We start from the raw sequence: 264,169 nt of genomic DNA, 5'->3' as shown, positions 1-264,169 counted from the left end.
GAAAGCGAGAGAGAGAGAGAGAGTTACACTGTATAAGTTTAGTAAGCTGGGCAGTGGTCTGTCTCTCCTCTCCAACATTGCTGTCTTAAGAACAGTCTTAAGAACAGTTTCAAGAGCAGTTGCATAAGACTCTGATGGAAACCGAATGGCAGCCATGACATTTTATGACCTGTTTGTGAGTCTGTGTGTGAACTAGCACCCTGTGTGTGTGTGTGTGCTACTCTTTTCTGATTCAACACACTATCAACGTGTGTTAGGGACAGTGACCCCAGCCATCCCCTGGTCCACTAAAACACACTAAAACCCTCAGCGATTTCAGAAGGGCTTAACACCATGTATGTATATTCATTTACAGTAACAGTGAAGGTTCAGAATTCTGTTCTGCCATGGACTTTTATCCACATAGTACACATAGTACACATAGGGATACAATTCCATCCATCCAGGGATGGAGTTCCATGACTTCCTTCCTGTCCCCTCTGTTGTAATTGTAGTAGTCGGTTAATGCAGACAGAATTCTAGGTGTGTGTTGAGAGTCTAGGTCTGGTTTAGAGGTTAGGGTTCTAGGTCATGGTTCTAGGTTCTTACCTTGCTCCAGGGTTGTTCTGTGACCCTCCCGGACTGGTTCTGCTGGTGGAGAGTCAGCCTCAGTCTCCTGCACCCATCCTGACGAACGAGACGAAGAAAAGATTAAATGAGAAGCAGTTACAAAGAGCCCGTTATGGGATGGCGAGAGAGAGGGGTGAGGGTAAGGAGGGAACTACTGTAAACGGAGGAGGGGAAAAAGAGGGAGGAGAAAATGAGTAATACTGTGTAGGACAGAGAGGAAGAGGGAAGGTGGGAGGGAGAGAGGGAGAGACTGACTGGAGGCCAGTACCCAGTAAACTAGTGTGTAGGGAGCCAGTGGTTAGAGAGAGAGAGAGAGAACAGAAGCATTAAGTTGCTCAGAGACAGAATGTTCCATTTGAATGCATTCCAACTTGGAAAACCCAGAACTAGAGATCGATGCCAGCACCAATAGGAATCTCCATTAGAATTCCGGGAGACAGTGGCCAGAAAAACTGTACTGAAGTGGGATGGAACATTTCCATGGTAACCAAGTCTCCCAGTAACCATAAACTAAACTATCTGGCTCCAAAACAATGCAACTCAGGAAGAGTGGGTCAGGGTGAAAACACACACACACACACACACACACACACACACACACACACACACACACACACACACACACACACACACACACACACACACACACACACAGTAATATACAGAAACCTAAACTCTCTTCTCACACACATAATACTGTTCCACGAGTCACTATGAGGGCAGTGAGGTCTGGTTGTGTCTCTCCTCTGGACAGGGAACCCCCATATAACCAGCTGAGAGGGGGGTGTGTGTGGTTGTGTGTGTGTGGTTGTGTCTCTCGCTGGACAGGGAACCCCCATATAACCAGCTGAGAGGGGGGTGTGTGTGGTTGTGTGTGTGTGGTTGTGTCTCTCGCTGGACAGGGAACCCCCATATAACCAGCTGAGAGGGGGGTGTGTGTGGTTGTGTGTGTGTGTGGTTGTGTCTCTCGCTGGACAGGGAACCCCCATATAACCAGCTGAGAGGGGGGTGTGTGTGGTTGTGTGTGTGTGGTTGTGTCTCTCACTGGACAGGGAACCCCCATGTGTGTGGTTGTGTGTGTGGTTGTGTGTGTCTGCATGAGGCTGAGGGAGCAGGGTTATAGAGATGATAAACCAGACTAACTGGAAACCAACAACACATCATGCTCTCTTTACTCTCCTCTGTGTACATTTCTGTGTCCTGAAGTCTAAACCCAAGTTAACTCTGAGACAAGACAGACACAACAAATACTGTGGAGTTGTAAAGTGTTTGAACCCACAGAAACACACTGTGTGGTTAGCTACTGTTCCACTGCATATTGACTGTGTTGTTTTGACCCATCCAGTCAGGCCAGTTAGGAGAGTTACAATATGTGAGGTATGTTGACGTTCTCTGTAGCTCTCTACCCTGCCAGCATTATGTTGGGGCACCAGAGTAGTGCATCACAAAGCCTCCTTTCATCAGCGGCCATTTTAAAACCATTACCCAGAAACCACCCACTAAATGTCTCATTCCTCACTACTGACTCACACTGACAGCCATCACAATGGCGTAATGACACTTTGGCCAAAAACTCCTCCGGACAGATATAAGTAGCACTACATTAAGTAGTATTCACCTGGTAATTACTCAGGAAGTATGTTTTAAGAATGGGTAGGTGATTTTCGGTATACTTACGTGAAAGAATTCAACACTTAACCAAATGGTATGTAGTAGTGCTTGTTTCAGTCAGTGAGGTAGCCATGGGCAGCGCCAGCGGGCATCTCTGGCACATACAGTACACAGTACCTACCAGGCCCGTGTGTATCAGGACAAATGAGGTAATAACAGGTATGTGTGTTGCGTAACGATGATGATTGTGTTGTTAGAGAGAAGTGGTGTATGACAGACAGACACGGGTACCACTGATTACCTGTTAGGACAGGACACACACTCAACAAATACACATGCAGGAAAAGGAGAGAGGATGGAGAGAGGGAGCAGGGGAGGAGAGGACAAGGGAGTGGGAAGAGAGGGAAGATAGTGTCAAAAAGGGAGAGAGGGTGAACCTAAATTCTATCAGACTGCCGACTGAGCGCAAACAACCCTCCCCCTCTCCCCCCTCTCACCATCCATCTCTCAATTCTGTCTATTGCCACCTGACAGTAGGACTAATCCAGCAATATAAAGAAAGACAGAAAACAATGAGGGAGACAAAGACCAGCAGAGCGACAGAGAGAGAGAAGCGAGATAGAGAGTAGAGATTGAAATTGAATTGAGAGAGAGGGAGATTGAAATTGAATTGAGAAAGAGAGAGGGAGAGAGAGAGACAGAGACAGAAAGAGAGAAAGAGTAGAGAGAAATAAAGAGAGAATGTTCTGTTAGAGGAACAGTAATGTGTCCCCAGAGACAGGTCCTCTGGCCTCTCATATAGAAACCATCATCGCCAAACCCACTGGCTCCAGGTCATCTATAAGTCTTTGCTAGGTAAAGCCCCACCTTATCTCAGCTCACTGGTCACCATAGCAGCACCCACCCGTAGCACGCACTCCAGCAGGTATATCTCACTGGTCACCCCCAAAGCTAATTCCTCCTTTGGCCACCTTCCTTCCAGTTCTCTGCTGCCAATGACTGGAACGAATTGCAAAAATCACTGAAGTTGGAGACCCATATCTCCCTCACTAGCTTTAAGCACCAGCTGTCAGAGCAGCTCACAGATCACTGCACCTGTACATAGCCCATCTGTAAATAGGCCATCCAACTACCTCATCCCCATACTGTTATTTATTTTTTTGCTCCTTTGCACCCCAGTATCTCTACTTGCACATTCATCTTCTGCACATCTATCACGCCAGTGTTTATTTGCTAAATTGCAATTATTTCACCACTATGGCCTATTTATTGCCTTACCTCCCGTATCTTACCTCATTTGCACACACTGTATATAGACTTTTTTTCTCTATTGTGTTATTGATTGTATGTTTGTTTATTCCATGTGTAACTCTGTTGTTGTATGTTGTCGAACTGCTTTGCTTTATCTTGGCCATGTAAAAGAGAACTTGTTCTCAACTGGCCTACCTGGTTAAATAAAGGTGAAATAAATCAAATAAAATAGAGAAGCAGACAAAGGTTCACCTAATCCACCACCAAACAGACACACCTTGGCCTACTCTGTACACTATCACAAACAACGAGGATCGGGTAATGGCAGCCATCCACAGGGAAAACAGACTATGGCGACACAGACCCAGTCTGCTGCCCAGAGACCCAGTCCGCTGCCCAGAGACCCAGTCTGCTGCCCAGAGACCCAGTCTGCTGCCCAGAGACCCAGTCTGCTGCCCAGAGACCCAGTCTGCTGCCCAGAGACCCAGTCCGCTGCCCAGAGACCCAGTCCGCTGCCCAGAGACCCAGTCCGCTGCCCAGAGACCCAGTCCGCTGCCCAGAGACCCAGTCCGCTGCCCAGAGACCCAGTCCGCTGCCCAGAGAACCAGTCTGCTGCCCAGAGACCCAGTCTGCTGCCCAGAGACCCAGTCTGCTGCCCAGAGACCCAGTCCGCTGCCCAGAGACCCAGTCCGCTGCCCAGAGACCCAGTCCGCTGCCCAGAGACCCAGTCCGCTGCCCAGAGACCCAGTCCGCTGCCCAGAGACCCAGTCTGCTGCCCAGAGACCCAGTCCAGAGAACCAGTCTGCTGCCCACAGACCCAGTCTGCTGCCCAGAGACCCAGTCTGCTGCCCAGAGACCCAGTCCGCTGCCCAGAGACCCAGTCCGCTGCCCAGAGACCCAGTCCGCTGCCCAGAGACCCAGTCCGCTGCCCAGAGACCCAGTCCGCTGCCCAGAGACCCAGTCCGCTGCCCAGAGATCCAGTCCGCTGCCCAGAGATCCAGTCCGCTGCCCAGAGATCCAGTCTACTGCCCAGAGATCCAGTCTACTGCCCAGAGACCCAGTCTACTGCCCAGAGACCCAGTCTGCTGCCCAGAGACCCAGTCTACTGCCCAGAGACCCAGTCTACCATTATAATAGAGCAGTAATGTAAAACCAGACTCAGCATGGTCTACAGCCACAAGGGATCATAGGACATTGACAAGGCTTTTGTTTGTGACTGTGGTGTCAGGAGAGAGGGAGAGACAGATAGAGAGTAGAGAGGGAGAGACAGATAGAGAGTAGAGAGGGAGAGACAGATAGAGAGTAGAGAGGGAGAGACAGATAGAGAGTAGAGAGAGAGACAGATAGAGAGTAGAGAGAGAGAGACAGAGAGTAGAGAGTAGAGAGACAGAGTAGAGAGAGAGAGAAAGAGAGAGAGTAGAGAGACAGAGATAGAGTAGAGAAAGAGAGAAGAGTAGAGAGAGAGAGTAGAGAGAGAGAGTAGAGAGAGGGAGAGAGAGTAGAGAGACAGAGATAGAGTAGAGAAAGAGAGAAGAGTAGAGAGAGAGAGTAGAGAGAGAGAGTAGAGAGAGGGAGAGAGAGTAGAGAGACAGAGATAGAGTAGAGAAAGAGAGTAGAGAGAGAGTAGAGAGAGAGTAGAGAGAGGGAGAGAGAGAAAGTAGAGAGAGAGGGAGAGACAGGCAAAGCAGAACAAAGGAATAGAGGGAGAGCTGTGTGATAGAGGCTGAATGACTCTTTCCACCCCTACACTGGAAACAGCAGACTACCTGCTTACACCAGTTGATAGGAGAGTGGAATAGAGACCCATATAAACAACATCAACACAGACATGTCAGTAAGAGCTCAGCGTTCAGTACTGTCCCTCCTCTGTCATAAATGGAACCTGAGAGAGCTGGAAACAGAGGTAGTGGAGCAGGTATCAAGACCACATCACCTAGTACCTACGTTCCAGTCAGTACCACATCACCTAGTACCTACGTTCCAGTCAGTACCACATCACCCAGCACCTACGTTCCAGTCAGGACCACATCACCTACGTTCCAGTCAGTACCACATCACCTAGCACCTACGTTCCAGTCAGTACCACATCACCTAGCACCTACGTTCCAGTCAGTACCACATCACCCAGCACCTACGTTCCAGTCAGGACCACATCACCTACGTTCCAGTCAGTACCACATCACCTAGCACCTACGTTCCAGTCAGTACCACATCACCTAGCACCTACGTTCCAGTCAGTACCACATCACCTAGCACCTACGTTCCAGTCAGGACCACATCACCTAGCACCTACGTTCCAGTCAGTATCACATCACCTAGCACCTACGTTCCAGTCAGTACCACATCACCCAGCACCTATGTTCCAGTCAGTACCACATCACCCAGCACCTACGTTCCAGTCAGTACCACATCACCCAGCACCTACGTTCCAGTCAGTACCACATCACCCAGCACCTACGTTCCAGTCAGTACCACATCACCCAGCACCTACGTTCCAGTCAGGACCACATCACCTACGTTCCAGTCAGTACCACATCACCCAGCACCTACGTTCCAGTCAGTACCACATCACCCAGCACCTACGTTCCAGTCAGTACCACATCACCTAGCACCTACGTTCCAGTCAGTATCACATCACCTAGCACCTACGTTCCAGTCAGTACCACATCACCTAGTACCTACGTTCCAGTCAGTACCACATCACCTAGCACCTACGTTCCAGTCAGTACCACATCACCTAGTACCTACGTTCCAGTCAGGACCACATCACCTACGTTCCAGTCAGTACCACATCACCTAGCACCTACGTTCCAGTCAGTACCACATCACCTAGCACCTACGTTCCAGTCAGTACCACATCACCTAGTACCTACGTTCCAGTCAGTACCACATCACCTAGCACCTACGTTCCAGTCAGTACCACATCACCTAGTACCTACGTTCCAGTCAGTATCACATCACCTAGCACCTACGTTCCAGTCAGTACCACATCACCTAGCACCTACGTTCCAGTCAGTACCACATCACCTAGCACCTACGTTCCAGTCAGTACCACATCACCCAGCACCTACGTTCCAGTCAGTACCACATCACCCAGCACCTACGTTCCAGTCAGTACCACATCACCCAGCACCTACGTTCCAGTCAGTACCACATCACCTAGCACCTACGTTCCAGTCAGTACCACACCACCTACGTTCCAGTCAGTACCACATCACCTAGCACCTACGTTCCAGTCAGGACCACATCACCTAGCACCTACGTTCCAGTCAGGACCACATCACCTAGCACCTACGTTCCAGTCAGTACCACATCACCTAGTACCTACGTTCCAGTCAGTACCACATCACCTAGCACCTACGTTCCAGTCAGTACCACATCACCTAGCACCTACGTTCCAGTCAGTACCACATCACCTAGCACCTACGTTCCAGTCAGTACCACATCACCTAGCACCTACGTTCCAGTCAGTACCACATCACCTAGCACCTACGTTCCAGTCAGTACCACATCACCTAGTACCTACGTTCCAGTCAGTATCACATCACCTAGCACCTACGTTCCAGTCAGTACCACATCACCCAGCACCTACGTTCCAGTCAGTACCACATCACCCAGCACCTACGTTCCAGTCAGTACCACATCACCCAGCACCTACGTTCCAGTCAGTACCACATCACCTAGCACCTACGTTCCAATCAGTACCACACCACCTACGTTCCAGTCAGTACCACATCACCTAGCACCTACGTTCCAGTCAGGACCACATCACCTAGCACCTACGTTCCAGTCAGGACCACATCACCTAGTACCTACGTTCCAGTCAGTACCACATCACCTACGTTCCAGTCAGGACCACATCACCTAGCACCTACGTTCCAGTCAGTACCACATCACCTAGTACCTACGTTCCAGTCAGTACCACATCACCTAGCACCTACGTTCCAGTCAGTACCACATCACCTAGCACCTACGTTCCAGTCAGTACCACATCACCTACGTTCCAGTCAGTACCACATCACCTAGCACCTACGTTCCAGTCAGTACCACATCACCTAGCACCTACGTTCCAGTCAGTACCACATCACCTAGTACCTACGTTCCAGTCAGTACCACATCACCTAGCACCTACGTTCCAGTCAGTACCACATCACCTAGCACCTACGTTCCAGTCAGTACCACATCACCTAGCACCTACGTTCCAGTCAGTACCACATCACCTAGCACCTACGTTCCAGTCAGTACCACATCACCTAGCACCTATGGGAGAAAACCCTCTTCCTCTGTACTGCATTCCATAGGAGAGAATGAACCATCCATAACCAATCTTACTGTGTGTGTGTGTGTGTGTGAGAGAGTGTTAAACCTTATAAATCTGTTTCCAGTTAACCTCCGGAGTGGTCTGATTCCCATACCTGAGTTCAGATGTGATGTGTGCAGTGAGGGGTGAGGAATGAGGAACAAGGGGTCAGGTAGAGCGATCCACGTCAGAAAACGAGGGAGCAGAGAACAAACATTCCTATACAATCACTGGTGCAGTGTTACAGTCAGAAGGGAATACAACAGATGGCCTAGAGTAAACGCTAGGACAAAAGGGATTCCAGTTGAAGAGAAGCTGTAAGACCTGCACACGGGTAAATAAGACCTGCACACGGGTAAATAAGACCTGCACACGGGTAAATAAGACCTGCACACGGGTAAATAAGACCTGCACACGGATAAATAAGACCTGCACATGGGTAAATAAGACGAGCACACGGGTAAATAAGACCTGCACACGGGTAAATAAAGAGAGTGTTATGAGCATTGTCTGTTCTTTCCTCTGGGGGTACTAGGTGATAAATATGTACAAATGATGACAGAGTTATGGATTCCTGTGGAATGAGTTCTAGGCATGTACCTATTCATCTTTACTGAGGGAGTAGTACTTTCTACGCAAGCAACATACATACTTAGCAACAAGACCTGCATGAGTTACTGCTTCCTATAGTGTGGAAATGGAATGAGGTTGTCTTGTTTAGTGTCTGAGTTACTGCTTCCTATAGTGTGGAAATGGAATGAGGTTGTCTTGTTTAGTGTCTGAGTTACTGCTTCCTATAGTGTGGAAATGGAATGAGGTTGTCTTGTTTAGTGTCTGAGTTACTGCTTCCTATAGTGTGGAAATGGAATGAGGTTGTCTTGTTTAGTGTGTGAGTTACTGCTTCCTATAGTGTGGAAATGGAATGAGGTTGTCTTGTTTAGTGTTTGAGTTACTGCTTCCTATAGTGTGGAAATGGAATGAGGTTGTCTTGTTTAGTGTCTGAGTTACTGCTTCCTATAGTGTGGAAATGGAATGAGGTTGTCTTGTTTAGTGTCTGAGTTACTGCTTCCTATAGTGTGGAAATGGAATGAGGTTGTCTTGTTTAGTGTGTGAGTTGATGCTTCTTCTACTAGTTCCTGGTGGTGGGAAGACTGTTTCTGGTTCCTCCTCATAGATGAGTCAGAAGGTCATGTCTTGCACAGTTCCAGACAGTGATGTCACATTCTCCATAGCGAGGGATGGGTGAGCTCAGTAAACATGAGGAATCAGGGTGGATCATGAGGCATTATTTAAAAAGTAGGAATGCTGACAAAAGCCTAGTGACGGAAAAGAAGAGAATTACCAAAACTCTCTGGTGGCTGGATGGATGTTATATTTAAGAATGAATGAGAGTGTGGATTAATAGATAGTCATGAGGAATGTACTGGCTGTTCTGTCAATGTTCTGCATAATATCAATACTCACTCTCACACAAACAGTGTTCCTTCTATCCAGGCATAGTTCAACTACAGCTGGAGGGCACACATACCTGCATACACACAAACACACCCTTCACTGTTGCAATTTTGGGAACATTTATTTTCCTTATATTTCGCAGTCCTCCTCTTCTCATAACTTTTAGCCTAAATGGACTTTAAAGGTCTTTCACAAGGCTATAGCACAGAATCAGCCCGTCCTCCTATATTTATTCCATGTTGCTGTATCTCCCTGGTCTTAATAACCATATTCCTCCTATATTTATTCCATGTTGCTGTATCTCCCTGGCCTTAATAACCATATTCCTCCTATATTTATCCCATGTTGCTGTATCTCCCTGGTCTTAATAACCATATTCCTCCTATATTTATTCCATGTTGCTGTATCTCCCTGGCCTTAATAACCATATTCCTCCTATATTTATTCCATGTGGCTGTATCTCCCTGGCCTTAATAACCATATTCCTCCTATATTTATTCCATGTGGCTGTATCTCCCTGGTCTTAATAACCATATTCCTCCTATATTTATTCCATGTTGCTGTATCTCCCTGGTCTTAATAACCATATTCCTCCTATATTTATTCCATGTTGCTGTATCTCCCTGGCCTTAATAACCATATTCCTCCTATATTTATTCCATGTTGCTGTATCTCCCTGGCCTTAATAACCATATTCCTCCTATATTTATTCCATGTTGCTGTATCTCCCTGGCCTTAATAACCATATTCCTCCTATATTTATTCCATGTTGCTGTATCTCCCTGGTCTTAATAACCATATTCCTCCTATATTTATTCCATGTTGCTGTATCTCCCTGGCCTTAATAACCATATTCCTCCTATATTTATTCCATGTTGCTGTATCTCCCTGGCCTTAACAACCATATTCCTCCTATATTTATTCCATGTTGCTGTATCTCCCTGGTCTTAATAACCATATTCCTCCTATATTTATTCCATGTTGCTGTATCTCCCAGCCTTAATAACCATATTCCTCCTATATTTATTCCATGTTGCTGTATCTCCCTGGTCTTAATAACCATATTCCTCCTATATTTATTCCATGTTGCTGTATCTCCCTGGCCTTAATAACCATATTCCTCCTATATTTATTCCATGTTGCTGTATCTCCCTGGCCTTAATAACCATATTCCTCCTATATTTATTCCATGTTGCTGTATCTCCCTGGCCTTAATAACCATATTCCTCCTATATTTATTCCATGTTGCTGTATCTCCCAGCCTTAATAACCATATTCCTCCTATATTTATTCCATGTTGCTGTATCTCCCTGGTCTTAATAACCATATTCCTCCTATATTTATTCCATGTTGCTGTATCTCCCTGGCCTTAATAACCATATTCCTCCTATATTTATTCCATGTTGCTGTATCTCCCTGGTCTTAATAACCATATTCCTCCTATATTTATTCCATGTTGCTGTATCTCCCTGGCCTTAATAACCATATTCCTCTTATATTTATTCCATGTTGCTGTATCTCCCTGGCCTTAATAACCATATTCCTCCTATATTTATTCCATGTTGCTGTATCTCCCTGGCCTTAATAACCATATTCCTCCTATATTTATTCCATGTTGCTGTATCTCCCTGGTCTTAATAACCATATCAGATCAGATACGATAAGTCAAGAATGTGGGTGTAGAATGTTTGTTGTTCCATTGTATCTGATAAGGACGACGTTGTATTAGGCGGTGATTCTAATTTGAGCGCTGCATCGTTCCCACATCCCTAGTTGTTTATGTTCAAATATAAAACAAGATAAACCCGACTAGCATGAACAAAGCATAGGTTATGTATCTAGCCGTGTGCTTCATCATTTGACTGTGTACCTTGACCTTATAATCCAGTTTTATAGCCCTATACCATGCTGATAGGTAAGCTAAGTTCTTCAATTCTGATAGGCTGTTGCTCCTGGTCGAGGTTACCTACAGGCACATATTTAGGATCAGTGTATCATTCTTAAGTCCAAACCTTGACCAAAGGGGGTGAAATGTTAAGGGCCAACATCATGCTGTTGTATGGCTCTGCAGGAGACTGTGTTTATCTGGTGAACGTGTCATGTTGTGGGCCAATGGTCAGGCCCCAGATAGAATACAGACCATCATCAGAGCCATTTGTCTAACAGGGTCAATGATTAACCTTCTCCAGCCAGACAGGAGATTAAGAGCTTCTATACCAGGGATAATGACTGGTGATGTAAACGTCTAGGTGTTTGGGGGGGGGGCAAACACAATACACTTTAAAATGACTAAAAGCAAATAATGGACCTACATTCATACAGTTTATTGACTGTGGCCAGCTCACTAATAATCACAGAGGAAGGAGGAAGACCGACTGCGCCCCCCCACAAAATGAGTTTGACACCCCTGGCATAGAGAGAGGACACTGAGGAAGCTGTCTTACTGTAGGGTAAGTAGGCTAGTCTTCTGGCTGACACTACTGTATGCCCTACATGAAGATGCTCACTTGTGACAGCAGTCTGGTCCCTCTGGCCAGATCACAGATGTTATTTGGGCTAATATGGTGTGTGTGTGTGTGTGTGTGTTAATACTATAATTACTAGAAAAAGCCCATTAACACCAGAGGAAGCTAGTAAGCCTGATAAGACTTCAGTCAGGAGGATCTAAGACCAATACTCAGAAGGAAATTCATCTCTTCTTGCTTATTCTTACTTTGGAACACAAAATGATACCACTAAAGTAAGGTATTGTGCTATCGGTTAAATTAAATATTGTAATTGATCTCAGATTATAATGTAAAACATATTTGCATATCCAACAGGTTGGCATGAATAAATGAAAAAAATATATTTTTACAAAAGTGGGAAAAATAAAGCAGCCACATAGTGATAACATAACATAACCTTTGACACACGTCAGTGGCGCCTCTCCATCTGCCTGCCTGCCAGACTGTCTAGCCATCCGGAACGCAGTGAGAAGGATAGTAAAACATGTTCACTTAAATAGTTTTTGTCTTACCGCTGTTCTCTCATCAGCTCTGATGTCCTCAAATGTACACAGACTCCGCGTTACCCCGTTCATCTTCACACAGATAAGATAGATAAATAATTATATAGCTTAAATATGAAAGAGTTGTTCAACGTTGCTTATATAGAATTATTTTCTCTAAACAAACAGGGAAAACGGGTTTTCGTCCTCTTGTCTCCCTCTTGCCCTCGCAGACGGAAGATCACAGTTGATTTGAACAATAGTCGACGCTGCTCTTTACTACCAGTTTAATCAGGCAGTTCCCTCTACTCCCGCCCTCCCTCAGGAATGTATGCGCGTGACCTCAGTGCACAGGCAGCAAAGACGTTGGATAACTAAAGATAGTTCACTCAGGACGTTAACCATCGAACAAAAAATGATCAGTTCCTGTCTACTTAAGGGGGTGGCTCTCCCATAGACACCAAATACTAAAGCACCTGGGTCTGGTATTCTTCTTAGTTCATTGACGTCCATGAAACAGAACAAAATAGGGAGTGGGATGTCTCGCTGCCTCTTCTTTCTCTGTAGCCAGCTCGCTCTGTCTCCCGTCACGCCCCCGCGCTGCGCGCTACAACTGAAAAAGTCAGAGGAGCGCGGACTACGCAGGTAAATACCTATCAGATAGCAAAATAATAAAACTAAATCTCTTTCCATCCGAAACTCAATCTCATACCATGCCGATCACATATTAGGAAAATTGTTAGGAAAATTACGATTTTATTTCAGTTGAGTATTGCATTCTGGTTTGAGGGACACAAATACAGTTGTTCCACAGACAAATAGGCTACTCATGACCACAAAAACACAGGGAAACTGAACCAGACAAAGTCAGACAGACAGACACAGAGAGAGAGGGAGACAGTGCTCCATCAGTGTGTCCACAGCAGCAGTAGCATGCAGGTCTCAGTGTTCTGATCCAGAGCTCAGGCTGCACACAGAACCCAAATTGGATCAAAATGTATTAATGGTCATTAATGGGTGTACTGAGCAGGAGCCTCCATCTTTTTTGTGTGTATGTGTGTGTGTGTGTAAATCAGTCTCTTAAAACCCCATCACGTTGTCAGGCATATGCCTGAGTGAGGACAGACCCAGACAGCTATGGTCTCAGTGAGTACAGACCCAGACAGCTATGGTCTCAGAGTGAGGACAGACACAGACAGCTATGTTCTCAGAGTGAGGACAGACCCAGGCAGCTATGGTCTCAGAGTGAGGACAGACCCAGGCAGCTAGGGTCTCAGTGAGTACAGACCCAGACAGCTAGGGTCTCAGTGAGTACAGACCCAGACAGCTAGGGTCTCAGTGAGTACAGACCCAGACAACTATGGTCTCAGTGAGTACAGACCCAGACAGCTAGGGTCTCAGTGAGTACAGACCCAGACAGCTAGGGTCTCAGTGAGTACAGACCCAGACAGCTAGGGTCTCAGTGAGTACAGACCCAGACAGCTATGGTCTCAGTGAGTACAGACCCAGACAGCTAGGGTCTCAGTGAGTACAGACCCAGACAGCTATGGTCTCAGTGAGTACAGACCCAGACAGCTAGGGTCTCAGTGAGTACAGACCCAGACAGCTAGGGTCTCAGTGAGGACAGACCCAGACAGCTAGGGTCTCAGTGAGGACAGACCCAGACAGCTAGGGTCTCAGTGAGTACAGACCCAGACAGCTAGGGTCTCAGAGTGAGTACAGACCCAGACAGCTAGGGTCTCAGTGAGGACAGACCCAGACAGCTAGGGTCTCAGTGAGTACAGACCCAGACAGCTATGGTCTCAGTGAGTACAGACCCAGACAGCTAGGGTCTCAGTGAGTACAGACCCAGACAGCTAGGGTCTCAGAGTGAGTACAGACCCAGACAGCTAGGGTCTCAGAGTGAGTACAGACCCAGACAGCTAGGGTCTCAGTGAGGACAGACCCAGACAGCTAGGGTCTCAGTGAGTACAGACCCAGACAGCTATGGTCTCAGTGAGTACAGACCCAGACAGCTAGGGTCTCAGTGAGTACAGACCCAGACAGCTAGGGTCTCAGAGTGAGTACAGACCCAGACAGCTAGGGTCTCAGTGAGGACAGACCCAGACAGCTAGGGTCTCAGTGAGTACAGACCCAGACAGCTAGGGTCTCAGAGTGAGTACAGACCCAGACAGCTAGGGTCTCAGTGAGGACAGACCCAGACAGCTAGGGTCTCAGAGTGAGTACAGACCCAGACAGCTAGGGTCTCAGTGAGGACAGACCCAGACAGCTAGGGTCTCAGTGAGTACAGACCCAGACAGCTATGGTCTCAGTGAGTACAGACCCAGACAGCTAGGGTCTCAGTGAGTACAGACCCAGACAGCTAGGGTCTCAGAGTGAGTACAGACCCAGACAGCTATGGTCTCAGTGAGTACAGACCCAGACAGCTAGGGTCTCAGTGAGTACAGACCCAGACAGCTAGGGTCTCAGTGAGTACAGACCCAGACAGCTAGGGTCTCAGAGTGAGTACAGACCCAGACAGCTATGGCATCACAGATATGAACAGGAGTTAGAACAGTGAGACAGACTACCACTGAATATGTCACTGAGTCACTGTTCTCCATACATCCCCCTGTTCCTACCCAACCTTTCAGTTACTGGCCCAACACTCTTAACCACTAGGCTACCGCTGCTGATGTAGAGATTTAGGGGGCAAATAGAACAGAACACACTATCCATGCCATTTAACAGGGAGAAACTCAGTTCAACTTCAGTCAATTTAGAACAATAATTGACTAACCCAAATACTTGCCAATGAACTTAGAACAGTAGGATTGATGCGAAAGTTTATGGCCACAGATAGGGGGAAATGACAGAGAAATATATCAGGGTGAATAGGCTAATCTTTCTGTTCTTCTGGCAGGGTAGAATACATGCTGTGCTGAACACAGTGGGTTGACTGAGATAGGAAACAGATGATATCCACTCCTCTGCTCCTCTCTTTCACACCTACAATAACACTATCTGATCCCAACCACTCACACGACAGCTAGTTTACACTTCCCCCAGATTATCTGGTTTTATCTTTCAAAATCCATTCAAATGTAGTGGTGGAAATATTTGCATTATGTCACATGAGAATATAGAAATGTGAATATCTGTAGTGATCTAGCAGGTACTGTATATATCACTCCCCTATGGAGAATGTTACAGCACAACATAGCCCACTTACACAACACTAACACACCCTGGGGAGGATTTCTATACAAATATTGTTTGGGAAACATTGCATTCCATAACCACAGGTGGGGACAGCCCAGTGTTCCACTGTACTGTCAATATTGACTGGTTTACCATCAGGAAAAACTGGAATACTGGCAGGACATAGAGTACTGTACATACAGACTACTGCTATGGAAACACTATTGCAAAGTGCTTTGTGCAAAATACTAGAGAACACAAACATATAAATGAATAATCAATTATTATTACAGAAAAAGTGTGGAAACATGAAAAATGTATCACAGATAGAACTGGGATGTAGTAACTCAAAGTAAAGAGTTTGGAAAAGGAAATGTATTCCCAGTTACATGCAAAAACTAAACTTCCTTTCATAACGCTTGATATTCAGTCACACAAAAGATGTAGAACATCTGAGAAAACAAAAACATTCTTCACACAGAGAATGCCCTTGAGTCGTCTCACTGTAACAGATAGTAATTGTAGCTCATTCTTGTCCTTGAAGAATACTATGTGTACAGATATACAGGGAGTTCTTGTCTTATCTCTGGATATTCAATAGCAAAGTAATTAGAACCATTTTCTGTATGTTTTATTGTCACATACACCAGATGGGTGCAGTGAAATGTGTTGTTTTACAGGGTCAGCCACAGTAGTACAGCACCCTTGGAGCAAATAAGGGTTAAGTGCCTCGCTCAAGGGCACATTGGCAACTTTTTCACCTTGTCGGCTCGAGTATTCTAACCCGCAACCTTTCGGTTACTGGCCCAACGCTCTAACCTCTAGGTTATCTGCCACCCTACAAATCAATATGCTGTAGTGTCCTGGGATGATAGGCTATCTATGATTAAACAAGAAAACAATACCCCTCCATACTGACCCTATTCAGCTAACACTGATCATTAAAACCAACTGCACGGCCGTCTTTCCCACAACTCCAATATAACAGGTTCTTTAAAACAACGTTCGGCCAGGACAACACACATACGTTTGTATCGCAGTACTAGCATACTCCTGTTCAGTCCTGATCATTCTCACACCATCCAATCAGTCCTTTCTCAGTAGCTGTTGCTTCAGTAGTTGTTGGGAGTGGTACACAGCACAGAAGACATCCATCAAACCAACTAACTTACAGTAAATCCCTGTTTTCATTGCAAACCTAGCTGAACAGAAAACAGTGGGAGTTGGGTATCTGCCCAGAAAACCAGAAAAACAAAGTGTGGCAAGTTTATTACAAAGCTAATTCCAACTGAATACTATGAAAGGTAAAGAGAGTTTGGCGTCTGCAGTAATGCTGCCTCTATCTGTGCTCTATTTGCTTTTCACGCCTGCATGGCCTTATCTGCCAATCAGAGAACTGTGATGTTCATGGAGTAAATGGAATGGTATCAAACACATGAAAGCCCTGTGTTTTATACCATTCCATGCTGGCCATTATTATGAGTCATCCTCCCCTCAGCAGCCTCCACTGGTGAACATCATCAGGGTTTATGTATGCAGCGTGTGTATGTGTATGGGTCAGTGAGCATCAGTGCTTCAGCAGAGATGAGTGAGCGGTTAATTGTTAAAGGTTAATTGACCCGTTTCACCTCTATAAAATGCGTGGATGCCACACACACACACACAAATTAAATGTTATTTGTCACATGCACCGAATACAACAGGCGTAGACCTTACCATGAAATACTTACTTACAAGCCCTTAACCAACAGTGCAGTTATGAAAAAAATAGTTAAGAAAATATTTACTAAATAAGCTAAAATAAATAGTCCGGGTGACCATATGATTCATTGTTCAGCAGTCTTATGGCTTGGGGGTAGAAGCTGGAAAAGAGACTTTTGGACCACACACCTGATGGAAGGCCTAAATAACACACGTCTGAGAGTACAGGTTTTAGGGAGACAGACTCCCAGTCCCTCCCTCCCCACAGTATCTAACAGGATCAAAGCACCTCTCTGCCACAAGGGATAAAAGTTCAGACATTGATAGAGAAACACACAGGACTGTACAGTGGGTTCTATAAATACATCAACAGGACTGGATCTACACGCTCTACTTCCCCACATAAAAGGCTGTTTGTAACACACAACAATAAGGGTGTGGTGTGTGTGGTGGGAGGTAGAGGTATCTAAATAGAGAGGCAGTGAGGGGACTGGAGGTAGGTGGGGGGGGGTAGAGGTATCTAAATAGAGAGGCAGTGAGGGGACTGGAGGTAGGTGGGGGGGGGTAGAGGTATCTAAATAGAGAGGCAGTGAGGGGACTGGAGGTAGGTGGGGGGGTAGAGGTATCTAAATAGAGAGGCAGTGAGGGGACTGGAGGTAGGTGGGGGGGTAGAGGTATCTAAATAGAGAGGCAGTGAGGGGACTGGAGGTAGGTGGGGGGGTAGAGGTATCTAAATAGAGAGGCAGTGAGGGGACTGGAGGTAGGTGGGGGGTAGAGGTATCTAAATAGAGAGGCAGTGAGGGGACTGGAGGTAGGTGGGGGGATAGAGGTATCTAAATAGAGAGGCAGTGAGGGGACTGGAGGTAGGTGGGCGGGTAGAGGTATCTAAATAGAGAGGCAGTGAGGGGACTGGAGGTAGGTGGGGGTAGAGGTATCTAAATAGAGAGGCAGTGAGGGGACTGGAGGTAGGTGGGGGGGTAGAGGTATCTAAATAGAGAGGCAGTGAGGGGACTGGAGGTAGGTGGGGGGGGGTAGAGGTATCTAAATAGAGAGGCAGTGAGGGGACTGGAGCTAGGTGGGAGGTAGAGGTAGAGGTATCTAAATAGAGAAGCAATGAGGGGACTGGAGGTAGGTGGGGGGGTAGAGGTATCTAAATAGAGAGGCAGTGAGGGGACTGGAGGTAGGTGGGGGGGTAGAGGTATGTAAATAGAGAGGCAGTGAGAGGACTGGAGGTAGGTGGGGGGGTAGAGGTATCTAAATAGAGAGGCAGTGAGGGGACTGGAGGTAGGTGGGGAGGTAGAGGTATCTAAATAGAGAGGCAGTGAGGGGACTGGAGGTAGGTGGGGGGGTAGAGGTATCTAAATAGAGAGGCAGTGAGGGGACTGGAGGTAGGTGGGGGGTAGAGGTATCTAAATAGAGAGGCAGTGAGGGGACTGGGGGTAGGTGGGGGGGTAGAGGTATCTAAATAGAGAGGCAGTGAGAGGACTGGAGGTAGGTGGGGGGTAGAGGTATCTAAATAGAGAGGCAGTGAGGGGACTGGAGGTAGGTGGGGGGGTAGAGGTATCTAAATAGAGAGGCAGTGAGGGGACTGGAGGTAGGTGGGGGGGGTAGAGGTATCTAAATAGAGAGGCAGTGAGGGGACTGGAGGTAGGTGGGGGGGTAGAGGTATCTAAATAGAGAGGCAGTGAGGGGACTGGAGGTAGGTGGGGGGTAGAGGTATCTAAATAGAGAGGCAGTGAGGGGACTGGAGGTAGGTGGGGGGGGTAGAGGTATCTAAATAGAGAGGCAGTGAGGGGACTTGAGGTAGGTGGGGGGGGTAGAGGTATCTAAATAGAGAGGCAGTGAGGGGACTGGAGGTAGGTGGGAGGTAGAGGTAGAGGTATCTAAATAGAGAGGCAATGAGGGGACTGGAGGTAGGTGGGGGGTAGAGGTATCTAAATAGAGAGGCAGTGAGGGGACTGGAGGTAGGTGGGGGGGTAGAGGTATCTAAATAGAGAGGCAGTGAGGGGTCTGGAGGTAGGTGGGGAGGTAGAGGTATCTAAATAGAGAGGCAGTGAGGGGACTGGAGGTAGGTGGGGAGGTAGAGGTATCTAAATAGAGAGGCAGTGAGGGGACTGGAGGTAGGTGGGGGGGTAGAGGTATCTAAATAGAGAGGCAGTGAGGGGTCTGGAGGTAGGTGGGGAGGTAGAGGTATCTAAATAGAGAGGCAGTGAGGGGACTGGAGGTAGGTGGGGGGGTAGAGGTATCTAAATAGAGAGGCAGTGAGGGGACTGGAGGTAGGTGGGGGGGTAGAGGTATCTAAATAGAGAGGCAGTGAGGGGACTGGAGGTAGGTGGGGGGTAGAGGTATCTAAATAGAGAGGCAGTGAGGGGACTGGAGGTAGGTGGGGGGGTAGAGGTATCTAAATAGAGAGGCAGTGAGGGGACTGGAGGTAGGTGGGGGGGTAGATGTATCTAAATAGAGAGGCAGTGAGGGGACTGGAGGTAGGTGGGGGGTAGAGCTATCTAAATAGAGAGGCAGTGAGGGGACTGGAGGTAGGTGGGAAGTAGAGGTATCTAAATAGAGAGGCAGTGAGGGGACTGGAGGTAGGTGGGGGGGGGGGGGTCATTCAGCATCCAACCATGTCATCATTCTATTAAATATGACAGAATTGACATAGCAAACACAGGTGAATGACAAAGATAACCATAGAGAGGAAGAATGACTGTCAAATGTTAGTTTTTTTACAGGATGTTGAAGACAAGGAGATTATAGACAGCCCACTAACACAGACAGAGTAATGACCCATTGCAACAGAAGAGCCATAACAACAATGAAGTGCTTTACCGGTGTAGTAAGGTGGGGTACCTAGCTAAACATAGACGGTGATGTTTTGTTTGTGAAGGCTTGACTTCCAGAGAAGGATCAACTAAAGGTGTGTGGTTAGAAAGGAATTACTGTAATTAATCAACCACCCAATAAGTACACTTTGGCAAGACACATCACTGACTAATGCTTTCTGTTTGAGCGGGCTGCTCTTCCACAGAAAGAGTTTTGGAATGATGTCAGGATGAGGAAGAAAAACAGAACAGTTCTAAGTAAGGACGATTAAAGGAGGTACAGTACATATATGGTTTATGAAGTAAACTCAGCAAAAAAATTATCCTCTCACTGTCAACTGCGTTTATTTTCAGAAAACTTAACATGTGTAAATATTTGTATGATCATGACAAGATTCAACAACTGAGACATAAACTGAACAAGTTCCACAGACATGTGACTAACAGAAATGGAATAATGTTTCCCTGAACAAAGGGTGGGGGGTCAAAATCAAAAGTAACAGTCAGTATCTGGTGTGGCCACCAGCTGCATTAAGTACTGCAGTGCATCTCCTCCTGATGGACTGCACTTGATTTAACAGTTCTTGCTGTGAGATGTTACCCACTCTTCCTTCAAGGCACCTGCAAGTTCCCGGACATTTCTGGGGGGAATGGCCCTAGCCCTCACCCTCCGATCCAACAGGTCCCAGACGTGCTCAATGGGATTGAGATCCGGGCTCTTCGCTGGCCATGGCAGAACACTGACATTCCTGTCTTGCAGGAAATCACGCACAGAACGAGTAGTATGGCTGGTGGCATTGTCATGCTGGAGGGTCCTGTCAGGATGAGCCTGCAGGAAGGGTACCACATGAGGGAGGAGGATGTCTTCCTTGTAACGCACAGCGTTGAGATTGCCTGCAATGACAAGCTCAGTCTGATGATGCTGTGAGACATACCGCCCCAGACCATGACGGACCCTCCACCTCCAAATCGCTCCAGAGTACAGGCCTCGGTGTAACGCTCATTCCTTCGACAATAAACGCAAATCTGACCATCACCACTGGTGAGACAAAACTGCGACTCGTCAGTGAAGAGCACATTTTGCCAGTCCTGTCTGGTCCAGTGACGGTGGGTTTGTGCCCATATGCAATGTTGTTGCTGGTGATGTCTGGTGAGGACCTGCCTTACAACAGGCATACAGCCCTCAGTCCAGCCTCTCTCAGCCTTTTGCGGACAGTCTGAGCACTGAGGCAGGGATTGTGCATTCCTGGTGTAACCATCCTGTACCTGTCCCGCAGGTGTGATGTTCGGATGTACCGATCCTGTGCAAGTGTTGTTATACGTGGTCTGCCACTGCGAGGACGATCAGCTGTTTGTCCCGTCTCCCTCCAGCGCTGTCTTAGACGTCTCACAGTACAGACATTGCAATTTATTGCCCTGGTCACATCTCATGCCTCCTTGCAGCATGCCTAAGGCACATTCACGCAGATGAGCAGGGTCCCAGGCATCTTTCTTTTGTTGTTTTTCCAGAGTCAGTAGAAAGGCCTCTTTAGTGTCCTTAATAGCCTACCGTCTGTAAGCTGTTAGTGTCTTAACGACCGTTCCACAGGTGCATGTTCATTAATTGTTTATGGTTCATTGAACAAGCATGGGAAACACTGTTTAAACCCTTTACAATGAAGATCTGTGAAGTTATTTGGATTTTTACAAATTATCTTTGAAAGACAGGGTCCTGAAAAAGGTCAGTTTCTTTTTTTGCTTCTCCCCTGTAGCAGCCTTCCCTGTAGCTCAGTTGGTAGAGCATGGTGTTTGCAACGCCAGGGTTGTGGGTTTGATTCCCACGGGGGGCCAGTACAGAAAGAAATTCAAAATGTATGAAATGAAATGTATGCAGTCGTTCTGGTTAAGAGCGTCTACTAAAATGTAAATGTATAACTACGCCCATCTGCATTCCAGCTGAAGAGGACTCTCCTTCCAAAGAAAATAACACAGAGAAACAGAATCCATTCCATTGAAGGCTGACAGTGGTGGGTTACTGGCTGTTGTTTCAACTTGTGCCAGAAAGACAATGAAACACATATTGGACTTCGATTGCCACGCAATATTTAATTCAATAGAAAACAGATTGGTATTGTGAAGTAGAAATTCAGTGGAAAAATACCTAATCAGTAATCATGTACCACCTTCTGTACTCATAGTTACAACAAAGCCATACAGTATGGTAGTCTAGTGCTTCATATATACTAAACAGTAAGTACTGTATGTGTAGGGTATAACAAACACTAGAGTACCATACTCTATACAAAATATTTCAAGTCAACTGAACAGTTGGAAGATATATGAACATTGCAGCAATTTCACTTACAGTTGTAACTACTGTATCACTGAATGAAAATACAAGCTCTCAGATCTCCCCCAAAACCACTGAAATAGAAACAAATCATTTAGAAAATCTATCCAGAGTACACCGGAACAAGTACAACTGAAAATCATGCATTACAAAATCATTTAAACAGCTTTTAAGGCAGAGTGATTAAGATCTTCACAAGCTTCTCTGAGTATTAATTGTAAGGACTGCATAGAAGTTGTGCACAGATGCTACAAATACAATGTGTAAAGTGTGTGTGTGAAAACATCGAGAGAGGATTGGTATCAGAGCAAACTCCATACATGCACCTGTAGTGGCAGACAGTCAAGTAGTACAACATACAGCAGAACAGGAATCAAACAGTCAGATATGGTTTCTAAAACAACCATAACTATGACATCACGTTCAGCAGAATATTGTTGATTTCATGAATTAGAAAAACTATCTACATTTGTTCATCATTCTCATATATCTGGCAGCATTTGGTCCAGCCGTGTTTTAAAAACTACACTTGCATATCAGATATCCATTAAGGACAGGATGGAATAGTGTTGGCTGTGCATCAGGTCAGTGTGACAAGACAGCAGTAGGATCAGATGAAACAGTGTTCCCCAGTGAAAGCAGACATTAACCAGCTACAGTGTTAAACAGTCACAGTACATGTTGGTGAGGCTGCTCCTATCACTATTCAGTCAGTGTAATCATGTGACCAAACTCCTTTTCACTAGAGTAATAGAGTATTGAAGAGAACCACAGCGTAATTCTGTGTATTAAAGAGCCCCATAGTATTTACAGTATCATAGCATACCATAGAGTACCACAGAGTAATGATGATATTGAAGATTGCAACAGTGTATTACTGTTAAGTCCTGTAAGTCATTGTAAGTGATTGTAAGTGCTTTAGACAGCGAGTCATCCTGCCTGTTATTCTCAGGGGTAGAATGTGTTAGTGTTCTGTTACTGTATTCATGTTTATTGTCTTGTGTTCCCCCTGGGCATCAGAGCTTATTCACCCCCACAATCCTCCTCTTCAGTACCACTAGGAGTCTACTGTCCAGCGTAGTGAGTCATCCTCCTCATCCTCTCCTTCTCCCTGAACCTGCGATCCCTGTCCATCCTCTCCCTGAACCTGTGATCCCTCTCCATCCTCTCCCTGAACCTGTGATCCCTCTCCATCCTCTCCTTCTCCCTGAACCTGTGATCCCTCTCCTTCTCCCTGAACCTGTGATCCCTCTCCATCCTCTCCTTCTCCCTGAACCTGTGATCCCTCTCCTTCTCCCTGAACCTGTGATCCCTCTCCATCCTCTCCTTCTCCCTGAACCTGTGATCCCTCTCCTTCTCCCTGAACCTGTGATCCCTCTCCATCCTCTCCATCTCCCTGAACCTGTGATCCCTCTCCATCTCCCTGAACCTGTGATCCCTCTCCATCTCCCTGAACCTGTGATCCCTCTCCATCTCCCTGAACCTGTGATCCCTATCCTTCTCACTGAACCTGCGATCCCTCTCCATCCTCTCCTTCTCCCTGAACCTGTGATCCCTTGTTCTCCTCCTCCTACCACCACCATTACACTACCCCTCCCTCCCTCCCTCTAGCAGGAGCTGGTGTGAAGGTTGCCACTACCCCCCCTCCCTCCCTCTAGCAGGAGCTGGTGTGAAGGTTGCCACTACCCCTCCCTCCCTCCCTCTAGCAGGAGCTGGTGTGAAGGTTGCCACTACCCCTCCCTCCCTCTAGCAGGAGCTGGTGTGAAGGTTGCCACTACCCCTCCCTCCCTCTAGCAGGAGCTGGTGTGAAGGTTGCCACTACCCCTCCCTCCCTCCCTCTAGCAGGAGCTGGTGTGAAGGTTGCCACTACCCCTCCCTCCCTCCCTCTAGCAGGAGCTGGTGTGAAGGTTGCCACTACCCCTCCCTCCCTCCCTCTAGCAGGAGCTGGTGTGAAGGTTGCCACTACCCCTCCCTCCCTCTAGCAGGAGCTGGTGTGAAGGTTGCCACTACCCCTCCCTCCCTCTAGCAGGAGCTGGTGTGAAGGTTGCCACTACCCCTCCCTCCCTCTAGCAGGAGCTGGTGTGAAGGTTGCCACTACCCCTCCCTCCCTCCCTCTAGCAGGAGCTGGTGTGAAGGTTGCCACTACCCCTCCCTCCCTCTAGCAGGAGCTGGTGTGAAGGTTGCCACTACCCCTCCCTCCCTCCCTCTAGCAGGAGCTGGTGTGAAGGTTGCCACTACCCCTCCCTCCCTCCCTCTAGCAGGAGCTGGTGTGAAGGTTGCCACTACCCCTCCCTCCCTCCCTCTAGCAGGAGCTGGTGTGAAGGTTGCCACTACCCCTCCCTCCCTCCCTCTAGCAGGAGCTGGTGTGAAGGTTGCCACTACCCCTCCCTCCCTCCCTCTAGCAGGAGCTGGTGTGAAGGTTGCCACTACCCCTCCCTCCCTCCCTCTAGCAGGAGCTGGTGTGAAGGTTGCCACTACCCCTCCCTCCCTCCCTCTAGCAGGAGCTGGTGTGAAGGTTGCCACTACCCCTCCCTCCCTCCCTCTAGCAGGAGCTGGTGTGAAGGTTGCCACTACCCCTCCCTCCCTCCCTCTAGCAGGAGCTGGTGTGAAGGTTGCCACTACCCCTCCCTCCCTCTAGCAGGAGCTGGTGTGAAGGTTGCCACTACCCCCCCTCCCTCCCTCTAGCAGGAGCTGGTGTGAAGGTTGCCACTACCCCTCCCTCCCTCTAGCAGGAGCTGGTGTGAAGGTTGCCACTACCCCTCCCTCCCTCCCTCTAGCAGGAGCTGGTGTGAAGGTTGCCACTACCCCTCCCTCCCTCCCTCTAGCAGGAGCTGGTGTGAAGGTTGCCACTACCCCTCCCTCCCTCTAGCAGGAGCTGGTGTGAAGGTTGCCACTACCCCTCCCTCCTCCCTCTAGCAGGAGCTGGTGTGAAGGTTGCCACTACCCCTCCCTCCCTCCCTCTAGCAGGAGCTGGTGTGAAGGTTGCCACTACCCCTCCCTCCCTCTAGCAGGAGCTGGTGTGAAGGTTGCCACTACCCCTCCCTCCCTCTAGCAGGAGCTGGTGTGAAGGTTGCTCCCAGTGAGGATGGACGTGATGCTGGAGGGGTCGTACAGGGCTTCATCATCTTCGTCAGAGCTCAGAGCCGACGAGTCCAGGGCCTGACGCTGCGCCTGCTGCACCTTCCTCCTGAAACACACCATCATCACCATCAGCTTCAGAAATGTTATCTTCATCATCTATTGTTCACTATAACAGAGGCTGTAGGTGGGTCTCAGCAAACGTGTGGTAGTAGAGAGTTGACTTCTACAGTAGACAGTGTAGTTCCCTGTAGTATCTGTCAGGGAGAGAGCCCTCTGCTGGTCAGATATGGGAACTGACTGGTGTGACATACAGGGATGACTGCTCTGTCTGCTAGATCTGTCTCTGCCTCCCCCTTCACAGCTGACCTGCACGTACGTGTGTGTGTGTGTGTGTGTGTGTGTGTGTGTGTGTGTGTGTGTGTGTGTGTGTGTGTGTGTGTGTGTGTGTGTGTGTGTGTGTGTGTGTTCCCACAGCACTGTTGAGTGGGGTTTAATGAGACACTTTTACACAGCTGGGTGAGTGTGACTGACGAAGTGTGTGTGTGTGTGTTTGAATCCGACTGCTTTATTCTCTAATGACGTGTGTCTCATAGCAGCATCTCTGTTGAGGGATCAGAGAGGAGCTCAGTGATCCATAGAATGATACACAACCAACACACACAGAGCACGCTAGTTTGGCTGTGGGGAGTGAACAGGCTGCCAGTAAATGTCAGCTCACTGAACTCATTACCAATGACAAGAGAGGAACAGAAAGAGGTCTGGAGGGAGTGGAGGGGAACAGAAAGAGGTCTGGAGGGAGTGGAGGAGAACAGAAAGAGGTCTGGAGGGAGTGGAGGAGAACAGAAAGAGGTCTGGAGGGAGTGGAGGAGAACAGAAAGAGGTCTGGAGGGAGTGGAGGAGAACAGAAAGAGGTCTGGAGGGAGTGGAGGAGAACAGAAAGAGGTCTGGAGGGAGTGGAGGAGAACAGAAAGAGGTCTGGAGGGGAGTGGAGGAGAACAGAAAGAGGTCTGGAGGGAGTGGAGGAGAACAGAAAGAGGTCTGGAGGGAGTGGAGGAGAACAGAAAGAGGTCTGGAGGGGAGTGGAGGAGAACAGAAAGAGGTCTGGAGGGAGTGGAGGAGAACAGAAAGAGGTCTGGAGGGGAGTGGAGGAGAACAGAAAGAGGTCTGGAGGGGAGTGGAGGAGAACAGAAAGAGGTCTGGAGGGAGTGGAGGAGAACAGAAAGAGGTCTGGAGGGGAGTGGAGGAGAACAGAAAGAGGTCTGGAGGGGAGTGGCGGAGAACAGAAAGAGGTCTGGAGGGAGTGGAGGAGAACAGAAAGAGGTCTGGAGGGGAGTGGAGGAGAACAGAAAGAGGTCTGGAGGGAGTGGAGGAGAACAGAAAGAGGTCTGGAGGGGAGTGGAGGAGAACAGAAAGAGGTCTGGAGGGGAGTGGAGGAGAACAGAAAGAGGTCTGGAGGGGAGTGGAGGAGAACAGAAAGAGGTCTGGAGGGAGTGGAGGAGAACAGAAAGAGGTCTGGAGGGAGTGGAGGAGAACAGAAAGAGGTCTGGAGGGAGTGGAGGAGAACAGAAAGAGGTCTGGAGGGAGTGGAGGAGAACAGAAAGAGGTCTGGAGGGAGTGGAGGAGAACAGAAAGAGGTCTGGAGGGAGTGGAGGAGAACAGAAAGAGGTCTGGAGGGGAGTGGAGGAGAACAGAAAGAGGTCTGGAGGGGAGTGGAGGAGAACAGAAAGAGGTCTGGAGGGAGTGGAGGAGAACAGAAAGAGGTCTGGAGGGGAGTGGAGGAGAACAGAAAGAGGTCTGGAGGGGAGTGGAGGAGAACAGAAAGAGGTCTGGAGGGAGTGGAGGAGAACAGAAAGAGGTCTGGAGGGGAGTGGAGGAGAACAGAAAGAGGTCTGGAGGGAGTGGAGGAGAACAGAAAGAGGTCTGGAGGGAGTGGAGGAGAACAGAAAGAGGTCTGGAGGGGAGTGGAGGAGAACAGAAAGAGGTCTGGAGGGGAGTGGAGGAGAACAGAAAGAGGTCTGGAGGGAGTGGAGGAGAACAGAAAGAGGTCTGGAGGGGAGTGGAGGAGAACAGAAAGAGGTCTGGAGGGAGTGGAGGAGAACAGAAAGAGGTCTGGAGGGAGTGGAGGAGAACAGAAAGAGGTCTGGAGGGAGTGGAGGAGAACAGAAAGAGGTCTGGAGGGAGTGGAGGAGAACAGAAAGAGGTCTGGAGGGAGTGGAGGAGAACAGAAAGAGGTCTGGAGGGAGTGGAGGAGAACAGAAAGAGGCCTGGAGGGAGTAGAGGAGAACAGATATAATTGGGCTGGTTCAGAAGAAGAGCCACATCTAGGAGAAAGGAGATACTTAGTAATCTAACATGAAACAGGTAGAGTGTCAGACTTGGAAACACAACAACACACAGACTTACTTGAGCTCAGTCTCCAGCGCGGTGACTCTGCCCTGCAAGGCCTCCTTTAGTTCCATCTGTTCCTCCATCTCTCTCTGGGCCTTCCTCCTCAATCCCTCCATCCTCTCTACCTCTGTCTCCCCCTCATCCACCTGTCTCTTCAGAGCCTTCACACGCAGAGACAGCTACAACACAGAGGAATCAGTCAGGGTGAGTGAGTGAGTGTGTGTGTATAGGGTGAGTGAGTGTGTGTGTACCTGGTCTCTCTGTTCTGTGTGTTGTTGTCTCTCTTCCTCCAGGGTAAAATTGAGCTCCTTCAGTTTCTTCTCCAGGCGACGCTGAGACGACAACATGGAGTTCTTCTCCCTAAGACACACACAGACAGACACACACAGACAGACACACACACAGACAGACACACACAGACAGACACACACAGACACACTTAACTCTTTAGCACAAACATGAACAAGGTGATTCTGGGTACAGATGTGTGACCAGTTCATAATATCATAAGCTTTACTTGTCATCAATAATGTGAATGTCAATTTGAAGTGAGGTACACTTCTCTAACTAATAGTAAACCCCCATACCAACCATAAAATATCATATTCTAGACTATGTGGTGCATTGTGGGGTCTGTAGTTCCTGGGGTGTGGTGCATTGTGGGATGTGTAGTGTGCGGTGTACCTATCCTCGCTGTGGAGGCGTTCCTCCAACTCATGAACTTTACTCTCCAGCTGAGCCACTCCTACAGAGGAGCGAGACTGACCCTCCATATCAGATACTCTGGTCTTCAACTCCTTCATCTGGAGAGAGAGATTTAACATAATCATCACTCAGACCTTAAGATCATTTCAGTGGAGACGCATACTTAACGTACATGTCTTTCTAGGGCATTCTTGTCCAGCTCCAGGTCCTGTCTGGAGGATCTCTCCTGCATCAGCTCTGAACGCAGCTGCTCCATCTTCACACAGACAGACAGAGACAGAGGAGCGCAGAGACAGAGGAGCGCAGAGACAGAGGAGCGCAGAGACAGAGGAGCGCCAGAGACAGAGGAGCGCCAGAGACAGAGGAGCGCAGAGACAGAGGAGCGCCAGAGACAGAGGAGCGCCAGAGACAGAGGAGCGCCAGAGACAGAGGAGCGTAGAGACAGAGGAGCGCCAGAGACAGAGGAGCGCCAGAGACAGAGGAGCGCCAGAGACAGAGGAGCGCCAGAGACAGAGGAGCGCCAGAGACAGAGGAGCGCAGAGACAGAGGAGCGCCAGAGACAGAGGAGCGCCAGAGACAGAGGAGCGCAGAGACAGAGGAGCGCCAGAGACAGAGGAGCGCCAGAGACAGAGGAGCGCCAGAGACAGAGGAGCGCCAGAGACAGAGGAGCGCCAGAGACAGAGGAGCGCCAGAGACAGAGGAGCGCCAGAGACAGAGGAGCGCAGAGACAGAGGAGCGCCAGAGACAGAGGAGCGCCAGAGACAGAGGAGCGAGAGACAGAGGTGAGCGCCAGAGACAGAGGAGCGCCAGAGACAGAGGAGCGCCAGAGACAGAGGAGCGTAGAGACAGAGGAGCGCCAGAGACAGAGGAGCGCCAGACAGAGGAGCGCAGAGACAGAGGAGCGCCAGAGACAGAGGAGCGCAGAGACAGAGGAGCGCAGAGACAGAGGAGCGCCAGAGACAGAGGAGCGCCAGAGACAGAGGAGCGCCAGAGACAGAGGAGCGCCAGAGACAGAGGAGCGCCAGAGACAGAGGAGCGCCAGAGACAGAGGAGCGCCAGACAGAGGAGCGCCAGAGACAGAGGAGCGCAGAGACAGAGGAGCGCCAGAGACAGAGGAGCGCCAGAGACAGAGGAGCGCCAGAGACAGAGGAGCGCCAGAGACAGAGGAGCGCCAGAGACAGAGGAGCGCCAGAGACAGAGGAGCGCCAGACAGAGGAGCGCCAGAGACAGAGGAGCGCCAGAGACAGAGGAGCGCCAGAGACAGAGGAGCGCCAGACAGAGGAGAAAGAGGGTGAGTGGAGAAAGAGAGAGGAGAGAGAGTTAACGAGTACATTATTTTCCTAGCTTGGTCCTGGTTCTTTCAACTGTTAACCAACAGACTGCTGAAAGCTGCTAGACACACATTTATAGTGTGTGTGTGTGTGTGTGTGTGTGTGTACCTGGTCTCTGGTCCTGGTGACTCTGTCAGTGAGTAGCTCCACAGATCCCTTCTCCTCCTCCAGCTCCAGCTCCAGTCGTTTCATCTTGTCCTCCGTGCTGCGGAGCTCCCTGCTCTTGTCTGTGAGGCTGCTCCTGCTGTTTTCCAGTTCAGCCTCTAGGTGGTGCAGGCGGTTGGTGAGCAGCTCCTTGTCCAGCTGAACATTGTCTCTCTCCTCAACCACAGACAGCAGCTCCTTCTTCTGACGGGACGCCTGGCGCACAACACACACACACACTCTGGATCAGCATTAAAAACCAAACACCTTCACCCCTCAAACTCAACTCTGGACCTCAAAGCCAGTTCCACTGTGTTTTTTCATTGTTCCCATCTAATCAGGGAACGATTTAGACCTGGGACACCATGTGGGTGCAATTCATTACCAGGTAGAACAGAAAAGCAGCAGGCTCTGGACCTCGTAGGGTGACAGTTGACTACCCCTGACCAATACCATCACCTCCTGAAGACTCTTTCCTCCTCCTCTCTTAGCCCGTCCCTTCCTCCCTCCATCCATCTCTCTCACCTCCTGAAGACCCTTTCCTCCTCCTCTCTTAGCCCGTCCCTTCCTCCCTCCATCCATCTCTCTCACCTCCTGAAGACCCTTTCCTCCTCCTCTCTTAGCCCGTCCCTTCCTCCCTCCATCCATCTCTCTCACCTCCTGAAGACCCTTTCCTCCTCCTCTCTTAGCCCGTCCCTTCCTCCCTCCATCCATCTCTCTCACCTCCTGAAGACCCTTTCCTCCTCCTCTCTTAGCCCGTCCCTTCCTCCCTCCATCCATCTCTCTCACCTCCTGAAGACCCTTTCCTCCTCCTCTCTTAGCCCGTCCCTTCCTCCCTCCATCCATCTCTCTCACCTCCTGAAGACCCTTTCCTCCTCCTCTCTTAGCCCGTCCCTTCCTCCCTCCATCCATCTCTCTCACCTCCTGAAGACCCTTTCCTCCTCCTCTCTTAGCCCGTCCCTTCCTCCCTCCATCCATCTCTCTCACCTCCTGAAGACCCTTTCCTCCTCCTCTCTTAGCCCGTCCCTTCCTCCCTCCATCCATCTCTCTCACCTCCTGAAGACCCTTTCCTCCTCCTCTCTTAGCCCGTCCCTTCCTCCCTCCATCCATCTCTCTCACCTCCTGAAGACCCTTTCCTCCTCCTCTCTTAGCCCGTCCCTTCCTCCCTCCATCCATCTCTCTCACCTCCTGAAGACCCTTTCCTCCTCCTCTCTTAGCCCGTCCCTTCCTCCCTCCATCCATCTCTCTCACCTCCTGAAGACCCTTTCCTCCTCCTCTCTTAGCCCGTCCCTTCCTCCCTCCATCCATCTCTCTCACCTCCTGAAGACCCTTTCCTCCTCCTCTCTTAGCCCGTCCCTTCCTCCCTCCATCCATCTCTCTCACCTCCTGAAGACCCTTTCCTCCTCCTCTCTTAGCCCATCCCTTCCTCCCTCCATCCATCTCTCTCACCTCCTGAAGACCCTTTCCTCCTCCTCTCTTAGCCCGTCCCTTCCTCCCTCCATCCATCTCTCTCACCTCCTGAAGACCCTTTCCTCCTCCATCTCCTCCCTCTTTTCCTCCTCCAACTCCTCCCTCTTTTCCTCCTCCAACTCCTCCCTCCATCCCGCTCACCTCCTCCTCCAGTCTCTTGAGGGAGGTCTGGCTCCTCTCCAGTTCTACCAGTCTGTCGTTGCCCTGCCTCTGGACCTCCTGTGTCTCCCTGCGAGATCTCTCTCTCTGTTCCTCCAGCTGGGCCCTGAGAACCTGCACCTCCTCACCAGACAACTGGGACAGAGACTCAAACTACATGGACAGAGAAAGAGGCAGAGTGAGAGCAAGGAGAGAGCGAGGAGTAAGAGGACAGAGAAAACTAGATTTTTATTTGCACAGTGTACATTTGTAAATACAGCACTTCAATGCAGTACACAGAGCATCAGAAAAACCCATGTAGACACACACTCCTCACCTCCTTATTGAGTTTGTCCAGGGACCGCTCCTGCTGTCTCCTCTGTTCCTCCAGCTGTGTGTTGGTCTGTGTGAGCTGGTCCCTCTCCTTCTCCATCTCCTCCAGACGCAGGCTGAGCTGCCGGTGGTCCTGGCCCAGCCGAGAGGCTCCTCTCCTGGCCTCGTCAAGCTCCTGCCTCAGCCCCCTCAACTCCGCCTGGAGGGACAGCTCTGCCTCCGAACTCTCTGATGCACTGGAAGCCAGCTGAGACTGGGGACACACACAAATACATACTGTGAAACACAACACACCCACTAACAAAGAGTTGTGAGAAAGAGGTAGTGTAATGTGTGTGTGTGTGTGTGTGTAGCAGTGTGTATGTCTCACCTCCAGACGTGAGAGTTTCTCTCGGAGGCGTGTGTTAGCTGCCTCCTGCTCCTGCTGTGAGTCTCTGAGAGCGTTTAGTTCTGTCTGGGTTCTGGCCAGCCGCTCTGTGTTTGACTGCAGCTCCTGCTCAGTGCTGGAGAGTTTCTCTCCCAGTCTGTCTCTCTCCCCACGAGCATCAGTCAGCTCTGACTGCAGGCCAGACACTACCGACGGGTCAGGGAGCTATGGAGAGAAACAAGAGAGAGGAGTGGTTGAGAGAAGGATGGAGATTGTGAATATAAGGGAGGAAAAGTGGCCATCTTTCCCAGTCACATAGCTGGTACTACACAACACACACCTGTTTGGTTCTCTCCTGGGCTTTGGCCAGATCCTCTTTGGCCCGATTTGATTGGCCCCTCAGCCTGTCCATCTCATACTTAAGCTCCGCCTCCTGCTCCTGGTTGGTCTTCTTCAGGGAGATTACCTCCATGACCTTTTTATCAAGCTCCGCCCTTTTCTTCTCTGCCTCTGATTGGGCCTGCTGCAGATCGGCACGCAAACTCTGCAGCTCCTGACATGACAGTGGAGAACAGTGTCAGTGTGTACCTTGTTGAGTGTGTGTGTTTGTCAGTATCAGTGTGTGTGTGTACCTGGTTGAGTGTGTGTGTTTGTCAGTATCAGTGTGTGTGTGTGTGTACCTGGTTGAGTGTGTGTGTTTGTCAGTATCAGTGTGTGTGTGTGTGTACCTGGTTGAGTGTGTGTGTTTGTCAGTATCAGTGTGTGTGTGTGTACCTGGTTGAGTGTGTGTGTTTGTCAGTATGTGTGTGTACCTGGTTGAGTGTGTGTGTTTGTCAGTATCAGTGTGTGTGTGTACCTGGTTGAGTGTGTGTGTATGACTGGGGTCTGGTATCTGCTGTTTCATGGTGTTGACTCTCTCCTGTACTTCGTTCAGTTCTTCCTCAAGCTCCTCTTTCTCCAGACGAGCCTGCAGCATCCTGCAACACACACAACATTTTAACCAATACAAGATCCATTTCAAAATCTAGAAATCAAGTCACAGATCAGCACTGATCAGACACGTTTAGTTTGATCAGAGGCTACAGTTCAATCTCCAATGCTGATATCAGTTCCTCAAAGTTGATAAAATGTTTTGTTGTTATAGTTAGGTCATTCTACGGTATCACAAATTCTTCAGTCAGTCAAATAGAGAAACACAGAAGCTGGTTTAACTAGAATGTCAGCTACACGGCCATAAAGCGCAGCTATTAAAACCCTCTAGAGTCTAAGCCAGGGGAGGGGGGTTCTAAAATATGGAATTGTTTTAAGATGGTCATACCACGGCTACTAACATGCATGCAGCCCATGCAAAAAACATTTCTCTAGCTTAAACAGACACATTTTGATGGGATTTTTTGAATATGTTGATTACATTTCCGCGGAGGCGCGGACATCGTAGGCTAAGGGCTAGCACGGCTGGCTGCTAGCACGGCTGGCTGCTAGCACGGCTGGCTGCTAGCACGGCTGGCTGCTAGCACGGCTGGCTGCTAGCACGGCTGGCTACTAGCACGGCTGGCTACTAGCACGGCTGGCTACTAGCACGGCTGGCTACTAGCACGGCTGGCTACTAGCACGGGCTACTAGCACGGCTGGCTGCTAGCACGGCTGGCTGCTAGCACGGCTGGCTGCTAGCACGGGCTACTAGCACGGGCTACTAGCATGGCTATAACCTATAGACAGCACATATATAGGCTCCCTCACAGTGGCTCAGGGGTGATGGGCGGGTCTCTAGCCAATAAGACACAATGAGAGGAGGAGACATTAACGGTACAGAACGAGAGAACAGAATTGGGACATGTGGATGGTTACATAGATCTATACATGGATGGTTACATAGATCTATACATGGATGGTTACATAGATCTATACATGGATGGTTACATAGATCTATACATGGATGGTTACATAGATCTATACATGGATGGTTACATAGATCTATACATGGATGGTTACATAGATCTATACATGGATGGTTGAAAAACAGGAAGAGATGTGCAAGACTTTGTAAGTGAAGTGTGTGTGTGTACAGTACCAGTCAAACTTCCTTAGTTACTGTTATTTTTTACTTATCTATTTTACTTAAATCTTATTTTTCTCAAAACTGCATTGTTGGTTAAGGGCTTGTAAGTAAGCATTTCAAAGTAAGGTTGTATTCTCTGTACGTGCGTGTACGCACTCCTGTTTGGTGGTCCGTAGTTCATCTCTAATACTGTGGAACTGCGCCATCCAGTGGCCACTCTCGTCCCTGCAGTCTTCCAGCTGCTGCTGTAGAGTACGCACCGACGCATTCACACGCAACCGCTCTGACTCGATACCCGCCTGAGACTGGGGAGAGAGAAGAGAGGGAGGGTGGATATGAGAGAGTGTGGGGAGAGAAAGGTAGGGGAGAGAGAAGAGAGGGAGGGTGGATATGAGAGAGAGAGAGTGGGGAGAGAAAGGTAGGGGAGAGAGAAGAGAGGGAGGGTGGATATGAGAGAGAGAGAGAGAGCGTGGGGAGAGAAAGGTAGGGGAGAGAGAAGAGAGGGAGGGTGGATATGAGAGAGAGAGAGAGAGAGTGGGGAGAGAAAGGTAGGGGAGAGAGAAGAGAGGGAGGGTGGATATGAGAGAGAGAGAGAGAGAGAGAGTGGGGAGAGAAAGGTAGGGGGGAGAGAAGAGAGGGAGGGTGGATATGAGAGAGAGAGAGAGAGAGAGTGGGGAGAGAAAGGTAGGGGAGAGAGAAGAGAGGGAGGGTGGATATGAGAGAGAGAGAGAGAGTGGGGAGAGAAAGGTAGGGGGGAGAGAAGAGAGGGAGGGTGGATATGAGAGAGAGAGAGAGAGTGGGGAGAGAAAGGTAGGGGGGAGAGAAGAGAGGGAGGGTGGATATGAGAGAGAGTGGGGAGAGAAAGGTAGGGGGAGAGAGAAGAGAGGGAGGGTGGATATGAGAGAGAGAGAGAGAGAGAGTGGGGAGAGAAAGGTAGGGGGGAGAGAAGAGAGGGAGGGTGGATATGAGAGAGAGAGAGAGAGAGAGTGGGGAGAGAAAGGTAGGGGGGGAGAGAAGAGAGGGAGGGTGGATATGAGAGAGTGTGGGGAGAGAAAGGTAGGGGGGAGAGAAGAGAGGGAGGGTGGATATGAGAGAGAGAGTGGGGAGAAAGAGAGAGAGTGGGGAGAGAAAGGTAGGGGGGAGAGAAGAGAGGGAGGGTGGATATGAGAGAGAGAGTGGGGCGAGAAAGGTAGGGGGGAGAGAAGAGAGGGAGGGGGAGAGAAGAGAGGGAGGGTGGATATGAGAGAGAGAGAGTGGGGAGAGAAGAGGGAGGGTGGATATGAGCGAGAGAGAGTGGGGAGAGAGAGGGAGGGTGGATATGAGCGAGAGAGAGTGGGGAGAGAGAGGGAGGGTGGATATGAGAGAGAGAGAGTGGGGAGAGAGAGGGAGGGTGGATATGAGAGAGAGAGAGTGGGGAGAGAGAGGGAGGGTGGATATGAGAGAGAGAGAGTGGGGAGAGAGAGGGAGGGTGGATATGAGAGAGAGAGAGTGGGGAGAGAGAGGGAGGGTGGATATGAGAGAGAGAGAGTGGGGAGAGAGAGGGAGGGTGGATATGAGAGAGAGAGAGTGGGGAGAGAGAGGGAGGGTGGATATGAGAGAGAGAGAGTGGGGAGAGAGAGGGAGGGTGGATATGAGAGAGAGAGAGTGGGGAGAGAGAGGGAGGGTGGATATGAGAGAGAGAGAGTGGGGAGAGAGAGAGTAAGACGTGTCATTAAGAATGTGAGATCAGCTGATGTACTGCTAGTCTGCTGCTTGTGGCTTTGTCTGTGCAGTCAAACGTAACGGTGTAATCACTTGTTCCTGCTATAATGCACCGGTGTGAAGCCAGTGGGTCTCAATCACTTCACACTCTGCTGCTCCCTCAGTGCACGCGTGTTTGGGAAAGAGCTCTTCTTGGGAAAGAGCTCTCAAGTAAGATTTTGACTGTACCGTTTTCCACCTGCTGTATCCTGTGGCCGTGGTGAATAAACGTTGAAACTTGTGTGTGTACCTGTGAGACCTGCTCCATGGTACTCCTCAATCTCTCCATGTCAGTGCTGTACTGTTCTCGAAGTGTCTCGATCTCTTTGTCGTGCGTGGCCACCTCGTCCTTCAGGGCTCCCTTCAGGGCCGTCAGCTCCCTCTCTCTCTGTCTCAGAGAATCCTCCAGCTTCTGCTTCAACATGGACACCTCTGACAGAGACGCTTGACACATCACTAGGTCCTGCAGACACACAATACACACATAACACATTCCTACAGGACAATTACAAAGAGTGCACAACAAAGATCTTGTGTCTCAAGACCACCCAAATGTGTGTTGTGTTACCGTCTTGTTGCCGTTCTCTGTCCTCAGCTCCTCCTGTAGCTCAACCAGTCGGTCCTCCATCTCTCTGACTCTGGACTCAGCACTCTCTCTCGCCATGCGCAACTGACTCAGCCTGACAGAGACCTCGATTTATTCATTTAACCTTTATTTCTACAGGTTATTCTCATTGAGATAAAATGTATTTTACAAGACAGATCTGATGCTCTTTATCTCAACACTAACAAAGAACCTTTCAATAAGCCATCATTATAACCAGCAGGGACCTTTACTTCTGATCCAGCGGCCTGGAGTCACTTTCAACCTGCCTGGTTCCTCTCAAGGTTTCTTTCTACCCAGGTCATTTGTCCTGCTCACTGTTACTCACTCAGAGTGTGTCTGGTGTAGTTCAGTCTTCGTCCTGTCCACAGTCTCCTGGAGCTGCATGTTCTCATCCAGACATGACTCCAGCTCTGCCTTTAACACAGGGTCAGAGCTGCCCACAGAGCCCTATGCACACACACAGTCCTATACTGTAGGCTACATGACCACCACAACATCAGACAACGACAGACAGTGGGGAGGTGAAATATTTAGGAGAACAGGCATGATTCTCTAAACATGCTGTGTGTTCTTCAGAATAGTGTCAGACAGGCGTGTTTCCTCAGTAGAATTCACATACATGATTAAGTGATTATAGGGTGTTAGAGTTAAATACCAGCCCAACTCCCTTAAGCCAACACATGATGACTCATTATCAGATAGAATACTGGGTCCACCTCTAACCCAACAGGTTTAAACTGGTTTAAATCATCTGTGGTCCATTTACATGGCTTTTAGGGCATGTAGTCTGCCACTAAAAACCACAACAGCAGCTCCTCTCAGAACACACACACACGGTGGGCTCAGCTGGTGTGTGTACTGTTGAAACAGCTCACCGTGAGAGCTCCCTAGGTGCCAAACAAACACCATCGCTCCACTCTTTCCATCACGTCCCAAATGATCCCTCCTTCCTCTTTTCTCCTACTCTCCTCCACTCACCCTCCTCTCCTCCTGTAGTGAGGTCTGTAGCTCCATCATCTTCCTCTCCAGATCCCTCTTTTCTCTCCTCCACTCCTCACCAGAGCTCTCACTGGGCTGAGAGGGGGAGAGTGACTTAAGTGGATACCCCATAGAATGACAGCTAGCACCACCAATGACAAACTGAAATAAGAGGATGAGCAGTACTACGGAGGTGTATAGAGATGTATATTAGAGTACTACAGAGATGTATATTAGAGTACTACAGAAGTGTATAGAGATGTGCATTAGAGTACCGCAGAGGTGTATAGAGGTGTATATTAGAGTACCGCGGAGGTGTATATTAGAGTACCGCGGAGGTGTATACAGATGTATATTAGAGTACCGCAGAGGTGTATTGAGATGTACAGTACCAGTCAAATGTTTGGACACACCTACTCATTCAAGGGCTTTTCTTTATTTTTATTATTTTCTACATTGTAGAATAACAGTGAAGACATCAAAACTATGAAATAACACATATGGAATCATGTAGTAACCTAAAAAAGTATTCAACAAATCAAAATATATTTTATATTTGAGATTCTTCAAAAGTAGTCACCCTTTGCCTTGATGACAGCTTTGCACACTCTTGGCATTCTCTCAACCAGCTCCATGAGGAATGCTTTTCCAACAGTCTTGAAGGAGTTCCCACATATGCTGAGCACTTGTTGGCAGCTTTTCCTTCAGTCTGCGGTCCAATATGCCAAACCATCTCAATTGGGTTGAGGTCAGGTGATTCTGGAGGCCAGGTCATCTGATGCAGCACTCAATCATTCTCCTTCGTGGTCAAATAGCCCTTACACAGCCTGGAGGTGTGTTGGGTCATTGTCCTGTTGAAAAACAAATGATAGTGGGACTAAGCGCAAACCAGATGTGATGGCGTATAGCTGCAGAACCCTGGTAGCCATTCTGGTTAAGTGTGCCTTGAATTCTAAATAAATCACCGACAATGTCACCAGCAAAGCACCCCACACCATCACACCTCCTCCTCCATGCTTCACGGTGGGAACCACATATGCGGAAATCGGTTCACCTACTCTGTGTCTCTCAAAGACACAGCAGTTGGAACCAAAGACAGATTTCCTAATGTCCATTGCTCGTGTTTCTCGGCCAAGCAAGTCTCTTCTTATTGGTGTCCTTTAGTAGTGGATTCTTTGCAGCAATTCAACCATGAAGGCCTGATTCACGCAGTCTCTTCTGACCAGTTGATGTTGAGATGTGTATGTGCTTGAACTCTGTGAAGCGTTTATTTGGGCTGCAATTTCTGAGGCTAGTAGCTCTAATGAACTTACCCTTTGCAGCATAGGTAACTCTGGGTCTTCCTTTCCTGTGGCGGTCCGCATGAGAGCCAGTTTCACCATAGTGCTTGATGGTTTTTGCGACTGCACTTGAAGAAACGTTCAAAGTTCTTGAAATTGTCCATATTGATTGACCTTCATGTCTTAAAGTAATGATGGACTGTCATTTCTCCTTGCTTATTTGAGCTGTTCTTGCCATAATATGGACTTGGTCTTTTACCAAATAGAGCGATCTTCTGTAAACCAACCTTACCTTGTCACAGCACAACTGATTGGCTCAAAACACATTAAGGAAAGAAATTCCACAAATTACATTTTAACAAGGCACACCTGTTAATTGAAATGCATTCCAGGTGACTACTTCATGAAGCTGGTTGAGAGAATGCCAAGAGTATGCAAACCTGCCAAAGGCAAAGGGTGGCTACTTTGAAGAATCTCAAATATATTTTGATGTTTAACATGTTTTTGGTTACTACATGATTCCATGTGTTATTTCATAGTTTTGATGTCTTCACTATTATTCTACAATGTATACATGTATAAGTACCAACATTTTGACTGGTACTGTATATTAGAGTACTACTGAGGTGTATTAAGATGTGTATTAGAGTACTACTGAGGTGTATAGAGATGTATATTAGAATACTACTGAGGTGTATTAAGATGTGTATTAGAGTACTACTGAGGTGTATAGAGATGTATATTAGAATACTACTGAGGTGTATAGAGATGTGTATTAGAATACTTCTGAGGTGTATAGAGATGTACAGAGAGCACAAAAGTATTGGGACAGTAACACATTGTTTTATTTTTTGTTCTGTACTTTGGATTTGAAATGATACAATGACTCCGAGGTTAAAGTGCAGACTGTCAGCTTTGATTGGAGGGTATTTTCATCCATATCAGGCAAACTGTTTCGAAATTACAGCACTTTTTGTAGATATACCTCTGGTCCCCTAAAATGGGCTTGGGACAAATTCACTTGTGTATTAAAAAGTAGTAAAAAGTTTAGTATTTGGTCCCATATTCCTAGCAAACAATGACTACATCAAGCTTGTGACCACAAACTTGTTGGACACATTTGCTGTTTGTTTTGGTAGCGTTTGATACTTTTTTGCCCAATAGAAATGAGTGGTAAATAATGTATTGTGTAATTTTGGAGTTACTTTTATTGTAAATAAGAATATAATATGTTTCTAAACACTTCTACATTAATAATGTGTATACTACCATGATTATGGATTATTCAGAATAATGATGAGTGAGAAAGTTAGAGGCATAAATATCTTACCCTTCAAAAAATGCTAACCTCCCTTGTTATTGTAATGGTAAGAGGTTAGCATGTCTTGGGGGTATGATATAAAACGCTAACCTCCCTTGTTATTGTAATGGTAAGAGGTTAGCATGTCTTGGGGGTATGATATAAAACGCTAACCTCCCTTGTAATTGTAATGGTAAGAGGTTAGCATGTCTTGGGGGTATGATATAAAACGCTAACCTCCCTTGTTATTGTAATGGTAAGAGGTTAGCATGTCTTGGGGGTATGATATAAAACACTAACCTCCCTTGTTATTGTAAGGGTAAGAGGTTAGCATGTCTTGGGGGTATGATATAAAACGCTAACCTCCCTTGTTATTGTAATGGTAAGAGGTTGGCAAGGGGGGTCTAACTTTCTCACTCATCATTATGGGGCGGCAGGTAGCCTAGTGGTTAGAGCGTTGGACTTGTAACCGAAAGGTTGCAAGATCGAATCCCCAAGCTGACAAGGTAAAAAAATATGTCGTTCTGCCCCTGAAGAAGGCAGTTAACCCACTGTTCCTAGGCCGTCACTGAAAATAAGAATTTGTTCTTAATTGACTTGCCTAATTAAATAAAGGTGAAATAAAAAATGATGAAATATTCATTCAGGACTATGCATTCACATGAATGTAGAAGAGTTTAGAAACATATTCTATTCCTATCTGAACATCCAAAACAACCAACAAGTGTGACACTGTCCCAATACTTTGAGCTCACTGTATATAAGAGTACCTTGAGCTTGGGACAAATAGAGATGTATATTAGAGTACTACTAAGGTGCATTCGGAAAGTATTCAGACCCCTTGACTTTTCCCACATTTTGTTACGTTACAGCTTTATTCTGACATGAATTAAATTGTTGTTTTCCATCAATCTACACACATACCCCATAATGACAAAGCAAAATGTATTAAAAATAAAAAACTGAAATATCACGTTGACATAAGTATTCAGACCCTTTACGCAGTACTTTGTTGAAGAACCTTTGGCACCGATTACAGCCTCTTCTTCTTGGGTATGTCCCCGAAGGAGGCTTTTTGCCTTTTGGTTGGCTGTCATGGTAATCATGGTCATGGTAATCTGTTCTTAACGGACTTGCCTAGTTAAATAAAAAAGGTTAAATAAATAATCAAATAAAAGCTTGGCACACCTGTATTTGGAGAGTTTCTCCCATTCTTCTCTACAGATCCTCTCAAGCTCTGTCAGGTTGAATGGGGAGTGTCGCTACACAACTATTTTCAGGTCTCTCCAGAGATGTTCAACCGGGTTCAAGTCCAGGCTCTGGCTGGGTCACTCAAGGACATTCAGAGACTTGTCCCGAAGCCACTCCTGCGTTGTCTTGGCTGTGTGCTTAGGGTCGTTGTCCTGTTGGAAGGAGCAGGTTTTCATCCTGGAGCAGGTTTTCATCAAGTATCGCTCTGTACTTTGCTCCGTTCATCTTTCCCTTAATCCGGACTAGTCTCCCAGTCACTGCCGCTGAAAAACATCCCCACAGAATGATGCTGCCACCACCATGCTTCACCGTAGGGATGGTGCCAGGTTTCCTCCAGACGTGATGCTTGGCATTCAGGCCAAACAGGTTAATCTTGCTTTCATCAGACCAGAGAATCTTGTTTCTCATGGTCAGAGTCTTTAGGTGCCTTTTGGCAAACTCCAAGCGGGCTGTCGTGTGCCTTTTACTGAGGAGTGGCTTCCGTCTGGCCACTCTACCATAAAGGCCTGATTGGTGGAGTGCTACAGAGATGGTTGTCCTTCTGGAAGGTTCTCCCATCTCCAGAGGAACTCTAGAGCTCAGTCAGTGACCATCTGGTTCTTGGTGGTTCCAAACTTCTTCCATTTAAGAATGATGAGGCCACTGTGCTCTTGGGGACCTTCAATGATGCAGAAATGTTTTTGTACCCTTCCCCAGATCTGTGCCTCGACACAATCCTCTCTCTGAGCTTTACGGACAATTCCTTTGACCTCATGGCTTGGTTTTTGCTCTGACATGCACTGTCAACTGTGGGACCTTACATAGACAGGTGTGTGCCTTTCCAAATCATGTCCAATCAATTGAATTTACCACAGGTGGACTCCAATCAAAGGGAAAGGGTCCGTATACTTATGTAAAAACAAAAATTCTAACAACCTGTTTTTCTTTGTCATTATGGGGTATTGTGTGTAGATTGCTGAGGAAAATGTTTTATTTAATCCATTTTAGAATAAGGCTGTAACATAATAAAAATGTGGAAAAAGTCAAGGGGTCTGAATACATTCCGAATGCACTGTATATTAAAGTACCTTGAGTCCCTGGATCTTCTGGAAGATCACCCTGACTTTGTGTCTGATGACTGAGTCACTCTCACTAGTCCTGAGGGGTGAACAACAACAGGTCAAATACACACGGTCAGAAGGATGTTGATAACTGGCCTAAATTAATGTTGAATGACACAGTAAGATAAATGCTGTACCCTTCTCTGAGGACGCTGTAGATGGTCTGCATGACCTGCTCCTCCTCTCTGGTGACCTCTGAACTCTGAAGCAGAAGGTCAGGGGTCACCTTTAGACAGAGCTCAGTGTTAGTATGTTTTTAAACTTTACTGGAGGTATTGATAATGTACTAGCTAAGTATACTAGTTAGTAACCGCTCTCCCCTCCCGTCCAGTCTCTTACCAGCGGGTCTGTCCGATTGGTTGACGTCGTCTCCACAGCGACAAACGTCCCCGGCGGAGCCCGCTGATTGGCTGGGTGGGGCGTTGCCTTGCTGACGGAGCCTTGGCCCCGCCCCAGGCTGCTGTGAGTGGAGGAGGGAGGGGAGGAGTAGGGGTTGGGGGTGAGAGACGGTGAAGAGGAAGAGTAGGGGTTGGGGGCGAGGGAAGGGGAGATGGTGTCTCTAGGGTCCTCTGCTACAGGAGAGCGCCCCCTCTGTTGTTCTCTGGTACTGCTGCCGTCAAACCTGCTGATCAGTCTGTTGACGGGGGTCTGGGGGTGGGGCTGTGCTGGGTAAGGAAGGCTCTGGGGGTGGGGCTGTGCTGGGTAAGGCAGGCTCTGGGGGTGGGGCTGTGCTGGGTAAGGAAGGCTCTGGGGGTGGGGCTGTGCTGGGTAAAGCAGGCTCTGGGGGTGGGGCTGTGCCATGGTCAGGGGGGGCTGCTCTGTTTGGGAAGGATGGAGGTCAGGGGCATTCTGACTCCCCCCTCCCCTCCCCAGTGACCCGTTGAGCCCGGACTGATACGACCCACACATGATATTCCTCCCCATACCCCCCTCCCTCACCCCTCTATCTGTTCCCTCTTCAGCGACCCCAATCCCTCCATCCAGGTTCCCATAGCTACCAGACCTCCCATCCCCTGGTGGTCTCCCAAATCCTCCTCCCCCCTCACTCTCCAGTAATGAACCATGTGACTGTGCCCTGCGTAACGCTCCTCCCTGCCCTTCTCCCCCCTCTCCCTCTCCCCCTCCCTCCTCTCTGTCTCTCCTGCGGGGCAGACTGCCGTAACCCGGGGGGTAGTGGGTACGGAGCTGCACCCCATACGAATCTCCCTTTGGGCCCCCGTCCTTCATAACCACATAGGGTTGTCCAGCAATACCCTGGACCCTGACAGCCACCCCATACTTAGAGGTGGAGGGGGGCTTGGATCTCAGCTGGGTCGAGGGGAGCACCCCTCCTGAGTCGTTGATGAAGCGGATCTGAACGCCGTAGTCCACGGGGCTCTTACGACCTGATGGAGTACTCATACTGGGGAGGGAGAGAGCGAGAGGGGACGGGGCGGAGGAGGAGAGACAGCGAGAGGGGAGAGAAAGTAGAGAGGGGGAAAGACAAAATTAGTACAGCTATTCCAAGTGTTATACTTTAAAGAAGTGAATGTGACAGCAGTAGTTTATTGTTTTCTCTCCCGGGAAAGTAGGTCAACTGAATATCTGACTGGTATGAATATCATGCAGACACACAGAAAGAGGGTGGACTGTGTGTTTCTATTGGGTTTGCAAGTTACAAAGGTGTGTGAGAGAACGAGTCTCAGTGGAGTTGCTTTAGAATGGACTTTGTTCATAGTGACCTTTATTATTCATTAACCTGGAAAACACACCCTACTTCCCTCTCTGGCTCCCCTTACGTGTACTCACTCTCTCTCTCTCTTTACTTCCACTTGGTTTAGTTTTTCCTTTTCTTTAGAAATCCCTGCCTAGGCCAGGCCAGCCCTGCCCAACCAGCCCAGCAAAGGTGAGTCTCCTTCCTCAATCTAGGATCTTTATTAGATCAATCAACTGTAATCACACATGATCCACAGCCAGTCCTTGTGAACGATCCTTCCTCTGTTTCCCTCAGTAAGTCAACTCAGTCTCCCTCTACATGTCCCTTTGTCACTCAGTCTTCATCTGAGGTTTTTAAACTGTTGACGTCTGACTGTATCATGTCCATGTGTTGAAATGTCTCAGGAGTTCCCGCCTCCCTCTCTATGGTGACCTGTGCCACGTCAGCTCTCATCACTAGGTCATTATACTGCATGCCTCATTAACATGGTCAGCTCTCATCACTAGGTCATTATACTGCGTGCCTCATTAACATGGTCAGCTCTCATCACTAGGTCATTATACTGCATGCCTCATTAACATGGTCAGCTCTCATCACTAGGTCATTATACTGCATGCCTCATTAACATGGTCAGCTCTCATCACTAGGTCATTATACTGCATGCCTCATTAACATGGTCAGCTCTCATCACTAGGTCATTATACTGCGTGCCTCATTAACATGGTCAGCTGTCATCACTAGGTCATTACACTGCATGCCTCATTAACATGGTCAGCTCTCATCACTAGGTCATTACACTGCATGCCTCATTAACATGGTCAGCTCTCATCACTAGGTCATTACACTGCATGCCTCATTAACATGGTCAGCCCTCATCACTAGGTCATTACACTGCATGCCTCATTAACATGGTCAGCTCTCATCACTAGGTCATTACACTGCATGCCTCATTAACATGGTCAGCTCTCATCACTAGGTCATTACACTGCATGCCTCATTAACATGGTCAGCTCTCATCACTAGGTCATTACACTGCATGCCTCATTAACATGGTCAGCTCTCATCACTAGGTCATTATACTGCATGCCTCATTAACATGGTCAGCTCTCATCACTAGGTCATTATACTGCATGCCTCATTAACATGGTCAGCTCTCATCACTAGGTCATTATACTGCATGCCTCATTAACATGGTCAGCTCTCATCACTAGGTCATTAAACTGCATGCCTCATTAACATGGTCAGCTCTCATCACTAGGTCATTACACTGCATGCCTCATTAACATGGTCAGCTCTCATCACTAGGTCATTACACTGCATGCCTCATTAACATGGTCAGATCTCATCACTAGGTCATTACACTGCGTGCCTCATTAACATGGTCAGCTCTCATCACTAGGTCATTACACTGCATGCCTCATTAACATGGTCAGCTGTCATCACTAGGTCATTACTCATTAGCATGTCTTCTTTGCACTTATGACCAACCAACTACAACACCAGGCACTAACCCAGTTACCACCCTTCTCCACCTTCTCTCATTCTCTCCCTCTTTCACACACAGACAAACTTTCATTCTCCCTACCTCCCTCACCGACACACACAAAAACAGAGTCCAGAGTTTCTCCTCTCTTATCAGTGTGTGTCATGGTGGTGATAAATCAATGTCAAGCTCTTGTTCCTGTGGATAGGAAGCCCAGCCCCCACACATGCTCCACTCCTCATACACACTCTGGAATGAACTGTGTACAAGCAGGAACACAAGCTCACAGGTGATCAGTGGTGTGGTAAAGAGCGTCAGTGAATACCTTGGTGCAGTTTATATTTGGTGTCCAGTATAAATCAAAGCCCTGGCTATCAGGACGAGAGAGGAGAGAGACACACCATCCCTAGTCAGATTGACAGATTGACAAAATGACTAAGAGGTTGAGGTTATACTCATATCATCTGTCTGTACTGTAATGATATGAGTATCCCCACCCCCAAACTACTTCCTGTGGCTATGCTCATATCATTACAGTACAGACAGATGATATATGAGTATGACAAAATGACTAAAAGGTTGAGGTTAATCTGTCAATCTGACTAGAGGATGAGTGTGTGTCGTGTGTGTTAGGCTTGGCAGAATTATCGTATAAATGTTGTAGCCGACAATTAAAAGGACAACATTGAACTAAAAATAATCGTTATAATACATTAATTTTAGTAGAAAGGGGAATCAACTTTATATTCAAGTAGATAGTTTATGCAATAGAAGTTTTTCTATTTTTAAATGAAGTGGGAAAGATTCAAATTATTTTACAAACAGATCGGCACAGTCGGAAGGAGCAGGTTCATTTGTCTCATTCATTTTGGAGACAGGGGTGTCATTAGGTATGTCCTAACTAGAGGTCGACCGAGTAATCGGAATTGGCCGATTAATTAGGGCCGATTTCAAGTTGACACCGATTATGGGCGATTACATTGCACTCCACGAGGAGACTGCGTGGCAGGCTGACGACCTGTTATGTGAGTGCAGCAAGGAGCCAAGGTAAGGTGCTAGCTAGCATTAAACGTATCTTATAAAAAACAGTCAGTCAATCTTAACATAATCACTAGTTATCTACACATGGTTGATGATATTACTAGTTTATCTAGCTTGTCCTGCGTTGCATATAACCGATGCGGTGCCTGTTAATTTATCATTGAATCACAGCCTACTTCGCCAAACAGGTGATTTAACAAGCGCAATTCGCGAAAAAAAATCACTGTCGTTGCACCAATGTGTACCTAACCATAAACATCAACGCCTTTCTTAAAAGCAATACACAAGTATATATTTTGAAACCTGCATATTTAGTTAATATTGCCTGCTAACATGAATTTCTTTTAACTTGGGAAATTGTGTCACTTCTCTTGCGTTCTGTGCAACAGAGTCAGGGTATATGCAGCAGTTTGGGCCGCCTGGCTTGTTGCGAACTGTGTGAAGACTATTTCTTCCTAACAAAGACAGCCAACTTCGCCAAACTGGGGATGATTTAACAAAAGCACATTTGCGGAAAAAAAGCACAATGTACCTAACCATAAACATCAATGCATTTCTTAAAATCAATACACAGAAGTATATATTTTTAAACCTGCGTATTTAGTTAAAAGAAATCCAGGTTAGCAGGCAATATTAACTAGGGAAATTGTGTCACTTCTCTTGCGTTCAGTTTGGGCCGCCTGACTCGTTGCGAACTAGTTTGCCAGAATTTTACATAATTATGACATAACATTGAAGGTTGTGCAATGTAAGAGCAATATTTAGACTTATGGATGCCACCCGTTAGATAAAATACGGAACGGTGTTCATTGTTCATTCAGTATTGTTGTAATTGTCATTATTACAAATATATATATATAGATACAAATCGGCCGATTAATCGGTAGCGGCTTTTTTGGGCCCTCCAATAATCGGAAAACCATACTCGGTCGACCTCTAGTCCTAACTCATTTTTACAGATGCATTATAAGCGCAAAACATTTTGCAACAAAAATGACAATAACCGTGGCCATTTGCATGACAATTAATCATGCCATTGTAATTACAACTCCTGTGTGTACAGTTCAGCTCATCACTTAGCACATACCTCGCCCTAAGACAGACATCCAAAGCATGCCATAGAACAAGCCCCCCCGTCACTGTACATTGGTGCAGACAACCGTAACACGTGCACACAGTCACACACACGCAGTCACACACACCTCCTAATGGCAAGTAGTGGTGAAACAAGTCAGGTCTTTCAGACAGAGGACAACAGAAAGACAGCTACAAGTCAGGTCTTCCAGACAGGACAACAGAAAGCCTAGGATATTTATTTCAGATATAGGTCAACAGATACAAAGGATCTTCAACACCAACCCTTCTTTCTGCATGCATAGGCTAATCATCCATAATCAGTTGTAGAGGTTGAGTTTAAAGCAGTATTTCTAAATCCCTTGTTCTTGGGAGTATGTTGCTGACCTCCTGACATTGATTTATTTCATTCTACAGTTTAATCTAGGCACTTGGCTACTCTAAGGAGGGAGGAGCATTGCTTGCCTGTCCCTAGTACTGAAACATATTGGGAAACACTGCCTGCTTGTGCGCCTGCGTGTGTGAGACAGAGGCTCAGTCTCAGCAGGGAGAACTGACAGTGAATAGGACCAAACATAACAGGAACACAGGAGTGGACCCCAGCCATTTCCCTCACTCTTTCTCTCTCATTCCACCTCCCTTTCTCTCTCATTCCACCTCCCTTTCTATCTCATTCCACCTCCCTTTCTCTCTCATTCCACCTCCCTTTCTCTCTCATTCCACCTCCCTTTCTATCTCATTCCACCTCCCTTTCTCTCTCATTCCACCTCCCTTTCTCTCTCATTCCACCTCCCTTTCTCTCTCATTCCACCTCCCTTTCTCTCTCATTCCACCTCCCTTTCTCTCTCATTCCACCTCCCTTTCTATCTATCTATCTATCTTTCTGTGTGTCAGTGTGTCAAGCCACTTCCAACAGGCCAGTTCAGCTGCTAGCAGTGAAAGGGGACAGCGGAGAGGAGAGGGCCAGGGTAAGGGGAGACAGTCAGGGGACAGAGGGTGAGCCCATCCTATTGTCCAAACGATGTGGAGCAGAAAATGAGGGCAGAAATGCTGGGAACGCAACACTCTTCTCCCCCATGGCCCTCTCCAGCTCTCCCTCAGTCTGTCTGTCTGCCTCACTTATATCACTGTTCTGCACCTGACCCTCCCTCCATCTCTCTAACCTGTCCATCTCTCTAACCTGTCTCTATCCCTCCTTCACTGCCTCCCTCTAACCATCTCAAACCCTCCCTCCCTCCCATAACCTCTCTATCCCTCCCTCCCATCCTAACCTCTATCCCTACCGCCCTCTCTCTAAACTCTCTATCCTTCCCTCCCTCCCTCTCCATAACCTCTCTATCCCTCCCTCCCATTCTAACCTCTATCCCTACCGCCCTCTCTCTAACCTCTATCCCTACCGCCCTCTCTCTAAACTCTCTATCCTTCCCTCCCTCCCTCTCCATAACCTCTCTATCCCTCCCTCCCATCCTAACCTCCATCCCTACCGCCCTCTCTCTAAACTCTCTATCCTTCCTTCCCTCCCAATCCCTCCATCCATCTTCCTAACCTCTATCCCTCCCTCATCCATCTTCCTAACCGCTCTATCCCTCCCTCCCTCCCTCTCTCATCCATCCATCTCTCTAAACTCTCCAGTCTTCCCTCCATCCCCCTAACCTCTCTCTATCCCGCCATCTCTCTCTCTATCCCTCCCCTGGGTTCCAAATCTATGTGTCTATCTCTCTGGAGGGAAGCACATGATGAGGCAGCTGACCGGACCTGCAACAGAGATTGACTGTGGATACTTGTCTGAGGTTAAGACCAACAGGCTTCTGTTTAGCCAGTGCTTCACACCATGTACTTTAGAGAGAATAGGTAAGGGATGGTGCCCTGCAGCCTAACAACAGACTGACTACAGTGTGAGCAGGTGAAGGAGTCCTCACTCAGACTCTAGAGTCCTCAGATTACTGACTCCCTTAAGGCGTCAGCATGCTTCAGTTCAGCTGGCGCCTAGACGAGACCTTTGTTTGAAAAACAAGGGGGGGAAAAAAGCGGCAATAGTACTGTTTGTCCATTTTGAGACGCCGTAGCCAGTGTACACTTCCTCAAAATAGTCTGAATGAATAACTCAAGTAATCTGTCATTAATTTTGACATTTTTGCAGAGGAGATCTTACAGGAAATAAAAATAAAACCTACATCTAAGATGTTTGGTGCAGTTGTCATTCATCTCTTGTTGAATGACAACAAAAACTATTGAAGAATCCCTACTGTTGACCAATCACCAACGAAGCGGCGTAGACTTCGGCTTGCCTCAAGAAAAAAAAAAAAAAGTGCCCCGAACAGCCAAAACGAACAAAAGTCCAAAACGAATTAAAAAAAAGGTCAAAATGTCGTCGTAATATATGCACAAACTCTTCCGAACCGTTTCAGCTGGAATGCATGCAGACGCCTTTAGTGTTTCCTAACCCGCCGGCTCTGCTCTCAAATGTAATTCTCCCGCACTGAATTGAATTAAGGCCACCTCCATCTCTGGGGAGGGATGGGAGAATTGAGAGAGAGAGAGAGAGAGTGTGGAAAGAGACCACTGCAGTATGGAGTCATGGCTGTGGCTGTCTTTGATTCATTCAATAGTGAGAGTAGAGAGCATAAAGTCAGTAGGCTAGAAATCTTTGTTCCCACTTAGCCTCCTCTAAGCTTCATCACGATACTGGACTGTACTCTACAACCAAGGCCTTGTCCCTGCATATAGGGCAGTGCTTCAGTGAAAGCACCTGAAAGAGGATAGCCTTATGACTGTCTCCTTCTGTGGTGACAAATAGATTCCATATCATGACTGATGTTGGGCCCTATAAAATCTGGTAGATTTTTTGCCTGATTTCTCCGTTTTGTTTTTCTAGGTTTCCGTTTTTCGCAGTTTATTCAGGTTCACTCAAAATCACACTTTAATAGAAAAACAAAAGATAATATTGTTCAAATATTGTTGAATTCCATTTTAGTGTCTAGATTCTGTGTTCCATCCAGAACACAGATTTTATAGGGCCCTACTGATGACTGTCAGTCATGAGTGGCTGACGGCTGAAATACCAAAGACTTTCCACATTAATGCTGCTGTCAATAGAAAATGTAAATAACACACCAACTTGGGTCCCCAAGACAGTCCTTCAGTTAAGACTGTTTCCTTGGTGATTGGCAATTCATCCCTTCTGTCTCTTCATTACATTCTTGACTTAGACCAGACCCTTTTCCACTCCTCTCACACTCAAACAGCCATTTCTTCCTCTCTGATTCCAATGGCACTCATTGGCATAATAAAGAAGACTTCAGTGTTGCCAAACGGAACAAAAACACCAAATAGAAGCACCTAATACCCCCCCCCAGTCACCCACATTCCACACTGTGATGCTCAGTAAACAGCCCCCTTAAACACACCTTCTACCTGCACACTTCAGGGTCTCTGCTCTAAGAGCATCCAATCTGTAAACAGTCTTATCGCGCTCTGTCACTCTCCCTCTGTCAGTCTCTCTCTCCCTCTCTCTGTCTGTCTGTCTGTCACTCTGTGCCTGTGGCAACAGTAAAACATGTCCCTCAGGCTGAGCTTTCTCCCATCTGTCATCAATACACTGCTGTGTTAAATTCTACATACTAACAGCCAAAATAATGCATAGACATCAATGTCAAGTTTAAATTCATATCATCACCTTATCAAACATCTAACACTTGCGATCTAACATCAGAAATGAGACAACACCCTTGCCACTTTCTGTAGGCCACATGTCCATGAGTAATCACTGAATGTTGGCCAATAAAATGACAAAGAATGGTAAATAGTTACGTTTAGGTCTCTTTTGAACAGAGTTCGCTGGCTACATTGAATTCTTCAGTGTATGCGTCATAGTATCATGTAGCGCAAGTGAAACTTGGGAGAAGAGAGGCAGTGAGCCAAGTTGTTGAAGTTGAGCTCTGAGAAAGTCAAATAACTGACATGTAAAAAGAGAACGTGTGCCATTGACAGATGGGTACACTGACTGTACACATGGTTTTAAATGAGAATTCCACTACGGGAGAGATCTAAACGAGGCAATGCAAAGATACACCTGCTCCGTGGCCTTTGAATTCTGAGTGACGTTACTCAGCACCGTTTCGCCATCATTAAAAGTAAACTTAGGGTAAGAAGACACCAACAAGAGAGCAAGTTATCAAAGACTGAGCGGACAAATGTATTAGCTAGCTATGTGTCTGTAATGTGCAAGCCACCAGCTAGAGCTAGCAAGCTAACCCTAAGCTACTGTCATAACTAGCTAGTTAACCTAACTGTCTGGGTTAGTTCGCTAGCTAGCTTGCTAACTAGAGCGAACTAAACAACATCCAGAAACATACCTGCTATTTGGTCAAAGTAGTACAATTCATCAATTTATTTTCGACTTTCGAGTCCTCTTCTGTTGTTTTACTTGGTGTTAATACAGATAATGTTTAAATCGGACAGAAAACACTTCTGAAAGAGCAGAGCATATCCATAATTCGAGACAGACAGATAAATTCGTTAAATGCAGCTCCAACCTGTTACCTTTGTGACCGATGCCAGACGAGCCGCCCAGCCTCGCTAGAGGGAATACAGGTATTGGTTGAGCACATAGCAGTAGGCGGTGCTCTAGACAGCTCCCGCTTTGAATATTGGTGAGTCTGTCTGTCAATCTGTGATACATTGACTCAGGGGAAAGGTCTTTCAGTGGTCTTCATAAATAGAAATAAAAAACTTTGTGAATGAAAATGCCTAGTGCTGTGTTTGTCATAATACATTTTTTTAACTCCTAAGAAAGAGGTAAGCTAATGCAGAAACAAACGAAACGCATCACAACTTGTGTCATGAATCAGTTTGCGCTCCTCAAATTCCAACCGTCCCATACCAAACCGACCAGTGTCTCGGCCGGGAAAAGGGTAACCGTTCCACTTGATCTACCAGATCCCCTGCAGAGGGCGCCTTTAGCACACCTTATGACAGATTACTGGCAATTAGGACAGATGAAGGGACAGTTTATTCTACTAATTTGAATCAACCACTGAAATGGCCATTCGACTCTTTTCCCCATAGAACATTTTCAACCCAAATTACATATTTTCTTATTTTGAAAAAATATTTGTTCTCACTTATTGTGGTGCCAAAAACCTGTAAATTCAAGCAGTGTTCATATTTTGGGATGACATTTTTAATTGCAGCCTATTGTGTTGCACACACCAATTTCGAACAATTTAGGTTAATATTGACTATGTTGATTAATAAATATTGGCTATGTTGTAATACGGCTGTGATGACATTTTTTTAAAAATCATCAATTGAGAAATACGTTGCCAAAGCTGCCCGGTCTCCTCCCTATTAGTGAATAATAGCCTACTATAGGCGTTCTTTGGCCATTCTGTTGTAGGCTAGTCCACCACCACACCCATTTCCCAACTCCACCGAACTCTTTCTCTCACACACGCACTTCTTTCTCCAGCACTCAGCTTTGACAGCCTGCTCCATACATCAGTCGCTCCGGGAATGGGATCATCATTAGTGAGTGCGAAGAAAAACTTCCAGTTCTTCCGATTCTACGCTCTCCAAAGACTACTCTTCAAACTGCGGGGATAGCTTCGAGATAAAGCGATAGCGACTGTCAGAAATAGATATTACAGGCGTTAAAAGTTGATGTAAAGAGAGGTAACTTTACGCACTGTGGAACGACAAAAGAGAAGTGGGTCAAGCGACAAATGGGGTGAAGTTTGGAGTTAAAATTATATGAGAACATTTACTACAGAATTTATGGGATAGAAATCATTATGAATAATTTGTTGAAATAAATTAAGATCACAAAAGGGGTAATTCGGATAAGATATCAGGCGCGCGGCGCGTAAACGTAGGTCTATGTGGTCGTGGATGAATGTGCTTGGAAAGTTTTATGTAGGCTAACCAACTATTCTCTGTGTCTCGATTGCGGATGATTTATAAACATTAAGACTAAGTAGGCCTAAGTGAGTGTGTTATATTAGGATAAGTTTGGAGCCAAAGCTACAAACCAAAAAACTGCCACTGATCGTAACCAGCCATGGCAAAGTGGTTTAGTTCCGCCATCAATCTGAAGAACGGGACCGAACGGGTCCGCTCAGCCTCGGAGTCCGGCCCTCAACCCCGAACCAGACACGGGCTAACACAGGGGACCAGTCTGAAGGGGAACCGGGTCAAGGAAAGTGCTGGAGGGATGGGCTCTATACTGACCGGAAGAAACCGGAAAAACTCGGCCATCGAACTGGGTCGGAACGGCTCGGGTACTGGCGGGAACTCGTTTAAGGACGGTAAGATCTGGGAGAGTCTCATCCCTGGGAAGAGTAGGAAGAATTCCAAGCTCGATGTGGGGGCATCTGAGGAGCATCGGCCCACCAGGACATCCAGTTTGGCGCATGCGTGCATCAGCAGGATGATCAAAGTGGACAAACAGGACAAGGGTCCCAAACATAGCGGTACAGGTGAACATGTGGGATCCGAAAACGAGAGGGGGAAGGTGGACATCAAAACAACGATGGTGAGTGGTTCAGATTTGGTACTGACATCTTTGTCAACAAAGTCTTAGATTGAACAAACAAAAAAGAAAAAGGCATTTAGTAGTAACAATATATGCTTTAATGCTATAATTAGCCCTACAGTGTTATTAGGCTTACTGTAATTCACATTTGATCCTGTTGTTTATTGTCATATGTGTATGGAAGCGTATGGAAGCTCGTTCCCGCCACCCAAGTTATGAGATAGTAAGTCATAATTACGTAATAGCATGTTGTGTATGGCCAATAATCCACGGTGAACTGTAGTATGGTCTGATATACTACAGCTTTCAGCCAATCAGCATTCAGGATTTGAACCAACATGTTTATAAAATGAAATAATGCACACCCTAGAATGCCCTTCAAGCCAATCAGAAACATGTATTCGACAACGCCATGGTATAACTCATGTTTGACTATGTTTGAGCTGCTTTTGAAAGCAAAAGTCGAATTGAAAACATTATTGGCATTGTTGATTTAGATTTTCATAATGGCTATGATGGGAATGGTATCTACTTAGTAAACTTGCTAGCTACTTCAGTGGATGCTGAACACATTTCTAGCAGTAAATGTGTTAAATTATAGCCATGGTATGAAATGGATAATCAACTCGGGACTCTATACGTTCTCTGGAAAATAATGCAACTCCTTCGTGGAACACACCTTCCATGTTGTTTATTATTTTCCATAGAACGCATAGCCCAACGTTGATTATCCCTTACATACGTAACGTAAGTCATAATTATGAGATAGTAAATCAGAATAATGACATACTAAGTCATAATTATGATCATGGATCATGGACATTGAATAGTCCTGCAGGTCACGACCCCTTTTGAAAGGGAAATCTGTGATTCAAACAATAAGAAAGCGTACTCCCCGCCACTTTATTTGGTAAACAGCTGAGGAATGGGGCAGGAGAAATGTAACCACTCTTAAGTACATAGAGCAAGGACTCTCACAGATGTAGGATCTTCATTTGATCCTGTATGCTACAGCAGGAATAGAATCCTGCAGCAACAGGAAATGTGAATTATTATGTGGATTCTAATTCATGGCCATTTTTTGTAGGGGTTGATACATTTTTCATTATGGCAAATCAAGTCTGATATTTTAAAGTGGAAATTACAAACTTTAGAAGCCTTTTTAATCCTCAAATAGACTACAAGTGTGCCATTCCTGCTGTGCAGGAAAATTCAAAGCAACAAAATTGACCAAATTAAGATCCTACATCTGTACGGATGCACGAACTGACCATTCGCGTTTTGAACCTATACAGTGTTTGTTTACAATTACATTGTTTACAAACAATGGAGTAACACAAGTTTATATGTTTGGTTCTGATGGGGTAAGACCATTGCTCATGAGGAATTTCTAAGTTACATTCTTCAAGAATCAATGGCTATATATTAATAATTAATTAATTGAATTAAACAGGCACCAACTCACAACAACAAAACTCTTCAGTCCATTAATTTGTAACAATATCACCACAAACTCTCTCTCACTCTCTCTCTCTCACACACACACACACACACACACACACACACACACACACACACACACACACACACACACACACACACACACACACAATCTGTGATTCACGTAATACAGATCGCCTAAACGTATCTCATAATAATGACTTAGTATCTGATAATAATGACTTACTATCTGATAATAATGACTTAGTATCTCCTAATAATGACTTCATTTCTCAGAATTATGACTTAGTATCACAATATTATGACTTACTATCTCATGATTATGACATACTGTCTCATAATAACAACTTACTATCTCATAATTATGACTTAGTATCTCATTACAATGACTTACTATCTCATAGTCAGATTTTTTTTAAATTGGGTGGAGGGAATGAGCTTCCATACATATATGTGTGCACTGATATAAAGAAAGAACTGTAGCTCGGAGAGTTGTGATCAGTCTCTTTCTCCCACCTCAGCCTTTGTCTCTACTTCTCCCTGCCCCTCCTGTCTCTCTTTCCTCACCACACAATGCACTGTGCTTTTATAACCCGCTGCATTCATGCCACAGCGCTTGGGACCAGCTGTACAAAAAACACACAATGAGACCTAACCTCATTCCCCAGTCTGTCTTCCTGTGTCCCTTCCCCTCCTTTTCCCCTAACTGCTGTCATATACATACACACAGACACACACACACAGACACACACACACACACACACACACACACACACACACACACACACACACACACACACACACACACACAGACACACACACAGACACACACACACACAGACACAGCACACACAGACACACACACACACACACACACGCACGCACGCAACACACACGCACGCACGCACGCACACACACACACACACACACACACACACACACACACACACACACACACACACACACACACACACACACACACACACACACACACACACACACACACACACACACACACACACACACACACTATACCTCTTTCTCCTCCTATATTTCTTCCCCCAGTGAAGGCTATGTCTGAGGCATCACCTAACACTGTGGTGACTGTAGCTCTCCCACTGGTAGCTCAGATCACTGTGGCTCCGCTTTGATGAAGATCATACAGGCATTCAGACAGACACGTAAACACTCAACACACAGAGCCATGGGAGGGAAGACACACACAGAGCACAGAGCAGGGGAGATTCCCCAAGAAACATTCCCAGATCGTCAAGGGGACGTTTCCATACCAACTAGACTGTTACAGGTTAATTACATAGGTTATTGCAGTTACTCTGGCAGAAGGCCTACAGTATAGTACTGTGAAGGTTAGGTAGAGTATTTAACAACTTCTCTCCCGCTGTGTAGCTGATTATTCTGGAGGACTATGCTGACCCGTTTGACGCAGAGAAAACGAGGGAGCAGAGGGAAGCGGAGAGGGAGGGAGAGAACGATGGATACATGGAGCCCTATGACGCCCAGGTTATCATCACAGGTCAGTAAGGTCAGGGGTCAGATCTAGTCCTGGAGAGCTACAGGGAGTCCAGGCTTTTGTTTCAGCACAGCGCTGATACACACTGGCTCAGTTAATCAACTAATCACCGAGACCTTGATTAGTGGAATCAGGGCTGGAGTTAGTGCTGGGCTGGAACAAAAGCCTGCACTCCCTGCAGCTCTCCAAAATCAAGGTTGTAGACTGCTGCTGTAAAAAGGTTTTTAAAGGATCGGACTAGAACGAGACCCTCCGCTCTCTCTCCCCTGACTTCCTCCCTACTGGCGGTTGCTATGGGAATGGTGTTGTGCTGCGACAATGGGTGCAGCTTCCTCTTGGATTTCCTGTCTCCTGCCTCTGTTTCCTTTACCCCATTCTCTGGAAAGGAAGTTACCTCCAGTTTCTTCCCCCCACCCCTTCCATTTTACTTTACTTCTGTGTGAAAAGAACCAAAAGACCCCCACCTCCCATCCCCCTCCTCCTGGTCTCACCCAATCACTTCCCAGAATTCAGGAACCCGTTCTGTCATCCAATCAGGCGTTGTGTTGACCTTTCTTCCCGTAGCTCCATTGTTTAGTCACACAATAGCCCAGACACACAGGCTACCTGACGGCCACCACAGACATGTCTGACCACATCACAAGCTACGAAGGTGTGTGTTATACTCTTAGAAATAGGGGTTCCAAAAGGTTTCTTCGGCTGTTCCCATAGGAGAACCCTTTTTGGTTCCAGGTAGAACCCTTCCTGATCCAGGCAGTAATATTTTGGGTTCCATGTAGAACCCTCTGTGTAAAAGGTTCTACCTGGAACCAAAAATAGTTATTCTAAGGTTTTCCGATGGGGACAGCCGAATAACCCTTTTAGGTTCTAGATGGCATAGTTTTTTCTAACAGTGTACAACTGAACAATGGATCACAATCATGTCACATTAGCAGTAATGTTGCAATGGCAGAGTTGGGGGTTTGATATCCACATGGGCCAAACAGGCCTACCAAATAATGACCATGCTATTGTTCTTATGACTTTGTAGGTATTCGTAGGCGGGGCTCCAAGGACCTGCTGAAGGTGTGTGTGCTGCTTCCCAAGGGAGATGGAGAAGGGGGCAAGCCTGCACCCCCCCAAATCTACGACACTCCCTACGAGGGGCTGCTGGAGACGGATGGGGAGTCAGGAGGGGTGTGGATCCCCGTGACACGGCCGGAGTCAGACCCCCGCCCCCCTGGGGAGTATGAACATCCTTGGGAGTGGAGGAAGGAGGACATCGTCAGAGCACTGACAGGTAGATATATGTTTTACAGAGGGAGGGAAGTAAAGGGAGGGAAGGAGGGAGGTAAAGAGAGGGAAGGAGAGGGAACATATTGGATACAACAATGATATACAAACATACACAGTTCTCTCTCTCTCTGTCTCTCTGTCTCTCTAGCCCAGTTTAAGAAGGGAATGAGCAGTTTGCCCCCTAAAGAGGAAGCTCCTCCACTCATCAGACAGCAGACTCTCAGTCATCAGCAGACCCTCAGACAGAAGACCTGGAACAAGAAAGTTCTCGTCCCCTCTCCCTCCTCCCCTACTTCCCCCATTCTCAAACTCTCTCCTCCCTCACCTCTCTCTCATTCCTCTCCCCCCTCTCCCACCTCTCACTCTTCTCCCACTCCCAAACTTGCCCCATCCTCTTCTCCTCCCTCCACCACCTCCACACCCAATGCAGAGACAGCCAAAGTGGACCCCATCCTGCCCCTGGAGAAACAGAGGTAAGGGAAGAGGAGAGGGAGAAGGGAGAGGCTGGATGGGGGGGATTGAGATACACTATATATACAGCAGTATGTGGACACCCATTCAAATTAGTGGATTCGGCTATTTCAGCCACACCTGTTGCTGACAGCTGTATACATTTGAGCACAAAGCCATGCAATCTCCATATAGACAAACATTGGCAGTAGAATGGCTTACTCAGTTACTTTCAACGTGGCACTGTCATCAAATCAAATAAAATGCTATTGGTCACATACACATATTTAGCAGATGTTATTGCAGGTGTAGCGAAATGCTTGTGTTCCTAGCTCCAATAGTGCAGTAGTATCTAACAATTCACAACAATACACACACATCTAAAAGTAAAGAATGGAATTGATAAATATATAAATATTAGGACGAGCAATGTCGGAGTGGCATTGACTAAAATACAATAGAATACAGTATATAGAGATGAGTAAAGCAGTATGTCAACATTATTAAAGTGACTAGTGTTCCATTATTAAAGTGACCAGTGATTCCATGTCTACAGTATGTACATAGGGCAGCAGCCTCTAAGGTGCAGGGTTGAGTAACCGGGTGGTAACCGACTAGTCATAGGATGCCACCTTTCCAACAAGTCAGTTCGTCAAATTTCTACCCTGCTACAGCTGCCCCGGTCAACTGTAAGTGCTGTTATTGTGAAGTGGAAACGTCTAGGAGCAACAACGGCTCAGCCGTGAAGTGGTAGGCCATGCAAGCTGAAGTGCTGTAGGGCATAACGCCTAAAAATCATCTGTCCTCGGTTGCAACACTCACTACTGAGTTCCAAACTGCCTGTGGAAGCAACATCAGCACAAGAACGGTTTGTGGACTCTGGAGCAGTGGAAACATGTTCTCTGTAGTGATGAATCACGCTTCACCATCTGTCAGTCCAACGGACGAATCTTGGTTTGGTGGATGCCAGGAGAATGCTACCTGCCCGAATGCATAGTGACAACTGTAAAGTTTGGTGTTGGAGGAATAATGTTCTGGGACTGTTTTTCATGGTTCCGGCTAGGCCCCTTAGTTCCAGTGAAGGGAAATCTTAACACTACAGCATACAATGACATTCTAGATGATTCTGTGCTCCCAACTTTGTGGCAACAGTTTGGGGAAGGCCCTTTCCTGTTTCAGCATGACAATGCCTGTAAGGGGGTGAGTGACTGGTTGCCGGGAAGTCAGGCGCAGGAGAGCAGAGATGGGTGATAACAGGAGAACTTTAATATACCCCCTGGCCCAAAGGCACAGGCGAGGCAGCACAAAGCACAACCACGGTAACATGAACCGGATAAACAAAACAAACAAACCTAGGTTTAAAACAAACCTAGTGCAAGCCAGCCTGTAGCGTAACACCCTACACAAAGAACAATTCCGCACACAGACATGGGGGAAACAGAGGGTAATATACATTTAGTCTGATGAGGGAATGTGAACCAGGTGTGCGGGAAAACAAGACAAAACAAATGGAAAATGAAAGGTGGAGCCGCGATGGCTAGAAGACCGGTGACGTCGACCACCGAACGCCGCTCGAACAAGGAGAGGGACCGACTTTGGCGGAAGTCGTGACAATGCCCCTGTGCAGAAAGCGAAGTCCATACAGAAATGGTTTGTCGAGATCCGTGTGGAATATCTTGACTGGCCTGCACAGAGCCTTGACCTCAACCCCATCTAACACATTTGGGATGAATTAGAATGGCGAATGCAAGCCAGGCCTAGTTGCCCAACATCAGTGCCCGACCTCACTAATGCTCTTGTGGCTGAATGGAAGCAAGTCCCCGCAGCAATGTCCCAAAATCTAGTGGAAAGCCTCCCCAGAAGAGTAGAGGTTGTTATAGCAGTAAAGGGGGGACCAACTCCATATTAATGCAGGTGTACACATACTGTTGGTCATGTAGTGTAGCATGATGCCGCCACCACCATGCTTGGAAATATTAAGAGTGGTACTCAGTGATGTCTTGTGTTGGATTTGCCCCAAACAAAACGCTTTGTATTCAGGACATAAAGTTAATTTCTTTGCCAAATTTCTGGCAGTTTTACTTTAGTGCCTTATTGCAAACAGGATGCATGTTTTGGAATATTTTTGTTCTGTACAGGCTTCCTTCTTTTCACTCTGCCAGGTTAGTATTGTGGACCAACTACAATGTTGTTGATCCATCCTCAGTTTTCTCTTATCACAGCCAATAAACAATGCAACTTTTTTAAAGTCACCGTTGGCATCATGGGGAAATCCCTGAGGGTTTTCCTTCCTTTCCAGCAACTGAGTTAGGAAGTACACCTGAATCTTTGTAATGACTGGGTGTATTGATACAGCATTCAAAGTGTAATTAATAACTTCACCCTGCTCAAAGGAATATTCAATGTCTGCTTTGTTTATTTTTACCCATCTACCACTAGGTGCCCTTCTTTGCAAGGCATTGGAAAACCTCCCTGGGTTTTGTGGTTGAATCTGTGTTTGAAACTCACTGCTCTACCGAGGGACCTTACAGATAATTGTATGTGTGGGGTACAGAGATGAGTTAATCATTATTGCACAGAGTGAGTCCATGCAACTTATTATGTGACTTGTTAAGCAGATTTTACTCCTGAATTTATTTAGGCTTGCCATTAAAAAAAAGTTGAATACTTATTGACTCAAGACATTTTGTCACGGGTGTCGTTGGGTAGAGACGACCAAAACGCAGCAGGAATGTGGATGCTCATCTTGATTATTTATTAAATAAAGTGACCACCAAAACAACAAAAACGAAGAACGACAGTTTAACAGGCTATAATAACAGCAGCAGTGCTAAAGATAACTACCCACAAAATCCCAAGGTGAAAACAAGCATCTAATATATACATTTACATTTTAGTCATTTAGCAGACGCTCTTATCCAGAGCGACTTACAGTAGTGAATGCATACATTTCATTTCATAATTTTTTTTTCTCCTGTGGTGGCCCCCCGTGGGAATCGAACCCACAACCCTGGCGTTGCAAACACCATGCGTTGCAAACACCATGCTCTACCAACTGAGCTACAGGGAAGGCTGCATTTCCTGCATTTTTATCAATTTCTTCATTTCCTGAACTAACGTGTTATCACTTACACACTAAGGTTTCTTTTGTCTTAGTGTGCGTATTAACATTTAAAAAAATGGACTGAAAAATTATATTTGAAAATACATTTTCTGCCGTTATTACTTTCGCCACTAGAGGGCGATCGCCCAATTTCTAGAGATATGTACTAGCAGTTTCTTACTGGCGATAAAAACGCCAGTAAGTCATTACTGAATAATTTAAACCCAACAAATCAAAACATTAAGTGGTTAAGTTAACATGAATTGTTTACCTAGTTTAAACAACTCATTTAGACCTGGCGTATATTTGCTGACATGTGTGCCTTTGCCCGGTTATTATGACTCCCAATCAGGAACAACGATGTACAGCTGTTCATGATCGGGAGCCACACAAACCACACAGAAATAGACAGACTAGAAAACCATAGAAAACCAACACTAGAACATATACTCAAACCCAAGACTACATAAACCAAACACCCCTTTAATAACACACACAACCCCAAACATACAAAACAAATACCCTTTTGCCACGTCCTGACCAAATTATAATACAATTACTCCCTCTGCTGGTCAGGACGTGACACATTTCAGCTTTTCATGTTTTATTCATTTATTATGGGGTATTGTGTGTAGACCAGTGACACAAAATATAAATTTAATACATTTTAAACTCAGGCTGTAACACAACAAAATGTGGAAAAAGTCAAAGGGTGTGAATACTTTCTGAAGGCCCTGTATTCTGTATATCGTCATAGCATATTGCTGTAGCCTGTACTTACTCCTCAGCCTGAAGTGTCCATACTTGCACCAGTGAAAACTTTACTTTTCGGTAGTCGCTGACTGGTAAGATTCTTCAGGAGAGCGGTCATGTGTGCTAGCAAAGCAAAGGTCCTGGGTTTGAGCCTCGGCGTGAAGGAAGTGGTATTTGCTAAGCAAGCGTTCTCTATCTCTCCCTCCTACCCTCATCTAACTTCCCAACCCTCCCCATATTCCTCCCCCTAACCTTCAATATGACATTCATCCCCATCCATTCTACTGCTCTGAAGCTCTAAACGTTGTATGTATGTTTGTTTCTCCCTCTCTTTCCCCTCATCCCTCTCTTCTCCCCCCTCCCCCTCCTCTAGCTGGTACCATGGCAGTGTGAGTCGCCAGCAGGCAGAGGCTCAACTCCAGCGCTGCAGGGATGCTAGCTTCCTGGTTAGAGACAGCGAATCAGGGACCAGCAAATACTCCATCGCGCTCAAGTGAGTGTGTTTGTGTGTGTGTTACACTTATCACTCTTCAGTGAGCACTCATCATTAACCACTTTACACACCACAGACATGGAGAGTGAGCAGCATGTGTTGGAATAACTAAGCCCCTAACGCTTTGCTACAGTACAGACATCCAGACTGAATCCTCTAGTTATGTAGCTATAGCTCTGCATCTCCCCATTACTGAAGTAATATGGTTGTTTCTCTTCCCCCCCACCCCCCCCTCTCTCTCTCTCTCTCTCTCTCTCTCTCTCTCTCTCTCTCTCTGTCTCTCTCTCAGGACCAGTCAGTGTTGTGTCCATATCATCGTGGCCCAGACTAAGGGCAGTAAGGGTCTGGGTTATACCCTGGACCAGAGTAGCTGTGTGTTCAACAGTATACCAGAGGTGGTGCATCACTACTGTACACACAGACTGCCCTTCACTGGAGCTGAACACATGACCCTGCAACACCCTGTCCCCAGGCCACACTGAACACACTGAACACACACACACACACACCACTGCAAAGGAGTAACAGGTCTCACCCAAACAGCCTGAGAGGTACAGTATCATCTTGAGTTTCTCCAATGCACAGCCTAGTGGTCAAACCCTCACACTGCATAGCACAGAGAATATTTCAGGTGGGAATAATGTTCTGTACTATATATTATGTCATGTTTCATGTGGACCCCAGAAAGAGTGGCTGATACTTTTGCAGCGGCTAATGGGGAGCCTGATAAATACCAAATACCAAATGTTCAGCTAGTTAGCCTAAGTACCTGTGTGTGTCGTGTGCTCTGGATAATATTAGGCCTCATTGATTTGATAGCTGTCTGTATTATCATCAGACACATACAGTATGGTGCCTGTTAGACAGCAGTATGATCTGTTTTTGATGTGAATGTATTTGCAAATGTGATGGTTTCTGCAATGACCCAGGCTTGTTACTGTAATATCCCAGGCTTGTTACTGTAATAACACAGGGTTGTTACTGTAATATCCCAGGCTTGTTACTGTAATAGTCAAGGAGCCAAAGCTTGGAATTGTAATATCCCAGGCTTGTTAATGTAATAACCCAGGCTTGTCACTGTAATAACCCAGGCTTGTTAATGTAATAACCCAGGCTTGTCACTGTAATAACCCAGGCTTGTTAATGTAATAACCCAGGCTTGTTACTGTAATAACCCAGGCTTGTCACTGTAATAACCCATGCTTGTTACTGAAATAACCCAGGCTTGTTACTGCAATAACCCAGGATCTTTACTGTAATAACCCAGGCTTGTTACTGTAATAACCCAGGGTGTTACTGTAATAACCCAGACTTGTTGTACAATGTATGAAATACTGTAATGTTGACTGGAATAAAGTGAATGTGCATTTAGTTTCCTCTGTTTTTTAGATAAAGGCAATTTAATAATTATGACACCCAGACACACACACAAACACACACACACACCCATGCACACACGCACACACACACATAAACACACACGTACACACAAACACACACGTACACACACACAGACACACACATACACTGACGCACACAGATGCGCGCACACACACAGATCAGAACAGAAACACATATGACTTGGGTGATGATTGCCCCGTGATGAGAGTGAGAAGCTAACTACAGGATTTGTGAGCTGAGCTCCTCTTTAACCGCAGAGCCATTGACCTGGGTAGTAAATCAATTAGAGTTAGACACTACACAGGAACATACACACAGAGAGAGAGAGAGAAACACACACTTACAAATGTACACACACACCTCACGTTTACACCATGCACACATAAGTTGAGTACACACAAAACCACTCTCATTCACATGGCAGGCTTTTTAAAAAGCCACAAACAACAATCTCCTTTTGAAAATAATAAGCTTCATCACACATGTGGCTACCAGATGAGCTAAAGGACTTCTATGCGCGCTTCGAGGCAAGCAACACTGAAGCATGCATGAGAGCACAAGCTGTTCCAGACAACAGTGTGGTCACGATCTCCTTAGCCGATGTGAGTAAGACCTTTAACAGGTCCACATTCACAAGGCCGCAGGGCCAGACAGATTACCAGGATGTGTACTCAGAGCATGCGCTAACCAACTGGCATGTGTCTTCACTGTAATACCTACTGTACATGTTTCAAGCAGACCACCATTGTCCCTGTGCCCAAGAGCCATGAAGTGCTTTGAAAAGCTGGTCATGGCTCACATCAACACCATCATCACAGAAACCCTAGACCTACTCCAATAGTGATACCGCCCCAACAGATCCACAGATGATGTAGTCTCACTTGCACTCCACACTGCCCTTTCCCACCTGGACAAATGTAACACCTACGTGAGAATGCTGTTCATTGACTACAGCTCAGCATTCAACACCATAGTGCCCTCAAAGCTCATCACTAAGCTAAGGACCCTGGGACTAAACACTTCCCTCTGCAACTGGATCCTGGACTTCCTGACGGGCCGCCCCCAGGTGGTAAGGGTAGGCAACCACACATCTGCCACGCTGATCCTCAATACAGGGGCCTCTCAGGGGTGTGTGCTTAGTCCCCTCCTGGACCACTATTGTTTTCACTATATATTTTACCTCTTGGTGATGTCATTCGGAAACATAATGTTAACTTTCACTGCTATGCGGATGATACACAGCTGTACATTTCGATGAAACACGGTGAAGCCCCAAAATTGCCCTTAATGGAAGCCTGTGTTTCAGACATAAGGAACTCAGACAAAACAGAGATGCTAGTTCTAGGTCCCAAGAAACAAAGAGACCTTCTGTTGGATCTGACAATTAATCTTGATGGTTGTATAGTCATCTCAAATAAAACTGTGTGTCACACCCTGATCAGTTTCATCTGTCCTTGTCATTGTCTCCACCCCCTCCAGGTGTCGCTTGTTATCCCTGGTGTATTTATCCCTGTGTTTCCTGTCTCTCTGTGCCAGTTCGTCTTGTATGTTCCAAGTCAACCAGCGTGTTTTTCCCGTGCTCCTGCCTTTTCTATTCTCTTTTACTAGTCCTCCCAGTTTTGACCCTTGCCTGTTTTCTGGACTCTGTACTCGCCTGCCTGACCTTTCTGCCTGCCCTGACCTTGAGCCTGCCTGCCACACTGTACCTCCTGGACTCGACGTCACGACCAAGGGTTCAAGGCTATCATGGAGCGAATCAGTGAGTTAGCTCATAGGCAGCCTGCCATCTCCGAGACCACCCAACCACCCAGTAATCTGTCTACTATCAGTAGTGGGTTTGTACAGCCTACCCCGGCTCCCCGAGAACCCTGCTTACCTCCTCCGGAGCGATATTCTGGGGATCCTGGAACCTGCCAGGGTTTTCTTTCTCAATGCTCCCTTATTTTTGAGCTGCAGCCATCTTCGTTCCCTTCGGACCGGTCGAAGATAGCGTATATTATTACGCTAATGTCAGGAAGGGCGCTCTCCTGGGCTACGGCAGATCGGGAGCAACAATCCGCCATTTGTTGTCATCTGGAGGATTTCATGGCAGAGGTGAGGAAGGTATTCGATTCTCCGGTATCCGGAAGAGAGGCGGCCAGTAAACTTCTTGAATTACATCAAAACTCCCGTAGTGTGGCAGACTACGCGGTAGAGTGCCTGGAATCCGGAGTCTCTTTTCGATACCTTTCTTCACGGATTATCTGAGGTGGTAAAAGATGAGCTAGCAGCTCGGGAATTATCAGTGGACCTCGACTCCCTCATCTCCCTCGCCATTAGAATTGATGGACGCCTAAGGGAACGCAGGAGTGAGAGGAGGTCTGGTCTCAGGCACACTTGTACATCCGCTATGGCTTGCTCACCTTCAAAAATCATCAACGATCACCAATGATCAATTCACCTTCATGAATCATCAACGACGGGTGAATTTGATTCTCCTGAGCCTATGCAATTGGGAAGAGCTACGTTATCGGTTGGGGAACGTTCACGTAGGCTGAGTTCAAACTGTTGTCTGTACTGTGGAGGGGCAGGACATTATATAGCTACCTGCCCTGTTAGGAAACCCTTGTCTTTGGTGCGTACAAGTACTCTGGTGAGCCATACTGGGAGTTCCCTAATTCCCATCACCCGCATACCTTTTTTTGTGCTTTTGCTGTGGGGAGACCAATCTAAGTCTCTCTGAGTGCTCATTGACTCTGGGGCTGATGACATTTTTATGGATGCTACTATTGTTTCTGAGCTTGGTATTCCCATTCAACCTCTCTCGGTTCCCATGGATGCTAGGGCACTGGACGGCTGCTCAATAGGTAGAGTCATCCATAGTATTGTGCCCGTTCAAATACAGGTTTGAGGTAACCACAGTGAGACCATACAGTTCCTCCTCATTGCATCTCCCCATGTTCCGGTTGTCTTGGGATTGTCATGGATCCAAAAACACAACCCTTTTATTGACTGGACCACGAGCTCCATCCTGGGTTGGAGCCCATTTTGCCATTCCCACTGTCTTCAAGCTGCACAGCATTCCCCGAGATGTCTTCCTCAGGACTTTAGCAAGGCTTTGGATGTTTCTGCCATTCCCACTGAATACCATGACCTCCTGGAAGTTTTCAGTAAGGCACGTGCTACTTCCCTTCCCCCACACCGTCCTTATGATTGTGCCATTGATCTTCTCCCAGGCACCACACCACCTCGGGGTTGGCTATATTCTCTATCCGGGCAGGAGACCAAGGCTATGGAGGAGTACATAGAGGAGTCTCTGGCTACTGGGGCCGTCCGTCCGTCTGCATCTCCTGCCGACGCAGGGTTTTTCTTTGTGAAGAAGAAGGACAAGACCCTGCGTCCGTGCATTGACTACCGGGGACTGAATGACATTACGGTTAAAAATTGGTACCCCCTACCACTCCTCTCCTTGGCTTTTGAACCTCTCCAGGGGGCCACTATTTTTTCCAAGCTGGACCTTCGGAATGCCTACCACCTGGTTCGGATACGCGAAGGGGATGTGTGGAAAACAGCCTTCAACACAGACAGCGGACATTGAGAGGACCAGGTCATGCCGTTTGGTCTCACCAGTGGGGGCCACTGTTTTCCAGGCTTTGGTAAATGATGTGCTCCGGGACATGATAAACCATTTTGTGTTTGTCTACCTTGACGACATTCTGTTTTTTTCCCGGTCGGCCCAAGAACATGTTCTTCATGTCAGGCAGGTCCTTCAACGCCTCCTGGAGAACCAATTGTTCGTGAAAGCCGCTCTACAATTGCCATTCTGAGATATGTCATTGCTGAAGGTCATGTCCAGATGGATCCTAGAAAGTGAAAGCAGTGGTAGATTGGCCTCAACCTATGTCCAGGGTGCATTTGCAATGAGTCCTAGGCTTTGTTAACTTCTACCGCCATTTCATTCGGGGTTACAGCAGCCTGGCAGCCCCCCTCTTGGCACACACCTCCGCCAAAGTACCGTTCACATGGTCTCCAGCTGTCAACAAAGCCTGTGTGGACCTGAAGCATCGGTTCACAACAGCACCCATCCTCATCCATCCGGACCCGTCTCGTCAATTTTTGGTAGAGGTTGATGCTTCTGACGTTGGAGTGGGGGCCATCATGTCCCAGTGATCTGCCCAGGACCAAAAGCTTCATCCCTGTGCATTCCTGTCCCATCGTCTCAATCCTGCAGAGAGGAACTATGACGTAGGCAACCGAGAACTCCTGCCGGTCAAGATGGCGTTGGAAGAGTGGAGGCACTGGGTGGAAGGAGCAGAACAGCCATTCTTGGTCTGGACCGACCATAAGAATTTGGAATATCTCTGTAGAGCCAAGCGCCTTAAGTCCAGGCAGGCTCGGTGGGCTCTCTTATTTACTAGATTCAACTTCACCATTTCCTACCGCCTTCTTCACCACGCTGTCTGTGTGGGTGGACCATTTCAGTTTGTCTGTGATGTGTACGCCGAGGAACTTAAAACTTTCCACCCTCTCCAATACTGTCCCGTCAATGTGGATAGGGGGCTGCTCCCTCTGCTGTTTCCTGAAGTCCACGATCATATCCTTTGTTTTGTTGACATTGAGTGTGAGGTTATTTTCCTGACACCACACTCCGAGGGCCCTCACCTCCTCCCTGTAGGCCGTCTCGTTGTTGTTGGTAATCAAGCCTACCACTGTAGTGTCGTCTGCAAACTTGATGATTGAGTTGGAGGCGTGCATGGCCACGCTGTCGTGGGTGAACAGGGAGTATAGGAGAGGGCTGAGAACGCACCCTTGTGGGGCCCCAGTGTTGAGGATCAGCGGGGTGGAGATGTTGTTACCTACCCTCACCACCTGGGGGCGGCCCGTCAGGTTGTCCAGGACCCAGTTGCACAGGGCGGGGTTGAGACCCAGGGTCTCGAGCTTAATGACGAGTTTGGAGGGTACTATGGTGTTAAATGCTGAGCTGTAATCGATGAACAGCATTCTTACATAGGTATTCCTCTTGTCCAGATGGGTTAGGGCAGCATGCAGTGTGATTGCGATTGCGTCGTCTGTGGACCTATTGGGGCGGTAAGCAAATTGGAGTGGGTCTAGGGTGTCAGGTAGGTTGAAGGTGATATGGTCCTTGACTAGTCTCTCAAAGCACTTCATGATGACGGAAGTGAGTGCTATGGGGCGATAGTACTTTAGCACAGTTACCTTAGCTTTCTTGGGAACAGGAACAATGGTGGCCCTCTTGAAGCATGTGGGAACAGCAGACTGGGATAAGGATTGATTGAATATGTCCGTAAACACACCAGCCAGCTGGTCTGCCCATGCTCTGAGGACGCGGCCGGGGATGCCATCTGGGCAAGCAAAGAAGTTGTTTAGTCTGTCTGGGAGCAAGACATCGTGGTCCGCAACGGGGCTGGTTTTTCTTATGTAGTCCGTGATTGACTGTAGACCCTGCCACATACCTCTCGTGTCTGAGCCGTTGAATTACGACTCCACTTTGTCTCTATACTGACACTTAGCTTGTTTGATTGCCTTGCGGAGGGAATAGCTACGCTGTTTGTATTCGGTCATGTTTCCGGTCACCTTGACCTGATTAAAAGCAGTGGTTCGTGATTTCGGTTTTGCGCGAATGCAGCCATCAATCCACAGTTTCTGGTTGGGGAATGTTTTAATAGAGGCTGTGGGTACAACATCACCGATGCACTTGCTAATAAACTCGCTCACCGAATCAGCGTATTCATCAATGTTGTTGTTCAACGTTATGCGGAACATATCCCAGTCCACGTGATCGAAGCAATCTTGAAGCGTGGAATCCGATTGGTTGGACCAGCATTGAACAGACCTGAGCGCGGGTGCTTCCTGCTTTAGTTTCTGTCTATTGGCTGGGAGCAACAAAATGGAGTCGTGGTCAGCTTTTCCGAAAGGAGGGCGGGGGAGGGCCTTATATGCATCGCGGAAGTTAGAATAACAATGATCCAGGGTTTTGCCAGCCCGGGTTGCGCAATCGATATGCTGATAGAATTTAGGGAGCCTTGTTTTCAGATTAGCCTTGTTAAAATCCCCAGCTACAATAAATGTAGCCTCAGGATATGTGGTTTCCAGTTTACATAGAGTCGATTGAAGTTCTTTCAGGGCCGTCGATGTGTCTGCATGGGGGGGAATATACACGACTGTGATTATGATCGAAGAGAATTCTCTTGGTAGATAATGCGGTCAGCATTTGATTGTGAGGAAGTCAGTTGAACAAAAGGACTTAAGTTCTTGTATGTTGTTATGATCACACCACGTCTCGTTAATCATAAGGCATACACCCCCACCCTTCTTCTTACCAGAGAGATGCTTGTTTCTGTCGGCGCGATGCGTGAAGAAACCAGGTGGCTGTACCCACTCCGATAGCGTGTCTTGAATGAGCCATGTTTCCGTGAAACAAAGAACATTACAGTCTCTGATGTCTCTCTGGAAGGCAACCCTTGCTCGGATTTCGTCTACCTTGTTGTCAAGAGACTGGACATTGGCGAGTAGTATGCTCGGGAGCGGTGCGCGATGTGCCCGTCTACGGAGCCTGACCAGAAGACCGCTCCGTCTGCCACTTCTACGGAGCCGTTGTTTTGGGTCGCCAGCTGGGATCCGATCCATTGTCCTGGGTGGTGGGCCAAACAGAGGATCCGCTTCTGGAAAGTCGTATTCCTGGTCGTAATGTTGGTGAGTTGACGTTGCTCTTATATCCAATAGTTCCTCCCGACTGTATGTAATAAAACCTAAGATTTTCTGGGGTAACAATGTAAGAAATAACACATAAAAAAACAAAATACTGCATAGTTTCCTAGGAACGCGAAGCGAGGCGGCCATCTCTGTCGGCGGCGGAGATAGATAGATATCCCTCTAGTGGTGTGGGAGCTGTGCTTTGGCAAAGTGGGTGGGGTTATATCCTGCCTGGTTGGCCTGGTTTGCCCTGTCTGGGGGGTATCGTCGGACAGTGTCTCCCGACCCCTCCTGTCTCAGCCTCCAGTATTTATGCTGCAATAGTTTATGTGTCGGGGGGCTAGGGTCAGTCTGTTATATCTGGAGTGTTTCTCCTGTCTTATTCGGTGTCCTGTGTGAATTTAAGTATGCTCCCTCTAATTTCTCTCTCTCCCTCCCTGGGACCATGCCTCAGGATTACCTGGCCTGATGACTCCTTGCTGTCCCCAGTTTCAACTGTTCTGCCTGCGGCTATGGAACCCTGACCTGTTCACCGAACGTGCTACCTTGTCCCGGACCTGCTGTTTTTCGACTCTCTCTCTCTACCACACCTGCTGTCTCTAACTCTGAATGATCAGCTATGAAAAGCCAACTGACATTTACTCCTGAGGTGCTGCCCTGTTGCACCCTCTACAACCACTGTGATTATTATTTGACCTTGCTGGTCATCTATGAACGTTTGAACATCTTGGCCATGTACTGATATAATCTCCACCCGGCACAGCCAGAAGAGGACTGGCCACCCCTCAGAGCCTGGTTCCTCTCTAGGTTTTTCCTAGATTCCTGCCTTTCTAGGGAGTTTTTCCTAGCCACTGTGCTTCTACATTTGCATAGCTTGCTGTTTGGCGTTTTAGGCTGGGATCCTGTACAGCACTTTGTGAAATCGACTGATGTAAAAAGGGCTTTATAAATACATTTGATTGATTGTTCACCCACGACTGTGTGGCCAAGCATGACTCCAACACCATCATTAAGTTTGCAGACAACACAATGGTAGATCTGATTAATGACAACAAAGAGACAGCCTATAGGGAGGAGGTCAGAGACCTGGCAGTCTGGTGCCAGGACAACAACCTCTCCCTCAACGTGATCAAGACAAAGGAGCTGATCGTGGACTACAGGAAAAGGAGGGCCGAGCGCACCCCCATTCATATCGACGGGGCTGTTGTTCTTGGTGTCCACATCAACAACAAACTATCATGGTCCAAACACACCAAGACAGTAGTGAAGAGGGCACGACAAGTCTATTCCAAGTCAGGAGACTGAAAAGATTTGGTCCTCAGATCCTCAAAAAGTCTACAGCTACACCATCGAGAGCATCCCTGTATATAGCTTCGTTATTGTTCTTTTATTGTTACTCTTTTTTTAATTTTTTACTTTCGTTTATTTAGTAAATATTTTCTTAACTCTTATTTTTCTTAAAACTGCATTGTTGGGTAAGGGCTTGTAAGTAAGCATTTCACAAATACCTTTTGTATTCGGGGCATGTGGCAAATCAAATTTGATTGGATTTTATGTTAATATGATTATTGTGTGTGTTCTGTGTGTGTATGGGAGGATATGGCTGGCTTCCTCACTTCAGTGTGTGACACTGCGTATGTGTTTGTGTGTTATTGTGTGTTATTGTGTGTGTATATGTCACTGAGTGTGTCAGAATTTTTCTGCTAGATAAGGGATTACCAGGTTGCCATGGTGATTAGTGAGTGAGATAAGGCCATCTCTATTGGGAGGAGAAAGAAGGGGGGGAGGGAGACAGAGAGAGGGAGGGAAGAGAGATGGAGACAGGGAGGGAAGAGAGACAGAAAGGGAGAGACGGAGGCAGAGTGAGGGAGGGAAGAGAGACAGAGAGAGATAGTGAGGGAGGGAGGGAGGGGACTGGAGGGAGAGAGAGAGACTGCAACATAAAAAGAGCTATGAATAACGGTGAATTAGCGTGGCCGTACACATAGCTCCCTGTTTGTGAATGAAGAGCAGTGAGATGGAAGTCAGAGGAGAAACAGAAATAAAGTAATTTACTGGCCCTCTGACCCTCCTGCCATAGCTACACTCCCCAAAACACTTCCTGTGACAGACCCGCTCTGCACAACCAACACCATCCGTCCTCTTTTCTTCCCTCCCTTTCTCTCTCTCCCTCCGTCTGTCTCCCTCGTCCGTTCCTCAATGGGCTCTCATTTAGAGAGCTATATATAGGTCACAGTGAGCTAGAGGCAGAGGAGATGGACGTACAACCGCCGCTGTGTCCGTCTGTCAGTCCATTGGTCAGTCTGTCGTACACTCACCCACACATCCATCCACCCTTCCATAACTCAATCCATCCGTCCATTGGTTTGTCTGTATGTCTAGCTGATGGTGATAGAGTTTGCTGGCTGTGTGAACACATGCACGTGTTCTATACATCCAGCACTGCATACATTAACCCTAGCACAGTCAGTCAGTCCCTACACCGCCACAACATCTGAACCTGTTGAGTTGATAGTGCAGCAGTCAGATCTGAATATGTGACAGTCAAGCAGTGTCACTCACACAACAGAATGCAGCAGGCAATGTCTGCAGTCGAAGGAGAGAGGATGACGGGGGGGGGACTAAGGGACAGAGAGAAGGAGGAAGCGTAAGGGAGTGTGAGGGGAAGACAAGCACTCATGGGGGTCCCAGCTTCTAAATAATTCAGAGAGAGACTCTAAGCACTCAGTACAGAGGAGGAGCACTGTCAGGTCAACTCATTCAGAGCAGAGAGAGAGAGAGAGCGAGAGAGAGAGAGAGAGAGAGGAGGGTGGAGAGAGACATGTGGGGGAGAGAGGGAAAGGGGAAAGAGAGATGGGGGAGAGGGAGGAGGTTGGAGGGTGGAGAGAGAGATCGGGGAGAGATGAGAGGGGGAGAAGTCGGGAGAGAGTGGGAGTGGGGAGAGAGAGGTGGGGAAGAGATGAGAGGGGGAGAGGTGGGGGAAAGAGAGAAGCGGTAGAGAGGAGAGAAAGAGTGGGGGGAGAGGAAGAGAGAGATAGACGGGTGCAAGAGAGAGTACAGATGGAGTACATAGCGAGTACAGAGAGAGTACAGAGAGTACATAGAGAGTACAGAGAGAGTACAGAGAGAGAGTAGAGAGTACAGAGAGAATACAGAGAGAGTACATAGCGAGTATAGAGAGAGTACAAAGAGAGAGTACAGAGTACAGAGAGAGTACATAGAGAGTACAGAGTACAGAGAGAATACAGAGAGAGTACAGAGAGAATACAGAGAGAGAGTACAGAGAGAGTACAGAGAGAGTACAGAGAGAGTACAGAGAGAATACAGAGGCAGTACATAGAGAGTACAGAGAGAGTACAGAGTACAGAGAGAATACAGAGAGAGTACATAGAGAGTACAGAGAGAGAGTACAGAGACAATACAGAGAGAGTGCATAGATTGTACAGAGAGAGTACAGAGAGAGAGTACAGAGAGAATACAGAGAGAGTACATAGAGAGTACAGAGATAGTGCGGAGAGAGTACATAGAGAGAGTACAGAGAGAGAGAGTACAGAGAGAGAGTACAGAGAGAGAGTACAGAGAGAGAGGGTACATAGAGAGTACAGAGAGAGTACAGAGTACAGAGAGAATACAGAGAGAATACAGAGAGAGTACATAGAGAGTACAGAGAGAGAGTACAGAGACAATACAGAGAGAGTGCATAGATTGTACAGAGAGAGTACAGAGAGAGAGTACAGAGAGAGAGTACAGAGAGAATACAGAGAGAGTACATAGAGAGTACAGAGATAGTGCGGAGAGAGTACATAGAGAGAGTACAGAGAGAGAGAGTACAGAGAGAGAGTACAGAGAGAGAGTACAGAGAGAGAGGGTACATAGAGAGTACAGAGAGAGTACAGAGAGAGTACAGAGAGAGTACAGAGAGAGAGAGAGTACAGAGAGAGAGAGTACAGAGAGAGAGAGTACAGAGAGAGAGAGAGTACAGAGAGAGTACAGAGTACAGAGAGAGAATACAGAGAGAGTACAGAGAGAGAGTACAGAGAGAGAGTGGAAGGAAAAGGATCTCACTGTGAAAGTGATTGTGTGTGAATGTGTTTTAGTGTGTCTTTGTTTGTGTGTTGTGTTAGAGATGAAAATAGAAGTAGAATGAAAGAGAAACAGGTCGTTTTCCTCTCCTCCCTCGCTGTTTTCTTTTTGTCACCACGGCGACCGTCTCCTCCTTCCATCCTGCACTAATGTTGACCTTGTTTACTCTTTCCTCCCTCCTACGCTCCTGTTTTTCCTCTCCTCTCCTCTCCTCTCCTCTCCTCTCCTCTCCTCTCCTCTCCTCTTCTCTCCTCTTCTCTTCTCTCCTCTCCTCTCCTCTCCTCTCCTCCCTCCCTCTGTTTGTCTCATATTCCTCCCTCCTTTACCACAGTCCTTCCTTCCTTCATCACTTGAACACCAGTGAGCTTCTCCTCATTTCATTTCAGGAACTAAATCTTCCCCCCTATTTCTCCCTAAGAAACAGGCATATCAGCAGTCTAAATGAGAACAATCACTCCACCTTTCTCCCTCCTCCTCCCTTCTTCTTCCACATCCTCAGTCCCTCCTCAACTTTTCTCCCTCCTCCTCCCTTCTTCTTCCACATCCTCAGTCCCTCCTCAACCTTTCTCCCTCATCCTCCCTTCTTCTTCCACATCCTCAGTCCCTCCTCCACCTTTCTCCCTCCCCCTCCCTTCTTCTTCCACATCCTCAGTCCCTCCTCCACCTTTCTCCCTCCTCCTCCCTTCTTCTTCCACATCCTCAACCCCTCCTCCACCTTTTTCCCTCCTCCTCACTCCTCACTTCTTCTTCCCACTTTTTTTCAGGGGGTGCTGCAGCACATTCAGCACCCCTAGTTCCCGCGGCAATGCTCACCTCCTTTCCTACTCCACCACTGGTTGTCTTTGGGAAGGTGGAATGGAGGTCACTTCTATCAGGGACCCTGAGGGGGAGAGGACCAAAATGGGCTTTTACCCTCAGAGAGGAGAATGGACTGGCATAAAGGAGGAGAAGAGAGAAGAGGAGAAGAGGAGGAGGGAGAGGAGAAATGAAAGGAGGGTAGGGGAGAGGAGAGGAGAGGAGAGGAGAGGAGAGGAGAGGAGAGGAGAGGAGAGGAGAGGAGAGGAGAGGAGAGGAGAGGAGAGGAGAGAGGAGAGGAGAGGAGAGAGGAAAGGGGAGAAGAGGAGAAAAAGGGATGAGACAGAGGGATGAGAGGAGGAGAGGAGAGGAGAGGGAAGAGAAAAAGGGATGAGACAGAGGGATGAGAGGAGGAGAGGAGACCCTCATAGCTTTCCTGTGGCTATAATTATTCATGGCCTAATGACTACACAACTTGTGACTCTCAACTGTAGAAAAACACTGGTTGAAGGATTTTTAAAAACATTTTTTTCACCTTTATTTAACCAGGTAGGCAAGTTGAGAACAAGTTCTCATTTACAACTGCGACCTGGCCAAGATAAAGCAAAGCAGTGTGACACAGAACACAACACAGAGTTACACATGGAGTAAACAATAAACAAGCCAATAACACAATAAACAAGTCAATGATACAGTAGAAAAAAGAAAGTCTATATACAGTGTGTGCAAAAGGCATGAGGAGGTAGGCAATAAATAGGCCATAGGAGCAAATAATTACAATTTAGCAGATTAACACTGGAGTGATAAATGAGCATTTGATGGTATGCATGTAGAGATACAGGTGTGCAAAAGAGCAGAAAAGTAAATAAAATAAAAACAGTAAGGGGATGAGGTAGGTAGATAGGGTGGGCAATGTACAGATGGACTATGTGCAGCTGCAGCGATCGGTTAGCTGCTCAGATAGCTGATGTTTAAAGTTGGTGAGGGAAATAAAAGTCTCCAACTTCAGCGATTTTTGCAATTCGTTCCAGTCACTGGCAGCAGAGAACTGGAATGAAAGGCGGCCAAATGAGGTGTTGGCTTTGGGGATGATCAGTGAGATATACCTGCTGGAACGTGTGCTACGGGTGAGTGTTGTTATCGTGACCAGTGAACTGAGATAAGGTGGAGCTTTACCAAGCATAGACTTATAGATGACCTGGAGCCAGTGGGTCTGGCGACGAATATGTAGCGAGGGCCAGCCAACTAGAGCATACAGGTCGCAGTGGTGGGTGGTATAAGGTGATTTGGTAACAAAACGTATGGCACTGTGATAGACTGCATCCAGTTTGCTGAGTAGAGTATTGGAAGCTATTTTATAGATGACATCGCCGAAGTCGAGGATCGGTAGGATAGTCAGTTTTACTAGGGTATGTTTGGCGGCGTGAGTGAAGGAGGCTTTGTTGCGAAAAGTAAGCCGATTCTAGATTCGATTTTGGATTGGAGATGTTTAATAAGAGTCTGGAAGGAGAGTTTACAGTCTAACCAGACACCTAGGTATTTGTAGTGGTCCACATATTCTAGGTTGGAACCGTCCAGGGTGGTGATGCTAGTCGGGCGGGCGGGTGTGGGCAGCGAACGGATGAAAAGCATGCATTTGGTTTTACTATTGTTTAAGAGCAGTTGAAGGCCACGGAAGGAGTGTTGTATGGCATTGAAGCTCGTTTGGAGGTTAGTTAGCACAGTGTCCAAGGAAGGGCCAGAAGTATACAGAATGGTGTCGTCTGCGTAGAGGTGGATCAGGGAATCGCCCGCAGCAAGAGCGACATCATTGATATATACAGAGAAAAGAGTCGGCCCGAGAATTGAACCCTGTGGTACCCCCATAGAGACTGCCAGAGGTCCAGACCACATGCCCTCCGATTTGACGCACTGAACTCTGTCTGCAAAGTAGTTGGTGAACCAGGCGAGGCAGTCGTTAGAAAAACCAAGGCTATTGAGTCTGCCGATAAGAATACGGTGATTGACAGAGTCGAAAGCCTTGGCCAGGTCGATGAAGACGGCTGCACAGTACTGTCTTTTATCGATGGCGGTTATGATATCATTTAGTACCTTGAGCGTGACTGAGGTGCACCCGTGAAACCGGATTGCACAGTGGAGAAGGTACGGTGGGATTCGAAATGGTCAGTGATCTGTTTATTAACTTGGCTTTCAAAGACTTTGGATAGGCAGGGCAGGATGGAAATAGGTCTGTAACAGTTTGGGTCTAGGATGTAACCCCCTTTGAAGAGGGGGATGACTGCGGCAGCTTTCCAATCTTTAGGGATCTCGGACGATACGAAAGAGAGGTTGAACAGACTGGTAATAGGGGTTGCAACAATGGCAGCGGATAGTTTTAGAAAGAGAGGGTCCAGATTGTCTAACCCAGCTGATTTGTACGGGTCCAGGTTTTGCAGCTCTTTCAGAACATCTGCTATCTGGATTTGGGTGAAGGCTTGGGTGAGTAGCTGCGGGGGTGGGGGGGTGGGGGTTGGGGCGGAGCTGTTGGCCGGGGTTGGAGTAGCCAGGAGGAAGGCATGGCCAGCCGTTGAGAAATGCTTCATGAAATTTTCGATTATCATGGATTTATCGGTGGTGACCGTGTTACCTAGCCTCAGTGCAGTGGGCAGCTGGGAGGAGGTGCTCTTGTTCTCCATGGACTTTACAGTGTCCCAAAACTTTTTGGAGTTAGAGCTACAGGATGAAAATTTCTGCTTGAAAAAGCTAGCCTTTGCTTTCCTGACTGACTGCGTGTATTGGTTCCTGACTTCCCTGAACAGTTGCATATCGCGGGGACTATTCGATGCTATTGCTGTCCGCCACAGGATGTTTTTGTGCTGGTCAAGGGAAGTCAGGTCTGGAGTGAACCAAGGGCTATATCTGTTCTTAGTTCTGCATTTTTTGAACGGGGCATGCTTATCTAAGATGTTGAGGAAATTACTTTTAAAGGATGGTTGAAGGATGGAGAGAACAGAGTGAGGGAGCCAGGGGGAGAATAGGAGAGAGAGAGAGAGAGTACAGATAAATAAAGAGTAGTGAGAGAGAGAGAGAGAGAGAGAGAAAGAGAGGGAAAGAGAGAGAGAAACAGCAGAAGAGAAGCAGCATGAGAGAAGTGAACAAACAGAGGGAGGGAGTGTGGAGAAGAGAGGATTTGCGTGTGCGTGTGTGTGTGTGTGTGTGTGTGTGTGTGTGTGTGTGTGTGTGTGTGTGTGTGTGTGTGTGTGTGTGTGACTGTCTTAAAGAGATGTATTGAGGTATTCTAGCCAGCGGGCACATATAGAACGTGTTGAGATGTGAATGTTAAGTCGCTGTCAGCTCTGTCACAGTCAGATTCATTCTCGGGACTGGGGATAGACCCAGGCCGCAACACACACACACACACGTCACAGACACAGCCATATGCACGCACACACACAGCCATACACATGCACATGTACATACACACCTCTCTGCGACCCCCCACTATCAGTGAATGACATGCTTTTCCATCACTAAGTCACATGCCAGGCAGAGAGAAGGAGAAAGCATGCAGGTAGACTACTGGACCACACACAGACTACTGGACCACAGACAGACTACTAGACCTCAAACAGACTACTGGACCTCAGAAAGACTACTAGACCACAGACAGACTACTGGACCACAGACTCCTGGAGCACAGAGAGACTACTAGTCAACAGACAGACTACTGGACCACAGACAGACTACTAGTCCACAGACATACTACTGGACCACAGACAGACTACTGGACCACAGACTCCTGGAGCACAGAAGGACTACTAGTCCACAGACAGACTACTAGACCACAGACAGACTACTGGAGCACAGACTCCTGGAGCACAGAAGGACTACTAGTCCACAGACAGACTACTAGACCACAGACAGACTACTGAACCACAGACAGACTACTTGACCACAGACAGACTACTGGACCACAGACTCCTGGAGCACAGACAGACTACTAGTCCACAGACAGACTACTGGACCACAGACAGACTACTAGTCCACAGACATACTACTGGACCACAGAAAGACTACTGGACCACAGACTCCTGGAGCACAGAAGGACTACTAGTCCACAGACAGACTACTGAACCACAGACAGGCTACTAAACCACAGACAGACTACTAGACCACAGACAGACTCCTGGACCATAGACAGACTACTAGACCACATACTGACTACTGGAGCACAAACTACTGAAGCACAGATAGACTACTAGTTCACAGATAGACTACTTGTCCACAGACAGACTACTGGACCACAGACAGACTACTGGACCACAGACAGACTACTAGACCACAAACAGACTACTGGACCACAAACAGACTACTAGACCAGACATACTACTGGACAAGACAGACTACTGGACTACAAACAGTCAAAACGTCAGTTGGTCATGTTGAGTGGATGGAAATATGACCTTTTTACTGAGGCCTGATTTTCGAAAGGTTTGATAAATCCTGCTATACAAACCTGGTAGCTTTGTCTCTATGCCTATTTACTAAATGTAGGGAGACATAGGCAGAGTCAGACACATGGCCTAATTGTTGGCATCATAGTTGATTCATTTAAACATCGTTTTGCTATTTTAGGTCAACAGTCATTTTAATTTCCACCTCAATATCAAACGAGGATATTGTGATAAATGAAATGACAGCACATGCTTCCAAGTGATGGGAAACTGTTGTACCCCACATCCTCCACACCTCCCCCTCCCTTTATTTTCTAGCTCATCCATTGCTCAGCACCAACCTGGACTCAGGGGTAGGCGTAACATATTAAATGTAATCCAAAAGACTTACTGGTATGATATGCTACGTTTCGTCTGGTACAGTGGCTTGTGAAAGTATTCACCCCCCTTGGCATTTTTCCTATTTTGTTGCCTTACAACCTGGAATTAAAATGTATTTTGAGGGGGTTTGTATTATTTGATGTACACAACATGCCTACCACTCTGAAGATGCAAAATAATTTTTTTTGTGAAATAAACAAGAAATAAGACAAAAAAAACAGAAAACTTGAGCGTGCATAACTATTCACCTCCCAAGGTCAATACTTGTAGAGCCACCTTTTCCAGCAATTACAGCTGCAAGTCTCTTGGGGGTATGTCTCTATAAGCTTGTCACTGGCCCCTGGGATTTTTGCCCATTCTTCAAGGCAAAACTGCTCCAGCTCCTTCAAGTTGGATGGGTTCCTCTGGTGTACAACAATCATTAAGTCATACCACAGATTCTCATTTGGATTGAGGTCTGGGCTTTGACTCGGCCATTCCAAGACATTTAAATGTTTCCCCTTAAACCAGTCGAGTGTTGTTTTAGCAGTATGCTTAGGGTCATTGTCCTGCTGGAAGGTGAACCTCCATCCCAGTCTCAAATCTCTGGAAGACTGAAACAGGTTTCCCTCAAAAATGTCCCTGTATTTAGCACCATCCATCATTCCTTCAATTCTGACCAGTTTCCCAGTCCCTGCCGATGAAAAACATCCCCACAGCTTGATGCTGCCACCACCATGCTTCACTGTGGAGATGGTGTTCTCGGAGTGATGAGAGGTGTCGGGTTTGTGCCAGACATAGTGTTTTTCTTGATGGGCAAAAATCTCAATTTTAGTCTCATCTGACCAGAGTACCTTCTTCCATATATTTGGGGAGTCTTCCACATGCCTTTTGGCGAACACCAAATGTGTTTGCTTATTTTTTCTTTAAGCAATGGCTTTTTTCTGGCCACTCTTCCTTAATGCCCAGCTCTGTGGAGCGTACGGCTTAAAGTGGACATATGGGCAGATACTCCCATCTCCGCTGTGGAGCTTTGCAGCTCCTTCAGGGTTATCTTTGGTCTCTTTGTTGCATCTCTGATTAATGCCCACCTTGCCTTGTCCGTGAGTTTTGGTGGACGGCCCTCTCTTGGCAGGTTTGTTGTGGTGCCATATTATTTCCATTTTTTAATAATGGATTTAATGGTGCTCTGTGGGATGTTTAAAGTTTCAGATATTTATTTAGAACCCAACCCTGATCTGTACTTCTCTACAACTTTGTCCCTGACCTGTTTGGAGAGCTCCTTGATCTTCATGGTGCCGCTTGCTTGGTTGTTCCCCTTGCTTAGTGCTGTTGCAGAATCTGGGGCCTTTCAGAACAGGTGTATATATACTGCGATCATGTGACAGATCATGTGACACTTAGAATGCACACAGGTGGACTTTATTTATATAATTATGTGACTTCTGAAGGTAATTGATTGCACCAGATCTTATTTAGGGGCTTCATAGCAAAGGGGGTGAATACATATACACTCACCACTTTTCCATTTTTTAAACATTTTATTTTATGAAACTACCGGGGAAGAACGAGAGGCAGCCCCCAAAAAATGTTTTGGGGGGGCACACGGGTAGTTTGGCTGGGCCAGGGGTGAGACCTGAGCCAACTCCCCGTGCTTATTGTGGTGAGCCTGTGCCTGCTCCTCGCACTCTCCCTCCAGTGCGCCTCCATAGCCCAGAACGTCCTGTGCCTGCTCCTCGCACTCTCCCTCCAGTGCGCTTCCATAGCCCAGTACGGCCGGTGCCTGCTCTGAGCACCAGGTCCTCAGTGCGTCTCTCCAGACCGGTGAGACCCGTTCCAGCTCCACTAGAAAAGCCTCCAGTGATAATCTATGGTCTGAAGCCTGTAGAGATGATCCATGGCACGAAGCCTCCAGTGATGATCCATGGCACGAAGCCTCCAGTGATGATCCATGGCCCGGAGCCTGTAGGGGTGTTCCATGGCACGAAGCCTCCAGAGGTAATCCATGGCCTGGAGCCTGTAGGGATAATCCATGGCAAGAAGCCTGTAGGGATTATCCATGGTCCGGAGCCTGTAGGGATAATCCATGGCAAGAAGCCTGTAGGGATGATCCATGACACGAAGCCTCCAGAGGTAATCCATGGCCTGGAGCCTGTAGGGATAATCCATGGCAAGAAGCCTGTAGGGATTATCCATGGTCCGGAGCCTGTAGGGATAATCCATGGCAAGAAGCCTGTAGGGATGATCCATGGCCCGGAGCCTGTAGAGATGATCCATAGCACGAAGCCTCCAGTGATGATCCATGGCGCGGAACCTGTATTGATGATCCATGGCATGGAGCTTGCAGCAACGGTCCCTAGTCCGGAACCTACAATGACGCTCCTCAGTCCGGAGCCTCCGGCGGCGCTCCTCAGTCCAGAACCTCCGGCAACGCTCCTCAGTCCGGAGCCTCCGGCGGCGCTCCTCAGTCCAGAACCTCCGGCGACGCTCCCCAGTCCGGAGCCTTCAGCGACGCTCCTCAGTCCGGAGTCTCCAGCGACGCTCCCCAGTCCGGAGCCTCCAGCGACGCTCCCCAGTCCGGAGTCTCCAGCGATGCTCCCCAGTCCGGAGCCTTCAGAGACGGTCTGCAGCCCCGAGTCTTCAGCGACGGTCTGCAGCCCCAAGTCTTCAGCGACGGTCTGCAGCCCCGAGTCTTCAGCGACGGTCTGCAGCCCAGAGTCTTCAGCGACGGTCTGCAGCCCAGAGTCTTCAGCGGCGGTCTGCAGCCCAGAGTCTTCAGCGGCGGTCTGCAGCCCAGAGTCTTCAGCGGCGGTCTGCAGCCCAGAGTCTTCAGCGGCGGTCTGCAGCCCAGAGTCTTCAGCGGCGGTCTGCAGCCCAGAGTTCAGCGGCGGTCTGCAGCCCAGAGTCTTCAGCGGCGGCCTTCAACCCAGAGTCTTCAGCGGCGGTCTGCAGCCCAGAGTCTTCAGCGGCGGCCTTCAACCCAGAGTCTTCAGCGGCGGTTGGCGTTCCAAAGCCTCCGGCGATGATCCACGGTTTGGTTCCTCCGGACACACAGAAGCGGGGGGATCAGCGGGCGGTGGGGGTGCCACGCCCTGAACCAGAGCCGCCGCCAATTATAGATGCCCACCCGGACCCTCCCCTATAGGTTCAGGTTTGTGGCCGGGAGTCCGCACCTTTGGGGGCGGTGGGGGGGGGGGTACTGTCACGCTCTGACCTAAGAGAGCTGTTTTTTTCTCTGTTTAGCTAGGTCAAGGTGTGATAGGGGGTGGGCATTCTATGTGTTTGTTTTCTATGTTTTGGCCTGGGTATGGTTTCCAATCAGAGGCAGCTGTCTATCGTTGTCTCTGATTAGAAGCCATATGTAGGCAGCCTTTTTCCCTTGGTTTGTGTGGGTAGTTGTTTTCTGTTTCGTTGTATTTACCTGACAGAACTGTTGGCTGTCATTTTGTTTATTTTGTCTAGTGTTCGTTTTCATTAAAATATAACGATGAGCACTCGACACGCTGCGCCTTGGTCTCCTCTATATGACGCCCGTTACAAATTGGTAATTCTTTAAAATGCTAAAGTTGTCCGTGATGAGATTCGAAATGCAACTTTTGGGTTGCTATACTTTCGTGTTATATTCCCACCCATCCACCTTCGCATTAAACGTCCACCCAATCACCCGGACCAACCACCCTACTTTAGTTTTTGCTTTAAGTAACCTTCTGTCTTATGTAACCATACCAAACATAACATGACTCATTTGAGTATCCCGGATTTACATTTACTATGTTACGTCTAGTCTATAATACCAGGCTGTTAGCACAATACGGACAGCCAATCCCGCTCGGCTCGACTCCCAAGTATACCTGGAGATTTTAGACACGAATAAAAACTATGTCTGTACTGAGAAGACCTGACGGAACCATGACAGGTACCGAGTGAAGAATTAATAACGGAATATCAAGAAAAGAACACTGCGTGTGTTCCGGAGGCGTTCGCTGTTCGAGTGAGCACCTTTTGGTTCGGAGCGCACACATACGCACGCATCTGAGCAGCGATGGGCGCTTGGACGCTGCTGCTGTGCCTACTCGCCATTGTGAGAGGTGAGTAAGTTGTCTGTCGAGGCTGTGTTAATGGCTCGCCGGAGCCGGGAATGATGCGCTTTTGTGTGGCTCTTCTCGGTACGACCACGGGGGGCTGAAAGCACCATACATTAGTCTTCTATAGATTTAATGGAAGGATGCTTTGAGGGAGGGATAGTTGGATAAATGGAGAGGAGAAGACAAGATAGAGATAATGACTGTTTCATTGCTGTGTCACCATCGTTCTCATAACGGCTGTGTGTGAGTACGTACTAGGCTACAACGGAATGATGATGTTAGGGAGAAATGATACATCATAACTGCATTACGTTATGCGCTCAACTGGGATGATCTTTTATGACAACATTACTGAAGGCAACAAGGAAGTCAATATTTATCTTTATGCTACGGCGTTCATATATTGTAGAATGCAATACAATGGAGAAGGTGAGTTCCCCTCCTACAATAAAAGACGCGTTGAATCCTTTACCCAAGCAATCCATGATTATTGAGTCCCCATTACTGTGTGGATATGTCTTTCTTTCTATTGAGAGAAGCCACATGTTTTTCCCATCAACATAGCCTTTTAGTCTATATTTCTTAGCCATTATAATGACGTTACATGACTAATAATGGAAGATTATGTGTCACTGTATAGCTGGCCTGGCTTATAGTACACAGATCAAGTAACATTATCACCCTAGTGTGGGATCCAAGGTTAGAGGTATGATTGATTTACACACACACACACACACACACACACACACACACACACACACACACACACACACACACACACACACACACACACACACACACACACACACACACACACTACATGCACACGTGGCAGCAGGTAGCCTAGCGGTTAGAGCGTTGGGCCAGTAACTGAAAGGTTGCTAGTTATAACTGAACCGACAAGGTAAAAAATCTGTTAATGTGCCCTTGAGCAAGGCACTTAACCCTAATTGCACCAGGGTCACTGTTGATAATGGCAGACCCTGGCCATGACTCCACTCTCCGAGGGTGTCTCAATATAGACGTGTACTTGTGTGAAATATGACAAATATAAGCACTCACATGGCACACACACATACACCCCCCACCTACACAATTGAGCCCCACAGTGGACGCGTCATCAAACCTAGCAGACAAACATGGAAATGGTTGGCTCTTGTGTAAATCTCTCTCAGACAAGGAGACTTTTATCTATATATTCAGCTCTATTTACTCTCGGATTCCAAAATTAGCATCAAGTAGACATCATGCAAGACTACAAATCCCTGCAAGCTCTTGCACGTAGACTACAAATCCCTGAAAGCTCTGGCATTTCATCTCTAGCTGACACGTTTGCTGTCAGCCAGCTATATGAATAAGTTGGCATGGTGTTAGACTGCACTGCTGTATTAAAGCAATTGAGAACTAACTTGTTGACATGTTCTGTTGCAGATTCAAAGCCAAATTAACTCATTGCAGAATGTATCCATAATCATGAATGAATTAGCATATTTTTTTGACAAGAATGCACCAGTCACCCATCAATCACGTCAAACACCTGTGAGATCGAAATTACAAGATGATGTTATAATACTGTTATTGCTTCAAATGGTTGTTTTGTGGAATAGAATAAGGGTCTTATAACACTGTCATCTGGGCATGGTCTTCTGAGTTGCGCCTCTGGAGGCTCAATGCTGACCGTGGATTTACCATGCTTTTGGTGATAAAACCTAAAGACCGCATTCCATAGCATGAGTTGGTGTTTGTGTGCTGGGAGGTACCAGGATGGAGATGGCTCCGGTATGGATAATGATGAGAGGAACTTTGTTTTTGGGGGCCAGACCCTGGTTTCCACACAATGAGAACAGTCTTTACAGCAGATACTGTCTGCTGTGAATTGTCAATTTATTTTATACAAATCCTAACCTTGTGACCCATTCCACACATCTGTTGTTTGTCATGTAGACTAAGCGGGTGTATCTTTGCTATAAAAGATCTTTGTTTCCTTTGTGTCGGGGCTCTCAAGGAATCATATAAGGGTGGTTTGTCGACCAGCCATCACTATTGCAGGGTACTCACATCATTAACTTGTGTGTGTGGTGTGACCTGCTTTCCTTATTAATAAGTGAATTAAGATTAGTTTATGTATAAATCTGACTTGTGTGATGAGTTTGTCTCTCCTCATTTGATAATAAAGAAATAACCACCACACACCTTAACTCCAACAATTAAATTGTTTTAATTAAATCTAAATAGTAAACAATGCATACATATGCCTTTAATACATAACATATACACATCTGAATGTAAGTAAAGATGAAATTATTTCTTCATCAACACCACAAACCTGGGACATTGAAGAGCACCATATGAATTAGTATTACTATCAGAGAGCTGTCACGCCCTGACCTTAGAGAGACGTTTATTTTCCTCTAGTTTGGTTAGGTCAGGGTGTGATGTGGGGTGGGCAATCTAGTTAGTCTATTTCTTTGTGTTGAGCCGAGTACGGTTCCTAATCAGAGGCAGCTGTCTATCGTTGTCTCTGATTAGGAACCATACTTAGGCAGCCCTTTTTTCCACCTTTAGTTGTGGGATCTTGTTTTTGTGTAGCTGCCTTTGAGCAGCCCCAGTACGTCACATTTTAGTTTTTCTCCTGTTTGTTGTTTTGGTGAGTTTCATTTTCATTAAAAAGATGTGGAATTCCATGCACATTGTGCCTTGGCTTATTTACGACAGGGAGTTCGAAGATAGCGATCGTGACAAGAGCACACAGATTCTTCTGATTTTCCATTGTAGGAATTAGACCAGCACAAATAACACCATGTAAAACAGCATATTGTAATTTTTGGTGGGTGAAAATGGAGAAACAACTGAAGGTGTAAGGTAGCTTTTATATAAAATACTACTCCAGCAGAATGAGAATCACACTTAACAGACTCAAAACAAGGTAGCCATGCCTAAACACAGCTATATCAACACCCTTCTGGTAAATGTAACAGGTCCATGAAGCCATGCCTAAACACAGCTATATCAACACCCTTCTGGTAAATGTAACAGGTCCATGAAGCCATGCCTAAACACAGCTATATCAACACCCTTCTGGTAAATGTAACAGGTCCATGAAGCCATGCCTAAACACAGCTATATCAACACCCTTCTGGTAAATGTAACAGGTCCATGAAGCCATGCCTAAACACAGCTATACCAACACCCTTCTGGTAAATGTAACAGGTCCATGAAGCCATGCCTAAACACAGCTATATCAACACCCTTCTGGTAAATGTAACAGGTCCATGAAGCCATGCCTAAACACAGCTATATCAACACCCTTCTGGTAAATGTAACAGGTCCATGAAGCCATGCCTAAACACAGCTATATCAACACCCTTCTGGTAAATGTAACAGGTCCATGAAGCTATGCCTAAACACAGCTATATCAACACCCTTCTGGTAAATGTAACAGGTCCATGAAGCCATGCCTAAACACAGCTATATCAACACCCTTCTGGTAAATGTAACAGGTCCATGAAGCCATGCCTAAACACAGCTATATCAACACCCTTCTGGTAAATGTAACAGGTCCATGTTGCTGCTATCAATTGTGGGCAGCACCTTTACCACTGCATTCAGTCTGAACCCCAGGATGAGCAGGAGGACAGAATTTACATAGGTGAAAGTGAGGTAGCAAAAACAGTACATCACAACACTTTTAAATGTGTTTCTGAGTCTAGATGTTATGAAATCAGGAGAAGAACAAGTGAAGGAAGCAGCATAGGGAAATTGGGTGAACGTAGGGTGGGTTTACAGCGATAAGATGAAGAGTTAAAAGGGTCCGAAGTTGAGGGACCATGGGGCATGAAAGGCATAGTGTAGAATAAGGGGTAGCTAGAGGGATGGTTGGCCATGGAATAAACATAACATGTGGTGTTGGTGTGCTTCTACACACCTTTTAGGTTGTTGTTACCCATGTCCAGTCATACTCGGGGACTCGGAGTGTGTCCCTCGACGTCATTCCGTCTCAGTTGCAGCATTCAAATCGTGGTCATTGTGTGACATTAAAGACGATGAGTGATCACAGCATTTCCACAAATTGAGCCATAAACAATAGCATTGAGGACAGCATTTTGATAACAACATGGTGGTTTACACTATGTCTACTGTGTGTGAATGATGGAAGAATCTTACCCCAGCTGTAGGTCCATTTGAGTGTGTGTGGTCACTTAGGCCTTCACATCAACCAGTACTGGGACAATTTGAGACTTGTAATGCTTGCTTTCAAAGTGCTGCTTCAATTTCTTCGGGTCTGCATATATACTGAACAAAAGTATAAACGCAACATGTAAAGTGTTGGTCCCATGTTTCATGAGCTGAAATAAAAGATCCCAGAAATGTTCCATACTCATAAAAAGTGTATTTCTCTAAAAGTTTGTTTACATCCCTGTTAGTGAGAATGTATCCTTTGCCAAGATAATCAAGTCACCTGACAGGTGTGGCATATCAAGAAGCTGATCAAACAGCATGATCATTACACAGGCACGTCTTGTGCTGGGGATGATAAGGCCACTCTAACATGTACACTTTTGTCACACAAGACAATGCCACAGATGTCTCAAGTTTTGAGGGAGTGTGAAAATCAAATCAAACTTTATTTGCCACATGCGCCGAATACAAGTATAGACTTTACCGTGAAATGCTTACTTACAAGCCCTTAACCAACAGTGCAGTTCAAGAAGAAGAAAATATTTACCAAGTAGGCTAAAATAAAAAGTAATGAAAAAAAGTAACACAAGAAGAATAACAATAAAGAGGCTATATACAGGGGGCACCGGTACCGAGTCAGAGTGCAGGGGTACAGGCTAGTTGAGGTAATCTGTACATGTAGGTGGGGGCGAAGTGACTATGCATAGGTAACAAACAAACAGCGAGTAGCAGTAGGGGGGGTTCAATGTAAATTGTCCAGTGGCAATTTTTATGAATTGTTCAGCAGTCTAATGGCTTGGGGGTAGAAGCTGTTGAGGAGCCTTTTGGTGCTAGACTTGGCGCTCCGGTACTGCTAGCCGTGCGGGAGCAGAGAAAACAGTCTATAACTTGGGTGACTGGAGTCTTTGACAATTTTATGGGCTTTCCTCTGACACCGCCTATTATATAGGTCCTGGATGGCAGGAAGCTTGGCCCCAGTGATGTACTGGGCCGTTTGCACTACCCTCTGTAGTGCCTTATGGTCAGATGCTGAGCAGTAGCCATACCAGGCGGTGATGCAGCCGGTCAGGATGCTCTCGATGGTGCAGTTGTAGAACCTTTTGAGGATCTGGGGACTCATGCCAAATCTTTTCAGTCTCCTGAGGGGAGAAAAGGTTTTGTCATGCCCTCTTCACGATTGTCTTGGTATGTTTGGACCATGATAGTTTGTTGGTGATGTGGACACCAAGGAACTTGAAACTCTCGACCCGTTTGGCATGCTGACTGCAGGAATGTCCCCCAGAGTTGTTGCCAGATAATGAAATGTTAATTTCTCTACCATAAGCCACCTCCAAAGTAATTTTTGAGAATTTAACAGTACATCCAACCTGCCTCACATCTCATGTGACCACGCCAGCCCAGGACCTCCACATCCAGCTTCTTCACCTGCGGAATCATCTGAGACCAGCCACCCGGACAGCTGATGAAACTGTGGGTTTGCACAACCAAAGACTTTCTGCACAAACTGTCAGAAACCGTCTCAGGGAAGCTCATCTGCGCACTTGCCGTCCTCACCAGTGTCATGACGTTGCCCTCTTTGGGTACAGCGAGCACCATCCCCCCTCTCTCTATACTCCCTACACCAGGCTCTGTTAGGCAGGTCATAAATTCCTGGAGTAGATTCTCTCCTCATGGCCAGAGTATAAGAGAGAGTGAGTTTTCATAGAGAGAACAAAGGAATTTCTTCCACCTCACAGAACTTGAGAACCGAACAATATACATGTTCTGGAGAATGTATACACGGTCGGGGAATAATCCAGCTACGAACTGGTCCATTTGGTACAATTTTGTGAAACTCATGAGAGACAATACAGCCACATTACCTTAACCTGTTATGGCTAGGGGGCAGTATTTTCACGGACGGATAAAAAACGTACCCGATTTAATCTGATTAGTACTCCTGCCCAGAAACTAGAATATGCATATAATTATTAGCTTTGGATAGAAAACACTCCAAAGTTTCTAAAACTGTTTGAATGGTGTCTGTGAGTATAACAGAACTCATTTGGCAGGCCAAAACCTGAGAAGATTCTGTACGGGAAGTGCCCTGTCTGACCATTTCTTGTCCTTCTTTAGCCTCTTTATCAAAAATACAGCCTCTGTGCTGTAACGTGACATTTTCTAAGGCTTTCATTGGCTCTAGGAAGGCGCCAGAACGTGGAATGATAGCTCTGCAGTCTCTGGGCGAAAAACAGCAGGGGTTTTGGACAGTGGTCCTTCTGAGAACAATGACACTTGCGCGCGCGTGCATGTGACAACTCCATGTTTTTCTTTCTCTCTTTGAATGAATACGTTGTCGCCCGGTTGGAATATTATCACTATTTTACGAGAAAAAACGCATAAAAATTGATTTTTAACAGCGTTTGACATCCATCGAAGTACGGTAACGGAATATTTTGAAATTTTTTGTCACGAAACGCGCCGGCGCATCACCCTTCAGATAGTTACCTGAACGCACGAACAAAACGGAGCTATTTGGATATAACTATGGATTATTTCGAACCAAAACAACATTTGTTGTTGAAGTAGAAGTCCTGGGAGTGCATTCTGACGAAGAACAGCAAAGGTAATCCAATTTTTCTTACTGTAAATCTGAGTTTGGTGAGTGCCAACCTTGGTGGGTGTCAAAATAGCTAGCCGTGATGGCCGGGCTATCTACTCAGAATATTGCAAAATGTGTTTTCACCGAAAAGCTATTTTAAAATCGGACACCGTGATTGCATAAAGGAGTTCTGTATCTATAATTCTTAAAATAATTGTTATGTTTTTTGTCAACGTTTATCGTGAGTAATTTAGTAAATTCACCGGAAGTTTTCGGTGGGTATGCTAGTTCTGAACAAAACATGCTAATGTAAAAAGCTGGTTTTTGATATAAATATGAACTTGATTGAACAAAACATGCATGTATTGTATAACATAATGTCCTAGGAGTGTCATCTGATGAAGATCATCAAAGGTTAGTGCTGCATTTAGCTGTGGTTTTGGTTTTTGTGACATATATGCTAGCTTGAAAAATGGGTGTGTGATTATTTCTGGCTGGGTACTCTCCTGACATAATCTAATGTTTTGCTTTCGCTGTAAAGCCTTTTTGAAATCGGACAATGTGGTTAGATAAAGGAGAGTCTTATCTTTCAAATGGTGTAAAATAGTCATATGTTTGAGAAATTGAAATTATAGCATTTTTAAGGTTTTTCGTATTTCGCGCCATGCACTACCATTGGATATTGGCGAGGCGTTCCGCTAGGTTATGCATTTCTGTGATTCATTTAGTTAATGATGCCAAAGACACGACACCAGGGTCTTGACTTGACTTCAGTTTGGAGTCGTAACTGACTTCAGTAGGCAAATTCTCACCTTTGATGGCCACTGGCACGCTGGAGAAGTGTGCCCTTCACAGATTAATCACAGTTTCAACTGTACCGGGCAGATGGTTGACAGTGAATATGGCGTTGTGTGGGCGAGCGGTATGCTGATGTCACCCATTGAGCATGTTTGGGATGCTCTGGATTGACGTGCACGACAGCATGCTCCAGTTCCCGCCAATATCCAGAAACTTCGCACAGCCATGAAGAGGAGTGAGACAACAGGCCACAATAAACAGCCTGATAAACTTTATGTGAAGGAGATGTGTCGTGCCGCATTAGACAAATGGTGGTCACACCAGATACTGACTGGTTTTCTGATCCACGCCCCTACCTTTTTTTAAAGGTGTCTGTGACTAACGTACTGTATGCATATCTGTATTCCCAGTCATGTGAAATCCATTGATTAGGGACTAATTTATTCATTTCAATTGACTGATTTCCTTACATTAATTGTAATTTAGTTAAATCTTTGAAATTGTTGCATGTTGCGTTTTATATTTTTGTTCAGTGAATAAAGGTCAACTACAAAATGGAGGAAGTTAACAACCTGTAGCTTAGCTTGAATTCAAAGCTTTCACTAATGATAAACTAAGCAATACAATGGAGCAAACTACTACAAACTGTTCCACACAGGCTAGTACAACAGCCTACACATTGTGAGGAACCTAAAGGCACATACAGTAGCATCCAATACTACTCACCTGACAGACAGGGCAGGTGTGGACCAGTGCTGCCTTGGCTGAGGTCTTCTGGTTCGCAGCTGCTCCCTTCTTAGCAGCCGCCTCAGTGGCCTCAGTCAACAAGTTCAACTTGAGTGGAGCATGAATTATATATCAATACCCCCCCCCCATCTACTAGCTATACTAATGATCTGCTGTCCAGAGGATAACAGTAAACATATCAATGTTTTCCCGCTGTAAAGACTCGAGAGGATGCTAATCAGTCCATCTCCAAAACCTTTCAAAAAGCCAGACTAAAATATCCCATCTAGCTAGGGTAGCTACAAGTCAAGTATTACTTGAAGTAGGAAACACACCCCTCACCCACAGACACAAACAAACATTATCAAGAACGCCTAGCCCTAGCATCTCACGATCTAAGTTAGCTAGCTAGTTTACTAGCAAGCTAGACTGTTGGTTAATAAAAGCCAAATAAATCTAAACTCATGCATTTAAATGGCTAGACATATAGACTGCTAATCTATCCAGGCTAATGTTGCTAAATAACTAACCATGAGCTAACAAGCTAGATAACAGGCATTTACAATTTGAAACTTTACCAAGACAGTTAACAGAATTGTACATTTAAACAACGTTAGCCAATGTATTCATTACTAACATTAGATAGTTCATCTAGAGATTCTTACCTGCCTCAATTCGTCAGTCTCGTCGAGGTCATCATGGCCCTGGTGACATGAAGCTTGAGACAGGCATTTGTAATTCTGTATGATAACCACATTAGCAGCTAATTAGCGGTTGATTTTTTTTTTTTGGGGGGGTTGTAAATACAGGTGAATATATTGATAAAAGTAATCTTGTCAGAGAGAAATTTACATGGTTATCAAAACGTCACGCCAGGGTAAGCCTACACAAAATACAGCCTTTATTTGAAGGGTTTCTGAAATCCATAATGGATTAAATTAATGGTTGGAAAATTACTGGAACCATTTCCACTGCTAGGTTTTATGGGTATTATGACTCATACTGTGGGGCTCAATACACACACACACAAACACACAAACTCACACACACACACCCACACACACAGTGAACCATTGCTGTCACGTCCTGGCCAGTATAAGGGTTAATTGTCATTTTAGTTTGGTCAGGACGTGGCAGAGGGTATTTGTTTTATGTGGTTCGGGGTGGTGTTTTGGTAAAAGGGCGTTTGATTTAGTATTTCCGGGTTTTGGTTTATGATCTATGTTTATGTAATTCTATGTTGAGTCTAGTGTGTCTGTTTCTATGTTTGGGTTCATTGGGGTTGGGACTCTCAATTGAAGGCAGGTGTTGTCTATTTGCCTTTGATTGAGAGTCCCATATATGAGGGTGTGTTTGTGTTTGTCTGTTGTGGGAGATTGTTTTTGCACTGCGTTAGGATAGCATGCAAAACTGTTGCACTGTCATTGTTTATTGTTTTTTTGTATAGTGTTCACGTGAGCAATTAATTAAATTCAAAAATGAACACGACATCCGCTGCGTATTGGTCTACATTTTCAGACGACGATTTCGCTATATCGTCAGAAGACGAAGACAGTCGTGACAATTGCCAAGAAATGCGTTCACACTTTGCTGAGCAATCTGTCTGAGACTAAGGAAAACTACGAGTATAGAAAGTTGGGGGCCACAGTGGACCCCAACCTCTACATCTGCATGCCAACTAGGTGGCTGCTGTAAGTATCTGGCTGCAACAGCAGCCACCACCACCCACTCCCCTCCACCACCCACACCTCCACCACCCACTCCCCTCCACCACCCACTCCACCACCCACTCCCCTCCACCACTCACTCCCTTCCACCACTCACTCCCTTCCACCACTCACTCCACTCCACCACCCACTCCCCACCACCACCCACTCCCCACCACCCACTCCCCTCCACAACCCACTCCCCTCCACCACCCACACCTCCACCACCCACCCTCCACCACCCACTCCCCACCACCACCCACTCCCCTCCACCACCCACTCCCCTCCACCACCCACCCACCCACTCCCCACCACCACCCACTCCCCACCACCACCCACTCCCCTCCACCACCCAAATTTAGTGTTGATGTCTGCTCAACATGGATTGGCCCAGAGAAGAGCAATAAACACATCGCTGATTGGCTGAGTTACAGCTGTCTTTAGATTTCCAACCAATCAATAGAGAGTGACAGGACAGGGGACTCCCCCTCAGCCCTGGGCTAACTAACCATCTATCATCACCAGTATAACAATTAGACACACACACATTAACTGTATACAAACAGGGTAGTTAACACATTAACTGTATAATGAGTAGTTAACACACAGCGGAGGGGGTGTTTTATACACACATTTGGAAGGCCAAAAAGATCATCAAGGACAACAACCACCCGAGCCACTGCCTGTTCACCCCGCTACCATCCAGCAGGTGATGGCAGACACTTAATCCTTTGCACCCCAGTATCTCTACTTGCACACTCATCTATCACTCCAGTGTTTAATTGCTATATTGTAATTATTTCGCCACTATGGCCTATTTATTGCCTTACTGCCCTTATCTTACCTCATTTGCACACACTGTATATAGACCTTTTCTATTGTATTATTGACTGTATGTTTGTTTATTCCATGTGTAACTCTGTGTTGTTGTTTGTGTCACACTGCTTTGCTTTATCTTGGCCAGGTTGCAGTTGTAAATGAGAACTTGTTCTCAACTAGCCTACCTGGTTAAATAAAGGTGAAATAAAAAAACAATAAAACAAACCTAAATGACTGTACGTATTCTTCACTCTGTTGTTCCATGTGACTTGGGACTGTCTGTCTGTGGACTAAATGACAGGAGACGGTACAGTTTAGTTTTGCATGTTAGTTATGTACTCTGCATGATGAGGCAACTCCTTTCTCGTGTTTAATCATGTATGTTACTGTAGTATGAGGAATTCACTTTTACACCACTGTGTGTGTGTGTGTGTGTGTGTGTGTGTGTGTGTGTGTGTGTGTAACTGACCTTGTGGGGACATGCAATTCAGTCCCATTGAAAATCCTATTTTCCCCAACCCTGACCCCCCAAAACCTTAACCCTAAACCTAACCCTAGCTCCTAACCCTAACCTTACAACTAGTCCTAGCTCTTAACCCTACACCTAACCCTAGCTCCTAACCCTAACCCTACAACTAGTCCTAGCTCCTAACCCTAAACCTAATTCTAAACCTAACCCTAGCTCCTAACCCTAAACCTAATTCTAAACCTAACCCTAGCTCCTAACCCTAACCCTACAACTAGTCCTAGCTCCTAACCCTAAACCTAATTCTAAACCTAACACAAATTTTAACGTTAACCCTAAACCTCCTGGAAATAGCATTTGACCGTGTGGGGACTTACAAAATGTCCCCAGTTGGTCAAATTTTTCTTCGTTTACTATTCTTGTGGGGACTTCTGGTCCTACTCATTATAGTTTAACACACACACACACACACACAAACACACACACACACACACACACACACACACACACACACATTAACTGTATACAATGCACACACAAACAGACATCACCCCCTCCGCTGTGTGTTAACTACTCATTTATCACAATACAGAGGCAGACGTTCACACACATATCCTCTGACCTATTAATCACCACCCAAGACTGAATCTAATATTACATCCTAGGCCTCAGGATTACACACAGACACACACATACATATTACACTCATACATATTACAAATGCATACAAGCAAGGAGAGCACACAGCAACACACATATGCGTACATGAACGTGCAGACATGCATACATTATTCTACCCAGACACACGTAAAGGAATCATGCATATATAAATGCACTACTTACTATCTCTAGAACACTCTCTCACTCACACACACAGACACACACACACACACACACACACACACACACACACACACACACACACACACACACACACACACACACTCTATCTTTTGAACTGTTTAAGATAGAAAATGTTAGGACCCCATCACTGAAAGATAATACCCACAGGGACATGTGTATTCTGTTCCCCTCTGCAATGCCCACAAGCTGCACAGGACTCATTAGAACAGAGTGGACAAGACCAGGTACTAAATCAGACTGGGGGATAAAGAACATCATCAACAGAATATCATACACAATTATGACCTTATGATCTTCTGAACTTCCCAATGCCTTTCTGATGCATTTCTGTCACTTCAAACCAAACTGTCTTTAGATTGAAATACTGTCAACAGCACTGCCAGACTGCTTTGTAATAGACTGTCATAGCCCCAATTTAAAGAGTAAACAACATTATTTCCCCGTGCTCCTTGCCTAGCATTTGGTTTGGTACAGCGGGGGTTAATATAAGCCTCACTGTGTGCTCACGTCGTTAGCCTAGCTGTCCTCCATAACAAACGTTAACGTTATATTCTTGACTTGACAATCAACATTTGCCTATTCATACATTCTTTATCAAATCATTATTTATTGAAGTTCTTGTCTCTCGTCATCATTGAACCTCTGCTTGCCAGCTAGCTAGCCAGCTAGCAACATGCCAATGATTTGTTTTAGCATAGCAACGTGCAATGAATATATTACTGACCATTATTTACAACTGGTTAGTGTATTCACTTGCATTTCAGAGTCAGCCCTCACCAGCAGTGATTCCCCTATCATTACTTAAGCCGGCTGCCTGCCACCCTTAGCCCATAGCCTTCCAGTAACATTTGGCCGGTTCAATTGAACTATTAGGTGTTGGCAGCTGTTATATCACTCAGGGAAACTAGAGAGGAAATGCTGAATCAGTACTTCCCCCTCAGACTCCCTACATCCTTTATCTTTGGGGTTCTCTGCTCTCAGCTGACTGGGCTCCTTCAGATCACTTTCTGCTGACTTGTCTGATCTGTACGTCATCCATATCAGCTGCCTGCTGCATATCACACTGTCCTGCTATGACTGTTTCTGTTACTGTTACTGCTACTGCTACTCTTACTCTTACTCTTACTGTTACTGCTACTCTTACTGCTACTGTTACTGCTACTGCTACTGTTACTGTAACTGCTACTGTTACTGCTACTGTTACTGTTACTGTTACTGTTACTGCTACTCTTACTGCTACTGCTACTGTTACTGCTACTGCTACTGTTGCTGCTACTGTTACTGCTACTGTTACTGTTACTGCTACTGTTACTGCTACTGTTACTGTTACTGCTACAGTTACTGCTACTGCTACTGCTACTCTTACTGCTACTGTTACTGTTACTGCTACTGCTACTGTTACTGCTACTGCTACTGTTGCTGCTACTGTTACTGCTACTGCTACTGTTACTGCTACTGTTACTGCTACAGTTACTGCTACTGCTACTGCTACTGCTACTATTACTGGTACTGCAACTGTCACTACTGTCACTGTTATTGTTACTGTTACTGTTACTGCTACTGTTACTGCTACTGTTACTGCTACTGTTACTGTTACTGTTACTGCTACTGTTACTGTTACTGCTACTGTTACTGCTACTGTTACTGTTACTGCTACAGTTACTGCTACTGCTACTGCTACTCTTACTGCTACTGTTACTGTTACTGCTACTGCTACTGTCACTGTTATTGTTATTGTTACTGTCACTGTTACTGTTACTCTTACTGTTACTGCTACTGTTACTGCTACTGCTACTGCTACTGTTACTGCTACTGCTACTCTTACTGTTACTGTTACTGCTACTGCTACTCTTACTGTTACTGTTACTGCTACTGTTACTGCTACTGCTACTCTTACTGTTACTGTTACTGCTACTGTTACTCTTACTGCTACTGTTATTGTTACTGCTACTGTTACTGTTACTGCTACGGCTACTGTTACTGCTACTCTTACTGTTACTGTTACAGCTACTCTTACTGTTACTTCTACTGTTACTGTTACTGCTACTGCTACTGTTACTGCTACTGCTACTCTTACTGTTACTGTTACTGTTACGGCTACTGTTACTGCTACTGTTACTATTACTGCTACTGTTACTGCTACTGCTACTGTCACCGTTACTGCTACTGCTACTGTTACTGTTACTTCTACTGCTACTGTTACTGTTACTGCTACTGTTACTGTTACTGTTACTGTTACTGCTACTGTTACTATTACTGCTACTGTTACTGCTACTGTCACTGTTACTGCTACTGCTACTGCTACTGTCACGGTTACTGTTACTGCTACTGCTACTGCTACTGTCACTGTTACTGTCACTGTTACTGCTACTGTTACTGCTACTGTTACTGCTACTGATACTCTTACTGTTACTGTTACTACTACTGTTACTGTTGCTGCTTCTCTTATTGTTACTCTTACTGCTACTGTTACTGCTACTGTTACTGTTACTGTTACTGCTACTGTTACTGCTACTGTTACCGATTCTGTTACTGCTACTGCTACTGTTACTGCTACTGTTACTGTTACTGTTACTGCTACTGTTACTGCTACTGTTACCGATTCTGTTACTGCTACGGCTACTGTTACTGCTACTCTTACTGTTACTGTTACAGCTACTCTTACTGTTACTTCTACTGTTACTGTTACTGCTACTGCTACTGTTACTGCTACTGCTACTCTTACTGTTACTGTTACTGTTACGGCTACTGTTACTGCTACTGTTACTATTACTGCTACTGTTACTGCTACTGCTACTGTCACCGTTACTGCTACTGCTACTGTTACTGTTACTTCTACTGCTACTGTTACTGTTACTGCTACTGTTACTGTTACTGTTACTGTTACTGCTACTGTTACTATTACTGCTACTGTTACTGCTACTGTCACTGTTACTGCTACTGCTACTGCTACTGTCACGGTTACTGTTACTGCTACTGCTACTGCTACTGTCACTGTTACTGTTACTGTCACTGTTACTGCTACTGTTACTGCTACTGTTACTGCTACTGATACTCTTACTGTTACTGTTACTACTACTGTTGCTGTTGCTGCTTCTCTTATTGTTACTCTTACTGCTACTGTTACTGCTACTGTTACTGTTACTGTTACTGCTACTGTTACTGCTACTGTTACCGATTCTGTTACTGCTACTGCTACTGTTACTGTTACTGCTAATTTTGCTGTTACTGTTACTGTTATGGCTACTGCTACTGCTACTGTTACTGCTACTGTTACTGGTACTGCTATTGCTACTATTACTGCTACTGACCCTGTTACTGCTACTGTTACTGTTATGGCTACTGTTACTGTTACTGCTACTCTTACTGTTACTGTTACTGCTACTGCTACTGTTACTGCTACTGTTACTGCTTCTGTTACTGCTACTGTTCCTGCTACTGATACTCTTACTGTTACTGTTAGTGTTACTGCTACTCTTACTGGTACTGTTACTGTTGCTGCTTCTCTTATTGCTACTCTTAATGCTACTGCTACTGTTACTGCTACTCTTACTGTTACTGCTACTGTTGCTGCTACTGTTACTGCTACTGTTACTGCTTCTGTTACTGCTACTGTTACTGCTACACTTTCTGTTACTGCTACTGTTACTGCTACTGTTACTGCTTCTGTTACTGCTACTGCTACTTTTACTGCTACTGTTACTGTTACTTTTACGGCTACTGTTACCACTACTGTTACGGCTACTGTTACTGCTACTGTTACATTTACTGCTATTGTTGCTGTTACTGCTGCTGTTGCTGCTATGGCTACTGTTACGGCTACTGTTACTGCTGCTGTTGCTGCTACTGTTACGGCTACTGTTTCTGTTACTGCTACTGTTACTGCTACTGTTACTTCTACTGTTACTGTTACTGCTACTGTTACTGCTACTGCTACTGTTATGGCTATTGTTACTGTTACTGCTACTGTTGCTGCTACTGTTACGGCTACTGTTTCTGTTACTGCTACTGTTACTGCTACTGTTATGGCTACTGCTACTGCTACTGCTACTGTTACTGCTACTGTTGCTGGTACTGCTATTGCTAATGTTACTGCTACTGACCCTGTTACTGCTACTGTTACTGTTATGGCTACTGTTACTGTTACTGTTACTGCTACTGTTACTGTTACTGCAACTGCTACTGTTACTGCTACTGTTACTGCTACTGTTGCGGCTACTGTTGTGGCTACTGCTACTGTTACTGGTACTGCTACTGCTACTGTTACTGCTACTGTTACTGCTATTGCTACTGTTACTGCTACTGTTGCGGCTACTGTTGCGGCTACTGCCACTGTTACTGCTACTGCTACTATTACTGCTACTGTTACTGTTACTGATACTGGTACTGCTACTGTTACTGTTTCTGCTACTGTTACTGTTACTGTTACTGTTACTGTTACTGCTACTGTTCCTGTTACTGTTACTGCTACTGTTGTGGCTACTGCTACTGTTACTGCTACTGGTACTGCTACTGTTACTGTTACTGCTATTGCTACTGTTACTGCTGCTGTTACTGCTACTGTTACTGTTACTATTACGGTTATTGTTACAGCTACTGCTACTGTTACTGTTATGGCTACTGTTACTGCTACTGTTACTGCTACTGCAACTACTACTGTTACTGCTTCTGCTACGGTTACTGTTGCGGCTACTGCTACTGTTACTGCGATTGCTACTGTTACTGCTATTGCTACTGTTACTGTTACGGCTACTGTTACGGCTACTGGTACTGTTACTGCTACTGCTATGGCTACTGCTGTTGTCACTGCTACTGCTACTGCAGTAGAGTGGCCAGACGGAAGCCACTCCTCAGTAAAAGGTACATGACAGCCCGCTTGGAGTTTGCCAAAAAAAACTAAAGACTCTCAGACCATGAGAAACAAGATTATCTGGTCTGATGAAACCAAGACTGAACTCTTTGGCCTGAATGCCAAGCGTCATGTCTGGAGGAAACCTGGCACCATCCCTACAGTGGAGCATGGTTGAGGCAGCATCATACTGTGGGGATGTTTTTCAGCAGCAGGGACTGAGAAACTAGTCAGGATCGAGGGAAAGATGAACGGAGCAAAGCACAGAGAGATCCTTGATGAAAACCTGCTCCAGAGCGCTCATGACTTCAGACTGGGACGAAGGTTCACCTTCCAACAGGACAACAACGTTAAGCACACAGCCAAGACAATGCAGGTGTGGCTTCAGGACAAGTCTCTGAATGTCCTTGAGTGGCCCAGCCAGAGCCTGGACTCGATCGAACATCTCTGGAGAGACCTGAAAATAACTGTGTAGCAAGTCCCTATCCAACCTGAGAGCGCTTGAGAGGATATTCAGAGAAGAATGGTGTGCAAGTTGTAGCGTCATACCCAGGAAGACTCAAGTTATTTTTTTTATGTAACCTTTATTTAACTAGTCAAGTAAGTTAAGACCTGCCTTGTTCAGGGGTAGAACGACAGATTTTTACCTTGAAGTCGGAAGTTTACCTAGACAGGTTGGAGACAATAAAACTTGTTTTTCAAACACTCCACAAATTTTGTCAGTTGGGGGATTCAATCCAGCAACCTTTCAGTTACTGGGACAATGCTCTAACCACTGGGCTACCTGTGAGAACCTTCCAGGAGATGGGAGAACCTTCCAGAAGGACAATCATCTCTGCAGCACTCCACCAATCAGGCCTAGGCAGGTAGCCTAGTGGTTAGAGCATTGGGCCAGTAACTGAAAGGTTGCTGGATTGAATCCCCCAGCTGACAAAATTTGTGGAGTGGTTGAGAAATTAGTTTTGATGACTCCAACCTAAGTGTATGTAAACTTCTGACTTCATTTGTATATATACAAGTGAAGTCGGAAGTTTGCATACACTTAGGTTGGAGTCATTAAAACAAATTTCTCAACCACTCCACAAACTACAAATTACTTGTGTCATGCACAAAGTACAGTGAGGGGAAAAAGTATTTGATCCCCTGCTGATTTTGTACGTTTGCCCACTGACAAAGAAATGATCAGTCTATAATTTTAATGGTAGGTTTATTTGAACAGTGAGAGACAGAATTACAACAAAAAATCCAGAAAAACGCATGTCAAAAATGTTATAAATTGATTTGCATTTTAATGAGGGAAATAAGTATTTGACCCCTCTTCGAAACATGACTTAGTACTTGGTGGCAAAACCCTTTTTGGCAATCACAGAGGTCAGACGTTTCCTGTAGTTGGCCACCAGGTTTGCACACATCTCAGGAGGGATTTTGTCCCACTCCTCTTTGCAGATCTTCTCCAAGTCATTAAGGTTTCGAGGCTGACGTTTGGCAACTCGAACTTTCTGCTCTTTCCACAGATATTCTATGGGATTAAGGTCTGGAGATTGGCTAGGCCACTCCAGGACCTTAATGTGCTTCTTCTTGAGCCACTCCTTTGTTGCCTTGGCCGTGTGTTCTGGGTCATTGTCATGCTGGAATACCCATCCATGACCCATTTATAACATTTTTGACATGCATTTTTCTGGATTTTTTTGTTGTTATTCTGTCTCTCACTGTTCAAATAAACCTACCATTAAAATTATAGACTGATCATTTCTTTGTCACTGGGCAAACGTACAAAATCAGCAGGGGATCAAATACTTTTTTCCCTCACTGTACACTGAGTTGACTGTGCCTTTAAACAGCTTGGAAAATTCCAGAAAATGATGTCATGGCTTTAGAAGCTTCTGATAGGCTAATTGACATAATTTGAGTCAATTGGAGGTGTACCTGTGGATGTATTTCAAGGCCTACCTTCAAACTCAGTGCCTCTTTGCTTGACATCATGGGAAAATCAAAAGAAATCAGCCAAGACCTCAGAAGAAAAATTGTAGACCTCCACAAGTCTGGTTCATCCTTGGGAGCAATTTCCAAATGCCTGAAGGTACCACGTTCATCTGTTCAAACAATAGTACGCAAGTATAAACACTATGGCACCACGCATCTGTCATACCGCTCAGGAAGGAGACGCGTTCTGTCTCCTAGAGATGACTTTGGTGCGAAAAGTGCAAATCAATCCCAGAACAACAGCAAAGGACCTTGTGAAGATGCTGGAGGAACAGGTACAAAAGTATCTATATTCACAGTAAAACGAGTCCTATATCGACACAACCCGAATGGCTGCTCAGCAAGGAAGAAGCCACTGCTCCAAAACCGCCATAAAAAAATCCAGACTACGGTTTGCAACTGCACATGGGGCCAAAGATCGTACTTTTTGGAGAAATGTCCTCTGGTCTGATGAAACAAAAATAGAACTGTTTGGCCGTTTCGAACATCGTTATGTTTGGAGGAAAAATGGGAGACTTGCAAGCCGAAGAACACCATCCCAAACATGAAGCACGGGGGTGGCAGCATCATGTTGTGGGGGTGCTTTGCTGCAGGAGGGACTGGTGCACTTCACAAAATAGATGGCATCATGAGGCAGGAAAATGATGTGGATATATTGAAGAAACAACTCAAGACATCAGTCAGGAAGTTAAAGCTTGGGTGCAAATGGGTCTTCCAAATGGACAATGACCCCAAGCATACTTCCAAAGTTGTGGCAAAATGCCTTAAGGACAACAAAGTCAAGGTATTGGAGTGGCCATCACAAAGCCCTGACCTCAATCCTATAGAAAATTTGTGGGCAGAATTGAAAAAGCATGTGCGAGGAAGGAGGCTTACAAACCTGACTCAGTTACACCAGCTCTGTCAGGAGGAATGGGCGAAAATTCACCCAAATTATTGTGGGAAGCTTGTGGAAGGCTACCTGAAACGTTTGACCCAAGTTCAACAATTTAAAGGCAATGCTACCAAATACCAATTTAGTGTATGTAAACTTCTGACCCACTGGGAATGTGATGAAAGAAATAAATGCTAAAATAAATCATTCTCTCTACTATTATTCTGACATTTCACATTCTTAAAATAAAGTGGTGATCCTAACTGACCTAAAACAGGGAATTTATACTGAGATTAAATGTCAGGAATTGTGAAACTGAGTTGAAATGTATTTGGCTAAGGTGTATGTAAACTTCCAACTTCAACTGTATGTATAAATATATACATTACCGTTCAAAAGTTTGGGGTCACTTAGAAATGTCCTTGTTTTTTTAAATAAAAGCACCGTTTTTGTCCATTAAAATAACATCAAATTGATCAGAAATACTGAAGATCTCGTACAACACTGTGTCCTACTCCCTTCACAGAACAGCGCAAACTGGCTCTAACCAGAATTGAAAGAGCAGTGGAAGGCCCTGGTGCACTCCTAGAGTGTCTAGTTTGAGAAATAGACGCCTCACAAGTCCTCAACTGGCAGCTTCATTAAATAGTACCCACAAAACACCTGTCTCATCGTCAACAGTGAAGAGGCGAATCCGGGATGCTGGCCTTCTAGGCAGAATTCCTCTGTCCAATGTCTGTGTTCTTTTATTTTTATTGGCCAGTCTGAGATATGGCTTTTTCTTTGCAGCTCTGCCTAGAAGGCCAGCATCCCAGAGTCTCCTCTTTACAGTTGACGTTGAGACTGGTGTTTTGCGGGTACTATTTAATGTAGCTGCCAGTTGAGGACTTGTGAGGCATCTGTTTCTCAAACTAGACACTCTAATGTACTTGTCCTCTTGCTCAGTTGTGCACCGGGGCCTACCACTCCTCTTTCTATTCTGGTAGAGCCAGTTTTCGCTGTTCTGTGAAGGGAGTAGTACAGAGCGTTTTACGAGATCTTCAGTTTCATGGAATAGCCTTCATTTCTCAGAACAAGAATAGACTGATTATTTGTTATTTGTTTCTGGCCATTTTGAGCCTGTAATCGACCCCACAAATGCTGATGCTCCAGATACTCAATTAGTCTAAAGAAGGCCTGTTTTATTGCTTCTTTAAATCAGCACAACAGTTTTCAGCTGTGCTAACATAATTGCAAAAGGGTTTTCTAATGATCAATTAGCGTTTTAAAATGATAAACTTGAATTAGCTAACACAACGTGCCATTGGAACACATGAGTGTGTCACGGTTGTCGTAGGAAGGAGCGGACCAAAGTGCAGCATGTGTGTCGTTCCACATTTTATTTTCTCTGTGAAACTATGCAATACATACACAATAAACTAAACGAACAAAAACAACAAACCGTGAGGCAGCGTAGAAACATACACTAACTCAAAACCACTCTCCCACAAACCCAGGTGGGAAACACACCTACTTAAGTATGATCTCCAATTAGAGACAACGATGACCAGCTGCCTCTAATTGCATTTACATTTTAGTCATTTAGCAGACGCTCTTATCCAGAGCAACTTACAGTAGTGAAAGCATACATTTCTTATTTTTTTCTATGCTGGCCCCCTGTGGGAATCGAACCCACAACCCTGGCATTGCAAACACCATGCGTTGCAAACACCATGCTCTACCAACTGAGCTAGAGGGAAGGCCTCCCAAACAAAACCCAACATAGAAATACAAAAACTAGAACATAACATAGAAAATCTAAACTACAAAAAAAAACCTGTCACGCCCTGACCTACTCTACCATAGAAAATAACAGCTTTCTATGGTCAGGACGTGACAGAGTGATGGTTGCTGATAATGGGCCTCTGTACGCCTATGTAGATATTCCACTAAAAATCTGCCGTTTCCAGCTACAATAGTCATTTACAACATTAACAATGTCTACACTGTATTTCTGATCAATTTGATATTATTTTAATGGACAAAAATGTATACTTCTTTCAAAAACAAGGACATTTCTAAGTGACCCAAAACTTTTTAACGGTAGTGTATATATCCCCAAAACTGGCATTAAATCATATAACAAATGTATACTGAACAAAAATATAAAGGCAACATGCAACAATTTCAATGATTTTACAGAGCTACAGTTCATAGAAGGAAATCAGTCAATTGAAATAAATGCATTAGGCCCTAATCTATGGATTTCATATGACTGGGCAGGGGCCTGGGAGGGCATAGGAATCCGAATAATTTTTTGCCTCCTGGGCTGGCGGGATTACACATAGTCTGCATTTTTGAGGCTTGTTGCATGTACTGACAGATTCTCTAAAACGGCGTTGAGAAATGAACATTCAATTCTCTGGCAACAGCTCTGCAGTCAACATGCCAATTGCACGCTCTGTCAAAACTTGAGATATCTGTGGCATTGTGTTGTGTGACAGAACTGCACATTTTAGAGTGGCCTTTTATTGTCCCCAGCACAAGGTGCACCGGTGTAATGACCATGCTGTTTAATCAGCGTCTTGCTATGCCACACCTGTCAGGTGGATGAATTATCTTGGCAAAGGAGAAATGCTCACTAACAGGGATGTACACAAATTTGTGCACAGATTTTAGAGAAATTATTTTTTGGTGCGTATGGAAGAAGAGATGAGATTTCCATTAACATTCAAACTAAATGCAAGTTAGGATTCTGCCCTATAAGTGCCAAAGCTACTGTCACAACGCCAGTCAACTAGCAGTAATTCTGTGCCAAACTATCATTTCTCGCTAAACTCAAAGAAAGCTTGGCCTGAGTCATATCACAGCTCCTGATTATACGCCAGTAATGTTCCAATAAGTCTCAAATCAGTCTGTAGTGACATTGGCCAATGCAAATGATGTTAGTTACAGTGAGATACGGCCTATTACTGGTTAGCAGGCCGTATCTCTTCCTCAGTCTAAATGATCTGTGTCTGTGAGAGTGTAGTGTATATAGGGCCTGGCAGTGTGTGCCTGTCGGACTCTTTCATAGAGTTTTGGGCTAATGTCTCTATCTCTGTACTCTGATACAGAATGATGATATGACCTGATATGATTTAATATGATATGTTTGTGAAATGTTGGGATACAATTAGATATTATGTGACTTGATATGACGTGATGTGATATGTGATATGTGATATGTTATTCTCAGACCAAGAGGAGCAGAAGGATTGTGCCTCTTGGCTGGTTGTTAATAAAAGCCTTAATAAAAGCAATCAGCTCAGTCAACTGATCATCCAAAAACACAGAGAAAGAAGATGAGGGTGACGGTTTTCCAAAGGCTTTATGACTAACAAAAATGCTGTCACCATATTTTCTCCATGTAATATTTTTTGTCCATGTGCCTCTTCTCTTATAAGACCAGTAGCTGTTTCTGGTGTGAGTTCTGAGGTGTTCCAGAGAGTTCTGGAATGCAGAAACCCAGATGTTAATTTTAGGATCAGTGTTATGGCCTTAGTTATGAGGACTGCTATGGTCTTCTGAGAACCAGCATGCTGGAGCCTAGCAGTCCTGCAGCCAGCCTGGCCTGTCCTGTCTCCTGGTGTCTCCACAGCCAGCCTGGCCTGTCCTGTCTCCTGGTGTCTCCACAGCCAGCCTGGCCTGTCCTGTCTCCTGGTGTCTCCACAGCCAGCCTGTCCTATCCTGTCTCCTGGTGTCTCCACAGCCAGCCTGGCCTGTCTCCTGGTGTCTCCACAGCCAGCCTGTCCTGTCCTGTCTCCTGGTGTCTCCACAGCCAGCCTGGCCTATCCTGTCTCCTGGTGTCTCCACAGCCAGCCTGGCCTGTCCTGTCTGCTGGTGTCTCCACAGCCAGCCTGGCCTGTCCTGTCTCCTGGTGTCTCCACAGCCAGCCTGGCCTGTCCTGTCTCCTGGTGTCTCCACAGCCAGCCTGGCCTGTCCTGTCTCCTGGTGTCTCCACAGCCAGCCTGTCTTGTCCTGTCTCCCGGTGTCTCCACAGCCAGCCTGTCTTGTCCTGTCTCCTGGTGTCTCCACAGCCAGCCTGGCTTGTCCTGTCTCCTGGTGTCTCCACAGCCAGCCTGGCCTGTCCTGTCTCCTGGTGTCTCCACAGCCAGCCTGTCCTGTCCTGTCTCCTGGTGTCTCCACAGCCAGCCTGGCCTATCCTGTCTCCTGGTGTCTCCACAGCCAGCCTGGCCTGTCTCCTGGTGTCTCCACAGCCAGCCTGGCCTGTCCTGTCTCCTGGTGTCTCCACAGCCAGCCTGGCCTGTCCTGTCTCCTGGTGTCTCCACAGCCAGCTTGTCCTGTCTCCTGGTGTCTCCACAGCCAGCCTGTCTTGTCCTGTCTCCCGGTGTCTCCACAGCCAGCCTGTCTTGTCCTGTCTCCTGGTGTCTCCACAGCCAGCCTGTCTTGTCCTGTCTCCTGGTGTCTCCACAGCCAGCCTGGCCTGTCCTGTCTCCTGGTGTCTCCACAGCCAGCCTGTCCTATCCTGTCTCCTGGTGTCTCCACAGCCAGCCTGGCTTGTCCTGTCTCCTGGTGTCTCCACAGCCAGCCTGTCTTGTCCTGTCTCCTGGTGTCTCCACAGCCAGCCTGTCTTGTCCTGTCTCCTGGTGTCTCCACAGCCAGCCTGGCCTGTCCTGTCTCCTGGTGTCTCCACAGCCAGCCTGTCCTATCCTGTCTCCTGGTGTCTCCACAGCCAGCCTGGCCTGTCCTGTCTCCTGGTGTCTCCACAGCCAGCCTGTCCTATCCTGTCTCCTGGTGTCTCCACAGCCAGCCTGGCCTGTCCTGTCTGCTGGTGTCTCCACAGCCAGCCTGGCCTGTCCTGTCTGCTGGTGTCTCCACAGCCAGCCTGGCCTGTCCTGTCTCCTGGTGTCTCCACAGCCAGCCTGTCCTGTCCTGTCTCCTGGTGTCTCCACAGCCAGCCTGGCCTGTCCTGTCTCCTGGTGTCTCCACAGCCAGCCTGCTGGGCTGGGGTCTGGGTCTGGTTGTGGAGACACAAGGAGACAGGAGACAGCATAAAAGGCTTCAGCTGCCGCCAAAAAACCTCTCTAGCCAGCTAGAGAGAAGAGACAAAAACCCTCCTACTTCCCCTATAATCTCACCCCTCACCTCCCCCACTGTGCAATAGGGTTTCTATATAAATATGAATCATCATCACTACAATAAGTCAAACAGGATGATTGAATTTAGATGCAGGGTGCTGGCCCTGTGTGTCCCTGTATCCCCCAGTAGAGTGTGTCTTAGCCTTCTGTCTGTTGGTTTGAGGTGTGTGTCAGTGGAGGCTGCTGAGGGGAGAACGGCTCATAATAATGGCTGGAACGGAGCCAGTGGAATGGCATTAAACACCTGGAAACCAAGGTGCCACCATCCTCCTGTGGTGTGTATGAATGTGTTTGAATGTTTGTGTGAAATGGGCTGTGTGTGTGTGTGAAGTAGAACACGAGTGTGTGTTTCATGAGTGTGTTGCTGTTTCTTAGACCTCTGTGTTTTGGGGTTCGGAGGTGATGCACATGAAGTCTTGCAACTATTCAAATCACCCAAAAAAAAGTAAAACCATGTTTGTAGACAAAACCTGTCTCATCCTTATCTAGACCCATCCTTATCAAGACTCATCCTTATCTAGTCTCATCATTATCCAGTCTCATCCTTATCCAGTCTCATCATTATCCAGTCTCATCCTATAGTCTCATCAAAGTCTCATTTATATCTAGTGTCATCCTTATCTAGTCTCATCCTTATCTAGTCTCATCATTACCCAGTCTCATCCTTATCTAGTCTCATCATTACCCAGTCTCATCCTTATCCAGTCTCATCATTATCCAGTCTCATCCTGATCTCGTCTCATCCTTATCTAGTCTCATCCTTATCTAGTCTCATCATTACCCAGTCTCATCCTTATCTAGTGTCATCCTTATCTAGTCTCATCATTATCCAGTCTCATCCTTATCTAGTCTCATCCTTATCCAGTCTCATCCTTATCCAGTCTCATCCTGATCTAGTGTCATCCTTATCTAGTCTCATCATTATCCAGTCTCATCCTTATCTAGTCTCATCATTATCCAGTCTCATCCTTATTCAGTCTCATCCTTATATAGTCTCATCATTATCCAGTCTCATCCTTATTCAGTCTCATCCTTATATAGTCTCATCATTACCCAGTCTCATCACTATCTAGTGTCATCCTTATCTAGTCTCATCATTATCCAGTCTCATCCTTATATAGTCTCATCATTATCCAGTCTCATCCTTATCTAGTCTCATCATTACCCAGTCTCATCCTTATCCAGTCTCATCATTACCCAGTCTCATCCTTATCTAGTGTCATCCTTATCTAGACTCATCATTTTCCAGTCTCATCCTTATCTAGTCTCATCCTTATCTAGTATCATCCTTATCTAGTCTCATCCTTATCTAGTCTCATCCTTATCTAGTCTCATCTAGTCTCATCCTTATCTAGTCTCATCCTCATCTAGTCTCATCTACTCTCATCCTTATCTAGTCTCATCCTTATCTAGTATCATCCTTATCTAGTCTCATCTAGTCTCATCCTTATCTAGTCTCATCCTTATCTGGTCTCATCTAGTCTCATCCTTATTTAGTCTCATCTAGTCTCATCCTTATCTAGTCTCATCGTTATCTAGTCTCATCCTCATCTAGTCTCATCCTTATCTAGACTCATCTACTCTCATCCTTATCTAGTCTCATCCTTATCTAGTATCGTCCTTAACTAGTCTCATCTAGTCTCATCCTTATCTGGTCTTATCTAGTTTCATCCTTATCTAGTCTCATCTAGTCTCTTCCTTATCTTGTCTCATCCTTATCTAGTCTCATCCTTATTCAGTCTCATCATTATCTAGTCTCATCCTTATTCAGTCTCATCCTTATCTAGTCTTATCCTTATCTAGTTTCATCCTTATCTAGTCTCATCTAGGCTCATCCTCATCTAGTCTCATCCTTAACTAATATCATCCTTATCTTGTCTCATCCTTATCTAGTCTCATCCTTATCTAGTATCATACTTATCTAGTCTCTCCCTTATCTAGTCTTATCCTTATCTAGTTTCATCCTTATCTGGTCTTATCTAGTCTCATCCTTATCTAGTATCATCCTTATCTAGTCTCATCTAGTCTCACCCTTATCTAGTCTCATCATTATCTAGTCTCATCCTTATTCAGTCTCATCCTTATCTAGTCTTATCCTTATCTAGTTTCATCCTTATCTAGTCTCATCTAGGCTCATCCTCATCTAGTCTCATCCTTAACTAATATCATCCTTATCTTGTCTCATCCTTATCTAGTCTCATCCTTATCTAGTCTCTTCCTTATCTAGTCTTATCCTTATCTAGTTTCATCCTTATCTGGTCTTATCTAGTCTCATCCTTATCTAGTATCATCCTTATCTAGTCTCATCCTGATTTAGTCTCATCTAGGCTATCCTTATCTAGTCTCATTCTTATCTGGTATCATCCCTTATCTAGTCTCATCTTTATCTAGTCTCATCTAGTCTCATCCTTATTTACTCTCATCTAGTCTCATCCTTATCTAGTCTCATCCTTATCTAATCTCATCCTTATCTAGTCTCATCCTTATCTAGTATCATCCTTATCTAGTCTCATCCTTATCTAGTCTTATCCTTATCTAGTTTCATCCTTTTCTAGTCTTATCTAGTCTCTTCCTTATCTAGTCTCATACTTTTCTAGTCTCATCCTTATCTAGTATCATCCTTATCTGGTCTCATCTAGTCTCATCCCTATCTAGTCTCATCCTGATTTAGTCTCATCTAGTCTCATCCTTATCTAGTCTCATCCTTATCTAATATCATCCTTATCTAGTCTCATCCTTGTCTAGTCTCATCATTATCTAGTCTCATCCTCATCTAGTCTCATCCTTATCAAATATCATCCTTATCTAGTCTCATCCTTATCTAGTCTCATCCCTTTCTGGTCTCATCCTTATCAAATATCATCCTTATCTAGTCTCATCCTTATCTAGTCTCATCCTTATCTAGTCTCACCCTTATCTAGTCTCACCCTTATCTAGTCTCATCTTTATCTAGTCTCATCTAGTCTCATCCTTATTTAGTCTCATCTAGTCTCATCCTTATCTAGTCTCACCCTTATCTAGTCTCACCCTTATCTAGTCTCACCCTTATCTAGTCTCATCCTTATCTAGTCTCATCTTTATCTAGTCTCATCTAGTCTCATCCTTATTTAGTCTCATCTAGTCTCATCCTTATCTAGTCTAGCCTCATCTAGTCTCATCCTTATCTATTCTCATCCTTATCTAGTCTCATCCTTATCTAATCTCATCCTTATCTGTATCATCCTTATCTAGTCTCATCTAGTCTCATCCTGATTTAGTCTCAGGGTAAGGTCATCATGGCGTACCTCTACCTCCCTCCCCTCAGTCTTACTGAGGTCTAATGTGGGAGTCAGTCTGAAATATTCATGGTGTCACATTAACTTTGCAATATTTGCAATGGAAAACAGGCTGGGTACAACCTGACCTACCAGCAACATTACAACCATTCTGCCTGGGCCTGACTATGACACAGTGGCCGGGAGAGACGGAGGGAGGGAGGGAAAGGAAAGGGGGAGCGAGAGAAGGAGAGGGAGAAAGGGGGAGAGAGAAGGAGAGGGAGAAAGGGGGAGAGAGAGAGGAGAAAGACAGAGATAATGGTGTTCATTTATTCAGATGCTCTCTGTGAGTATATAGTGAGGGATGTCATTAAAGCCTAGCAGCAGGTGCTGACAGGGAGTATTGGACTGTAGTGTACTGTGTGTATGTGTGTTTGTATCCTAGGTGTGTGTGTGTGCATAGTGACGAGTGTAGTCAAGGGCATTCAAGGAGGTGTGTGTCTGTAGTGCATGTCTGAGATCAGGAGCTGAGCCCACAGTGCTTTGTTCTGTAGCAATGTGTATTATTCATGTGGCACATGCACATACACACACACACACACACACACACACACACACACACACACACACACACACACACACACACACACACACACACACAATCCTCAGCCTCAAGCTCTACCCCATCACCCCTAAAAAACAAACTCAGAAAGATAAACACATACACACAAGCACGTCTTTACCCCCTTACACACACTCACATCAACACACACAGCAAACAGACAAATAGCTACACACAGGCTGGCAGCATTTGTATTGATGACAGTGATGGGAACGAAGGAAGAGGCAATAACAGGCTGTCAGAGAGAAAGAGCGATGGAGATAAAAACAGAGAGAGGGATGGGGGAGTTTACCGCTTATGATTAGAGTCTTTATTGATCTAGCCACTGAGGCCGTCATTCCTGCTCACTGAACACAGAACGCCACAGAGAGAGAGAGAGAGCAGGGGAAAGAGGGGGAGAGAGAGAACATGGGGGAGATGGAGCAGGGGAAAGAGGGGAGAGAGAGAAAGTAGGGGAAAGAGGGGGGAGAGGGAGGGAGAGAGAAAGAGAGAGAGGAAGTGGAGAGAGACAGGAAGGGGGGCGAGAGGGAGAAAGAGAGAGGGGAAGGGGAGAGAGACAGGAAGGGGGTGAGAGGGAGAAAGAAAGAGGGGAAGGGGAGAGAGAGGGAGAAAGAAAGAGGGGAAGGGGAGAGAGGGGGAGTAGGAGTGGAGGGACAGAAAGGGGATAGAGAGGGGAGGGAGAGAGAAAGAGGGAAGGGGAGAGAGAGAGGGAAGGGGATAGAGAGGGAGAGAGAGAGGGAAAGGGGAAGGGAGAGAGAGAGGGGAAGGGGAGAGAGAGGGGAAGGGGAGAGAGAGGGAGAGAGAGATAAAGGGAAGGGGAGAGAGAGGGAAAAGGAGAGAGAGGGGAGAGAGAGATAAGGGAAGGGGAGAGAGAGGGAAGGGAAAGGAGAGAGAGAGAGCGATAAAGGGAAGGGGAGAGAGAGGGGAAGGGGAGAGAGAGAGAGAGAAAGGGAAGGGGAGAGAGAGGGGAAGGGGAGAGAGAGGGGAAGGGGAGAGAGAGAGAGCGATAAAGGGAAGGGGAAAGAGAGGGGAAGGGGATAGAGAGAGATAAAGGGAAGGGGAGAGAGAGGGGAAGGGGATAGAGAGAGAGTTGTTGTGGTGTGTCTCCTGCAGCAGTATTTATCCGCTCCTCTCTGTGTGTATTGTGACAGCTCTGCCAAAACCAAGCCACTCCAGTGATATGACAACAGTCTGAGAGGGGGTGGAAGTGGGGTGATGACGGGGGAAAGAGAAAGAATCGGAGGAAAGGTGAGCTAGAGGATGGGGAGGAGGAGAGAAATAGACAGTAGAGGAGAGAGGGATAGAGGGATAAAGGGATAAAGGGATAGAGGGAGAGAGGGATAGAGGGAGAGAGGGATAGAGGGAGAGACAGTAAGACTGGTTGACTCATTGATATGATGTCAGCTCCTGAGCCAGGGAGAGACTAGAGCTGTACTGACATGTTCCAGCAGGCAGAGAGGAATACTGTCATGCCTCAGACTCCCAGCTGTATACTGAACACAATGTTATCGAGCAGACTAACATACAGCTTCATCACAAGGCCTCCCCATTAAACAGTTTCAGCTATATCCTTTGTTCTTGTTTTATTTTGTTATCGCCTTAGAAAGCGTTTGATGGACATGTCTGTGAACCAATTATTTATTTCTTTACAGGCAGCCTGGGGGCGGACACTGAAGAGCGGCTGGTGGAGCACCTGCTAAACCCCGCCCACTATAACAAACTGATCCGCCCAGCGACCAATGGCTCTGAGCTGGTGACGGTTCAGCTGATGGTGTCACTGGCCCAGCTCATCAGTGTGGTGAGTGTGTGTCTGTGTGTGTGTGGTGGCCCATGCTCTGTCTCTAACCCACCCACCGCAAAACATAATAATGTCTCTAACCCACCCACCTCAGAACATAATGTCTCTAACCCACCCACCTCAGAACATAATGTCTCTAACCCACCCACCTCAGAACAATAATGTCTCTAACCCACCCACCTCAGAACGAATAATGTCTCTAACCCACCCACCTCAGAACATAATGTCTCTAACCCACCCACCTCAGAACATAATGTCTCTAACCCACCCACCTCAGAACATAATGTCTCTAACCCACCCACCTCAGAACATAATGTCTCTAACCCACCCACCTCAGAACATAATAATGTCTCTAACCCACCCCAATAATGTTGCTGTGTTCCTCTTTCTATTGCAGCACGAGAGAGAGCAGGTCATGACCACCAACGTATGGCTCACACAGGTCAGTTACACTCTGTCTTCACCTCTCTCCTTATCCTCTGTCTTCACTCTCTCTCCTTATCCCTCTGTCTTCACCTCTCTCTCCTTATTCCTCTGTCTTCACTCTCTCTCCTTATCCCTCTGTCTTCACCTCCTCTTTCCTTATCCCTCTGTCTTCACCTCTCTCTCCTTATTCCTCTGTCTTCACCTCTCTCCTTATCCCTCTGTCTTCAATCTCTCTCCTTATCCCTGTCTTCACTCTCTCTCCTTATCCCTCTGTCTTCACCTCTCTCCTTATCCCTCTGTGTTCACTCTCTCTCCTCGACCCTGTCTTCACCTCTCTCTCCTTATCCCTGTCTTCACTCTCTCTCCTTATCCCTCTGTCTTCACTCTCTCTCTCTCCTTATCCCTCTGTCTTCACTCTCTCTCCTTATCCCTCTGTCTTCACCTCTCTCCTTATCCCTCTGTCTTCACTCTCTCTCTCCTTATCCCTGTCTTCACCTCTCTCTCCTTATCCCTCTGTCTTCACTCTCTCTCCTTATTCCTATGTCTTCACCTCTCTCCTTATCCCTCTGTCTTCACCTCTCTCTCCTTATCCATGTCTTCACCTCTCTCCTTATCCCTCTGTCTTCACTCTCTCTCCTTATCCCTCTGTCTTCACCTCTCTCTCCTTAACCCTGTCTTCACCTCTCTCTCCTTATCCCTCGGTCTTCACCTCTCTCTCCTTATCCCTCTGTCTTCACTCTCTCTCCTTATCCCTCTGTCTTCACTCTCTCTCCTTATCCCTGTCTTCACCTCTCTCTCCTTATCCCTCTGTCTTCACTCTCTCTCCTTATCCATGTCTTCACCTCTCTCTCCTTATCCCTCTGTCTTCACCTCTCTCTCCTTAACCCTGTCTTCACCTCTCTCTCCTTATCCCTCGGTCTTCACCTCTCTCCTTATCCCTCTGTCTTCACTCTCTCTCCTTATCCCTCTGTCTTCACTCTCTCTCCTTATCCCTGTCTTCACCTCTCTCTCCTTATCCCTCTGTCTTCACTCTCTCTCCTTATCCCTGTCTTAACCTCTCTCTCCTTATCCCTCTGTCTTCACTCTCTCTCCTTATCTATGTCTTCACCTCTCTCCTTATCCCTCTGTCTTCACTCTCTCTCCTTATCCCTGTCTTCACTCTCTCTCCTTATCCTTCTGTCTTCACTCTCTCTCCTTATCCCTGTCTTCACCTCTCTCTCCTTATCTTCTATCTTCACCTCTCTCTTTATCCCTCTGTCTTCACCTCTCTCTCCTTATCCTCTGTCTTCACCTCTCTCCTTATCCCTCTGTCTTCACCTCTCTCTCCTTATCCCTGTCTTCACCTCTCTCTCCTGATCCTCTGTCTTCACCTCTCTCTCCTTATCCCTCTGTCTTCACCTCTCTCCTTATTTCTCTGTCTTCACTATCTCTCCTTATCCCTGACTTCACCTCTCTCCTTATCCCCTGTCTTCACCTCTCTCTCCTTATCCCTGTCTTCACCTCTCTCTCCTTATCCTCTGTCTTCACCTCTCTCTCCTTATCCCTCTGTCTTCACCTCATCTCTCCTTATTCCTGTCTTCACCTCTTGCTCCTTATCCCTCTGTCTTCACCTCTCTCTCCTTATCCCTATGTCTTCACCTCTCTCTCCTTATCCCTCTATCTTCACCTCCTCTCTCCTTATCCCTCTGTCTTCACCTCCTCTTTCCTTATCCCTCTGTCTTCACCTCCTCTCTCCTTATCCCTCTGTCTTCACCTCTCTCTCCTTATCCCTCTGTCTTCACTCTCTCTCCGTATCCCTGTCTTCACTCTCTCTCCTTATCCCTCTGTCTTCACTCTCTCTCCTTATCCCTGTCTTCACCTCTCTCTCCTTATCCCTCTGTCTTCACCTCTCTCCTTATTTTTCTGTCTTCACTATCTCTCCTTATCCCTGACTTCACCTCTCTCCTTATCCTCTGTCTTCACTATCTCTCCTTATCCCTGACTTCACCTCTCTCCTTATCCTCTGTCTTCACCTCTCTCTCTCCTTATCCCTCTGTCTTCACCTCTCTCTTCGTATCCCTCTGTCTTCACCTCTCTCTCTTTATCCCTCTGTCTTCACCTCTCTCTCTTATCCCTCTGTCTTCACCTCTCTCTCCGTATCCTCTGTCTTCACCTCTCTCTCCTTATTCCTCTGTCTTCACTCTCTCTCCTTATCCCTGTCTTCACCTCTCTCTCCTTATCCCTCTGTCTTCACCTCTCTTCTTATCTTTCTGTCTTCACCTATCTCTTCTTATCCCTCTACCTTCACCTCTCTCTCCTTATCCCTCTGTCTTCACCTATCTCTCCTTATCCCTCTGACTTCACCCCTCTCTCCTTATCCCTCTGTCTTCACCTCTCTCTCTCCTTATCCCTCTGTCTTCACCTCTCTCTTCGTATCCCTCTGTCTTCACCTCTCTCTCTTTATCCCTCTGTCTACACCTCTCTCTTTATCCCTCTGTCTTCACCTCTCTCTCCTTATCCCTCTGTCTTCACCTCTCTCTCCTTATCCCTCTGTCTTCACCTCTCTCTCCTCATTCCTCTGTCTTCACCTCTCTCTCCTTATTCCTCTGTCTTCACCTCTCTCTCCTTATCCCTCTGCCTTCACCTCCTCTCTCCTTATCCCTCTGTCTTCACCTCTCTCTCCTTATCCCTCTGTCTTCACCTCCTCTCTCCTTATCCCTCTGTCTTCACCTCCTCTTTCCTTATCCCTCTGTCTTCACCTCCTCTTTCCTTATCCCTCTGTCTTCACCTCTCTCTCCTTATCCCTCTGTCTTCACCTCTCTTCTCATCCCTCTGTCTTCACCTCTCTCTTCTCATCCCTCTACCTTCACCTCTCTCTCCTTATCCCTCTGTCTTCACCTCTCTCTCCTTATCCCTCTGCCTTCAACTCCTCTCTCCTTATCCCTCTGTCTTCACCTCTCTCTCCTTATCTCTCTGTCTTCACCTCCTCTCCTCTTATCCCTCTGTCTTCACCTCTCTGCAACGATGCTCTCCTTTCTGTGAATTGATTACATGACGAATTGCATTGTGCAAGAACACGTTTGTTCATTCTGCCACTACGTTAGGAATAGGCATGGGCAGACATACCAATCTGAACCAGTAGGGGGTTGAAAATACCTGTCCCTGTATCAGTCTCCTACAACTCAACACAGACATTCTGGTCATTCAATGGGAACATGAACACACAACCAGAGTTTCCCAGGAGGGTTGCCATACAGTACAATACTTTTCTACCCAGCATCTTTATTTATTTTATTTTATTTAATCTTTATTTAACTAGGTAAGTTAGTTAAAAAAAATATATTATTTACAATGACAGCCTACCCCGGCCAAACCCTAACCCAGACGACGCTGGGCCCTATGTGCCCAGCGTTGTCCCTATGGGACTCCCAATCACGGCTGGTTGTAATACAGCCTGGAATCAAACCAGGGTCTGTAGTGATGCCGCTAGTACTGAGATGCAGTGCCTTAGACCACTGCGCCACTCGGGAGCATCACATTGCAGTATGCGGCAGAGAGAGACACAGTTCTGTATGGTTGTTGTGAGGGACTAACCCTGGCCTGCTCCTGAGCTCTGACCCTCTCCTACATGGCTGGTTCTCTGTGTGTCTGCAGCTGGGGCCTGCAACATAACATACTGCCCACTGGACAGGTTCACACACACATGCACACGCACAGCTGTAAATGCACTAATGTGTATAAATCAGTTATGAACAAACCAGCTGGAAACCTGTTTGTGTGTGTCTGTGTGTATGTTCGCATGTGCATGTGTGATGGTGATTGATGGTCTGTAATTGAACAGAGAATGATCATAAGTGTTTTATGAGGCCCTTGGTCATAGCCAAGAGGAGATGCCAAGGACACCAGTCCTGAGCCAAGAGAGCCACTGCTATCACTTTCACCACCATTTTGGCTCTGGTAATACCACAACACGCCACTGTTTCACAGAGCCACCATTTTCAAGTCATGTAGCATCTGGCATCATGGCCATTATGGCTCTACATGGCATATACTGTAGCAAGAACAGTTACAGAGCCCCCTTGTAAATGGTTATTACGGTTCTTCTACTGCCCTAACAGCCATAGAGCCACTGCTATCTGGGCTATTATGGCTCATAATACATCACAGTTACTGGGCTACCACCATCAAGGTCACTAAGAGCATGAGCATGTCACTAAGAGCGTGTCAGTTACTGACCCACACACCTTCAATCATGTGTGCCTGGGAGGCAAACTCACACACACACATGCACAGACATACACACACACACACACACACACACACACACACACACACACACACACACACACACACACACACACACACACACACACACACACACACACACACACACACACACACACACACACACACACACTCACTGTCACACACACGATCTGGATACCTCCTTGGCAGGCGGCCATTTCAGTCAGGATGATTAGATGTGTGTTTGAGTGAGTGTTTTTAACTGACTTACTATAGGGTCATGGTAGACATTAGTCCTTCTGTCTTACATCTGTAATTAATGGAGCTGAGTTTTCACACTGTTCCTGGACAGGACAGTAAAGGTCTCTACAGGAACATATTTACATAAAGATCATTATGGAAAGTAAAGATGCAGATGCTGAGTGTTATTTCAAAAGTGAAGCTCACAGCAACTGTTTGTGGGTCTCACACTCTTCTATGACTTTTGATTGGTCACTAACTCTCCTCTGCGATTGGTTACTAACAATCTTCTCAGCTGTGTGATTGGTCACTGACTCTCCTCTCTGCTCTGTGATTGGTTACTAACAATCTTCTCAGCTGTGTGATTGGTCACTGACTCTCCTCTCTGCTCTGTGATTGGTTACTAACAATCTTCTCAGATGTGTGATTGGTCACTAACTCTCCTCTCTGCTGTATGATTGGTTAGTAACAATCTTCTCAGCTGAGTGATTGGTCATTAACTCTGTTCTCTGGTCTGTGATTGGTGTCCAGGAATGGCAGGACTACCGTCTGACGTGGGTCCCTGAGGAGTTTGATGGCATGGAGAAGGTCAGACTGCCTTCCAAACACATCTGGCTGCCCGACGTTGTGCTGTATAACAAGTGAGTTACACACACACACATCTGGCTGCCCGACGTTGTGCTGTATAACAAGTGAGTTACACACACACACATCTGTCTGCCCGACGTTGTGCTGTATAACAAGTGAGTTACACACACACACATCTGGCTGCCCGACGTTGTGCTGTATAACAAGTGAGTTACACACACACACATCTGTCTGCCTGACGTTGTGCTTTATAACAAGTGAGTTACACACACACACATCTGTCTGCCCGACGTTGTGCTGTATAACAAGTGAGTTACACACACACACATCTGTCTGCCCGACGTTGTGCTGTATAACAAGTGAGTTACACACACACACATCTGTCTGCCCGACGTTGTGCTGTATAACAAGTGAGTTACACACACACACATCTGTCTGCCCGACGTTGTGCTGTATAACAAGTGAGTTACACACACACACATCTGTCTGCCCGACGTTGTGCTGTATAACAAGTGAGTTACACACACACACATCTGTCTGCCCGACGTTGTGCTGTATAACAAGTGAGTTACACACACACACATCTGTCTGCCCGACGTTGTGCTGTATAACAAGTGAGTTACACACACACACATCTGTCTGCCCGACGTTGTGCTGTATAACAAGTGAGTTACACACACACACATCTGGCTGCCCGACGTTGTGCTGTATAACAAGTGAGTTACACACACACACATCTGTCTGCCCGACGTTGTGCTGTATAACAAGTGAGTTACACACACACACATCTGTCTGCCCGACGTTGTGCTTTATAACAAGTGAGTTACACACACACACATCTGTCTGCCCGACGTTGTGCTGTATAACAAGTGAGTTACACACACACACATCTGTCTGCCCGACGTTGTGCTGTTTAACAAGTGAGTTACACACACACACATCTGTCTGCCCGACGTTGTGCTGTATAACAAGTGAGTTACACACACACACACATCTGTCTGCCCGACGTTGTGCTGTATAACAAGTGAGTTACACACACACAATGTCATACTGTTTGAATCCACATATCACATTACAGTGGAGAAGGATCCAAACATTTTATAGACACAGATATCTGGACACTTATAGATACAGAAAGCACCTTCTTCTCCAAGCTAAGCTGTCCATGACCGCTGACACAGAGCAGTACCTTGGTAGCAGCTTTGCCTTTGTCCTCTGCAGGCCGGTAATCTGAAGGCCACATACTGTCAGCCGAAGTACATGGCCGAGACTCCCAAATATCAGCGCCACAAGTTTGCAGTGATAACCAAGGCTGTTGCGGCATGACACTATGGGCTAGTGCTCCAGCAACTGACTGCTCTACGTAGGAGTCAAAAGAGCAACCAACTTCCACACACACACACACACACACACACACACACACACACACACACACACACACACACACACACACACACACACACACACACACACACACACACACACACACACACACACAGTACAGCATTGTTTCTCAACTCCAGTCTTCTAGTCCCTATCTTATCGTTGTCTCTTAACCCTGTGTAAGCTATCTTATCAGTGAAAATGAACTGTCTGGCCTCGATCTCCTCTTTCTCTAATGCCGTCTTACATGACCACTCGCAACACATTAACACTGTCAGTCACAAACTAATGGGTTCCATTGATTTAATTCCTTACAAAGGGTAATCAATATCTTGATCTTCCTCCATTGCTCTATTTCTTTGTTCTCTACCTGAGGTATTTGACCTGTTCTCTACCTGAGGTATTTCACCTGTTCACTACCTGAGGTATTTCACCTGTTCTCTACCTGAGGTATTTGACCTGTTCTCTACCTGAGGCATTTGACCCGTTCCCTACCTGAGGGATTTGACCCGTTCCCTACCTGAGGCATTTGACCCGTTCCCTACCTGAGGCATTTGACCCGTTCCCTACCTGAGGCATTTGACCTGTTCTCTACCTGAGGCATTTGACCCGTTCTCTACCTGAGGCATTTGACCCGTTCTCTACCTGAGGGATTTGACCTGTTCTCTACCTGAGGTATTTGACCTGTTCCCAACCTGAGGCATTTGACCCGTTCTCTACCTGAGGTATTTGACCTGTTCTCTACCTGAGGGATTTGACCCGTTCTCTACCTGAGGGATTTGACCTGTTCTCTACCTGAGGGATTTGACCTGTTCTCTACCTGAGTTCTCTTGAGTTGTCCTAGCTGTGTCCAGGTTAAGGAAGGATGATGTTCACCTGAGCAGTGACCAGCATGTTTATATAAGGAGTGTGTGTGTTACTTTGCAGTCCTGATACGCATCACACCCTCATCTGTCTGTGTGTGTGTGTGTGTGTGTGTGTGTGAGAGAGATATCTTCTGTGGTCATCTTACCTGGCTGTCTGTAACAGTAGAATCTTACCTGTCCTGCCCCTGTCACCCAGTCCTGTCTGTGTGAGATGTGGCTGAGGCTGTGTGATAAAGGATCTGTAGTGAAACTGAAGGAAATGTAATGAGACACACAGACAGCTGAAGTTACATTTACCCCCATTTATAGGAGAAACTGTGTCTCGCTCATTCTGCTCATTTTAATCTGTATGTATTACTAATTTGTTTTCAAAGATGTGATAGATTTAAAAGGGCATGCATTTTATATACTGTATTTTAATATCGAAAATCCTTCCAATGGTCTGACGTTCTCTCTCTTTCCATCCCTCCTTCCTTAGTGCTGACGGTATGTACGAGGTCTCCTTCTACTCCAACGCGGTGGTCTCCCATGACGGCAGTATCTTCTGGCTGCCTCCAGCCATCTACAAGTCAGCCTGTAAGATCGAGGTCAAACACTTCCCCTTTGACCAGCAGAACTGCACCATGAGGTTCCGCTCCTGGACCTACGACCGCACAGAGATCGACCTGATCCTGAGGTCCGACGTGGCCAGCATGGACGACTTCACACCCAGCGGAGAGTGGGACATCATCGCCCTGCCGGGGCGCCGCAACGAGAACCCTGCCGACCCCACCTACGTAGACATCACCTATGACTTCATCATCCGCAGGAAACCTCTGTTCTATACCATCAACCTCATCATCCCCTGTGTCCTCATCACCTCTCTGGCCATCTTAGTGTTCTATCTGCCCTCTGACTGTGGAGAGAAGATGACCCTGTGTATCTCTGTCCTGCTGGCCCTCACTGTGTTCCTCCTGCTGATCTCTAAGATCGTCCCGCCCACCTCCCTGGATGTTCCTCTGGTCGGGAAGTACCTGATGTTCACCATGGTCCTGGTGACCTTCTCTATTGTCACCAGTGTGTGTGTTCTCAACGTGCACCACCGCTCGCCCACCACACACACCATGCCCCCCTGGGTCAAGCTGGTGTTCCTCAACAAATTGCCTGCACTGCTCTTCATGCGCCAGCCCCGGAACAGCTGCGAACGTCAGAAGCTGCGCCAGCGACGGAGGGGCCAGGAGCAGAGGGAGGGGGGCAGGGATGGGGGCTCCGCCGGGGGGCTGATGGTGGGCCTGGGGCTGGGGGGCGGAGGGGGTGGCACGGATAACAACGAACCCTGTACGTGTTACGTGAACCGGGCGTCGGTGAAACAGTTTGTAGGGGAGCTGGGAGGGGGAGGAGGGGGAGGGGGGTCGATGGAGGGGCTGAACGGGCTGAGGGAAGGCAGGGAGGGGGGGCAGGGGAACCGGCCCAGGGGGAAACAAGTAGGAGGGGGCCCAGCCCTGACCCAGGCCGTGCTAGGACAAGCCTGCCCTGGGTTGGAGGAGGCTGTCGACGGGGTCCGCTTCATCGCCAACCACATGAAGACTGAAGACGACGACCAGAGCGTGAGTAACGTAGAAATACACCATTTATTCACCATTCACTACAACTATATATCACATTATATATCTGATGTCTTGACCCTGTTCTGCCATACACATCATAGAATGTTACTTACACTTGGTCTAGAAGGCCATATATCTACAATTATTCACAGCAGATAGGCCTGTTTTGAGACGGTATTGTTTTGAACATTCGTTTTAGGACTGATGCCTAGCACTCCACTCAAAGCATTGTCAATAAGCGCTGATGAAGATTTAATTCAAAGTGCATTACAGTGGCTTGGAAACAATGACATTCAAAAGGAGGCAAATAATTATTAGGAAAACCTTTCGTCATCATTTTGATGTTGCCAGATTGACTTTAGATGCAGTATAACGTTAGCTAGCTAGCTAAGATTGAGGGGAGGCCACCAGATTTTAACTAGCTAACGTTAGCATTGCTAGCCAATGACTTTGCTAGCTAATGACTTCATTGCCGTCTGTTTGAAGTACATTTGATGACATGATAATGATGTCAAAGTTGTGTCCTACTAAATATTTGCCCACTTTAGCAATATAATCATATTTCCAGTCCACTATAGTGTAATTTAGACTGAACAGTCAATAGCCTCTGTTCAGAATGTCTGGGCTTATCAAGACTTTTGGGCACCACTATGGTGGAGGGCGGCTTGAGAACGTTCATAACAACGGCATGACGCGACTGAGTGACGGGGGTGCAACCTATGAATAGCTACCACCTACTGCTACATTCTAGGGAGAATAACTATGGGTGAATGGTTATGAATTCATGGGCTACACTTGTTCTGCTCTGAATATTCAACACAGTTTTAATCTTAGCTACTGTATGACATCAGCATTGTGAGTGAATAAAAGAGGGCTCTCCCTACGTAGGAGTAGAAAGAGAGGAGGATGAACGACAGAGGGGGGATTTTTCCTTCAGTGGGCAGGGATGCCTGAAGGCATGGAGAGGGAGGAAAGAACATCCTCCTGGAATGAGAGACCCTGACATAGTGAATTAACAGTCCTTGTAATTCTGTCCATCAGCGACACTCATCATCTCCATGGTTACCGTCGGTCTCCATGCCGACCACTTTTAAGACCGACCTGATCCTTCTTTCACTTCAGGTCCTCCCTCCTGTCCTCTTCAAGTCATCATCACCCCCTCCCCTCTCTCTCCTCCTCCCGCCGCTTCCCTGCAGTACTCATCCATCCCTTATTCCCCTACACCCGGTCTCTTTCTCTCTCCCCTCCCCTCTCCTCTCTTCTCCTCCCTCTCCTTCCCTGCAGTACTCATCCATCCCTTATTCCCCTATACCCAGTCTCTTTCTCTCTCCCCTCCCCTCTCTCCTCCTCCCTCTCCTTCCCTGCAGTACTCATCCATCCCTTATTCCCCTATATCCAGTCTCTTTCTCTCTCCCCTCCCCTCTCTCCTCCTCCCTCTCCTTCCCTGCAGTACTCATCCATCCCTTATTCCCCTATAACCAGTCTCTTTCTCTCTCCCCTCCCCTCCCTCCTCCTCCCTCTCCTTCTCTGCAGTACTCATCCATCCCTTATTCCCCTACACCCGGTCTCTCCTTTTCTCTCCCCTCTCCTCTCCTCTCTTCTCCTCCCTCCTCTCCTTCCCTGCAGTACTCATCCATCCCTTATTCCCCTACACCCGGTCTCTCTTTTTCTCTCCCCTCTCCTCTCTTCTCCTCCCTCCTCTCCTTCCCTGCAGTACTCATCCATCCCTTATTCCCCTATATCCGGTCTCTCTTTTTCTCTCCCCTCACCTCTCTTCTCCTCCTCCCCCTCTTTCAGTGTCAGAGCTCTGTGGTGGAATCCAGTCTTTACTCACATTAACCTTTCAACCCCTCCTCACCCCCCCCTTTAATAGGTGAGGGGGAGGGAAGGAGCGAGAAAGTGAGAGAGACAAGTGATAGAGAAAGAGGAGAAAAGAGAGCTGTGTATCCTTCATCTACTGGGCCTTCAGAAAGTATTCACCTCTTGACTTTTTCCACATTTTATTGTGTTGCAGCCTAAATTTATAATAATGTCAAAGTGGAATTATGTTTTACTAATTAATTACAAATGAAAAGATGAAATGTCTTGAGTCAATAAGTATTCAACATCTTTGTTATGGCAAGCCTAAACAAGTTCAGGAGTAAACATTTGCTTAACAAGTCACATAATAAGTTTCATGGACTCACTCTGTGTGCAATAATAGGGATTTTTGAATGACTACCTCATCTCTGTACCCCACACATACAATCATCTGTAAGTTCCGTCAGTTGAGCAGTGAATTTAAAACAGATTCAACCACAAACACCAGGGAGGTTTCCAAATACTTCACAAAGAAGGGTAGATGGGTAAAACAATATCCCTTTGAGCATGGTGAAGTTATTAATTACAATTTGGATGGTGTATCAATACACCCAGTCACTACAAAGATACAGGCGTCCTTCCCAACTCAGTTGCCAGAGAGGAAGGACACCTCTCAGGGATTTTACCATAAAGCCAATGATGACTTTAAAACAGTTAGAGAGTTTAATGGCTGTGATAGGAGTAAACTGAGGATGGATCAAAAACATTTTAGTTTCTCTACAATACTAACCCAGATAACAGAGTGAAAAGAAGGTAGCCTGTACAGAATACACATATTCTGAAACATGCATCCTGTTTGCAATAAGGCACTAAAGTAATATTTTTTTTGTCCTGAATACAAAGCGTTATGTTTGGGGCTAATCCGACATAACACATCAATGAGTACCACTCTTCATATTTTCAAGAATGATGGTGGCTGCATCATGTTATGGGTATGCTTGTCATCGGCAAGGAATAGGGAGTTTTTTAGGATAAAAAGAAATGGAATAGAGTTAAGCACAGGCTAAATCCTAGAGGTAAACCTGGTTCAGTCTGCTTTCCAACAGATACTGAGAGACAAATTCACCTTTCAGCAGGACAATAACCTAAAACCCAATGTCAAAAAATCTATGGCAAGACTTGAAAATGACCAACAACCAACTTGACAGAGCTTGAAGAATTTTTAAAAGAATAATGGGCAAATATTGTACAATCCAAGTGTACAAAGCTCTTAGAGACTTACACAGAAAGACTCACAGCTGTAATCGCTGCCAAAGGTGATTCTAACATGTACTGTATTGACTCAGGGGGAATACTGTAGTGAAACAGCAAGGAGCAGGTCTCGAACCCTCGACCTTCTAGCCCGAAGCATGCTCAAGCAGCAGAGTCGATATCTGCGCTTATAAACCCAGGGTCGTTACACTACTCCCTCCTTTGAAAGAGCGTGTCCTCGCACTAGCTTGTGACTGACTCTACATCTTATAGGAACTCGCTCACTGGCCAAGCACACGCACTGTCGTGGATGCAAGGTCTGATCACTTCTGACACCGATGTAATGAAACAGCAGGGGGCAGGCCTCGAACCCTCGACCTTCTAGCCCGAAGTCCAGCGCGCTGTGCCCCAAAAGCATGCTCGAGTGGCAGAGTCGATATCCGCGCTCATAAACCCAGGGTCGTTACACTGCTTATGTAAACAAGATACTGTATATTAGTGTTTTATTTTTCAGAGATTTTTTACAAATGTTAGAATTGTTCTTCCACTTTGACATTAGAGTATTTTGTGTAGATCGTTCACAAAAAATGACAATTAAATCAGTTTTAATCCTATCTTGTAACACAACAACAAATGGAAAAAGTCAAAGGGTGTGAATACTTTCTGTAAGCACTGTACTTATGTAAACCTCTGCCTACACCCTCTTCAGGTGAGCGAGGACTGGAAGTATGTTGCCATGGTGATCGACCGTCTCTTCCTGTGGATCTTTATAATTGTGTGTGTGTCCGGAACGGTCGGGATGTTCCTCCAGCCACTGTTCCAGAACTACACTGCCAAGACCATCACCAACACCAATGGCTGACCAACCAGGTGCCCAGCAGCATCGATGGACACCGCCCCGACCCAATCAGCACAGCAGGACAGGGGCAGGAGGGAGGGACCTGCCCAGCAGGGGAAGTGGGTTTTATTAAGTCTGTGGAACTAAATTGGACAGGAGCCACACCTGTTAACCTTTATAGCCTTTCTACTGAACTATTCTGAACTGAAGAACTAAACTTAACACCAACATCGTATTAAAGATAGTTCTTTTTCCAGAGGAGGGATAAATGGATGGACAACTCTTCCCTTTTTCCCAGAGGAAGGTGGAGTTATCCCTCTCCTCTCTCCCTCTGAGTGATAAGTGGCAGAAGCCAATCAGGGAGAGAGGACGATCTCTAAATTGTTTGACATCCTGTAGAACGCTACGCCAGCCAATCAATGCTCTTCATTCCAAGCTGACTGTGCAAGCTTACTGAGAGTATATCGTCACACCTTCAACGGGTACAGAACTTAATGCTTCAGTAACAGAATCTTGATTGGAAACTGTGTCAACCAATCAGAAAAATGTAAAGGCAAGTGGGGGGTTGTCAAGGTTAATAATTGTTTTTCCAAGCCACTTCTGTTAAGCCAACTGATAGTACAGTACAGTATATTTTACCATAGCATAGCAGTGTACCACAGTATAGCTTTGAGTATAATATTATTGTGATTTCTCTGTGTCTGTTCCTGATAGAAAGGTAGGGTGCAGTGGTTTGTTGTATGATTCTCTACGCTTTTAAACCAGAATGTGATATTAGCTGTACTACACAGCCTGCGACGTGCACGCTAACACTATATGTGTAGAAGAGACAGATCGTGAAGGAGAGAGATGAAAGAGAGAGAGGGATATTGACAGAGTTAGATGGAATGAGATGAAGTAGTTATGGTGAATCCCCAGACCGCCCCCTCGTCACTACCAACTCCCTCCGTTGTCACATGTTGCTGATGAAGCTCCCAGGGTGACTTCCAGAGAGTGACGACGGGGTCGACTTCGGGACCAGTCTCTGAATCAGACATAAACACATGCACCTGGTATATAATTAGACACGCCTCTCCATTTTTTACAATTCAATTGTGCAAACTTCAAACAGTGTCGGGATAGTACTTCACTCTGAAGCCTGCATCCATGCTGGCTAGGTCCAAGTGGCTATAGGAGGATCTAATTAGCCCCTACATAGTTTTCACTCCCTCAACTTTAGTACACTTGCGCAAAGGGCGGAGGCGCGTGTGAACGTGCAAATGGAGTGCCGAGGGGCCAGGCGAAGGGGGTGATTTGGGATTCAGCCTTAGAGAAAGATGAAGGTGTAGGATGTCTGTGTATACAGCTCTATTGGGATAATAGCAGCTTGTGCCATCGGGTACAGTTGGAAGGGGAGGAGTCTAGATTCAGTAAGTTCCTGGGAAACTGAGATTGGGTTGAGCCAAGATGGGGTAAATTCCCTCCTTTTACAGTTGAGCCATGATTGCACAAAATTGGGTGGTTGAATATAGAACTGACAGATGATATGTATTGTTGGAATAAGGATGTTTTCTCATGAAACATAAGCTATTGTGTGTTATGAATGTTTGCACAAATGTTAATTTCTGTCACTGTGAATCTCATTATCAGAGTACGACAGTCTCACTCTCTGTCCTCTCTTCCTTTCCTCCCTCTCTCCTCCCCTCCTTCCCCCTCCTGTCCTCCCCTCCTTCTCCCTCTCTCCTCTCCTCCTTGCCCCTCCTGTCCTCTCCTCCTTCCCCCACCTGTCCTCCCCTCCTTCCCCCTCCTGTCCTTCCCTCCTTCCCCCTCTCTCCTCTCCTCCTTCCCCCTCTCTCCTCTCTTCCTTCCCCCACCTGTCCTCCCCTCCTTCCCCCTCCTATCCTCCCCTCCTGTCCTTCCCTCCTTCCCCGCCTCTCCTCTCCTCCTTCCCCTCTCTCCTCTCCTCCTTCCCCCACCTGTCCTCCCTCCTTCCCCCTCCTATCCTCCCCTCCTGTCCTCCCTTCCTTCTCCCTCTCTCCTCTCCTCCTTCCACCTCCTGTCCTCCCCTCCTTCCCCCACCTGTCCTCCCTCTTCCCCCTCCTGTCCTCCCTCTCTCAGATTGTGTTGTGCTCTGTAGCTGACTCTCCCCAGTGTGTAACGGTGTGTAATGCTGTATTATTATTATTGTGAGAGCACACGCCACCTATAGTTATTACAGTAATGGGCCAGGTTCATTTACTTAATGTCCGAGTGTGTGTGTGTGTGTGTGTGTGTGTGTGTGTGTGTGTGTGTGTGTGTGTGTGTGTGTGTGTGTACTCATTGCCCACTGCATTATCATATCTGTCCGACGCAATGTGCAAGAGAGCTTACTTCCCTCTCTGTCTCACCTCTTCCCTCCATCCCCCCTCGTTCTCTCTCTCCCTGGACATCTGTAGTATAGATGTTGATTGAAATTAGGGTAATGACCAGCCCACCTACACACTGAAGCACCACCTTCCTTCCCTCAATCCTGCTCTCTTAGCCGCCTCCTTCCTTTCTACACTTTTTCCATCTCCTCCCCTCTTCTCTGTCCATCTCTGAACGACAGATTCCTCATGTTATGTTCCCTCTGTCAATCTCTCCATCCCTCTGTCCCTCCTCCCTCTGAATCTGGCTATAACAGGTCCTGGTGAGGTGGGATTTGGACACGCACACTCACACGCACACACACACACACACACACACACACACACACACACACACACACACACACACACACACACACACACACACACACACACACACACACACACACACACACACACCCAGCTAGCCAGCCAGCCAGCACAATATATCTCCAGCTGAGTGTTAACTGCCACCCTGAGTGATCCCCTTCCATGACCTTGCGTCACTCTGTGGGACAAAGGCTTTTCACAGTGGGGTAGTCCAGGACATCCCCAGGAGAACCTCAGGAGAACCCCAGGACTTCCCCAGGACATCCCCAGGAGAACCCCAGGAGAGGCCCAGGAGAACCCTAGGACATCCCCAGGAGAACCCCAGGACATCCCCAGGAGAACCCTAGGACTTCCCCAGGACATCCCCAGGAGAACCCCAGGACATCCCCAGGAGAGGCCCATGACATCCCCAGGAGAGGCCCAGGAGAACCCTAGGACATCCCCAGGAGAACCCCAGGACATCCCCAGGAGAACCCTAGGACATCCCCAGGAGAGGCCCAGGACATCCCCAGGACATCCCCAGGAGAACCCCAGGACATCCCCAGCAGAGGCCCAGGAGAACCCCAGGACATCCCCAGAAGAACCCCAGGAGAGGCCCAGGAGTGTGAAAAGCCTATCAGAGAGCAATGAAATCCTGTGGAGTGGAGTGGAGTCCTCTCTCCCTTTAGGACCTGGCTGTAGAGGTGTGACGCAAACAGAGTGCTGTCCATCCCCTCCCTCCTCCCCGTTTCTCCACCCCTCTCTTTTCTTCCTTCTCTCCCCATCATTCCCTTGTTCTCTCTCTCCTCTGACCTTTCTTCTTGTCTCTCTCTCCTCTGTGCCTCTCTCTTTGTCTCTGTCTGTTTCTCCATTCCCCACTCAGAGGAGAGCGTTGTCCTCCCATAACCGCTCACAGCTTTGTTCCTGTGCACACCTTAAACAGTCCAATAAAGGTTGTAGGTTCAGTTCAACATTCTGTTTCTATTGTATGGTCTTCTGACACACACACACACACACACACACACACACACACACACACACACACACACACACACACACACACACACACACACACACACACACACACACACACATTTGGAATGGTACTGGAATTACCCTGAGTTCACATAAAACACACAAAAGAAAACAACATTTCCTGTCTTTCTAATATTAATGCTGCTGAACCCCCCCCCCCCTGGCCCCCCTAACCTGATTCAAAGAGCTGTAGCTTTACAGTAAAACAAACTCTGTGGCCAGTAACCTGATTCAAAGAGCTGTAGCTTTATAGTAAATCAAACACTGTGGCCAGTAACCTGATTCAAAGATCTGTAGCTTTATAGTAAATCCAACACTGTGGCCAGTAACCTGATTCAAAGATCTGTAGCTTTATAGTAAATCAAACATTGTGGCCAGTAACCTGATTCAAAGAGCTGTAGCTATATAGTAAATCAAACATTATGGCCAGTAACCTGATTCAAAGAGCTGTAGCTTTACAGCAAAACAAACATTATGGCCAGTAACCTGATTCAAAGAGCTGTAGCTTTACAGCAAAACAAACATTATGGCCAGTAACCTGATTCAAAGACCTGTAGCTTTACAGCAAAACAAACATTATGGCCAGTAACCTGATTCAAAGTGCTGTAGCTTTACAGCAAAACAAACATTATGGCCAGTAACCTGATTCAAAGTGCTGTAGCTTTACAGTAAAACAAACATTATGTCCAGTAACCTGATTCAAAGTGCTGTAGCTTTACAGTAAAACAAACTCTGTGGCCAGTAACCTGATTCAAAGAGCTGTAGCTTTACAGCAAAACAAACATTATGGCCAGTAACCTGATTCAAAGTGCTGTAGCTTTACAGTAAAACAAACATTATGGCCAGTAACCTGATTCAAAGTGCTGTAGCTTTACAGTAAAACAAACACTGTGGCCAGTAACCTGATTCAAAGAGCTGTAGCGTTACAGTAAAATAAACTATTACTGTACTAACAGGCCTGTTTCAAGGTCATTTCAAGTTCTTCCTACTGCCAACCAACAGTTGAATGTGCACATTTACAGGATTATGTTGTTGTCTATGTGTTGTAGCACCATTTGGAATGTTTGATTCATGCATTCCTATCACATTACAATTCTGTACCACATCAGTGTTCATCGACAATGGAAATATTCCATAGTTGGTATAGACTACCAGCATCCCGGATATCTGTTTCCTGAGGGATTTTGTCTGTTCTGCTAATTCTAAAGGTTTAATATTCAGTAATGTTGGCTTTGGATTAAACTTTAGGAAGAACATCTTAAAAATGAGAGGACAGTCTAAGATGGGTCAGCGTGGAACACAGTTCTGAGGTCTGTTGTTGGACAGATTATAGAGCTCATTGCGAAGCTTCACAGATCTTCATAAGGTATGGATGAAACTGATCTGTCACTGTCAGGCCATCCAGGTACTGTTGGTATCAGTGGTAATGTAAAATATCAGGCTATTCAGGTAATATCCTTCAGAATGACCTCGACGGGACCGCAGTGGAGAAGGTGGAACGCTTCAAGTTCCTTGGCATACACATCACTGACAAACTGAAATGGTCCACCCACACAGGCGCAACAGTGCCTCTTCAACCTCAGGAGGCTGAAGAGATTTGGCTTGGCACCGAAAACCCACAAACTTTTACAGATGCACAATTGAGAGCATCCTGTCCAGCTGTATCACCGCCTGGTACGGCAGCTCAACCGCCCGTGACCGCAGCGCTCTCCAGAGGGTGGTGCGGTCTGCCCGACGCATCACCGAGGGCAAACTATCTGCCCTCCAAGACACCTAGAGCACCCGATGTCACAGGAAGGCCAAGAAGGTCATCAAGGCTGGGACCGAGACACTGAAAAACAGCTTCTATCTCAAGGCCATCAGACTGTTAAACAGCCATCACTAACATAGAGAGGCTGCTGTCTATATACATAGACTAGAAATCACTAGTCACTTTAATAATGTTTACACATTTTGCATTACTCATCTCATATGTATATACTGTATTCTATTCTACTGTATCTTAGTCTATGCCGCTCTGACATTGCTCGCCCAAATATTTATATATTCTTAATTCCATTCCTTTACTTCAGATTGTGTGTATTGTTGTGAAATACTTGTTAGATATTACTGAACTGTTGGAGCTACAAACACATGCATTTCGCTACACCCGCAATAAAATCTGCTAAACACGTGTATGTTTGATTAAGTTAATGGAAGTGCAGCACAGACACAGAAGTCCATCCCTGGAGTGTCTCTCACTCTGCTCCCATCTGGTGGCCAGACTGTGTTACTACTCCTCTCATCCATCACAGAGACTGGGTAACATGAGGAATATCCCAAACATACACATACCCAGAAACCACAACAATACTCCACGACAAGCTTTGGTTAAATGTCATGTTTATTCTATCGAGGAGGAACAGTTTAACAATGAACGAAAAATGAACAGGGGGTTTACAAAACGAATGAAAAGACAGAGAAATTATATTCACATATTCAACAATGACCGTTATTAATGATGACTTAAACTCTCCACATTTTCACTCTGGAATAAACTTCTGTGTGTTTGGTTTGGTTTGGATCGAGACGGCACACACACTAAACACAAAAACACACTGCCCAGTGTGCCACGATGCATCTATGAACATCTCGGAGTGTGTGTGTGTGCATGTGTGTGGTATGTATGGTGTGTGTAGGTCTCTGTTATTAAACAGTAGACATTAAGCCTAGCCAGGATTAGAGTGGAGATGTCTCATAATGATCGTCCTCCTCTCCTCAGTGAGTGAGTGAGTGAGTGAGGGAGTGAGGGAGTGTGTGAGAGAGAGAGCATAGATATGTGTGTGTGTGAGTGTACATGTGTGTGTTGTGTTCACTTCTTCTCCCCCTTGTCGTTGTACTCCAGGAAGAAGTCATTGCAGGCGACGGTGAGCGCCCCCACCAGGATAACAAACTCAGTGAAGTCCACCTCTCCATCATTGTTGGCATCCAGGTCCCCCATCACCTTGTCCACTGCTTCCTTGTCCTGGGCATTCTGGGTGAGGGAGAGAGGAAGACTTTTATGCTGTGTGTCTGTGCGTATGTGTCTGTGTGTGTGTGAATCTCCTTACCCCCAGGTAGTTGCCCAGCTCTGCAGAGAGCATCACTTTGAGCTCTGCTCTGCTCAGGGTGTATTTGTCGCCCTCGTCTCCAGAATACTTATGGAAAGTCTGGATCATCAGCTGCATGGCGGTCTCCAAGGTGGACACATTCTCTGTGTTGGTAGGGTTAGACATACTACAGAGGTAGAGAGACAACAGACATGGTTAGGATAATGATTAATAACATTATTAGACATACTACAGAGGTAGAGAGACAACAGACATGGTTAGGATAATGATTAATAACATTATTAGACATACTACAGAGGTAGAGAGACAACAGACATGGTTAGGATAATGAGTAGGTGTTTCACATTGTAGTAGGACATCAAGTGATGTAGCCCGTGCAGAGTGTTTGTATTTTCTCATGGAAGCTGAGCCAGGATCAGATGGATCAGTCAAACACACTGTAGAGAGCAGTGGAGGCTGGTGAGAGGAGGACATCTCATAATAATGGCTGGAATGGAGTGTTATCAAACACATGAAACACCCCCCAGAAAACGTGTTTGATATCCTTCCATTCCAGACATTATTATGATCCATCCTCCCCTCAGCAGCCTCCACTGGTACAGAGACAGTATCAACTGAGTTAGCAATAACCATGTCTGCTGAGCACGGCAGGACAGATAGGACGAGAGAGAGAGGGATGGATGAATAGACAGAGAGAGAGAGAGAGAGAGAGAGAGAGAGAGAGAGAGAGAGAGAGAGAGAGAGAGGGAGAGGGATGGATGAATAGACAGAGCGAGAGAGTTGCTTGTTCCTCAACCCTGTCTAGTTCCTGAATTAGTCACAAGTATAAAGTCACCCTACCCAACATCTAAAGAACTACAAACCCCAAGAGCCCTACTACATTACTAAAACCCCAGACAGTTAGCCATGGAGTATGATGATGATTGATGATTAGTTTCACCACTTAAGGATAAGTTGATCCTGGATCTGTGGGGAGCCACAGTGAGACACTGTGATGGAAAGGAGATAGGTAATAGTGAGCAGGATATGTGAACCCCAGCCTTCTGATAAGAGTGAAACCCACACCAAGTAGAAACACACTCAGCTCTAACTCTAACCCTATAGCCCTGTCCTGTCCTGTCCAAACCAGTACAGGAGGAACTGGGACCATAGGAACCTGAGCTGCTCTCTACCTGAGCTGGACTGGATGGTTGGTAACAGAGGAGACAGGTGTATGTATCCCACCATCTCTTTATCCCACCCCACCATCTCTTTATCCCACCGCTTCATCTCTCCATATCTCTATCCCACCCCTCCATCTCTTTACCCCACCCCTCATCTCTCCATCCCACCCATCCATCTCTTTATCCCACCCCTCATCTCTCCATCCCACCCATCCATCTCTTTATCCCACCCCTCCATCTCTTTATCCCACCCCTCCATCTCTTTATCCCACCCCTCCATCTCTTTATCCCACCCCTCCATCTCTTTATCCCACCCCTCATCTCTCCATATCTCTATCCCACCCTCCATATCTCTATCCCACCCCTCCATCTCTTTATCCCACCCCTCCATCTCTTTATCCCACCCCTCATCTCTCCATATCTCTATCCCACCCCTCCATATCTCTATCCCACCCCTCCATCTCTTTATCCCACCCCTCCATCTCTTTATCCCACCCCTCCATCTCTTTATCCCACCCCTCCATCTCTTTATCCCACCCCTCATCTCTCCATATCTCTATCCCACCCCTCCATCTCTTTATCCCACCCCTCATCTCTCCATATCTCTATCCCACCCCTCCATATCTCTATCCCACCCCTCCATCTCTTTATCCCACCCCTCCATCTCTTTATCCCACCCCTCCATCTCTTTATCCCACCCCTCATCTCTCCATATCTCTATCCCACCCCTCCATATTTCTATCCCACCCCTCCATCTCTTTATCCCACCCCTCCATCTCTTTATCCCACCCCTCATCTCTCCATATCTCTATCCCACCCCTCCATATCTCTATCCCACCCCTCCATCTCTTTATCCCACCCTCCATCTCTTTATCCCACCCTCCATCTCTTTATCCCACCCTCCATATCTCTATCCCACCCCTCCATCTCTTTATCCCACCCCTCATCTCTCCATATCTCTATCCCACCCCTCCATATCTCTATCCCACCCCTCCATCTCTTTATCCCACCCCTCCATCTCTTTATCCCACCCCTCCATCTCTTTATCCCACCCCTCCATATCTCTATCCCACCCCTCCATCTCTTTATCCCACCCCTCATTTCTCCATATATCTATCCCACCCCTCCATCTCTTTATCCCACCACTCCATATCTCTATCCCACCCCTCCATCTCTTTATCCCACCCTTCCATCTCTTTATCCCACCCCTCATCTCTCCATATCTCTATCCCACCCCTCCATCTCTTTATCCCACCCCTCCATCTCTTTATCCCACCCCCATCTCTCCATATCTCTATCCCACCCCTCCATATCTCTATCCCACCCCTCCATCTCTTTATCCCACCCCTCCATCTCTTTATCCCACCCCTCATCTCTCCATATCTCTATCCCACCCCTCCATATCTCTATCCCACCCCTCCATCTCTTTATCCCACCCCTCCATCTCTTTATCCCACCCCTCATCTCTCCATATCTCTATCCCACCCCTCCATCTCTTTATCCCACCCCTCCATATCTCTATCCCACCCCTCCATCTCTTTATCCCACCCTTCCATCTCTTTATCCCTCCCCTCATCCCTCCATATCTCTATCCCACCCCTCCATCTCTTTATCCCACCCCTCCATCTCTTTATCCCACCCCCCATCTCTCCATATCTCTATCCCACCCCTCCATATCTCTATCCCACCCCTCCATCTCTTTATCCCACCCCTCCATCTCTTTATCCCACCCCCATCTCTCCATATCTCTATCCCACCCCTCCATCTCTTTATCCCACCCCTCCATCTCTTTATCCCACCCCTCCAAATCTGAGGTCATTCTTGTTGAGGAAAAATATAGATTTGCCTCCTTTGAGCAAGATATTTACATAAACAGAAAATAAAGAAGAAAAAGAAGAGAGAGGTCAGTCAGGACAGAGGAAACACAACAGGTCAGAAACTCTATAGAGGCTAACATCACACCGATATTGACCAGGGAATAGACATGAAATCACCAAACACAGAGTAGTGAAGTCTACAGTACAGGCTGTGTGCTTTCCCCTTTCTGTAAGAGTTATACTGACGTTGTTTAGGGTTACAGCAACGCAAACTTTGTATCATTGTCTCTAGATCACAAACAGCTGAAATGTATTTCATCTGACACACATTTTACCGTGCTAGACAGAACTACCTCCTGAAGAGCAAAAGGGCTGAATTGTTTTGCCTGTTGCTGAAAAACTGCATTAATTCCTGAGTCAACCTTTCTTCCTTACCTGAGCAAAGGAGGAGTGCTGGCCTGCTGTTGGACACGTAGAGGGAGAGTAACGAAGAACGGTGAGGAGGGGGAGATGGACAGCCTCTTAAATACTTCTCTCCCTCCTCCCACTCTGCCTCTCTCCCTCCTCCCACTTCACCTCTCTCTCCCTCCTCCCACTCCGCCTCTCTCCCTCCTCCCACTCCGCCTCTCTCCCTCCTCCCACTCCGCCTCTCTCCCTCCTCCCACTCCACCTCTCTCCCTCCTCCCACTCTGCCTCTCTCCCTCCTCCCACTTCACCTCTCTCTCCCTCCTCCCACTCTGCCTCTCTCCCTCCTCCCACTCCGCCTCTCTCCCTCCTCCCACTACGCCTCTCTCCCCTCCTCCCACTCCGCCTCTCTCCCTCCTCCCACTCTACCTCTCTCCCCCCTCCTCCATCCCTCTCTTCTTCCACCTGTTGCTCCTCTTCTCTGTCCCATCCCCCCATCTCCTCTCCTCCTTCTCTGTTTACACGACGGACATCTGCCCTCCTGTGATGGACAGATAAGATCCATCCATCATAAAAGCTGTCAGACATGACACCAAATCACTACCTCAGGATGATCACATTTACATTATTAGTATGAAATATTACCCCCACTGGTGTAACATACTCATTACTGTAGAGTATGGTACAGTGCTTGACCTGGTGTCGAGAATACTGGAGAACACTCTAGCAGTTTCACCTGTGAGAAATGTGAATTAAATCTTAATGAAATCATGAATTATCCTTCAAGAAGTTTTTGAGAAAGCCAGGGAGATGAGGAGAGGTAAAGCAGAAGAGTAGAGGAGCAGAGGGAAAGCAGAAAAGGAAAAGAGGAAGAGAGGAGGAGAGAGAAAGCAGAAGAGGATAAGAGGAGGAGAGGGGAACGATGTGGTGTAGCCTATTTATCCACTTTGGCCACAGAGACAAGGTGCAGAGAGAGCCACAATGGAGCCAAGGTGCAGAGAGAACCACAATGGAGCCAAGGTGCAGAGAGAGCCACAATGGAGCCAAGGTGCAGAGAGAGCCACAATGGAGCCAAGGTGCAGAGAGAGCCACAATGGAGCCAAGGTGCAGAGAGAGTCACAATGGAGCCAAGGTGCAGAGAGAGCCACAATGGAGCCAAGGTGCAGAGAGAGTCACAATGGAGCCAAGGTGCAGAGAGAGCCACAATGGAGCCAAGGTACAGAGAGAGCCACAATGTAGCCAAGGTACAGAGAGAGCCACAATGGGGCCAAGGTGCAGAGAGAGCCACAATGGAGCCAAGGTACAGAGAGAGCCACAATGTAGCCAAGGTGCAGAGAGAGCCACAATGGAGCCAAGGTACAGAGAGAGCCACAATGGGGCCAAGGTACAGAGAGAGCCACAATGTAGCCAAGGTACAGAGAGAGCCACAATGGGGTATTACTTATTGTCTCAGTGTCACGAGAATTTTCTATCCCAATGATAATAACTAACAATCAATAAGCTTTGACCAATCCCCAAGGTTTGTAAGACATTGGGTTAATAATAATTAGTCAAAGACTCAGCTTCTGCAAATGGTCTGTACAGTTTATTCAGAGAACGTTCTGAAGTTCATAATACAAAGACATGCCATTTTATAACTTGCTCCCTACTTACGCACATACTTCCACACAAACAGTAGATATCCTACATACATACATACACACGAACAGTAGGTGAGTTGTATCCCTTCCCAGAGTTCTCACCACTGTTTATCACTACCCAGCGCTGTCCGTTCCATTCCCCCGAGAGTAGAGAAACCTTGAGAAGTACTCCCTGTCTTATCATCATTTTCTCAGAGTTCTAGCCAGGTCGAGTCAAACACAGTTTGAATTGTTCTTGGTATTTTCATCGGCACACACATACACACACATTTATCTCCCTCCCAGTCCAACCTAGTTGGACTTATGTTTAATACTTTAATTATTCCTTATAAATGCTACATAAACTATAATCCCTAATGGTTACGTTTCAGGGTAGAATTATTTAATCATTATCTTTAAACATATAAATTATTTTATCACTCAGTCAGTGTGCTATTGTAGCAGTGGATTACCATGGCCTGGGCCTGTAACCATATTGTACTGCGTGTCAAAACACAGGCCAGGGGAAGCAGTGAAAGCGTGTTTAGATAAACACCACAACAACAGGAGAAACACTGGAGGAAGGTGAGAGGCCCTGCTATGGCGCCGACAATATTCTTTCAAAGATGCATGCCATCCACAAGATTAAAATACAGACCATCTCAATACTTATACTCTGAAATGGAAAATATTTAATTTACAGTTTTCCACAATTGCTTACACTCGTTTGCTGAATCTTTGGCCCATTTTCCCAAAACTCTAAACACAAAACTTTACAAATCTATAGCAAAAGCAAACACTGCATTCAAAACTGTTTTATCGCTTTCCATAATGTTTTTTTTTTGCATCAAAATGACACGCGTCATGTGAATAGATCTGTCTACCAACCAACAACACACTGTTTATGCCTTTTGCATCATCAGTGTTACACTGTAGCCGGTTGTAAAATATTGTTACAGTAATGTATACCTACTCAAATACCCAGGTTAAAAAATAGTTTTTAAATACATAAATAAACACACAAATGCAATACAGTAACAAAATCATTGTCATTTATTTCCAAAATGCAGTATTTTTGAACACTTGTCTTTTGTATGTAACACTTTCCATACCCAACAGGAGAAAACCAGGAAAAACATTCAGTAAGATAAAGAGTTTTCTGTACAAAAATAAAAATGAAAGTGGCTCATTCTTTCAAAACTCTAAAGACAAAAAGACAAAAACAAATGCAAAATGTAAGAAAAAAAGACATTAGGCTGCATCCTGCTGTAATGTCTGCTTCAAACTCACACCCTCAAACACGTAGATCCCCTGAACACAGCTCACTCTCCAGATCCCAATCACCTGAACTCTGATCACCTGTATGTCATTATCACACACTATTTAGTTCAGTTCTTTGCACCCCATCACTGTGAGGTATTGTTTGTTTTGTGACACACGGCTTGCAGAGCCCTGTGGTTCACATGATCGGCTCCTCCTGTGTATGATAGTTTTTGCCTGCCTCACTAATGATGCCTTTTGCCTATTCCCTGCCTGTACTTTAGCCTATCGGATTTCCTGTTATCTACCTGTTGCCTGATCTCCCGGACTATGTTACTAGCCTTTTCCCCTGCCTGTACTGTTGCCCTTTTGGACCCCCTGTGTATGACCTTCTGCCTGCCCCTGGACCCAGCTACCTGCCTCCTCCTGTGTATGACCTTCTGCCTGCCCCTGGACCCAGCTACCTGCCTCCTCCTGTGGTCCTTTGTAGTAAACAACGCTTGAAACCAGCTCTGTCACCCCTCGTGTTCATTACACCTGCCTCCTATTTGGGTCTGGCCACAGCACCTCATCTACATCACAAGCCATGTTCTCCCTGGCTAAACAGCAGGGAAAGAATCTTCTGGAGTGACGGATCCAGCTGCCGAAAGCCCCCACATCAACTTCACCACATGCATCCTCCATTGCCTGGAGAAGAGGTACGCGTGCGAGGGGATGGTGGTCATACACCTTCCATCGCCATGCCGAAAAAACTATTCAATTGTGTTTAGGAATGGGGAATATGGTGGGAGGTATAGAATAAATTGTGGGTGGTCAATGAACCAGTTGGGGACCAGAGCAGCCCGGTGGAAACTCAGGTTGTCCCAGATGACAACATACCTGGGCTGCTCTGGTCCACCCTCTGCTCGGCTGGAATGAGGATGTCATGTAGTGTGTCCAGGAATGGGATGAGAAGGGCGGTGTTGTACGGACTAAGGTTGGCATGGTGATGGAGGACGCCTTGCTGGCTAACAGCTGCACACATGGTGATATTCCCTCCACGCTGTCCAGGGACATTCACAATGGCCAATAATGTTCTGTCCCCGTCCCCTTCTTTAGGCTAGCATCCAGCTCCAAGACTCTGAAACAGACAAGACAATGTGACATTGACCTAGAGCAGTCAATATGGTGAGGCACAATACACTGGATTACAGTACTCTAATGTGTCTATACAGTGCTGATATGATAGTAAATTCACAGTGTAGTACTTACTTGCACATATTCATAGCGCTGTTCTTTAACCCTCTGAGTGTCTCTCAAATGGCACCCTGTAGACCTGTTTCATCCGGATTCGGTTGTGCTGTAATACACGGTCCAGTGTAGACAAGATCACCTGGTGAATGTTATTGAATATTGTGTTGTCTGAAATTGTAGTTCTGGATTTCTCGTAGTCTAATGGTATTGTTTGCCACCACCATGTTCACAATACTGGTCTCCTGTTCTGGTGTGAACGGGGTCTTCCACCACGGCCTGGCCGTCTCAGTTCTGCAGAACATCCACAAATCACATTACTGTAACGTTGGGCAACAATCCCTGAGTAACATAGGCCTACTGGTATGTCGGACTGCAGTAAACATAAAGAGCATAGTGTAGATGGTAGGTAACTTACCGGTCGTCATTTCTGAATGTACGGATGATAGACGCAACCGTGTAGCGGCTCAGGTTGGGCTGAACTCTGCCCAGCCTCCCTCATACTCAATCCATGGTGGAGTACAAGGTAAACCAATGTGGCCCTGATCTCATCTCAGACAACTGTCCTTCCTCGTCCTCTTACTCCTCTTACTCTCACTCCTTCACCTCTAGCTCTTGCTTCACCATTGACTTCCATTTTCCTCCAAAACAGGAGAGCTCATCTGCCTTTTATAGTGCTAAAGCTCTGATTTCTAAGTGAACAATAAGGCAACTTGTGTTTACACCTGTGAGGAGTGGGTGTTGCCAATGGTTTATAGAGCTTGGCATTGTTTATAGAGCTTGCAATTTTGCAGACTTGGTTTAATGATTTGGTACATGAGTTTCAGGTTTCGGTGATTGCGTTTCAAGTTCCAATTTTAGTGTGTAAACAATTGGGAAAAACTGTAATCTGTCATTCTCAAGCATCTGCTCAGTGAACTGTGTCTGTTCCCCTCAGGGCGTGTGGTGTGATGACCTTGTTGGCTGGGCCTGGTCCAACAGCTGCCCTGCTTGGCCTGGTACTGTGTGTTTCCAAATGCTGTGTTGGACCCAGATTGGTAGCAGCCAATTTCAGCTGGTGATTAGGTTAAGGCCTGAAACAATGGTTCTGTCTCCCAGTAGGTTAGATGGTAGTGGTTATTGAAATGAAGTGCAGAACATGTTGGAACGGCGTTAGGGTAATATAGGAGATCCAGAGGGAGTTTATAATGTAAACAGCTCAACAGACCTGAGGCTGTGGTTAGCCTAGTGGGTGTGTCTGGCCTGAGGCTGTTTGAAAGGGAAGCTGGTACCTGATACAGGATCAGAGGGTACTAACTGAATGGAGACAACACCCTTGACAGGCAGCCATGCATAGCTATCGCTTCTGTAACACACACAAACTTATACAAGCAAACAAAATGACACACAAATCCTACATTCATACAAATGCATAGCTATTGTAATAATGTATATTTTAATGACAACTGCACTCCACAAACCAAAACAGCAAACTAAATGTCTCCTTGTTAATCTGTGCTGTTTCTTTGACCAAGCCTTAGGTTTATATAACCACTGAATTGTATAGTGTCTGTGCACGTCTTGTTTTTTAAGTCTGAATGTTAATGTAACATACAGTACTTGTATGTTGCACCCACTACAGCTCTGAGGCTGCTACCCCCGGGGGAGCGGAAAGTAGGATTGTATAGATTTGCCTGTATTACAGTATAGACTTGTTTATCTCTCCCTGGTGCAATGCAGCATTGTATTCTGTTGGCAGAAGACGTGTGCGTGTATCCTTGCTGTGCACAATAGGTGCGGTTGTACATTGGTGTCCAATTTCAATATTCTGGTGCATCGTGGGCCACGGAGTGTAACACGACTAAATTTAGAAGGGGCCGCTGGTGGCCATGGAAGCAGGTATCAGCATATTGGTTCTATAAGGTGTGTGTCTTCCTCATGACACAGGGCGACCTAGAGAATGTCATTTAGAGAATGTTAGAGCAGTGAAAGACGACATGACTTTAAAACATTGCCATGGCTTTTATTTCAACATGATAACAAACCAATTACTGTAGAAGTGTTGATTTAGAGTAGTTATACTAAAACATGTGAACTGTTAAACTTAATGTCAAAAATGCCTTCATAAAGTGTTTATAAAACCAGTAACATTGTTATAACTGAGATGAAGATTGGTAGTGTATTGTAAGCATATAAAAATGTTGAGATGAAGTTAAGTCTGATTATGTAGTGATTATGTAGTGATATACAGCTAAGGGAGATTGACAGTCCATGACAGGTCTATGAGCCTCTATAGGTACATGGGGCCTTATGGCAGTGTTCTTCAATTCTGGCCCTGTGGTCACACACACTGTAATCAATCCCATCAAAGCCTTCACGAGTTTCATCTGGTGTGTCAGTGCTGGAATGGAACTAAAGCCTGCACACCCTGTGGGTCACTAGGACCAGGATTGAAGAACCCTGCTTTATAGACTGCATAAGACATCTTATAGAGTGTCTATGAAGCCATATGTAGTTCCTATGAGGCAGGTGTGGTGTTGGCTGCAGTCCTCTGCTCGCTGAGGGTGTTTGCCACGTAGCCAATCAGAGTCATGTATTCCTGGAAGCTGACCTTCCCATCTTTGTTCTCATCCAATCCCTTACGCATCTCCTTCACTGCAGAGGAACTGTCTGTTCCCTATGAGGTGAGAGGGGGAGAGAGGAAGAGAGTGGGGATACAGAGAGAGAAAGAGTATCATTAAAGATTACTTCCCCAATAACACCTGGTGCTGATTTGCATTATGACTAGGGTTGAGGCTCGGGTTTAACCGGGCCGTGGACACGAACCTGGGTCGTGGTTGAGGCTCGGGTTTAACCGGGACGCAGACCTAGGGTCGTGGTTGTGGCTCGGGTTTAACCGGGATGCGAACATGAACCCAGGGTCAGGGTTGTGGCTCGCGTTTAACCAGGACGTGGACACGAACCCAGGGTCAGGGTTGAGGAGTAGTGATACAAGGATAGGTGGAACTTACAGTCATGATGTTGCCGAGCTGTTTATTGACGAGGCCCTGGAAGTCCTTATCTCCGAGACTGCCCTTCCCTTTGGCAGACTTCAGATACACTCCTACCACTGTCTGGATGGCCGACTCCATAGCTACTGGGAGAGAGGAGAGGATGGGGGGGTGCAGAAAAATCTAAAGTTTAGACAATTGAATGCAGCAACTGTTTCACTGGAACTAGCTGGAACTGTTAAGACAAGGTACACTCTTAGAAAAAAGAGTTCTTCGGCTGTCCCCATAGGAAAATCCTTTCTGATTCCACATAGAAAACTCTGTGGAAAGGGTCCTGCATGGAACGCAGAAGGGTTCTACCTGGAACCAAATGGTTTCGAACTGGAACAAAAAAGGGTTATTCAATGGGGACAGCTGAAGAACCCTTTTAGGTTCTAGATCGTACCTTTTTATCTAAGGGTGTAGAAAGAGGACATCAGAATAGAGGAAAGAATGAAAGAGGGATGGAGGAAGATAAGGAGAGCCCGGTGAGGTAAACTAAGGAAAGGATGGAGCGAGAGAGAGGGACGGGAGGAGTCTGAGGTAAACAATGGGAGCTGTGATGTCTGATGGAGAGAGGGATACCTGATCACCATAAGCCAGCAGAAGGCTATGGGTTCACATTACTACAGCTAAGACCTGTCTGTTACACACTCTCTCATATATATATATATAGCTACCCTACCCCCTCTACAGTATCTCTAACCCCTTCTCTTTTAACATTAGGGTGATGTCCTGAGGGTAGGTCGGGTGATGCCCTGAGGGTAGGTCGGGTGATGCCCTGAGGGTAGGTCGGGTGATGCCCTGAGGGTAGGTCCGGTGATGCCCTGAGGGTAGGTCGGGTGATGTCCTGAGGGTAGGTCGGGTGATGTCCTGAGGGTAGGTCGGGTGATGTCCTGAGGGTAGGTCGGGTGATGTCCTGAGGGTAGGTCGGGTGATGTCCTGAGGGTAGGTCGGGTGATGTCCTGAGGGTAGGTCGGGTGAGGTCCTGAGGGTAGGTCGGGTGAGGTCCTGAGGGTAGGTCGTGTGAGGTCCTGAGGGTAGGTCGGGTGAGGTCCTGAGGGTAGGTCGGGTGAGGTCCTGAGGGTAGGTCGGGTGAGGTCCTGAGGGTAGGTCGGGTGAGGTCCTGAGGGTAGGTCGGGTGATGTCCTGAGGGTAGGTCGGGTGATGTCCTGAGGGTAGGTCGGGTGATGTCCTGAGGGTAGGTCGGGTGATGTCCTGAGGGTAGGTCGGGTGATGTCCTGAGGGTAGGTCGGGTGAGGTCCTGAGGGTAGGTCGGGTGATGTCCTGATGAGGGTAACCCTAGAGCCCCAACCCACAGGTAAATCTCCCATCTGACACTGTCACACCTGAATGCGCACACACACAAAAATGCATGCGCATACCCACACACACACACACACACACCTGTCCCCTGGGCCTAGGCCAATTAGGACTGTTCTTACATTAGCCTAATTAGTGGGTGAGTGAGAGCAGAACACACCCATGGTCTGATGCCAGGTGCGGGATTCCGTTTCATATCCCACCTTGATGCTACACATACACACACTATCCTGTTTGAGTTCTGCTGTAACAAACACATTAGCCAACCACAGACCCACACGGCTGGACATCTATCATCACCATCTTCATCCCTCATCACTATTTCACCAGCCTGCGGGTGTCCCGAGCAAGAGACACCTTCTAGGCACATGGCCCATAATAGGACAGGCTGTGTGTGGTCTCTGTAGTTGAGTTGGTAAAGCATGGTGCCAGTAACACCAGCTAGTGGGTTTGTATACACGCATGACTAAGTCGCTTTGGATAAAACAGTCTGCTAAATGGAATATATTATTACATCAGGGATGGGCACCTGGACCCCTTTTGTAGGCCCACGGATCAATTTCCACACACATTTTTCAGGAACTCAGTCAGGGTCTCAACTTACTGTTGAGTTAGAATAGTAGAAACACAAGGTGACATTTCTAAATGTGGTTGTGCTTCAGCTGTTTCTCTTGTTATGTCAGTCACTCAATTAGCCACGTCAGCTAAACATGTTATATTGTTATGTCAGTCACTCAATTAGCCACGTCAGCTAAACATGTTATATTGTTATGTCAGTCCCTCAATTAGCCACGTCAGCTAAACATGTTATATTGTTATGTCAGTCACTCAATTAGCCACGTCAGCTAAACATGTTATATTGTTATGTCAGTCACTCAATTAGCCACGTCAGCTAAACATGTTATATTGTTATGTCAGTCCCTCAATTAGCCACGTCAGCTAAACATGTTATATTGTTATGTCAGTCCCTCAATTAGCCACGTCAGCTAAACATGTTATATTGTTATGTCAGTCCCTCAATTAGCCACGTCAGCTAAACATGTTATATTGTTATGTCAGTCACTCAATTAGCCACGTCAGCTAAACATGTTATATTGTTATGTCAGTCACTAAATTAACCACGTCAGCTAAACATGTTATATTGTTATGTCAGTCACTCAATTAGCCACGTCAGCTAAACATGTTATATTGTTATGTCAGTCACTCAATTAGCCACGTCAGCTAAACATGTTATATTGTTATGTCAGTCACTCAATTAACCACGTCAGCTAAACATGTTATATTGTTATGTCAGTCACTCAATTAGCCACGTCAGCTAAACATGTTATATTGTTATGTCAGTCACTCAATTAGCCACGTCAGCTAAACATGTTATATTGTTATGTCAGTCACTCAATTAACCACGTCAGCTAAACATGTTATATTGTTATGTCAGTCACTCAATTAGCCACGTCAGCTAAACATGTTATATTGTTATGTCAGTCACTCAATTAGCCACGTCAGCTAAACATGTTATATTGTTATGTCAGTCCCTCAATTAGCCACGTCAGCTAAACATGTTATATTGTTATGTCAGTCCCTCAATTAGCCACGTCAGCTAAACATGTTATATTGTTATGTCAGTCACTCAATTAGCCACGTCAGCTAAACATGTTATATTGTTATGTCAGTCCCTCAATTAGCCACGTCAGCTAAACATGTTATATTGTTATGTCAGTCACTCAATTAGCCACGTCAGCTAAACATGTTATATTGTTATGTCAGTCACTCAATTAGCCACGTCAGCTAAACATGTTATATTGTTATGTCAGTCACTCAATTAGCCACGTCAGCTAAACATGTTATATTGTTATGTCAGTCACTCAATTAGCCACGTCAGCTAAACATGTTATATTGTTATGTCAGTCACTCAATTAGCCACGTCAGCTAAACATGTTATATTGTTATGTCAGTCACTCAATTAGCCACGTCAGCTAAACATGTTATATTGTTATGTCAGTCACTCAATTAGCCACGTCAGCTAAACATGTTATATTGTTATGTCAGTCACTCAATTAACCACGTCAGCTAAACATGTTATATTGTTATGTCAGTCACTCAATTAACCACGTCAGCTAAACATGTTATATTGTTATGTCAGTCACTCAATTAGCCACGTCAGCTAAACATGTTATATTGGTCAATGAGTCTAGCAGCCAGCTATCTAAACGTGTAATCATGGTCAAATTACCGACCCAAAAGGGGGGCCCTAAATGTGTGAGTATGGATGTGGGTACGCAGACCCGCAAGCTACTGTGGCACCTCATGATGAGGTCTGATTTCTGGTGGCCCCCACCCCCATCAGTTGCCCATCCTTGTTATATATATTGTGTGTGTGTGTGTGTGTGTGTGTGTGAGCCCTAGATCAGAGTGATTGATGAGCAGATCGATCCATGAGTATCTTTTTAGACCCAAACAGAGGATGTAATGAGACTAACTGGTGTGAAACCAAGCTGCCCGGGCTGCACCAGAATACAGAACCCTGGACAGGACTCGGTCAGCGGGAGGGAGGAGAGGAGAAGTTAAGAGACCAGAGTTCAGTAGGTGACACTAGTTTGGTGTTTTATGTTTGAAGCAGGTCAACTCTGGCTCCAACAAGACCGTTTTTTATAGAGATTTTTTTCAAATTGAACCTTTATTTAACGAGGCAAGTCAGTAAGAACAAATTATTATTTACAATGATGGTCTACACCGGCCAAACCCGGACGACGCTGGGACAATTATGCACTGCCCTACGGGACTCCAAATCACGGACAGTTGTGATACAGCCTGGAATCAAACCAGGGAGTCTGTACTGACACCTCAAGCACTGAGATGCAGTGCCTTAGACCGCTGTGCCACTCGGGAGACAGACATGTTTAATAAACCTCACTCTGAATTTACTTTCACATCCAACTTGTGTAAGAAAAGTTAGGAGTTACTTTCAACTATTCAACATGATTTAGGTAGTCTACACAAATGAGTATGGAGCTGAATAATGTTTATATGTGTTGACATGATAACAGCTGGTTTCCATAGCTAAGCAGGGTACAATAGAGGTATGTATCTGGATGGTAGACTTGATGTGACTGAAGTGAATTACCTCCTGTATTCCACTAGGAGACAATGTTCAGGCAGGAACTGTAGGACTGTGGCGTCACTTTTTATTTCAACGTACCTCTATATTTAGGTTGATGGCATGACGTTGAAACAATGACGTTGTAAAATATGTCTAATCAAATATGAAACTCAGTGTAATTTCATCCATATTGAATGATGAAAATGATTATGTTTTTAAGTGGAATTGAACAGGATTTCAACTTATACATAGTTCTGATTATTATGTTGAAATTAGACTGATGTACTGTAACAACCTTTTCGTCAGGTTAAGTCAGTGTATTTAAGTTGAAGTTTTACCCACATTTCAATGTTTCCAATGCTGGTTGAAACGAGATGAAAACAGTACTGGTTGACCATGTCACAATACAATACTTTCACGTCACAATACTTTGGCAAATAATGTTGAAACAACGTTAATTCAACCAGTGTGTGCCGAGTGGGTTGTGTGTCTATAAAGCATTGTGGGTTATACCTGGCTTGACCTGGGATGGCATGGCTTGCAAGGTGATCATCAACCTGAAAATGTACATATTTGTCTCCTTACCTAACACATTTAGGGGATAGATACAGTCATGTGGCAGGCTGAATATGGCGGAGAGAACTTGCTGCAGTCTAATTGGGATAATCATATTCAGAAGGCTTTGGGTGGGTCACAGCAACGTTTGAGAAGCACTGCTACAGGCCTAACTAAATACAATGGGCAGACTTTCACACAATAGTTTATTTCGAGCCAAGTCTACTCACTCTCTCCATGCCTATGAACTGTGTGAAGCTCGGTTCAGTGGACTCGTTTCACCTGCATGAGCTTTGATTATTTCGACGGCCAAGCAGAATCAATCAGCGGGGATGTGATGTGTTCAATAAGTTACAAGGTGTGACTGACTCACTTCAGGCAACCATACCTGCACGGTGCTGTCAACGGCGTTTTCCACAAGCCATTTCTCCCCGCGCTACCAACGTCTTACCGTTCGTGAATAATTCAGGGTGAAAAGACTAGAGCGAGCTGTCCTAGCTGCTGTTACACAGGGCCACGGTCGGTGTTGAGGTTGTACAGACTCGAACGGATGTCATTGTCCACAAGCTTGTAACGACTACAACTACCGAACCGTTCACTCTTCGGCTCGTGCATCATCTGAGACGATTGTGGGTAGCCTACCCACCGTGGTTTTGCGCCCCCCCGCCTTTAGCCGAACTAATCCGGTCGATTTGTAGAGTGGTCCCGAGGAAAGACTGACAGGGGAATAAATAAATAAATAAAGACGAGCTCTCTGGTTTGTCCTGAATTGTAAAGGGGTTGAGGATTGGGTTACCGACCAGGACAAGCCGATCCCTGTGCTATCATGCTAGGTGGGTTTAGGACAATAGATCCGCTCGCAAACTATACATTATTAATGTTCGGACGGAGGAACATGTTCTGGGAGGCCCATTTGGATCCATCAGCGCAATGGCCTGTTTGAGTCAACGGAACTTCTGACAAACAAGCTAGGCTACATACTTCAGTTACTTTATCAACTCACCGTTAGATTGGGAATGAGAAAAAAACAAATGTGCTCGATGTCAGTTATCTTGTCCAGGCTCTCTCTGTCTCTCAGTCTCTCAGGCACTCTTCTCAAGGCTCAAACTTGATCAACTAGTTGCACTCAAAAGAATCTCTTCCGTGATAGACTTTTTCTTCACCAAACTTTTTTGTATTGTGTCATAGAAGGGCGTGTGGCTGGGAAAGGGAGGCGAGTGGCTGGGAAAGAGCAAGGGAAATAGACGAAGGGGGAAGGGCTGCCAACAGATTCATTTTATTGTGTTAATAACTACTCTTTACGATATGAAACGTTGATTTGAACCTTCTGATCAACTAGTGGGTCAGGCGGCGACCCACTGTCTGATTCATATCGCGTGATTTCTGATGATTTCCTCGATTATATCGACTGATTGGTTCTGAATGGGGTGTTAATAACTACTCTATAGTTTGCCAGTTATTTTATTTTCATGTTTACAATAGATGGTTTATTGTAGACTATAGCCTATAGTTTGATTCTAAAAACATAATGCAATGTTGTATTTAGAAAAAATGAAACAATTTGTAGCCTTAATATGATAAACGTAGGTATGCTATTATGAACCCTCCACAAAACGTAAAAAGTTACTTAAAAATTACTTTCCACAGATCAATGTTAGGGATGGCTGAAATATTTTAGCCACCACATTGCATCAGCACCTTGAGTGAGCAAGTTTGAACAGGCAATAAGTTGTGTGTCTGTGCATGGTAGTAGACCGAGTCATATTTCCACCACACCCTTAAAGTCAACATCAGTTCGAGTTTATTCAACCACATTGCTCAGACACACAAACCATAATGTATAATTATTCACAAAGCAAGGAGAAACTTAGTCATGTAGAACTCAGACAGATTCATTAAGGACATATTCACAGCCATGTTTTTAGTCAGTTGGTTATTTACACGTAGGCTACATTCTCCCGCGGCATGTATTCATGGATGCCAAGGGAAGCCAGGCTTCACCAAGAAATGGACAACAAAAATAAACCTAAAAGAATGTATCTTTTGTCTCTGTGTTTCATACGTTTTTTTCCCTTCAATTCACAAGAGGTTGAATAGATCTCACTGGAGAAAGCAACCAAGCGAGCGAAACAGCACCCCTCTGTCTCTGTATGTGTAGCCCATCTATCTGATGCTGTCTACTCAAAAAGAGAATGATATTGTTGCCGCCTGTAGCACTGAATGCAAGGGAAGCCAGTGAGCATTTGGCCTCCCTTGATAAACTATCATTGTATAATTTTTTTTATCTCAACGCTGATTGGCTAAGTAAACTCAGCTGTGAATGGTCCTGGCCCAGCCTGAAAAAGTGTCAAGGGAAGCCAGTTTGGATTTGGCTTCACATCACATCAACACGACACCATTCTGTATACTTCTGGCCCTTCTTTGGACACTGTTAACTAACCTCCAGACGAGCTTCAATGCGGTACAGCCTATAGGACAACAAAAACTAAACTAAAAGCGTGTACTGTATGACAAAGTCATAGACTGTTTCAGCAACATGAAAGAGAGGAGGATGGCATTGGTGTGTCTACAAGTAGGGTGAGTCAACATGTTTTTTTCTACTTACGCACACACACACACACACACACACACACACAGATGAAGTTAATTAGACTAAATTGTTTTTGGAATCTTTTAGTTGTCACTGTATTAGGCTAAGCAGGGGTGAGTTGATGATGTTGACGTTGAAATGGTGCTGGAATAATGGAGGCAGCTCCTGTTTTCTTTGTGATAACTGGTGTTCTAAATCAGTAGTTGTATAGTAGTCCAAAAAATGTCAAAAACATGAACTTGCTTTACCATGCTGTAGGTGATGTTACTGTACATACAATATGCTTTGTGGACTTCCCTAGACAGAGGTTGCTATCCGGGGAAAGAAAAACAAAGTTTGGTTGAATTTATTCTGCCACTCTGTCTTCTTGTCGTCTCGGCCTTAGGCCTATATATCACGGTGTCAAGGATATGAGACATAACAGGTTTCAGAGCAAACAACGCAATTATCACAACACATAGGTTGTAATATGGCTTTTATTTTTCTGTCTTGGCTTCCCCATTGATTTGACCCACTCACTGCTAATGATTCTCCCTAGTCTGGGAGCCAGATATTCTGCTGCTTCAGCCAACTCCTTCCCTGCTGTCATACCAAACATGTTTTGTCATAGCAGTCATCATTGGCTGAAGCAGTAAGACTGCAAGACTGACATCCAGGCTATGTCCACAATTCTTTACTCCTGCCTAGTGCCTAAACGCTTAACAATGGTGTTTTTCTCGTTCTGTCCTACAGCCTCCTGTTCATTTGACAAGAGGTACAACCTCCTGGAAAACACTAGCAGTCTCATTCACAACAGGGCCAGAATAAATTCTGCTTACACACCAAGATTCTCAATTTACACAGACAATGCAGACACAGTCCGATGCCATCACTGCTCTGTGTGTGTGTGTGTGTGTGTGTGTGTGTGTGTGTGTGTGTGTGTGTGTGTGTGTGTGTGTGTGTGTGTGCAGTATTAGTTTTAGTTTGGCGAGACATAATTATACTCTCAAAACAAGGAGGGAATTCTGGCTGTGACAGAAAGGGAGAGAGAGAAAGAAAGAGGGAGAGAGTGAGTAAGGTCAGGTAGTCATAGATACTATAGTTGTATGATTCATCCATGTTTTTATTTTGCTGGACCAATCCTCCATAGCTTTATGAAGCACTTGACAATTTAGAAACACAACATGGGGATAACCATACCATTAGAATAAGTTATCATTGTAATTATATGGTAGTAACAGAACAAGACATGGAGACATCCTATTGGATAAAGCCGCCGTGTTGATTTGCTAGTCGTCCAATCAGCTGCCAGAACTCCAGGAAGGTGAGTTCTCCGTCGTTGTTCTCGTCAATTGAGTCCATGAGTCGGCCGATGACAGCTGGGTCACCAGCGTTCTACAGGGAGGCAATAAGGGCCGTCAGAATCACTAGTTAAGAGGCTTCCTTTCCTCTTCTTCTCAGATTCAGAACCACACTGACTGATCTGATTATGCTTGTCAGAAAAGCCATGTGACGAGAAGAAACCTTTCTACCATCTGAGGTCATGAGAAGGGAACAAGGAAATTAAGCTATTTTCTGGGTGTCACTATTTGGCCATTCTAGAAAGGATGGCGGTACAGCACTTTACAAGCACAAATGCAAATGTCTATTTTAGTATGGCCATACTGATATACCACAGGAGGCAGAGGTTGGAAGGACAAGAGGCATCTGTGCTGTCTATGTCCCCATCTAGAGGAAATGAAGTGGACCACAAACTGATGTTGTGGCTCACCAACCCTGCTCCTGGAGAGCTAAAGGGTGGACGCTTTTGTTACAGCCCAGCACTAAATCATCAAGCTGAATCAGTTGTATTTTAGCTGGACTGGAATAAAAGCCTGTGATCACTGGTTATTCTAGTATTACTCAAACGTTACCACAGTATAATTAACATGTAATTACCTTAACAAAGTTGGGGAGTTGTGTTTTGACCAGGCTCTGGAACTCATCTCTGCTCAGTGTGTCTGAGGATCCATCACTTCCAGCAAACGCCTTGAACTGGGACACGAGTACACCAATGGCTGACTCCATCACTGACAGAGAGAGAGAAACGGGAAGAAAGAATGGAGAAGAGGTAGTGTTCTAATGGGACTAAACAGAATGCAATACAGACACAGAGGAGCGGTTATTGAACTGAAAAATCATATAAATACGTAGATAAAATACTACAGACCACGTCAGGTCAAAGACAGCATTGAGAAAAAACAGCAAGTGTTACAGAGGAGGAGAGAAAGAGACGGGAGGACAGGAGATAGAAACATTAAACAGAGAGGGAGATAAAAGATAGATGTATATTCAACTTATAGAGAAATATGGAGGTAGATTAGAATGATTAACTCACCTGGACACTGCTGCCGGTGGCTGAGGTGGTGAGTGTGTTGAGGTGGTATGTGTGAAGGCAAGTTTTTCTCTCTCTCGCTCTCTCTTTCTCTCTCTTATACTCACCTCCTCTTCATAAAATCAAGCCCCCCCCCATCTCTTGTAAATGTTTCTCATGTCATGGCGTCCATTCCGTCCACTTCAAGGTTAAGGTGTCTGTAATAGTGTAAGCTAAATTACTCCACACTGACCACTGGTTTCTTTCCATGACGTGATTATTGGATTTATACAACACTGAAAAGCACTCACCTTCAGACAGGAAACCACACGTGTTCATTTAACCATTTATTATTAAAGATTACAATACGTTAGTCTAGGCATTAGGCTCTGCTCCTTCGGGGTAGCTCACTGCTAGAGCATGCATAATGTTAAGCTAAGATTAATTACAGGCAGAGAGCAAGGTGTGCTATACCAATCACCCTGCAGGAAGGAAACACAGAACCTAACAGGTGGAGGCTGTGGTGGCTGGTGGGTAAGCAGAAAACAGACATGTAACAGCAATAGTACTGTACGTCACCAAGAACACCAGCGCATAGCTTGTGTGTGGCAGCCATCATAGAAGTGTGTGCAGAACCTGGTGGACTAAATAAACCACCATATTAAAGTAGAGTGATGATCTCATTGATGCAATATCAGCTGATGCAACACCCAGGTTTCCTGTCTGGCTGCCATATGAATGTAAAAAGTCGCTATGCTTATGCTAAAACCTCTCAGAATAGCCCTTCTGGTTTACTTAGCTTTGGGCAGAACAAATCAACTTCATCATCAGCAGAAATGAGGGATTGTGTATTGCATGTTTCGCCCTTTGGCTTGCATTTAGAATATTATATTGATTTGAGCCTGTCTTGATTCAAATCTAACATCAGTGTTATAAAGTCAGATTTACTGTGAGTGTAGTTACGTGAGTCTCTCATTCTGACCAGAGTCAAAGGGTAGCAAATGATTCCCACCCTCTGGCATGAGTGGCATCTCCTCTCCTAGTCAAACTATATCTAACATTAACCTCACAACTAATGAGACACAGAGGAGTCTGAATCCAACTCCACTGAGTGAGGGGTTTGATGTGACATCATGCACGTATACATTCATGCTCACACACTCACAGGAAATGCACAGTTTAATTCCATTGCAGTTTAATAATTGAGCAAACAGAGCGATGAGGATATAACTACAAAAACATTTGTCCAACACTACTCTATTATCTTATGAATTTGAAAATGAAACACACACACACAGGGCTTTGCCTGAAGGTTTAGACTATTACAAATCTTAAAAAGCTGTAGAAATGCATCATCAGCATGATTAGTCAGCAGCTATCACACAGACCAGAATGGCTTATTAACCCTCATCCCTCAGCCTATAGCAATGGATGTCTCTAGTGATGACAAGACACACTGTCCTTCTGCTGCAGAGGGTTAGAACGAACAGGCCCTGGTACTTACTGAGGAGAGGGCAGGTAGACAGCATACACCACTTTCAAACACACACACAGACAAGCACTCTTGCAAGCATGCACACACCTCCATATTTTAGTTAGCATAGCTGAGACAGCAGCTATACTATGTGGGTCTCTGCTTTAGATGGGAGGAGTGTTGCCCTATAAAATCACACTGCATCAATGAGTTACAGAGTGCAACATGTATTAAAACAAATGGTCATATACTGGAAACAATATCTAACCAATTGAAATGTGTTCTTTCCATGGGAGAATGTTTAGCATATTAATGTTGTCTTTGTGCTCAAATACACACAGCACAGATCTAAGAACAGTTAATTGAACAATCACTGAATGAAAGAAAGGAGACGAAAGAAAGGTAGCCTAGCGTTTAAGAGCATTGGGCCAGTAACCGAAAGGTTACTGGTTCGAATCCCAGAGCCAACTAAGTGAAACATATGCCGATGTGCCATAGAGTAAGGCACTTAACCCTCTAAGTCACTCTGGATAAGAGTGTCTGATAAATGCAAATGCAGGAAGGCAAAGAAATCAGCGTCAAAATATGATGCAAAAAAAAGGTCCAGAAAGGAGTCCCTTGACGTCACCCTTATCTGAGATCAGTAGCTAACACTCTCTCTCTCTCTAAACGTAGACTGTAGAACATCGCGGGGAACACGCAGATGACTTCAGGATGCTTCCGGAGGATCATGCTGCAAAATGAACGTAGAATGAAAGGACATTTGAAAACACATACAGTATGTTATACTGTAACACTACTAGGGTCAGGTTGATCGTCTGTGTAACTGAGTTACTAAGTTACTCATTACAGTGGAGTGGTTACACTTCAGATAGAAATAGATGACTTTCATGAGAACAGCAGGACAAATGGTGCAATGTCTGATCTGACCCCTTCTCTCACCAGTTCGTCTGCGTCTCTCTCTGCGATGTTTCTTCGTAAACGCTCCCAGAACGTTACCCTCTCATCCTCATCCTGGGGCCAGTCCAGGTAGGTCCGGGTTCTGGCCAGCTTAGCCAGCCTGCAACGCAAACACCCAGTACATCATATCACTACTGTTCATATTGTTACTGTTCATATCATTTTTGGTCATATCATTACTGTTCATATATTTACTGTTCATATCATTACTGTTCATATAACTACTGTTCATACAATTTCTGTTCATATCATTACTGTTCATATAACTACTGTTCATACAATTTCTGTTCATATCGTTACTGTTCATATCATTTCTGTTCATATATTTACTGTTCATATCATTACTGTTCATATATTTACTGTTCATATCATTACTGTTCATATAACTACTGTTCATATAACTACTGTTCATATAACTACTGTTCATATCGTTACTGTTCATATCATTTCTGTTCATATATTTACTGTTCATATCACTACCGTTCATATATTTACTGTTCATATCACTACTGTTCATATTACTGTTTATATAATTTCTGTTCATATCGTTACTGTTCAAATCATTTCTGTTCATATCACTACTGTTCATATAACTACAGTTCATATTGTTACTGTTCATATCATTTCTGTTCATATATTTACTGTTCATATCACTACTGTTCATATATTTACTGTTCATATATTTACTGTTTATATAATTTCTGTTCATATCGTTACTGTTCATATCACTACTGTTCATATCACTACTGTTAATATCACTACTGTTCATATCATTTCTGTTCATATCACTACTGTTCATATCACTACTGTTCATATCACTACTGTTCATATAATTTATCTTCATATAATTTCTGTTCATATCATTTCTGTTCATATCACTACTGTTCATATCACTACTGTTCATATCACTACTGTTCATATAATTTCTGTTCATATCGTTACTGTTCATATCATTTCTGTTCATATCACTACTGTTCATATCACTACTGTTCATATCACTACTGTTCATATCACTTCTGTTCATATCATTTCTGTTCATATCACTACTGTTCATATCACTACTGTTCATATCATTTCTGTTCATATCATTTCTGTTCATATCATTTCTGTTCATATCACTACTGCTCATATCACTACTGTTCATATCACTACTGTTCATATCACTACTGTTCATATCACTACTGTTCATATAATTTCTGTTCATATCACTACTGTTTATATAATTTCTGTTCATATCACTACTTTTCATATCACTACTGTTTATATAATTTCTGTTCATATCACTACTGTTCATCTCACTACTGTTCATATACAATGTATTCCATTCTAAGTTCAGTCCATTCAGGAGATGAGTTGGTGTGTGTTACCTGTGGAAGGCGGACAGCTCGAAGGGGGAGATGTGTTCTAGGAAGATGAGGATGAGTCTGTGGCTGTGCTCAGACAACAGGCGGTGTGTAGCCACTCTCATCTCCAGGCCACACCAGTCACTCCTCAGGTAGCGTCTTGTCAACACACACACCGTCCTCCTGCTGCAGTAGATGTTCTCAGCGATGTTATCCACGATGCCCTTCCCTACCTGGGACAGGACACAACAGGCTGGGTGCTGTTTATCAATCTAATCTAATGTATTTGTGGTTGTACTTTGTACCATTATAGCACCATATTCTCCATTCTCACACACACTTGCATGTCCAAGCGCGCGAGCGCGAGCGCGCGCACACACACACACACACACACACACACACACACACACACACACACACACACACACACACACACACACACACCTCAAAGTCTCGGTGGTGCAGACACAGTCGTAGTCGTGGCTCCCCCTCCTCCTCTAGCATCGGGGCCATCTCTCCCAGTACCCACGCCTCGTCACGACTGCTGAACGACACAAACGCATCATACCTCACCTCTTCCTCCTTCTCCTCTCCCTCCTCCCCCTCTCCTCCCATCCTCCTCTTCCTCCTCCACCACCTCTTCCCCACACGTCGCTCCACCCATCCTCTCAGACGAAAGAATAGAACGACACAGGGCCAGCGGAGGAATCGGTATCCTAGCGCCAAGCACAGGAGGGTGCACACAGTGGCTGTTGTGGAGACATAGGACAGGAAGTCGTCTTCGGTCTGGCAGAGGCGCTCCATGGTGGACAGGAAGTTGAGTCGCTGGTAGTGCCAGATGCACTGCTGTTGCTGCAGGAGCACCACCTGAATCCATAACCAATCAATCATTAATCCTCTGTAATCAATATACTGTATCAACCCTAGTCAACACCACCTCATAGTCAATTATCAAAACTATATAAATTGTCTGTTGTTGAATGTTTATACTCAATATAATTTGCTGTTCACAGCACCCGTTAAAAAACAGAAATCATCAAACATAAATACACGATACCTGGTAAAAACCTGTTACCTGTTATTGATCAACAATAATCAATATGTTATCAGCAGTCAGCAGATCAGAGCTTTAGTTGGACCTGACTTGTTCTACCTGTGTTTTACGAGAGTTGTCGGCCCAGTCCAGAAGCCAGCCGTTGGAACAGTCACAGCGGAAGTCGACCTGGTCAAAGACCAGCGAGGAGAGAGACAGCAAGGGAATGAAGACCCCCTCCAACAGGATCAGAGGGCTCTCACTGTACAGCCTCAACACACGTAGAGACACCAGGTCTGTAAACATGGACTGGAGAGAGGGAAAGAAAGAGGGAGAGGGAGGAAAAGAGAGAGGGAGAGAAAGAGAGGGGATGAAAGAAAGAGAAGGAGAGAAAGACAGACACAGTAATGAGAAGGAGAGAGAGGGAGATACAGTAATGACAATGTTAGGGAGGGAGAGAAAGACGGAGATAGAGATATAGTAATGAGAAAGAGAAAGAGACAGAGAGAGATCTTAAGTCAAATGTTTACTGTTTGCTGATGATCTGGTGCTTCTGTCCCCAACCAAGGAGGGCCTACAGCAGCACCTAGATCTTCTGCACAGATTCTGCCAGACCTGGGCCCTGACAGTAAATCTCAGTAAGACAAAAATGATGGTGTTCCAAAAAAGGTCCAGTCGCCAGGACCACAAAAACAAATTCCATCTAGACACTGTTGCCCTAGAGCACACAAAAAAATGATACCTTCCTCGGCCTAAACGTCAGCGCCACAGGTAACTTCCACAAAGCTCTGAACGATCTGAGAGACAAGGCAAGAAGGGTGTTCTACGCCATCAAAAGGAATATAAAATTCGAACATCCCAATTATGAACTTGCTTTAAAATACTTAAATCAGTTATAGAACCCATTGCCCTTTATGGTTGTGAGGTCTGGGGTCCGCTCACCAACCAAGAACTCACAAAATGGGACAAACACCAAATTGAGACTCTGCATGCAGAATTCTGCAAAAACATCCTCTGTGTACAACGTAAAACATCAAATAATGCATGCAGAGCAGAATTAGGCCGATACCCGCTAGTGATTAAAATCCAGAAAAGATATGTTAAATTCCATAACAACCTAAAAGGAAGTGATTCCCAAACCTTCCATAACAAAGCAATCACCTACAGAGAAATTAACCCAGAGAAGAGACCCCTAAGCAAGCTGGTCCTGGGGCTCTGTTCACAAACACAAACAGAGCCCCAGGACAGCAACACAAGTATACCCAACCAAATCATGAGAAAACAAAAAGATAATTACTTGATACATTGGAAAGAATTTACCAAAAAACTGGAATGCTATTTGGCCCTAAACAGAGAGTACACAGTGTCAGAATACCTGACCACTGTGACTGAACCAAAATTAAGGAAAGCTTTGACTATGTACAGACTCAGTGAGCATAGCCTTGCTATTGAGAGGTCGCCATAGGCAGACCTGGTTCTCAAGAGGGGACTGCCCACAGTGTGCCATCACAGCAGCAAGATTTGTGAACTGTTTCCACAAGAAAAGGGGTTGTACAACCCATATTTATGTTTATTTATTTTCCCTTTTGTTCTTTAACTATTTGTACATCGTTATAACACTGTATATAGACATATTATGACATTTGAAATGTCTCTATTTCTTTGAAACTTTTGTGAGTGTAATGTTTAATGTTCTTTTTTATTGTTTATTTCACTTTGTTTATCTATTTCACTTGCTTTGGCAATGCAAACATATGTTTCCCATGCCAAAAAAGCCCTTTGAATTTAACTGAATTGAGAGCGAGCGAGATACAGTAATGTGGAAGACAGCATTGGCAGTAACACGTGATGCCATCACTAGAAGGATCTAAGGGCTCTCAATGTGAAGGTAGAGACACCAGGGTCATTATCAGTAGGCATGAAACTAAAAGTGGTTGGAAAAACGATGGACCAATAGCTAGTTAGTACCCTGGTGAGGAAGTTGAGACGACAGTTGATCAGCACTAGGCTCCTGAGCTCCGTCAGGTTCCTGAAGGTAACACTGGGGTCTGTGTGGTTGGAGAAGTTCAGGTTGGTCAGTTTGAGCCTCTTCAGCTTTCGTAGCTGGTTGATGGTGGTGTAGGGGGTGGCAAACTTCTCAGGGTTGGCTGAGAACTCAAACGACTCCAGGTTGAGGAAGTAGGGGGCCAGGAAAAGGTTTTTGCAGTCAAATGTTGTCCCCTTGCCCACCTATTTACAGAATATTTGTATTACTAAGATTACAGGAAAATTACTGGTAGCTAGCCAGATCAGTGTCTGCTGCAGCCAAGTCCTAAAGCACAACATTGTTGAGGCATGACAATAACATGAATTTGCAGTAGCAGAAACTTCTGACTAGCTACCAGTATGATTCATTTTCCTGTACAAGATCTGCTGATTGGCTATAAAGCAGTGTTCTTCAATCCTGGTCCTGTGGAACCACAGCTTGATATAAGTTGATCAGGTGAACCAACCCACTGGGCACAGACATCATTTGGTTGAGTTGTCAACTAATGTGAATTGAACATGAAATCAACAACAAATGTCACCATGTCATTAGATTTAGGTTAAAAGTTTGGTGAAGAAAATACTAAATGTTCTTAGGCTGATGACTTTTTGCAAATCCAATCAGTTTTCTACTTTGATTCATCGTCATCACATAGATTTTTTGTTGTTGCTTGAAATGATGTGGAAAGAACATTGATTAAATTAGTTTTTGCCCAGTGGGAAGTGTGTTAGTACTGGAAGATGGAGCAAAAGTCTGCACAACTTTACTTCCGCCAGGACCATGGTTGAAGATTACTGCTAGATATCACATTGAGATACAACACAGAGTAACTCCTCATCCTGGCCCACCTTCAGCTCTCGGACCATGGGGAACATGTTGTTGTCACAGTCAGAGGACTGGATCATCTTCCCTCTGAGTTCCAGGACCATGGGGAACTCAGGAGCAGGAACATGGCCTACGGTGAGGTAGGTTCCTGGACCTGTGTCGATGAGGAGGTGCTGGAGCTTGGTGGGGAAGCCCAGGAACAGCATGTTGAGGTAGAGCTGGTAGATAATGTCTATCTCTCCCAGGCTGAGGTCTTGGAGTCGATGCTGTCTACGGAACACCCCATGAGCGATGCCCCCCGAGATCTTGTTCCCTTCCAGGAGGAGAACCTACAGTCACATCATCAATAATTGATTACCAAAATCTGTTTCCCCTCCAAACATATAGCAGCTACCACATCAACACAAATATCCTGATCTGACCTCTAGAGCAGGCAGACCCTCAAAGTCGTCTTTTCCCAGCAGGGAGATTTTGTTGTGGGTGAGGTCGAGGACGCGGAGGAGCGGCATCCCCTGGAGAGCCCGGTGGGCCAGGGAGGAGATATGGTTCCCACTCAGATCCAAACGCTCCAGCAGGGGCATACAGGAGAACTGAGAATGATCATGACAACCATCATACTCATCACCATACTGATTTTATATAGCATCATACAAATATCTCAAGTCAAATACATTTGTCAGCAAAGTTATTGTATCTCAGTTAGTTGAGGTATAGACATTAAACAGAAGTGACACAGACTGACTGACCTGATCAGTGGTGATCTCAGTGAGGTGGTTGCCATGGAGAATGAGGGAGGTGAGGTTCCACACCCTCCCTCCCCCTGCAGAGCAGAACGAGGCGTTGGTCAGCTTGGTCAGGACCATAATCAGACCCTGTATCTGACCGGTACCAGTCCAGAACCCCAGGTCCATACCAGACAGATCCTCAGAAGTCACAGACAGCTGCCTCAGACCAGGACCACACCTACAGAGTCAGGGTTAGCAGGGTTAGCATATAGCAATGCAAATTGTCTGGGTAGCAATTTGATTAGATGCTCAGGAGTCTTATGGCTTGGGGGGTAGAAGCTGTTTAGAAGCCTCTTGGACCTAGACTTGGCACTCTGGTACCGCTTGCCGTGTGGTAGCAGAGAGAACAGTCTATGACTAGGGTGGCTGGAGTCTTTGACAATGTTTAGGGCATTCCTCTGGTATAGAGGTCCTGGATGGCAGGAAGCTTAGCCCCAGTGAGGTACTGGGCCGTACTCTCTACCCTCTGTAATGCTTTGCGGTTGGAGGCCGAGCAGTTGCCATACCAGGCAGTGATGCAACAAGTCAGGATTTTCTCGATGGTGCAGCTGTAGAACCTTTTGAGGTTCTGAGGACCCATGCCAAATCTTTTCAGTCTCCTGAGGGGGAATAGGTTCTGTCGTGCCCTCTTCACAGCTGTCTTGGTGTGTTTGGACCATATTAGTTTATTGGTGATGTGGACAAAAGTGTCTGCTAAATGGCATACATTATTGTATTATTATATATTACAACTGCTTGGTTACCAGTCTGTATATGCTTGTTATTCTATGATTATATATGACAACTGCTTGGTTACCAGTCTGTTTATGCTTGTTATTCTATGATTATATATGACAACTGCTTGGTTACCAGTCTGTTTATGCTTTATCCAAGTCCTTTGAGTCTGATGAGTCAGATCAGAAACCAGGCCCCCAGAAAACCATAGACTAGAGCCGGGGTACCCAACTCCACGAAGTCCGGAGCCTGCTGCTTCCTGTTCTACCTGATCATTAATTACACACACCTGGTGTCCCAGTTCTAAATCAGTCCCTGATTAGAGCGGAACAATGAATACAATTCAGTGGTACTGGCTTTGAGGTTCAGAGTTGAGTTTGAAGGGACTAGACCATTCGAAAGTGACTCACCTCTTCATGACCTCTGCAGTGAAGGCTGTGATCAGGGCCTGGTGCAGATCCAAGGACTCCACTCCATGTTTTACTACCAGAGTACACAGGTCAGACAGGCTGGGGGTGAACTGTCTCAAGGTGTAACTGGACAGGTAGAGCCTGTTAACCCTCCCCATGCCAGACCCCCACAGCTGGCCCACCCAGACATCCACCATAGACAGGGACAGACTGGACAGGTTCTGGAACACAGACAGAGAATTCGGCTCTACTCTCCGCACCGGGTTTCCACTCAGATCCAGGATCCGGATCCTGGACAGGAGCACCGTGGGCCACGGATTGGATCCAGAGCAGCCTCTGTTCTGGATGGAGCTGACCATGCTGCCGGGCAGCTCCAGGGTCTCTAGTTTCTCCATCCCAGGGGAGAGGAGACAGAACAGTTCCCCCAGGTCTCTCACTCCAGCCTGGTCCACCCTCAGGCTCCTCACCCGTACCAGGGGATCCAGCAGAGCAGGGGGGGCCAGGGCCAGACTCATCCCAGCCAGGGTGAGCTCCTCCAGGCTAGACAGGCCCTGGAACACCCCTGGCTCCAGAGTGACGTTCACTCCGCCCCAGGAGGAGGAGACGAGGATGTAAAGGAACCTTAGTTTGGGCAGACCAGCAAAGGCCCCTGAGGTCACCTGTGAAAAAAGGGGATACACACACATCTAGGATTAAAAATATGCTCTGAACCAATGCATAACAGCTATACATGTGTGAACACACACACAAGTGTACCTTTGCCAGGTGTGAGCCATCCAAATAGAGGTGCTCCAGGAGGGGAATGTGAGAGAAGGAGTCTGCAGGCAGGGAGGAGGCGGAGTGAAGGATACAAAGAGAACGCACATCAGGAAACACCTCCTCCAGCCCAGACCTGAGATAAAGAAAGATAAGATTAGTGATTGATTCTTATATATATATATATATATATATATATATATATATATACACACACACACACACACACACACACACACAGTACCAGTCTAAAATTTGAACACACCTACTCATTCAAGGGTTTTTCTTTATTTTTACTATTTTCTTCATTGTCGTAATGAACACGATGGGAGACAGAGAGCTGGTTTCAAGCGCAGGGCGCAGCAGGTGTTTATTGTAAAGGACCACATGAGGAGGCAGGTAGCTGGGTCCAGGGGCAGGCAGAAGGTCATACACAGGGGGTCCAAAAGGGCAACAGTACAGGCATGGAGAAGGCTAATGACGTAGTGCGGGAGATCAGACGTACAGTACAAGCAGGGAATAGGCTAAAAGGCGTCGTTTGTGAGGATGGCCAAAACTATGGTACACAGGAGGACTAATACGGAAAAACCAGAGCTCCGAATAGAAAAGTGCATCAAAACAAACAATACCTCACAATGATGTGTGTAAATGACATACAGGTGTGTGAACAGGTGATCAGAGTTCAGGTGATTGGGATCTGGAGAGTGAGCCGCTTTCAGGGGATCTAAGTGTTTGAGAGTGTGAGTTGGAAACAGACGTTACAATTGTAGAATAATAGTGAAGACATCAAAACTATGAAATAACACATATGGAATCATGTCGTAACCAAAAAAATGTTAAACAAATCAAAATATATTTTATATTTGAGATTCTTCAAAGTAGCCACCCTTTGCCTTGATGACAGATTTGCACACTCTTGGCATTCTCTCAACCAGCTTCACCTGGAATGCTTTTCCAACAGTATTGAAGGAGTTCCCACATATGCTGAACACTTGTTGGCTGCTTTTTCTTCACTCTGTGGTCCAACTCATCCCAAACAATCTCAATTGGGTTGAGGTCAGGTGATTGTGGAGGCCAGGTCATCTGAGTCAGCACTCTCCTTCTTGGTCAAATAGCCCTTGAACATCCTGGAGGTGTGTTGGGTCATTGTCCTGTTGAAAAACAAATGATAGTCCCACTAAGCCCAAACCAGATGGGATGGTGTATCACTGCAGAATGCTGTGGTAGCCATGCTGGTTAAGTGTGCCTTGAATTCAAAATAAGTCACCGACAGTGTCACCATCAAAGCACCCCCAGACCATCACACCTCCTCCTCCATGCTTCACGGTGGGAACCACACATGTGGAGATCATCCGTTCACCTACTCTGCGTCTCACAAAGACATGGCGGTTGGAACCAAAAATCTCAAATTTAGACTCATCAGACCAAAGGACAGATTTCTGCCGGTCGAATGTCCATTGCTCGTGTTTCTTGGCCCAAGCAAGTCGCTTCTTATTATTGGTGTCCTGTAGTAGTGGTTTCTTTGCAGCAAGCCTGATTCACACAGTTTCCTCTGAACAGTTGATGTTGAGATGAGTCTGCTACTTGAACTCCGTGAAGCATTATTTGGGCTTTCATTTCTGAGGCTGGTAACTCTAATGAACTTATCCTCTGCAGCAGAGGTAACTCTGGGTCTTCCTTACCTGTGGTGGTCCTCATGAGGGTCAGTTTCCTCATAGCGCTTGATGGTTTTTGTGACTGCACTTGAAGAAACTTTCAAAACTTTTGACATTTTCTGGATCGACTGACCTTCATCTCTTAAAGTAATAATGGACTGTTGTTTCTCTTTGCTTATTGAGCTGTTCTTACTATAATATGGGCTATCTTCTGTATACCATCCCTACCTTGTCAACCAACACAATTGATTGGCTCAAACGCATTAAGGAAAGAAATTCCGCAAATTAACTTTTAACAAGGCACACCTGTTAATTGAAATGCATTCCAGGTGACTACCTCATGAAGCTGGTTGAGAGAATACAAAGAGTGTGCAAAGCTGTCATCAAGTCAAACGGTGGCTACTTTGAAGAATCTTAAATATAAACTATATTTGGATTTGTTTAACCTCTTACATCTAGACGTTCCGCTAGCGGAACACCTGCTCCAATATCCAATGATAGGCGTGGCGTGAATTAGAAATTCCTCAAAAATACAAAAACTTCCATTTTTCAAACATATGACTATTTCACAGCATTTTAAAGACTCTCCTTTATCTAACCACACTGTCCGATTTCAAAAAGGCTTTACAGCGAAAGCAAAACTTTAGATTATGTCAGCAGACTACCCAGCCAGAAATAATCAGACACCCATTTTTCAAGCTAGCATATAATGTCACAAAAACCCAGAAGACAGCTAAATGCAGCACTAACCTTTGATGATCTTCATCAGATGACACACCTAGGACATTATGTTATACAATACATGCATGTTTTGTTCAATCAAGTTCATATTTATATCAAAAAACAGCTTTTTACATTAGCATGTGACGTTCAGAACTAGCATACCCCCCGCAAACTTCCGGGGAATTTACTAACAATTTACTAAATTACTCACGATAAACGTTCACAAAAAGCATAACAATTATTTTAAGAATTATAGATACAGAACTCCTCTATGCACTCGATATGTCCGATTTTAAAATAGCTTTTTGGTGAAAGCACATTTTACAATATTCTAAGTACATAGCCCAGCCATCACGGGCTAGCTATTTAGACACCCGGCAAGTTTAGCCTTCACCAAAATCAGATTTACTATTATAAAAGTTTGATAACCTTTTGTTGTCTTCGTCAGAATGCACTCCCAGGACTGCTACTTCAATAACAAATGTTGGTTTGGTCCCAAATAATCCATCATTATATCCGAATAGCGGCGTTTTGTTCGTGCGTTCCAGAAACTATCCGAAATGGTAAATCAGGGTCGTGCGCATGGCGCAATTCATGACAAAAAAATTCTAAATATTCCATTACCGTACTTTGAAGCATGTCAACCGCTGTTTAAAATCAATTTTTATGCAATTTATCTCGTCAAAAAGCGATAATATTCCGACCGGGAATCTCCTTTTTGGCAAACAGAGGAAAAATCACAAAGACGGGGGCGGCCAGGGCACGCGCTTAAGCCCACAGTCCCTTGATCGGCCACTTGAGAAAGGCGATAATGTGTTTCAGCCTGGGGCTGGGATGACGACATTCTGTTTTTTCCCGGGCTCTGAGAGCCTATGGAAGACGTAGGAAGTGTCACGTTAGAGCAGAGATCCTTTGTAAAAGATAGAGATGGCAAAGAAGTTCAAGAAATGGTCAGACAGGCCACTTCCTGTAAAGGAATCTCTCAGGTTTTGACCTGCCATTTGAGTTCTGTTATACTCACAGACACCATTCAAACAGTTTTAGAAACTTTGGAGTGTTTTCTATCCAAAGCCAATAATTATATGCATATTCTAGTTACTGGGCAGGAGTAGTAACCAGATTAAATCGGGTACGTTTTTTATCCAGCCGTGAAAATACTGCCCCCTAGCCATAACAGGTTAACACTTTTTTGGTTACTGCATGATTCCATATGTGTTATTTCATAGTTTGGATGTCTTCACTATAATTCCACTATGTAGAAAATTTTAAAAACAAAGAAAACCACTTGAATGAGAAGGTGTGTCCAAACTTTGACTTGTACTAATATACACTGCTCAAAAAAATAAAGGGAACACTTAAATAACACAATGTAACTCCAAGTCAATCACACTTCTGTGAAATCAAACTGTCCACTTAGGAAGCAACACTGATTGACAATAAATTTCACATGCTGTTGTGCAAATGGAATAGACAACAGGTGGAAATTATAGGCAATTAGCAAGACACCCCCAATAAAGGAGTGGTTCTGCAGGTGGGGACCACAGACCACTTCTCAGTTCCTATGCTTCCTGGCTGATGTTTTGGTCACTTTTGAATGCTGGCGGTGCTTTCACTCTAGTGGTAGCATGAGACGGAGTCTACAACCCACACAAGTGGCTCAGGTAGTGCAGCTCATCCAGGATGGCACATCAATGCGAGCTGTGGCAAGAAGGTTTGCTGTGTCTGTCAGGGTGGGGGCCAGAGCATGGAGGCGCTACCAGGAGACAGGCCAGTACATCAGGAGACGTGGAGGAGGCCGTAGGATGGCAACAACCCAGCAGCAGGACCGCTACCTCCGCCTTTGTGCAAGGAGGAGCAGGAGAAGCACTGCCAGAGCCCTGCAAAATGTCCTCCAGCAGGCCACAAATGTGCATATGTCTGCTCAAACGGTCAGAAACAGACTCCATGAGGGTGGTATGAGGGCCTGACGTCCACAGGTGGGGGTTGTGCTTACAGCCCAACACCGTGCAGGACGTTTGGCATTTGCCAGAGAACACCAAGATTGGCAAATTCGCCACCGGCGCCCTGTGCTCTTCACAGATGAAAGCAGGTTCACACTGAGCACATGTGACAGACGTGACAGAGTCTGGAGACGCCGTGGAGAACGTTCTGCTGCCTGCAACATCCTCCAGCATGACCGGTTTGGCGGTGGGTCAGTCATGGTGTGGGGTGGCATTTCTTTGGGGGGCCGCACAGCCCTCCATGTGCTCGCCAGAGGTAGCCTGACTGCCATTAGGTACCGAGATGAGATCCTCAGACCCCTTGTGAGACCATATGCTGGTGCGGTTGGCCCTGGGTTCCTCCTAATGCAAGACAATGCTAGACCTCATGTGGCTGGAGTGTGTCAGCAGTTCCTGCAAGAGGAAGGCATTGATGCTATGGACTGGCCCGCCCGTTCCCCAGACCTGAATCCAATTGAGCACATCTGGGACATCATGTCTCGCTCCATCCACCAACGCCACATTGCACCACAGACTGTCCAGGAGTTGGCGGATGCTTTAGTCCAGGTCTGGGAGGAGATCCCTCAGGAGACCATCCGCCACCTCATCAGGAGCATGCCCAGGCGTTGTAGGGAGGTCATACAGGCACGTGGAGGCCACACACACTACTGAGCCTCATTTTGACTTGTTTTAAGGACATTACATCAAAGTTGGATCAGCCTGTAGTGTGGTTTTCCACTTTAATTTTGAGTGTGACTCCAAATCCAGACCTCCATGGGTTGATCAATTGGATTTCCATTGATTATTTTTGTGTGATTTTGTTGTCAGCACATTCAACTGTGTAAAGACAAAAGTATTTAATAAGATTATTTCTTTCATTCAGATCTAGGATGTGTTGTTTAAGTGTTCCCTTTATTTTTTTGAGCAGTATGTGTGTGTGTATATATATATATACACACACACACACACACATATATGGGCCTTTTCAAGACAAGTCTCCCCCTGTCTGTTTGCCCACAGAGCATATCTGACTACAAACTATAGACTGTATGAGGATGTAATATTGTATAGTGCTGATCTCTCTTCCATTGTCCTGGTTGTATGTAACCAACCTGAGGTCAGTGATCTCTCTTCTATTGTCCTGGTTGTATGTAACCTACCTGAGGTCAGTAATCTCTCTTCTATTGTCCTGGTTGTATGTAACCTACCTGAGGTCAGTGATCTCTCTTCTATTGTCCTGGTTGTATGTAACCTACCTGAGGTCAGTGATCTCTCTTCTATTGTCCTGGTTGTATGTAACCTACCTGAGGTCAGTGATCGCTTTTCTATTGTCCTGGTTGTATGTAACCTACCTGAGGTCAGTGATCTCTCTTCTATTGTCCTGGTTGTATGTAACCTACCTGAGGTCAGTGATCGCTTTTCTATTGTCCTGGTTGTATGTAACCTACCTGAGGTCAGTGATCTCTCTTCTATTGTCCTGGTTGTATGTAACCTACCTGTGGTCAGTGATCGCTCTTCTATTGTCCTGGTTGTATGTAACCTACCTGAGGTCAGTCATCCGTGTGCACTCAGCATAGGGTCCCAGGCCAGGCTTAAGGGAACACTGAATTAACCCTCCGATGTCTTTCTGTGCATACATATCCTCCTCATAGCAGTCACAGTGATGCCTGATCACCCCCTCTGCTCCGTCACACACACACAAGAGCAGCAGCACACTGATACCGGGCCTCCACACCCAAAACACAAACGTCATTCTTGGTGTTAGACCTAAATGAAAACACAGAACATTTATGTTACAGCACACATTTTATTAGAACTACATGGCATACAGTAATTACATGATCCTTATAACAAACACCTAACTAACAATCATTAAATATCAAGTACATACCAGCTGATAGGAAACTAAAATGGACTATACAAGTGAAGAATAGGACAGAGTGAAATAGGACTGCTCACCTCAGTGTTCCGTGTTTAAAAACTGTCTTCCTTTGCCAGACCGCTGTGCTTCTATGGAGGGAGAGATCTGTACTTCTGCTTACAATACTTCTGTCGACACCTAGACAGCTAGTCTGGTGCAGAATACTAGAGAACAACCTTTAAATATGTCTTGAGAAAAGGGAAGTGAAAACAATGTCTTTATTTTAAACCTGCACAACAACTTTATCAGTAGTCAAATAGAGGTTCTCTGTTGCTGTGAAGTGCTAAAGGTGAATTACCAGGCCTGTAACAGACAGAACAGCAATACTTTTCATTCTCACCACTAATCAGTTGGCATGAAGCTGACATTTTGGACACAACAACACGACAACTGTTCTTCAGAAGGTCAAAGCTTCATTTATTAGGTTGCTTTTATCACAATCGTACCATATTACATTTGCACATTTAAAGCACACAAAGTGGAGTTTTGAAAGATGCTGCTGTAAGCCCACGTGGTTCAACTTAAATGTCCAGTCAATCAATCTTTTAGTGGATATGGGCTTGTCAATCATCAGTTTTACACAGTTACCATCATGTAAACATAGGGCATCAGTAAGACTTTATTTTACAGCCCTGCTTCATCTGGTATCTACCAGGTATTTACTATGAAACTATGGTAACAAGTCATACTTTCTGGTACTTATCACAAAGAATTCAACAGAATTAGAAACTATTACAATTTAAAAAATAATAATAAAAAAAGTTGTTATTAGGTGGTTATTCTGATGTAATGATCATTCTACTATGTAAGTAAATACCTGGTAAATACAGGACTGTAAAGACCAGTTGAACCACAACATCCAACTGTTTTCTTTCCTGGAGACAATCCTTATCTTAAGTGCCATGAGCATTTTGCTTCATAATAACTGTTGCAACATAACCAAAAGTAAAGACGTTTTAGTGTTTTCAATACATTCCCTCTTTATCCAAAAGGATGGATGCATGGTCAACATATTACATTGTCTCCAAAGCAAGTTAATGTGCCTTTTGACATTTATAAAATCCTCTATTTTATTTTAAATAGAATATATCATTCAAATGTTTTGTAAGAGTGTGGTGTTTTAGTGCACTATTTACAACCTGTTGAACATTGACATGAAAATAAAGACCTGCATCACCATCACGTTACATTCACTCCTCCTCCTCAGTACTTCAGTCACTTTGTAAATCTATCCTTTAATGACTTTTAAAGAGCATGTCACAAACAAAAATAAAGTTATTAATAAATAAGTTAACAGAAATGATTGACATGAATGAAAGCTACCAACACTACACGCGGCCAGTGAAAGGGTTAACTTGGCAGTGCACGATGCATAGTGTAATCTATAGAGGAAACACACTCCTCTTTATGAAACAGTGTTACACCACTGTTTTAGGCTAGCGATCCTGGGTGGTTTGGTTTCCTATGTGCTTGGGGACAGTAAGAGGTTAGGCGAGGGGTTGATTTGGGATTGGCCATTGAGAGACAAGTTCTAGTCCCCTCCCACTAGCTATGTTAAGACTGCTGGATGGATCTCTGTTTCCTCAGTGCCACTGGCCTGCTAGTCTCTCTCTCTACTCCCATCAACAACTTCACATATCCCTCTGAAATGAATGCCTGAGGTGTGTGTGTGTAATACATTACTCATTCAGACTTTTAAACTGTTGAAATGGAAAATAGCATAAGATTAAAGAAATTAATAGATTGTGTGTGTGTGTGTTTGGACGTGTTTCACTATATTTGTGGGGACCAGAAGTCCCCATAAGAATAGTAAACAAACAAATTTGACCAACTGGGGACATTTTGTTAGTCCCCAAGGTCAAATGCTATTTCTAGGGGGTTTAGGGTTAAGGTTAGATTTAGAATTAAGTTCAGGGTTAGGAGCTAGGTTAAGTTTTGTGGTTAGGAGATAGGTTTAAGGATTAACATTAGGGAACAGGATTTTGAATGGGTTAGTTATACAAGGTTAGATATACAAGACTGTGTGTGTATATATATATATGTCCGTTGAAAAGTTTGGGGTCACTTAGAAATGTCCTTGTTTTTGAAAGAAAAGTTCATTTTGTGTCCATTAAAATATCAAATTGATTAGAAATACAGTGTAGACATTGTTAATGTTGTAAATGACTGCTGTAGATGGAAACGGCTGATTTTTAATGGAATATCTACAAAGGCGAACAGAGGCCCATTATCAGCAACCATCACTCCTGTGTTAGCTAATTCAATTTTAAAAGGCTAATTAATCATTAGAAAACACTTTTGCAATTATGATAGCACAGTTGAAAACTGTTGTACTGATTAAAGAAGCAATAAAACTGGCCTTCTTTAGAGTAGTTGAGTAACTGGGGCATGAGCATTTGTGGGTTCGATTACAGGCTCAAAATGGCCAGAAATAAAGACCTTTCTTCTGAAACTCATCAGTCTATTCTTGTTCTGAGAAATACATTTACATTTTAGTCATTTAGCAGACGCTCTTATCCAGAGCGACTTACAGTAGTGAATGCATACATTTCATACATTTTTTCCTGTACTGGTCCCCTGCGGGAATCAAACCCACAACCTTGGCGTTGCAAACACCATGCTCTACCAACTGAGCCACACGGGACCACGTTCTCTTCTGTCGGCATGGCTAGACAGCACCTGCATAGGCACCACTAGTCTGCCCGTGGCTCCCCATCGCTGCTTGCTGGTCTCGCAATTCTTGTTCTCGCTGTCTCAACTCCTCTTCACTGTATTCCGGCTCAAATGATGTTAGTATGTAAAAGAACATTAAAAATATCTAGAGAAAATGATAAAGCGCTTTCTTCTGAAACTCAGTCTATTCTTGTTCTGAGAATTGAATTTCTCAATGCGAGAAATTGCCAAGAATCTGAAGATCTCGTACAGCGCAGTGTAATACTCCCTTCACAGAACAGTGCAAACTGGCTCTACCAGAATAGAAAGAGGAGTGGTAGGCCCCGGTGCACAACTGAGCAAGAGGACAAGTACATTAGAGTGTCTAGTTTGAGAAACAGATGCCTCACAAGTCCTCAACTGGCAGCTTCATTAAATAGTACCCGCAAAACACCAGTCTCAACGTCAACAGTGAAGAGGCGACTCCGGGATGCTGGCCTTCTAGGCAGAGTTCCTTTGTCCAGTGTCTGTGTTCTTTTGCCCATCTTAATCTTTTCTTTTTATTGGCCAGTCTGAGATATGGCTTTTTCTTTGCAACTCTGCCTAGAAGGCCAGCATCCCGGAGTCGCCTCTTCACTGTTGACGTTGAGACTGGTGTTTTGCGGGTACTATTTAATGAAGCTGCCAGTTGAGGACTTGTGAGGCATCTGTTTCTCAAACTAGACACTAATGTTTTCTAATGATCAATTAGCCTTTTAAAATGATAAACTTGGATTAGCTAACACAACGTGCCATTGGAACACAGGAGTGATGGTTGCTGATAATGGGCCTCTGTACGCCTATGTAGATATTTCATTAAAAATCAGCAGTTTCCAGCTACAATAGTAATTTACAACACTAACAATGTCTACATTGTATTTCTGATCAATTTGATTTTAATGGACAAAAAAAAAGTGCTTTTCTTTCAAAAACAAGGACATTTCTAAATGACCCCAAACTTTTGAACGGTGGTCGTAATATATATATATATTGCTCCTCCTAAATTCTACCTTGTAGCACATCCATCTATTTTCCTCCACCTCCATCTTTCCGCTCCTCCTGACATGTGTTGACTCTCTTTCTCACTCCATCACACCCGTCCTCTCCCACTCTCCTTCCTCCACTTCTCCCTCTCTCCTCTCCCTGGAACTGAAAACCTGTTCATTGCCTCTTCCTCAAAGTCATCCATCTCCTCCTCTACCTCCTCATCCTCCACCATATCCTCTAAGATGTCATCCACATCCTCCACAAAGTCCTTGAAGCTCATCTGGTCGTGAACGAACACTCCGTCACTGAAGAACTCCTTGGTTAGCTTACTGAGCTCCTCCCTCTTGGAGGCCTCCACCCCCACCCTCTCTGCCTTGACCAGGTAACCCAGGAGCAGGGCCTCAAACTCCGGCATGGTGACAGGGAGCAGCCCCTCTGCCTGGGCGCAGGCCTCCACTGAACTGCAGTGGGTTTGAGGGTTGGGTTTGTGCTGCAGTCGTTCTCTCTGGTGACTCCAGTAGTCAGGTTGCTCAAGGGGGGGTCGGCGGTGGGTTTGGGGAGGGCCCTTTTCTCTCTTTCTCCTCTCTTTCTGCCCTTCCTGAGAGTAGTGGTGGTCCTTCTCGTACTTGTCATTCCCTCTGTCCTTTTTCCAGTTTCCTCCGTTTCTCTCCTCCTTCAATCCTTCCATCTTTCTATTTCCATCAGACCACTCATTTTCTCTCCTGTTGTCCTTACTCTTCCACTCTTTACTGACGTCTTTCTTTCCGTCTTTCTTTGTCCAGTCTTTCTCTTCCTTCCACTCCTTTCTCTCTCCTCTCTCCTTCCATCCTTTGCCAAGGTCCTTATAGTCATCCTTGTCATTCTTCCACTCCTTCTCTCCCTTCCACTCATCCCTGCCCTTATTCCAACCTCCTTTTCTTAGATTTTTCTCCTCTTTTCCATTCTTCTCTCCCTTCCACTCCTTCTCTCCCTTCCACTCATCCCTGCCCTTATTATAACCTCCTTTTCTTTGATTTTTGTCCTCTTTTCCATTCTTCTCTCCCTTCCACTCAACCCAACCTCCTTTCTTTTGATTTTTCTCCTCTTTTCCCTTCCTCTCATCCTTGCTTTTTTTCCACTCCTTGCTATCACTCCATCTTTCAGGTTTTTCCTTTTTCCAATCTTTCTCCACCTTCCAGTCTTTTTTCTCACTCTTCTCCTTCCATTCCATCTTGTTTCCTCTGTCCTTCCATGGTTTGCCCTCATTCCCTCTGCTAGATTTATCTTTCTTCCATTCTCCCTTCTTGTCTTCTTTCTTCTTCCACTCTTTCTCCTCTTTTCCTTCTTTCTCCTGGTCATATTTTCCACTTCTCCACTCTTTTTCTACCTTATAACCCTTCTTCCCTCCCTTATTCCAATCCGTCTTCTCTTCCTTCAACTCTTTTTTCTCTCCCTTCCCTGGTTTCTTGCCCTCTCTCTCTATCGTTCCGGCTGTGTTCTGGCTGTCATCCCCAGCTTGGCCAGAGGGGGGCAGGACAGAGGCAGAGACTGGAGGTGAAGCTGCTTCTTTGGCTAAGGAAAGAATTGAAGAGAATTAGAAATGTTTGTGTTTGTGTGCATGTACATGTTGTGTGTGTGTGCTAGTTCAGTCACTGTGGCTATTAGTGTCACTAGCTAGCTCTTTCCCCCTGTCCTCTTCCTCCCTCCTTCACATTCCCTACTCCCCTCCCTCTCTCCTACACAGACCTGTGGGTTCAAATACTACTGGAAATCTTCCAAATACTTTTAGGGATTGCTTTAGCATGCCTGGCGTACCAGGTGGGCGGGGCTTGCAGTTAAGAAAATGTTATTGTGCCAGGCATTCTCAATCAAGCCCAGCTGAAGTACAGTATTGTAAATGATTTTAAATAGTATTTGAAGCCAGGTCTACTCCTAAGTACCTGTGCTGTGTTTTAGTTCAGTCACTGTGGCTCTGAGTGTCTCTAGATCCTTCTGTAAGACAGGAACAGACTCCAGCTCTCTCTTCATCCTCTCGTTCTCCTTCTGAAGGACAGGGAGCGATGTCATCTCTTTCTTCAGCCTACCGTGCTCCTTCTCCACCTCCTCCCTCTTCTTTCTCTCCTTCCCTCCATCCTCCGCCTCCTTCTGGGCTACTTTTAGCTCCTCTTTCTGTGCCTGATTTAAAAAAAAACAAAGACGACCCTTTGAGAATATAGGCAGCACACACACACACACACAGTTGTACATTAAGTCAGAAAGAAAGAGAGAGAGGGGGAGAGGAAGAGAGAGAGAGAGAGAGAGAGAGAGAGAGAGAGAGAGAGAGAGAGAGAGAGAGAGAGAGAGAGAGAGAGAGAGAGAGAGAGAGAGAGAGAGAGAGAGAGAGAGAGCACAGCGAGGGGCCTACCAGGAGTTGGGCTTGCAGTACAGCTATCCGTGGGTCTTCTTTAGCCAGTTTATTCAGTTGGTCTGTACTGTCAACATCTACAGGTGGTGGAAGAGGAACCTCAGGATTCAGCCATTCCTTTGATAACACACAGACAAACATTACACACACACACACACACACACACACACACTTGAATTTTGAAGTTAGCGGGGGATAAGATAGAGAGAGAAAGAGGCTGACCTGTTTTCCCACCACCTCTGTTTCTCTCAGCTCCCTGGCATCATAGTCCCCCTCTGGAAGGACAACAGCTGTTATAACGCATCACAAGACTGACAAAGAATGTTACAAGGCATTATATCACAGTTATAACAAGTATAATGCATCATAAAGACAATGGAGACAACCACAGACATCATATGACATAATACATTGGGGACAATACACATCACTCTACACACAAACACTAGGATGCACCATCACCATGACAACAAAACACAAGGATGGAATGCAACACACAGTGCATCAGTGCATGTCAGGAGCTTCCTCATCAAAGCATTGAGATCCAACATAATGCATCAAAACACACTCAAACGGTGTCATGAGGATGGGCAGGAAACATTCACCTGCACAAAGCCCCCTCAGCATGCACACACACATTATCATTATCAACATGCACTTGTCATTTGTAATTGGCTAAGTAACCCTTCAGTTACACAGGGGGGAAAAAAACTAAATCATTAAGCGAATATCAATTTCTAACATTCATTGAATAGTAATATTATATACAGTGTAGATCTAGAGAGAGCAGTGCATCTTGGGAAAGCATGGAGAGCACTGTCAACCAAGCATGTGAGTGTTAATCGCATAACACTCCTCTTTTCCTCTGGTACACACACACACACACACACACACACACACACACGCACAACCTACCACCATCCAGGTCCATGAAGACACCTGTAGACATAATACAGTCTCAGATAGACCTTTATCTGTGACCACTACTTCAACCAACACACTACTGACTAGCTGTGATGTGGGGGACAAATCCCTTTAGTCTGATCAGTCATCATTATGTGAAGCACATTGTGTTACTGTCATAGAGAAGAGACAGGCACAGGTGACATACAGGTGTGTGTAGGTCATACACCGTTCACTTAAAGGTAACAATATTGTATGTTCCCATGGTAACAGAAACTGCAGAGACACACACCTGAGAAGAAGATGGTTCCGAGGCCCAGCAGTATGACAGCTCCTAGGATGCACTTGTTGAGAGAGAAACCAGTCTCCTCTTGCTCCCTCTGCTGCGGAATCCGGAACTCATCCTCCTCCTCCTCCTCCTCTTCCCTTCCGATCCGCTCCAGAGCCGCCAGGAGAGACCCCCTCCTCCTCCTCACCCCTGACACCCCTTCCTCCTCCCCCACCACCTCTGCTTCCAGATGAGAGTCTGGCCCAGGGAGAAAGAGGGGACGTAGAACCACTAAACATTAGCTTTAAAGGGACAGTTCACACAAACTACATTTTAAGGCGAAGTGACAGTGAAGCTAATGTTGTTACGGTGATCCAGACAGATGCCTTGTGTCTCACCTGTCTTGGCCCCGACCTCAGACAGATCAGACTCCTCCTCTTCCTGCCCAAGCCCCTCCTCATAATGATGATGCACATCCTGTATATACCCCTCCACTTCCTGTACAAGCCCCACCTCTTCCGGTGGCTCAGTGTTGAGCAGCAAGGCAGGGGGCTCTTCAAGGTCGGGGGAGGAGCTAATGTGGGTGTAGGAGTCAGAGAACGAATCAGGGTCAGAGATGGGAGGGGCTGGGTTCCCAGGGAGGCTTCTGGATTGGCTGTGTGTATCTGGGTCAAGCCCTGTGGGGGCGGGGACTTCTAACAGAGAGCTCGGAGGAGCAACACTAGCAGAGGAGTCAAGGGCAGGGGTTGAGTCAGGGACAGGGTCAAAGGGAAGGTCATGGGTGTAATCCTTATCTCTCTCTGGTTGTGTTTCCTGGGTCTCCTGGGGATGGATGTGAAACAACTGTTAGTGTCCAAGATCAGTCAGTGTTTCCTCTAGCTAGATATGATCCTAGGTGGGGTGTCATAAGAGATGGATCTCTAACCTGCTGTAGCTTCACAGAGTGAGACTCTTCAGCAGACACTGCATCCTCCCCAGGCCTACTCTCTGATAGACAGACAGACATGTTAGAGGTTAAGTAGTATAACAGTATTAGTGCCTGTAGGTTATACTATTGCAGTTGCGACCCGTCATTCACGGCAGGGCAGAGCCCCACCTGTTTTGTATGTTATTTGGCATTAATATGTTTCACATATCAGTTTGCAAACAATGAGTTAATAACGCTGCATACAAACATGGTCTCTTTTTAGATTTCTTGAGTAACGCAGCTCCAAAATGCAGGTGTTTTTGCCTAGCTCAGCGCTTTCTGTGGTGGCAGATTCTGCAGCAATGAAGGTCCACAAGAACACAGTGGCCTCCATAATTCTAAAATGGAAGAAGTTTGGAAACACCAAGACTATTCCTAGAACTGGCCGCCCGGCCAAACTGAGCAATCGGGGGAGAAAGGCCTGGTCAGGGAGGTGACCAAGAACCCTATGGTCACTTTGACAGCACTCCATAGTTCCTCTATGGGGATGGGAGAACCTTCCAGAAGGACAACCATCTCTGCAGCACTCCAACAATCCGGCATTTATGGTAGAGTGGCCACACCGAAGCCACTGCTCAGTTAAAGGCCAGCTTGAAGTTTGCCACAAGGCACCTGAAGGACTCTCAGACCATGAGAAACAAGATTCTCTGGTCTGATGAAACCAAGATTGAACTCTTTGGCCTGAATACCAAGTGTCACGTCTGGAGGAAACCTTGCACCATCCTACGGTGAAGCATGGTGGTGGCACATCATGCTGTGTGGATGTTTTTCAGCGGCAGGGACTGGGAGACTCGTCAGGATCGAGGGAAAGATGAACAGAGCAAAGTACAGAGAGATCCTTGATGAAAACCTGCTCCAGAGCGCTCAGGACCTCAGATTGGGGCGAAGGTTCATCTTCCAACAGGACAATGACCCTAAGCACACAGCCCGGACAGCGCAGGATTGGTTTCAGGACAAGTCTCTGAATGTCCTTGAGTGGCCCAGCCAGAGCCCGGACTTGAACCCAATCGAACATCTCTGGAGACACCTAAAAAAAGTTGTGCAGCGACACTCCACATCCAACCTGACAGAGCTTGAGGGGGATCTGCAGAGAACAATGGGAGAAACTCCAAATACAGGTGTGCCAAGCTTGTATCATCATACCCAAGAAGACTCGGGGCTGTAATCACTGCCAAAGATGCTTCAACAAAGTACTGAGTAAAGGATCTTAATACTTATGTAAATGTGATACATAAGTTTGCTAAAATAAAAAACGTTTTTGCTTTGTCATGATGGGGTATTGTGTGTAGATAGTTTTTTTAATCATTGTAATCAATTTTAGAATAAGGCTGTAGTATAACAAAATGTGGAAAATGTCAATGGTCTGAATACACTATCTACCGTAGCTTTGATTGGACTGATCATGTCAACATGATACTTTCAAAATCTTAGCTAGCAAACAGTCATCATGAGTCAAGTCGACAATGTACTGGCAAATCATTTTCAATAATTGTCATATGAAGAGAAATTATACTAAATGTATCGTTGCTCATTGGCCATTGGACAAACATTACACAACAAGTAGGGAATCGCAAATTCAACAATGAGTGGTTTGGAAGGAATCAGTGGCTAACTGCAAGCGTTGCAAAGCCATCACTAGCCTGCTATTCAGTGGAAAGGGTGTGTGATCCAAGTCTGGGTTTAAGGGTCTCTTTTCCAAGCTTAAAAGGATAAACTCACTCAAGTCAGATTTCCCAGTTCCGAAATCTGCCACGTTGTTTTGAACACGGCATATTTCGGAACTGGGAAATCTCAGACTTGAGTGAGTTCAAGACAAGTGGGAACTCTGGGGGAAAAAAAACAAGTTCCGATTGGGAAAATATGTTTTGAATGGTCATCCAACTCTGAATTCTAAGTCGGGAACTCAAGCCTCTTTCTAGCGCTCCGACCTGAAGATCATGATTTGACCTTGTTCCCCCCCCCCCCCCTAGAGTTCCCAGTTGTCTTGAAAGCACCATAAAGCCAGAGAATGCCAGACTTTGATGACAAAAGTTGCCCACAAGATGGACTGCTGCGCCACCTTCCTGTTCAAGTGAGCACAACAAGATGAGTCCAAACATGTCTTGTATGCTGCTGCATAAATGATGTAATATGCCAGGGAGATATGTGTACTTCAGCTAAATATGTTGTGTAGTAAGCTATTAGTAGCTCATGTGCCTCACCCTAATAGATTTGGTAACTTTCCCCCTCATAACATAGCCTACTGTTCTGACTTGTGCCTATAGCCTGTTTTGGAGAAATGTAGACACTGAATATTGTAAGAGCTTTCATTGTCTGCTTATATGCCCACTTTATTGATCCTACGGTTCTGACTTGGTGTACAGGAGGAATACTGTAAGAACAGCCCATGTTCTGAATTCTGTCACTGTATATTTCAATTGCTGAACAAAGTTATATTGACTACGTCCATTTTAGCTCGCTCATTAATGTCTTAATCATAATTACAGATTGATTCTTATCCGCTCATCGTTCCCTTATGGCACAAGTTTGTACATCTTAATTGTCAGAGGAAACCACATTTGTTTAACCTGTTGGGGATAGGGGGCAGTATTTGCACAGCCGGATAAAAAACGTACCCGATTTAATCTGGTTACTACTCCTGCCCAGTAACTAGAATATGCATATAATTGTTTGATTTGGATAGAAAACACCCTAAAGTTTCTAAAACTGTTTGAATGGTGTCTGTGAGTATAACAGAACTCATTTGGCAGGCCAAAACCTGAGAAGATTCCAAACAGGAAGCGCTCTCTCTGACCATTTCATGGCCTTCTTGATCATCTCTAACCAAAACGGGGGATCTCTGGCATGACGTGACATTTTCTAATGCTCCCATAGGCTCTCAGAAGGCGCCAGAAAGCTGAATGGTGGCTTTGCAGGCCCTGGCTGAAAAACATTAGCGCATTTTGTAAGTGGTCGATCTGAGGACAATGAGACTGGAGGCGCGTGCCCGAGCCGACACCATGTTTACTTTCTCTCTCTTTGAAAGAAAACCACCACTCCCGGTCGGAATATTATCGCTTTTTTACGAGAAAAATAGCATAAAAATTGATTTTAAACAGCGGTTGACATGCTTCAAAGTACGTTAATGGAATATTTTGAATTTTTTTGTCACGAAACGCGTCGGGCGCGTCACCCTTCTTTACCCATCGGATAGTGTCTTGAACGCACAAACAAAACGCCGCTATTTGGATATAACTATGGATTATTTTGAACCAAACCAACATTTGTTATTGAAGTAGAAGTCCTGGGAGTGCATTCTGACAAAGACAGCAAAGGTAATCAAACTTTTCTAATAGTAAATCGGAGTTTGGTGAGTACCACACTTGGTGGGTGTCAAAATAGCTAGCCTGTGATGGCCGGGCTATCTACTCAGAATATTGCAAAATGTGCTTTCACCGAAAAGCTATTTTAAATTTGGACATAGCGAGTGCATAAAGGAGTTCTGTATCTATAATTCTTAAAATAATTGTTATGTTTTTTGTGAACGTTTATCGTGAGTAATTTAGTAAATTCACCGGAAGTGTTCGTTGGGAATGCTAGTCACATGCTAGTCACATGCTAATGTAAAAAGCTGTTTTTTGATATAAATATGAACTTGATTGAACAAAACATGCATGTATTGTATAACATAATGTCCTAGGATTGTTATCTGATGAAGATGATCAAAGGTTAGTGCTGCATTTAGCTGTGGTTTGGGTTTATGTGACATTATATGCTAGCTTGAAAAATGGGTGTCTGATTATTTCTGGCTGGGTACTCTGCTGACATAATCTAATGTTTTGCTTTCGTTGTAAAGCCTTTTTGAAATCGGACAGTGTGGTTAGATTAACGAGAGTCTTGTCTTTAAAATGGTGCAAAATAGTCATATGTTTGAGAAATTGAAGTAATACCATTTCCAAGGTATTTGAATATCGCGCCACGGGATTACACTGGCTGTTGAGTAGGCCCAGAGAGGTTAAATAAGTCAGCCATGTTAATAAGTCAGCTATGTTTTTTTAAAGGCAGTAAATGAGGCTGAATGAACTGTGTCGCTGCCAGACAAGGCCCAGCTGATAGCCAGGTGTAGCAGTGGTAAGGATTCACTCCATGGTGTTGAAAAGAATGCTCTGCTGTTGGGACAACTTCATGTAGGCCCTAACAGTTTGTGGGCACTGTTTGTCACCGTTATATTGCAATTGATGTATTGTGTAGTGTTGTTTAGTGGCTTTATTGGCATGAATCAACAACAAAAAAAATTGAGTTTGCCCCACCAAGATTTACATGCTAAAAATCACCACTGTTGCAATATGTGTTGTGTACCTGTAGGTTCTCATGTGGCAATACAGTGAGCTCCGAAAGTATTGGGACAGTGATTTTTTTGTTGTCGTTTTGGCTCTGTACTCCGGCACTTTGGATTTGAAATGATACAGTGACTGAGGTTAAAGTCAGACTCTACTTTAATTTCAGGGTATAGTCATCCATATCATTTAGAAATTACACCACTTTTTGTACATAGTCCTCACATTTTAGGGGACCAAAAGTACTGGGACAAATTAATTTATATTATGTGTATTAAATTAGTCCAAAGTTTAGTATTTGGTCCCATATTCCTAGCACACAATGATTGCAGTAAGCTTGTTACTCTACAAACTTGTTGGCTGCATTTGCAGTTTGTTCTGGTTGTGTTTCATATTATGTTGTGCCCAATGGAAATTAATGGTTAATAATGTAGTGTCATTTTGTAGTCACTTTTATTGTAAATAAACACTTCAAAACACTTCCACATTAATGTGGATGCTACCATGATTATGGATAGTCCTGAATGAATCGTGAATAACGATGAGTCAGAAAGATAGACGCACAAATATCATACTCCCAAGACATACTAATCGCTCACCATTACAATAACAGGAGTGGTTAGCATTTTATATCATACCTCCAAGATATGCTAATCTCTCATTACAATGACAGGAGAGGTTAGCATTTTATATCATACCCCCACGACATGCTAATCTCTCACCATTACAAATACAGGAGAGGTTAGCATTTTATATCATACCGCCACGACATGCTAATCTCTCACCATTACAAATACAGGAGAGGTTAGCATTTTATATCATACCGCCACGACATGCTAATCTCTCACCATTACAATAACAGGAGAGGTTAGCATTTTATGTAATACCCCCAAGACATGCTAACCTCTTACCATTACAATAACAAGGGAGGTTAGCATTTTATATCATACCCCCAAGACATGCTAATCTCTCATTACAATAACAGGAGAGGTTAGCATTTTATATTATACCCCCACGACATGCTAATCTCTCACCATTACAAATACAGAGGAGGTTAGCATTTTATATCATACCCCCATGACATGCTAATCTCTCACCATTACAATAACAGGAGAGGTTAGCATTTTATATCATACCGCCACTACATGCTAATCTCTCACCATTACAATAACAGGAGAGGTTAGCATTTTATATCATACCGCCACGACATGCTAATCTCTCACCATTACAATAACAGGAGAGGTTAGCATTTTATATCATACCGCCACGACATGCTAGTCTCTCACCATTACAATAACAGGAGAGGTTAGCATTTTGTTTTGGGGGGGGGGGTGATATTTGATCGTCTTATTTTCTCACTCATCATTATTCACAATTCATTCAGGACTATCCGTAATCTTGGCAGCTTCCACATTAATGTAGAAGTGTTTACAAACATATTATATTTTTATTTACAATAAACATGACTTAAAATTATACAATTCATTAATTTACCATTTATTTCTAATGGGCAAAAAATTATCTGAAACAACCAAAACAAACAGCAAATGCATCCAACAAGTATGTAGAGTCACACGCTTTATGTAATACTAAACGTTTGACTACTTTAATAGAGAAGTGAAATTTTCCCCTATACTAGGGGTACTATGTACAACAAGTGCTGTTATTTCTACACAGTTCACCCAATATGTATGAAAATAACCTCATTTCAAATCCGGAGTACAGAGCCAAAACATTTCCAATACTTTTGGTGCTCACTGTATGACTGGGTGTACCTGTAGGTTTCTCTGCAGCAGTATGACTGGGTGTACCTGTAGGTTTCTCTGCAGCAGTATGACTGGGTGTACCTGTAGGTTTCTCTGCAGCAGTATGACTGGGTGTATCTTCATGGTGCTCTGTTCTCTCCTCTACAGGCCTCAGTGTCTCAGCAACAGTCTCCTGAGACACACACATTATTTCATTGACCCATATGGTGACACATTAATCCCATTTGAAAAACAAATGTTCAAAACTCAAACTTTTGTAAACTCTGCAGTGCACACACACAGTAAAGTGTGAAGAGAGCGTACCTCTGCTGTGAGGACAGTCCAGCTATTGCTGTTGGCAGCACCACCGCTGTCAGACATTACCCCCTCGTGGCTCTGTCCAGCACCTGCAAGTCAAACACAGTACTTCAGCACATGCTATAGATAGTCCTACAGTAGGCCAGTAATATTGAAATCCTGGCCTCAAGGTCCACAGTTCTACTGGTTTTCATTCTTTCCTTCAACTGATTTAAACCTGGGAAACCAAGTGTGTGCATGTCATGGATGATTCAATTACATTGCTTGATAGAGTAAGGGCCAGAGGGAGAGGAGAAAGGCAGCAGTACTGCAGAGAGGCCCCCAGGGCCTGAATAGTATTGCTATAGGCTTCATGTACAGATACTAAAATGACTAAAAACACCAGGAAATCAGCTCCAAGAGAGTCTGTTCTCAAGTATTCGCATGCATAACAGAGAGACACGTGGTTGTATACAAATGTAAGCAAGATTTGAAATTATTATTTTAGTCAAACATAGTGGCAAGAAAAAGTATGTGCACCCTTTGGAATTACCTGGATTTCTGCATAAATTGGTCATAACGTTTGATCTGATCTTCATCTAAGTCACAACAATAGACAAACAGTGTGCTTAAACTAATAACATACAAATTATTGTGTTTTTCTTGTCTATATTGAGCACATCATTTAAACATTCACAGTGTAGGTTTGAAAAGTATGTGAACTCCTAGGCTAATGACTTCTCCAAAAGCTAATTGGAGTCAGGAGTCAGCTAACCTGGAGTCCCAATCACTGAGACGAGATTGGAGATGTTGGTTAGAGCTGCCTTGCCCTATAAAGAACTCACAAAATTTGAGTTTGCTATTCACAAGAAGCATTGCCAGAAGTGAACCATGCCTCAAACAAATGAGATCTCAGAAGACCTAAGATTAAGAATTGTTGACTTGCAAAAATCTGGAAAAGGTTACAAAAGTATCTCTAAAAGCTTTGATGTTCATCAGTCCACGGTAAGACAAATTGTCTATAAATGGAGGAAGTTCAGCACTGTTGCTACTCTCCCTAGGAGTGGCCGTCCTGCAAAGATGACTGCAAGACCACAGTGCAGAATGCTCAATGGAGGTTAAGAAAAGGTTAAGAATCCTAGAGAGTGTCAGCTAAAGACTTACAGAAATCTCTGGAACATGCTAACATCTGTTGACGAGTCTACGATACATAAAACACTAAACAAGAATGGTGTTCATGGGAGGACACCACGGAAGAAGCCACTGCTGTCCAAAAAAACCCATTGCTGCACGTCGGAAGTTCGCAAAAGGGCAGCTGGATGTTCCACAGCGCTACTGGCAAAATATTCTGTGGACAGATGAAACTACGGTTGAGTTGTTTGGAAGGAACACAACACTATGTGGAGAAATTAAGGCACAGCACGCCAACATCAAAACATCCCAACTGTAAAGTATGGTGGAGGGCGCATTATGGTTTGGGGCTGCTTGCTATCATTGACAGAAATTAATTCCCAAGTTAATCAAGACATTTTGAAGGAGAATGTTAGGCTATCTGTCCTCCAATTGAAGCTCAACAGAAGTTAGGTGATGCAACAGGACAACAACCCAAAACACAGAAGTAAATCAACAACAGAATGGCTTAAAACAGAAGAAAATACGCCTTCTGGAGTGGCCCAGTCAGAGTCCTGATCTCAACCCGATTTAGATGCTGTGGCATAACCTCAAGAGAGCAGTTCACACCAGACATCCCAAGAATGAAACAGTTTTGTAAAGAGGAATGGTCCAAAATTCCTCCTGAATGTTGTGCAGGTCTGATCCACAATTACAGAAAACATTTGGTTGAAGTTATTGCTGTCAAAGGAGGGTCAACCAGTTATTAAATCCAAGGGTTCACATACTTTTTCCACCCTGTACTGTGAATGTTTACACGGTGTGTTCAATAAAGACATGAAAACGTATTGTTTGTGTGTTATTAGTTTAAGAATACTTTGTTTGTCTATTGTTGTGACCTAGATGAAGATCAGATCAAATTTTATGACCAATTTATGCAGAAATCCAGGTATTTCCAAAGGGTTCAGATACTTTTTCTTGCCACGGTATCTGTTTGGGCTTCTTGCGGTCAACTTACAGTCTAAAACTATTTGTAATTTTGTTCCGGCCCCCCGACCATCCGCTCAGTGTCAGTATGATACAGTACAGTTCACTGTTCCACTTCTCATTCTGCTACTGAAGGCCCTACAGCATCAGTGTGCTACAGTACTGTTCCACTCCTCATTCTGCTACTGAAGGCCCTACAGTATCAGTGTGCTACAGTACTGTTCCACTCCTCATTCTGTTATGAAGGCCCTACAGCATCAGTGTGCTACAGTACTGTTCCACCTCATTCTGTTACTGAAGGCCCTACAGCATCAGTGTGCTACAGTACTGTTCCACTCCTCATTCTGCTACTGAAGGCCCTACAGCATCAGTGTGCTACAGTACTGTTCCACTCCTCATTCTGCTACTGAAGGCCCTACAGCATCAGTATGCTACAGTACTGTTCCACTCCTCATTCTGCTACTGAAGGCCCTACAGCATCAGTGTGCTACAGTACTGTTCCACTCCTCATTCTGCTACTGAAGGCCCTACAGCATCAGTGTGCTACAGTACTATTCCACTCCTCATTCTGCTACTGAAGGCCCTACAGCATCAGTGTGCTACAGTACTGTTCCACTCCTCATTCTGCTACTGAAGGCCCTACAGCATCAGTATGCTACAGTATTGTTCCACTCCGCATTCTGCTGCTTAAACTCATTTACATCCTCTGTTTTTACATGCACAGGAAGTGTGTGTGTGTGTACATGAAGTGCACACTTCTGTGAGTGTATTCAGTCCTTCATTAGTAGTAGTGTGTGTTGCTAGCATTGTGGCTACCCTGGCTTCTGACTGGCTGACGCATGCTTTGGCAGAGACAGGGGTTACTATGGCTTGGGCCATTGTAGAATTAGAATTAGTAGAACAGACATTCCCAAAGGAGCAGTGGATTGGCCTACACCAGGAGCCATATTAGGTGCATGAAGGCCCAGTATTTATTTAATGTTCGATTAATTGATGCCAACCACATAATCTATTTTATTGTGCCTTTCTCAAAGTTCTACTACACATGCACAATATGGCAAATTCTATTGTCATTCGGTGGATGGTGGATTTTAGAGAGCTAGTCCATTCTAGTCATTGTGATTCTATGTCTGGCCAGGCAGTGCAGGAGGCACCTTCACTCAGGCTGAAATTACTGGAGCAGAAACCAACTGACTGAAAATACTGGACTGGGTTATAAAACGGCGCAATAAACTGCATACATGCATTAGTACGTTTATTGAAAGCCTAGATAAAAGTGTCCTGTCTACTTTCAAAAGTATGTTCTTCTATTAAATTGGACTTTCTAGGCTACTTCCAACACGGGTTATTATTGTCATTGTGTCTGACATCATCTTCAATCATGCCACTTCTGTCAGATCACTGCATGACACACTTTAGTCCCCCATGTCTCTTCTCTGTCCCACAGTCATTTAGGTCTTCTAATCAGGCTCTTCCCATGAGAGGCCTGTTGAACGTCGCCTAGGGCCAATGGAGCATTGTGGAGCATATCGTGGAATGACTTAAATATAGATATTAACCAAGCTAAATATAGAGCTAATGAGATAGACGCCAAGACAGAGAGAGCGAACAGTGCCCTGGTGAATCAAATATGCACACGCATTCTGAAGGAGCGCCACTGTCTCAACTGTGGAGCATTTAAAGAGGCAGTGGCAACCCGTCATTCAGGGCAGAGCTAAAAATATACAAATAACACATATATACACATGTATTTTTTTGCATGTTATTTTGGCATTAATGTCAGTTTGCAAACAATCATTGAGTTAATAAAGCCGCATACAGTCTCTTTTTTGCTTTCTTGAGTAAGGCAGCTCCAAAATGCAGGTGTCTCATGGGGACACTAAGTCACCACAAAATCTACGGGTAGAGCTTGAAAATTCAAGTCTCTTGGGTGCCCATCCAAGAAGGCTCAAGGTCTTTGGCCACAGATAAAATGTCTTCAAATCACATGTCTACCGAAGCTTTGATTGGACTGATCATGTCAACATCATACTTTCAATGTCCTAGCTAGCAGTCAAAATCATGAACCAAGTCAACAATCTACTGGCAAATCCTTTCAATACTTGTCATATGAAGAGAAATTATACATAAAATGTATCGTTGCTCATCGGTAATTGGACAAACATTACACAACAAGTTGGAAATGTCAAATTCAACAATGAGTGGTTTGGAAGGAATCAGTGGCTAACTGCAAACATTGCAAAGCAATCACTAGCCTGCTATTCAGTGGAAAGGGTGTGTAGTCCAAGTCTTGGTTTAAGGGTCTCTTTTCCAAGCTTCAAAGGATAAACATTCAAACACCATGGGCCACAAAAGGGTGAATACATTAGCCATGCTGTCAACCCAGACTTCTACAGCATTCAAAACAACTGGAAACTCAGAACTGGGAAATCTCAGACTTCAGTGAGTTCCAGACAACTGGGAACACGTAAAAAAAAAAGAGAAAAACTAGCTCCGACTGGGAAAATACGTTTTGAACGGTCATCCAACTCTAAATAACAAGTCAGGACTTGTGCCTCTTTCTAGAAAGCACCATAAATCTAGAGAATGCCAGACTTTGATGACAAAGTTTGATGACAGAAATTGCCCACAAAGGACCGCTGTGCCACCTTCCTGTTCAAGTGAGTGTAACCGATGTGAAATGGCTAGTTAGTTAGCGGTGGTGCGCGCTAATTGCGTTTCAATCAGTGACGTCGCTCGCTCTCAGACTTGAAGTAGGGTTTCTCCTTGCGTTGCAAGCGCCGCGGCTTTTGTGGCGCAGTGGGTAACAATGCATCGGTGGGTGTCAGTTGTTGATGTGTGCAAGGGTCCCTGGTTCGAGCCCGGGTTGGGGCGAAGAGAGGGATGGAACCTACACTGTTACATTGATGCTGTTGACCCGGATCATTGGTTGCTGCGGAAAAGGAGGTCAAAAGGGGGGTGAGTGTAACCGATGTGAAATGGCTAGTTAGTTAGCGGTGGTGCGCGCTAATTGCGTTTCAATCAGTGACGTCGCTCGCTCTAAAACTTGAAGTAGGGTTTCTCCTTGCGTTGCAAGGGCCGCGGCTTTTGTGGCGCGATGGGTAACGATGCTTCGTGGGGTGTCAGTTGTTGATGTGTGCAAGGGTCCCTGGTTCGAGCCCAGGTTGGGGCGAAGAGAGGGACGGAACCTACACAGTTACATGTATTGTATTCTGCTGCATAAATGTAATATTCCAGGGAGATATGTATACTATAGCTAAGAAAGTGATATGTTGTGTAGTACATTTAACTAGGCAAGTCAGTTAAGAACAAATTCTTATTTTCAATGACGGCCTAGGAACAGTGGGTTAATTGCCTTGTTTAGGAGCAGAACAATTTTTTCTACCTTGTCAGCTCGGGGATTTGAACTTGCAACCTTTCGGTTACTGATCCAATGCTCTAACCACTACAGGCAGTTACCTGCCGCCCTGTTCTGACTTGGTGGTGCACATGTAGCCTATAGCCATGTTTTAGAGAAACGTAATCATCAAATATTGTAAGAGCTTTCATTGTCTGCGTATATGCCCCCTTTATTTTTCTTATGGTTTTCTCCCTGTACACCAAGTCAGAACCGGAGGAACAGCCCATGTTCTGAATTCTGTCGCTGTACATTTCAAAAGTGCTGAACAAAGTTATATTGGACTATGTCCATCCTTGCTCAATCATTATTGTATTAATTGAAATTATGGAATGCTTCTTATCCGCTTGTTGTCCCATTATGACATAGTTAGTACATCTTAATTGTCAGTAGAAACCACATTTGTTTTAAAACTTCTTAGGAATAGCCCCCTTTTGTTCAATTTTCACCTAAATGACAAACCAAAATCTAACTAAGGATATGCATATTATTGGTACCATTTGAAAGAAAACACTTTGAAGTTTGTGGAAATGTGAATTGAATGTAGGAGAATATAAACACAATAGATCTGGTAGAAGAAAATACAAAGGAAAAACAACAACCGGTCTTCTACCACCATCTTTGAAATGGAAGAGAAAGGTCACAGTTGTAGCTATCACTGGTTGTTTTTCCGATAGTGTCCACAAGATGGCAGCAGTGTATCTGCAAAGTTTCAGATGGATAACTTGAAGTATGAGTGAACTACAAGACTTTTAGTGTGAAGTCCCTATGTACATTTGGGCAAATCATGAAGGAGACATTCACATTCATATAACACTTTTCGGCAAGAATATCGCCAAATCTGTATACTTGGACTTGATTTAGCTTTCCAAGTATTAGTAGCCATATTATACGTTGAACATTTGAAAAACAACCAGTTTTCATAACTGTGAATATCCTTATAATTTTTGTCCAATATGAAAAGGGATGCTGTCGTACAAGGTTAGTAGCTACATTTTACAACAAATACATGGTAAAGCCCAGCTCATTGGCCATCTAGCTGGCCTTGTTTGACCCCGATTGGTGCTTATTTGACAAAGATACAGTAGTTCAAGTGATGACCACCCGCGTCATCGGCGTGCCATTAAGGCATCGCACTCTGACCAAATATGGTGTCCTATAGGATATACTACACCCCTAACGATATAGTGAAGTCTTGTTACCTTCTAGGATCTCTGAGGAATACATATGAACGTGATTTGACTCGTTCTAACAACGTTTAGGGTGAGATTTTCACAGATTCCTTTCTTTGCAAATTGAACGAGTGGAAATACAAAATTGATCATGCATGCTATATGGACCTTTTTAGGATATTAAAAAGGATTTTATCTAACAAAAGGACATGTTATCTCTGGGACCCTTTGGATGATAAATCAGAGCAAAATTTCAGAATGTAAGTACACATTCCACCTTCAGAGGTGAATTCATCAAACCTATTGCCGGTGAAAAAAGTGTTTTGTTGTTAGGAGCTCTCCTCAAATAATAGCATGCCATTTTTTCGCAGTAATAGCTACTGTAAATTGGACAATGCAGTTATATTAAGAAGAATTTAAGCTTTCAGCCGATATAAGACACTTATTCTGTATACATCTGGCCCTTCTTTGGACACTGTTAACTAACCTCTCCTTCCGTGGCCTCCAACTGCAAGTAAAACTAAATGCATGCTCTTCAAAATGATTGCTGCCCACACCTGCCCGCCCGTCCAGCATCACTACTCTGGACGGTCCGGACTTAGAATATGTGGACAACTACAAATACCTAGGTGTCTGGTTGGACTGTAAACTCTCCTTCCAGACTCACATTAAGCATATCCAATCCAAAATTAAATCTAGAATCAGCTTTCTATTTCGCAAAAAAGCATCCTTCACTCATGCTGCCAAACATACCCTCATAAAACTGACTATCCTACCGATCCTTGACTTCAGCTATGTCATTTACAAAATAGCCTCCATCACTCTACTCAGCAAATTGGATGCAGTCTATCACATGATTTACAACTGTACCGTTGACGGGACGCTGATCCTTAAGCAAGTCAGCCAAATCAGCTATGTTTTTATAAAAGACAGTAAATGAGGCTGAATTAACTGTCGCTGACAGACAAGACTCCGCTGATAGCCAGGTGTAGCAGTGGTAAGGATTCATTCCATGGTGCTGAAAAGAAAGCACCACTATAGTGCAATTAATGTATTGTTGAGATATATATATTGCCCCACCAAGATTTACATGTTAAAATTGCCACTGTAAATGTTCTCTAGACCTATAGTAAGTAGCCTAGAATTTTATATAAAATAAATCTAGCTTGTTTAAAGAAAAAAAACATTTGTAAAAATGTGGTGTCAATGAAAGATACCCTCATTCTTCCGTCCTCGACACTGAAATGGATCATGTCTAGAAGGGATACAGCTTTTGTCAAATTCAAGTCAAAAGTTGCATTTTAGCTAACTCCTAAACATTTTCCTGATCTTAACCTAGTTCACCTAACCTGCTATTTTCATTCGCCTAACCTGCTGCATAAATTATCTTAAACCTGCTACGAAAAGTACATTTTGACTAAAACTGTATCCCTTCTAGACAAAACCTCTGAAGTGGTGTATTCATTTGGCAGCCATGGAGCTCCCGACAGAGTAGCGAACTTCTGACACACTCTAGACCCATCAACTTCACAAATTAAGAAACACTTCGGCGCCAGTGGTAGTACACTTGGCCTATACAGGCGTCCACTGCAAACTGCACTTTTTCCTCTTTATATTTGCTTAAATAGGCCTGGGTAATAGAGAACGATGTGCTTTGAAACGAGTTTCTCTCATTCTCTTTAATCTGAAACGACATTTATTTTTGCGTTGTCACATGCGTCTTCCGTCTGTGTGCCAACAGCCTATTATATATATCTTTATCTGTCTCGGCGAAAGAAAATTACCAAAAATGGTCACAACGCTACACTGCTGGCCTTGTCTAGTCGATGCTAGGCTGTAAAATGTTTAAACAAGTGTTAAACCTAAGCCTGGCAGTGAATCATCGCTCCCTGACACCTAATTTGCATGTTAGCCATCTCAGTGTCTACAAAGGTGTGTACTCTGAAATGTCAACAACTGTCACACCGCATCTCCACTGATGAACCATGACAAAATTATCATAATCGAGTGCAACATTGTGACCGCCGGTGGCAACACAATATAGAAATAAATAATACTGAAACTTTACTACATCCGTTATAAAATATGTACTATTCAATTAAAGATAACAAGTTTTATCTGCCAACCTACTATGAAAAACTTGAATCCCTTCCACCGAAAATCCAGATAGTTACTTTAACCTCTGTCGAGAACCAGGAAACAGTAACATCTAACGACAAAATGGTAACAAGAACACAAAGTAACATTACATTTTCTACTCCACTTACCTCTGAACGCGTTGTTTTCCTTATAAATGGCAATTGTGCATCAATCCCTTTCTGCCAAATTAATTGAACGCATCCAATTTCGGAACTTGGAAGAGTCTCTGAAGCTTGCGTGAGCCACGCTCTCTTGTCCAACCGGGAAGGACATTCTGACGTCCCACCCCTCCTTGCCCATCTCACCAATGATCATCGCTCTCTCGTGTCGCTCAATGGGCACACTTTCAGATTGATTGACACACGCAGGTGATAAGAGTGGGTATGCAAAATATACCATACGCAATGCTTTTCCAATGTTGAGTGGTGCCACCTGACACTATGATGACATTGGCAGATGTCAGGCTCTACTTTTTTGTTTCTCTCTCTCACACACACACACACACACACACACCACCTGACTCTGGTTAGCACACACAAACAAAATCAGATATTACATTAATTTTTATTCCTTGCATATTAAGACTGTACAGAAATTAATACAACTTGGAATTTAATGTGACCTAAGCAGCATCAAAAGCCATGTCCATTGCCTCACAGGTTTGGTTTCTCCACAGGTCTAGGATCAGCTGATTGGTGTTAAGATGATGCTTCACACACACACACTGCAGGTCTCCAGACCGACTGACTCAGGATCAGAGAATAACAGAGATCCTCTGATACACCAGGCAGCACATCAGTTTCTCAAGCCTCCAGACAGGAATACAGAACTGCATCATGGGCACTAAGAGGAGCAAATCCACACACCAGGGCCATATAGTACAACATGTAAACCATAACATACTACACAGTCCTACATATTTGGTAGAATATTTTACAGGTAACATGTACCGTAGCTGAAAGGAAATGTCAGAAAACAGTTTGGCAAACGTCTTCTATTTTGGAGTGAAACTATGTACAGTATCTACTGTATGTAATGACAAGACTCATACTTACACCGTTTCACACGCTGTGTTTAACATCTTAGCTGGTGAGAGAAAAACGGAAGAGAGTGAAAAGGAGGAAGAGAGAAACACGTCCAGAGAAACACGCAGGAAAGAGAACCTCACCCTTGTGCCCCTCTCTCCCTCTCTGGGTGTCTCAGTCAGTCCAGTATCTCCTTGATGCACCAGCAGCAGAGTACGAAGTAGAGGCACTCCTTGAGGGACTGGATGAAGCCGTAGGCCATGTTCCCACCAAGGAAGTTCTTCCCTCTGCCTAGGCCCATGGCCATGTCACGCAGGTTCTGCCCGAGGGAGGAGGGCATGGCCTGGGGGAGAGGACGCTGGGGGTGCATGGCTCTGCTCCACACGGAGGACAAGAGGAAGAAATGATAGAAATGGGAGATGAGAGGAATAGGGGTCAGGTCAATCCCAGAGGAGCTGAGGAGGAAAGGAAGAGGAGAAGACCAGGGTTGGACTGGGTGTGAGTGGACAGAGAGCTCCTGTCCATAGCTCCTCCTATAGTGACATCAACACTACCAACACCAGGGGGTGTTCTCTCAGCTCCTGATCTTTCTCTATTCTATTCTTCTACACTCTGGAACACAGACACACCAGTCACCCCTGGTTATGAACCATTCTGTTCACTGGCTCTGGGTGTGTTCTGCACCCCACCACCCCTCTCTCTCCCTCCCTCCCAAGCAGCTCTCTCTCTGTATCTCTAGGGTTTTTGCCAGTCTGGAACAGACTAGCTCGGTGCTCTCCGTCTCTCTCTATGTAAAGCATAATCTATTCACCACCTACAGTACACCCCTCAGGATAGTTCCAGTATCACCTGCTCAATGCAGCTCTACTGTAAAAGCGCACAATATACCTCCTCTCTTTGTCCAGGACTGTGTGACAGCCTATTGTTTCTCTCTTCTGGTAATCTGTGTTCTGAACAGGTTGAAATAAGTAGGCCCCACTATTCTGATTTCTATATTGTTGGATGACTGCGTGGTGGTCATCGTGCAGGTTGAAATGATTCTGTGAATGACAGCTATAGGACATGTTCTCACCAGATGTCTGAATATAGAACATTTGCTGACATGGACCCTGCACTAATGCACATTCTCTAACCCTAGACCCTACTGTACACCTTGGCACATAATGTAGAGGCACAACTAGCCTCTACCTCCCCCCTGCGGTGACTCAACTAGCCTCTACCTCCCCCCTGCGGTAACTCAACTAGCCTCTACCTCCTTGGTAACTCAACTAGCCTCTACATCCCCCCTGCGGTGACTCAACTAGCCTCTACCTCCCCCCTGCGGTAACTCAACTAGCCTCTACCTCCCCCCTGCGGTAACTCAACTAGCCTCTACCTCCCCCCTGCGGTAACTCAACTAGCCTCTACCTCCCCCCTGCGGTAACTCAACTAGCCTCTACCTCCCCCCTGCGGTAACTCAACTAGCCTCTACCTCCCCCCTGCGGTAACTCAACTAACCTCATCCTCTCCCTGTGGTAACTCAACTAGCCTCTACATCCCCCCCTGTGGTAACTCAACTAGCCTCCCCCTGTGGTAACTCAACTAGCCTCTACATCCCCCCTGTGGTAACTCAACTAGCCTCTACATCCCCCTGTGGTAACTCAACTAGCCTCCCCCCATGTGGTAACTCAACTAGCCTCCCCCTGTGGTAACTCAACTAGCCTCCCCCTGTGGTAACTCAACTAGCCTCTACCTCCCCCCTGTGGTAACTCAACTAGCCTCTACCTCCCCCCTGTGGTAACTCAACTAGCCTCTACCTCCCCCCTGTGGTAACTCAACTAGCCTCTACCTCCCCCCTGTGGTAACTCAACTAGCCTCTACCTCCCCCCTGTGGTAACTCAACTAGCCTCTACATCCCCCCTGTGGTAACTCAACTAGCCTCTACATCCCCCCTGTGGTAACTCAACTAGCCTCATCCTCTCCCTGTGGTAACTCAACTAGCCTCATCCTCTCCCTGTGGTAACTCAACTAGCCTCTACCTCCCCCCTGTGGTAACTCAACTAGCCTCCCCCTGCGGTAACTCAACTAGCCTCCCCCCTGCGGTAACTCAACTAGCCTCCCCCCTGCGGTAACTCAACTAGCCTCCCCCCTGCGGTAACTCAACTAGCCTCCCCCCTGCGGTAACTCAACTAGCCTCCCCCCTGCGGTAACTCAACTAGCCTCCCCCTGCGGTAACTCAACTAGCCTCCCCCCTGCGGTAACTCAACTAGCCTCCCCCTGTGGTAACTCAACTAGCCTCTCCCCAGTGGTAACTCAACTAGCCTCTACCATCCCCCCAGCGGTAACTCAACTAGCCTCTACCTCCCCCCTGCGGTAACTCAACTAACCTCATCCTCTCCCTGTGGTAACTCAACTAGGCTCTACATCCCCCCTGTGGTAACTCAACTAGCCTCTACATCCCCCCTGTGGTAACTCAACTAGCCTCCCCCTGTGGTAACTCAACCAGCCTCCCCTGTGGTAACTCAACTAGCCTCTAATCCCCCTGTGGTAACTCAACTAGCCTTACCCCCCCTGTGGTAACTCAACTAGCCTCTACATCCCCCCTGTGGTAACTCAACTAGCCTCATCCTCCCCCTGTGGTAACTCAACTAGCCTCTACATCCCCCCTGTGGTAACTCAACTAGCCTCATCCATCCCCCAGTGGTAACTCAACTAGCCTCTACATCCCCCCTGCGGTAACTCAACTAGCCTCTCCATCCCCCCAGCGGTAACTCAACTAGCCTCTACATCCCCCCTGCGGTAACTCAACTAGCCTCTACATCCCCCCTGCGGTAACTCAACTAGCCTCTACATCCCCCCTGTGGTAACTCAACTAGCCTCTACATCCCCCTGTGGTAACTCAACTAACCTCATCCTCTCCCTGTGGTAACTCAACTAGCCTCATCCTCTCCCTGTGGTAACTCAACTAGGCTCTACATCCCCCCTGTAGTAACTCAACTAGCCTCTACCTCCCCCTGTGGTATCTCAACTAGCCTCTACCTCCCCCCTGTGGTAACTCAACTATCCTCATCCTCTCCCTGTGGTAACTCAACTAGCCTCTACATCCCCCTGTGGTAACTCAACTAGCCTACATCCCCCCTGCGGTAACTCAACTAGCCTCCCCCCTGTGGTAACTCAACTAGCCTCCCCCCTGTGGTAACTCAACTAGCCTCTCCATCCCCCCAGCGGTAACTCAACTAGCCTCTACCTCCCCCCTGTGGTAACTCAACTAGCCTCTACCTCCCCCCTGTGGTAACTCAACTAGCCTCGTCCTCTCCCTGTGGTAACTCAACTAGCCTCGTCCTCTCCCTGTGGTAACTCAACTAGCCTCGTCCTCTCCCTGTGGTAACTCAAGTAACTTCTTCCTGCCCTGATCCTGTCTCTTTCCTTGTCCTGTCCTCTCATAATCTCCTTGGTCGTCTCCTCGAAGTGTAGAACTGCAATTAAAACAATCTATAGTCTTCACCTGTATTTAGCAGAATAAATAAGTAAAGGGGATATGTTCTATTTAATAGTTATGAATCAACATTTAAGAAAACACATCACAGGAGACCAAAGAGTAAACCAAGAACCTGCATTTTAAAACCAAACTCACCAAGAAAGATTCATGATATATGCAATCTGTGATTTCAGATACAGGTGTAAACAGATGTATTTTCCCCCAAAAGAACAAGAGTATTAAAACAGAACTGTAAAAAGTAAAAAATTAAATCAATATTTGTGAAGGCTAATTGAAAATAACCCTTTGGCTTTCAAAACTCAAATGACAAAGTACATCAAAACAAAAACAATATAGAAACCATAAAAAATTGATTTCCATGCAACAAAGGCAACTGTGATGAACAATGACAACGCTAGAATGCTTCACAAATTATGTAGAGGATAGATTATTCCTTTTACACACACACCTTGGGGCTTGTATACTGGTTTTCTTGTTGCCTATCCAGGACCTATAGTCACTTAAACAGTCGGTGTCTAACACAGCTGTACCTTCTGTGTGTTTGTGACAGAATGAAGCAAAGGCCTCACACACAGAGCACACGTGCCACCATGTAAGAACTAGACAATCCCCTACACTCCCAACCATAAACTCTGATCATCCACACATCCTCTCACAACACACACACAGAAGCACAATGAGAAAGATGAATAAAACAATTACCTGTCCAGGTTCAGAGCCCTTTCTCATGACTAGAGTTGCAAAATTCAAATAACTTTCCCCAAATTCCCTGGTTTTCCAGAAATCCTGGTTAAAATAATCATAGAATTACACGAGCGAATATGCAGGAATTCCGTGAATCCTCCAACCAGGATTTCTGGAAAACCACGGGATTTTGCAACCCTACTGATCAGACAGAAATATTTTGTGCAGCAGGTGGCAGATCCCAGTTTACTTTTCACTTCCACATTTACAGTTTGGTTTCAGCCTCCCTCAAAAACCTGGACATGGTTCATTGGCTAGAATCAAAATGAATTGGATTCAGAGAGAAAAGTATTCTGTGGGAATTACATGTGAAATACAGTATCTGGTTCTGTCCCACCCATGTTATTAATAACATCTAAACAATAAAGACTTTCATTTCAGAACCAAGAACTCAAACCGACCAATCAGGTCTGATGTTATTTACAGGTGGAGTGGAAATCCCTCCAATGAGAGCTGCGACATCGAGCAACCGTGACAACCAACAACAAGTGACAACAGGAAGTAAGAATGAATGTGCAATAGAGGAGCGGATTGCCATCACTGGACCTGGGTGGTGAGAGTCAGTGTCCTTTTTGCAGAGTGTTTGTTGGCCTGAGAGACCATGTGACAGGATCCAACGGTCCACTACATTTGGATTAAGTACATCAACTGACTGTACAATAAGCACAGTACATTAGGTGACAGACTGCACTGGAGTGAGGTGACTGCATCGAAGAAACAAGGCACGAGTAAAAGATACAAAAAATATCATGAAGAGAAGGAGGGAGAGGATGATTCCTCCGCTTTCTCTCCCTCTACTATCTTCTAATTCCAAGGAAAACAACACGTCAAAGTCCAACGTCCGACCAACGTTTGCGAAGCTCCCAGATTTCGTTGTGAACAGCGCTGATAACAGTTTTCCCTGCAGTGAGCTGAGAAGAAACACATCACACACTAATGCTAATGCTAACGCTAAAAGCTAATCTCCTGACCAAGTGTTGCAGCACATTTGGAGAGGAGATAAAATCATTGCTTTGAATGCTCTGGACCGGATGCTTTCGGCATTAAAACACACTTCATCCAGTATTCCCCCACAACCTCTCCACCCCCCACCCGTCCAGACAGAGACATGGCCATAGATTGTCAAGGCAAACAGATATTAACAACAAATCCATTGAAAAGCAAGAAAATATTGGCAATAATCCGAACTACGATTCCAACACAGCACCGATTAAATTGTGACAGCCGCATTTGGGTTGACTGTGACATCGTCGTAGAATTGGTTTGAGCTCTTTCAGATGACATCATGTCTAAGTCTGATGACATCATGTCTAAGTCTGATGACATCTCTAGATGTGGAACCTCCCCCCTGCCTCTTCCCAGTCTTCTCTCCATCCCTCTCTATGTAAAGACACTATACTCCCAATGAAAGTACATGACAGATACAGACTAACACACTGCATGTTGGTGTATGAGTCATCTCCATGGTTTCTGCTGTCCCAGTCCAACCAAGTCCACTTTCTTTGTCATGATCAGAGCAGAAAGGTAAGACCAGTCCCATGCAGACAGACAGGATGATGCCGGATGGGCATGAATCACATCCTTTTATCAAACTCCACCTTCGGAGGCCGGAAAGAAACCTTGTCCATATTTGGACAGACGGAGACAATGGTTGTTGGCATAGCAACCCCCCTTTTTGCATACAGAGACGTCCTCCGTGACATCACCAGGTATCACTCAGGGGGTCAATGGTCAAAGATGAAATGTCTTTTAATGGGAGTGGCTTGAGGGTGAGTGAGGGCCCTGATTGGTGTGGACACAAAAATGTCTATGCATATTAACAGGACGTCTGATCTCAGTCATGATTGGTTATTCATGTGTTCCACTGATATTTGATTGGCTGTTCCTGTGTTCAAATGATATTTGATTGGAGGGTCCATGTCTGAGCTCTCTGATGAGTCCAATCATCAGACAAGTCTTTGGAGTGCTTCTGTGACGGTGAGAGAAACTGTTTCCTCTGCCATGTCTGGCTCAAGACCACTCTCTACCTTTCACTCCTCCCCTCCAAGGTCCATAGTCCTCCTTTAATATGATTGTATCAGTTCTGAATGATTCTATGGCATGATTTAATTAATAATGCTCAGTTTTTTACTAAATTGTATTAATTTCTGTCCCAATGAGAAGGAAAATAAAGTGTTCCTGTGTGTTACTCCCACGTTCTTTGGAGGAATGAAGGAAGTGGAGGGAGTGGACCTCGATGACGGAAGGATGAACAGAAGGAGGGTTCACGGAGGAAACAGCGAGTTGTCCAAGAGGAGAGGAGGGTGTGAGGAAAAGCAGAGAGCAAATGATTTTGGCAGAAAGAGTGACAGAGGTGTTTTTTTTGGCTTTCCTTAATGTGGTCAGCACTGCTTATGTGTAGTGTTTCTGAGAGTGTGTGAGTGTTGCATTGCTGTATTTGTGTGTGTGTTCAGGCCCTGTGCTCCACTGGTTGTTGCAGACACACCTCACTGCCTGCTGATACGATGGGCAGTCTGTTGTCCATGTGGTAACTGATCAGGTGGCTCACACTCTCAAAGTGGTGGTCTTTGGTACGTACCTGAGGAGTAGAACACACACACACACACACACACACACACACACACACACACACACACACACACACACACACACACACACACACACACACACACACACACACACACACACACACACACACACAGAGAGAGAGAGAAAGAGAGGAGGTCAACAAAACATAGCACGTCACAGCTGATAAGTGGGAAGGTGCCGGGTGCCTCGCTCTAACTCAGACATCTCTCCCTCCAACTCACCACTCCCTCTGGGTCGACCAGTAGTAGGTGTTTGGGCTGACCCCCCTGTTGTCCAGTGAGGACGTACTGTCCAGGGGTGGTGCCTGACTCTCGGACCAGGAAGTCTCCATCACGGGTCAGCAGTCTCTCAGCCTGCCTGCGACTCAGGCTGCCGTGGAACCAGGCCTCACACTGCAGCTGTTCCACCAGAGGGGGTGCCGCTGAGACCCCCAGACCTGATACACCCAGGGAATCATCAAACGGCTCTGAGAGGAGAAGGAGAGAGGGCAGAGCTAGAGAGACGTTGTGAGACCATACGACCAGATCCAGATTCATTCTTGATACATTCAGGATACCAATATTCTAATTTCCCCTATGTCCAAACCCAAATGAATAAACTAATGACTTCTACTGTAGTGTAATTACTGCAATATAGCTGATAACCATTCTAATTAGTCTTATCTGAGATGACTGATAGTGACTGCTACAGACTGCAGGGCCAGTTGATGTATTGTACACAGACTCTAGCTGATAGGGCCAACTGGGACTCACTCATGTCGAACGCATCTCTGTGAGCGTTGCCATTGACTGCAGCTGTTGTGGGGCGGGGTTTATCCACATTGACGTATGAGGGGTCATCACACAGGTCCCGCCCTCCCTCCTTTGCTCCCACTGAAACAACCAATCAGAGGAGTTTAATCACATAACTGTCTGTCAGTATCACCTGGGAGGTGTTCAGGGATGGGAAACATTTAGAGTAGAACAGATATATAGAATATCTGTTCTGCGATGTCACAGATAGAAGAACCCAGATAATTCACAGGATGTATAAATCTGAGGCATCCGTTTGGAACTTCTTCTCACTACCAGATATGGTGATGAGAGGAAGTCCAGTGGCAACTCCTAAGGACATGGTGTCAACAGAGACTTTCTGTTGAATTATTCGTCACAGACGGATCGGGCGATTTCAGCTGAGCAAGTCGACAAAGACATACAAGCGTAAATATGCACATTGCATTTCTAAATCTGAATGAGCGGGTGTTAGGGTGCTAAATATTCATATTTACGATGAGTGTATTATTCAACTGTATGTACGATAGTTGAATTCCTTTATCTCTCCTTCTCCCGCTCTTTCTTTCCCCAGCCCTTTCACTGTGTAACCAGCCGTCATATCGGGTTAGTCCACTAGGGACTTTTCATTGCATTATGTTAGAAATCAACGTATAATCTATTCTGTGTGTGTTTATGTCATTCTGTGTGATTATTTAGTTAGTTAGTAAATAAATAATTAAGCCAATTTGTGTATCGCTGAATCATCAGAATGAGACTGATATGAGGTAATAATAATTCATGGATGACTAATATGATAAAGGTATATTCTGATATTCTTCAGTCAATTCGGGGAAATGGTAACTCATTAAACAAACTTTTTCTGTGGTGCCCCAAGATTGCTAATGAGTTAATTGTTACGTCATTAATTTAATCACTTAAACGTAGTAAATTGATTTGATTAAATAATTGTCATCGCATTAATGGAATTCACATCACGACACACCTATGGGAACACAGAGACCAGTTGACACACACTGCCCTAGAGCAACACACACTGTCCTAGAGCAAACACACTGCACACACTGTCCTAGAGCAACACACACTGTCCTAGAGCAACACACACTGTCCTAGAGCAACACACACTGTCCTAGAGCAACACACACACTGTCCTAGAGCAACACACACTGTCACACACTGTCCTAGAGTAACACACACTGTCCTAGAGCAACACACACTGTCCTAGAGCAACACACACTGTCCTAGAGCAACACACACTGTCACACACTGTCCTAGAGCAACACACACTGTCACACACTGTCCTAGAGCAACACACACTGTCCTAGAGCAACACACACTGTCCTAGAGCAACACACACTGTCCTAGAGCAACACACACTGTCCTAGAGCAACACACACTGTCCTAGAGCAAAACACACTGTCACACACTGTCCTAGAGTAACACACACTGTCCTAGAGCAACACACACTGTCCTAGAGCAACACACACTGTCACACACTGTCCTAGAGTAACACACACTGTCCTAGAGCAACACACACTGTCCTAGAGCAACACACACTGTCCTAGAGCAACACACACTGTCCTAGAGCAACACACACTGTCACACACTGTCCTAGAGCAACACACACTGTCCTAGAGTAACACACACTGTCCTAGAGCAACACACACTGTCCTAGAGCAACACACACTGTCCTAGAGCAACACACACCGTCACACACTGTCCTAGAGTAACACACACTGTCCTAGAGCAACACACACTGTCACACACTGTCCTAGAGCAACACACACTGTCCTAGAGCAACACACACTGTCCTAGAGCAACACACACTGTCCTAGAGCAACACACACTGTCCTAGAGCAACACACACTGTCACACACTGTCCTAGAGTAACACACACTGTCCTAGAGCAACACACACTGTCCTAGAGCAACACACACTGTCCTAGAGCAACACACACTGTCCTAGAGCAAACACACTGTCCTAGAGCAACACACACTGTCCTAGAGCAAAACACACTGTCACACACTGTCCTAGAGTAACACACACTGTCCTAGAGCAACACACACTGTCCTAGAGCAACACACACTGTCACACACTGTCCTAGAGCAACACACACTGTCCTAGAGCAACACACACTGTCCTAGAGCAACACACACTGTCCTAGAGCAACACACACTGTCCTAGAGCAACACACACTGTCCTAGAGCAACACACACTGTCACACACTGTCCTAGAGTAACACACACTGTCCTAGAGCAACACACACTGTCACACACTGTCCTAGAGTAACACACACTGTCCTAGAGTAACACACACTGTCCTAGAGCAACACACACTGTCCTAGAGCAACACACACTGTCCTAGAGCAACACACACTGTCCTAGAGCAACACACACTGTCCTAGAGCAACACACACTGTCCTAGAGTAACACACACAGGGTCAATCTGACTCATTTCCTCTCACTGTGTCCGTGTCATTCTCTCACTGCAAGTCATTGTATTATGTGTCACCTCATATCCTTTAGCTGAGTGTGTGTGTGTGTGTGTGTGTGTGTGTGTGTGTGTGTGTGTGTGTGTGTGAGAGAGAGAGAGAGAGATGGCTCACTTGGTAGAGGGGGAAGAGGCTGCTTGTGAATATCATTCTGACCCGGCTGTCCATAGGGCTGAAAACACACACACCAGAAGCAATTAAGATACAGATGGAAAAACATGCATTACACTGACCAACTGACGAGACACACACACAATGTGAGGTGGATAAGGAGAGTGCCAGAGAGAGTGGAAGACTAAGGGCTGCTGTGATGTGAGGGTGAGACTGGGCCAGATGATTAGCCTACATACTGAACTGCCCTCTCTCCCCTGGAGCTGCAGACTGGATTCAATACAATTGACTAACAATTACTTGATGTGTGTGTGTGTGTGTGTGTGTGTGTGTGTGTGTGTGTGTGTGTGTGTGTGTGTGTATATATATATATATCTCACCAGCGTAGCCCCAGGGCGGGCCCTCATGTCCACCAGTCCCCCAGGAGGAGGTTGTTTCCCGGGGAAGTTATTATAGTACGGAACATCTGCAGGGGGCGGTGCTCCCTCATCTTCCTCTTCCTCCCACGCTGAGCCGTCAAACGGAGCCATCCTGAGAAAGGGGAGAGGAGTCAGAACTCAGGAGTGAGAAACACACACAACACACACACACACACACACACACACACACACACACACACACACCTGTCATGGGGGGTGACCAGTTTGGGGGGGTTCTTCAGGTACTGTTTGAAGCGTAGTTCGAAGGCCTGCCCTATCGTACTGATAACTTCCTGGGCCAAGCCCTCCGAACACTCCAGGATATGACACGCTGGACAGAAAGGAAGCAGAGAAGAGGGTAAACAACAGAGGTAAGGAAACAAAATATTGGCACTGCCTCGCTGTCCAAAGAAAGGTACTGAACAGGGATTGGATGTGCTGCTGGATAAATATATTGAGTTTGTGTTTATTTTTACAGGGGCAGTACACATTAATCAATGTTTCAGTAAAAGTGACGGTTTTAGCCAGCTGGCTAATTCTCAACTGCAGTTCCTGGGCAGGTTATTAAAAACAATTACAATAACAATACAGACAAACAATGAGCAGTGAGTATGCAGACAGAGCAATAGCACAAAAAGCAACAAAGTGGAGAGATGACATTGATGTAAGGTACTGAACAAGGACTGGATGTGCTGCTGCATAAATCTATTGGAGGGATGACATTGATGTAAGGTACTGAACAAGGACTGGATGTGCTGCTGGATAAATCTATTGGAGGGATGACATTGATGTAAGGTACTGAACAAGGACTGGATGTGCTGCTGCATAAATCTATTGGAGGGATGACATTGATGTAAGGTACTGAACAAGGACTGGATGTGCTGCTGCATAAATCTATTGGAGGGATGACATTGATGTAAGGTACTGAACAAGGACTGGATGTGCTGCTGCATAAATCTATTGGAGGGATGACATTGATGTAAGGTACTGAACAAGGACTGGATGTGCTGCTGGATAAATCTATTGGAGGGATGACATTGATGTAAGGTACTGAACAAGGACTGGATGTGCTGCTGGATAAATCTATTGGAGGGATGACATTGATGTAAGGTACTGAACAAGGACTGGATGTGCTGCTGGATAAATCTATTGGAGGGATGACATTGATGTAAGGTACTGAACAAGGACTGGATGTGCTGCTGGATAAATCTATTGGAGGGATGACATTGATGTAAGGTACTGAACAAGGACTGGATGTGCTGCTGGATAAATCTATTGGAGGGATGCCATTGATGTAAGGTACTGAACAAGGACTGGATGTGCTGCTGGATAAATCTATTGGAGGGATGACATTGATGTAAGGTACTGAACAAGGACTGGATGTGCTGCTGGATAAATCTATTGGAGGGATGACATTGATGTAAGGTACTGAACAAGGACTGGATGTGCTGCTGGATAAATCTATTGGAGGGATGACATTGATGTAAGGTACTGAACAAGGACTGGATGTGCTGCTGGATGAATCTATTGGAGGGATGACATTGATGTAAGGTACTGAACAAGGACTGGATGTGCTGCTGGATAAATCTATTGGAGGGATGACATTGAGTCTCACCTCTCTGGTTGACTGGGTCTTTGGCCACGTATGCTACATACTCTGCTGTGTCCTGAGGGAGAGAAACGAGAAGAGGGGGGTGGGGAGGAGGAAGAGAGGGTGGGAGGGGTAAATGAGAGGGAAATATGAAGAGGTAGGTGAGGAGAAAAGGGGAGAGTGGGTGAGTTGGAAGAGAGAAGGAAGCAAAGATGTTTAGTCGGAAGAGCTATTAACACACAATGATCTAGAGAGGAGGAGGAGGAGGAGGAAGAGCTATTAACACACAATGATCTAGAGAGGAGGAAGAAGAGATGAGGAGGTAGAGCTGGAAGAGAAAGAATACATGTCTGAGGAAGAGAGGTAGGGAGTTCCACTGACGTGGATAAAGACAAAGGAGGGAGGAAAAGAGGAAAGGAGCTATGGAATACAGAGAGAGGTGGATAGAGGAAAAGAAAGATGGACGGAGCAAGATGGAGAGGCAGCGTGACAGGGATAGAGGAGTAGATGGATGGACAGAGTGAAGCAGAGAGAGAGAGAGAGGAGTAGATGTGTGGACATGTGAAGCAGGGAGAGAGAGAGGCATAGAGGAGTAGATGGGTGGACAGAGTGAAGCAGGGAGAGAGAGAGAGGAGTAGATGGGTGGACAGAGTGAAGCAGGGAGAGAGAGAGAGGAGTAGATGGGTGGACAGAGTGAAGCAGGGAGAGGAGAGAGAGAGGAGTAGATGGGTGGACAGAGTGAAGCAGGGAGAGAGGAGAGAGAGAGGAGTAGATGGGTGGATAGTGAAGCAGGGAGAGAGAGAGAGCAGAGAGGAGTAGATGGGTGGACAGAGTGAAGCAGGGAGAGGAGAGAGAGAGGAGTAGATGGGTGGACAGAGTGAAGCAGGGAGAGAGAGAGGCAGAGAGGAGTAGATGGGTGGACAGAGTGAAGCAGGGAGAGAGAGAGAGAGAAGAGTAGATGGGTGGACAGAGTGAAGCAGGGAGAGAGCGAGAGGCATAGAGGAGTAGATGGGTGGACAGAGTGAAGCAGGGAGAGAGAGAGAGGAGTAGATGGCTGGACAGAGTGAAGCAGGGAGAGAGAGAGGCATAGAGGAGTAAATGGGTGGACAGAGTGAAGCAGGGAGAGAGAGAGGCAGAGAGGAGTAGATGGGTGGACAAGTGAAGCAGGGAGAGAGAGAGAGAGAGAGGAGTAGATGGGTGGACAGAGTGAAGCAGGGAGAGAGAGAGAGAGAGAGGAGTAGATGGGTGGACAGTGAAGCAGGGAGAGAGAGAGAGGAGTAGATGGGTGGACAGAGTGAAGCAGGGAGAGAGCGAGAGAGAGAGGAGTAGATGGGTGGACAGAGTGAAGCAGGGAGAGAGAGAGAGAGAGGAGTAGATGGGTGGACAGAGTGAAGCAGGGAGAGAGAGAGGCAGAGAGGAGTAGATGGGTGGACAGAGTGAAGCAGGGAGAGAGAGAGAGAGAGAGGAGTAGATGGGTGGACAGAGTGAAGCAGGGAGAGAGGAGAGAGAGGGGAGTAGATGGGTGGACAGAGTGAAGCAGGGAGAGAGAGAGAGGAGTAGATGGGTGGACAGAGTGAAGCAGGGAGAGAGCGAGAGAGAGGGGAGTAGATGGGTAGACAGAGGCAGAGCAATGAATAGAGTGGGGATAGAGGATGGATAGTGAGGTGAGTGAGTGAGGGAGAGGGCTGTATGACTCACTGGGTCTCCTCCAGAAGCGAAAGAGATGGACTGCATGTGGTGATTTGCAATTATCTGTGAAAAGAGAGAGAGAGAGGGGGAGGGAGGGAGGGATTTGAGCATGATAGTGTGATGAATGATGAAGAGTTGAGAGGTAGAGGTAGAGGTAGAGAGAGAGAGAGAGAGATCATGTTTCTCCATTCAGCAGTAGTGGTTGGTTCCATTGACAGTTAGATAGAGTGTATTCTAAATACCTAACTGACTGGATGATGTAATTAACACCATGTAACAGTCTGTAATAACAAACCCAGATAGATCAACAACAACAAACACTCATTCAGGATCCATGCCGAGTGTGCTTGTGTGTGTGTCACCTGTTTGCAGTCGGAGGCCAGCAGGTTGAGGCTGCTGGTAGAGACCGTCAGGCTGATGGTCATCCCAGCAAACTGCAGGTTACGTTTCCCCAGAATGGACGTCATACAGCGAGACGACGGCTGGAGGGGGAGGGGAGGGAGGGAACTTTTAAAAGCTCTTTATTAACCATTCATGTTAAACAGAAGGCCAACAGGGAAAGAAAGATTTCACCAATAAGGAAGATTAAACAGAAGATATTCTAAAAGAAGATAACAGAGCATAGTAAACGTACTGTACAATAAACAGAGAAGAATGTGTGTGTGAAGGCAATAGAGAGGGAGAAGCATGTCTGAGCTGTGTATATGTGTGTATATGTGTGTGTATATAGAAGAACAGCTGCAGGCTGCCAGTGATCCTGTCTGACTCTGCTCTGTTCAATGGTTCATATGGTCAACACAAACTAAAGCTTGTCTAGTCAAGTCCCCCACAGTCTCCCACAGTCCCCCACAGTCCCCCACAGTCCCCCACAGTCTCCCACAGTCCCCCACAGTCTCCCACAGTCTCCCACAGTCTCCCAGGGCCAGACATGCTTTAGCCAAACCAGTCTGTTGTGTATATAGCTGTTTTATGTAGTGTTTGGGTGGATGCGTGGATGCTTTAAGTTTTACAGGAATGCCCCCCCCCCATAAAGACAAACTCCCAGTTGGAGTTGGCTTAGTCTCGGCACACACAACTTAGTCACAAGTCTCCCTCATACAAGGGGCAGTGTGTACATGTGTGAGAGAGAGACAGAGAGAGACAAAAGTAATTACCTGGAAGTACCACTGACCACAGAGTGGACAATCCAGCTAAATCCAGACCCAACAACGCCCGACCACGGCCCTCCACTTAACACATAAATAAATAATACTCTGTCTGTGTGTGTATATTGGTGTACCTTTCTCTTGCGTTGGGCTCCTTTGGCTCCAGGCACTGCCTCACACACCACTGAGATAGCCTCTCTGAAACAACAACACGTGTGAGAATCTCTCCGTAACACACTTGTGTGGATTTCACACTGTGCAGCAGATTAGATGAAATCTGGCAACATGTGACACAGACTTGATCATCCTGACAACCACACTCATCCTCACCATGGATACAGACATCACCATAGAAACCAGAAGGAAACCACCAGGATTCCAGAACATGCTAATTTAGAGGTTGTGAGGGCGGTAGGCACACACACAATACTGTTAAACCGATACAGTCCTTTCAGATTGGCCAACACTGAATGGGTGGAGGCTAGGGACCAAAATAGAACAGGGCAAAAAAGAGAACTGGGGGATATGAACTGGGGGATATGAACTGGAGATAAATAATGCATTTTTATGTGAAAAGGAGGTAGCTAGTAAGAGTACATTTTGTGATTTGCAATGGTTTGAACCAGAGCCCCATACAGCACTTAGCTCTAACTACATGGCTCTGTTTTGAACCAGAGACCTATACAGCACTTAGCTCTAACTACATGGCTCTGTTTTGAACCAGAGACCCATACAGCACTTAGCTCTAACTACATGGCTATGTTTTGAACCAGAGACCTATACAGCACTTAGCTCTAACTACATGGCTCTGTTTTGAACCAGAGACCTATACAGTACTTAGCTCTAACTACATGGCTATGTTTTGAACCAGAGACCTATACAGCACTTAGCTCTAACTACATGGCTCTGTTTTGAACCAGAGCCCCATACAGCACTTAGCTCTAACTACATGGCTCTGTTTTGAACCAGAGACCTATACAGCACTTCGCTCTAACTACATGGCTCTGTTTTGAACCAGAGACCTATACAGCACTTAGCTCTAACTACATGGCTCTGGTTTGAACCAGAGCCCCATACAGCACTTAGCTCTAACTACATGGCTCTGTTTTGAACCAGAGCCCCATACTGCACTTAGCTCTAACTACATGGCTCTGTTTTGAACCAGAGACCTATACAGCACTTAGCTCTAACTACATGGCTCTGTTTTGAACCAGAGACCTATACAGTACTTAGCTCTAACTACATGGCTCTGTTTTGAACCAGAGACCTATACAGTACTTAGCTCTAACTACATGGCTCTGTTTTGAACCAGAGCCCTATACAGCACTTAGCTCTAACTACATGGCTCTGTTTTGAACCAGAGCCCCATACAGCACTTAGCTCTAACTACATGGCTCTGTTTTGTACCAGAGCCCTATACAGCACTTAGCTCTAACTACATGGCTCTGTTTTGTACCAGAGACCTATACAGCACTTAGCTCTAACTACATGGCTCTGTTTTGAACCAGAGCCCCATACAGCACTTAGCTCTAACTACATGGCTCTGTTTTGTACCAGAGACCTATACAGTACTTAGCTCTAACTACATGGCTCTGTTTTGAACCAGAGCCCCATACAGCACTTAGCTCTAACTACATGGCTCTGTTTTGAACCAGAGACCTACACAGCACTTAGCTCTAACTACATGACTCTGTTTTGTACCAGAGACCTATACAGCACTTAGCTCTAACTACATGGCTCTGTTTTGTACCAGAGCCCTATACAGCACTTAGCTCTAACTACATGGCTCTGTTTTGAACCAGAGACCTATACAGCACTTAGCTCTAACTACATGGCTCTGTTTTGTACCAGAGCCCTATACAGCACTTAGCTCTAACTACATGGCTCTGTTTTGAACCAGAGACCTATACAGTACTTAGCTCTAACTACATGGCTCTGTTTTGAACCAGAGACCTATACAGCACTTAGCTCTAACTACATGGCTCTGTTTTGAACCAGAGCCCCATACAGCACTTAGCTCTAACTACATGGCTCTGTTTTGAACCAGAGCCCCATACAGCACTTAGCTCTAACTACATGGCTCTGTTTTGAACCAGAGACCTATACAGTACTTAGCTCTAACTACATGGCTCTGTTTTGAACCAGAGACCTATACAGCACTTAGCTCTAACTACATGGCTCTGTTTTGAACCAGAGACCTATACAGCACTTAGCTCTAACTACATGGCTCTGTTTTGAACCAGAGCCCCATACAGCACTTAGCTCTAACTACATGGCTCTGTTTTGAACCAGAGCCCCATACTGCACTTCGCTCTAACTACATGACTCTGTTTTGAACCAGAGCCCCATACAGCACTTAGCTCTAACTACATGGCTCTGTTTTGAACCAGAGCCCCATACAGCACTTAGCTCTAACTACATGGCTCTGTTTTGTACTACCTAACCACAGTACATCTGCGTGCAGTAACTTGATCATTAGCCTTAAACAACAGCTTAAAGGGATAGTTCACCCAAATGACAAAATAACACATTGGTTTCCTTACCCTGTAAGCAGTCTAAGGACAAGGTATGACAGCAATCCATGCCTTGGTTTAGTTTTCCTGGCACTGTTTCCAAATGCTAACGTTTTAGCAATTGTTGCACAAATCCCATTCAAGTCATGGTACCGATATTAGCATTTTCCGCGCATCATGTTCAAATCATCTATAAAGTGACTTTGTTGAGCTTCAAAATCAATTTTAGATACTTCCGGGGGATTTTGATTGTCATAATGTTTCCATAGACTGCTTACAGGGTAACGAAACCAATATGACATTTTGTAATTGGGTGAACTATCCCTTGAACAATTGGAGGTTCTTACCTGGTGACCTGAGTTCTGGTGTTGAAGTCCAGTGCCCTCATAGACTGTAGCACCTCCACACAGCCCATATACTACACAGGAAATAGAGAGGAGACGCATATGAACAGGGATGCCACTTCCTATAGCACTCCTCTCCACACAGCCCATACACTACACAGGAAACAGGAAAGGAACTCATATGAACTAGGATTCCATTTCCTCCAGAACACCCACACTGACCGGAGGGGCAGATGGAAACAGATAGAGAGAGACAGAAAGATGGACAGACAAGAGAATAGATCATTTTTAGAGAGCAACAGAAAAATTGACAGATATGGAAAGTTAAAGAAATATGCAAGTACGAGCCTAAAGGTCTACATCCTACAAACTGAAAAACAGACAGAACAACCAACTCTTACCCGTACTGAGTAGGCAACCCCAGTGGTGCTGACCACAAGGTCTGAGTGTAGCCATCCTCTGGTGGGCTTGTTAACGAAGGAGCCGTGGCGCGTCCACTCATCTCCCCCCAGCTGCCCCCCCTCCACCCGCGCCCTCCTGGACGCCCCACCCAGCCGGTTCATATCCTGCAGAGGGGGGCGATGAGGGGGAGAGGGGGCTGTTAGACAGGGAGGGGGGTGAGGAGTGGGAGAGCTGGAACTGTTACCCCCTGAAGACCCCATGGGGGCTTGAGCCCGCTGAGGCCTGCTGGAGACCTTGAGGCCTGGGAGTAGAGTGGCAGAGACGCCCAGGCGAAGGGCTCCCATCCTGGGGAAGAAGGAACAGAGCGTGGTGGGGCTGTTCTCGGCCCGGCGGGGGGAGGAAGGGGGGAGGATGGGGGTGAGAGAGGAGGAGGAGAGGGAGGAGGGTAGCCCAGGAGGGGTGAGGGGGGTTGCGGGGGTGGAAGGGGGGAGGGAGAAAGGGTTGGAGTTGGTATCGTCATTCGAACTGAGAGATTCACTCCGGAAGTGAGTGTACTTAGTTTTAGGGACCAGCTCCATCATGGATCTGAGATGTTCAATGTTATTTCAGTGTTTCTCTAACAAGTCCACACTCTCTGGTGTGATTCAGTCTGAACAACAACAGTGGTTCATTCTCTCTTTCTCTGTATTATCAGTCTCTCACTCAAAAACACACTCTTGTCTTTCTTTCCCTCTCAGTGACCGTTGTCTGTCCGTCCGCCCTGTTTTATTTCCTCCCGTCATTGTCAGGCAGTGTGGCAGACACTGCGCAAGAAACACCTTCATCTACAAGACAGAGGAGAGCAGCAAGAGGAGCAATTGAAGATCAGAGGGGATCGCTCTCTAAGAGTCTAACCCAGCACACTGATGAGTGATAGTCAGAGTTGTTTGGTGTCTATGCTGTCAGTCTTACAACATTTTATGACTTTCAATCCACAGAAATGAATGCCACTTTCCAATAGACAGAATCAAAAAGGATTTTTGTGATCAAGTATGCAGCACCTGTTCTGAAAAATGCTGTTTGAGCACATCAGCATGTCAACTAATGTAGCATGGCACTTAAGTCCAGTTGTTCATCTTTGAGCACCATGGAGATTCCACATACAACCTCAGAATGTGATTGTCTATTGACACAGACACTCAGGTGGTATGAGTTACTGCATCAAGGGGCCTACCCTCATGTGTCTGTGTGTGTTAGCATGTGCTGGAGTAGAAACCTACTCTACTGCCTGTAAATGGCACAGAGTGTGTGAGTCTGGTGTGTGTGGGTGCGCGTTTCAGCGTGTCTGTCGGGGCAGTAGCTCACTAGCCTCTCTTGCCTGACACGGGCCCATAAAAACCCTATCAGCTGCCAACGAGTAGATCAGAAGGGACACACACACACACACACACACAGGGCTGACACACACACACACTGCCAAGGCACAGCAGTAACGGGTCGATACAACAGAGTAAGATTATCTGCAGAGCTTAATATAGCAAAGTTCTGTTAAGACCTGCTGATCTATGGCCAGACACCAATTCTGGCAGGGAAAAACTACCTTTATCCCTCCTGCTTTTTATTCCTCTCTCTCTTTATCCCTCTTTCTCTCCTGCGAGCAGCTTTGTTTTTCAGGTTCCAAGGCTGCTGGACAATACTCCTAAGTAATTTAACTCTTCCTCCTCTCTCTTTTCCTCACTCCCTCTCTCTTTTCCTCACTCCCTCTCTCTTTTCCTCACTCCCTCTCTCTTTTCCTCACTCCCTCTCTCTTTTCCTCACTCCCTCTCTCTCTTCCTCCAGATGGTCTCGTGTCCTCTCTGGATGGCCTTGGCCTTCTCCCTCTCTTTCTCCCCCTCTTCCTCTCTCTTCCTCCAGATCACCTCCTGGGCGGTCTCTCTCCCCCTCTCTGCGCTTCTCTCTCCCCTCAGCTTGTCCTCTCCTATCCTCTCCTGGAATCCCTCTCTCCTCCTCCACACTGTTTTCTGTGCCTCCCTCAGTAGCCGCTGCACTTCCTCCTTCTCTCGCTCCACCACTTCCTGCCTTCTCTTCCAAATGATCTCTCGCTCCCCCTCTCCCCCCCCCTCGTCTCCTTTCCCGTTCTCCAGACTGTCCTCTTAAACAGTCCCTCTACTTTAAAGATTGTCTGTCTCTCTCCACACTCACACACTCTGTAACTACAGCCAGAGTCTATACAATGCACATAACCTAGTAACAGACACCACTAGATAAGAAAAATACCTATAAATAAGAAAACACCAGCTGCTGGGCTTGTCCCTGACTGAAGTTTCTGATATGGCTAAAACAGTAGGTAGAGCTGTTCTAGAACATTGCTGCCCTGGTTAGATAGATACGTTCTGGAGCACCATAGCATCAGAAGTGCTAGAGTTGGAGAAGTTGCCTTTTTCTGGTTACAGAAACAGTGACACACACAGTGGTGATGTAACAAGAGAGAATGTAGGTCATTGGCTGATGACACCACTGGTGGGATTGTTTTGATGATAATGAGACCTGAATGGTACTGGAGGCTTGTTAGAGAACTCAATCACCCAGTCATTACACTCAATTAAACCTCCCTCCCCTTATTGATACCACAGAAACAGTCTTGTTTAAACAAGCCAAGCCAATAGTCAGTTACCTGAGAGAAGCATGTGTATTTCTTGACACAGCACTGTATGGTCCAGTACTAGCCTAACTAGAAACACAGCAGCTAACTACAGTCTGAACAATCTGCATAGTCCATCCAACGAGAAACCTAAAGTTGTCTTACATGAACAGTCTCCAGCTGCAAGACAACTCACAGAACTGAATAGTGGAGGTTGAAGCTGTAATATAACACCAGGGGCTTGTCAGCTCACATATCAGTGTTGTTTCCAGCACTTTACACATGTTCTAACCATTACTCTGCCAGGTTTGACCCACTGAGATAAAACTTTGTAACAGATTGACAATTTGGCACCAAAAGTTTCACGATACCAGAGAAAGTTGACTTTCAACAACAAGCGCTAACGGCTAAAGCCCTGTATGTTTGGTAGCAGAGGGCTAGCAGAGGGCTAGCCGTTTGATTTTGGCTGCCTAGCAACAGACAGAGGGACGCTCGCTCGATCCCACCAGTCTAGCACCAGAGCGTCTGTCTACCGAGCCTGCCACAGCACTCGCTAGCTAACGTCTCCTCCCAGACAGAGAGCACCAGAACGCATCAGGATACAGACTGGGATTAGCTATGAAGTGCTATGTAGGGGCTATGAAGGTCTTACGACAGCCTACGGCAGGCTCTTAGCACAGCCTGACTGTCTTAACTACAAAAGTCCTCCATTATAGTCTATGCTCTAAATGTCTATTTGTCCTAGTGCTGTAGCACTACCAGTGGAATGCTAACTGCAGGCTAGATGGTCAGATTGCGACGGTCAATTAGTGGCTGTAGCCAACGTGTCCCGTGTGGCTCACCTGGTGGAGCATTAGGCTTGCAACGCCAGGGTTGTGGGTTCGATTCCTACGGGGAACAAGTATGCACTCACAACTCTAAGTCGCTCTGGAAATGAGTGCCTACTAAATGACTAAAATATAAATGTCAACACAGATGAACGTATAGAGTTGCGTTCAATTGTGAAACGCTAGCAACATTCGCTAACAGTGACGAGATGTCACAAACATAGCCAACGAGTCAGTTAGCAAACATACATAGGTTAACACTAGTAAATGCTAGTGCAGCAGGTTTAACCCTCGCCCTGCCAGATGTTAGTGCACAGAATAAAACACAGTGTAGGTCAGACGAGTGCAGAGTACAGCGCCCTCTACCTGAGGAGATGTCCTGATTCTCCTACACACATAGAAAACACACAACAAGTGGAGAAAGTCACCACTACACTAACACATAAACAACACACAGTTGACGATACCAGTTAAGACTACACAGTCCCACAGCTGTACAAAGTGAATGATATGTCCACATATAGTATCAGTAGAATCATCTGATTATAATCCAGATTAGTCCAGTCATTTCTGACATTGGCTTGGTATACCACCTGTCCCGGTCAGGACGCTAGTTACCAGTGAAGATGGCACAGCACAAGCTAAAGAGAGAGAACGACAGATATACCTCATGGCAAACCATCAAATTCAGTCTAGAATTCTAGACAGAGCCTACATTTACATAAATAGGTTAGAGGTTCTACACACTAACACCCCACCAGTAGTCTAGACTGTTTCTCCTGGTTATCACCAGTAGTCTGGACTGTTTCTCCTGGTTATCACCACCCCACCAGTAGTCTAGACTGTTTCTCCTGGTTATCACCAGTAGTCTAGACTGTTTCTCCTGGTTATCACCACCCCACCAGTAGTCTAGACTGTTTCTCCTGGTTATCACCACCCCACCAGTAGTCTAGACTGTTTCTCCTGGTTATCACCACCCCACCAGTAGTCTAGACTGTTTCATATGGCTATCACCACCCCACCAGTAGTCTAGACTGTTTCTCCTGGTTATCACCACCCCACCAGTAGTCTAGACTGTTTCATATGGCTATCACCACCCCACCAGTAGTCTGGTCCTGTCTGGACTGTTTCTCCTGGTCATCACCACCCCACCAGTAGTCTAGACTGTTTCTCCTGGTTATCACCACCCCAACACTAGTCTGGTCCTGTCTGGACTGTTTCTCCTGGTCATCACCACCCCACCAGTAGTCTAGACTGTTTCTCCTGGTTATCACCACCCCAACACTAGTCTGGTCCTGTCTGGACTGTTTCTCCTGGTCATCACCACCCCACCAGTAGTCTAGACTGTTTCTCCTGGTTATCACCACCCCAACACTAGTCTGGTCCTGTCTGGACTGTTTCTCCTGGTCATCACCACTCTAGACAGACACGTATAGAAAGAACAGCACCAGTGTTTGAAAAAAGAGAAAAAGACTCAAAATAACTTTACATCTCAGTCTGTCTCTGACTGCGGCGGATGTACGTTGCCGTGGCAACAGACATTAAAAGAGAAGCCTGCTCAGGATCTATATTGAGAAATCCTGACAGCGGCAGAAACATCTCAGACAAAGAGATAACAGACTGCTTCCACAAATCAGAGCCCAGGAGCAGCTAAGCAGAGCCGAGACGGACCCATTACGGTCTTTAACATCTAACTGGAGAAACTACAGCCGGTCGGCCAGCCAGAGACTCCTGGAGGGATCAATACCACTCAGGAAATGATCAAAGTTTGGCCCACGTCGCACCGGCCATAAAACCAAATCAATGTTGACATCCCAACCTGGCTGATTCCAGACTGGCTAGGACACATGGATTAACACAACATATATTGCTTCAGAGGATGAAACACTTTCATATATGATAGTCAATATTAATATCAATAAACTTTACTAATCACAATAGCTAACACTAGAAAAAAATTGCATAACAACAACAACCTGAATGTTTTCCTGAACAGTCCTAACTGTTAGATAAGTAACCACAAAGGTGGTGATTGTATAATAATCTGCAGAACAGGTTTTTTTCCACCTATAATTGTTTATTTTACAAAAAAAAGGTTATTTTTTGTCTTGAGTTGTGAATAAATTCCTTGAGAACTCTTCCTTTGCTTCAAGAATGAATGAAAAATGTAAAACAATTGTTCCTTATTTTGGGTTAGACAGAGTAGAGGTGATTATCCGTAGCATGGTAATAACAGAGCTCCATATTAACATCAGAACCATATTCATGTTTAAACACCCTCTCTCTCTCTCTCCTCTCTTCCACTCGTTCAAATCACAAAGTCATTGCCAGATCTCATATCCTCTCCTCCGCTTGTCCTCCTCCTCTCTTCCCCGTCTCAGCGGAATGTGAAACAGCAGAACGGCAGGGCTGAACAACGGCACTCCTTCATTGTCTTCCTCTCCTCCTCTTGCTTCGCTCTCTCATCCCCCTTTGCTTTCCTTCCAGCTCTGTCTGAGTGAGAGACGAGCCCACTGTCTATCCTCTCCTTCTCTGTCTATCTGGGTGATTCTCTCTCTCTCTCTCTCTCTCTCTCTCTCTCTCTCTCTCTCTCTCTCTCTCTCTCTCTCTCTCTCTCTCTCTCTCTCTCTCTCTCTCTCTCTCTCTCTCTCTCTCTCTCTCTCTCTCTCTCTCTCTCTCTCTCTCTCTCTCTCTCTCTCTCTCTCTCTCTCTCTCTCTCTCTCTCTCTCTCTCTCTCTCTCTCTCTCTCTCTCTCTCTCTCTCTCTCTCTCTCTCTCTCTCTCTCTCTCTCTCTCTCTCTCATGCGCTGCTGCTTTTTTTTCCTCTGTCTCATCTGCTCACCCCTCCTTCCCTTTCCCTCTCTCGTTCCATTTCCCTCCCTCCTTCTCCCATTTCCCTCTCTCCTCCCCTATTCCACTCTCCCACTTTGCAGTCTAAATCATTCAACAGTATATGCACTGAGCGTTTCTATCTCACACACTAGGGGAAGGACAACGGGATGGATGGAGGAGGGGAAGGAGAGCGGGATGGAGATAGTAGAGCCCACATGGGCTGTTTCCCCCTCTAAAAGGCTCCTCCTCTTTTTCCTGTTTGGTAACCTGAGAACCAGAGGGAGAGATTGAATTGAGATGGAGGGAAAGAGGAGGGAAACAGACAGAGGAGGAGAGGGAGGGGAGAGCAGGCAGGCAGGCAGGCAGGCAGGCAGGCAGGCAGGCCGACCAGAGATGCAGGCTGATTTGAGGGCATTGTGAATAACCTTGATGTATACGGCCAAATATGGACACTTAACCTGACAATGTCAAGCAGCTACTGTACCACTTGAGTTCACCGCTGGTAAAGAACAGGTTATTATCTCACAAACAGGACAGTAACAACAGAAACAATACACTTGATGTGGCAGTCAAGATACATATTCTTAAAGTCTTAAAAATAAAAAATAAAACCAGAGTGATCAGTGGAACCAAGTGAGAACTTCCAGTGATGAGAACCGAGATTCAGACAGAAACACAGAAGAAGATCTAGAACTGCAGAACTGCTAGAGAGACAGAATCAGGGAGAGAACCACAGAACCCACGTCAACACCTCAGCGTTACAAAGCGTTGCCCACAGAGAGTGATTGTTGAACGCACACCCAGTGTGATGACACCGTTCACCATACAGATCACAGCGGTATACAGAGTGATTGTTGAACGCACACCCACAGTGTGATGACACCGTTCACCATACAGATCACAGCGGTATATAGTGATTGTTGTGATTGTTGAAGGCACACCCAGCAATCCCACACCAGGCCCTGCACCAGCGTAACACACACACACACACACCTCTAAATGGCTTAGACAGACAAATAAACAATGTCCTTTACCGCAGGGAGATACTGACAGTGGGAGGAGCAACCAGCAACCCATATGCCTCTGTGTGTGTGTCTCAAGTTCTTACCACGTATTCCATGGGACAACACTGACTGCCTGTGAGTGTCTGTAACCCTAAAAACACCAAAGCGCACATCAGCACACGGTACACACACTCTTAGCCAATCACTGAGCGTTGTACATGTAGCGAATCATAGTTCTCCTAAATGATCCCCTCACAAACACTTGGCTTGGAGCATGCACTGCTCCCGGGATCAGCTGTGGAGAGAGTCATGTGACCTCCGTGCTCAGGTGAGCACAAAGGTACACACACACGTTAGGCAAGCTGTTTTTGTATCCCCACATACCAAAGACTGTGTGTCTTTGTGTGTGTGTGTGCGAGTATTGAGCATGTTCAGACACAAATTGTGGAATGAAAGGAATTACTTACAGGGACTAGTCAAATAAATCCAGACAACAGCTTTCCTTCCCAAAATCAGTCATAAGTGTACACACACGCACAACATATAACCCTGTCAGATGGTGTGTTGTGAATGTGACAGAACAGGTCCAGAAATAGTCCGGTTATTGGGGGTATATCAATGTGATTAGGGGGTGATATGGACATTAGATTAGCCAGGCCTTCAGCATTCAGCAGGCCCAACCAGCCGACCGACCAGTTAACAGTTCTACATGTGAGACAAACAGATAGAGGGAAACAAACCGAAACTCTCCCTTCCTCTCTTCCTCTTTTTCGCTCTCCCTTCCTCTCTCCTCGTTTTATTCTCACTCTGTCCCTATCCTCGTTTTATTCTCACTCTGTCCCTATCCTCGTTTTATTCTCACTCTATCCGCTCTCCTTCCTTCACTTACTCTTGTCTGGTTCCCTTTCTCTCTTTTGTCCGCTCTGTCTCTCATTGATTTTCTCTTTTCCTCTCAGGTTCTCCAAGTCTGTCCCTTCCTCTATCCTTCAATACCAAATACTGTAAAACTTCAATTAATATCCCAGGCGTTTATTTGCTTTAAAATCACTGAACACAACCGGCGCTTATTAGAGACAGGCTTTTATTTGAGCCAGGCTTCTATTTCCTTAATAACCTGTTGGGGATAGGGGGCAGTATTTGCATGGCCGGATAAAAAACGTACCCGATTTAATCTGGTTACTACTCCTGCCCAGTAACTAGAATATGCATATAATTGTTTGATTTGGATAGAAAACACCCTAAAGTTTCTAAAACTGTTTGAATGGTGTCTGTGAGTATAACAGAACTCAGGCCAAAACCTGAGAAGATTCCAAACAGGAAGCGCTCTCTCTGACCATTTCATGGCCTTATTGATCATCTCTAACAAAAACAGGGGATCTCTGGCATGACGTGACATTTTCTAACGCTCCCATAGGCTCTCAGAAGGCGCCAGAAAGCTGAATCGTGGCTTTGCAGCCCATGGCTGAAAAACAGTAGCGCATTTTGTAAGTGGCCGTTCTGAGGACAATGGGACGGGGCGCGCGTGCCCAAGTCGACTCAATGTTTACTTTCTCTCTCTCTTTGAACGAAAACCACCACTCCCTTTCGGAATATTATCGCTTTTTTACGAGAAAAATGACATAAAAATTGATTTTAAACAGCGGTTGACATGCTTCGAAGTACAGTAATGGAATATTTCGATTTTTTTTTGTCACGAAACGCGTCGGGCTCGTGACACTTATTTACCCTTTCGGATAGTGTCTTGAACGCACAAACAAAATGCCGCTATTTGGATATAACTATGGATTATTTGGGACCAAACCAACATTTGTTATTGAAGTAGAAGTCCTGGGAGTGCATTCTGACGAAGAACAGCAAAGGTAATAACATTTTTCTTATAGTAAATCTGACTTTGGTGAGTGCTAAACTTGCTGGGTGTCTAAATAGCTAGCCCTGTGATGCCGGGCTATCTACTCAGAATATTGCAAAATGTGCTTTCACCGAAAAGCTATTTTCAAATCGGACATAGCGAGTGCATATAGGAGTTCTGTATCTATAATTCTTAAAATAATTGTTATGTTTTTTGTGAACGTTTATCGTGAGTAATTTAGTAAATTTACCGGAAGTGTTCGGTGGGAATGCTAGTCACATGCTAGTCACATGCTAATGTAAAAAGCTGGTTTTTGATATAAATATCAACTTGATTGAACAAAACATGCATGTATTGTATAACATAATGTCCTAGGTGTGTCATCTGATGAAGATCAAAGGTTAGTGCTGCATTTAGCTGTGGTTTGGGTTTATGTGACATTATATGCTAGCTTGAAAAATGGGTGTCTGATTATTTCTGGCTGGGTACTCTGCTGACATAATCTAATGTTTTGCTTTCGTTGTAAAGCCTTTTTGAAAATCGGACAGTGTGGTTAGATTAACGAGAGTCTTGTCTTTAAAATGGTGTAAAATAGTCATATGTTTGAGAAATTGAAGTAATAGCATTTCTAAGGTATTTGAATATCGCGCCACAGGATTACACTGGCTGTTGAGTAGGTGAGACGCAAGCTTTATTTGAAACGGGTGTTTATTTGCTGGAATGTGTGCCGCTGCCCGGCTATTAAAAAGGGACAGGCAGTCTGAAGGTGTTATTGCCGACTCACACACTTAGCTACTCAAACACACACACATTCCCATTCTGCCTGCCTCCTGTCCTGACCACAGTGGGTTCCACTCCTATCAGCTAAAAACAAGAAGAAGCGCCACCAGTGGGCACGTGATCACCAACACTGGACAATTGAGGAGTGGAAACATCACCTGGAACATGACAGCGGGTTCAGTTTACTGTTGTGGCCTGGTCAGTCCCCAGAGCTCAACCCAATAGATCATATTTAGGATGAGATGGAACGGGCTGTTCACAGCATGAATGTACCGCTGTCCAATCTGCAGCAACTGCATGATGCCATGACGCAAACATGGACCAACATCCCTGTGGAAAGTTTCCGACACCTTGTAGAATGTCCCAAAGAATTCAGGCTGTTCTGGAGGTAAAGTGGGTCTGACCTGGTACTAGATGGGTGTACCTAATAATCTGTCTAGTGAGTGTTTTAACCTGGGTGTAAAAATGTATATACAGTACCAGTCAAAAGTTTGGACACTCCTACTCATTCTTTTCTTTATTTTTACTATTTCCTACATTGTAGAATAATGGTGTTATTTCTAGAGGTCGACCGATTATGATTTTTCAACGCCGATACCGATTATTGGAGGGCCAAAAAATCCGCTACCGATTAATCGGACGATTATTATTATTATGCTTACACACACACACACACACACACACACACACACACACACACACACACACACACACACACACACACACACACACACACACACACACACACACACACACACACACACACACACACACACACAGCTCTGAAGTGACAACGATACTGAAGAGTCTGCTTAGGAGACAAATACTCTCAACTGTTTGAATAATAAAAATAGAGTTTAAGTTACCTGTGATGAATGCTGAAAACAAAAACTGTAATTTCTATATGCAGGAAATCCTATTTTAATAATGGTCATGGTAAGAATTGACTATCAAAGTGCGAGTCATAATTCCCATGACACCTTCTAGCAAAATCTGAAAAGCGGTTCCTTCATTTATTCCATAGGATATTTTTAGATAAGGTCTGTGTTTGGTTTAGGCTTACACCACGTTGCCAATTTTATAACTGTGTAGATATCCATAGGATATAACTCTGATCAATATAAGCGAAGATACATTTTTTTGTAGAGTGGATTTATGAATATATGTTGACAAACGTTACCTAGTGAGATTTACACAGGTATCAAAACGCCGAGGCGGTTTAAGCACAAATCACAGACCTTATTTGAAGTAGATCAAGACATTCTCTATGGAAGACATGAACGGTAAAATAACGAAGGAACCCCTTTCAAGTTCAGCCGCAAGTTATTACAGGAATTATGACGCGTCGACTATTTCTCTCTAAACCATATACCTTTGACTATTACGAGCCTGCTGCTGCCTACCACCGCTCAGTCAGACTGCTCTATCAAATCTCAAATCATAGTCTTAACTATAATATAATAAACCTTAGGTCATTAATATGGTCAAATTTGGAAACTATCATCTCGAAAACATTATTCTTTCAGTGACATACGGAACCGTTCCGTATTTTATCTAATGGGTGGCATCCATAAGTCTAAATATTCCTGTTACATCGCACAACCTACAATGTTATTTCATAGTTCCGTAGAATTCTGGCAAATTAGTTCGCAACGAGCCAGATTCTGTATACCCTGATTCTGCGTGCAACGAACGCAAGAGAACTGACACAATTTCCCTAGTTAATATTGCCTGCTAACCTGGATTTCTTTTAACTAAATATGCAGGTTTAAAAATATATACTTCTGTGTATTGATTTTAAGAAAGGCATTGATGTTTATGGTTAGGTACAGTCGTGCAACGATTGTGCTTTTTTTTTGGAAATGCGCTTTTGTTAAATCATCCCCGTTTGGCGAAGTCTGCTGTCTTTGTTAGGAAGAATAGTCTTCACAGTTCGCAACAAGCCAGGCGGCCCAAACTGCTGCATATACCCTGACTCTGTTTGCAAGAGAAGTGACACATTTTCCCTAGTTAAAATAAATTCATGTTAGCAGGCAATATTAACTAAATATGCAGGTTTAAAAATATATACTTGTGCATTGATTTTAAGAAAGACATTGATGTTTATGGTTAGGTACACGTCGGAGCAAAGACAGTCCTTTTTTGCGAATGCGCACCGCATCGATTATATGCAAAGCAGGACAGGCTAGATAAACTAGTAATATCGTCAACCATGTGTAGTTAACTAGTGATTATGATTGATTGATTGTTTTTTTATAAGATAAGTTTAATGCTAGCTAGCAACTTACCTTGGCAACGTAAAGCAGGTGGTTAGAGCATTGGGCTAGTTAACGTAAGGTTGCATCCCCAAGCTGACAAGGTAAAAATCTATCGTTCTGCCCCTGAACAAGGCAGTTAACCCACCGTTCCTAGGCCGTCATTGAAAATAAGAATGTGTTCTTTAACTGACTTGCCTAGTTAAATTAAGGTTTAAAAAAATATTAAAAAATAAATAAAATACATCGGCGGCCAAAAATACCGATTACCGATTGTTATGAAAACTTGAAATCGGTCCTAATTAATCGGCCATTCCGATTAATCGGTCGACCTCCAGTTATTTCATAGTTTTGATGTCTTCACTAAGAGTGTGCAAAGATGTCATATATATATAAACCAAAGATTCTCAGGGCAGTCACTGCTAGAATTGACTGAATAACAAGATATCTCCCATCGGTCTCTCTCCATCTCTTCTCCCCATGTCCCTCTCCCTTCTGTGTTGCTGCTTTGATGAATATTAACCAATTCTACAGGGCCCCATAAATGCTGTACACACAAACGCACGCGCACACACCTCACTGTCCAGAACAACAGGCCTTAACAGAGACCAATACTTTACAGCACACAGAACAGGTCTGTCCTGTCCAAATCTATACAGACTCGCTCTGACTCATAGCTTGCCCTACACAACTCATGGCCCAAATAAATTGGATAATTCAAGAGAACAGCCCAAAGACTGAAGAAACTCAGAGTCGTATCATTTTATTCACAAACATACTGGTATGGTAGACAGAGAACTCCTTCACCACTGCTCTGACTACAGGCTCAGCCAGCCAGGGGAACTATTAGTGTGTAACACTACACAAACTGCACACCATAGGGAACTCAGAGTGTAACACTTTACAGAGAAACAATAAGAAATCCATGGAAACTGTAGCCTCTGGGCCAGAGCAGGATGTGAGACTGAAACAGTTCCCTTTTAACCTCACAAACCTCCAACACAGAGGTAACACCACACAGACCCAATGCCATGAATGCACACAGACCCAATGCCATCATAAGGTGAATGCACCAATCTGTAAGTTGCTCTGGATAAGAGAGTCTGCTAAATGACATTAATGTAAATGAACCTAGGATGGCAGAAAACAGGATTAGGCACAGAGATGTCATAAAGGAGACCAGGAAGTACGGGAGCTAACCATTCTATTCATTTTATTCGGTTCCATTCAGTGGACAGGAGTTCCATTCGCTCCCTGTTCATATGCACTCCTGTTAATAACAACAGACATTAGGAATGTCCCCCTCTAACTGTGCTGACCAAATGTGACCGACAGGAAGCACCAGTATATTACTGGCCTGAGTATGAAGCATGTGCAACCCTGATAAAGCTCACTGTTTTGTATCACAAAGAATCTAATAATCTATGAATAGTGGTATCATAATAATTACTTTGGGATATGTGCATCGAGTAAATACTAGTCGGCCTTTAGTTTAAATGTATCTATGTGGGAGTGAATCTGTCTGCAGCTCAGCATGTATTCTAAGTGTCTATGTGAAGTGAGTAGGAGGCAGACCAGGGCTGCAGAGCAGGAAGTGGAGCTCAGGCCTCACCATCTCTTCCGCTACGTTGTAAGAGACGGACAACCACACACTGAGACCCAGATAACTGCTCCTACAGTGTTTCCACACACGCTGAAAACTATTTGGGTCCACAATCAAGTGTTACAGTGAAGGACCCAAATAAGTCAAAGGTCATACATATGAATGTTCTTAAAACCATGGAAACAAAACCTCTTCTTGATGCAGATAAGCTGCTGCTGCTCACAACAGCTGAAACAGTATCTTGCCAGCTAACACAGAGTAGTATCTAGCCAGCTGCTTGGCTTTTTTCTCTGGCAGTGAGCTATATGTCAGACACTGCCTCATATTGATACACAAACTGACGCTGAGTGAAATCCAAGACTGATGCCAATTGCAACTAAGGGCTGGCACACGTGTGCACACATGCATACGTGTACGCGCTCCACACACTTATTTTTGAGCGGAGATACACACACCTGTCTGACAAATCAAAAGGGAGTTAACGAAAGGTGTCACCCAGCCAAGCTTATCACACAGACAGGACTAATTGGTTCTGCTTTTGATTGATAGGGTCTGCATTAGATTGGGCAGAACCGGTTTGATTGAGAGGGTCTGAGGTGGATTGTGAAGCTCTGTGTCAGACAGGATGTCTTTGATTGACAGATAGATTAATAGATTAGTTGGTAGAGTGTGTGTACATTTCTATCACTGACATTTCTGTCTCTCAGAGTGTATTATCCCCAGGCCCAGCCATGCAGCAGTCAGTCAAGCCTTCCTCCTCTTCATCACCATCAGAGAGATAACCCACTGACAGTGAGTTTAAGGAGTGTGTGAGAGTGTGATATGGGAGCTGGGCATATTATGAAGCAGTCTGTTCAGACACATAGGCCTACCTCTATCCACTCCATCACTGACTCCTGTCTGTCTGGGGTGTCTCCAAACCATCAGAGTGGTATACTATGATTAAACCTAGATCTACTCAGGGTTTTCTAAAGCTAGCCAGCTTTAGTCACATTCCAGCTCAGGCTTCATCCGTACTACAACAGTGGATGTTGCTTATATGCCTGCTGCTAACTCTAGCAGGCTTGTAACTGCGCATGCATGCCACACGTGTCTGGTCAAACGCCAAACTTTTCATTGAGACAAGTCTGAAACATCCATCCATGGGCGAGTCAGTGCCACGTCTTAATTTGTGCAAAATGAAAAGAGTTATGCTGCAAATTCAGCAGGCTGTGGTGTAAAATAGGCTTGTTGAAGTGCCGTCTTTATTTTACTACTGTTAATGTCTTCTTTAGTGTGCTTATCAATACACGAGCACCTTTCCCCCACTCCTATCGATATAATAATTGTATTAAGTTATACACACGTTTTACTTTATTGGTCTTTAACTCGTGATACTTCATTCAGGATACATGGAGTTAACCCTGAGTAAGCCTGCCCAGGGGCAGGTTAGTTCTGGATTTGTTGCCATAGAAATGTACCTGGCTAAAAGGTGAGCCACTGTCGTGGTACCAGTTATCCCGAGTTGAACTCAGAGTTGACCAAAGTTACCTCGCTAACTCCTCAAACCACATACGTAGTATAGGGCTCAGGACCAGGCCAGCTGTTGAACAACAGTAGTCCCATCATAGACTGAGGTGTAGGTAACCATAACAACTGTGTGTGTTTACGTATCTGGCCACACCAATAGAGCCCGAATCATAGGCTAATGAAGGGCCCAGCATCACAGCTTGTTGTTGAATGTTCTGTATGGCACGTAGCCAACTACAGAGCACTGTTTTAGTCAGGGCTTGTTACAGATGATTTAAATGATCGTTGTTGTCTGAAACAAATAGTTACACTTCCATGACAATATAGAACCTAGACCTATTGAAACATTACATCATCTCCATGACAATATAGAACCTAGACCTATTGAAACATTACATCATCTCCATGACAATATAGAACCTAGACCTATTGAAACATTACATCATCTCCATGACAATATAGAACCTAGACCTATTGAAACATTACATCATCTCCATGACAATATAGAACCTAGACCTATTGAAACATTACATCATCTCCATGACAATATAGAACCTAGACCTATTGAAACATTACATCATCTCCATGACAATATAGAACCTAGACCTATTGAAACATTACATCATCTCCATGACAATATAGAACCTAGACCTATTGAAACATTAAATCATCTCCATGACAAGGCCATCTTGACAATATACTAAAGCTCTATATTGCACATCACAGAAATGTAGTGTAATCCTAACTTCTGATTAGGTCACTGAAAAAGAACTAGAGCATTTACAGAAAGCCAAAACCAGCCTTTTTAGTCAGACTTTAGATTACGTTTCTCTAAACCTGTGTGGTAACACTGGGATTCATTTAGTAATATTCTTGCATTAACATGTTTTTACATAGTAAGAACAGTAGCATAGTTTCCATTGCATAGTAGGTCTTGTGGAGTTTACATAAGCAGAATAGTGGTCAGTTCCTGTGTGTAGAAAAACAAACAAACTCCATACTGCTATAGTAGTACGTAAACAACATGCCAATACAAACAATGATGTTACTTTTCTTGTTACAGTATTAGTACTCATGTAGGTCTATAAAGTGTTACCAGAACAGTTTAAAGGACAGAGTTGGACAACTTGGCGTGAGGAAAGTAATGATATCCCAGGGACCCAGGCCTACAGAACTGACTATTTATAGTAGCCTATGCAGCAAACAACTTTTATTTTGAAAACACCCAAAAGTGACAACACGGTTGTTTGCGACTTCTGTTGAATGGATACAATGTTTAATGTGCGGCCTAGGCTAGTTACTTTGTATCACAAGGCTATATTTCGAAATGTTACAATAACTACATTTTTTCATAGTACGGCCACACTGAACTCAGCAGTCTTGCTAGAATAGATATCAGCAAAATATTGTTTCGCCAACATCGAACTGATGGCACAACAAAAAAGTAATAGCCTAGGTTGCCTACAATCGGCCTATAGCAAATAATATTCATCTGTCAGACAGAATGTTATTGCTTTAGTATTGGAATGTGCTAAAACGTCTCTCTACCACGTTACAACACGCAGCCCTTAAAATTCAAGGCCAAACCATGCCCAGAGAAGTGTGCTGAACATTTGTCAGGAGAACTTACCAGCTATCTTCCTCCTTGTCCCTTTTGTGCCTCTTGTTTTCTCCCAGCTGTTGTTGTCCCGTAGGCCTACCTCTAACTAAATGACACAAGTGGCTGAATGTGAAGGTTCAAATCGCCAGCTGTCGTACAGTGCGCATATGAATTTGTTTAGAAAGAGGTCTGAAACTTTTCTTCTTTAGTTTCTCTTCCTTTCCTCCCCCTTTCTACCAACACAAAAAAAGCCACTTCCGCGAACAAATGGTAACGTCATTTGCCACTCAGTTTGTGTTGTTCTCTGCACCTGGCCCGCGGTTGAGCGGCCTTGACAGAATAACAATAACAAACCAGCCTACGGTATAACCGAGTAAACTGACATTAAACCACATAGACACAGTCTTTGTTGAATCACACATTATTATTTGCATAGTGCAACTGTAATGCCTATGTTATAGGCTACAACATTTCTTGACCGAGGAGCACGAGAACAAACCTGAATAGCAGTTCATAATGTTTATGATTGGATCACTGAGACCAAATAAGGTTCAATAATAGAAAAGGCCCTTATTGAATAGGTAAAATATGATAAATAGCCTATAGTCTAGATAATTCCATGTAGCCCAGTCATTTATGCATAGTGAATACTGTTCACTGGAGTCCTCTGCTGGTAGATACCATATTTGCACGCGCACATATTAATATTTGTACTTGACAGTATTAGAAAATAAAAAATAAAAACATTTACATTTAGCAGACGATCCAGAGCGATTTACAATTTACCCAATCGCCATGATTTACCCAATCGCCATGCTCTACCAATTAAGTACAAAGGACAGTCTACATATCTACATAGGGTACATTCTACCGCCTACTTATTGTTTTCTTATGGTTTATCACAAATCATTGTAAGAATTGTAAACTCTGTTGCAGATAGGCTTAAAACATGTGTTTTTGCTTGGTCGAGGTTAATATAATAATAATGTTATAATTATAAAATAATCTTGTAGGCATACTCTGGGTGCATGTTATCAGGGTCTTGTTTAGAAGGGATACAGGTTGTGAAATTTGACGTCAAAAGTATTTTATTTTTATTTTAGCTAATCCTAACTATTTTCATAACATTGATCTAGTTCTCATAACCTACTGCTCACGATATGCTAAACCTACTACGAAAAAAAGTTGTATCCCTTCTAGACAAAACCACGTTAACAGTGCAACACTGCACACCCTGTACTTCCGCTACACAAACACGTGGTAACTTTCCGTCCCGCCTTCTCACAGCTCATTGGCTTTCTGGATTCAGAGATTAAACTTTACTGCTCTTGATTGGCTCGCTAGAGCCGCCCAGTGTTTGAAGGACATGCAGTTTGTCGGCTAATACATTACGAGGACGTATGCGACTTTAGGGTAAGCACTTGTCTGTTGATTATATGGGTTATCAAATACATGATTGTTGCTATCTATTGTCACAGCAGAGATAAATTATGATCTGTAGAAAGGGTATCACGTTGCCATTAAACGAATGATCATGGTTACATACAAACTCATATGCGCGTTGCGCAGGGGGTAACTAGCTAGCTGTTAGCATTTGATGTCCAATCATAGGCCAAATGAAGATATCTTACGCAGTCCGTTTACCTTTGAAAACAGTTGCCATAGTTCCGGTCTGCTTTAGGGATAGCAGCTGGATCTGGTCTGCTTAGTTCATTGACTTAATATGAACCAGAAAAATATGTGCGAGTGGGATGTCTCGCTTCCTTTTCCGTATCTGGTCCAATGCAATGGTTGTGGCTGGCTTGTCCTCGCCGAATGACCGTGGCGAGATCGCCCTTTACTTTTTTTTAATTTAACCTTTATTTAACAAGGTAAGTCAGTTAAGAACAAATTCCTATTTACAATGACGGCCTACCAAAAGGCCACCTGTGTGGACGGGGACCTGGCATTAAAAAAATTAATACAATATAAATAAAGGACAAAACACACATCACAACAAGAGAGACACAACACTTCATAAAGAGAGACCTAAGACAACAACATAACAAGGCAACACAACATGACAACAACATGGTAGCAACAAAACATGGTAGCAGCACAAAAACATGGTACAAACATTATTGGGCAAAGTCAACAGCACAAAGGTCAAGAAGGTAGAAACAATACAAAGCAGCCACAGCTGTCAGTAAGAGTGTCCATGATTGAGTCTTTGAATGAAGAGATTGAGATAAAACTGTCCCGTTTGAGTGTTTGTTGCAGCTCGTTCCAGTCACTAGCTGCAGCAAACTGAAAAGAGGAGCAACCCAGGGATGTGTGCTTTGGAGACCTTTAACAGAATGTGACTGGCAGAACAGGTGTTGTATGTGGAGAATGAGGGCTGCTACTCTAGATAGGCAGGTGGCTTATAACTACAGCAGACATGTATCTTGAACTTTGACAGCAACACATTTGAGCCACCATAACTCCAAGTTAATGCTTGGATTTCAAATAGAACAGGTAGCCAACTGGACAATCATTTATGGTGAAATCCTGTGTATGTAACACTCCTCCCCTGGTCTACCCTCCCTGCCTTATGTAAATAAGATGACAAACTTATTGGTGTCCAATGACTACATTTTGATCTTGTTGGAACTAGTATGTACTGCTCAGTACCCATTCTCCCCTTTCTTTCTCCTCTACTCCTCCATATTCACCCTCCATGTCCCTCTCCTTCCCTGCCTCCCTCTCTAGTTGGTTCTCTTCCCCCACTCTTTCTGTCTCAGGTCTGGATGCTGCAGGCTGTGTCCAGGCTGAGTAGAGCAGCGGTGCGCGTGAGGAGAGTGGCCGCCCAGGTCCAGGTCACCACTGTAACCATGGCCCAGAATCACCAGAGCTGCGGTACCTCCTGTCAACAGAAGGGGGGTGCTGTCACAGCAGCCATCCTCATCATCGGGGACGAGATACTCAAGGTGATACTGGAGATGGGGGCTTGGTACTGAGTGGAATATGCCTGATCTCTGAAAACAACCTCCTCCTCAAGTCCCTATCTCTTAGGAGTTAGCTAATCTAAAGGGTCTCTCTCCCTCCCTCTACCCCCCACTCTCTCTCAGGGTCACACGGTGGACACTAACAGTGCTTTCCTGTTGCGAGCGCTGAGGAAGCTGGGAGTGTGTGTCCAGCGTGTCACAGTAATCCCTGACCAGCAGGAGGTCATCTCGAAGGAGGTGGCCCTCTTGGCCCCACAGTACACACACCTGCTCACCTCTGGGGGAATAGGCCCCACCCACGATGACGTCACCTTCGAGAGCGTTGCCATGGCGTTTGAGGAGGAGCTGCATGCCCACCCGGAGCTGACCCGTTTGGTGGAGGAGTTCTTTGGGGTGGTGGATAGGGAGAGTGCAGCCATGAAGCTAGCCATGGTCCCCCGCTCGGCCAAGCTCAACTACGGCACTGACCCTCAGACTGGACAGCCACTACGCTACCCACTGGTCAGTGGCTGACTACTGTTAAACAAAAAATATGTTTTGGTATTTTTTTTGTCATTAGTCCACTGTTGATACAGTCCTTAAATGTTTTGAATGTTAGCAGTCAAGTCAAGATATTGGACTTTCAAGAAGTAAAGCGTCACTTGCCACATCAACATTATGATGTAAAATGCATCATCTGATTCCTTTAAAATGTAAGGGATAAACGCCCACGTTCTGTACATTACCTTGGAAACAACGGACGGCAGAGTGGGATGAGGCGGAGAGACAACTAGCTACAGCAACAGTCCCGACCTCTGCAGCCGAATAACAGCAAAGTTTGTTTTGTTGCATTTGTTTAGTTTATCCCGTTTATACCACATTTGCCAAAGAAAACAATACTAAGCACACATTAACCAGTGGGGGGGGATCGTTGATATTTTCACTTATATAAGCAAATTGATACTCATATTTTGGTTGCTAAAGACTCGACCCAGTGGTTCGTTATGATTAGTTCGATATTTATGGACGTGACCCAGTCGTTTGTTCTTTGTCCTGTTGCCATGCTCGCTGCCAACATTCGTATCCCTTGCTTGCCAGCTAGCTATGGCTAACACAGTCACAAACTCTTCAGCAAGAATAACAGCAAAGTAGATGTTTTCTATTGACATTCATTTGAATAAATCGATAACAATGAGCTGATAATGCCCGATTTTGCCTGGTATAGCTAGAAAAGTTTGCCTTCTCGTCAGGACAGTCGACACTGTTCATTACGAGGAGATCGCGTTGCATATCAAACACTAGGCTAGAAGCTAGCTAAATAGTTTGTTGCTAGCAAACCTGCCAATATGACAACCAAATGAAAAAAATACAATTTTCTGAAAATAGCTGTTCAAACTATAAATATGTAGTAGGATTTGACAGCATAGCGCCACTTGTGTCATGACTGCAAAAGTAGGGACCAATGTTCCCTCAAAACATTTTTGGCAGGTCTGCTGAGCGCAAACTTGAATGTTGTGAAAATTCTGTGCAACTTCCAGCGCACATTTACTGAGGCTGTACCCGCTTTAAGTTACAGTTTTCAGACAGTGGTCAAGTAGGCTACTGTGGCTATTTGATCTTAATGTAGGCCTACCAGAGTGGCCTACCATCAAAAACAATTGAGAAAATGTATTCCATAATATTTGTACATGGAAATGGCTGCTCTATCGGTCAGCCTACAGTAGCAGCCGATGTGTGGTGTTCAATGTAGGTCTACATTCCATGAGACTGTTGAAAAAACATGCAGGGCTTGACATTAACCTGTTTATCCACTTGTCCTTCAGACAAGGAGGTGACTGAAAATGGTGTTTGATGCAAGAAACCACTTTACAAAATACAAAGCATTATTATTCTCACACCATTATTACAGAGAATCAGACAAATTATGCCATAATCTGCCTATTGGCTACTTATCTTATTCAAGCCTGTCTCAAAATACAACACTGTCCCTTTTAAGACAAAAAAAAGCTCTTTACCTGACTTGCATCTCAAAGATGGCTAGACATGTACACATTTTGTGCTCTTGTAGGAAGCAACCACTCCCCTATTGCTGACTACAAATGATCTATAACTGGACTAATAACTCACTAACTAGCGGAGTATATGAACAAATGTGCACAAGTGGCTACATGCAGCTCACACTTTGATCTCAAAACAAGCTCATCTACTCACGACTGCGTATGCTGTAAACAGTCCAGTTCAAAGTGAATGGCACAGATCCATATGGAAAACAAAAAGGATAACGCCGCACACTGCTGCTCATGCTCCCAGGTGATTTTATTTATAACGTTTCGACCCTTAAGTCTTCATCGGGCATCCATATCCCAGGTGGGGGGAGGGACCATATATATATATATATATATATATATATATATATATATATATAGCAAAAAAAGAAACATCCTCTCGCTGTCAACTGTGTTTATTTTCAGCAAACTTAACGTGTAAATATTTGTATGAACACAAGATTCAACAACTGAGACATAAACTGAACAAGTTCCACTGACATGTGACTAACAGAAATTGAATAATGTGTCCCATAACAAATGGGGAGTCAAAAGTAACAGTCAGTATCTGGTGTGGCCCCCAGCTGCATTAAGTACTGCAGTGCATCTCCTCCTGATGGACTGCACCAGATTTGCCAGTTCTTGCTGTGAGATGTTACCCCACTCTTCCATCAACGCACCTGTAAGTTCCTGGACATTTCTGGGGGGAATGGCCCTAGCCCTCACCCTCCGATCCAACAGGTCCCAGACGTGCTCAATGGGATTGAGATCCGGGCTCTTCGCTGGCCATGGCAGAACACTGACATTCCTGTCTTGCAGGAAATCATGCACAGAAAGAGCAGTATGGCTGGTGGCATTGTAATGCTGGAGGGTCATGTTAGGATGAGCCTGCAGGAAGGGTTACCACATGAGGGAGAAGGATATCTTCCCTGTAACACACAGCGGTGAGATTGCCTGCAGTGATCACAAGCTCAGTCTGATGATGCTGTGAGACACACCGCCCCAGACCATGATGGACCCTCCACCTCCAAATCGCTCCCGCTCCAGAGTACAGGCCTCAGTGTAACGCTCATTCCTTCAACAATAAACGTGAATCCGACCATCACCCCTGGTGAGACAAAACCGCAACTCATCAGTGAAGAGCACTTTTTGCCAGTCCTGTCTGGTCCAGCGACGGTGGGTTTGTGCCCATAGGCGACATTGTTGCCGGTGATGTCTGGTGAGGACCTGCCTACAACAGGCCTACAAGCCCTCAGTCCAGTCTATTGCGGACAGTCTGAGCACTGATGGAGGGATTGTGGGTTCCTGGTGTAACTCGGGCAGTTGTTGTTGCCATCCTGTACCTGTCCCGCAGGTGTGACGTTCGGATGTACCGATCCTGTGCAGGTGTTACACGTGGTCTGCCACTGCGAGGACGATCAGCTGTCCGTCCTGTCTCCCTGTAGCGCTGTCTTAGGCGTCTCACAGTACGGACATTGCAATTTATTGCCCTGGCCACATCTGCAGTCCTCATGCCTCCTTGCAGCATGCCTAAGGCACGTTCACGCAGATGAGCAGGGACCCTGGGCATCTTTCTTTTGGTGTTTTTCAGAGTCAGTAGAAAGGCCTCTTTAGTTTTCATAACTGTGACCTTAATTGCCTACCGTCTGTAAGCTGTTTAGTGTCTTAATTGCCTACCGTTCCACAGGTGCATGTTCATTAATTATGGTTAATTGAACAAGCATGGGAAAGTGTTTAAGCCATTTACAATGATCTGTTTTTATTTCACCTTTATTTAACCAGGTAGGCCAGTTGAGTAAAAGGATCGGTAGGATAGAGCCTTCAACGGTCTGTAGTATAACATGATATCATGTAGAAAACATGAACGTTCTCCCTGATGGTCAGTGTCTGAAACCAGGTAAAATATATTTTAATGATAGGAGATATGAGTGTGTTGGAGCCACCGGCTTTCTTAAGAGTCTGGAGATGCTTGATGTCATGCTGGTCCTGGTTCCGTCTCTGTGTCATTCCCAGGTGAGTGTGCGTAACGTCTACATCTTCCCTGGGATCCCGTCTCTGTTGGAGAGAGCCTTCAACGGTCTGGAGCACCTGTTCGCTGGCTCAGGGACCACCTTCCACACACGAGAGGTGAGGTGACCAACCGTCTGGCTCCACTACAATACAGTCGACAGGAAGTTTTCAACATATAGACAAACGTCACGTCACTCCTGGTCCTGGAGACCCACAGGGTGTGCAGGCTTGTGTTCCATCTCAGAGACTAATCATCAAGACCTTGATGAGCTGAATCAGCTGTGTTTGTGCTGGAACAAAGCCTGCACAGGACCACTGCTGCAATGGATGCCTATTATAATGTTATGTATTCCCCCGTGTTGTGTTGTAGGTGTTTGTGGATGCAGACGAGGCGTTGATCGCCCCGGTGCTGACCCGCCTGCAGGCGGGCTGGGGGAAGAAGGTGGCTCTGGGCTCCTACCCTGACTGGCTCAGTAACTACCACCGGGTCAGGCTGGTGCTGGATTCAGACAGCTCTGAGGAGGTGGAGAAGGCCCGGGCTCAGCTGCTGGAGGAGATGCCCAAAGGCAGTGTGGTTCCCCTGGTCACGGACCCGGTGTCCATCGCTACTGAGGAGGTCTACACACTGGCCAACAGCGGTGTGTGTGTGTGTGTGTGTGTGTGTGTGTGTGTGTGTGTGTGTGTGTGGTGTGTGTGTGTGTGTGTGCGCGCAAAGGTGGGACGGGTGGTGGAGGGAGGGACAGGTTGAGTACCCATAAAAAATGACAGTGACTACATTTCCCATGACACCAACTGTCTGTATGAACTCCATCTCCCATAGGCACACCGCTGGGTGTTAAAGTGGCAAACGCTCTGAAGACCATCGAGACTGCTCTGGATCAGTATTCGGCAGGGGAGATCTGTGTGGGCTTCAATGGAGGCAAAGACTGCACTGCTCTACTACATCTATATTACGCTGCACTGAAACGGTGAGAGAGAGAGGGCAATAAAGATAGTTTTCTGTCTACACAGAATGAAGGAATGAGACTGACTTCTAACCCATATTTTGTGTAATCCTGTCTAAATTGATTGTTTACTGGGAAAATCTACCTCGTATTTATTCTCTCTTTCTCTCTTCCCCTCCTTCACAGGCGGTATCCGGAGGGTAAGGACAAGGTAAAGGCTCTGTACATTCGCATCGTCTCTCCCTTCCCAGAGATGGAGAGATTCCTCCAGGACACAATAAAGAGGTAAGCTATCGGTCTCTGTAGTTAGCGTTAGCATCGCTAGGTCGTTTCCTCAATCCCTATATGTTAGCTATGTACTCTGTAGTTAGCGTTAGCATCGCTAGGTCGTTTCCTCAATCCCTATATACTGCACCTCTGTGTTAGCTATGTACTTTTTTTCTGTCCCCAACAAGTCTGTATGGTTGTAGCTTGATCTGCATTGCATCTTTGAGTTTGAACAAAACTCTGATAATAAAATGTATTACAGTATTATTATACAGAGACTTTGGCTCACTATTTAGCAGAGCTCCATCCTATCTCCCATAGGTATGACCTGGAGATTTTCTCAGTGGAGGGCAGTATCCGGCAGGCATTGAGTGAGGTACAGGAGAGGAGGCCGGAGCTGAGAGCTGTGTGTATGGGCACCAGGAGGAGTGACCCCTACTCACACACACTCACACCCATGTGTCTCACTGACCCTGGATGGCCGGACTACATGAGGGTCAACCCCCTGCTGGTGAGACATGATGCTTGCAATGTTCCCTTTCTGAGGGTGTGTGTGATATACTTCTAATGCTCTCTCTTCCTCGCTCTTTCTCCTTCCCTCTCTCTCTCTCTCTCTCTCTCGTCTACCCCACTTGTCTCCCTCCCTCTCTCTCTGTCTCTCTCTCTTCCCCCTCTTTCTTGGTTTCTCTCCCTCCCCCTCTCTTGCTCTCCCTCCATCAGGACTGGACGTATCATAATATCTGGTCATTCCTGAGGACTCTATATGTGCCCTACTGTATTCTATATGATAAAGGGTAAGAAGACATACACACCTCTTAATCAAGCATGTCCTCTGTTTCCTCTCACTGTCTACTCCCCCGTCCTAGTCTCTGACGGAGTCCTCTGTCCGTCTCCTGACAGGTACACCTCATTGGGCAGCATGGACAACACTTGCCGAAACCCCGCCCTCCAAGTGGTGGATGGGAGGGGCGTGAGCCGCTATAGACCTGCCCACCACTTGGAGAATGAGGAAATGGAGCGCGACTCACGTGAATGATGTCACTTCCTTGTTTGTGTAACACCTTCCTAATATTGAGTTGCACCCCCCTTTTCCCTCAGAACAGCCTCAATTTGTTGGGGCATGGACTTTACAAGGTGTCAAGCGTTCCACAGGGATGCTGGCCATGTTGACTTCAGTGGTTCCCACAGTTGTGTTAAGTTGGCTGGATGTCCTTTGGGTAGTGGGCCATTCTTGATACACAGGAAACTGTTGTGTGAAAAACCCAGCAACGTTGCAGTTCTTAACACTCAAACCAGGGCGCCTGGCACTTACTACCATACCCCGTTCAAAGGCACTTCAATATTTACTCTTGCCCATTCACCCTTTGAATGCACACATACACAATCTATGTCTCAAGGCTTAAAAATCCTTCTTTAACCCGTCTCCTCCCCTTCATCTAAACTGATTTGATGTGGATTTAACATGTGACATCAATAAGGGATCATAGCTTTCACCTGGTCAGTCCATGTCATGGAAAGAGCAGGTGTTCTTAATGTTTTGGACACTCAGTGTATATTATAGCATATTTGTATACTGCAGTGGAGGCATGTGGGAGATGCTATATGACGGGTTCGAACATATGGAAACTACATTTTTGACCCATTACAATGAGCCGGTCTTCCTATACCTCCTCCCACCAGCCTCCACTGATATATTGTATATACTGTGCATAATTTTGAGTGGGGTAGGAGAGGGAGTGCGAAAGAGACTAGGAACAATGAAGGGAGGGAGAGAAGGAGAGTTATGAATGTGTTGGAGGCTCAAAAGCAGGTCTGGCTGCTCCTCTGAGAACATGTTTTTACATTTCAATCATTTGGTAGACGCTCTAATCCAGAGCGATTTACAATTAGTGCATTCATCTTAAGATAGCTAGGTGATACAACACATCACAATCGTATCAAGTACATTTTCCCTCAACAAAGGATCAGCAAAGTCAGTGCTAGTAGGAAAAGACAAGTGGATTTTTTTGGGGCGTCGTGAGCGTTATTTAAGATACTCTTCAAAGAGGTCGGGTTTCATGATGCGAACTTCAACTGGAAGTCAGTGAAGTGTGCAGGGGAGCGGGGTGACATGGCAAAACTTAGGAAGGTTGAACACCAGGCGGGCTGCAGCATTCTGGATAAGTTGCAGGGCTTTGATGGCACAAGCGGGGAGCCCAGCCAACAGAGAGTTGCAGTAGTCTAGACGGGAGATGACAAGTGCCTGGATAAGGACCTGCACCGCTTTCTGTGTGAGGAAAGGTCGTGCTCTACGGATGTTGTAGAGCATGAACATGCAGGAGCAAGTCACTGCTTTGATGTTTGCCGAGGACAACAGGGTGTTGTCCAGGGTCACGCCAAGGTTCTCACCCTGGGAGGGGGACACCGTGGACGGAGAGGTCTTGGAGTGGGCAGGCCTTCCCTGGGAGGAGTAGCAGCTCTGTTTGTTGAGCTTGAGGTGGTGGGATCACATCCAAGCTGAGATGTCTGTCAGGCACACAGAGATGCGTGTCGCCACCTGAGTGTCAGACGGGGGGAAGGAGAAGAGTAGTTGAGCAATGAAAGGAGAGCCCATGTGAGGATATGACGGAGCCGAGTGACTTGGTAGAAAGAGTAGAGGGGCTAGAACCGAGTCTAATGACTCACACAAACACTCTCTCTGGTGTGTAAGCACACACACAAACACTCTCTCTCTGGTGTGTAAGCACACACACAAACACTCTCTCTCTGGTGTGTAAGCACACACTCTCTCTCTGGTGTGTAAGCACACACTCTCTCTCTGGTGTGTAAGCACACAGTCTCTCTCTGGTGTGTAAGCACACAGTCTCTCTCTGGTGTGTAAGCACACACTCTCTCTCTGGTGTGTATGCACACACACAAACACTCTCTCTCTGGTGTGTAAGCACACACTCTCTCTCTGGTGTGTGTGTATGCACACACACAAACACTCTCTCTCTGGTGTGTAAGCACACACACTCTCTCTGGTGTGTATGCACACACACACTCTCTGGTGTGTAAGCACACACACTCTCTCTGTGTATGCACACACACAAACTCTCTCTGGTGTGTACACACACCCATATTTAATGAGACGACAAACTTTAGACTGAGATAACGTGTCCTATATTCGTGTCTTCATTGTGTGCTGATCTAGAGATACCTTATCTACACAGTAATACAGGTCATTACAACAGACTTATTGTTGTCAACATTTACATGTATTTATTATGGTACTGGCCCAGGTGATTTGGTATACCAATAAAGAACACACAGGGCGGTCTCCCGAGTGGTGCAATGGTCTAAGGCACTGCATCGCCTTAAACCGCTGAGGCGTCACAACAGCCCCGAGTTCAATCCCAGGCTGTGCCACAGCTGTCGTGACCGGGAGACGAATGATGCGGCGCGCAATTGGCCCAGCGTCGTCCAGATTAGGGGAGGGTTTGGCCGGCTGGGATTTCCTTGTCCCATCGCGCTCTAGCAACTCCATGTGGCGGGCTGGGCACCTGCAAGCTGACAACGATCGCCAGTTGGACGGTGTTTCCTCAGACACATTGGTGCGGCTGGCTTCCGGGTTAAGCAAGCAGTGTGTTAAGAAGCAGTGCGGCTTGGCAGGGTTGTGTTTTGGAGGACACGTAACTCGACTTTCACCACTCCCGTGTCCGTAGTGGAGTCGCAGCGATGGGTCAAGACTAACTATCAATTTGATATCAAGAAAAAGGGGTAAAATAAAAAACACATAGGGCTCTATTTTATCAGATCCTCTTTAGCTGATATCCGCATAGCGCTTGTTTTGGCAGTGTCGGAGGTGGAACTGCATTTGGGTGGCAGGTAGCTTAGCAGTTAAAGCATTGGAACAGTCACTGAAAGGTTGTTGGTTCAAATCCCTGAGCCGACAGTAAAATCTGTCTGTGCCCTTGAGTAAAGCACTTTAACCTTAATTGCTCCTGTAAGTTGCTCTGGATAAGAGCATCAGCTAAATGACTAAAATGTAAATCCACAAGCAGCTCCTGGCATTATACCTAAAGTGAACATTGCCATTGGCTGCACAGAGCTGCATTAACAGAAGTCCCATGCAGATTTGTTGGAACATTGGAGTGTGAGATGTAGGTTAATCTACACCTTGATTAGGATGATAGAAAACCTCTATTTCATTGAATGATTTTTCAATTTGAGCATGATTATTTCTATATAGCCTACACTTTCTGGTCCTGAACTTCTGGTCCTGAGCGGGACGGGGGTGTGGCTTCGTGACAATGACCGCAAGAGCAGCTGTTCACTGTTTTAACTGCTCCAACCCAGTTCCACCTCCAACACGCCAAAACATCAGCTATGTGGGTGTCTGCTATCATCTGATGTGATTTCATCCATATAGGCCTTAATATATAGTGTATGGTGCAATCTAAAACGGCATAGAATTAAAAAGGCCTACAGCTACTGCAAAGTAGTGTAATCTACATTCAATTCAAACAGGCATGTATCTATGATACCTCAACAAAGACCTACCCATAGAGATCCTATTAAATTACAAGAGGGGCTGTCATAAACCCTCAAAGTTCCAGAATATTGTCATATAATTATAATTAGGCCTACAGTTTATATAGGTTTTATACACATTTTCTGTATATCTTCCAAAATATATGCAAACAGACCATAAATGTCTCAATGTTTGTTTTCTTGGAAAGCTGTGTGTTATAATATGATGCATTATCCATACTTGCTACATTTACAACTTGTCTAAGTCCTAGCATCAACGGATTTCAGCCAGTGTATGGCTGTGGATTGATTGCATTGTTTGTATGGAATGTTAATAGTAATAATTGATATAACTTTTATAGTGCTTTTCTTTACAGAAAATAATGTCAAAGTGCATAAAAAGCTAAATAAGCAAACAATACATTTAGATGGTAGAGATGGAGATTGAATATTCCTTTGGCTTCGGATGAAAGGCTGGGAGTTAAGGCAGTTTGGATTGAAAGGCGGCAGTGTTGCTTCAGGTGAAAGGCTGGGAGATGAGGCAGTTTGGATTGGAAAGGCAGTGTAGCTTCAGGGAGGGGGCATCGATGGTAGAGCCAGAGAGAAACAGACAGTCTGCTTCTCCGACAGTCAGTTCCTCCATAGGACCCACTCCTCCGTAGCTACTGCTCCTCCACTGCCCAACATGTAGCACCCACCTAGGTGATGCCACATCTGCTGAAAAGTTTAACTTTTTTGGAATAATATTGGAAGTTAATTAGAACAGATATTTGAATTATTCCACTTAAAATGGCTGGCTAGCTAGCTACTAAACATAACGTGCAGATAATCTTCAAATTCATTGTTTTACACCACACTGGCTGGACATGGTGGACTGACTCCCTGACCAAAATGGCTGACCTTTTATGGTGTCATAAGACCTTTTATGTCCATTCTGGTATTCTAATTCCTAATTATATGGAAATATCTGTGCCATTAAGCAGAACATCCAGAAGAAAGGTTTTAACTATCTCTCTCACAGAACAGTTGATTCAGGATGGGACAGCATTCATTTTACAGTAGGTCTAAGATGCAGTTTCAGTGTCCAACCTCAAGGGAGCGTTGTTCTCACGTTTTTCATTTAGCCCTTTGATTACAATAAATTACTCTTTCTGTTTTCAAGCGTGACTGAATCCCGGCGTATCGATTCCCCTCTCCCCGCCAGGAGATTAGTCGATGCTCCGGCAGCAGGGATCGATACAAGCCGATCTAATCAAGCGGGTCGCTTACGAGGCCTCCCCAGGCCTCACACAATGTTACACCATCAATTACCTTCTCTGCCCTCGCTCTGTCTCACTCCCGTCTCCCCCAACTTCACCGGTCTGGGTGTTATGGCGTGATTAGATCATTATTAATAAGAGAGACAATAAGATGAGATATTACAATTATAAAAGTAATGGTGTTAGATTGTGGGACTTGATAGGAGATTGTCTGGAATATGATGTAGGTATGTTTGGAGTGATTACTTTATATTGCTTAAGATGCTTGTCAATTACAAATGTAGTGTGTGTGTGTGTGGCAGGTGTTCAGTATGTAATTATTTCAGAGAAGCAGGTGTCCCCCCTCTTTCACTTTCCCCCTCTTCCCCAAGATCTACCCCATACTCTCTCTCTCTCTCTCATCCTCCATCACACTCCTCCATCCTCATATCCCTCCCTTTCCTCCGCTGACCCTTATTCCCTCTAGTCTTTAATGTCCAACTTTCAGAGTTTACCGTCTCATAAACAGGAGCTAGATGGTGCCAATCTTTCCCATTTGTCTGGGATGGAGCCTGCAGATTTCCCATAATGCATATTGCTGAATTTATTTACACAACAGATGGCATGGAATACAGACACAGCTTGACTTTAGATCACTGTTGATGTGAAAAAGGTGTGAAAATGTCTGACAGACTTTGATTTGGTAGAGAGCTATTGCCTTAACATCCCCAGATGTAAGCGTTCTTCAGATAGTGTGTGTGTGTTCTATAGAGGAACGTCTTTAATCCAATTGCATGCTCTCTCAGTTGTAAGAGGAGACGAGGCAGCATGAGACAGCGATTCAGCTCCCCGTCCTGAGAGGGATGCTGAACACTTAGGATGAATGGATTCTCAGTGGTTAGAAATCATCTGGAGGAGCGAGAGAGGAGCGGAAGAGTAGAGATAGAAAGAGAGGAGCGAGACCTTTGGGTCTATGCAAATCACAAAGTGATCGGCTTGTAAAGTCGACCAACTAGAATGCAGAAAATGTGATGTTCACTATCAAAGTGTCACATTTAAAGGGGATGAAAGTAAGAGAGAATAAAGAGAAAGACGGGGAGAGAGAATGAGAGAAAGAGGGAGAGAGAGCTCTTTGAACTGTCATGTGAGGTGTGACTGAGTGAGGTGATTTAAGTTTGTGTCTAGCTTTGGTTTCTACACATAATGGTATTCTCATACTCAGGTTTGCCACAGTTCTGAGTTCAGTTAACAAAATCTAGACCCCTGCTTGTATTGGGGTACATGAAGGAGTTTCTGAAAAGCATTTCAAACCAGACATCACAGGGTTCACTCAAAGTAAATGCAGCATGGCTTACAGATTCATAACCGATTATCTAAAACTGATGAGAAAATTCACAGAGGTTGGATTTGTGGGGTTCGTGTTTTGTACTGAGAACATTAACACAGAAAAAGATATCCAGAAGTTGCTAATTGCAATATCCTTAAGATTGTCACGGCTCAGTGAACGGTATGCCTAGATAGGGCTGAGAAGTCTTTGATTGTGCATGTACTTGAGAACGTCTTGAACAATTGGTCAGATTGTGTGTAACAGTCCTCCATTGTTCTTGTAAAGACTGAACAAACACGAGAGCTTTGTGAAGTTATAGAAATTACGTCATGGTAAAAACCACCTTCCCACTTGGTTATGAACGCAGCATTAGACACTGATCTATACAACTAATTGAAATGTCGTTGAACATGTGTTCAAAGAATGTCTTGCCATTTCTCAGGAAACAAAACTTAAACTGAAAATATCACAACACACCTGTCTGTCTATTAATTAAGCATGATTAATAGTATACCTTATATTTGCTCTAAATAAAGTTAAGCTATTCAAAACGACACTGGAAAGTTGAATTAAGAGAAAATATTTCTAAATGCTCCTAATAGGTTTCATAAACATATCAATTACTGTAATGTGGCTTTAACAGTTAACAATACAAAATATCTGATGACGCAGATGTGGGTGTGGCTGTTTTTATAGATGCACACAACCGTTAATATTTAAAGAGACTCACCTGAGTATCACCGGTCATACAGCACAACAGAGACGACACGCCAACGTTGTCTCAGTGATTAGTAAAGATAATCACAAAATAACATTTACCACTTTAGACAAACTAATCCTCCATTGTCCCTGTAAAGACAAAACAAACACATGAGAACTTTGTGAATTTATAGAAATTACCTCAAGAAAGTTAATTGAATCATATCTGAATCAAGAATCAAATCCAGTTTTCTAGTAAATTCCGCACTTCCTTTACTGAATTTATATGAAAATAATGTAATTTGTCCTCGAGTGTTCATACACAATTCTCAGAAGACCACACAATTCCTTAACTCTGAAAGGAGGACAAAAAGATATATTTTTAAATTCACACGCCCCGACCCCCTCAAAACAAAGGATGCAGCAATTATACATTACACCTTACAATGGAAAGTCACATAGAGAGACAAATGTAACCCTTCAAATTGCCTTTCTTCTACAGGTTTAAGAAACATACACTTGAGATGTTCTATAAAATACAAGAATGGGACTTTAATAAATATTAATTGTTTGACATTGGCAGTCGTTCCTACTTCAACAATAACATGTCATTTGCTTTTCTTCATAGAAGATGCTACCTACTTCACTAAAATGTGAAAACGAAAAAACAAAACAACTCATATTTCTTCCTATGAACTGATTGTAATAAATATTAAATCTGGAAGCACCAGATTTATACAACATGGTTCCAGACATCAGTGTTCATACCCCTGGAATAATCATAACATTCCTGAATAACCTGCTTAGACCAGAACAACATTTGTAACACTCATTAAGGAATATTGAGAACCAAATGTGTGTGTAAAGTAATAAAGTAATTATTAAAATTAATTTCAGTTAATTCTCCCATGCACATGTGTATTTGTTTTGTGATATTTTTAACACACTTCTACGGTAAGTACACTTTAGTGTTCCCTGATATAACTTTTGTGATTGGAAAATGAAATTGCATGGAAGTAATATTCATCAATGTCATACATCTAACCAACAGATAAACAGATATTGCATTGATAATAAAATTGAATTCATTTATGTTATTTGTTTAATGAACAGACTATAAAAAATATATATTTTATAACTGAAGAAAATACAGGGTAACCTGTACTAAAGAGCTTGAGTTATTGTTGATAGAGTCACAAGCATAACCACACTGAGTTAATCTACACCTGTAAACATTTGTAAAAAAAGTTCAGCCATGTAAAAATTTGGAGATTTTTCAGAATGTTGCAAATAATCAAAATGGATGCCAACACATGTCAGGATCTCTACAAAATATCAACATTTAACTGAAACACATAAAGCAGAGTGTTTACTGCACTAAAACAACAACCTCTATTCAAACAAACACCAGCTTTAAGCCTCTCCTCATTGGTGGAGGACCTCGCCTGGTTAAGTGCTCAGGAGACAGTCTAAATAACTGCACACCTGGTGTAAGAAATGTTATATCTGTACATTACAATTCTACCTGTGATTACAAAAGTACAATGATTGTTTTGCTTTAGCTTGAGATTAAGAATCAGTGGTAGAGACTTTAAGTGCATGAAGAGATCAACTGTACAAAAGTCAGATGTCTGTTTGTTGAAACTATAGTTTCAGTTCCTGTTGATACTATGCTTCTGTCTGAATTCTGCTAGCACATGATAGCAATAGGAGGAAGCAGGATTGGGAAACTAACTGCAAATAACAATAAGCTGAACTCCGCCTAGCAACTATTAATTATGAGTTTATATGGTATTAAAGTTAAGGAACATCACCCTGGGCGGGGTGATCCTCAGTAGGGGATAAAAAGGGAAAACACCATCTTTTGAACTGAGTGTCTTTCTTGCAAATTGCTGTAAGTGTATACTCCGGGTTGCAATCCTTATTAAACAAACTAACCTCTGATCAAATAAGTTTTCCTGTGGTCACTTGTGTGCACATAGGGCAGAATTCCCTTACACTGGTTAAAATCGATCACACTGCAATGCAATCTCCATAGACAAACATTGGCAGTAGAATGGCCCATTCTGAAGAGCTCAGTGACTTTCAACGTGGTACCGTCATAAGATGCCACCTTTCCAACAAGTCAGTTCATAAAATTGCCCCGGTAAACTATAAGTGCTGTTATCACCATGCGCAATGCCAAGCGTTGGCTGGAGTGATGTAAAGCTTGCCGCCTTTGGACTCTGGAGCAGTGGAAACGTCATCTGGGTTTGGAAGATGCCAGGAGAACACTACCTGCCCCAATGCATAGTGCCAACTGTAAAGTTTGGTGGAGGAGGAATAATGGTCTGGGGCTGTTTTTCATGGTTCTGGCTAGGCCCCTTAGTTCCAGTGAAGGGGAAATCTTAATGCTAGAGCATAAAATGACATTCTAGACGATTCTAAGTGTCCAACATTGTGGCAACAGTTTGGGGAAGGCCTGATCCTGGTTCAGCATAACAATGCCCCCGTGCACAAAGCGAGATCCATACAGAAATGGTTTGTCGGGATCAGTGTGGAAGAACTTTACTGGCCTGCACAGAGCCCTGACCTCAACTCCATCGAACACCTTTTGAATGAATTGGAACGCCGACTGCAAGCCAGTCCTAATCGACCAACATGAGTGCCCGACATCACTAATGCTCTTGTGGCTGAATAGAAGCAAGTCCCCGCAGCAATGTTCCAACATCTAGTTGAAAGCGTTTCCAGAATAGTGGAGGCTGTTATAGCAGCAAAGGGGGGACCAACTCCATATTAATGCCCATGATTTTGGAATGAGATGTTCGACGAGCACGTGTCCATATACTTTTGGCCATGTGTATACTTCCATTCATTTTTTTCAACTGGTACCGGGGGACCTTCAGACAAGTCTTGTGAGACCTGTACATGTTTGTGAGATTCTAACCTTTGCACAGAGAGGTTATATTAGTGTGTAGCCCAAACTGTTTGGAGGCTACAGGCAGAAGTTGGCAGATCTGCTGTATCGAGTCTCCTGACACTTGTGGCCATAGAGCAAAAGGAAAACACCATTGTGTTTGTGAGAGTCTCATCTTGCCAAACCGTTCGGATGCTATAGATAATTTTGTGAGAAGAACGATTTTCAGGATGTCTCAGGGTCTGACAAACACTGCTTTAGCTCTGTCACCTTTCACCACAGATGTGGAAGTGTGACATCAGCGGATGCGATGGATTGAGATGCATCCAATACAAAAAAACAGATATCTCCAGCTTAAAATGAGGGATTTTGATGGGGACTTTTTATTATTCTCATTAGATTTCCGCTGCCTGCTGAAATAGACTCTAGTTTGTCCTAAACTGGCACATGTGATTCAGTTAGTTAAAGGCTTGATGGTTAGTTGACTAATTGCATCAGGTGTCCCAGTTTCAGGTTAAAACAAAAATGTGAAACGTCTGTGTTGGCCCCAAGGAGAGAGTTGTGAAACACTGCTCTAACTTATCAACATATAAATGTGGCCCTGGATCAGTTTGGCAACACCTTAAGCCCAATGATGCGTTTTTACAACACTTACAAAACAACCTCTAGCTCTGGCTTAGAATGTTTGCTTGTGTTTGGGACCAGTGAGGTGTCAGACGAGAGGACAGTTTCTAATGTTTCAGAGGCTACTGATGTCACAATAATCACACCAACACAACAAATACTACTAAGAGATACATCTGGGTCTAAGTACAGTAGATGCACTAGGTAGTGTTTGACATAATCCTTTAGCTTAGGACTGGTACAGGATGCAATTTAGGAAACGTTGTATTTTTGCAATATTGGGTCTCACAGGGTTAACAGTTAACATGATGATGCAGAGGTGGGTGTGGATGTAAATATGGCTTCACGCAACCTTGGATACTCACCTGAGTATCACTGGTCATACTGCACCGCAGGGATAATAAGTGAAGGGAATCACAAAAGTACATGTAACACTTGAGACACAATAATAATAATTGTGAAGATCAAGTTCATTGAATCATAATGAAGACCATAACCCAGTTATCTAGTACATCCTGCTCTACCTTCACTGAACTTGTAGGAAAATAATGTCATTTGGCTCTGAGTGTTCACACACAATTCTCAGAAGACATTCCTTACCTCTGAAAGCAAGAGAAAAGTAAACTCCACACTCCCTCACCCCCTCAAAACAATGGTTTCAACAGTTATACATTACACCTTACACAGTGGAAGGTCAAATAGAGAGAACAAATGCTTAACTTCTAAAGGTTTAAGAGACATACAGATGAAGTCGGAGGTTTACATACACCTTGGCCAAATACATTTAAATTCAGTTTTTCACAATTCCTGACATTTAATCCTAGTAAAAATTCCCTGTCTTAGGTCAGTTAGGATCACCACTTTATTTTAAGAATGTGAAATAATAGTAGAGTGATTTCTTTCACCTTTTATTTCTTTCATCACATTCTCAGTGGGTCAGAAGTTTACATACACTCAGTTAGTATTTGGTAGCATTGCCTTTAAAGCTTCTCACAATAATTTGGGTGAATTTTGGCCCATTCCTCCTGACAGAACTGGTGTAACTGATTCAGGTTAGTAGGCCTCCTTGCTCGCACATGCCTTTTCTGTTCTGCCCACAAATGTTCTATAGGATGAGGTCAGGGCTTTGTGATGGCCACTCCAATACCTTGACTTTGTTGTCCTTAAGTCATTTCCCACAACTTTGGAAGCATGCTTGGGGTCATTGTCCATTTGGAAGACCCATTTGTGACCAAGCTTTAACTTCCTGACTGATGTCTTGAGATGTTGCTTCAATATATCCACATAATTTTCATGCCTCATGATGCAATCTATTTTGTGAAGTGCACCAGTCCCTCCTGCAGCAAAGCACCCCCACACCATGATGCTGCCATTCCCATGCTTCACGGTTGGGATGGTGTTCTTCGGCTTGCAAGCCTCCCCCTTTTCCTCCGAACATAACGATGGTCATTATGGCCAAACAGTTCTATTTTTGTTTCATCAGACCAGAGGACATTTCATCTCTAGGAGACAGAACGCATCTCCTTCTTGAGCGGTATGACGGCTGCGTGGTCCCATGGTGTTTATACTTGCGTTCTATTGTTTGTACAGATGGTACATTCAGGCGTTTGTAAATTGCTCCCAAGGATGAACCAGACTTGGGGAGGTCTACAATTTTTTTCTGAGGTCTTGGCTGATTTCTTTTGATTTTCCCATGATGTCAAGCAAAGAGGCACTGAGTTTAAAGGTAGGCCTTGAAATACATCCACAGGTACACCTCCAATTGACTCAAATTATGTCAATTACCCTATCAGAAGATTCTAAAGCCATGACATAATTTTCTGTAATTTTCAGAGCTGTTTAATGGCACAGTCAACTTAGTGTATGCAAACCTCTGACCCACTGGAATTGTGATACAGTGAATTATAAGTGAAATAATCTGTCTGTAAACAATTGTTGGAAAAATGACTTGTCATGCACAAAGTAGATGTCCTAACCGACTTGCCAAAACTATAGTTTGTTAACAATACATTTGTGGAGTGGTTGAAAAGCGAGTTCTAATGATTCCAACCTAAGTGAATGTAAACTTCTGACTGCAACTGTACATGTGAGATGTTCTATAAATCACATGGGACTTTAATAACAATTGTTTGATGACATTGGCAGTAATTCCTACTTCAACAATAACATATAATTTACATGACCAAAACTAAAAGGTAGTGATTTAAAATCTGGATTAAAAATAGAAACTCATATGTAACTGTTTGATGATTGGGTGGAATTCCATAAGACTAATCTTCAGCATGGTATGACACAGAGGTGGGTGTGGATTCTTTTTTCAATTTCCGCCTAAAATGACATACCCAAATCTAACTGCCTGTAGCTCAGGACCCGAAGCAAGGATATGCATATTCTTGATACCATTTCAAAGGAAATATTTTGAAGTTTGTGGAAATGTGAAATGAATGTAGGAGAATATAACTATTGTGGCAAAGAAGGGGGTCGAGTGATAAATGGCAGATATGTGGGGGCAGAACTAATAAACGGGCTCTGCCCGATCACTAAAATGGCCACCCCGATCAGAACTACAGATCACAAAATGGCCGACTGCCAAAACTACAATTCCCAGAAGCAAGGGGAACCCTCAGAAGGTGGAGCCGACCCACAGATAAAAGGTCAAGAAAAACAAGGAAGAGGGAGAGAGGGCGGGAAGGATCTATGAACCATAGAGAAAGAGACAATCTACATTGGCTGGATTTACCGTGTACGAGCTGGACTGTTTTGGACTTACCTGTTGGCGTTTAGACCTGGACCTACCGAGAACCAGATTTGTGTACCGAACCCTGCTATCCTTGACCTTACCTGTGGCCTGGGTGGACCAGGACAGCGAAACAAACACACAGGTACTGTCATGTTCGAAAGAACTTTCATTCTGGGCTGACTTTGGTGACAGTTTCCCACTTAATTTGTGACAAACGCTCCTAACTTTGAAGAGGTTTGCCACACTATATATAACTCTCCTACACCTTACAATGGAAAGTCACAAAGAGACAAATGTAACCCTCCAAATTACATTTCTTCTAAAGGTTTAAGAAACATACACGTGAGATGTTCTTTAAAATACAAGAAAGGGACCTTAATAAATATTAATTGTTTGATGACATTGGCAGTAAAACCTACTTCAACAAAAACATATATTTAGCTTTTCTTTTTTTATTTACTGTACATTTTTTACTTCAGTTTATTTAGCAAATACTTTCTTAACACGTATTTTTCGTAAAACTGCATTGTTGGTTAAGGGCTTGTAAGTAAGCATTTCATTGTAAGGTCTACACCTGTTGTATTCGGCGCATGTGACAAATAACATTTGATATGATTTTGATTTGATATAATATGATATAATTTGCTAAAGGTAGTGATTCAAAACCTGTATTGGAAATGGAAACTCAAATTAACTTTGTCGCTCTGTTTTACCGGTGGCATTCCATGAGTCTTTTCACCGGCATCTGATGAGAGGTGATGATGACGCATAGGTTGTTGTGGATATTTGTATGACTGCACAAGACCTTAACATAACTATAGACTCACCTGAGTATGAGGTCATACAGCTCAGCAGAGAAGAAACACCTGGATAAGCACTACCCATGCTCTACCAAGGTTTTCCAGCACACAGCTTTGACCTACTACTGTAGCTGTGTTGCTATTGTAATTCAAACTATGTGTAGACAGGTTGGTTAGGTTTCAGATCTACTAAAAACAACCAACACAGCTACTGTAGTAGGTCAGAGCTGTGTGCTGGAAAACCTTGGTAGAGCATGGGTGGAATCTGCATTGTGGTGCTCATGAGTTTTTAATGCAACAAGGTTCCAGACATCCATGTTCCCACCTTTGGAAAATGTATTCCTATCCACTAGGGCAGATCTGAAAGTATTGGATTGGTCTTAGGAATACAGTAACAACAGCAAAAGCAAGACAAGGTGGATTGCAGGGTTGGGGTCAATTTTAATTGAAGGCAGTCAATTCAGGAAGTGAAACAAAATTCCCATTCAATAATTTAACTTAAATGTAGAAGTTATTTATTAAACATTGAAACCATTTTTTTTTTTAAATGACCAAACACATGAGAACTCACAGGGTTAACAGTTAACATGATGATGCAGAGGTGGGTGTGTTTGTGTAGCTGCACATAACCTTGGATACTCAAGGTTGAGATGACACACCAACATTTCCACTATTATAAGTCAAGGGAATCACAAAAGTACATGTAATAATAATAATAATAATAATAATAATAATTAATTTGTAGAAATGACCTCAAGACAGTTCATTGAATCATAATGAAGACCATAACTGGGTTATCTAGTACATCCTGCTCTACCTTCACTGAACTTGTAGGAAAATAATGTAATTTGTCCTTAAGTATTCACATGAAAAGGTTCATTTATGAATCATACATGAATCAGTAATACCTGTATGTGTTTGTAACATGTATGACACTTTATCCAGATCTATACAACTAATTGAGTACAAATATCACTGAACTTGTGTTCAAAGAATGTTTTGCCATTTTCTCAGGAAACAAACTAAATTAAAATCATCACAACACATCTGTCTGCCCATTAATTAAGCATGTAAGATGAAACATAGACATACAATTTACTATACTGTAGCTTTAACAGTTAATATTACAAAGTATCTGATGACACAGAAGTGGGTGTAGATGTTTATATGGTTGCACACAACCTTTATTATTTAAAGAGACTCACCTGAGTATTATGGTCATACAGCACGGCAGGGAAGACACACCTGAGTATTATGGTCATACAGCACGGCAGGGAAGACACACCTGAGTATTATGGTCATACAGCACGGCAGGGAAGACACACCTGAGTATTATGGTCATACAGCACGGCAGGGAAGACACACCTGAGTATTATGGTCATACAGCACGGCAGGGAAGACACACCTGAGTATTATGGTCATACAGCACGGCAGGGAAGACACACCTGAGTATTATGGTCATACAGCACGGCAGGGAAGACACACCTGAGTATTATGGTCATACAGCACGGCAGGGAAGACACCTGGATCAACAACTCAGGTGAGTCCTTCACTGGGTTAGAGAAATAGGCTATTTAGGGGTAGGCACACATACTTTAAGATCATATTGCTAATGTATTATAGAGTTTTTGACCAAACAGTTAGGCTGGGTTTAAAAAAAGAAGATTGTTCTATGCATTAGGAGATTAAAGACAAATCACAAGTGCTATTTTGTTACTATTCTGTAGAAATGAAGAAAGGTTATCAAAACATGTTAAATACAGTATGGTCTTATTGAGAGAGAGAGAGAGAGAAAGAGAGAGATTTGTTATTTGAGGATTTCATTTAACATGTTTCTGTGAATATATAGATATAAAAATATTTACTTAAATGTTGATTTTACACATTCGATTATTTTCAACATTAAATAAAAAAATACTGGCCTATTTGTCCAGAGAAGGCTAGCTTACTGTACATTTGTATACTGTATTTAATGGTAATTTGAATTATACATTCTGCTTTAGCTGCTGAGTGTCAATTAACTGTGTTGCTCTGTCGTTATCTACTCCATTTGTTTGTTTAAACAAGAGCGTTGGAGGAAGGTTGTCATCTAATCTACTGGATAAATATACGGCTCGATCGACCCAACAGCATGTCAACATGACATCACCACATTCTCCTCCCCATGATTTCGTCCTTCAACGTTTTCCTTTCGTCATGTTGTCCAGAGGGTGTTGAACAACCTACCTCAGTGATCTGACAAAGAGCAAGTCCAACCTCAACCATCACTCATAAAACACAACAATTTAAATGAATTCATTGGAATCATCAGCAGAGACAGAGGACGATCTGAGTCTCCCTTTACCAGGGTCTACTCTTCTTCACTTTATCACCTGGAACACCTGTGGTATCAAACCCCGCAGACAAGCCTCAGATAATGAACCTAAACTGAATGCTGTACTAGACCAGCTGGAAGATATAAACTCTTCTGTAGCGTTTCTACAGGAGACACACATTGGACCTGAGGATGGCAGTCTTTTAGAGGCTGTTCCGGGTTGGAAATCTTTCTTCACTGTATTTGATTCAAAAAGCAAAGGAGTAGCCATACTGATTAAAGATAGCATAACAGACTTTGAGTATATCTGCCATGATGAAGATTACGCTGGTGGCTACATTGTACTGTTCTGTCGACTGTATGGTCAACTCTTCACTCTTGTGAATGTCTATAATCAGAAAGATGACCACACAATCCTGGAGAGACTGGGTCATTATCTTAAAAACACTGCTACTGGAACCTTGGTGGTGGGAGGGGATTTCAACACAGTGCTAGACCCTAAAATGGACAGGAGCTCCACGTCAGATAATCATCAGCACAAAGCATTTAGAGGTTATCTTTCAGAATTCACCTCCTCTCTGAAGCTAGTGGATATATGGAGAAACCAAAACCCTAATTCAAAAGGCTTCACTTACTCTAAAAAGACTAAGACCTCAGAGTCTGCAGAACCTCAGTACACTGAATCTAGGTTAGACATGTTCTTTATGCCAGAATTCAAACGGACACATAATAGCTGTAGAATTCATGATATCTGTGAGGTGGAAGGAACAAAACGTGTTTCCGATCACAAACCAGTTATTCTGAAGTTCTTGCTTCCTGCCAAAGCAGACAGTTCCACTCCCTCCACACCAGAATGTAGAAATACAGAGGTTCTGACAATGTTACCGGAGTATCAATACAATGACAGAACAGGAAAAATATCTGGGTCTGAGATAGTAATGGCAATAGAATCTCTGACTGGCTCTGGACAACCAACACTTGGTACAATACCTGACCTGATAACAACCGAACACTTAAAGCAGACATATAATAAAGAACATAAAGCTTCAGAAATGACACCCAATGAAGGGACGATATTTGCTAAAATACTAGAAAGTCGTCTACAAATGTACCTTCAGTTCTCAATCAAAGAAAAGAACCGAGGTGAACCGTCACAGAGTTTGCCTTATCTTGTTACGTTGGACATCCCAACAAAGATTAAGAGAAACTTCTTGGAAGAAGCCCTTTTGTCCATAAAGTGTTCTAAACCATCTCCTAAATCACCTGACCCTATTGGATTCACATTTTTAAGGGAAGTGCTTTCTCGTGACTTTACCAACTGGTCAAAGTTGCTTCCAATTGCTGATCATACTTTAGGTCCCACAAGTCTTCGATGTGACAAGAGATGGTTAAAGCATGACTCTCCCCTCACCCAAACTCTACTTGCCTTATGCCTGAAGAATTTGCAATACAAGATTAATGATCAAACTAAGATAACCAGTGTGTGGTACTTCAGACGGTGTTGTCTGATACACATGGAAGAAAAAGAATTGCCAACTGTGGCAGCTGTACTCTTTAAATTCAGACAAGACTCTGGGCTTAGTATTACCACAGATAAAACTATCCCTTTGCCACCAAGCCACAAACCCAGAACAGTGAAATAAGGTCAAACCCAGAACCAGTCCTAAAGATCATGTATTATAGTCAAACCCAGAACCAGACCTAAAGATCATGTATTATAGTCAAACTCAGAACCAGACCTAAAGATCATGTATTATAGTCAAACCCAGAACCAGTCCTAAAGATCATGTATTATAGTCAAACCCAGAACCAGTCCTAAAGATCATGTATTATAGTCAAACCCAGAACCAGTCCTAAAGATCATGTATTATAGTCAAACCCAGAACCAGACCTAAAGATCATGTATTATAGTCAAACCCAGAACCAGACCTAAAGATCATGTATTATAGTCAAACCCAGAACCAGACCTAAAGATCATGTATTATAGTCAAACCCAGAACCAGACCTAAAGATCATGTATTATAGTCAAACCCAGAACCAGACCTAAAGATCATGTATTATAGTCAAACCCAGAACCAGACCTAAAGATCATGTATTATAGTCAAACCCAGAACCAGACCTAAAGATCATGTATTATAGTCAAACCCAGAACCAGACCTAAAGATCATGTATTATAGTCAAACCCAGAACCAGACCTAAAGATCATGTATTATAGTCAAACCCAGAACCAGTCCTAAAGATCATGTATTATCGTCAAACCCAGAACCAGTCCTAAAGATCATGTATTATAGTCAAACCCAGAACCAGTCCTAAAGATCATGTATTATCGTCAAACCCAGAACCAGAACTAAAGATCATGTATTATAGTCAAACCCAGAACCAGTCCTAAAGATCATGTATTATCGTCAAACCCAGAACCAGTCCTAAAGATCATGTATTATCTGTAACTAACATTTCATCAGGTGAAATCATAAACCATGAAATAAGAGGCATTACACTTCATATCCAGGGACATTGGATATCTGGGTTCACAACAGCCTATACATTGCAACCTGTATACATGTAAATGTATTTTCAAACATATAGGTTATTTAGATGTGTGTCTTCAAAAACTGCTGATATTACTGTATTCATTGTTGCATATCTGTCTTGATAGGAATATAAATAACTACTGTACATATTATAATGTATAGATGTATGAGCTATGATGTATGAAGAAGTGTTCACAAGAGTATGCAATGTCTTGGTCTTATCAGGTTTCTGCCGACCTTAGATAAAATATAACGTCAACTCAATATTCTATTGGGTTCCTCAGGTTACAATGGCCTTTGAAACAACAAGGTAATCGGAAGACCCTGAGGTCTCATTATGAACATACTCCTGTGCATTGTACATAATATTTCGGTCTTCCACAAATAAAGGTGTGTATTTGTATGTGTGTGTGTATTGTGTGTGTGTGTGTGTGTATACTGTCTAAATTCGTCTTGATTATAGGACTTGCTGTAGTAAAACAAAGAAACAAGAATGAAGACAAACAAACCAGGAAAAACACTCGTATTGCAATCATCTTTATTTTGTCATCTCACCTTGTATAAAAGGGCTCAGATTGCAGTTCACTCTTCATAGAAGAAGCTACATACAGTTTAAGTCGGAATATTATATACACCTTGGCCAAATACATTTAAACTCAGTTTTTCACAATTCCTGACATTTTATCCTAGTAAAAATTCCCTGTCTTAGGTCAGTTAGGATCACCACTTTATTTTAATAATGTGAAATAATAGTAGAGTGATTTATTTCACCTTTTATTTCTTTCATCACATTCCCAGTGGGTCAGAAGTTTACAAACACTGAATTAGTATATGGTAGCATTGCCTTTAAATTGTTTAACTTGGGTCAAACGTTTCGGGTAGCCTTCCACAAGCTTCTCACAATAATTTGGGTGAATTTTGACCCATTCCTCCTGACAGAGCTGGTGTAACTGATTCAGGTTTGTAGGCTTTCTTGCTCGCACACACTTTTTCTGTTCTGCCCACAAATGTTCTATAGGATGAGGTCAGGGCTTTGTGATGGCCACTTCAATACCTTAGCTATGTTGTCCTTAAGCCACTTTCCACAACTTTGGAAGCATGCTTGGGGTCATTGTCCATTTGGAAGACCCATTTGTAACCAAGCTTTAACTTCCTGACTGATGTCTTGAGATGTTGCTTCAATATGTCCACATAATTTTCCCTCCTCATGATGCCATCTATTTTGTGAAGTGCACCAGTCCCTCCTGCAGCAAAGCACCCCCACAACATGATGCTGCCACCCCCGTGCTTCACAGTTGGGATGGTGTTCTTTGGCTTGCAAGCATCCCCTTTTTCCTACAAACATAACGATGGTCATTATTTAAAAATAAATAAATAAATTGTCATCTTATCCAGAGCGACTTACAGTAGTGAATGCATACATTTCATACATTTTTTTTCTGTGCTGGCCCCCCGTGGGAATCGAACCCACAACCCTGGCGTTGCAAACACCACGCTCTACCAAATGAGCTACTGGGAAGGCCAAACAGTGCTATTTTTGTTTCATCAGACCAGAGGACATTTTTCCAAAAAGTACGATCTTTGTCCCCATGTGCAGTTGCAAACCCTAGTCTGGATTTTTTTATGGCGGTTTTGGAGCAGTGGCTTCTTCCTTGCTGAACGGCCTTCCAGGTTATGTCGATATAGGACTCGTTTTACTGTGGATATAGATACTTTTGTACCTGTTTCCTCTAGCATCTTCACAAGGTCCTTTGCTGTTGTTCTGGGATTGATTTGCACTTTTCGCAACAAAGTGCGTTATTCTCTAGGAGACAGTACGCTTCTCCTTCCTGAGCGGTATGATGGCTGCATGGTCTCATGATGTTTATACTTGCGTACTATTGTTTGTACAGATGAACGTGGTACCTTCAGGCATTTGGAAATTGCTCCCAAGGATGAACCAGACTTGTGGGGGTCTACAATTTTTTTCTGAGGTCTTGGCTGATTTCTTTTGATTGTCCCATGATGTCAAGCAAAGAGGCACTGAGTTCGAAGGTAGGCCTTGAAATACATCCACATTTGACTCAAATGATGTCAATAAGCCTATCAGAAGCTTCTAAAGCCATGACATCATTTTCTGTAATTTTCCAAGCTGTTTAAAGGCACAGTCAACTTAGTGTATGTAAACTTCTGAACCACTGGAGTTGTGATACAATGAATTATAAGTGAAATAATCTGTCTGTAAACAATTGTTGGAAAAATTACTTGTGTCATGCACAAAGTAGATGTCCTAGCTGACTTGCCAAAACTATAGTTTGTTAACAAGAAATTTGTGGAGTGGTTGAAAAACGAGTTTTAACGACTCCAACCTAAGTGTATATAAACTTCCAACTTCAACTGTATATGTTTTTCATGGCAGAGGACACAATATTGCATGCTCAGGACTGTACGATTCACAATGGAGAAAGACATTCCTGTGTCTCTGGAGCTCTGCCTTCCTGAGACAGACAGACAGGCAGTGTGTGCCTGAACATGGCTGTAGGATATAAGCACTTGGGCATAGTGAACCACCTAACATGAGAACAGGAAAGATCAGCGGGGCAGAAGTTTTGGTGGCCATGAAATCTTTGATTGACTCAGGTCAACTAACACCTGAAGGATCACATGTGATTGATGTAAAAAGAAATTCCCCAAAATGACAAACATTTGAACTTTCCTGTAACAAAATGCTCAGAACAAAAATTATACCAAAAATAATTCAGTCACACAACACCAAGCACAGCCACAATTTCGGTGTCAAGTACATAATATTTTCCACAGTGCTTGCCAGACGATTAAGGGTGTTCTTAGCTCCCTCGTTCAAAAATAGTGAGAAAAAATTCTAACCTAACTTCTGATCTTTCGAGAGGTGCCAACAGAAATCTGTTGGCTCTTCTCGAAGGATGCACTGTCGTCCATGAAGGCTATTCGGCCTCCAACCCCCCGGGACTTCAGCGTCTTGAGGGAACTGCTTCCAAATGTTGTGGGATCGGCAGGTTCCAAAAAGCAGCTGCTGCAAGGCCCTCCCCCCAACCATCATCACACTCTCTCTGACACACCTGGCTAGCATAGTCCGCCAATGTCTACCAGATACCACAGTGGAGGTTTTCAGGCACAGACAGTGTCTATATGTGTACATGCCAGCTGACAGATACTCTAAGAAAACTGATCTCAAATTTCATTATAAGATCTGGGCTTAACCTCGTCGGTAGTGTGGGCAGAGTTTAGGAAGACTTGATTGGCATTCCATGCAGAATGATATGGTCATTATGTGAAAAAGTATATATTCTCAAACTCGGAACATTATCTGACTCTTCCTGTTCGGACACCCACAGGTAAATGATTCTAAGCCACAGTTCCCCGCCATACGGCATGCTATGGTTCATAAGAGCCACCAGGGAAATGAATGCTAACTGAAGGTCAAACCCAGAACCAGTCCTAAATAGCATGTATTATCTGTAACAACATTTCATCAGGTGAAATCATAAACCATGAAATAAGAGCCATTACACTTCATATCCAGGGATATTCGATATCTGGATTCACAACAGCCTATACATTATAACTTACAGTGCCTTCAGAAACTATTCACACCCCTTGACATTTTTCTAATTTTGTTGTGTTACAGCCTGAATTTAAAATTTATTAATTTGAGATTTTTGGTCACTAGCCTACACACAATACCTCATAAGGTCAAAGAAGAATCATGTTTTTATTTATTTTTATTTTTTTACAAATCATTTAAAAAGAAAAGCTGAAATGTATTGGAAAGCCTCAATAAGTTCAGGAGTAAACATTTGCTTAACAAGTCACATAATACGTTTCATGGAC

General features: G+C 45.1%; 12 protein-coding genes and 1 long non-coding RNA gene across 32 annotated transcripts in view; 3 read left to right on the top strand and 10 right to left on the bottom strand.

The window, feature by feature from the left end:
- Positions 1–12,707, bottom strand: part of LOC106575489 (tuftelin) — a 46,658-nt gene extending 33,951 nt beyond the window's left edge. For both annotated transcript variants that reach the window (XR_006769987.1, XM_045718950.1), the window contains exons 1-2: positions 12,246–12,707; positions 589–666 (exon numbers count right to left, since the gene is read on the bottom strand). Coding sequence is in view for 1 of the 2 variants with exons in the window: in XM_045718950.1 (XP_045574906.1) it covers positions 589–666; positions 12,246–12,308 (141 nt within the window). In the remaining variant the exon portion in view is untranslated. The remainder of the gene's footprint in view (positions 1–588; positions 667–12,245) is intronic.
- Positions 12,708–21,974: 9,267 nt separating this feature from the next.
- Positions 21,975–24,907, bottom strand: LOC123743176 (uncharacterized). The gene is made up of 2 exons (XR_006769984.1): positions 23,674–24,907; positions 21,975–23,583 (listed from the first exon to the last, which is right to left on the bottom strand). It is a non-coding gene; the product is annotated as an uncharacterized lncRNA (long non-coding RNA).
- A 25-nt stretch (positions 24,908–24,932) lies between these two features.
- LOC106594398 (cingulin) lies at positions 24,933–52,380 on the bottom strand. Of its 4 annotated transcripts, none has more exons than XM_045718939.1 (20): positions 42,856–43,918; positions 42,654–42,742; positions 42,484–42,553; positions 37,586–37,681; positions 36,933–37,054; positions 36,569–36,680; positions 36,251–36,463; positions 34,417–34,565; positions 33,058–33,178; positions 32,542–32,754; positions 32,205–32,426; positions 31,839–32,087; positions 31,505–31,675; positions 29,858–30,109; positions 28,591–28,674; positions 28,398–28,516; positions 27,965–28,073; positions 27,729–27,892; positions 25,281–25,431; positions 24,933–25,141 (listed from the first exon to the last, which is right to left on the bottom strand). In XM_045718939.1, exons 1-19 carry the CDS (start codon positions 43,915–43,917, stop codon positions 25,293–25,295), a joined length of 3,756 nt encoding a protein of 1,251 aa, XP_045574895.1. In that variant the 5' UTR covers position 43,918; the 3' UTR covers positions 24,933–25,141; positions 25,281–25,292. The 4 variants fall into 4 exon arrangements, with proteins under 4 accessions (XP_045574895.1, XP_045574894.1, XP_045574898.1 ...); XM_045718938.1 differs by lacking the exon at positions 24,933–25,141 and adding an exon at positions 52,166–52,380 and having other exon boundaries at positions 25,156–25,431; XM_045718941.1 differs by lacking the exon at positions 24,933–25,141 and adding an exon at positions 25,193–25,236.
- Positions 52,381–53,205: 825 nt separating this feature from the next.
- Positions 53,206–64,779, top strand: LOC106605919 (SH2 domain-containing adapter protein E). The gene is made up of 6 exons (XM_045718943.1): positions 53,206–54,342; positions 57,211–57,337; positions 58,365–58,613; positions 58,758–59,082; positions 63,289–63,408; positions 63,698–64,779. The coding sequence occupies exons 1-6, from the start codon at positions 53,869–53,871 to the stop codon at positions 63,888–63,890; spliced, it is 1,488 nt and encodes a 495-aa protein (XP_045574899.1). The 5' UTR covers positions 53,206–53,868; the 3' UTR covers positions 63,891–64,779.
- Positions 64,780–84,975: 20,196 nt separating this feature from the next.
- LOC123743175 (neuronal acetylcholine receptor subunit beta-2) lies at positions 84,976–129,936 on the top strand. Its single transcript, XM_045718937.1, has 6 exons — positions 84,976–85,261; positions 115,752–115,897; positions 116,295–116,339; positions 121,319–121,428; positions 124,103–125,210; positions 128,971–129,936. Exons 1-6 carry the CDS (start codon positions 85,216–85,218, stop codon positions 129,121–129,123), a joined length of 1,608 nt encoding a protein of 535 aa, XP_045574893.1. The 5' UTR covers positions 84,976–85,215; the 3' UTR covers positions 129,124–129,936.
- Positions 129,937–135,171: 5,235 nt separating this feature from the next.
- On the bottom strand, positions 135,172–139,425 carry LOC123743174 (protein S100-A1). The gene is made up of 3 exons (XM_045718935.1): positions 139,311–139,425; positions 135,896–136,061; positions 135,172–135,819 (listed from the first exon to the last, which is right to left on the bottom strand). The coding sequence occupies exons 2-3, from the start codon at positions 136,058–136,060 to the stop codon at positions 135,658–135,660; spliced, it is 327 nt and encodes a 108-aa protein (XP_045574891.1). The 5' UTR covers position 136,061; positions 139,311–139,425; the 3' UTR covers positions 135,172–135,657.
- A 5,945-nt stretch (positions 139,426–145,370) lies between these two features.
- On the bottom strand, positions 145,371–152,676 carry LOC106575530 (protein S100-A16). 2 transcript variants are annotated; one of them, XM_014152083.2, is made up of 3 exons: positions 152,376–152,676; positions 146,380–146,501; positions 145,371–146,045 (listed from the first exon to the last, which is right to left on the bottom strand). In XM_014152083.2, the coding sequence occupies exons 2-3, from the start codon at positions 146,497–146,499 to the stop codon at positions 145,887–145,889; spliced, it is 279 nt and encodes a 92-aa protein (XP_014007558.1). In that variant the 5' UTR covers positions 146,500–146,501; positions 152,376–152,676; the 3' UTR covers positions 145,371–145,886. The 2 variants fall into 2 exon arrangements, with proteins under 2 accessions (XP_014007558.1, XP_014007566.1); XM_014152091.2 differs by having other exon boundaries at positions 146,380–146,504; positions 152,376–152,600.
- A 2,370-nt stretch (positions 152,677–155,046) lies between these two features.
- On the bottom strand, positions 155,047–156,512 carry LOC106573847 (protein S100-A11). Of its 2 annotated transcripts, none has more exons than XM_014149251.2 (3): positions 156,319–156,512; positions 155,880–156,010; positions 155,047–155,336 (listed from the first exon to the last, which is right to left on the bottom strand). In XM_014149251.2, exons 2-3 carry the CDS (start codon positions 156,006–156,008, stop codon positions 155,202–155,204), a joined length of 264 nt encoding a protein of 87 aa, XP_014004726.1. In that variant the 5' UTR covers positions 156,009–156,010; positions 156,319–156,512; the 3' UTR covers positions 155,047–155,201. The 2 variants fall into 2 exon arrangements, with proteins under 2 accessions (XP_014004726.1, XP_045574892.1); XM_045718936.1 differs by lacking the exon at positions 156,319–156,512 and adding an exon at positions 156,151–156,169.
- A 3,579-nt stretch (positions 156,513–160,091) lies between these two features.
- LOC106573839 (toll-like receptor 12) lies at positions 160,092–173,041 on the bottom strand. Its single transcript, XM_045718934.1, has 11 exons — positions 172,937–173,041; positions 172,522–172,744; positions 166,621–166,756; positions 165,865–166,523; positions 164,702–164,918; positions 164,378–164,545; positions 163,979–164,284; positions 163,073–163,333; positions 161,225–161,413; positions 160,516–160,938; positions 160,092–160,304 (listed from the first exon to the last, which is right to left on the bottom strand). The coding sequence occupies exons 2-11, from the start codon at positions 172,728–172,730 to the stop codon at positions 160,092–160,094; spliced, it is 2,781 nt and encodes a 926-aa protein (XP_045574890.1). The 5' UTR covers positions 172,731–172,744; positions 172,937–173,041.
- A 3,425-nt stretch (positions 173,042–176,466) lies between these two features.
- Positions 176,467–196,595, bottom strand: pbxip1b (pre-B-cell leukemia homeobox interacting protein 1b). Of its 7 annotated transcripts, none has more exons than XM_045718930.1 (11): positions 196,389–196,595; positions 187,483–187,565; positions 187,189–187,351; positions 181,056–181,117; positions 180,529–180,952; positions 180,155–180,421; positions 179,875–179,898; positions 179,182–179,234; positions 178,960–179,076; positions 178,640–178,730; positions 176,468–178,127 (listed from the first exon to the last, which is right to left on the bottom strand). In XM_045718930.1, exons 2-11 carry the CDS (start codon positions 187,537–187,539, stop codon positions 176,680–176,682), a joined length of 2,706 nt encoding a protein of 901 aa, XP_045574886.1. In that variant the 5' UTR covers positions 187,540–187,565; positions 196,389–196,595; the 3' UTR covers positions 176,468–176,679. The 7 variants fall into 7 exon arrangements, with proteins under 7 accessions (XP_045574887.1, XP_045574886.1, XP_045574883.1 ...); XM_045718926.1 differs by having other exon boundaries at positions 176,470–178,127; positions 178,496–178,730; positions 196,389–196,594; XM_045718928.1 differs by having other exon boundaries at positions 176,470–178,127; positions 178,496–178,730; positions 187,225–187,351; positions 196,389–196,594.
- A 210-nt stretch (positions 196,596–196,805) lies between these two features.
- On the bottom strand, positions 196,806–198,473 carry LOC106575558 (lens epithelial cell protein LEP503). 3 transcript variants are annotated; one of them, XR_006769983.1, is made up of 3 exons: positions 197,429–198,473; positions 197,316–197,346; positions 196,806–197,103 (listed from the first exon to the last, which is right to left on the bottom strand). XR_006769983.1 is itself a non-coding variant. In XM_045718932.1 (2 exons), the coding sequence occupies exon 1, from the start codon at positions 197,653–197,655 to the stop codon at positions 197,464–197,466; it is 192 nt and encodes a 63-aa protein (XP_045574888.1). In that variant the 5' UTR covers positions 197,656–198,473; the 3' UTR covers positions 196,806–197,346; positions 197,429–197,463. The 3 variants fall into 3 exon arrangements, 2 of the variants coding, with proteins under 2 accessions (XP_045574888.1, XP_045574889.1); XM_045718932.1 differs by having other exon boundaries at positions 196,806–197,346; XM_045718933.1 differs by lacking the exon at positions 197,316–197,346.
- Positions 198,474–200,792: 2,319 nt separating this feature from the next.
- Positions 200,793–232,777, bottom strand: LOC106575570 (SHC-transforming protein 1). 5 transcript variants are annotated; one of them, XM_045718923.1, is made up of 15 exons: positions 232,480–232,736; positions 222,958–223,004; positions 221,999–222,116; positions 215,571–215,735; positions 215,173–215,243; positions 212,447–212,510; positions 211,530–211,649; positions 211,177–211,230; positions 209,503–209,554; positions 208,092–208,218; positions 207,849–207,999; positions 207,472–207,529; positions 204,849–204,968; positions 204,318–204,562; positions 200,793–204,085 (listed from the first exon to the last, which is right to left on the bottom strand). In XM_045718923.1, exons 4-15 carry the CDS (start codon positions 215,730–215,732, stop codon positions 203,957–203,959), a joined length of 1,353 nt encoding a protein of 450 aa, XP_045574879.1. In that variant the 5' UTR covers positions 215,733–215,735; positions 221,999–222,116; positions 222,958–223,004; positions 232,480–232,736; the 3' UTR covers positions 200,793–203,956. The 5 variants fall into 5 exon arrangements, with proteins under 5 accessions (XP_045574879.1, XP_045574878.1, XP_045574881.1 ...); XM_045718922.1 differs by lacking the exon at positions 221,999–222,116 and having other exon boundaries at positions 232,480–232,777; XM_045718925.1 differs by lacking the exon at positions 222,958–223,004 and having other exon boundaries at positions 232,480–232,739.
- A 998-nt stretch (positions 232,778–233,775) lies between these two features.
- On the top strand, positions 233,776–249,316 carry LOC100286671 (FAD synthase). 2 transcript variants are annotated; one of them, XM_014152170.2, is made up of 10 exons: positions 233,776–233,862; positions 235,180–235,397; positions 235,539–235,916; positions 239,453–239,566; positions 239,820–240,087; positions 240,270–240,417; positions 240,580–240,678; positions 240,982–241,171; positions 241,381–241,454; positions 241,561–249,316. In XM_014152170.2, exons 2-10 carry the CDS (start codon positions 235,218–235,220, stop codon positions 241,694–241,696), a joined length of 1,587 nt encoding a protein of 528 aa, XP_014007645.1. In that variant the 5' UTR covers positions 233,776–233,862; positions 235,180–235,217; the 3' UTR covers positions 241,697–249,316. The 2 variants fall into 2 exon arrangements, with proteins under 2 accessions (XP_014007645.1, XP_014007654.1); XM_014152179.2 differs by lacking the exon at positions 233,776–233,862 and adding an exon at positions 233,951–234,320.
- Positions 249,317–264,169: the final 14,853 nt, after the last annotated feature.

This window comes from Salmo salar, chromosome ssa05 (assembly GCF_905237065.1).
Source record: "Salmo salar chromosome ssa05, Ssal_v3.1, whole genome shotgun sequence".
NCBI lineage: Eukaryota > Metazoa > Chordata > Actinopteri > Salmoniformes > Salmonidae > Salmo > Salmo salar.
The sequence above is the reverse complement of the archived record's forward strand: the minus strand, read 5'-3'. Positions and strand labels throughout refer to the sequence as shown.

Excerpts from the sequence above, each read along its gene's own strand:
- LOC106605919 (XM_045718943.1), top strand. The coding sequence starts at position 53,869 with ATGGCAAAGTGGTTTAGTTCCGCCATCAATCTGAAGAACGGGACCGAA. Across the intron at positions 54,343-57,210 it reads TGGACATCAAAACAACGATG|CTGATTATTCTGGAGGACTA; the intron begins GTGAGTGGTTCA and ends CCCGCTGTGTAG. Across the intron at positions 57,338-58,364 it reads CGCCCAGGTTATCATCACAG|GTATTCGTAGGCGGGGCTCC; the intron begins GTCAGTAAGGTC and ends ATGACTTTGTAG.
- LOC106594398 (XM_045718938.1), bottom strand. The coding sequence starts at position 43,917 with ATGAGTACTCCATCAGGTCGTAAGAGCCCCGTGGACTACGGCGTTCAG. Across the intron at positions 34,566-36,250 it reads CCATGGAGCAGGTCTCACAG|TCTCAGGCGGGTATCGAGTC; the intron begins GTACACACACAA and ends CTCTCTCCCCAG. Across the intron at positions 31,676-31,838 it reads TGGACAAACTCAATAAGGAG|TTTGAGTCTCTGTCCCAGTT; the intron begins GTGAGGAGTGTG and ends CTGTCCATGTAG.
- LOC106573839 (XM_045718934.1), bottom strand. The coding sequence starts at position 172,730 with ATGACGTTTGTGTTTTGGGTGTGGAGGCCCGGTATCAGTGTGCTGCTG. Across the intron at positions 166,524-166,620 it reads ATGGCTCACACCTGGCAAAG|GTGACCTCAGGGGCCTTTGC; the intron begins GTACACTTGTGT and ends CTTTTTTCACAG. Across the intron at positions 160,305-160,515 it reads TGCACCACCGAGACTTTGAG|GTAGGGAAGGGCATCGTGGA; the intron begins GTGTGTGTGTGT and ends GTCCTGTCCCAG.
- LOC106575570 (XM_045718921.1), bottom strand. The coding sequence starts at position 216,152 with ATGATGGAGCTGGTCCCTAAAACTAAGTACACTCACTTCCGGAGTGAA. Across the intron at positions 212,511-215,172 it reads ACCAGAACTCAGGTCACCAG|AGAGGCTATCTCAGTGGTGT; the intron begins GTAAGAACCTCC and ends TTGTTGTTTCAG. Across the intron at positions 204,969-207,471 it reads GCCTCTTCCCCCTCTACCAA|TGGGAGCAAAGGAGGGAGGG; the intron begins GTGAGCCATCTC and ends TGGTTGTTTCAG.
- LOC106575558 (XM_045718932.1), bottom strand. The coding sequence starts at position 197,655 with ATGCACCCCCAGCGTCCTCTCCCCCAGGCCATGCCCTCCTCCCTCGGG.
- LOC100286671 (XM_014152170.2), top strand. The coding sequence starts at position 235,218 with ATGCTGCAGGCTGTGTCCAGGCTGAGTAGAGCAGCGGTGCGCGTGAGG. Across the intron at positions 240,088-240,269 it reads CTACACACTGGCCAACAGCG|GCACACCGCTGGGTGTTAAA; the intron begins GTGTGTGTGTGT and ends CATCTCCCATAG. Across the intron at positions 240,679-240,981 it reads CTCCAGGACACAATAAAGAG|GTATGACCTGGAGATTTTCT; the intron begins GTAAGCTATCGG and ends TATCTCCCATAG.
- pbxip1b (XM_045718926.1), bottom strand. The coding sequence starts at position 187,539 with ATGTCTGACAGCGGTGGTGCTGCCAACAGCAATAGCTGGACTGTCCTC. Across the intron at positions 181,118-187,188 it reads TGCTGCAGAGAAACCTACAG|AGAGTAGGCCTGGGGAGGAT; the intron begins GTACACCCAGTC and ends TCTGTCTATCAG. Across the intron at positions 179,077-179,181 it reads CAGAGGTGGTGGGAAAACAG|GAATGGCTGAATCCTGAGGT; the intron begins GTCAGCCTCTTT and ends GTGTTATCAAAG.
- LOC106575530 (XM_014152083.2), bottom strand. The coding sequence starts at position 146,499 with ATGGAGTCGGCCATCCAGACAGTGGTAGGAGTGTATCTGAAGTCTGCC. Across the intron at positions 146,046-146,379 it reads AGCTCGGCAACATCATGACT|GGAACAGACAGTTCCTCTGC; the intron begins GTAAGTTCCACC and ends CTCACCTCATAG.
- LOC123743174 (XM_045718935.1), bottom strand. The coding sequence starts at position 136,060 with ATGTCTAACCCTACCAACACAGAGAATGTGTCCACCTTGGAGACCGCC. Across the intron at positions 135,820-135,895 it reads AGCTGGGCAACTACCTGGGG|AATGCCCAGGACAAGGAAGC; the intron begins GTAAGGAGATTC and ends TCCCTCACCCAG.
- LOC106573847 (XM_014149251.2), bottom strand. The coding sequence starts at position 156,008 with ATGGAGTCAGCCATTGGTGTACTCGTGTCCCAGTTCAAGGCGTTTGCT. Across the intron at positions 155,337-155,879 it reads AACTCCCCAACTTTGTTAAG|AACGCTGGTGACCCAGCTGT; the intron begins GTAATTACATGT and ends GCCTCCCTGTAG.
- LOC123743175 (XM_045718937.1), top strand. The coding sequence starts at position 85,216 with ATGGGCGCTTGGACGCTGCTGCTGTGCCTACTCGCCATTGTGAGAG. Across the intron at positions 85,262-115,751 it reads CCTACTCGCCATTGTGAGAG|GCAGCCTGGGGGCGGACACT; the intron begins GTGAGTAAGTTG and ends ATTTCTTTACAG. Across the intron at positions 116,340-121,318 it reads CCAACGTATGGCTCACACAG|GAATGGCAGGACTACCGTCT; the intron begins GTCAGTTACACT and ends ATTGGTGTCCAG.